This window comes from Rhopalosiphum maidis, chromosome 2 (genome assembly GCF_003676215.2).
Source record: "Rhopalosiphum maidis isolate BTI-1 chromosome 2, ASM367621v3, whole genome shotgun sequence".
Taxonomy (NCBI): Eukaryota; Metazoa; Arthropoda; class Insecta; order Hemiptera; family Aphididae; genus Rhopalosiphum; species Rhopalosiphum maidis.
In genome coordinates this window covers 87,967,927-88,226,764 of record NC_040878.1, presented here as the reverse complement: position 1 = coordinate 88,226,764, position 258,838 = coordinate 87,967,927, and the positions used below count along the sequence as shown (strand labels likewise).

The 258,838-nt window shown below is 26.7% G+C and overlaps 15 protein-coding genes across 22 annotated transcripts; 12 read left to right on the top strand and 3 right to left on the bottom strand.

Annotated features, from left to right (window-relative positions):
- Positions 1-26,615: 26,615 nt before the first annotated feature.
- Positions 26,616-44,788, top strand: LOC113551140 (single-minded homolog 2-like). Its single transcript, XM_026953187.1, has 11 exons — positions 26,616-26,827; positions 29,050-29,226; positions 29,331-29,416; positions 29,772-29,861; positions 29,964-30,081; positions 30,157-30,251; positions 38,621-38,808; positions 39,058-39,164; positions 39,226-39,373; positions 39,438-39,663; positions 43,126-44,788. Exons 1-11 carry the CDS (start codon positions 26,719-26,721, stop codon positions 43,549-43,551), a joined length of 1,770 nt encoding a protein of 589 aa, XP_026808988.1. The 5' UTR covers positions 26,616-26,718; the 3' UTR covers positions 43,552-44,788.
- A 4,280-nt stretch (positions 44,789-49,068) lies between these two features.
- Positions 49,069-50,520, top strand: LOC113553988 (39S ribosomal protein L9, mitochondrial). 2 transcript variants are annotated; one of them, XM_026957605.1, is made up of 6 exons: positions 49,069-49,159; positions 49,262-49,338; positions 49,491-49,653; positions 49,766-49,935; positions 50,001-50,204; positions 50,284-50,520. In XM_026957605.1, exons 2-6 carry the CDS (start codon positions 49,270-49,272, stop codon positions 50,449-50,451), a joined length of 774 nt encoding a protein of 257 aa, XP_026813406.1. In that variant the 5' UTR covers positions 49,069-49,159; positions 49,262-49,269; the 3' UTR covers positions 50,452-50,520. The 2 variants fall into 2 exon arrangements, with proteins under 2 accessions (XP_026813406.1, XP_026813407.1); XM_026957606.1 differs by having other exon boundaries at positions 49,117-49,159; positions 49,242-49,338.
- Positions 50,521-52,601: 2,081 nt separating this feature from the next.
- On the top strand, positions 52,602-54,471 carry LOC113554357. Its single transcript, XM_026958167.1, has 4 exons — positions 52,602-52,997; positions 53,678-53,988; positions 54,065-54,170; positions 54,241-54,471. The coding sequence occupies exons 1-4, from the start codon at positions 52,979-52,981 to the stop codon at positions 54,360-54,362; spliced, it is 558 nt and encodes a 185-aa protein (XP_026813968.1). The 5' UTR covers positions 52,602-52,978; the 3' UTR covers positions 54,363-54,471.
- A 1,710-nt stretch (positions 54,472-56,181) lies between these two features.
- On the top strand, positions 56,182-58,574 carry LOC113553733 (ankyrin repeat domain-containing protein 54-like). Its single transcript, XM_026957228.1, has 5 exons — positions 56,182-56,505; positions 56,602-56,746; positions 56,805-56,955; positions 57,035-57,150; positions 58,204-58,574. Exons 1-5 carry the CDS (start codon positions 56,182-56,184, stop codon positions 58,494-58,496), a joined length of 1,029 nt encoding a protein of 342 aa, XP_026813029.1. The 3' UTR covers positions 58,497-58,574.
- A 3,350-nt stretch (positions 58,575-61,924) lies between these two features.
- On the bottom strand, positions 61,925-80,062 carry LOC113553186 (sphingosine kinase 1). Its single transcript, XM_026956374.1, has 8 exons — positions 79,072-80,062; positions 71,972-72,113; positions 68,239-68,436; positions 67,953-68,173; positions 67,713-67,864; positions 67,414-67,624; positions 66,950-67,089; positions 61,925-62,729 (listed from the first exon to the last, which is right to left on the bottom strand). Exons 1-8 carry the CDS (start codon positions 79,604-79,606, stop codon positions 62,532-62,534), a joined length of 1,797 nt encoding a protein of 598 aa, XP_026812175.1. The 5' UTR covers positions 79,607-80,062; the 3' UTR covers positions 61,925-62,531.
- Positions 80,063-81,848: 1,786 nt separating this feature from the next.
- Positions 81,849-86,607, bottom strand: LOC113552787 (MICOS complex subunit Mic60-like). The gene is made up of 15 exons (XM_026955715.1): positions 86,440-86,607; positions 86,265-86,362; positions 85,942-86,184; positions 85,787-85,836; positions 85,509-85,589; positions 84,711-84,782; positions 84,462-84,599; positions 84,259-84,397; positions 83,989-84,193; positions 83,780-83,917; positions 83,580-83,705; positions 83,067-83,295; positions 82,857-83,000; positions 82,474-82,759; positions 81,849-82,395 (listed from the first exon to the last, which is right to left on the bottom strand). The coding sequence occupies exons 1-15, from the start codon at positions 86,464-86,466 to the stop codon at positions 82,209-82,211; spliced, it is 2,163 nt and encodes a 720-aa protein (XP_026811516.1). The 5' UTR covers positions 86,467-86,607; the 3' UTR covers positions 81,849-82,208.
- Positions 86,608-86,937: 330 nt separating this feature from the next.
- On the top strand, positions 86,938-89,614 carry LOC113552968 (RING-type E3 ubiquitin-protein ligase PPIL2). Its single transcript, XM_026956034.2, has 10 exons — positions 86,938-86,997; positions 87,122-87,332; positions 87,401-87,544; positions 87,600-87,765; positions 87,836-87,984; positions 88,054-88,177; positions 88,264-88,564; positions 88,686-88,875; positions 88,969-89,141; positions 89,475-89,614. The coding sequence occupies exons 1-10, from the start codon at positions 86,966-86,968 to the stop codon at positions 89,548-89,550; spliced, it is 1,566 nt and encodes a 521-aa protein (XP_026811835.1). The 5' UTR covers positions 86,938-86,965; the 3' UTR covers positions 89,551-89,614.
- A 10,737-nt stretch (positions 89,615-100,351) lies between these two features.
- Positions 100,352-165,909, top strand: LOC113555043 (modular serine protease-like). Of its 2 annotated transcripts, XM_026959337.1 has the most exons (20): positions 100,352-100,772; positions 104,063-104,123; positions 105,597-105,719; positions 105,827-105,991; positions 106,320-106,436; positions 106,493-106,681; positions 109,367-109,572; positions 109,665-109,880; positions 110,476-110,643; positions 161,035-161,168; positions 161,242-161,409; positions 161,734-161,890; positions 162,323-162,522; positions 162,971-163,184; positions 163,277-163,492; positions 164,001-164,171; positions 164,236-164,372; positions 164,447-164,620; positions 164,914-165,073; positions 165,517-165,909. In XM_026959337.1, exons 1-20 carry the CDS (start codon positions 100,733-100,735, stop codon positions 165,696-165,698), a joined length of 3,198 nt encoding a protein of 1,065 aa, XP_026815138.1. In that variant the 5' UTR covers positions 100,352-100,732; the 3' UTR covers positions 165,699-165,909. The 2 variants fall into 2 exon arrangements, with proteins under 2 accessions (XP_026815138.1, XP_026815140.1); XM_026959339.1 differs by lacking the exons at positions 100,352-100,772; positions 104,063-104,123; positions 105,597-105,719; ... (4 more) ...; positions 109,665-109,880; positions 110,476-110,643 and adding exons at positions 154,627-155,014; positions 157,335-157,395; positions 158,704-158,820; ... (1 more) ...; positions 160,065-160,270; positions 160,792-160,959 and having other exon boundaries at positions 165,517-165,698.
- Positions 141,619-152,614, top strand: LOC113555045 (modular serine protease-like). 2 transcript variants are annotated; one of them, XM_026959343.1, is made up of 14 exons: positions 141,619-142,035; positions 144,242-144,302; positions 145,055-145,177; positions 145,269-145,424; positions 145,763-145,879; positions 145,936-146,124; positions 146,573-146,778; positions 146,881-147,096; positions 147,660-147,827; positions 147,905-148,038; positions 148,126-148,293; positions 148,631-148,787; positions 149,069-149,283; positions 152,207-152,614. In XM_026959343.1, the coding sequence occupies exons 1-14, from the start codon at positions 141,990-141,992 to the stop codon at positions 152,207-152,209; spliced, it is 1,959 nt and encodes a 652-aa protein (XP_026815144.1). In that variant the 5' UTR covers positions 141,619-141,989; the 3' UTR covers positions 152,210-152,614. The 2 variants fall into 2 exon arrangements, with proteins under 2 accessions (XP_026815144.1, XP_026815143.1); XM_026959342.1 differs by lacking the exon at positions 152,207-152,614 and having other exon boundaries at positions 149,069-149,549.
- A 2,043-nt stretch (positions 165,910-167,952) lies between the features above and the next one.
- Positions 167,953-198,136, top strand: LOC113555044. The gene is given in 27 exon segments (XM_026959340.2): positions 167,953-168,098; positions 171,356-171,416; positions 172,734-172,850; positions 174,386-174,591; positions 175,113-175,280; positions 175,356-175,489; positions 175,570-175,737; positions 176,030-176,189; positions 176,623-176,822; positions 177,293-177,506; positions 177,589-177,804; positions 181,133-181,285; positions 181,349-181,485; positions 181,563-181,809; positions 182,218-182,388; positions 182,610-182,622; positions 190,479-190,601; positions 190,691-190,855; positions 191,231-191,343; positions 191,390-191,587; positions 192,330-192,533; positions 193,701-193,916; positions 194,523-194,690; positions 194,757-194,890; positions 194,966-195,133; positions 196,446-196,602; positions 197,913-198,136. Coding segments are annotated over 27 exon segments (4,281 nt in total). The 5' UTR covers positions 167,953-168,052.
- Positions 198,137-203,703: 5,567 nt separating this feature from the next.
- LOC113555042 lies at positions 203,704-239,832 on the top strand. 4 transcript variants are annotated; one of them, XM_026959334.1, is made up of 27 exons: positions 203,704-203,830; positions 204,865-204,925; positions 205,594-205,716; positions 205,811-205,975; positions 206,405-206,521; positions 206,578-206,766; positions 207,604-207,809; positions 208,092-208,259; positions 208,323-208,456; positions 208,537-208,704; positions 209,057-209,213; positions 209,806-210,005; positions 210,496-210,709; positions 210,792-211,007; positions 211,449-211,616; positions 234,597-234,730; positions 234,811-234,978; positions 235,327-235,483; positions 235,907-236,106; positions 236,585-236,798; positions 236,891-237,106; positions 238,128-238,292; positions 238,359-238,492; positions 238,567-238,734; positions 239,085-239,241; positions 239,338-239,559; positions 239,633-239,832. In XM_026959334.1, the coding sequence occupies exons 1-26, from the start codon at positions 203,785-203,787 to the stop codon at positions 239,553-239,555; spliced, it is 4,263 nt and encodes a 1,420-aa protein (XP_026815135.1). In that variant the 5' UTR covers positions 203,704-203,784; the 3' UTR covers positions 239,556-239,559; positions 239,633-239,832. The 4 variants fall into 4 exon arrangements, with proteins under 4 accessions (XP_026815135.1, XP_026815134.1, XP_026815137.1 ...); XM_026959333.1 differs by having other exon boundaries at positions 239,338-239,832; XM_026959336.1 differs by lacking the exon at positions 206,578-206,766 and having other exon boundaries at positions 207,751-207,809; positions 239,338-239,832.
- On the top strand, positions 227,552-234,506 carry LOC113555046 (LDL receptor repeat-containing protein egg-1-like). 2 transcript variants are annotated; one of them, XM_026959345.1, is made up of 4 exons: positions 227,552-227,817; positions 228,959-229,019; positions 230,348-230,464; positions 234,366-234,506. In XM_026959345.1, the coding sequence occupies exons 1-4, from the start codon at positions 227,772-227,774 to the stop codon at positions 234,373-234,375; spliced, it is 234 nt and encodes a 77-aa protein (XP_026815146.1). In that variant the 5' UTR covers positions 227,552-227,771; the 3' UTR covers positions 234,376-234,506. The 2 variants fall into 2 exon arrangements, with proteins under 2 accessions (XP_026815146.1, XP_026815145.1); XM_026959344.1 differs by lacking the exon at positions 234,366-234,506 and adding an exon at positions 230,520-230,592.
- A 1,958-nt stretch (positions 239,833-241,790) lies between the features above and the next one.
- Positions 241,791-242,573, top strand: LOC113552245 (40S ribosomal protein S12, mitochondrial). The gene is made up of 2 exons (XM_026955014.1): positions 241,791-242,053; positions 242,124-242,573. Exons 1-2 carry the CDS (start codon positions 242,005-242,007, stop codon positions 242,486-242,488), a joined length of 414 nt encoding a protein of 137 aa, XP_026810815.1. The 5' UTR covers positions 241,791-242,004; the 3' UTR covers positions 242,489-242,573.
- On the bottom strand, positions 242,549-244,026 carry LOC113552244 (39S ribosomal protein L2, mitochondrial). The gene is made up of 4 exons (XM_026955013.1): positions 243,700-244,026; positions 243,377-243,631; positions 243,076-243,288; positions 242,549-242,847 (listed from the first exon to the last, which is right to left on the bottom strand). The coding sequence occupies exons 1-4, from the start codon at positions 243,929-243,931 to the stop codon at positions 242,636-242,638; spliced, it is 912 nt and encodes a 303-aa protein (XP_026810814.1). The 5' UTR covers positions 243,932-244,026; the 3' UTR covers positions 242,549-242,635.
- Positions 244,027-244,198: 172 nt separating this feature from the next.
- Positions 244,199-246,710, top strand: LOC113553639 (proteasome subunit beta type-7-like). The gene is made up of 6 exons (XM_026957078.1): positions 244,199-244,426; positions 245,375-245,554; positions 245,619-245,769; positions 245,841-246,008; positions 246,088-246,239; positions 246,487-246,710. Exons 1-6 carry the CDS (start codon positions 244,365-244,367, stop codon positions 246,584-246,586), a joined length of 813 nt encoding a protein of 270 aa, XP_026812879.1. The 5' UTR covers positions 244,199-244,364; the 3' UTR covers positions 246,587-246,710.
- Positions 246,711-258,838: the final 12,128 nt, after the last annotated feature.

The following is a 258,838-nucleotide window of genomic DNA, read 5'->3' as shown; positions in this document are numbered from 1 at the left end:
ATTTAGAATGTTTCTGGGTATTCTAAACAAACTTTGAGAATGATTTCTTGTTGGTGACTACTGACTAGTGATGAGTAAAGTCGAAGTATAGCTTTGATAATTTTAAAATTGAATCTCCTAGTAGGTAAATGAGACTTTTTGTTCTTCAAAACTTTTACTTCGACAAATCACTCAATTTTGGATGGTGTCTATAGGTACATTATGTAAATGATCGCGTGACTAAATAAGAACAGACATTTTAGACGACGACAATTGTTGTGATATTGTTATTATATTTAATTGCAATATGCTTAAAATTAATCAGGATAGCTTGCACCTGATAATTGATTGTAAGTATTACTTCAAACTAACAAGTGATCATTCTCAATTCTTAAAATTTTTACGGAAAACACGAAAAATCCGTCTACATTATATCTATATATACAATTTATGATTGGTTTAGGTAGTTTCAGCTGTACAGTAAACTTATTTACCCTTTTACTATATGTCTACGTATACGTATATTATTTACATATTATGTATTAAATGATTATCCTTATCGCAAATACATTAAAGGTATATTATTGATTTTTTTTTTTTTTGTTGTCTCGCCAAAAGTATGAAATTGTTTTAAGGCGTATTAAGTTGTTTATTTGTATTTATATGAATTATGTATGTTTTTTGTATTGACCGTTGATATGTGCTTGTCTGTATGGATATAACATTTAAATAGAGTATAATCAATTTTAAAATTCGAAGTATACATCATATTTATTTATGGAAAAATTTCAATTATATAGACAAACGATTCATAAAATTATGATATTTATAGTTTTATTTTTTTAGGACTTAATTTATAAAATACTATAGGTAGTTAATAAATAATTAAAGTATTAGTAAAAAGTAAAAAATTGTCAACTTAAAAAAATGAAAACAAACTAAAATTGCAAAATAAAATTATTATTATTATTAATTTTGAATATTTAAGAATTGCGTGGATGTCAAGTAACTATTTATATTAATATGTTCATTATTAATTTAAGTTTTATTTTATAAATTTTAATAAAAAAAAAATGATGCATTTGTCAATTTATTATTTAACGTCGCGTAATTAAAATATCAAATATATTTTACTTCTTAAAATAGATTGGCTAAAATAAAATTGAGCTTGAATTTTCAAACCAATGAATATTTAAAAAATTGTTCAATAAAATGTACCTACAATAATATAGGTATTTCTACTAGGTACATGTATCTATATTGTATATAATGTCATAATGATATAAAATTAAAATTGACAAAATTTAAAAAGAGATTAAACTTAAGTCATAAATTATTAATATCTTTCTGTATATGGGCATCATGTATCAATATTGGTTCTAAGAAGGAAGTACTATTATATGATTCATAAAAATATCTAGAATGGACATTATAGTATGTTTTATTTCAGTAATATTTAAAGGTAATTATTCTAAGTACATGATAATGAAATAATATTGTTTTGAAAAAGTATTTACAGTTAATTTGTTATCAGATTTTTAATAAAAAGTAATTTTAATTCCGTGATAATATATTTCTTAACGGCAGAATATTTAATTTAAAATTTTGTAGCTGTTTGACAATTATTATGATATTATTTTAAATAAATATATATATAGTCACTCCTTGTATGCATTTTTTTCCTCGTCAATTATTGTACAAAATTATGGGTATTGGATCCCAACGACGCATCCTCCTCAAGGGGATTCTCATTAGCAAACTTTAAAGTTGACGAGTGCTTTTATAGCCAACGTTATTTGCGTGGTCCACCCCTAAGGGTTCTTATTCGCAGTACGCATTTACACTCAACCCTCCAACATCGCTACACATTCTATATAAAAAGGTGTGGATGTATATTATAAAATGATTTGCTTTGTAGAGGAAAATTGTTTTATATTTTTTTTATCGTTTTTACAGTGATTTATTTTCCGTTAACACGATGTGGGGTAAAATGAGCGCTTAAAAAGTTTTTATATAAAGGTACGACTTTCTATATGATTTGGAAATTGAATATGGATGATAATACTTATTATTGGAACATAAATAAGCAGATATAATATATTCAAACAAACCTGTTTTGAGTATAGTTTACTTAAAATAATTTGTAGCTATTCAGAAATTTATAAATTGACAATAGACATTTAAACTTTCCATTGTTTTCGGTATCTATAACAAATAATATAATATAACATGTGTTTATTAGAAATGATTTAAAATATATTTACTCATCTTATACATATACTTTGGAAAACTTTAAAAATGCCATTTTTTTTTTGTATTTTAAAAATATGATAATATATAGAATTGATTTCATAATTTGTTAGTTTTGCAAATTAATATTACTAATGCATTAAATGTCCATAATACAATTTTAGAATATAGTTATTTAACGATGATGTTTTAGATTCTGAGCAAAGTGAGGTTTTTTTTATATACATCCGGTTTATAGTAAAAAAGTACTTGGATCTTCGACTTTGAAAAAGGTTTCTACGAATGAGACCTAGTTAGTACTTTTAAAATGTTCACATCAAAAATCCATCAGTACTTTTAAAAATAATCATGAAGACAATTAAATATTAATGAAAAATAGGAATTTATACGCAGAACTATAGTTTTTGACAAAATCGATTTTCTTATTTTGTTGTAACTTGTAATAATTAAAATACCGGTAGATATTTAAAATATTCTCCAAATGTTAATAAACGAATAATAATGTTTTTTAAAGTTATTTTGCTGTAATTCAAAAATATTATTTTTATGGATTTGAAACCTTTATCATTATTAAATTAATTTACGCTAAATGACGTTTTCAAAATATTTAGATCAATTTTAAGCTTATTTATACCGAATGAGTCGTTTGACGTCTACTACATTAATAATAGTATAAGTACAATAAAATTATAATATAAATATATAATATCATAAAATACTGAAATATTTATATTATTGCCTTGCCAATAACAGGGTGAGATATACATTGTGAAAAATTTGAAATTATATTCTCGAAACATTAAAATATTTAAGGTCTTCTCATTTATTATGGTCATTATTCTCATTAGAGCAACTTTTTTGATACGCGTATCATATTTTATTTTAGGAGGTTTTATGTTTTAATAATTATTTGAGATTATTTATAACATCCTAATCCTAATATTGTATTGCTTTATTGCTTTAATAGTTCAATATTTTATAGGTATTCGTAAAAATATTCTGTTTAAAATAATTCTATTATGAAATTAAATTATCAAATCAAAATATGTTCATAGTGGTTTCAAACTCAAAAGTGCAAAAATAAGACATTAATACAAATGTTAGAATTTTTGGTATCTTCAATATTTTATAGAGAAAATTTCGATAACAGTTTATACGTTTCAAGTAACTGTATCACTCACATTTATATATAGGTACATATGATATATCGCAAAGTACGCGTGCGATTATATGAATTATAAATACGAATATAATAGTAGTGTGCTCGAATTGGATGGGTCTCTAATATACACAAATCACAGACAGCAGCTGACGGTATCGTCGTCGCAATAAAGGATGTTTGTAACGGCGGCTTCTCTGGTTTCACATATTATTGTGTTTGTAGTAAACACGGCAGAATTCACAAATCCACATAATGATTAATTACCGTTCTAGGTGATGAACACCCATGAGTATATGTATATTTATAGTATACATAACACATATTATATTATATAATATTATACCCTAAATATTTCGGTTTTAGGCCCTACACACACACACGTCCATCCACACAAACTTACAAAACATATGTATAATATACAAGACGTGCAATATATTATATACTTAATATATATATTTCTTCCGACAAGATTTATAAGACTTGACGATTCGGTTCGTTTGAAATCGTTTAACGCGCTGGTGTGGTCGCGTTCGGAATCCGTCCTTTTTTCTCTCCCTTTTCCTTTTTTTTTTGTTTTATCGGTATTAGTAAAACGGTAACGCGACACCGACAGCAGCTGCTCGGCGGCGGCGGACTATATAATACGACAGTGCGTGTCGTGTAAATTAAATTGAATATTCCAGCCGGTGTAACGCGTATATAATGTAAATTATTACATGTTTGTTGCTAAATACCTATATATTTTAATGCATACTCACTTAATATTATATTTTGTTCTAATTTCTATAGTATTTATAATATTAGAACACTACGGTGTTTTTGACTTTTTGAGGCGTGTTTTGGAATTTTTATCTATTAATTGACATGCACGTGTCTTGCGTGGCTCATGAAAATGATTTATGTAGTAAATAGTTATGATGATGTGTTAATATAGTGCTGATGATAAAATAACACAAACATTACAAAAACTTTTTAATTCAGTTTAGGCTTTACTATATCAACCAATAGACGAATTAGATTTTTTTTCTCCTGACTAATTTTTATATAGGTTAATCATAGTGGCTACATATGTTATAAAATAGCTAGGTACCTAAATTTATTATTTCAATAATACAAAGAAAATATAATATACCTATATAGGTATACAAAATATATACAATGTTACAAAGTTCAATAAGGATGTGTCCATATTCAATACTTCTATAGTGCAAACATAACATTTTATTGTTTCTTTTCAGTATTATTAAAGAATAATTTATATTTTATACGTATAAACATAGGTAAACCATACACGCACGATCTTAATTATAATATTATGTATATTATAATTATCATTATAGCTCAGATATCATGATAACTGTCCATAACCTGGATTTTTATAAGTGAGTAGTCCAACATCCGATATTCACATATTATTCTGAAGATATTTTTCAAATATTGTATCTTATATCTTATTTGAATATGAACGATACATTAATATTTTTAAACTATAATACTTCCTTTAGTTATGTGAATTTCTAAATTTCCAGTATAGTTAACTTATTCTTATAAGTTTAATCTTATTTAAAAAAGATTTTATTTATTTACCCGCAGGCATTAAATAATATATTAAAAACAGATGCCATGACTATTATATGTGTTATATTGTGTTACAAATACTCATATTGTTGAATTTTATATTATCAACGTGTGCATATCAAATGGAATGACGAGGTGGTCTAATTTTTTTGCACATCTATAACAGTATACTTACGACCTATATAAAAAATAAAAATAATGATGCTACGACGAGATGGAGATATCATTTTGATTTTCGGCATAAACATAAATACTCTCTTACTTTGTGTGCGTACATCACATCCTTCATCACATAATATATTATATAAATATATATTATACAAGTATTCAACATAATATGACATTATAATATAAACGCGCGATGTCGACGAGTTTATTATGGTTTAACATCAATGTATACTAAACTAATATATTATATGCATCTATATATATTTTATAAATAAACGAATACCTAACAATAACGACAATGTCGTGGACGTGGACAACAATATATTATATTATAATAATAATAATAATCACAACAATCATAACGGCGACGATTTTCTATGTGCAATATTTGTACGTGTTTATCTCGCACGTGATCGAGGAGCACATAATATTACATCTGACAGGTTGGAGAGGGTCTCCTCTTCTTTCTTTCTCACGTGTTTTTTTTCGCGAACGCCACTATATAATGTGTATATATTTTATCGGAGTACCCCACACGCACAATATTGTATATATACGTGTATGATCCATACGCACGACAACCGTTCACCGCGTTGCACAAGAAGTAACAATACCATACGGGCGGATGCGGTGGTTGGATATCCGACTTCATTTGAGTTTCCTATACACATTACTTGTGTATAGACATTATATATCATATATATATATATTATATAGGTACTATTGTGATCGAACATTATGCGTGCGCACACACATTACATATACACATATATATTATTATTATTATTATTATTTTACTATATGTCTATACCTACGGTAGACACATAACATAATAATAATATATAATATATGTATATATATTATAGCATTATATTATATATGTACTCGTGTATAGCTATGTAAAGGAGAGACAACTATAATAATTTAATACAAAGCTGTCACGTATGTAGCCAAGCACATTTTTAAACAGCCAACATATATTATTATGGTACTAAATACTAATAACTATTATAATGTGACGAATGCATTTGTTTTTACGATGTACCATTGATGCGCGTGTGTATATATTTTGTCGTCTTATACATACCGTTTTCTAAATGTCCATAATTTATGTGGTCATTAAATTACTAATATATACTGGTATATGTTATATGTACATCTAAATTCAATAATTTGTCTAAATTTTGCGTAGGAAATTAAAAAATAATATATAACTTAGATACTTAGTACATTTTTATTTTACAGTTATATAAATAACATATATAACATATATGTACAGATTTATATAAGGTATTATAACTTATAAGTAAAGGTAAATCAATAAATATAAATAATTATAAATTTAAAATAAAACTAATTTTGAAGTAATCATTTTATAGTATTTGTTCTTTTACAAACAAGAACAAATATATACAATATCTACGCCATAAAGTTTAAACATTAAATAATGATCGCACATTAAAAATATTCCAGTGTTTTAAATTTGTAAAATTTAAATTGAAAACGTATGCAAAGCAATTTGTAGATGGTCTTAATAACTCTTAAGTATCCATAAAATCGACCTAGACCTAAACTTTCTAAATTAGTTCTACAAGTATTTACTTTTTACAAACTATATTGTTGTTATATTTACTTATATAACATACTAAAAATGGATACAATAGTTGAACCGATTTTTAATTTATTGAAACAATATATTTTTAAGCTCGTTAAACATGGTCATGAATTATATAGCATCTGAATTCATTGAACGTGGATAATTTATTATAAAATTATTGTAATAATTATTATTTTTAAATTTATGAAAGAATGATTTTATAAGATACAATAATTACAATAAAAATATCTAACCTAACCTAATTTCAAAACCCAATTAATGTAATTCTATACTGGAATTCTAAATTTTTATGAATTATAATAATTTACAAAGATAAGTTTAGTTAAGTACTTATTATTTATTATCATATTCATTTTTTTAAATTCTCTATTGAGAATTGGAATAGAGGAAAAACATTATTTTTACAATATCATCTCTTGATCTGGCGTTAAACATCATATTATGATCGCATGTTTTATTATTTATTATTATAAACATCACTGTTAAAATGCACTATACTGCGAATAAATAGTAAAAGAATGTATACTTAGTATTATTGTTTAGATACTATAATAATTGAAACTTAAACATACTGGCTATTGTAAATTACAACTAGTTCAACTGGTAAATGAAGGCGTAAAAGGAGGTTTATATGAAGTTTATAATCACTTTCCTGTTTTAATTAATATATGAACTCATCCTACTTTTGTATATACCTATAAATATATAATAATACTTAGATTATAGGTACACTGTGTAATCGGACTTAAGTATCTATTATTTGTAACAGAATAAAGTAAATTCATATCTGATTGAAATCAATCCAAATGGAATACACACTATGAATTTGTTATTAAAGCCTTAATATGATGGTGAATGATGATACATGATTATTAACCCTCCCAATCGAAAAAAAAAACGGTAAAGTTTTGCTTATAGTTGTGACCTGTTTCTAACAATATAATCTTAATCATATAACACGCGTAATCATTAAAAAAACACTTTTATAGTTCATCTTTAGCATTCAATTTTAAATAATCATGTATTCATGATCTAATCTTATATATACATCGTTCCCACAGAGTTGTGATTTTGAATGAAAAAAATACCCGCATTTCACACAGTTACTATCATCGGAAGTATAATATTATACACTCTTGCTTATAGGGCGGGGATTTTGTGCAGCAATGCCTATACTATTACACTCTACAATATTATATTTTTTAAGTATAAAAATATTATAGTATAATAGAATTTGCTTTAGATTTTTCTGTTTTGTATCCGGATAGTTAATATAGCTACGGCCCACAGCCCACTGCGTACTTTGTAATGTGTGATAAAACAAAATATATAACAAGTATATTATACACAATTCGGACAAATATCTTTAATATTTGTAAACATATTTACAAAAAAGTTAGTTACAGTATTTTTGCCTAATCTACTTATTTAAAAAATGTATATTTCTTATATTATGCAGATCTGTACTTTAGTACATAAGTCAACTAGTTATTAATTTCCAATTTTAAGTCTCTGAGATTTAAGGATAAATAAATTGTTTTATTTTACTTTCTTGAATGTATTTTATAAAATATAAAATAATGCATAAATAATAAAATCTAGTAGTAACGGTAGTGTTGTAAGATTATATAATTATATAGTTAAAAATTAAAATATAATTTATTTCACTACTATTTATTTTTTTACTTACAAACTACATTAAAATTTTTAACCAAATTGAGGTAGTTTAATAATAAAAAAAAAGTTTTAACGTAATTCGAAAATTAGAACTACATTATTCTCTTTTAATTCAAGAATGTCGGTATTTAACCTAAAATATATAGGTACTAGGTATACTATTATATATGACAGCTGGTGTAGAATAGCTACAATTCCCTATAGTGATTAGTAATGAACAAATGCATTTACATATAGGTAGAGTACACAATATTATACATATCGATAATCGATATACGAGTATAATATTGTGAACATTTCTTTTTTATACAATATTATATTTAATTATTAATTTTTCATGATTATTTATAGCAATTAGGTGTTGTTTATGTTATTATGTAAAAATAACATAAACCTTATTAGGAACATTGTTTATTAACGTTATTTTGTTTTCAATTGTAAAATTTTTTTTCTTTTTTGTTAAAATACTTTTTGTTTTGTTATTATTTTAGGTTTACATATTTCTTTTGTTTCAGAAATTGTTTTCATTTCTGAATAATTTTCTTCACAAATTAAACTGGCATTATATTCCAACAAATAGCATTGTCCGTATTTTCATACATTGGTGCTTCTCCATAATTATCTCATCTCACTAATTTATAATCGAGACTTTGTCAATTTTGTAAAAACGCTGTAAGTTAAATATAGACTATGGTGTTAAATCTCAGGCGTTAATACCTATTGATAGAAATAATTCAATATTGCCAAAAGAAGATGTCTTAACTAATTATTGTGTACGACGTAGTAAGTACCTACACTTACCTACGACTTATCTATATAAAGTAGGTAAGCATGGGTGTCCCCAGACATTTTATTTATAGTATGTTATTATGTTTATTCTGAGGGAGGCAAGTGCCCAGTCTTGCCCCCCTGGGAACGCCCATGTAGGTAAGTACATTTAAGTACATACATTTTATTTGCCATTTATGACACATATAACAACTAATGAAATCTGGTATACACGTTATAATACATTATAATATTATAGCGTTTAGAATTATTCATTAAAAACGATACGTTGAATAAACATCTAATACGTGGTCAAAATTTCAATTAATCGACTGATTTTTTGACAAGTACAATTTATTTATTATACTTACGTACGTCTTAAATACAATCGACAGACAGTTTACCAAAACGACTGTCGTATTTTACACTGCGAAACAATAATGCAATCGCCATAATATATAATAATATGTAATGAATATATTTATATTATTAGGTTTATCATGTGTAATATATTTTATAAGTATCAATTCAGTTTTTTCCATTTAAGCCGTGTTAATGTAATATTATGTACTTATATAGTATTGTACAAGACCGGGTGTGCATCAGAGGTGTAATTTTTCACTCAGTCTCCGCTCCGACATTATAATGTACACGAGGGTCACCCTTCGCGCGCGTAATATTATACATACGATTAGTGCTCGGTCGACGTCGTAGTCGCTGTCGTAGTCGTCAGCATCGCCGACGTCGCGTTTTTAATACATTTACGACAAACATTATTATTGCGCGAAAAGAAATGAGCGCAAACACTGCAATCGCAGCGAGTCCTTGCCTCCCCTACACCCATCCCACCACCGATATAAACTAATCATAACAATAATCCGACTACGGTATTTTCATTTTTTTTCTCCCTTTATTTTTACGACTTGTTTGTTTTTGCCAACTAAGCCGATTGCCACTATATACACATATATATATATACTACTACACGCGTATACCTACTAAATATTTATTGTACAAGTCCGTATATATTGTGGTCCACGCAGTGTTCAGAATCATACGATTGTACGAAAACGATGACCATCGTATATAAAACATAAACATCCATAATCCATACATATCGTTTTGTTACACATAACATATACTATACAGATTATATGGTATCGGACAACTGCGGTTTCAGTAACAAAAAAAAATATGAAAAACGAAACAAAAAAATTACACATTATAAACTCACCGGTAATACGACACGCGTTCGTTGTGTCTGTGTGTGTGTGTGTGTGTGTGTGTATTATTGTATGTTGTTAAAGTGCTGTCGAAGAAAAAGACATAAAAAGTAATATTATAGTTGAACTCAACTCTCTGTTTAGGTACAGTGCTTATAGGTATTAAAATTATATTATCGAAATCTACTTCACGCGAAAATCGATAAATTAAATATTATTATATATTTTTATTTATACGAATTTACGCAAAAAAAATTTAACCATCGTACTTATACACAGTTGTCGGATATATGTATTACATATACTATAAGTATATATAAAAAACATAAATGGTAATCAATATTTATAATTTATTGTATGGTTATACATTTTTCAGTACCTACATAAATACAGATTATACCCGTGACATTTTCAAAGTCTGATAGCCGTTAAAATAATCGTTCAACGTAATGTGTAGGTAATCGGCACATCAGTATATCACACACTTTAATTACACAGTACGTTGACATACTGTATACACACATAATAATAATATATAGGTAATATACGTAATGCGTTGTTACTTGCTAAACTTTTTAGTTAAGATTTCGCTCTATACCTCGATTTCTTTCGTTGTGATTTATTGTACCTATTCCGCTATAGTGCTGTACCTGTCGTAAAAACAAATACGAATAATAAAGCTTTGCATACTAATGAGTGTATATATCATACTATATTCATATATTTTTTAACACAATCAGTAAACACGTCTCGCGTACAATATCTGAATTCCCGTATCACTTTAGAAATATTTAAAAGTATTCAACATTTTTGCGCCCGGGATTTTCGATGTGATGGTTGTCTTATGAATTTCAATTTTGAAAATAAACACAAATTTCACACTTCGACAACGCATCATTTCACGAATTTGCGAAGGGCAATAGAAAAACGATTATTCGATAATTTAAAGTACCGAGGTTACCACCACGGAACTACGAGAGTTTATTCCATATACATACATCGTAATATTTTCCATTTGTCAGTATTAAAAGAATTAATGAGAATTGGACGGCGCGATGAACTTGGAGAAATGCGTGGCCGTGCTGCTGTTTTCCTTTAAGGCGCACTATTATTAATTATTATGCTTAACTATAGCCGGACTCACGAGTACACCGTCCGTCGTATCGTAAGATTGTATATTACTATTGGTCGTTGTAATCGTGGTATCATTGACTAACCACGATCTACCGTAAATTTGTCCGAACTTATAACTTTAGCACACGACACAACAGACGATATATCGGTTACACCGACTTAAGTGATATATTTTTACCTAAACAGTATTATTGTTTGATTCGGTTAACAACTAGAACATTCTGAAAACGAACCACACGCGGAAATACAGCGATGATGACAGATTTAAGCTGTAGTGTAATCATAGCTCAAGTCGTCCGTCGTGTCGAGTGATTTTTATCGTATTCTGATTGGTCGTCGCGCAATAATATAGTATCACGACCTACCGGGAGTTGGGTCGAGCTCAATTTTTGGACACGACATGACAGACGACGTATAAATAAAGCAATAAGCTATCGGCTTGATAATAATATCATAAGACTCGTCAAAGGATACTATCGCGGTTACCCGATCATGAGTAACATAAACCATATGTACGGCGGTTTCAGTAACCGCGGTCCACTAATGTGATTACGGTAGATACTCGCGAGTAGGTAATTACTAGAGGTAGAATTTTTATGATTTTTCATATTTGTTTCTAGTCTATGTAGTTAAATGGGAGTGTGAATCTTTACGATTCATGAAACATAGAATTCACAAGAAAAAATTTATTTTGCATAAAAAAGCATATTTTAGGGGTTAGAGAATATTTAACACGTTGAGAATATTTGAGAATCTTTTTGTTATATCGGCATATAATGAATATATTTCACGTATATTAACACTTTGATAAATACAATGTTCACTAAATGATTTATTTCTGGGTTTCTGGGTTCTAATAAAAATTAATCTCCATGTATTCCTTATCGATTGCGATGTATATAATATAATATATATATTTTTCTTCAAATTGTTACAACTATTAAAAGTTTGAAAAAATCAAATACTCTCTTAGTTGATATAATAAATATTATAGAAAACACTTTTACACAACTTGAGTAGATACCAGAAGAAAAAGTAGTAAAAACAAAAATATTACGACTTCAACAAAAAAACAAAGGATACAAATTTTTTAAAAATATTGGACAAATTCTTAGTGGAAATAACACAGTACAACTTCCGGAAAATTATTCACCAACTATGGTAGCCGACTTGCAATATTCTCCAGTGACATCGGTTGATGTCGAACGGTCCTTTACATCTGCAAAAATATTCATACAAACCGGCGTATTAAAATGACACCGGAACACATTGAACAATATATAGTAATTAATTGTTATTGTAAAATTAATTAAATTAAATATATTTAAAACCAAATTAATAAAAAATAATTTTAAACTGAATTTTTTTTTAATATTAAATGAATATTTTGCATATTTAAGGACATAAAACATAATATATTTGGTATTTTAAACAAAATATTAAGAGAATATATTGCCAATTTTATGTGACATAAAAACATTATATTTTAAGAATTTTAAGAGAATATAAGTCCGACCTCTAGTAATTACCTATTATAGAACGTCAGTCGCAGTCGGCCTGCTGAACAAAACTCTGTCGTCCCATTTCACTCTCTCGATGCGGTCGATGAGGTGTATGTATCATGTGTGTGTGTGTCAAAACGGAGTTTCTAGCATAGTACCGAAAATGTCAAACTACATCGTCGTTGTCGTCGCGGTGAACTGTCGTTGACGGTTACATAGTAAAATACATTGCACAATGAAAACGCGGCACGGCATACAACACGTCATACGAGATTCGGTGTATTGTGAATATCGATTTTATATTATTTCAAACGATACCGCGGAAACCGTCGTCAAAAGCTCGTTGTTCCTTCGTCGTACACTCGTGAGTCGTAGGGCATCGTTTTCTGTATTTCGTGCAATGTGCGAATACGCTTATTATAAACGTGTAATTATTTATATTTCGCGCGGCTGCATAAGCAACAGCGCATATACGACCAATTTCAAAATTTTTTTTAGAGCCGGCGAGTTACATCTCGCTGACGTACCGTGGTCTGGAAACTCGATGTTAATATTGTTATAAAATACTAAGGAGTAAGGACTGTTTGTGGTTATTGCTCTTTTTTAAGTCTACGGAGACGGATTTTCAATGTTTTTTTATAGCCTTATCGAGTCCGACTATATATTTTTTTATCCGGGATGTACTTGTTATTTAGTTTTATAAACTTATACAGACACATACGTAGGTACTACTACTATACAATATGTATTGTTATGTTATCGTAACCACGTAAAATGTACATAAATAATTAATTACTAATAATACCTCACTAAATTATAAATAACATTCGTAGAACACCGATGATGTTGAAAATAAGTTATAATTCTCAGGAAACAGGCGACGCGTTTCATCGGTTTGGCGACGAAGCTTATAAATTTACGTATAATATCCAAGATTTGTTTTGACGAAATTCCATCGCACATATTATGCACAATACTTGCGAAAATGACGCGAAAAAAGTTTGAGAATCATATTGATAGTGTTAATTGATAAAGAATCAGTCGACGTCGCGTACGCGAAGTAAACGGTCGGTAACTATTTTTTCATTAAGATTAAGACTGACGCCTTCGAAAATATTGCAGTAACTCAATCGCAATCAACGTAAATAATCTAAACAGTGCTCCCTACATATAGAGTTGTGGCACAATGTCTGCATTGGTGACGTTACCTGTAAATTGAAAATATTCAACTTCACGCGACATGTCGACATGGCGTTGTGGAAATTCGGCTTTACTACACAGATGGCAGTGTTCTCGAAATTTGGGTATTTGCTTTCACCGTTATCGTTCAAGAACACTCCTACACAATCCTACCCATTTTTTTCCGATTGCGGATGATGGGTAACCGGCCGGTACACCATTTACCCGCAATATTTTCTGTCGGTTTAATTAAGCTCGTAGAAAAAACATGGTCATTGTCAGTCTTTTTCTCCGTGTCCGCTATGCGCAGTTCGATTCTTGATCAAACAGTTTTCACGTTGTCATCTTTCAGAGCGTATTATAAATAGTAGTGTACTGGTGAGTACATTCCATCTGAACAAATTGTGTACATATATTTGCGAGCCTCATCATTTCCGGTTCAACGCAAGGCCCGTGTTCTGAGGACGACACTTTAAGGTAAGACACACGTCACGCATCATAAATTCTTTGTAAGGATGACAGTTCAAGTTTATGAACAGACGGTGTTAAACGAAAACATTTTTTACTTATATATGTTACGGGCAAAGTAAACAATTTGGGCATTTTCTACAATGCCCGGGCATTATATAAAATGGCCTTCGTTATTGGGCAATATAGATAATATAATATTTCATAGTAAGTATTATCATAACATATGTTACATTTTGATGTGCATAGTCGCTCAGCTGCTTTGCACCTGCAGCACTTTAGAACCTAACCGTCAATCACATTTAACTCTTTAAGTTTTTACTGTATATTTTTATACAGTAAATAAACGAACAGAAAGATAACAGATATTAAGTAAACACGAGTAAGGTAGTTGTCGTTAAACTGATTAAATATATTTTTTGACAGTCAACTATTGTCATTATCAAAAACAGTAATTTTCCAACGTCCACAATCGTTATATCAAAAATAATAATTGGAAACTCGTCCACAATAAGTATTTTATACTTGTGTCCGCAATTCGTATGCTACCTTTTTGAATTTCGTCCGCAACTTACATGGGTTTTGTCACTTTGTCTGCAATTAGAAAACACCGAGACACCATGGAAATTTTCCAATTTGGTTAAAAAAATATTATATTTTTTAATAATACAAATATATATTATTCATTATATTTTGACAATACTTTATTATGAAATATTATATTATCTATATTGCCCAATATACAAAGGCCATTTTATATAATGCCCGGGCATTGTAGAAAATACCCAAACTGTATTATACTTTGCCCATAACATTATACTCGTATTACGATTTTTAATTTTTAATTTATATTAATTATTATTTGTACTTTATAGTATATTTATATCAAATATTTCCATATTATTTCACCAAATATTTTTCTACGATAATTATTAAGGTTTAAGAAACAGTCATTTATTTTTTCAAATAACCGATTTTTGATGTTGTCATTTGTTTAAGATTTATTATTTTTGTATATTAATACATTTATAAAAGTCAAGTTAAGTAGGTACACTTTAGTGAAATTTAGTGAATCTAGTAATGTTATCTAGAAAGTCGATGTGTAATATTGTTATTTTAATAATTTACTCCTGAATATGGAGGTACATAGTGTATGATTATGCCATATAATATAATATTTAAATATTTAAATTATATTAAATGTAAAATTATTAAAAACGATTTGTGGCACGACTGCGTACGTATAATTATATTATATTTTATACTATGAGAAAGACAAAGTATTGATGATTGCGGAGGAAAGGGCAAATATCCGTTTCCCCTCTCAGTCTACACAGGTCGTCTTAGATTATTATAGTCAAAAATGGTTTAGTGCTAAACAGTGTGAATTATATAGGTATGTCGGTGTATCAGTATCTATTATACTATAATACATAGTATTAGCTAGGTATCGTCATAGGATTTATACTTTCATGGTTGAACCCAAACGAGCGATAAAATTAATCTCAAAAATTTTCACGTAATCTATTTGTAGCGTTCGAGTGTATGGGTGATATGTATTGTTTTTTGGATTTTTAAGTTACAGATCGCCTCTCAAAACAACAATATAATATATTAATGTTATATATATGTACTCTGAACTGCAATATTATATTTGCATTGTAGGTGGGTTTATAAGGTATAACATATTAACATCTGTGCTGAGTTGAAAACGGAATATTGAATCGGCCGGTGTCGTGAGTTTTTAAAACGTACCCGCACAAAAAACAATATACACATTACACACTGCACACATATAATATTATATTTATTAGTAGGTATACGTTATATAAGGTTATGGGCGCGGGGGACGTGCAGAGTTATATACATATATAATGCCATTGTTTTTTATGGGGTCCAGACGGTATTTGTTTCGTTTTTATTTTTACGGGTTTTTATTTTGTTTTATTATTGTTGTTTTGTTTTCCATTTTTGTTTCCCGACTATGACAAATCGGTTCCAAAACGTATGCATAATCGATTTTCGGACACCTGTGCCTCGTCGTTCGACGAACGACGAAGGCGAACAGCTCACACACGTGTATCATATGCATTATATTATAATATATAATATAATGTATAATAATAATAGTTTGTAGTCCGTACTATACTGTGCATAATATATATATATGTATATATTTATATATATAATATACGTATACACACTGTACATAATTGATAACGACTGTGCGACGTTAACGCAACGTGAAATTAAATCAGTTTAACGCGCTTATCACACACACACGCGCATGTTAGGCGATCGAAAAATATGTCACGAGAGGGTAACTTAAGAGTTTTCTGTTATAATAGTGACCGGCGTGGTTCTCGTCATCATAGTCGCTTCCAAACGAGTTATTACCGCACAATTTGTACCAGCGTATTGCAGTGATTGACACGCACTACATGATTTATAAACGTGAAAATGTGAAAATATATCATATAGGTATCGTCAACTTTTAATCGCGTTCTGGGAATGATGCAGCAACGTAATGTAATAATTTAAGGATAATAACGGAGGTCAGGGTCATTGTAGAGCTGGCCACGCCGTCGTTTGGATTTCTGTAGACACTATTAGACAGGTTCGTTTTTTTTATGTAAAACAAATTGCAATCAACCGATTTTAAATATTATTATTGCATAGACGTAGGCACACCTTTATATACACATGCGTTATAGATTTACAGTATTTTGTGCATTTTGTAATATAGCACACGCGTATTGTACGGATTGCGTTTATGTAGTTGTTGGTTTCGCGATTTATGAGTGACCGTTGTGACTTTTGACGCGTACGGTAAATCACAAAACGATAATTTATGACATTGATGACGGTGATGATGATTATGAATATACACATTACCGTGGGGGGACACCTGTGACACGGCAGCATTTAAATGATGCGTACCTATTATATATATTATTATATAAACTATAGACAATGCACACTGTAGAACGATACATCATATTATACATTATGTGACCGATACAAATAACATGATTTGCGCCTCTACAGCAAACTACATTTCTACAACACGCGATTAATATTATCGTCCTTGCCCCTTGGAGTACATTTATTGTCGAATGACAAAATGTTACATGCGTTCGCATTGTAATACTGTAATAGTATATATTACATAAATTTACATTTATATATGCAGTCACAGTTGGTAGTAAAATGGATTTAAAGTAATTTCATAAATCCTATAAATCAATCTAGGCAGCAGTTAATTAAATTGGATCTGTTGTAAAAATATGTTTTTAAGACATAATACTATACTGCAGAAGTGCAGACGCGTGCGTTATTGACAGGTTGCCACTCAAACTTGTCGTTAGACATGTAGACGTATAGTCGTAATTATAATTATTGTAAATTCGGCTAATGAATAATAGTCACGATTAAGTAACAATTATAGTATAGTGACATAATGGAAATGCTAATACTTTAAAACGTAATTACTAATCGGTTATATCAATAATTTTTAAATTTGGTGATAATAGTTTTAAGTTGAAACGTATAACCTATATTTTATAGACTACAATAAATTATTTCGGTAGGCCACACATTAATTCGGTTTCATCAACTATATTAGGATATGTACCTACAATTCTTAATTTTATTTCAACAATTGTAGTTATGTAATTATAAAATTAAATGCCAATTATTATTGTATAGACGTGGACCTGTGGTAATGTGGTTATATCGCTGCATAGGTAGATACTATTGAAATGTAAATGCCAGTTCTTTGTTTATACATAATAGGTACATGCATGTTTAAAAAAATATTGAAATATGTATTTTTTACTAACTAAAACTTAAATAAAATAATAATTTCAATAGATAATAATCATAATAATTTTAATAGATAATAATCATAATAATTTCAATTAAATCGCCATAAAAATATGTTATATGATGGGTAACATTAAAAATAAATAACAAAGGATTATCGACTTTATTTACAATCACTGTTGATAATTTATATTTTATGCTATAATTAACTTACAACTATTTAATTATCCTAACCTAACTTTTTTGAGAACGCAAGTTAATATGCACTATTCAGCCAGATTTATTTAATACATTAGTCGATTACTGGCAAATGTTGATACTTAGAATGGCTGGAATAAAGAGACGTTTGATCGAAAACAAATTTGAAGAAAAAATTAGTATAATCATTGACCTAATCTAATCTTCCCTGCAGCTGATCGCGTGGACCGGCCATCGACATAAAAATTTATAGCACCACACCTATTGGTGACAACCGAATAATGAAGTACGTACGTATATGTTATATATGTAGTATATGCGATGTAATATACCATAAACGCAATAAATATTGTACTTGCGTTTAATTATTTTCGATTCGACTGTCAAGTTTGATTTAACATTTATAAATATCATTAAGCAATAAATTATATAAGAACACAATAATACCTATTGGAAATTTATTGCTAACATATTACATATATCATATATGAAACTATTCCATTCACACGTGGAGACTGCAGCAGTTAAAATTTTATTGCAATTTACAGAATATTATAATATTATTTAAGTATTAATTCGTTCATTTAATTTTTGTTTTAGATTCTGATCGATTGAAGTGATAAATGTATTATTCATTTTATGAGCACAATGAAGTGTTTTTTTTTGTGTTTATGTTATCACGTTTTTGAGTAAAAAATATGCATACATTTTCAACTTTTATGGTGTTTTTTTGGTAAAAAATTGAATAATGATTTAGGAGTCAATAATAGAGAATTTTGAGTAGGTACATAACAAGATAATAACTGAAAAAAAAATTACGAAAAATGGGAGAAAAACAAAGTATTGATGATTGCGGGGGAAGAAACAAATATTTTAGTCTACACAGGTCGTCTTAGATTATTATAGTCGAAAATGGTTTACTTGCTAAACAGTGTGAATTATATAGGTATGTCGGTGTATCAGTATCTATTATACTATAATACATAGTATTAGCTAGGTATCGTCATAGGATTTATACTTTTATGGTTGAACCCAAACGAGCGATAAAATTAATCTCAAAAATTTTCACATAATCTATTTGTAGCGTTTAATTATATTCGATTCGACTGTCAAGTTTGATTTAACATTTATAAATATCATTAAGCAATAAATTATATAATATTTACGCAACACGTCCTATGTCAATTTACGATTCTACGTACGTCGGTATTTATAATAACAATAAAATGTTATGTAATATTAAAATAATTAATAACAAAATATACAGGATGACTCTTTTAGTAGTTGGTGCAACTCACACCGTATTTTTATAGTAGTAAAATAAATAACTATAATTTGAGTAGTTTATATATTTAAATTATGTATTATAAAATTTCCTTAGGCAAAACTGACACGTGGGACGGTGGTTCACGCTTAGAATCGTTTTTCATAAACAATGGTCTATTATTAAATTCAAATATTTAATTAAATATCTATTACAGTCCTCCACCTTATTACATCTAATGGTGAGGTACACTCAAAATTTACTATACAGTAAAACGGATTACCCGGCCTTTTTTAAATTTGTATTATACACATTTATAAATTCGTACTATACATTCTAAATGTGACGTACTGCTGTACGATGCACTCTAAAATAGATACTGTTGTCCGTTCATAACTTATACGTAATAGTTTTAAGTACATGTATGTAATGGCTCTGGTATCTCTGCAATTGTATCGTAAGTACCTACATACTCGTACAGTGTAGCGTACCGTTTGACGGGCCTTAAATGGATATAGTATACAACGAAGTCTAGAATTTTTTTATCAAATAGACTTAAAATTAAATATAATATACATCTTAAGAATATTTTATTGCAACGTTAAGCGAAATACCTGCCTAATACATTAAAATAATAATTCTGTAATATTTTCATGTACTATATACAGTATACATTATATATGTACATGCCTTATGCTTACAACTATGCTTACTTATTAGTTATTATTGATATAATATTAAGCAAATATATATATATATATATATATAAATTAGCAAATAGACCTATCTGGACATGGATCAATCTGTTTGTTTGTGTGGATTAGTAATATATACAATGAAAATTCTGGAAAATACCTGATTCAACACTAAACAAATTTCAAACGACGCTGCAGTTGTCTGAGTGCTATAAAGAACAAACCTACCACTTGTATTATACTGCATAGCATGAAAATCGTGACGCTTATTATCTTTTGTTTTTTCTTATTTCATATACCCATACGGCCACGCGTATCATTAAAGGAATTTTTTGCACAACGCCATTTAAACATTGCGGTAGGTTAAATCATACGTCAATATTTTTATCGTAAAGTTAGGTTCACAGCTACAGCGTCGTCTGCCATGCCGTGAAACTATTTTATCATGTTCTGCGATTAGCCGTGGTTGGTAAATGATGTATCATTCATAAGCCATCGGATACCATAAATTTTCGGACAGAAATGACACTCTTCCGTTATCATGATGACCGTATTCTGCCAAAGGTTATGTAATCCGATTTTCGTTAAAAAAATAATTAATAAACTATTTCAGATATTTTTTGAGAGCCCCTTAGATCAGTCATATTCCGCATTATTATTATCATTTCATCGCGAGCAGAATCCGTTATTCATAAAAACTCGTCATACATTTTTACGTGGGTTTAGGATTTGGTAATTATTGAAGTACAGATCAGTGTATATTGTAAAAATAAATGTCAAGTGTGAAGAAACTAAAATCTTCACAAAATATAATTAGTTTGAGGCAAATAAAAAATGAAGAATATATATTTATGCACACTTAATCAGTTTCGAGTTTGTGAAAAAATACCTATCTTTTTCATATATAGTAAATATATCAAATATGTTAAAATATGTTTGAATTGTCGTACTTTTTATGTAATTTAATGCATAATTTTGACACAAAATTTGTGGTGCTTGTAACCATTGCACTATTACAGTTTATACAATTATACCTACTATTCGTTAATTTATTTATTCATTTAATATTCATAATAAATTTAAACAATGATTTTTAAACTCCGACTCCATTAACTTTTACAATACTATAAAACTATAATACTATGTTGTACTCAAACACTGTGAGTTTAGTGAGTATCATCAAATATAAATCTAGCTAAATGTATAATAGCGTATATGTTGGAAAATACATCACTGGCTATGTAAGTAATAGTAGTAAATATAAGATGTAAATAATAGTTTATGATCAATATCTGTGATACAATAATGCATATTGCATATACCTATATAAATCTTTAAGATTGATAAATTTAGGTTCGGGGGTTCTTAATACAATATTAAAATAATTTATAAATTTTTTTGACAAAAATCGAAGTATAACTTCTAGTGGATAACGGTTATGAAGATAACGATCTTGGGTCACTTAAAAAGAAAACGAAAACCCCCAAAACTTCCAAAGTTGAGTTGAACTAAACTTTTTGACATGACATTACATATACAGATGACGATATAGCCGTGAACCTGTCTTAATGTATATAACATATGCTTTGAATTACCGGTAAAGCAGTTAAACACATTAATCGACGAATTGAAAATTCTTATAATTTAAATTTGATAAGCGATTACGATAATACGTACTTACATGATAAATTATAAAAAAAATAACCGATTATACGATAATCAAATAACCGTACGGGTTTTCGGAGTGCATGTGAACAGTAATATTTCGATATAAAACATTAACGGGCTAATACGTTATTTTTAATCGGTGTTATGCAAAAACACTACTTATGATTTCGTACGATTGCGAAAATGGTTAAAAGTATGCCACACCCACATTTGTTGTCTCCGTCTTACAAGTGCGTATCATAGCAAATTTACGCTCAGGTTTAGTTTTGTTAGTTAAAAATTAGAGTAAATCGACTTATTACGAAACTTAAAAATATCTGTGTTTATGTGTAGATTTTTTACGATAGTTAAATTTTAAGCGAGTGACGTTCATAAAATAGTGTGATTTAAAAATGATCATAACTCGCTTAAGATGACGTTTCACCCGCATGTATTGTCTCCGTCTTAACACGTACGACATAATAAATTTTCGTTCACCAGTTTCAATAGCGTGCTTTTAGTTTTAATATTCGAGTGAATTGACCGAGTTATTATTAAACTTTTAGGTAAGAATGCGTCCGAACCTAACCTAACGCTGAATTATCATAAAAAACCGACATAACATTATATGAATTCTGATAATGCCCTTACCATTAAATTTCTTTTTAGGTTAGAATGCACTCCAATATTAAAATTAATGAAACTAAACGTGAATTGCTATTTGCTATTTGCTGATCTTAAATTTGTTCTGTTACGCACTTATAAGAGGAATACGAGGGTGTAGTTGTGTAGTGTCATTATAAGGAACTAAATAGGAATACAGACGCAGAACTCATGATACTGTATTTTAAATTTTTCGATTTATCATTACACGACTCGATGGCAAATATAGAAAATGTTAATAATAATAAAAACAATTCCATATTACAATATTTGTTATCATAACAATTATAAACGCGAAAATTCCATAAAATAAATGTCATTCAGAGTGATCATCTCCTACTCCCTATAGCAATTAATTGCAGTAGCAACCCCATTAATACCTACGTTTCTAGTTCCCGTGTATAATACAGCGTTATATTTTAATCAGGCTTGATAAACCGTTGTGCATAAATTATATATATTTTATTTTTTTTTAATATATTCCTATTAGTTTTGAGATTATTTTTAAATATCGCCTCGTCACCCTCTACTTGAATTCTACATTATAATCATTTTGTATTGGAATGAGTCCAAAAATCTTACATTTATGTAGTTTTGCAGAAGGACGTTTCTAAATACTTTCTGAGAAATAACGAAAAAAGGAAAAATGGAATAGAAAATAGTATACAAGTAACTAATTTTAACATAATTTTAATTCGTACAAATCGCTATCAGTGATACTGTCGATTACGAATCGATCAAGTATCGCTTTTTAAAAATGATACATATTATATAATTTATTTGTTATAACACTTGTAATCTATAAGCATTTTAAGTTGAAATTTTTAAGAAATTGTGTATGAAAAATAACAATTTTGTTTATTTAATTCTGATTCAAAAAATTTTTGCAGTAGAAATTTTAAAGCTAGTAATATATACACATTGTTAATTGTTATGTTGTATGCATGTTGCAATGTTCAATATATTTATAGGTATTACGAATTTAACTACACTTGCATTCTACGGTACGTCGGTATTAATGGTATTAACTTATTAAAATTATTATAACTTATAAGTTAATAAAAATATAATATGATATATGCGTTAATTTTGTCAACAATTAGTACAAATTTGACATACCGTAGTGCTAATAAAAAGATAAATTAATAAAGTTTAGTATTATCATTGATTATAAATACAGTATAAATAATATTTATAATCAATGGTTATACGTTATAACTTATAAATTTGAACCATCGAAACATAAGGTTTCTCAAAATTAAAAATATTATTTTCTGTAGTGTTGGCTGTTAAGATCTTTCAACTGACGCATCCGTCTTGGTTTGATATGCCTTGTTCAGACGTCAATGTACACTGCATTTAATTTGCATATATTACACTTGCATAATTTATCTATACTTGCTTCATTTAAAACTATTATTTAACGACATCCGGAGTACCTATTTATAGTTATTTATTATCATTACACAAGTTAAGGTTATTTATTTGAAAAAATAAAAACAATTTGTCCAATTGATTTAAAATCATCGATTGTTTTTTTTTTTTTAATATTACGTATGTCATCGTAAACAATACTAAATACCATTTCGAAATATTATCTCATGTCGAGACGTATTTTTTTATTTTTTTAGTTCATATTTACATGATATTTTTATAAAACGCAATTAAATATACAAATATTTTTTCAGCACTATTTATCCGCGACTCAAGTGCCATGGATTATTTTTAATACGATCAAAGAGAGCTTTAGCCTTTTATTTATCGTTGGGTGGGTGTCTCGCACGGTATGACAACCCGAAATGGTATATAAAGGGTAGCAGATTTTTACCACCCATTGGCAATTGAATTCAATTACATTTTACAAATCCCACATAAGCACTCGTGTTCTATAAGAGAGGGAAGTACGAGTGTTTTTCTTGTACACTAGTCCCTCTCTGTAGTCTGTATACGCACGCGACGAGCCCTACACATCCCTACATCCCACCATCACACTCGAACCGTATTATTATAATGGTTGATCTTTTGGACGTGTGCCGGAATTATTTCGGTCCCCGGAATCGGTGTTCGTATGTTTGTTTGTACTCTTCAAAATTCTACTGAATAAAATTCGTTCAGTAGATTTGAATGCAAAAAACATACGTTTTCATAATGTTTTCAACATTTTTTTTTCGTATATGCTTTAAAAACATTATGGCTTAAATAAATTAGAATCAAAATTGAAGTTAAAAAAAATCTTCTACCAAAAAATATAATTTATTATTGTTGTTATATACGTACACCTATATATAATGGTATAACATATATCTATTATATTAAGTATGAAGGTCTCTGCATTTTGATAAAATAACCAACGAACAAAATATTTTATAAGCCACCCCTTTATGTGCAAAAATTTAAGTACCCCTATAGCACGGCTCTATTCTAAAGGAATATAAATTATATGTTTATGTGTGTGTGTGTGTATTATACACATTACACACATATATGCATTTATTATACATTCTGTGATAGCTCCCGATTTAAAATTATTATTGTTTTATAGTTTGTACATTCTAAGTATTCCAAATACCAATAGTTATACTTTATTTTTTCTTAATAATTTACATAATGTGCCATTCAATTTCTAACAATTAGTACAGTGAGTTGTGAGTGATCGTCACCTTAAAACTAACATATTTAAATAAACTACTATATAGGTAGATAGGTACTAATAATTTTTAAGTTGTATTACTTATCCATAATAATTCTTTTCCGTAATATAATTATTAATTAAAATCATATGGAGGAGTGATTATTTAAAATAAACATATTGAGGATTTGAGAAGTAGGCGCCTACACAATAATTTATTCCATATTATTGTTTAACGCTCTGATTAGTACTTAAATAACAATAATTTTGTACTAAATATTTAATATATAAATATATATATATATTTAATATTTAATATTTTTTTTTATTAATATTATCTTTTATTATTTAACCTGTAACAATACAAACGTATAAATGTTCATGTTGTATAATATATATTTCAAAATAATAATATTTGCTTGTTGTAGTAAAATGTACCTATATAAATACAACTGTTGAACCATTTATTATATACTATATAGTATATACTGTAAGTATAGTATAAATGTGATCATATATATAGCATATATAAATATGTATACATAGTATTCTAGGTATTGTCATATAACTGTTGGCTTATAATTTATATACTGTATTCAGCGGCGGCAACACGATGAGCAAATAATACGTTTTGTTTTGTTCATCTTCGACCTAAATTTTACCTGTAAACTCAATGGATTTCCTACTAAAATCCTCCCTACAATATAAAATCGTATAAAAAAAAAATGTGTTTTTAAAAAAAGACGGGACCATCAATAAAATACACATCTGTTCATAGAATGACTTCTTCCGAAAGGTTTTGGCCGAACAATACCTCCGGTCAGCCAGACTGTTAGGAGCCCAAAGGTCCCGGCGACCCAATGTCTACCTTTTTCGCCCCCTCCACCGTGCCATCAGCCGTTCATACCTGGTGTGCGTCTATTATGTTTTTGAAATTTCTCCGTTCTGTCGGCATATAGGTGTACATTCGTTTTTGGCGGTGCCCGCACTGCAGTGCAGGTCTAGTGTTTGTATAGTATTCGACGGTCTGTAGAACTGTGGTGGTGGTCAGTGAGTGAGTGTGCTTCGACCGTCAAACGCAGTTTTAATACATGTGCCGGGAAAACGTTCTGTCACCGGCAATCGGGACTATGTGCCAAGAATTGAAAATGAAAACCAAAAGGAAATGTTACAGAAAATCCCCGTTGCCGATGCCCAAAGGTACAGTACATATATAATAATAATGTATGTTTCACGTTAGTATAATACGTTTGATTTAATTTTTTTTTTTTGCGATTTCCCTTCTCCTTTATTATAATTTTATTCATTATTTTTTTTTATCAGTACACTGGTAGGTACCCTATAGTGATATATTCGAGTACGTGGTCTGGAAACATTTTTGCTTAAATGGATTTTGATTGTTAGTAGATAAATCACGTTTTCGCGATCCGAGTGCGTCACCCGTTTACCGCCGTCGCACGTGCGCCGATGCACTAGCGGTTTGCCCACTTTTGTCGGTCGGTCACGTTAAAAAAAGTGCGCACGCCAATGGGATGAAATAGTAAATACCTAAGTTTTCTTGTTCACACACATCGGGTCTATATATTATTGTATTCAAATTTACTTACGCACATAATATTACAAGTCGAAACGATTTATTTAAATTCTTTTCGGAACCCGAATAAATAAAGTTGTTTTACGTTATTTTTTATTATGAGCGCATTCGTTACGAACAACAAAAGAAAAATAATAGGTGAAATAATAGAGTTTACACATGAATTATGACGATTATATATATGTATAAGAAATTGAGAAAAGTGTACATTATCCTTACTATTCTGTCATTTTTAAAATGTCTAAAATACACACATACATATAAATGTTATGTTTATTGTATACTTTTACAATGTATGAATAATTATCTTTTATTTTTTTTTTTTTTTTGACATAGGAAATTATTATAATTTATAACTTATAAGCATTGAACTATACAAAATACAGTTACTTATTATTAGTACTATACACCTAATCAATGTTATCCTTCACGAGCTGTCCAATACAAAAACTACAGCTTATCTTTAGCAACGTACCTATAGCGTTAATATTTCACTTCTTAGTATAATCGTATCAAATAATTTTTGTTTCGTGATGTAATAAAACCTCTAATTAACCTGTTGTTGAATATGGTTATTTTTCTACTTTACAATATTTTGCACTTATGTTACATGGTTGTTAAATTTATACTTCCATTGTAGCACATTAGAGTAATACTTCGAAGCTAATTTTATCGCATTATATACATTTTGTACGTTCTCCTTATTGCGCTCGTGAAAATGACGTTATCGCATAATGTTTTGAGTAAGTCATACAATATTACTGTAAAAAAAAAAAAATGCTTTAAATTTTTTACACCGGTATTACACTATACAGTCAGGCAAGCAGCTATATTTAAACATTGGATCTAGGTAGTGAATGTACTTAAAATTTGTACTACGATTAAATATCTTACATTAAATTCAATATGCATAGGTACATATTAAATTATATTTTTATTTATTAATACGAAATCAATTTGAGTGTAACGCTTAAATTACAAATTAAACTAGTTACTAATAAGAATTATGTATATGATTCATATTTTATTTGTAGTTATTGTTTACTATATTATTATAATATTAATAATTATTACCATACACTAAAATGTAAAATAGATAGAATTATTGTATTGTTATTTTATAATAAAATATTAATAATATGATACCTTATAGTTAATTAAAACAAAACAGTATGATAATACTATTGATACTAGAGACAATTTTTTAATAGTATGGAATTATACGATCATCGTTTATGTTCATCGTTATTTATCAATAATGTACATTAGATTCCATGCGAAAAATTATTCACTATTCTATGTAGGTACCTATATATTTATAATTAGTGTTTCACTATTAATTATTTTTATACCAGAGGAAAATGACCTGCCTTAGACTCGAGGTCAACGTTTTTTCTTTAATTTATAAATATAAACATATAATACGTAAAAGACTAGGAAATTAAACAAAGTGACCATTTTATAAACAATGTCCAAACCTGGTGTCAAGGTTGCTTTAGTAAACAAACTGCGCTATGTACTATGTAGTCAAATTGTTTTAGTTCCTATAGTTTGTGTAGTTGTCTCGGTGAGTCAGTGTCAGATAGAACTGGTTTTTGTTGCTACAGAATTCATAATTTTTAGCCATGCATCTAAATTTATATTTAATAAAAAAATAGCGTTTAATTTATGTGTGCATTATTGAGGAAAAACGTGGAATTCAAAATGCACGCCGGTGGTAATATATTGCACTCGATGTACTGCAGTCGGAGAACTGATTCATTTTATGTAAATATGGGTAAATTGATTATTAATACTCGTGACTTTTTACTTGTTTTCGGGTCTATAGAGATGAGAGAGAGGAGCAGGAATGCGGCAAGGACACGTAGGGAAAACGAGAACGCCGAATTCCTAGAGTTGGCCAAACTCTTGCCATTACCGGCGGCCATTACTAGCCAATTAGATAAAGCTTCAGTCATCCGGTTGACCACTAGCTACTTAAAAATGAGACACGTCTTCCCTAACGGTAAGAACAACACGCGTTTTATTCTTATCTGTACTCAGAATTCGTTTGAAACGTTAATTCTTAAGTACTTGGAACTAATACTTATTACACCTATCATAATTTAGGCTTAGGTGACGCTTGGGGTGCAGCGACTCCAGTAAATCATGCGAAAGAAGCTTGCATTAAAGAGCTCGGGTCATATCTACTACAGGTAAATATATTAAAGGTAATTAGATAAAACGGGTAAAACTAATTCATGATATTTCGGAAATAAAATAACTGGTTTGTTTTTAATTTCCTAATTATTTTTTCCAAGCTATTGCAGATTGTGTTTAATCAATGATCAAGCTAATGACAAATCATAACTATACAAATATTTTACAACATATTTTTTTTATCAATAATAATATAAATATATAATTTATATTGATCCACTTTTTTTAGTTTTTATACCACCATTAGCTTCTGAAAAACTATTGACATGTGTTTTTCTAGAGCTATATATTCTATAATTAAAATTATAATTGAATAATTCTTATAATATTTACCTATGTTTTTATTTGTAGAGTCTTGATGGTTTTATATTCGTCGTAGGCGGCGATGGGAAGATTATGTATATATCTGAAACAGCATCTGTTCACTTGGGGTTATCGCAGGTATATAAAATATATTGTTGTATTATAATAATATAATAGATATTTTGACACTTATTAATTATTTAATCAATTTTTTATTTTGATTCATGTTATTTCGTTAAGGTGGAATTGACTGGCAACAGTATATTTGAATATATCCATCAAGCTGATCATGATGAAATGATATCAGTGCTTAGTCCACCTCTTCCTCAAAATCTTCCAGCGGAGAATATGATGATGAGTATGTTATTAAAAAATACTATAATCATATTTTTTTTGAAATGGCTGGCTCTAAAAAAAATAAAATAAATTTTAGATTCAACCGTATTTGAACTTCAACGTGTATTTTTTTTACGAATGAAATGTGTATTGGCAAAACGGAACGCAGGGCTTACCACAGGAGGATACAAGGTAAATTATACATTTATATTAAGTATATTATGTAGTTATAATTTATAAATAAATTAAGTTAAGAACATAAACAAGTACAATTGATGATTCATTTTTGATTGTGATTGTTAGTATTATTTATACCTAATGACAATAAAGGATCTGTTCTTAAAATATTAATTTTAGATTAATATTTGAATAGTCAAATAGTTATGTGATATCACATTTTATTAAGTCTCAAGCATAAAAATAATGTTTTAAAAAATATTTAAGAAAACGTTTTCATGTTTATAAATTAACTAAAAATTAATTTTTGAAAGCTATAAGTTTAAAAGTTAGGTTATGGTAGTATTCTGCAATTTACTTAATGTTTGAACATTTAGTAATTATCACTCGTTGATGATAATATATTAGCTAATACTATAATAGTATAAGCTAATAAAATAGAGTAAATTTAGAAAAGAGGGTTGGTACAGAAAACTATTAGAAAAATAGTTATTTTGCCATAGTATTACAGACCTAATAAGATGTAACTTTTAATTATATATAGGTATATTAATCATAGTTGAATAATTATATTTACTACTTATTTAAATTTAAGCTAATAAGTTTGGCCATTTCATGTAACGTCATTATATCGGTGTATTTATCTCAGTGACTCGGTTAATAAAATGTTGATACAGTTAATATTATTTTTTGATTCCTATTAATCATAAACTCATAAGATACGGTTTAATAATTAATAATAAATAATAATAGCAAGATTATTCTTTTGATTATTGATTGTAAGAGCAAAAAGTAAATTTATTATTGCACATAGATTTATAAAAATATTAATACAAAGTATACAATTGATACATTGGTATAAATTACAAACATAATGTTGAATAACTTTAAAAAATAGTTCTTATCAATTTTCGGAGGTATTTCATCAATTTTATTCAAAATGTAACTTACATATCAACACGTAGGTGATGTAAAATTACCTATCTTTGGTGTAGGTACGTGAGGTCGTAAGATAATGATAAGAAAAATTAAAAACAATTTAACACATTATTTTAATTTTTATGATAAGGATAAAGAGTTTTCTGCAGTTATCACGACAAACACGAAGAAACAAAGCTATACCTATGGGTTAATGACATTTAATATTATTGTTGTACTGAATCACTAACTACAGCCTAAACAATAAAACTATAAAATGGTCTGGTGGCAGTTTAAACACTTATTGCCAATACAAAACCTGAACGTGTTTACTTTTATAATTTACTTTTCAGTCATCTTTTAGATGTCATAAATGAACGTATATAAGCTAACAAGGCGAAAATATCAATATTTAAATTAAATTAAAATCAATATTTAAATTGTAAATAATCTCATTGCAGTATTGAAATTATTTATTTTTTCACTAGGCATCAATCGATAAATGGATGTAGATAAAAATTATAATAAATTATAACTTTTTTAAATGTAACTTTAAGATACACAGTTAAAGTTTCGTATAAATAACATAGGTTAGGTACAGAATAATTTACCTAGCTCTAATTAAATTCAAACAATTACATTACGAATAAATCATTATTACAATGCAACAATTTCAATTTTCAACTAATCGTAGTAGGTATCTGTATGGTTTGTAATGTAAAATTTTACTGCAGTAATTGTTTTTAACAAAACATTATCTAATTAATAATTAAAAACGAATGTTTATAAAATAATATATTTTATGTATAATAATAATAATAATAAGTAAAGTTAAAAATAGTTTTATGTGTAAACAATAATAATGCATATAGCATGTAAACAATATGCAATAACCTTCATCATTATTATACATTTAAAATAATTGTATACATAATATAAGAATTTTATTGTTTATCCAAAAAAAAAAAAATAGTGATATAAAAATATGAAATAGATATTTTAATAGTTTTTTGTCGCGTTTAAATATATTTATTATTATACAATAATAAACGTTCATAGTATTTTCCTAACTATACAAAATAAATATAACGGACACAAGTTTTTTTAAATTAGTCATGTGTCGATCGTCTTAACGACCGTGTAAAATTCTTAACTACTATATTATATTATTATGTTATATCGACATGTTCGTTTGTGTATAATTTATGTAGGTATGTAATTTCCACGGCGTATTACTTAGAAAACACTAATAAACTAAAAAACCGTGGAACGACTATTAATCGTTTATTACACATATTCTATATCATTTATTGAATTATATTGATGGATATAATAAACTTATTACCTACCACTAGTCGAATTATAAGCAATTGAAGAAATGCGAGTGAGCGAAAATAATAACACAAACATGCAATGGATGTACCTATTAATCTTCATTAACACTTTTTTCTTTTAAACAATTAATAGGTATTGTTTTATGCGTATTGGCGTTCAGTTTCATGTCTGATACGATCGGTACACTTAATTAACAATATAAACTATCAAGTTCATCATTCGAAATACAAATAAATATTTACATGAAAACGTTACTGTATTCTTTGAATTGCCATTTGCTTTTAATTTAACTGTGGAATGTAATGATATAGATTTTAATATCCAATGTTAGAATTGGAAGAACAGAGTAAGGGGGACGAAATCTTTTCTAAAAAAAGAGCTTATTCTAAGAAAATAGTTTTATTTCATTTTACTGTAATCTCTAGGTGCGTGAAAAATTCACAACTTAAATATTAATTTACAAATGAATAAAAAAAAATAAAATACTAAAAAGTACTGTAACGTGTGTTATCACTTGTCAATCAATGCATTCAACTAGTTTAGAAAAAAAATATTACGTAAACAGCTATCATTAGTATTATTTTCATAGCTGCAGTTGTAGGTGTAGGTATACTATAAAAATAACAATAATTGAATAATATAATATAATATCTATGTGTACAATTTGTTTTTTCTTGTGCATATTATTTTTAATAAAGTATAATTAACTAAACTGTGAAAATACAAAGTTCTAATAGTTTCGTCCTCAGCATCCCATTTAGATTAAAAAAATCATTAAATACGCAAAAATATGAAAAAAAAACAAGCGTTAGGTGTCCCCCAAAATTATTCCTTTCAATTAAAGTACTATACATAATAAATACGCACTGATAAACATCGTAACATGCGTATACTATGTAAAATAAAATAATATGGTACAGATACCTATTAATTCAATATCCTAATTGTTCGCGGCTTATTTTGAATAGGTGTAATAATATTGAAAATATAGATAGATGTCATTTTTTGTATACAACCTTGCAGGCTATTTTCGATCACTTCTTATTATTTTGATTTTACATTTGCTCGGTATTGATTTTTATACTGTGTCTAACTACTGCCATAAAATCAAAATGGATTTTTTTTACACCACGACACTGCGTAGTATAAAATGTACGTATTACAATTATACGTGAACGTGTTAAAAAATTAAAAGCATTTTATATAGGTATAATACCAGTTTTTGTTATAATCAAAAATATATCTTGCATCATGGCTGTTTATTGTATCATATAGTATTGTATACCTAATTTTAAATGCTAGGATTTATAATATATATCTACATTATAAACCATTAAAATATTATACACATCGAATTTGGATAGCACAGCACTATATTAGTATAGTTACTGCGAGTATTGGTCGTATACTTATATTATAATTTAATATTATACGTTTTTCTTTCCCTAGACATAGCAAAGTTTCATACATTTGATTTATGATATATATATATATATATATATATAATGTACATTTTTTTGTTGTTGTGGACGGCTTAAGTGTAGGCCATAAAAATCACTCGTGTGCCCTGGCGTGTGTTCGTGCATACATTACGGAGCTAATGCTTACGCATATATAGGCTCATATAACAAACGGGCGCGTATTGCTGCAGCATTATAATAAATATACATGTATATATAATAATATATACAATATATTTTATACATATATACCTACACATCACGGTAAATATGTGTGCCGTGTCGATTGTTATAATAAACGTAATAATATAACATAATATTATACAATATACATACGAGGGGGCAGGATACGGGATGAAAGGAGCGGGGAAAATAAAAAGGAGTGAAATAATAAAATACAACGGGCGGCGGCGCCATGTTGCGGGGGCCCAGGTGTGCGCGCGCGAGTGAGTTTAATCGCCGCCGTATATTTACCTGTGTTTTCGGCCGTCCGTTTGCCATTGGCCGCGCTCGCCGCGGGCGTCCTCGTAACACTCTTCGAGAGTCCTCCTCCTTTTCAGTATTTTTTCCTGTTACATCTTCTTCCGCAGGACGATCGAGTTCGCGCACCAGAATAATTTGTAAAGCGCGCGATATCTATTTATCTAGCCGCACAGAGGCTGCGCATATTGCACCACGGCGGTAGGTACGTCGGTACGTGTACTGCTGAGGGGTGGGCCTATTTAGATAACTATCGTATAATATTACATATTAGTCATATTATTGTCTTAACGTGCACAGGAAAACTTGAAAAATTGGAGGTCCATTTAATAAATACTTTATTGAATACCATTTATTGCAGGTAGAATATGTTTACATGACGTTACGTTGGATAACGCCATTTAGATTCTTTTTTTTAGTTTTGATCTGCAGCCAGTGCCGAGACCGTATAGTCAATTTATTATATTGAATATTTTTAATTTTAATAATTTGCTACCCCTCAGTTCTCACCAGATATGCCAATAGCAGAAATCTTTTAATCATCTAAAATTAATAATAAATGCGTCCAACATGCATTTATAAGGTTAAAATATTTTCCTCTCAAATTATTATATAATGTATAAAAATTATTTTACTTTTCATCTGTTGTATAATAATATGTTGACGTGTTATCAACATCATTATCGCATTATCTGAGTTTCAAAAATATCCCAACAATATTATTTCATGAATAATTATAATTACAGGATTATTATTATATTATTTACTAGTTATAGCATCATTTTTTAAAAATTATCTCTTGATTTAATTTTGAAAGATCTCTTATTTACTTAATATTATTAAAAGTTTAAAGATATCAAATACCTACGATGCCTAAAATGTGATTTGTGTAAAGACAAAAAATTAGACTATAGTTTCGATTTTAGTCTATAAATTATCCCTCCCCTAGTTATTTTTATCACTGTTCATATAACTACTAAATAATCATCTATTGGTTGCTACATTACCTATATTATTATAATGTATAATACACGCGTATATTAAATATTTGATACATAGATAAATACCTACGCATATATAAAATATCCGTTAAAATTAATGTAGAATTATTTTATTGTTATATTATTATTAATGTTAGGTACATAATATTTCTGTTTACTGATGTAAACACACGCATATAGGCGATATGTGCGATTATAATTTTTAGAAATAGTCAGCAATGGCTGCCGAATATAGCTTAAACAAACTTTTTCTCATATTTTGTAATATTATACTTGCCAATAGTCATAATATATTATAGACTATAGTATTATACTACACATGAATTTCAGTATTTGACAAAAACAAATGTCATTGTTAAAGTGTAGTTTTATAATATTAGATGTTATGTCAAATATTGAGATATTATCCTATTATTAATGTGTATAATATATTTATATAGACTATTGTAAATTTCTTTCTTTGATTCTTGTAATATCCTAACACGATTTTATAGGCACTTGGTATATTATTACAATACAAGATAAAGAATATTTGATCATGTTTTTTATATTTATTATAGTTGAAATACAATTATAGGCAAGTACCTATATATGGTTTTTGAAATAGATTTTGTTTTATTCTGTTGAATATATTCAAAATATTTAAATACCTATAAAACAGACCTATTAACTATTTGCTTTACAACGACCATTTACAATTTTTATTTAAATTTGAATTTTTTTCGTCAAAATCATTATTTGTTTTATTTATTTATTTTGTTTGATAGGTTAAAATAAACATATTTTACTTATCACAATACCACCCATATAAAATAACTAAGTCTAACACGCACAGTTTTGCTATATTTTTTTAAGATTATATAAATATAATTCTTATAAAATATTAGCTCGAATCGGATAATGTTATAATAGGTGAAGTGAAGTGTGATAGTATACATGCAGAACTTTCTATTATGGTTCGCTTTTTAGGAGTAGGAAATTCTAGCAACATCAGCAAAAAAAAAATTGAGCACGCTTATTATTACCTTCTAGTATAGTAGTATTGTTAACATTATCGGAATAGGATAAACGTAATTACGTAGTATATAATAAAATTGTATACAAAGAATACAGATACCTAGTGGCTAGTACAACTGTAGTCTGCAATACTTCACTATTGTATCATACTGTTATGTTATGACTTATGTGATCTGCAATTATGTTGCTACTTTATTAGCATTACATTTTATGAAGTACAACATTTTGTACTGTTTGCAACTCTTACGAATTAAAATATTATGAACATAAATATAGAATATTATACACTTAGAAGACGCTAGACTCGCGTGCGTTGGTTCTGTCTTACAAGTACATAACATACCAAATTGTACGTTCTGAATATTTATTTAACTTCGTTATATTTGATATTAGAATGAATCGACATATTATACAGCTTAAAAATAAGAATATTATCTTGCAAATCGCACAAGATTTTTTTATATTTTAATTTAAAAATGAGTTATGAACATTTTAAATCATTTAAATCGATTATTCAGGACTTAAAATTTGCCGATTTATGTATTTGTAAGTCAAATAATTCGTATGCGAGTGTAGCGTACTCTTAATAATGTATACAAATAATAGTGTATTGTATATTTATATGTATAGGTATACAGTTGCAGGTGTGATAACATTTATTTATGTGCACGACCTACTGACTATACACGAAAATTCGAATCGCAATAGGTAGTCACGTTCTGGAGAATTATACGTCAAAGTAAAAATAACGTACAGGAATTTTCGAATCCTTTCCATTGTGTAACGCAATATTACGAGCGTCCTCGCTATAGGTGAATTTTCCGAAACGTGTCCAAGTCCAAGCATGTCGAATGCAAGAGTGAAAATGTTTTAAAACAACCTATACACTCCACATGTGGTATCGATAGCCGAAGATTGATTACGCGAACCGGTCGCATTCGTAGTATGTACCCACTATACACAGTAAACAATATTATAATAGTCTCTAATCCCGACCGCTTATTGATACCTCACGATCGGCTCCAACGTGTCTGAGCCACGGAGAATACCTATGATTTTTATTACTATTCAGTACCTATTGTCCCGGGTGCCGAAGGTACATTTTGAAATTTTTTGGGTATATTTTTCGAAATGAAAGACAGCGAGGTGGAGGTGAAGAAAAAAATATTTCACACCTGTGAAGAGACCCGTATTTAATTTATTCTAATACTTAAATCTCGTATTTTTGGTTGTGGTCACGTCTTGGCTATTATGAATGGACTTCTTGACACCTTCTCAACGTGCACATTATATTACCTAGCCTATTATAACCCATGTGGCTATGTGATGATTGTGATGCAGCAACGACCTTTGGAACAGGTCTTATGTTGTTGTTTTTTTTTTCATATATACGTAAAATGTATATACGTATAATACTTATATATATTTTATAATGGTATTTTTTCAACGGCATAATATAATAACACAAACTCGCATACATATACTTATTATATTGTGTTTGTGAGTCGTGACTAGTGCATGTTGCAGTACCTATATGGCTATATTATACGACTTTATCAATGGACGTATTTGTTTAGATATGTAAGTATACATCCGTTTCGATATTGTCATATTGAATATTTCGTCGAACACCCAAGGGGATCATATTTCTAAAGTGAATGTAAACTATATATTATTTTGTTTGCCTTCGTAATATACATGCAAAAAACAGTATCGTATTGTATTCGTAGATATATAGCCCACAGGTGTGTTTGTGTTAGTAGATTTCGATAATTTGTCTAAAAAATGTTATCATAATATTTTTGTTATTATTTATATGTATTTAAAAATCTAAAATATATATTATTATATTATAGTTCATCAGTTCTCAATTATAAATTGATTTGCATATGATTGTTATTTATCCACTGTAAAAAATATAATATGCAGTATTAATGTCAATAATTCAATCATACATTTACTCTTTGCAGTATTTTATATTATAATATTTAAATACTTATTAGTTATTACTTCGAAACAAGTAACGAACAATGACTAAATACCACATTTTACGATAAATATTTTTTACCCAATTGATAATTATTATCAATGTTATAAACTTAATAATAATTATAATTAAACAATAATTATTAATTACATCATAAGTTTTTTTTGTTTTAAATTTATATTTTAGGTTATACACTGTTCTGGTTACCTTAAAGTGAGACAATACCCTGCCGGAATGCCCGGAATAGAAACCGTTGGCCTAGTAGCAGTTGGTCATTCGTTACCTCCACACGCCATCACAGAGATTAAATTGCATTCGAATATGTTTATGTTCCGTGCGAGTTTGGACTTGAAACTCATATTTTTAGATGCCAGGTAAGTCATGTAAACTATTTTCAAAATTGCAATCAATAATAATATTTCACTCATATTATGTATACGTCATAACATGGTACCCTGGTTTCCATTTCATTTTTTTTTCAACTGATGAGTAATGGTTAAAAACGTATTATCACAAATTTTCAATACACACCCTTTGTTTTATTGTCCATATTATTTTACATTTCATTTCGTAACTTTGTGTACAAAGTATGATATTTTATAAAATGCATTATTAAATTTTAGAGTATCGCAGCTGACAGGATACGAACCTCAAGACTTAATTGAAAAGACACTCTACCATTACATACACGGCAATGATATTCATAACATGAAACTCTCTCATCACACACGTAAGTACTAAAAAAAAATCGTTGAATTTGCAGTAAATATTAATTATTTTGCTTGTTCCAGTGTTATTGAAAGGCCAAGTAACAACAAAGTACTATAGGCTATTGGCCAAAGACGGTGGTTGGGTATGGGTTCAAAGTTACGCCACCATAGTCCATAATAGTAGATCTTCGAGGCCCCATTGTATAGTTAGCGTAAATTATGTACTGAGGTGAGTAAATTAAATATATATTCGAAAACACGACAAAGCTAAATATTATGTGCTTATTTTGCAGTGAGTCCGAGATGAAAGACGTCTGCCTGTCTGTGTGTAATAACGGTTGCGCGACGTCACAGAACGGCAATGAAGACACAGCAATCCAAAACAAACCCAGCAAAGCGCAACAAAACCAAAGACAATCGAATCAAAATCACAGGTACCACAGACCACCAGTGGTGACCGACGAAGAATACAGTGATTCCAGTGGTGGACTTTTCAACGACTACGTGAGCAGTAATAGCGTAAGTGTAAAAAACAAAACATAAAAAAAAATATCTTCTTGTCCGTTATAAATTATACCAGTGAATAGTACTGTTTGTATTTAAAAGGATGTCCCGCCAATAGGTGTTATACATAATACAGTAATATACATTATACAATGACGTAATATGTGTTATATCTTCGCCTGTCAATATTGCTACACGAGCGTATGTATATGGTTTTTATTTATACCTATATGGCTATATAGGTTCCGTTAAACTGCGGTGTATGATTACAACACATTTAAACCAATTTAAAATAGACTTGTGCGCAATAAACCTTTAGACGGATAACATTCTCTTCTCTTAGTAGTATAATAGCCGTAACTGTATCTTATATATTATAATGTTAAACTGTTAAAATAAAAATTAAAAAATAGAATGGTGTATTTTAATGACGACCTTCGCGGTATGCTCAGTACTCAGACGATAGTCTACTGATACGAACTTATTTTAATTTTTTTCGCAGGTAGTAAAATTTATGATTTATATATTATAATATTAAAATAGAGTTTGTATAATTAACAAAAGTGAAAATAACATGAAAAAAAAATATAAAGTAAAAATAATAAAAATTTGATTTAATAAAAGGAAATTATAAGTAATCACAATGCAGTAGAATATATGTGGAATATATATTTTTAATATTTAATTATCATAATTTTATATATGTATTAATATATATCATAACATTATAATATTATTTTTATTAATATTTTCTTGATTATTTTGAAAAGTATTGAGAATTTTTAATCTTGAACTCCTAAAAGTACCTATACTAAATTACTAATTAGATTCACTTTTATACTAGAAAAGATATTAAAATTGAAAATCTAAGAAACCTTATAAAATAATAATAAAAAAAAAATACATATACATTATTCTAAAACCAATACATTCATCGCTCTGCTCAAAATCCAAAAATAAAATTAAAATACATAACATACGGAATATTATAGCCGTTTAGTGTTTACATACAACATTTACAATTTATGCATAGTTAAGTACTATTAGTTAAAATAACTTTTATGTACTATGTTTATGTTGTAATTGTTTCTTCAAAGTTACCTCCAATGAATACAGCGAAAACATTTAGTTATGTTACTTATAATATATTATATGTATATAATGCATAATAATTAAACTTTACTTGGCTTATGATTCGATTTGTATTTGATTGTTATGATTTACCATTTTGTTATTGTTTATTTTTCCTACATAAACTTTACAGAATAAAGTTATTTTTAAGTATTCGCATTAGTATTACACCGTTACAAAAACGGTTATGTAGTTTACAGTGCACAACAATTATGCATATTTGAAGTATTATCTTCGTATTTCAACGTATAACATATTATTATCTCTTGGTTTATGTATAAAACTTTAGAAAATTATATAAAAATGTCATTTGAAAATGCAAAAATTTAAACATACATACATGTTAAACTATTAATTATTATGTATTAACTATAAATAGTATGCTGCAGAATATACAATCATCGTGGTTAGTCATTTGTGTAACATGTCGTTTGCACACTAGTGATTTATGTTCACATATAAATCACATTTGATTCGATTAGAAATACTGTAAACTGAAACGTTTATGATGTCTTTGTTAAATTTCACTTTTTGACCGACATTTCAAATTTTTATTATTAATTACTAATAAGTAATCATTACTTAATTTAAGGATTTCTACAAAAATTGATATTTTTTATGAGCTTAATAACAGCTAAACACAGGTGCAATAAGTGAAGGCTTATTATGTTTAAACTATAAACGCCGGATCCCTCTATTTTAATAGATTTATATTTTTTAAATTACCTATTCAAAACATATTTTTCTAAACTTTATAAACGGGTGAGATTATTGGATATTTCAAATTGCTTGAATCAATTAAATTTGCATGATTTTATAAATTACAATTATTATGCACAAACTATCAATATAGTGAATATAGTGAGTATACTATACCATTATACCAATACCTATGCAGTCTTAGACTATAATTCTATAATATATAATATTACCTTATAAATTATCATAATAATAAACATATAGGTGTATGATATTTTTATTCTTAATTCATTATACACACAACCATTGATAGTGGTAGCATATTATATTATTTTACACGCTTTTACATATAAAATTGACAAACATAAAATTTATAAACATAAGTTAAAAACAAAAATGTACAATATAATAATATAGCGTATTAATATTATTATTATTAACCTAACGTAACCCTTAACTTATCGTTAAAAACCAAATGCTGCAAGTCGCAAGATAGCATCGACTAGTTTTAGAAATTTTTTGATAAGCACGCATATTACAAGCCGCGTATTTAAATTTTTAACTTGGTTTATAAAATGTCGTTTTCGTCGTCGCTATAGCCGCGCTACTACTGGTGATCCTCAGAGCTAAAATTAGTGGTCGGAGGGCTGTAGTTGGGAGGATACTACGTTGTTCGAGGGACGATATTACCCTTCGCCAGTGACATTTTGTGTGCTTACACACTAACGAGTTTTAAACAATGTTTTGTCGTTGTATAAGTAGATATTGAACCCATAAAGTATCACGTTAGAGATGCATTTCCTGCTCTTGTATAAAAACATAATATTACGTACGATATACCTATGTGATTAAGTACATAATATAAAATTATACGATTATGTTTTTCATTATTTACGTACATATATGAAAAGAATAGTCAGCGCACAAATTTCTACACGCGTTAAGAATTATTGTACCTCCCCACGTCATTTAAAAAATCCTTAAAATAAACCATTATCAATTATATGGGTATTCAATTTTAGTTATTGTTAGGAAATTGATTATTTTTATTTTTCTTAAGTCCAGTCATTTGTTGATTTTTGATGGGCCTTTGTCGCATTAATATAAAACTGGAAGCTATAGATTAAAATCAATCCAACTTAAATTAGTATAAAAGTATATTTTTTTTATACAATTTTTAAATAAAAAATGTCAAATTAACCACTATATTTACTGTACCACTATAACTCCGTACATGCGATTTTGATGCATTACCGCCATTAACATGTTTTTGGTACGTGTTGTTTGTCATTCTTGCTAACGGTCGAAAGCTTTTTTTATTATATGTTATTACACTTGTAACAATCGCGTTTTAATTTATTTGATTGAGGAACAGTTAAACTCGTCAAATCATAATTGATAATATTAGTTATAAACTTATAAACATGAATTAATAATTAAGATATACCTACTCGTAATACATAATAAAGATATAAAAATGAATTAAGATATATTTTTATTCTCGATGATGATTAATCAACGTCAATCGTCATGAAAAATGTTATAAATTATAATACACGTCACGCATCACATCGTTGATTATAATATATTATTACCGTAAATCGTCGAGTTACAATAATTAACCATTTTGCATATTTTCCGTTTCAGGAACCGCAATCGCTGGTCAACGGCCCCGTCGGCGGCGGTGACGGCACCGGCCACCATCACCCGTCCCACCTGAACATGATGCAGGCGTCCAACATATTGTACGCGGCGGATGAGTACATCTACCCAGAACTGTTTTACCCGTACGACCAGACGTGCACGCGGCCGTTCAGCTCTGCGTCCAGCTGCTCCAGTTCGAACGAAAGCGATAGGCTGCAGCTGGCGCATCAAGCCGGCGGCGGCGGTTACACGCCGCCCGCGGCCATGCTCATGACCGCCACCGGCCACCACGACGACCATCACGCCGCGGCCGCGTACCAGGCGCTCACGCCAATCGGCGCCTCCGCGCCCGCGACCGCCGTCGGCCACCACCACGGCGTCATCGTCGACACCCAACACTACACCGCCGTCAACGAGTACGTCCACTGATCGCCCGCCGCCGGACGTACTCGCGTATCACGTCATGACACGGAGTAGCTGTACTTTTGTCGCGGCAAAATTCCAACGCGGAACGACCGCGGTTATACTATACATACTAGGATATTTATATACGTATATGTGTGTACATATAAATTAGTGTATAGATTATAATAGTGTAATAATAGTTATGATATATTTTAAATGTACAGTGAAATCTCTTAGTACCGGACACCGTCGGTTGTTGACATTTTCTCCGCTTTTCGGAGGTGTTCGCTATTTAAAAATGTCCGTTAGGGAAGGTTTCGTTGTGTATGTACGAGTAGAGCGATGGCGTGTATAAGTGTATAAAAACCGCTATATATATATATCAGACGCCCTTGTACATAATATTATGAAATTGTGTGTTATACTCGGGATATTGCTCGATCTGACACAGACCACGGGGTGGGTTGTCATCAATAAATTGCGTGCTGTACGACCTTCGGCAAGGGGGTTGATGGTTCAAATGAGGACTGTGCGACTGTTCGCCGAATACATATATTGTATTATGTTCACGGCTGTATACTATATAAAGCTCGACGACTACGAGTCGGTTCCAATCATCGAATTTGTTTCCCTAGTGGTCTATAGGCAACGTACGAATTGGTTCTGATGAAAAATTAATTTTATTTTTCAAATTATTATGTCATACGTGTATATTCGACCAACAACAATTTATTCCATTCCATTATACGTGGACTTTTATGACTTATATAGTCTTGTATAGTCGGGTGTGGTTGCTAGTCACTTAAATTACAATAAATATACGTGTGACTCGTACACAGCCAAAACCCGCTCGTGGGTTTAAATGGATTTTATAAAATTTATTATGTCTGACGAATAATGTGTCCGGAATCCGGATTATATGCGCGTCGAAGTCAATAATATCTACACTCCCGTCGTACACAGCGCATATCGGCTACACAGTGTATTCGAAAACGGCTTAAACTTTTTAGTTGGACCGTTTCAAAACACTCAATAGGCGCTACTCTGTATACGCGCGTGCTGTAGGTATATTAAAATAATATAATTTATAGTAAATTTTAACTGTACATAATGTCTTTGCAATGACAATTTTACGTCATGATTATAATAATATTTATAAATAAGTAGATTTATACTTATTATTCCTGTTAACTCTGTAGAATATTTATTTATTATTTATTTGTACATTTTATGATAATTTTACCTATATAATTTATTAATATAGACATGCATTTAAAAAAATATATATATTGTTTTTAGTCGATATTGCCTATACCTATACGTAATTATATTAATTTATTGGCTGTATACGTACTATACATAGAACCGAAATAACGAATGAGACATGATGAAAGTGAGAGCCAGGGTTGGACTGGACTAGCTCAAATAAATGACCCGGGAAATAATTTTTTAACAAACACCATATAACATATACAAAGGCTCCCGTACTGCTTATTACCGGCTCCAAATAGCCTACTGCAGCCCCCATAGGCTGATTTTCATAGCGACCTACCAGGAAAATCCCGGTGTCCTGGTGGCCTAGTCTAACCCCAGTGAGAGCCATACGTTTCCGTGGCCAGAGTATTTATAAATTATAAAGGGCCTATTATGTATTTATGTACTATAGTGTTGTCAGTTTAATAGTTTATTAAGTGATAATTTGTTTACATATTTGTATTTTATAGTGAAAAATATAAAAAAATTTAAGATAAACTAAAGAAAAAACATTTTAATAAGTTTAATACTATATTGTCTATATTAATACGTATATTCGTAGGAAAATGATATGTTCATACCAATAACATTTACCGTATCTAGTGACGTTCCCAGGGGAGAAGGGTTATATCCCCTCCATCGACTTTCTTTTTTGCTGACTTTTAGAAAACAACTTTTAATTATTAGTAATAAATTATTGCTTATAGATTATTGACCCATAAGCCCATACTTCCAAGTTTACAATACCAGTCAGTTTTTCTTTAATAATCCGTTTATCATAAATCAGATTTATGTACAAATATATGTCAATACAATAACAAAATTTAAAAATGTGCATTCTTCTGAATGTACGAACCACCGAATTAATTCGTTTATGTCAGTATATACCAACGCACGTCGATACCTCATAAGATAACATTATTTATTTGACTTTAATAATTCTATTAAAAAAATGTACCTATTTGACTATTTATGCACCTAATCTTTAACTTTTAAAGGATATTATATTATTATTTAATTGAAAATAATAATATAATTAGATAGTCTATGTATTACTGCAAAAAATAAAAAATACAACGGTGTATTTGCATCAAAATTATTATAATATGAAAAATTGCTTATACCACTCAATGCTACTAGAGGGCCAATTTTTTTAAAGTGAAAATTTAGCGGGCCAGAGAACATAAAAAGCAAAAACAAAAAAAAAAGGTCAATAAAATTTACAATTGACATTTATAGTTCAATACTAGATAAGATTTCATATCTACGCTTTATAATAAAAACTATGTCGGTTTTAATAAAATAAAATACAAAAAAATCCTAACATTTTATATTTTTATAAACTAATTTGAAATGTAACACAAGCTACCACCCCACCGGGCCAATTAAAGATGGTACACGGGTCGCCAATTGCCCATCCCTGGTTTATACAATCAATTGAGGTATTCTTATCGACTGTAGTAATTATATTTTTGATTTTCGTGACCTGTAAACGTTTTATTTAAATATAATAATTATTGAGAGATGTCATCTAGTTTTCTAGAATTAATTTTCCACGTAAGTATACACATTTTTATGTTTTACCACGCGTGACGCGTGAAATGTTCGGGGTGAACATTCACAGACAAATCTCTGACCAAACATTTGGGATCCAAATGACTTGTTCAATACAATCACTGAAAATAAATATAATAATTATAATATATATATTTATATGGCCCGATGGTCGTATTTTTATCTTAATTGGTACGCGTAACTTATTATTATTGTTGAGAAAAACAAAAAAAAATACACACATGCACACACCGACTCCACGTGGTTCGTGGGACTCGTGGGAGAAATCGAATAAGAGAGTCGTTTCGTTTTAATAATAATAATAATTTGTAAGTCGCGTGTGCCACAGAGTGTTTATAATGGGAACAATGTCAGCGGGACATCGCGTATAATTGACCGTCAGACGTCGGTCTGTCTGCACACGCGTTTTGACTTCACAGCGTGTCAACGCGTACAACATTACTACAATACGTCATATTATACGTATTAAAAGAACAATCATAATGGCGTGTAATAGCGGCAACCCTTTTGGATTCGCGTTCACAATATAGTCGTTTCTCCGCCTAGAGAATTTTTGCAGATAATTGGAATGGTTTCGTATATGTTGATAAATGGTAATGGTAAATGTGTAATAATATATAATATATTTGATGATCAGCTCCAATGCGCCATGTGAATAGTTTTATTATTCCGATAATATATTATTTTTAATCCGTTTATTTATTAATTATTATATAATGCGCAAACTGTAGTAAAACATCAAGTGAACATTAAGTTCAATTATTATAGGTATACAGATTATTGAATCAGTAGGTAAAGCTTTATAAAAAATTGAAACCTAGCTATATTGATTATTTGCAATAAAGATTTTCGATCTTTCGACAAAATAATATGTGTTTTTAGCTTCTAGTTTTGATAAACTAATTATCATGCGGCCCTTGAAACCTTTTTTTTGGCCCAAATCACAAAAATATTATAACAAAATCGCAATATGATCGTATAAAATATATACAATCATATTGCGAATTTATACTATACATTTTACATTTTATTGTTATACGGCTTATAATAAAGCCTAAATCGAGAAACCGTATTCGTCTTTAGAATCGTGCATCAGATTAGCCACCACAGGGTGTTCAATTGAAATTGATAAATTGGCTACTGAAAAACAATGCCAATCATCACATTAATAATTAATAATAATAATAATAAATGATTTGTGCATTATATAAAATAAAATTTAAATAGGTAATAATATAATTTTTTTCTTCTGGCAGCCCCCGGTGTTTGATTGGACCACCCTGAACTAATGAAAGTTTTAATGTGTTGCAGTAGACATTGATATAATTTTGTGTTTAAAATATTCATGTAGATTATAACACGTTAACACAGTCACGCAGAGGCGTAATTAGGGGGGAGGGAGGGTGAGGAATTGAGGAGGATAGATCCCCCAGATCTATACTAAGAACTTAGAACTACTAAAGTAGTTTACTAATATTTTACAATATTTATAATTTAATTGTAATCCAGCTGTTTTATTGTGTTCTTAATAGAGTTTGAGGTTTTTTAATTTTTTGGAAGTGATATAAAGTTTACAGTTTTGTATTAAAAAAAAATCCCCTCACAGGTTAGGAAATATTGTTAATAATATGTATTTGAGTGTACTTTTTGTCAATTTATATGTGACAATGATTAAAAGATTTGATTCGAGTTTTGTACTAAAAAGTTATAAAGTTAGATAAATTACAACTAAAATTTAAAATTTTGTATGCATTTTAGTTGAAACATCAGTAAGTAGTAACTTCGATTTTTAACTTTGAAGGTAGTTACTAGTTTCAGATGGAAAATTGGATAAATTATAGCTTTTACTTTGGACAGGTCAAAATTAAAAATACACATTATTTTTTAAAATAATCGGAAATAATAAACAAATAATTAAAGAAAAATAGGTACCTAGTGAAAATATGCAACTCCAGTCCAAAAATTTGCAATTTATTTTATAGTTTGTAATTCGTACAAAATTATATTTTTATATCTATAAGTTTATCTATTTATAATAAAAAAAAGTTTACTGGTCACATTAATTTTTATTTTACGACACTGCAAAATATTAACCAGTAATTTATAAATACAACTATTATAACTCCTCAAACGATTTTTGATATTTTCAAAAATAAAGAACTACCTAAAGATTTGAAATTTGAATGAAATGTTTCATTTTGTTTACTTGATAAATTTGTTAAAATATTTTGATTCTTTTGAGCTAACCATAGGCGTGTGAAAATTTTCCAGTTATTGTCGATAGAAAAATTTTTGCTAAGCCAAAAAGTTTAAAAACTTTTTTTCTTAGTTTTACTGTTGCTATTTAAAAATATTAAAGATATAAAAGAATACATTTTTTTTTAAGTATTTGAAGTTCAAGTGTTGAATTTTATCTAATCAAAAGTTGAAAATTCACATGACTACATGAATATATCGGCGTTGACCCTTTTTTTAAATTACAATAATAAATCTACATAAAATAAGTATATTTGTACATTTTAAACTTATTTGTGCTTCGATACACTTCCTCCAATGGAGCGAATGTTGTTCCCCTGACCATTCGCACTGTCCCTTTTTAGTTTTTAAATAACTAGATCATATTATACAATTTATTGTATATTGTATGACCTTATCGAGTCCTTATCATTTTCGGATAAGTGCTTATCACTGGTAGTTGTATTTTATTGATACTTGATAAGTGATTTGCCGTACGGCGTTGCAAACAGACCGTGGTGCTCGAAATCTCGAATCTTCGAACTCAAATCTAATACTCCGATCACAGGTTTGGAATTTAGAATTAACGAATATTCAAATTATCCGAATTGTGCTTTATTTTCTTTATTTAAGAATTACAAATTACTTAGATTTTTGTAATAAATTATAGAAGACATCATGGATGGAATACTCAGAAATTTTTCTAAATTGCTTTTGGTGCAGAGCCCAATTCAGCAGTTCAACAGGGTAAGGTTTTTAATTATTTTTCATTCAATACATTTTTTATTTAAATTATCTCATATTATATTATTATAATAAAAACATTTATTAAGTCTGCCATTCTATTACTATATGGACATTTATGCATTATAAATATTAATTATTAATGTTTTTACTAGACTTTAATTATACTTAAACGACGCCATCCAGTTCAGTTACAAAAAAAGAACTCCAAACATAAAGCTATTTTGAAAGGAAGACATTTTATTTATGATATTGAGGAGAGTCCAGAAAGAATGAAACAAGAAAAGATAGACGTAATATTAACTCAATATGTCGAAGGTATGCACAATTATATTTTCTTGCAACCATATATTTTAATATATATATATATATATAACTTTTAAGTTATATCAATATTATACAGTTTATAAAAATGTTCTTATTGTTTTAGGCTTAGGGCATCAAGGTGAACTGGTATCTGTTCGACCAACATATGCATATGATCAATTGCTCCTGCCTAAATTAGCTATTTATGCTTCCCCTGATAATTTGGAACGTATGAAAAACAATTTATATCAAACCAAAGACGAAGAGAAACCTAGCTCTATTCACGCTCTTCAAGTATTATAAATTTTATCTTATTTTATTAATCTAAAAGAAAAAAAAATGCAATTTATATTTTTTAGACAATGAAGTATTTAAAAAAAATGGTTGTTAGTGTAAGCATGAATAAAGACGAGCCTTGGACAATTGAACCTTGGCACATAAGAGTATCACTACGCAAAATGAATGTACATGTATTAAGTGACGATTCAATAGAATTGCCGGAACAGTCGATTTGTGGACCTGATCTTACTTTAGAAGGAAAATCCTTTGTTGTATATATTACTGTGAGTTAAGCTTAGTTTTCTACTATTATTACTATTGTTTTTTAATAAAAAAATGTGTTTCATCAATTTTTCTTAATAGATAAATAAGAAAGAAAAAATACCAGTGGAATGTAATCTTCATCATTGGAGTACAAAACTTGCCGATCGATTACCTCGAACAAAATTCTTTACTAGAACTCCAGTACCTATTCTTCCTGAACAGGCTGAACTTTTAATGTCAATGAGAGAAAATTCAAATAAAAATTAAATCTATAGTTTCTTTTTCTAGTAGTATCTAATTTGTTTAATTTTAAATAAATAATGATTTTAAAATTAATTACCAGTTTCAATTTTTATTAATTCAAAAATTCCCCTTTCATATCAACTTCTTTTACTCCAAAGATATTAGCCTTTAAAAATGATGCAATGTTTTTTTTATACATTATTAAAATAAATAAATAATTTTATTGGTCAAGAATCATCATAAAATTACACTTTTTTAATTATTATAAATAAACAATTTTTTTAAATAATATTTTGTTCAGCAATTTCCTAAATGTCAAACACTTAATTGCTTGTGTTAACGTTATCTTTGTCAACAAATTTTTTTTAAATTATACTTGTATATTGTGTAATAATTTAATAAGTGACTAAGCCTAAAGGAAATTTAAGTTAAATCATCACAAATAAATCAATAGGACTTTTTATAAGAATTGTTGACTAAGCCGTATAACTAATAACTATAGCTCTTAATAAAAAAATTAATTTAACATTTCTTAGTATATTATACATTATAATACAAAATTAGTACTATTCCAAAAAACTTTTGTCTAGTGGCTAATACAATAAAACTGTTACAAAAAAATTAAAATATTTAAAATTGTCCTTTCATTTAAAATGTTGTGCCTATGGGCTTTTCATTATATTGTGATCAGTAATCTGTTATAGTCATCTACTATTATAGGATCTACTCTTATCAAAATTAGGCTGTAATAAAAACTATAAAATACTAAAATTAAATTGATATTAGCTGCACTTGTTCTTTATACTTATTTATATTAAACAATTTTAAACTACATATTATGAACCATATTTTTAGTTATTATTTATAATATCATTAAGAGGACGTTATACCCGCATGCATTGTCTCGGTCTTACTAATATAGATCATAGCAAATTTACGTTCATCAGAACACATTTTTTGGTGTTAGTTTTAATATTAGAGTAAATTTACCTACTATCAAATTTAAAGGTAAGAAAATTATCTTGAAAATGTCATACTTTTATTGATCTTATTATTTTAAAGTGAGTTATAGCTAAGTAAAATACTATAACATTTAAATATTCATAACTCACTTTAAGTAATATTAATAAAAGCATATGAGAATGAGATGCCCTAAATAATATTCTTACCTTTAAGTTAGATATTAAGTAAAATGACTCCAATATGCTAACAATATAAAGTATGTTCTGCTGAACCCAAATTTGCTATGATATATGTTAGTAAGACAGAGACAACACATGTTGGTATAACATCCTCTTAAATAATGAATATTGATCATACGAGTATAATTTAAAATTAAATGGATTTTTTAAATAATTGTTATCAAAGGTATTAATTTGTATGTGAAAAACTGCAAATAGAACAATTCGTAAAAAGCTTGAAATTCTATTTACAATCAGTAATAAAACATTTTTGTGAATGTATATACAATTTTTTTTTTAAATTCCAATATCAACAACTTATAAAAAACCTTATATTAATTTTCAAATTTATTGACTTAGCAAATATTTTTTTATTAACATTTATGGAAAAAATTTAAGACTGTCAAACTTTTTGGTTACCAATGTTGTTTGATAAACAATTGTATCATTTGTATCGATAATTATATTAAAATTTTAATAAATATTTATACTTATTTCTTATAATAATTCTAAAAAATAATGAAAATTTAAAGATTTAAAAATTCCAACTAGACTCCAATTTGCTACCAAAAACCTTCATCGAAGTAGATTTTATAATTATATGTTCATAGATATATTTACAATTTGAGTCTAATTATTGTTATAAATTTTTAATTAATTACCTACCTAGGTATTTATATTATTTAAGTATATAACTAACCTAATATGAAAAGTTATTTATTTCATATTATACATCAAAATCTATATTGTTGCTATAATCACGAATATAATAATATTATCATTGAGTAATTTAATAATCATTAAAAAGCACACATATACATATTATGCAAAATGCGTAAATAAAAAACCTATATAATAAATAACAGCCCACATATTGTATTTCAAAAATTACTAAAACATCATAAATCCTTATTTTAGACAGATTAAAATAGGTATTATAGTAGCTACAGATGCGACTGCAGCGCAGCCAGTGGCCATTTTATTAATGCACTTTTTCTTAATTTGTTTTGGGCAGCAGTAGTCGCCCGAGTTTGATCTTCCAATTCCTTATCTTTTCTTATTTCTCACATTTTTCTACGTTTACTACGTTTAGTTGCTCAGTGTCAGACTTTTCAATGTGTTCATGTGTTCATACACACTGTTCTCAACTGTAAGGTCTTATTTAAAACTTGTAATTTGTAAGCAATAAGCACGAATTTTGAAAATTTTATAAATATATTTATTTATTAATTATTATTAAATTTAATGATTGTATTTTGCCTTTACTTAATAGTTAATAAGTAATGACTAATTACTAATTATAATTTGTAATACCATTATTATTGATATACTTAAACTTTATTGTTGAAGTTGTTCGCATTTTTTATACAATGAGCGAAGGATATAAACGTAAGTTTTTCTGTTTTATTTGTAAAATAATGATTAATGAATGATGGTAGCATTAGGTACCACATATCATTTATAAATGAAATATGTTTCCAGTTAATTGTTAATCATATTTCCAAAATAAAAATTTAAGATTATAATATTTTGAGATAAACTTTAATTAGGTGTTTTTAGGAGTTTGGTATGATTTAAATTTTAGTAGTTATTAATTTATTATTCATTACATTTTTTAGCCTGATATATAATAAATTAATAAAAAAATTTAATTTATACTAATGGGAAACTAAAAAAATGGCAAATGATAAATTTAGAATATCTATTGAATATAATATTATATTAATAAATTAACTTTTAGACATTCTATACTTAAGAAATACAAAAGAGAAGATAAATAAAACTATTAACCTATTCAATCATAACATATCTTTTTCTACTTTAATAAATACATACATAGTTTAAAGAAAATATTTTAAAAGTTACAAAATTTAAATTAGGAAATATCTAAATATTGTATAGGTACCTAATTTAAATTTTCTTAATTGTACTCAATTGTTTTATGTGCATATGAAACATAAGATTTATAATTTTATAGTAATTAAGTTTTATTTATTAATTTAATTAATTGTTATTAGCTTTAAGAAAACATATACATATTTTAATGTGGATACTTTAAATTTGTTTAGCTTATACACCAGGATGGAATGATCCACCTTCATACTCATTTGAAGACACAGTGAGTGCCCAACATGAAAATCGACCTAAAATATTTGATAGAATACCTGCACGAGTCTTGTCAAATGCTCCTAGTGAACAGTTTAATTTAGAAAATAAGCAAATACCCTTAAATAATGAGATAGTTTCCAATGAAATTTGCAATGATACTTCAACAATCCCTGCAGTTTCGTCATCGATATGTGACATTCCTGTGGAAGATCGCTTATCGTATGTGATGTCATCTCTGAGTGATTCAATCCAAAAATCAACATTACCAGATGTAAATAGTAAAATATAATAACTATTAACTTAATTTATTTTTCAATCTATGATTTAATCTAATTTATATATTTTAGTCCAAGAAAGTGGATATTAGTAAACGTTTATCAAGATTGGAAATCAGTTGGAAAGATATTCAATTTACAGATGTAGTACAACAAAAAACTATTGCATTAGTTAAAGGTTAAAATATATCTATGTAAACATTTATGATTCATTAATAACAGTCCAAAATTGCATTTAACTTTTACAGCAATAAAAATCAATGATTATGCCGAAGCAAATAGACTACAAATGGCATTAATGGTTGACCACACACGTCAATGCAACACTTGGATACCAGCTATCCGACAACTAATTAATCATCACATATAAAATTATATATTTATAATATGTATATATTAAATAAATTAAGATGATTTTAAAATTGGGTATACAATAATTTACCTAGTTCATATTACGTGTACCATGTGTATAATTTCATGATTCATGATCTTTTATTTCTATATTTTGTTTACCTTTACATTCACAATTTTTTTATGATTTATCACAATAAATGCCAAAAAAAAAATTTAAAAAAAACTATCATAAGTTCAATATTACATATGTATAGGTAAAATAAATTGTTATATATTATATACATTAGTACATTACAGACATATTAATTAATTCATAATTTCAAAATTTGATGCTAATAGTTGACTGATAGTACTATTTAACCAGTACTTAGTAGGTGTGCTTAGCACCCCTAAATTGTTCTATATTAATTTATATTTTAATAATAATAGTATGTATCAATGTATCCATAACCATAAAATAATGTTAAAAAAATAGAGGGGCTTCAGTACCCCTAGTTTTTTTTATGGGAATTGCTGTCACTTGTTACTTAGTACCTATATCACTTACTGTGTATAAAATTTAAATAAAAGCCATTTCTAAGTACTACTTATTTATAGGTTATTTTAATTTTATAATATGTGCCAAAATAACTGTATATCAAGTTTGTTATACCTCTGTTATTCAACTATCTAGATCCTTGTAATTTATACAAGTATGACTACTAATTATTATAATGTTATAATAATTAATAATATTTAATATAGAAATAATGTATTTACTGAATTAAAAGAAATCTATATCTTGAAATTAGCAACAATTTCAATGAACAAAAGTTACTGAATACAGCAACCTTAATCTGCACATTAATTGTTCAAAAATATTATTATTGCATATTATATAACTATAATTTAAAATATAACACTTAAAAGTTATTTTATTTATTTTATTATTTTAGTAATTAGTATACTCAAAACTTATAAGAAAAAATAGTTGGTCCAAAAAAAATCATACTATTTTGAATTTAGTTACCATTTTATAAGTGGAGGTTGAGATCATACTATGTCATGGTGTCAATTATATTAGAAATTTGAGACAATGTGACATGTGTAAGTCTATCTATCAGCCTCTTAACTCATTTTAATTGATCAACCAATTTAATCACTGCGAGACAAATGTGAAGAACATGATTATTTTCATTGTGGTTAGTCATTATACTGATTCTATGGAAATTAATCGATATATCTGTATATTAACAGTATTCTATTTTCCAAACACGACAGTAGCTTCAGTAATTACAGATCAGCAGTGACATAATTATTAATTATGTTACGAATTTACATATTAAAAAGTTATTAACAAATCCGCAAAATTCAAATAGTAATGTCAATTGTATAAGTCTAGTTTTAAGAATTATTAGTTATTAGTTATTACTTATTTCTATTAAAGTATTCACCATTACCAATTGGCAATTACCATTAAAAGACAAGACTAGAAAAGTAGTAAGACTACAAAAGTTATATTTTATTTTTATAGTTGCTTGATTTAATATCAACCGGAATTCCTGTTAAGAGATTATACGATCAGCTGTTTGAGCCGTGAGGTCACGTAGTTACAAAAACCACGGACTAAGATCTTAGTCCGCGACATAAACGGAACGTCAACGGACTAACACTGATAACACGATAAAAACAATAATAATAAATATAATAGTAAATAGTAATGTCAGACTCGGTGCCGTACACATTTTATTTTAATATTCACATATCGCATTTCGCTTTTGTGTACGACTCAATTATTTTACAATACTGTAAAGTTATCAAATCCATGTCTAAGAATATGTCTCCGGCTGTCCGCTATGCTAGCTGGGACAAGTGATCCAGACCGCGAATTCGAAGACATGACGTCCAACGATTCTGGCGTGGAGAGCAGCACGGACAACGACGATTGTGCGCAGCCGAGGTTCAACAAGAGGCTTGTGTCGTCTGCCGAGATGTCCCTAGTGCCTGTGAGGAGGATGAACAACCATGATTTTCCGTTGTCGCTGTGCCTGAACTCAATATCCGAACCCCCGATTGTGTTCGCCCGACCCATGATAAACGAGATACCCGGTCGTAAGTTCAAGTGCCTATTCGAGTTGGCCAACCCCGCGTTTCCGGGCACGTTGGATAGATTTCAATCTGTGAGTATCGCCCCCCCCGTTCCCCCAAGCCCCTCATAATGTCATCTATGTGTCGGTATTGGTCATTATTAATTGTTGGATTTTTTTCTCATCCAGTGTCTAACTCCCATACAAGAATACACAGAAATGTTGTTGAAGATGGAGAAGAAAGGCAGTTCCACTCAGTCCAAAAGCAATATTGGCCCGTGCCGTGCCCATTCGTGTCGTAGCTATATGAGGTCAAATGCTTTTCAGTCCAGAGGTATTTTATTTAGTGGTTATTACTAGTACAGTTAATTCATGTAATTCAATGATTACAGACAGTCACAAACTATGTCGAGCAGCAAACATGAATAACACTGAACTACTTGAGCAATTTCTCAAGAACGGTGTTGATCCAAATTGTTGGGATAGTAGAAAACGTACGCCCTTACATTTGGCAGCAAGCAAAGGATATGCAGAAGCTGTGGGGTAAATTGATGTCTCACATTAGTATCAGTATTACGAAAAAATGATCATTTAAAATTCATTCTGAATACTTATTGTTTAGATTGTTATTGAAATATGGTGCCAATCCAAATATAAAAGATGCTTTGGGAAACACTCCATTACATTTGGCTGCTTGTACACATCACATGGATGTAGTAACATTACTCTTAAAAGGAGGTAAGTTAATAGGTATTTGGTCAATTACTTGAAGAATAGAATATTTAACTTAATCTAACCACCAGGTGGTAAGATTTTTTTTCAAACAACACTTGAAGAGATTCCTAACAGAAGAATACTTTGCATGCTAAAAATATCTATTTTAATTCCAATATATTAATTAATCTAATTACACAATATGAATTTTGAAAACAAGTATGAATTCCTCATTGTCTTATTTATAGTCTATAAACCTTTAAACAAATCTGGACATTTTTTTATCAAAAGTTTGCTTTAAACATTTTGAATACTTTTTTGTATATTCAACAATTAACTATGCTTTTTAGATAAATAATTGGTCAAAGTTTTTCATATGATTTTAATTAAACTTATTAAGACATTCAAATTTAAATTCATAAAATGTTTAATTTTAATACCTATAGATTAAAAGTTTACTTTTAAGATTCTTCATAAGCTAATCTTACTTCAATTAAAAAAAAAGTTAAGGGGATTGGAAGCAGTGACTTTCTGTCTTTGTCTAACACACGTGGAACATAGCTATACGCCTGACAGAAATTAAGGTACTTCTAGATGTTCGATTTAAAATATGTAAAGATGTTTTATTTGGTATACAAGTTTACTTTGCATTGGTCTTTTTCGATTGTTTTCTTATTTAAAATAAATATTTTGATGAGAATAAATATTTTAAATTTTATAAATTTGTCAATTTTTATTATTAAATATATTAAAAATATTAAAAATATGCTTTGACCGATGCAAAGTAAACTTTTATACCAATTCAATCATCTTTACATATTTTAAAACGAACAACTAGAAATACCTAAATTTTTGTCCGGTGCGTTTAGCTATTTTTTCTATGTTCCACGTGTGTAAGACAAAGACAGAAAATCATTGCTTTCAATCCCCTTAAAGCAATACGCTCGTCATATTCACTATCCCTCAAAACCAACGGTTGGCAAATAATCATGTGGTAATTGAATAATATATAAACAATTGTAAATTTAAAAATCAGAGGATGTTTTAATATTTTATTTTTATCTTTTGTGTGGTTAGGAACAGATGTAAGTAGCTGTGATGCACAAGGCCGAAGTCCTCTACACTTGGCCCAATCAAAGTTACGTCTGTTGACTCATTGCAAAAGTGACGTTTGCACATCAGTTAAACAGACGGTATTACAGGTAATTGAAATGCTATTGGCATATTTTGATAAAAAAAACAGCTCAGATGAAGCAGAACTGTTGAATGCCTTCCAAACTAGATTACAAATATCAGATACAGGTGAAAGGGTTAGCACTGAAATTCAAGATCTTTTAAACAATTTATCTACATTAAAACTAAATAAATAAGCCTGAAATCATTGAAAACATTTTTTTTTTAGACTAATACAATTTTATATTTATATTATTGGTTAAACTATCTTATGGAAATTTTTTTTTTATTTATTTAATTAGGCTAATTAGCTAATATTATAATTTGAACTTTTATATTATTATTGATCTATACATTGATTGTAGATTTTAATAATTATAACCAATGGATATTCATTTTTTGTGAAAATAATTTTTGAAAGAATGAAATAAAAATTTGTTGAAAGTTTGTAAAACATAGTTATTTAGTAAATTAATTTTATTTATTATTAATAGTATAAAAAAACATATTTAATTGATAGTTTTTCCATTCTACTTCAAGACTAAATAAGTAATCACACTTTAAAATTATCATTATAATATTTTTTTAAACAACAACGAATATGATAAGCTTGTTTATTTATAGTTATATGTTATATTAGTTTTAGTCATAAAAGGAACTCAACTTTGCTGTATAGTCTCCTTAATGTACAACCTAAAAATTTGTCTTTAGTAGAACCAATTTTGTGTTGTTAGTTACATTTAACTAATGAATGAATAAGTAATTAAATATTATAATATACAAATACAAAAAAATTCAAAATATTTTAAAAAATCAACTTATTAACACAATAAATATTAAATACATACACAATTGGGTTTTACGATGGAAATTTTTATATGTTGTATAGTTGTAAAACTTAGATAACACACGGGTGTAGTACCCTGTTAAGAAATCTATAGACTTGATATAATGTTTGAATTACTTTTAAACATATTTGTGTTTTTGAGAATGTGTTTAAATAATAGTTTTTTTTATATAGTCTTAAGTGTGTATTAAAAGTAATTTTTATGAGTTAATTCTCAAATAATGTTATATTTATATTTGTGACAAGTTTTTGTCTGTGACAGTTATATTCACTTTCTATTGGCATGCTGGTTCCTTTTTAACCTGAATTCATTATACGGATTTAAATATTATATAGGGTAATTTACTAAGCATGCTCAACGTAACTTTTAATAATGCATTTATTATTATTATAAGTATTGTGACTTGGAATTTTTAAGTATGCTTGAGGTTTATATTTTCAAATATTTACTTACTGAATTATTAAATGTCAAGTAACTAAGGAAAATAGTCCTTAATAATGATTTTATATAACATATAAAAATAGTATAATTTTTTATTTAATATTTATTTTATTATATTCTGATAATTTTGATGTATTATATATTTTTAAATAATGATTATAATAATTTTGCGATTGTAATATATACATGATATGCCCATCTTTTACTCTTAGATTAAATTCAAATTGATTTTAATTTTAAAAAAATCATCATCTTAACAATCATTCATAATAATAAAAAAATAAATCTATCACCACAGAACACTCATTAAATGGTATAAAAAATCCTAAGTATTTGAAAATATAGACCCCGAGTTGTATGCATACTCAAAATTTTCAAAAATCAGAATCAAGCTTGGTGAATCACACTTTTTATATATAAAAGATATATTACTCAACTTCTTGACCATATTACGTTATGTTGGATATGGATGTTTTTTTACTAACTAATAGGTAAAGCTAATATTTAGAACGTTTTATGACAGAGAAAATATCAAGAAACAAACTGTTGAATTTTAATTAGTCTAAAAGAAATATTTATGATAGAATTTAAAATGGCTCTTGTTTAATCAATTTTTTGATTTTAAAATAGACTATTCGATAATCAATGGTTTTACTGAACATACATGTACGAAGAGGGTTAAAAATGTGTTATGTTCCTAGTTTTTACAGATAAGTATTTGTCTTGACAAAAAGATTCCGGTTCAATTAACCTAATTTGGCTGAGAGATTGAGTATATTTATCAAAAAAATCAGTGCACACAGTATATATTTTTAACAGTGATTACATTTCATACAATACATGTTAACCTTTGTTTATATGTTTTTCTATTTGTCTTGCTTAAATGAAAAAATTCTAATTTTCCAATATCAATTATTTTATTTTCACTTTTTTTTTAATAAGACATAATATTTTGATTTAAAACAATCCTATATATTTTTTCAAAATTATTCATTACAATGCACTTTATGAATTTAAAAATAACATAAAAGTTGACATGCACTGTATAGTTTATATTTTTTTCATAAGAAATAAGTTATTTAAATACAATTAATATTAAAGTAGATGTAACCTAAACCATATAATTATTTTATACCTGGCATCCAGAGGCCTTAAATATTTTCTAGATTAAAACTCACTAAATTGAATATTTTCAAACTATGTACATATATGGTTATGCAAATATATTTGGTGTGGTAGAATTTTTAATTATGTAGTTATACTCATGATGAATAAACTAATGTAGTATTTTAATTAAACGCAGCAGGTCAAATATTTTTACTAGATTTTTTTTAAGCTTTTATCAAATAAATATATACAGAGTGATTGTTTCATTGTAACACCAGGCAATATCTTAGGAAATATAAGGAATTTGTTTTTTTCTTTTTCATATTAATTATTGATAGTTATTTTTGATTATAGAAAAATGTAAAATATTATATTCTTTAATATTTATGACTTTTTGTGAATTTTGATTATCATTTTTATTGTATTGTTAATTTATGGTGGTGATTTTTTTTTTTTTTATGTTATTTTATTATTAATTAATTTTAAATTGTAAATATTTAAATTTGTAGAAACATTTAAAAACAATAAAAATAATTTAACTACATAATGTTTATTTATGTGTCACGCTAAGTCTGTGTATGGTATTTAAATTAGTAGGGAATGTTATGTGATAAATTTGTAAATACTATATGTTGAATATTATATACTTTTATTATTTCTCATAAAATTAGTAAGCTCTGAAATGATGTTTGAAATTGACTTAGAATGGAGGGCGAGGACCATAGTATAATTATTAATGATAGATGTGCTTGATGTAAATAAAATTAATTAACTAATTTCATATAATTTAATCTGTTTAACAGTAAAACTAAATATCGAGTACACAGAACTTATACCAATATAATATATTTTATATTAATTTATTTGTTAGCAATAATATCAACACTGAATATTTCTTATAGACATGGAAATTATATTTAATAACTAGTTTTCAACTGCAATACCTAATTGTGGGTATCAACTATTGTAAAGAACAACAGCAAATTTAAAATTCATGGTAACTTTATTATTTTTTTTTTTAACTTAAGTAGTACAAAAAGTATAATCACAATGATAGACATACATAATTGACTTGTAATTGTAAAGTAATTCCATAATTCTCGATTAGGCACAATCAAGGACGGACAAGCAGGCCATCGCACTAACATGTTTCTGTGAGAAAAAATCTCTTCTTATTCTATAATGTGTTCATAACACCAAATATCTATACTATATATTTTTTTACATATATATATATATATATTTATATTAGCTATTACAATATAAAAATAATAATATTAGTTGATATGTTGATGTGTGCTTTATGTACTGTAAAATATTCAGTTCTGAGCCTCCTAAAACTTAGCGTTAGCACTGGGTACAATAAAGATTGAGCGAAGAAAAAATACAAATAATTTATTCATTTACCAAAACGATAATCATTGACTATATGTTAATTATCATATTTTTTTTTGACCTTAATAATTATAACGTAACATTTAACAACCTATTCACCTAATAAACAAATGGTCCCATAACACGAGGATAATTTAAAGAGAAAAAATATAATATTACATTATGGTAACGTCGCTAGTGGCGAATAGAACGAATAATTCAAAATAAATATTGATAGTTAATAATAAATTAAATATAAAACACGCCTCTCGAGTAACAAAAGAGGCGGGAAATAACAACGCGGTATGCATATTATTATACGAGCAAGATAATAATATCGACAAATTTTCTGTGGATTTAAAAAATTATAAAAAAATAACAAATTACGTAAACTACATTATTATAAATAATGTATTCATCACTCTTGTGTCGTGTTCGATCGCACCCGCCTGAGACGAGCCATCAGGAGAACTTTTGCCGGGCGTACACATTAGTGATGCCGGGCATGATTTCCGCTTGTATCGGGCTGTGTTTCAGCTTTTCGCCGTCGACTACCAGGTGGCTGCCTTGCGACAGTGGTTCGAGCCGGAACGCTCGCACGGGGATCATTTCGACGTTGGGTACGGCCAAGTGGTTTCCGGAAGACAGGCCCAACAAAAACTGTGAACCATGAAAAAATATAACACATAGTCGATTAATTTATTTACAAAATGTAATCAACGATTAATAGGTACATTTCATTTACAATAGTTAGGTAAGTACATTATGATGCATTCATTACATAGTCTATGTATGCGGTTTGTTAATAATATTATAATGCGTAAAAGCTTGAAAACATTAATTTGCAGATTTTATTTTTCACAGAAATTTTTATGAAAACTTATAACAATTATTGATTTCAAAGATAGATAGTATTTTGCCTTCAGAATAGGTCATAAAATGTTTTCACTCCTAACCATCTCATTGAAAAATATCAAAACATCAAAATATCCAATACTCGATTTTAAATAAATTATTATATTATATTTAGGCCGTCCATCTAGGTATTGTTGTGATGGAAAAATATTCAATGGCTAAGAAAAAATGATTTTTAAGTTTATCTCTTTAATAAGCTCGATTGTGATACTAAAATGATGGTAAATACTTGGAAAAAAAAACCAACAATACATTTTTGGAATATTATATTAACAGATACATAGTATCATTGATTATAAATACCATTATTTGTAAATTTGTAGTCAATGATATTTGATATTATATAAATATATCTAGTTAGTTTAGGTTAACGCTGTCACAAGCGGTGATGGCCATTGTTGGCTTAACGAGACATTTTATGAAGGTCCCCCACATGGAAAAAAATCATTTATTTTGCTTACAATTATTAAATATAATATTTACTGTATATATATTTTATAATTAGGGACCGGGACTATGCGTAATATGCAAATTTTTGAATTTTCACTTATAAAAATAGATTTTAACGATTTATTGATATTTTAAAATATTTGTAATTATTTACAAAAAAAATGTAATTTTTTATTAAAATAAACATATTTTAAACTCATTACTTTACTAATTGATTTTAAACTAATTTGAAATTCTAGGTTATTAGGTTATTGAAAGTGGATTGACGGGTGCGTCCAAATTTTAGTAATTTTACTATTACGATCACGATTCCATTAAAAACGTATATCCTAAGATAAGAACATGCTAAATTACACGATTAATTACTGTGGACTTATTTAGTTAATTCGTATTTTTATCTCGGTTTTTATTCGTTGAAATTGGTAAAAGGTACCTATATGGTTATGGCAGTAAACACTAAACAATCAATGTGGAAATCGTGCGTATCGCATAAAAATATTCATTGTTTTCAATTTGTAATTGTGTTTTCAATGTATTTACTTTTTTAAATGCCTTAAGAAAAAATTTCAAATATTGCTCGATTACGTATTTTGTAAATCAGTTAGATATAAATTGTTTTTAAATTGGTATGTATACCTGTAGGCTATACAATAATATAAAAAATAGTCAATGATTAAAAAAAAAAATAACAAAAATAATGTATATGCATATATATGTATTCATTTCTTATATAGTTATATACTTATGTATATGTATGTACAGGTATATAAATGTATTAAATGTTTTTAAATTAAAAATACACACATCATTATTTAAATATTTTTTTATGCTTATGTAAGTGTACATTTTTATAATTTTAGCGTACTCAATCCCAAGCTCCATTAATAACCAAAGAAATTTTAGATGATCATCAAATTTATTTTACATTTTTGTAACTTATTGCCTATTCAATATCTAACTTTTATTATTAAATGTGTTTAATTCTAGAGAATCGATAGTATACACGGATCAGACTTCAGAACGTCTTTTTAAGAAATTCACTGACAATAAACTCCGTAGTAAGTGTTGACCTAAAGTATTTCTTAAATAATGTTCGACATATTTGAATTTAAAGAAAGTACCTTCACATTCAACCCATGCAAGAGATAGATAATGTAAGCATAAACTTATAAGTAAAGTGAAAGCCACATTAGCATGTCTCTCTTTATTTTTTTGGAATTGATAATTTTATATATTTTTTACAGCTAAGATCAAAAATAAAAATGTACTTAAAATCAACATTTTAAAATTCAACAAATTAATCGATGAAGAAAAAACATTAAACACGATTACGCAAAGTAAACATCTGTGTAATAAATAGGTAATAAGTAACGAGTATAAATTCTGAATACCTACTTTCTTCTTTGTGTTTGTTTTACTATTTTCGTTGATATTACGATACCGTATTACATATACACATACATAGTAACTTAAGTTCAGAACAGTTTACAGAAAAGTTCTTCCTAATTTCTAGTGTTCCTGTAATTGTAGCCCCAAATGACCCAAAATAACACTAAATTTAAGTTCTTTTCAAATTTATATTAAAATATTATAGTCATTGGTCAAATACTGTAGTTACTATATAATTTATACTCGTAAAGGCCTATCTATTAATATATTTTGATGATGATCTATTATATTATTTATTTTCTTTATATATTTTTTTTACGTTCATTTTTCCCTATTCGCTATCACACTGTAGTGGTGATGGTAAAATTCTATTGTCTTTAACCACGGCGGTAAATTGTGCTTAGCTACATTTTAGCTACTGTCACAGTAAACGTAGAACTTAATATAATATATAAGTTTAATATGATTATCTATATTCAATCACCAATGCATTAAACCAGTGGTTCTCAATTTTTTTTAGTACCACGACCCAAATTTACCTTGATAGATAAATCGACCTACATGGTTTCACTTTATATAAGTAGTTATAAAAAACAAAATTTCTATTGTATAAATATGTATAAATTTGGAATATGTATTTAATATTTTATAGGTTTATTATAATCAATTTATTTTTATAAATGTACTTTTAATAATGAGGTGTAGCGAAATATGTACTTGTTTTATGTTATAGCTAATAACAGCATTAACATTATAATTCAAAAAATTGTTCGCGACCCACTAAAAATTGACTGACGACCGACCAACCAGTAGGCCGCAGCCCACACTTTGAAAAATGCTGTATTGTACGATGAATAAGGTCTCAATTAAAAAAAAATCATGTACATAGAAAGGAAGGGGCACCGAGAAAATATCGATTTCTCAATAGGCTTTAACATTCGAACACGTCACTGCCCACAGACTATAGTACTATACTGGTATAATCTCGATAAAAAAAAACGTAAAATGCTGATCCGTTTTAACGTACCGTACTAATAACTATGATGTACATCCAAAATAATGTCAATATGTGTGAATATAAATGTTAAAACTTCTATTTTTATAAAAATTGACAACTAATTCTGTATAAATATATACAGTAAAATCCCGTTACAACGAACTCCAGGGGACCGAATTATTTTTTGTTATAACGAAAATTCGAATAAGCTCTTTATAAGCCTTGTTTTTTCGGCAGGGGACTTCTATGACTTTCGGTATAACGGGATTTTTCGTTGTAACGGGAATTTACTGTGTTATGTACATGTCAGTGTAATGTGATATTCAACCCATTTCTTCTACATTAGAAATCATGTAAACAATTAATTATTCTCTACGGGTATAGAGAGATGAGGGACAGTTGGGCTCTGCAAGGTCTATTAATTTTGACCATATTGAAGCACCTTAGGCACTAAGGTCACCAAGTTCAATATAAGGAACACACGTGTCTTGAAACATTACGTTGGTACAACCAACTACCAAGTTCACACATATTAGAATATGGGAGCGGTATTTGCTTTACAACGATTTTTGAACGACACTGCAATAATTGTATAAACGATATAGATATGAATAATTTTTATTATAGACGATTTTATGAATGGTGAACACTTTTATAATATTGTTATCTCTGTCAATTTTTAAGTAGTTTGTAGTACTAACATCTAATATATTTATATAGGCATCTATAATGACTCGACATTTTTTACGATTTTATATTATTTTTTTTCACTCGGCTATCTTGACTAAAATGTTTGTAAATAAAAATTTTATTCATTCAATATCTAATATATTTTATAGGTTAACATTCTTATAAAATTTGAAAATATTCTGAAAAAATGAAAAATATTAGATATTTTTAAGTATTATATTTTATAAACATTATACAAACTAAATAAAACCTGCTTTTTTGAAAAATATAAAAATTAGCTGTATATATATTGTACATATGTGTGTGAGTAAAATTCTTGGTTATTTATGATATTTATTATGGCAAAACTTTTTTTTTAACAAGGTATCACTAGCTGTAGTGTAAATACGTTATTGAAAAGATTTTCGTAAATATTATCATTAAATAATGATTCACTCACTTGTAGGAAAGTCGTTCTGGATATTCCATTTTTAATAACAAGCAGCCAGATCACACCGTCGTTCAATTTTGATTTGGGCGCTAGTATTACGTCTTCGCTTATGTGAGATAGATATGAAGCATGTATCATCACGAACTCGTCTACAAAATAAACATAATAGTTGTATTTGTATAATATTCCTATATTATGCGATCCAGCCAACATATTTAAGCTAACTGTTGTAATATAAATTCCTTTCTTTTTAATTAATTTTTTTTTTTTATTACTCGATTATTTTCTATTTGAAATATTATTCTTATTTGAACCAATACTAAAACCAATAGAAATAATACTGTTACACGGAAATACAAAAATAATAATTGGTAAAAATCAGATTTTAAAATAAGTGAACGATAAAATAATACGGCGTTTATAGCGAGAACTAAATCATTGAATTATATTAATAATGTAGTTGAAGTTCTTACCTTCAACGACTACCCAGTCTGACGGAACCGGATCGGAAAGCGGAGGGAGTTTAGATATAGGTCCGCGCACCCAAACTTCGGATCCCTCGATTACGTCTGGTATTGATGAAAAGCTCGGTGCTTCGTTGACAGACATGAACGCCGTGCGCTTGGATATTATTGACGAAAAACTCTCGATCCGCTCACGTGGTATTTCGAAGTCTCCTTGCAACTAAGCAAAAATAATAAAAAAAAAAATTATTAATTTAAAACTAGAAATGTTACAGATTAGCGTGTAATCACTACTTTATTATATTTACCGGATCCATTCCGAATTCAATCGATACTGGTTCGTCGTCGATGACCTCTTGGAAATCACCTGACGAGCCTCTCGCGTAATTGTTCATTCTAGTCTCGGTTTCTAGATTGTCAATTTTGGAATACGACAATCGGGCGGGATAACTCCTTAGACCTATAAAAAAAATATAAATATAACGTTTACGTACGGAAATTATCGGTAATTGCGCTACTACATAGCGCGTACGAATGACGAGCCTTACCAATAAGTCTAGCAATACTCCATATAGTAAACCTGGGGCTACCTATCATCCTAAGTCTCTCGCTCTCTATATCAATGTCAGCAATAAAACCCCAACCGATCGATAGAAAAGAGTATACGACTTGTGTTAGAGTCTCGACTCTAACTAGATCCATTGGACACCTGTTACCGCCGACAATGTTTAGCGCTGATATGAGAATGGGATCCGGATTGTAAGGTTCGCTATAAATGTTCAACTGGTTGCATTCAATGTGCAGTAGTTTGTATAAAATAAAATTTGAGCTCACTTGGTCTCGAAACTTATTGACTTGGCCATCCCATTGCCGGAACCACCAGGTATGACGGCCAGGGTCAGATATTCGAAGGCTCGCTGCCAGTCTGATCGTTCCATGAGACCGTTAATCACTTCGAACATGAGCCCGTCACCGCCGAGCACTACCACACCTCGGCCCCATTTATAGATGTTACTCGTTCTCATCAAGTTCCTAATAACAGATGAAAGCATCATATGCACGATGCATAAGTACCGATTATTAAAATATTGTTAAAAAGTAATTTAAATGAATTATTTTCCTTAATATTTAATACTGGCATTCAATTTTTACAATAACAATTATTGTTAGAACAAATAAAATGTGTAATATTTAAGAATCTTTAGAAAACTGTCTTATTTTTTTTACGTGTAACTATGAAATATTAGTTGTTAATTATGCTACTATTAATAGTAAACAATTTACAAACTAGTATCGTTTTTGTCAGTGTGATTTGTGTTATACGTCCTATACATTTCCAAATCGGTAAATAAAAAATAAAAGAATCATTAGACTTTTACTTTTTTGACGATCTATTAGGAACACGTAATCCTGTAAGAAAAGCACAGATGGAAAATAGTATATTTTACTATAGATATTGGTTAGGTAACCTTATATAATATATAGGTACCCAAAGGGCTGAAGGGCCACGTATATGAATTTATTGCGGGTAATACACACAGTAATAAATGGCATCGTCGATCGTCGCTTTTCGCCATCGTGTAAATTAGCGTCGAATTCCGAAATTACCGAGGCAAAATATTGTACGCAAGAATAGATAGAAAACAAAACGTGTTTATTCTGCACATCGTGAATGGACGTGTTTATACGGTAGTATTCCAGTATAACTCGCGTACACAATACATTTTTACAAACCGATAACACAGAGATTTATTACATAAAAACGCCATATTACGATATACTTAATAGCATATATATATTATTAAATGCGCGTTTCGTAACCTACATATTATAAGACAACGGAGGTCGGAGGAGGATATAATATATATATATTACATAGGTATATCATACATAATTGCAGGTAATTAATTGGAATTATCAACAGGGATAACTTATCTTACATTCTTACAAGTACATAACATTTAAACATATACATACATTTAAAATTTAAACGCATCGTAATAATAATAGTACCTAATTGCCAACAATGCAAAATTAAAATTTTAAATTTGATTTATAATACTAAAGGTAATCGAGTTGTAATACGTAAATATATTTCTTATATAATAATTATTTTTATATGTTTTTATAGCATACGTATTAGTTTAGTTGTAGGCAAAAAAGCCATAAATGAAAATATCAATTAAAAAAAAAATCAAATGTATCTACTACATTTTATTTTTTGAATTTATGATTTATTATTAGACTTATGTTTATTATGACCTAAATGGCCGATATTAGTTACCTGCAGAAAAACCCACAAAAAAGTTTATTAAATCAATGTCATCATTAATAATTAATACCATAAATTATTTATGGACTGTAATATCTAGTTTATAGTACTGCATTATTGTATAATATGGTATGTAGTTTTCTGTTTATTTTATACATTAATAGCCAATAGGTACCTGTTTATAATTTTTATTTTTTTGTATAGTATAAAGAAAAAAGTGTATTTTTTTATGAAAATTGTATTTTTTTTCTTGGATTATTTTTAAATTTAATTTTTTGTTGGTTTTTTTTCAGGTTACCTACGTATATTAAATCACTATGTGAGATTATTCGTCCACGTGTATTTTACTGTTTTAATATGCGTCGAACGTCAGTTTCTATGCCCCACATATTCTATCCAATTATCAAAAATATATTTCAAATATGTTGATTGAAAAACTTTAGTAGGTATTCATTATCATCAAATTGCCTCCTTCAATAAGTAACAACTAGGTTCGATTTTCAACGTTAAGATTTTCGGAGTTTTTTTTATAAACCGAAAGTTTTCAAAGAAAAATACATAATAATAAGAAAAGCAGTTAGTAATACAACTATTTTAAATGTTAAAATTTAAAATATATATTATTATTAGTATAAGCATAATGTATGTAATAAATAAATATTATACACCCTAATACCCCATTGCCAATTGACATACGTTAGTTTTCATTTAAACTTAAAATAGATCAAACTTTATTTACTTTAATTTTAAATCATTATACATTTTTTTATATATATAAACATAATAATGAATAAAGTTGCATTCTCAATTCACTATGTCGTGTTTTGTTCAGTAACTATAATTAATATACAAAATGTTGCTGGTAACAAAATGTTGGTAATACCATTGATTTTAGTTAAATTCAGCTGTACAAGATACGGCGTGATTATCAATTACCTATATCTTTGTTATTTTAAATAGATAAGCAAAGCCAAAGATTTAAATAAGAACAAATTATTCATGGACAAATAATATGGAAAATTCCTATATACTTCAGCTATATATAAGTTATAAATGTTCTAATTAATATTATAGTAATTTTAATTTAATGACTTTAGTAGTTATGATTAATAATAAACCATTATAAGAACTACAAATTTATGGTTTTTAATAATAATTAATAATCGTGTACGATTTACCTAAATATTTAAATAAAAAATGATACTATAGTCAATAACAATAAAACAGTGTGAAATATCATCAAAAAATCGAATTAAATAAGAATCACGCACAATTATAACTTTTCTACTATAATCAGGTGATTATCTAAGAGAAATGTAAATGTATAGCCAATAATAATCAAGGTTAACACATATTTAATTCCAAAGTGAATATCACTATTTAAACCAGACCTATCAAGTAATAGAATATGATATAATCATGAATAGAATACAAACTAATTATTTTTATTTATTAAACAATATTTAATTCGAAACAAAAAGTTCAATTTTTTAAGTGAAACTGAATAATTAAAAATATTTTAATGTTTTCAGACAAATAGGTGTATAGTAATTCTATTGAGGTATAATTTGATAAATGTACCAAAAATGCATAGAATAAAACATAATATGCAACATAGATGTTAATAAATATATTAAATAAATTATATATGTATTGTAAACAAAGATTAAATAAGTAAGACTAAAACAAATTAACTAACATTATGTCCTTGGATTTGTTAGAGTAAAATGCTTAAATTAGTTCTTTTTTTTTGTAATTATAGGTTTTTTGAACTGGATTTTAACAAATTTGAAAGGACTGTATTAACACTAATTATTTAACTGAATAATATTTGAACAAATGTAAATAAGTATAATGACAATAGTCATCAACCTTCACACGTCATTTTAAAATAGGTCTATACAATAAAGATTTAGCATTACATATATCATTATATTATATTATAATAATTGAATGTTAAATTTCTAAAAATTTAAAAATTTAACAAAATTATTGATTTATAGACTATTTTAAGGTCTTGCATAAAATATTTATGACAAAAATGGTTGTGAATTTAGAGTCAAGTTTATCTATGTATTATATTTAAACAGAAACATCTGATAAATGTAACTTAATGTAATAAGTAAAGTGATTGTATATAGGGCTAATGCAGCGAGGATAAAAAATGCAAAACAATAGATGATGTCAAAGGAGGAAATCCTGGATTAATTTTAATTGAATGGAGGACAAATGTACATATAGATTTATATCAAGTTCCGGGTAAGTATAGTTGAAATATACTTCAAATATATTTACCTAGCATCATTTTGCATGCATGTAATATGCAAATCGTAGTCAACATCAGCCATATTTAAAATAGGTACTATTTTACGTTGAAATATTTCACGTGATTTTCCAACACCACTTTTTGGATTCACAATCACTAATAAATGATTACCTGAAATATAAAAATACATACAATTATTAAAGTTAATCATTATTTATTGCTTATTAGTTATCATATATAATTTCAATTCTGCAGCTATCAATAAATATTACTAAATAGCATAAATTATTTATTTAACTAATATAGGTATTAATATAATTAATTCAACAATTAAAAATACCTACTATTACCTATTTGTTTTATTTTTAAATGGTGTTGATTGATAAAATATTAACATTATCTAGTGCAATTAAATTAATTTTAAAAGAATTAATTCTTGATTTAATTTAGCATGGAAATTATAATATATATTATGTTATAAGATAATTAGTTAATCCTTCTCAAATTGTTCAGTATGAACGAGTTTTGGAATATTTTAAAAATATTTATTAAAATGATATGCAAAGAAATATTCACCATATTTTTTAAATTAATTAAAAATTAATAAAAAAACTATTTTAATAATAAGATAATAAAACTTTTCGAAGTTGATATTGTAAAAAAGTTACTTTCTGATCAAAATGTTTAAAATGTTTAAATATAAAGTATACATAGACAATATTAATGAACTGTTCTTCAAAATATAATTGGAAAATGTATTGACTAGAAAAAATTTGCAGTTTTATGTTTTCTTTTACTTTTATAGTTATAAACAATCTCAAATTCTTAATCTTTCTCTTTTTGTATGGTTTAAAGTTTTTCCAAATATTATGACATTGTGCCTAAGGTTGTATTTAGGACAAAGCAAACATATTAATGCAACCCTGGGTAGCATATTTTTAGTTCATCCAAAGAACACTACATTTTTTAAAATGATGACTGTTTTTTATTATTTGTGTCTTGTGTGTTATTTACTATTATATACAATATACAAATATGTAACTGGCAAGTTGAAACTACATAATTATACAAAAATACTATAATCATGGATATAGATAACTCAGTGACCATCACAAATATCATGTTAATAGACATTATCTCAATGTTAATTAATAAATATTTGTTTATTTACAACCAGAACAATAACGATGAACCGTAATATTATTATTACTGTAATTATTCATATTAACATAAAACCATAATAATGTACAGGATTGTGTGTTGACCTTGAAAATGGTTTATAATAATTCATAACAGATGATGAATATTATGACAAATTATTATGCCAGGTTAGGTCTGATGGTTACCCAGTTGTTTTTATACTTAACCTATTTACTTTTAGTATACTATATTTTAATATTATAAAATCTAATGATACAGTTTTCAAAATTGTTTTTAAATTTATTTAAAAGAAAAATGGCAAACCTATTAAAAATAAATAGATATTCATACACATAAAAATTGACCATGAAATCATTTGATTGGAGATATGGACATATTATGTTGACCCAATACATAAAATTTCCAAATAAAGTCCTATATTTATTATTTACTATAATATGCTATACTATATTATCTTGGGATTTGATCCAAATTAATAAATAATTGTATATTTCATATAATATAATAATTATAAATTATAATTATCAACATATAATACTACTTGAGAAAACAAAAATTAAAAATCAATTTTTATTAACAGTTGTAAGCATTTTAGTTATAGAATATAATTAGTGAATAATAAGAAATCGAAATACTCTAGCCAAGATATTATGTAAAAACATATTTATTTATGTGACTGAAGCTTAAATGACTTATTGTAGATATATAAATAATAAATAATTATTAATTAATTATATTTAATTAAAAACAAATACCCATGCAATCTACCAAAATATAAATAGAGTGAAAGTAGATAACTGTTTGCTACATAGTAGGTGTCAAGTTTACCCTATCATTGTATCACTATTATATATACATTATTGAATTCAATCATAAATCATTAAAAACCATTCTGAAAAAGATGATCTGTCAGCCTATATTGCAATTACATTTTATTATTAGTAATAATATAGATTGAATTATAGTTGACTGAAAATATTACTTTTTAAACTTTTTTCTATCATTAAATTACTAGAATTGTTATTCTTCGTTTAAATATTGAATTTTGTCTAAATGCGAATTTCAAATGTTTATAAAAATATTGTACTTAAAAACTATTTTAATTTTTTTGGTTACAGTATTAACTACTTATGAAAAAGCTTATAAAGAAAAATATTGTGATTATGTATATTTAATATTTTTTAATTGGTATATGAACAACTTATTAAGGACTGTATTACAGTTTGAAATTTTTTGATTGAGTAGAACAAATTTTTTTATCAACATTTGGTCGTTTACAGAGAATGGTAATATTAACACAAGATATTAATCATAAGTATTAATGGTAATTTGTTTATGAGTTATATCAAAAAACAAATTCAATTTCAACTATTTTTGTGTAAAAATTCTTATTTTTTTTCAATATTGACTTATCCAAGGGTTAAGTATTAAAGTATCAATTAGATCTAATTTATTATCAAAAAACACTCTCAAAGTTGGAAATCAAAGAATTTTTTTACAATTTCTCTAATATATTCTATAATAATAATAAAACATCACATTGTTGCAAAATCAATAGATTTAAAGAAGAAAAAATGAAGTATACTCTCATTTTATGGTCCCATAGTCCTACTAATTCAAATATTGAAACCAAGAAAAGTTAATCAATATTAATTCACAAATTGACTAGACATAACCTCTGATGAACTTTATTAATTAGTTGTTATGCACAATTAACATTGATCAAAAATATATTGAACTGATTTATATTTATTACTTGGTGTCACTTGTTGTCATACACTATAACACAAATATATTATACAACTGATTTAAAAATAATTTTTTTGATTCTTGACAGCTTAATATGTTAATATGTTTGCATATTCAACAATAAGCAACATGATATTAAGATACAGTTTTATCATTAATATGAAGTGTAAACTTGAAATAATTTCTTATTTTGTTATATAAATTACAATAACGAAATTAAGTAAATATATTTTATATATGAATAAATTTATAGCAAAATAATATATGAACTGTTAATGAAAATTGAAAGTTATTTACAAACATAGTAGAATAAATTAAAATAAACAAATAATTATCTTAAGTAATGACAGATGATGAATACATTTTTAGGGTTAGACAACAAGGTCTACATAAAAATAATAAATATAAAATCAAAAGTTTATAATTAATCAACATATTAATCTATGAAGTAAAATATTATAGTAGATAATACAATACGAGATTAAAAAAAGCTTATTAATAAATAATTATGTTTATTAAGGTGTTGATAGTTGATAGGTTGCCAGTTATATAAATAATAAGTTAAGAAGAATTATTCTATAATGAAGCTGTAGGTATTGTACATTTATTTATATGGTCATAACTCATAATAATATATTCAATACATTAATAATGTAGGTGATAAGTTAGACACTATTTTTATTAATTAAATATCATTAACAAAGTAGTAAATACAAATTATTTACCTACATTATTGATAAGTTGAATAATAAATAAATATTAGGAAATTATATTTTATTGGACATATGCATATACTGTATACATACCTTATAGTTATTAATTAATGTATTTTATAGGCCTTTTAACAATTATTAATGGTGCATTTTTAACTCAATATTTTAGTAGGTTTCTACTCTTATGGGTATATATGTTCACTATGTTCTATATAATTTTGATTGTCAAACTTACATTTCATGTATGATATATGTAAAAACTAAAATAATGATTTAATAAATATATTTTAAATAATAAAAAAAATAATTTTAGTATATTTACAGATTATAATCTACAATTTATCTGCAGTATTATACAACTGATGTTATTCTGTTATGTTTGGAATATGGACCTAAAATACACAGTATAATGGTAATAATTTAATAAAATATGTTAATATATGAGTACTTAGTATATACAAAGTAATCACAACTTAGTTAATAACAATATCCTTGTATCATTATAATATGTACTTTTTTTTTTTTAATACACTATTTATAATTATTAAACCTAGTTATTAATTATATTTAAATGTTATTTTTTTTTTATTATTATTATCTTAGTAGTTTTATTATTTTCTTAAAAATATTAAATTAATAATAGATCTATTTATTATTTGTATATAATATGTATGTAGAACCTACAATAAGCGTAATGAATTGTAAAAAATACTTAAATAAATAATTTAATAATATTTAAATGTTTAGTTAATTTTTTCATTGGTTTTTTTCTCTATTAATTTTTTTTCCAGAATTTTGAATATTATATGAAATAAATAGAATAAATATTATCTCTCAAAATTTCTATTCATAATTATCATTATGGCAGTAACTTTCAAAGACATTTTATCAGTGATAGATAAATACTAAAATAAGGATTACAAGAGTATTTTGAAATTAAATTTTATAAGACATTTAGTTATACTGAAAACAATTTAATTTATATTAAAGTAAAATTCAAATTTACCTAATATATTTGAATTTACAGATAACCTGAAAATAATTCATGGGCTGTTGATGAAACAAGACTATGACTATTTTTTACACCCGTGTTATAATAATGGATTATACTTTTTCTTATCCAATAAATTAAAATATGTGTTTAATTTATATCCTAAATATTTACTGATTACCATTTTATTAACTTTAACTTTAATTTTCTAAAAACAAAACATTCATTTCTTGAAATTTAGAATTATTAAAAGATTAAATTGCTAATTAACATTTATTCAACTAATCAGTAATACAAATTATAAACAGGTTATCACTAAAGGTCAAAAGTTATTTTATAAGTACTTAGAATAGAAATGTTAAAAGTTTTAAATTTTGATATAGGTATTTGGTATCTCTGGATTTGAAAACAATATAAAAACTTAACAAGTAGATTAAACAGATAAATATTTAGATGAATAAATTATAAATTATATTAAAAACAATGATGTAAAAATTATTCAATATATTATTTATTAATGCTGTCATATCTGATATAATACGTGTTCATGTTAAATTGAAATGTAGTTTTGGAAAGTTAAATAGAGAACCAAAATACAAAGTTTGAAAACTTTTCAAGATTGTAAACCCTTTATAGCTCATGTGATATGTACAACTTATTATTTTTTTTTAAACTTTTATATAATTACAAAAATTGACAAGTTAGAGTAAGTCTCGGAGGAGTAAATTAAAATTTATAAATAATTGCTGTTTTTAGTAATATTTTAACCCTTATTTTATATTTGAGGTATCCTTAATATTTTTAAATGGCAATTTATACATAGAAAATACTCAATTAAATACTAGTGCCAATTAATTAACATCTAAATAAATAATTTTTTAATGTGTTAATGTATTTTTTTTTTTAATTCGGATAAATTTTGAAAACAAAGTACTAAAAACGAATAATTAACTATATCAGGCGTTTACAAACTATGGGTCACAATTATATTTTTGACAAGTCATGTTAACTTTGAATTATTTTTATAAAATTCAAAATAAACATACATAATATTTTCTGTGTAACTATATTGTACATTGGTATAGGAATTTGTTGTATCATTGATTATAATCCCTAATGATTAGGTGTGCACCAGTGCAGTGGTGTCATTTCAGTTTTTGTTTGACTAGGGCAATTACTAACTGATTTGCCGACTCAAAATTTTTTCCACACAGTTCACATAGAATAGTATCATAGTTGGTAAGGGGGGGGGGGTAGGTTTATGAATTTTCAGATATATAAACGTCATACATAGAATTTTGAAGTATTAAAGTGTTAAATATAAACAATTTTTTCAAATACTCATATTTATTAGAATTAGAAAGTCAAATATAGAATAATTGAGTAATGTGTAAATAAATAATAAATATGTAATAGGTACCTTTAAGTACTGCAGATTTACAAGTAGTTAGCAGTATTTACAGTCACGTAATATAAATACTAAATATCTTGATTAATAATATAATAAACTTCTTTAAAAAACACAACAAAAAAATTAACAATAAATTTTTATTAATAAAATATCAATATTCAATATTATGATTTATAACAATGGCCTTTAGTAGTTAAAAATAAGACTTCTTATAATGTGCCGACTTAAGGTTGATGTAAATGTTAGATTAGGGCAAATGCCCAAGTTTTTCAACCCCCCTCCCCCCAATGACACCACTGATCCAGTGCCGCTGTTAGACTAAAAGTTGTAAAGATAGCGATTAATAATGAAATTATAAAAAAAAGTCATTAGTATATTAAAGGTTGCTAAAATTAATCCATACTGTTAAAAATTTGGGAACCTTTGAATTATATTATTCATATATTTCAACTTGTTCTAACTTTGTTAATTTTACAATTAAGAAAAACTATAATACAAAAATTATTTAAAAATTAGTCTATTCGAATCTGTAGATAAAAAGTGGATTTGCTTTTTAAATAAAACAAGTTTTTTAATGCATATGAATACTGAAAAGTTAAACAAGAACTCTATTTGATCTGAAGTCATACTACTAAAATATCTAGTGATACCTCTTGATACTGTATGACTAAATGTTTGATTTTTACTGAAAAAAAAAAAACTTCATAACTAGTCATGTTTAAAATGTTTAAATATGCTGTTTGTCTGATCTAAAAAAAACCTATAAATATTCTCTTTATACTCTTAAAATAATAACTATGCTTCAAATGTAAGTAAATTAAAAAAAAAAAATTGAATAGTTTGATTATACTTCCATAAAAAGGTTTAAAAAATCAAAATCAAAATATATATAATCATATCAGTATTGTATTGATAAATAAGTGTAAAACTCAGATAAATAGTTTAGAAAAATATTTTATAAAGTAATTTAGTTTTATGCGGTTATATGATAATAACTTTAATAACAAGTATTCGTATTTCGGGTTTCCTTAATTTCTATGATTGTACCATTAAACATTTTGGATTAAAGAATGTTTTTATTATTATTATTTCAATTGTGCTCACCTAGATAATCGTCGTCTGAAGGTGCAACAATAGTACCGTCCTCACACCTAGCCCGTAATAGTGATTTGATGGCCAATTTCCACTTCGCTGCCACTCGGTTATTTTCATCATAACTGTTGAAGTTTCTGAACCTCAGTGTGACAGTCATCTTGTCACGCTTCTCGTTCTTAGACCCAACATTCTTCAGTACATATGCATATACACTTAAGTACGCACTGTAATCACCGGCCTCTACATACGGCACTCGCACCTGACACTCATCTGTTTCTGTTGTGGTGTCTTTGGTGGCTTTTGTTGAGCCTCCTTTTACCGGCCGACAGGCACAGTGGCCAGACTTGCCACTATTCCGCATGCATTTACAGCCAATTATATCGCGGATGTGTATCAGGTCGGTCTTCTCAGTCCCATCGTCACTTTTCTTAGTCAAGTGTAGACCTTCGTTCGTCAGTGACACCTTATATGAGTACTGCTTTCTTGACAGCGCGTAAAATGTTTCCTCGAGTATCGGCGAGGCAACAAGTCCATTTCCATTCATGGTGGTGTGAACGGTTACGTGCTGGACATGTATGGATGATAATGTAATATTCTATCGATATAAATTATTTATTAAAATAAAATCTATCAGTATGGAGCGGCTAGAACGATTAACTAGTGACGGAACTCGTCTTAATACTATTCGCAATTGGAGCCCGCCAAAACGTAACTAAAAATTATACCTAATTCTGTTGTCATTTTTATTACTAATTATTATGATTTTTATGTTAACGCGTGTGACGGGTTTCGCAAAGAACAAAATACGAATTCAGAATTGGAAATGTCGAATCGTCAAACACGATCAAGGTCTACCGACTGAGTACTGGCGAACTGTCGAAGTACGATTGTATTGAACGAACAGTGAATACTACGAAAATATCAAGTACGGTTCGTTGAAAATTGAAATCGAACTTATCGCTGTCCCAGTGTCGCCCGTCAGTCAACAGTATTATCTCATCACCATGGTTGTTGTGCCATAGGTGGAATGAACACATTTATATTCATTTGAATGTCCAACTTGAAGATTTTTAATGTTCATGATAAAAACTTGAATTACTACCACGGTTACTCTTTCGTAGATAATAAGAGATTTTAATATTTTAAATATAATATATGTTTTATTTTTATATATAGACATCAAGAATTCAAGATTATTGTACACATTATTGTTTTCCTTCATTCTTTGTCTATTGTACATTTATACAGTATGAGTTGTGACTGTTATGACACTATGTATAATGTAACTTTATATATATTAAACTTATAGTTCAAGTTTATTTCATTTAGATAGCCTATTGAAGAATGAAAAATAATTCTTTCAAATCCCTTTAATATTAGTCTTATTCTAAAATGACCTACAATTGAGTGGTAATTATCAAATGCCAAATAGTAAATATTCAATTTAAATATGTTTTAATACAATTTGTTGATTTAGGTTTCAAAGACAATATCATAAATTATTCTTTTAATTATTAAAATATATACTAAATTTTCTGTATAATATAAACTCACCTTTGCCTGGGAAAAATTAACAAACATAAAATACGACGGCATGCGTATCGGTGTGTATCTCGGTATTATTAAACTTCAGTTACTTCATTTTACGGCTATATAGATCTCAGTGAACTAATTCAATCGACCACTATATGAATTTTGGAAAGTAGTTCAGACTACTCTAAAAGTTCTTGATATGTTCAGTAAGAACAATCTCTGAAACTTTTGTTAAAATTTTCTTATTGGTTAAAAAGTCACAAACTTATAGAAATTGCCTTAAATTGTACATTTTAATAACAAATATTGAACTAAATATTATTTTGTGTTTTAAAAAAAATTGTATAACAACACAACACAAGTAGGAAAATCTATACTAATTTTATTTTCATAACCAATGACAATTCTATATAATATATTAATAAAAATTATTATTTGAACCAATATGAAATTCATGTTAATTAATATAATCATAAAGTAACAACCTATCAAAGGGTTAGTTTAACAAAGCAAGCTCATTCCTTGTGCTCAAGAAATATGAGTATAGAATTTAATGTCAATTGGTTCTAAGAAGTATTTTTATATATTATACATTTTCATTTATAAGAACACTATAATACCAAAAACAAAAAATTATTTACTTACCAAATTGAATACTATATGTATTATGCATTGTGTAAACACAAATATTTATCACAAACAGAATAATTGATTTTTGCATAAATTCAGTTTCGATACATAATTTTTACTCACAATGTAATATGTATGTCATATGATATACCTACGTATACATAATATTTTACTTGGTTATTATTGAACTGAATATTTATTGAAAACTATTACAATTTTTATTTACCCGTAGCACTAGTTGTATTACAATTTATAATTTATTATTATTATTTGAAAACAATGTTATAGGTATTACATATTTATCTTATTTAAAAAATACATTTTTCAACACTGTTCACATCAAGAAATTTATTTGAATAGATGTAAATTGTAGTGGTTTTAAAAAAATTATATTATTATATTATAATAATATTAATCACCAAATAGAAATTAACATTTTTTATATTTTGTATTGATTTAATGAGATATTTAGAAATAAATAAATAATATAATAATGCAAAATCATCGTTTGAATGATAAGGAAGCCTCAATGAACTTTTTTTCCAAGACAGAATTCTAACATTAGTAAGTTAATAAAATTGTTAAAATGTTAGGAAAAATTATAATTCAAATACCTAGATAGATGACTAAATACAAATCATGTTTATTTTCTTTTGATAGATTTTTAATTTTTAAAGTTACATTTGCTTATTATTCTGCCTGATAATAAGTGGCTACTTAACCACCTATATAAAACCTATTCATTTTGAGTAGGTTAAAGTTTAAACTATCATAATATTTATAAAAGTGGCTAATAATTATTAATTTGTAAAATTTTCCAGTGAAATATAATTAAAATGTTTATTTACATTGGAATTTGACATAGAGTAATAAACAGAAAATGTATAACAAATACATAATATGTAAGCCTATCAAAATAGAAACATGTATTATTATGCTTTCTAATTACTTGGCTACTGGTGATATTAAAATAACAGATACATTTAATTGCCATTAACAGATGAATATGATTTGCTTGTAGTGTAAGACAATAGAAGATCAACAGCTTGTTTTGTTTCCAAAAAAACTGTGGCTTCTTTTATCCATTCTTTAGCAACGACTCGTGAACATCCCGTCAGCAAGTTTAAATATCGCAATGCTTGTAAAATATTGTCTCTATCAACACAGTATCTGCAACAGGATAAAAAGCGGTAAATTTAAAAATATAAATATTATATAAATATTTGTTATTAAATTGTTCATAAGTACCTGGCTCTTTCAACAATTTCATAAGTGTTTAATTCTAGGGGATCAAATTCTTCATTGTTCACTTCACTAGGTGAAATATGTGAATGATGGACAACGAAGAGGCTAGCCAAATAACTGAATACCATTAAAGGTAAGCTGAAGCTATCATCGGGTATAAGAGCAGTCTCATACACTCTTTTTTCTACTTGGTTAAAATTTTCTTTTAGTTGGCCTTTAGATAAAACACCATTTTCAAGAGCTTTGGTGGGAACAGTACTCACTACTTCTTCCACTATTGAATCTGAAGCTAAAAAATGTATCATAAACTTGATCACAAATTCAATGCATAGACTATATGTTATGAATTTATGATAAACATAAAAATACTTCAAATCAAGTCATACCTCCTAATTTTTTGATAGCATTTATTTGATCTTTTATATTGATTGGTTGTTCGTTATCGGAACTACCAAGAGAAGATTTTAGATTTCTGCTTGCTTCCCAAATTGATTTATTGGCAAATAGTTTTTTTTCTTTCTCAACTTCTTCTATAATATATAAGCTAACTTAATATATTTAAACATTATTTGACAACAGTTAAATTGTATAATTACTGTTTAAATTATCAATAACACTTTGAAGTTCAGATTTCAATGAATCCAACTGTGATTGATATTTTTGACGCTCTAATTTTTCTATAGTCGATAGTTCTTGACGTACTCTGTTTTCAAATTCTTCTTTGGTAAAGTCTACTGCTTTGGTTATAAGATCTGCATGTGCTTTTTTATGTGTCTTCAATTGTTCTTTTAAGTCTTCATCAACTTTTATGTTAAATTGATTTAACTAGAATTTAAGTGAGCACAATAAGTTAACCGTTTTAAACATAAGACTACAGTTGACAAAACAACAAGATGAAAATAAATTAAATAATTGTTAGGAAAAAAAAAATCGTGACATATATTTTCGTTTGTGTTACAACTTACGAGCATTCTACAATTCTTAATACATTGACTTACAATCCTAAATAAAAATTACAATTTCCAATATGTTTACAGTTATGTTAATAAATTTTAATTAATTTGTCCAAGAAAATAGAAAAATAAATATATTTATTATTTTAGTCATACCTGGTGTTTAAATTGTTCATCTAATTTATGAATTTCTGAATTTAAACGTGAGTTCATCTCATTAATAGTTTCAACATTCAAAAAATCTGCATCCATTGCATTGTTTATTTTACGATCTAAAATTGCCTATTTGAAAAATATGATGTTAAAAAAACTCTTTTACACTGTTAAATATTTTAAAATTTAATTTATATATTCACTTCTTGTTTGGAAAGATTGTCTTTATAATAGTTTAGTTTTTTTAGTGCATACACAAGAAATATATCAAAATCATTGTTGTGAATATTAATTTTGTGTTGAGTTATGTCTGAACCTGGAAACAATGATTCAAATTCAGCCTGTAGACAAAAAAATTGAATTAAAGTATTTAACTATTATATTTTTATACGGTCCAAAACAAAAAAATTACAATCAAGCTTGCTTGTGCTTCATTGATACTGGACTTATATTTATTTATGTAACCCAACTTATGTACTTCATTTTCCAATATTATACTAGCACTTTTTAGTTCATCCAATACTGCATTAGTTCTGTGTATAGTCTTGGTTAATTTGTCAGAAGTTTCCTCAAATTTAGAGTTATTTAATAGTTTTTGTATTTCTAATATTTCTTTTCTAAAACATGAGCATCTAAGAATAATTCTGTACAAAAATTCTTGATCATATGAAATTGATATTACCTGTATTTATTTGCATTTTCATATGCATTGTTATAAATTTTATTTTTCTTATCTTCAAGGATTTGTAGTTTAACACTCAAGTTTGGATCTATGTTTTCTGTAGTATTATTGATGAGTTTATAAACATTTTCATAATAATCTATTTTACATTTTACATATAAAAATATTAATGTTTGAATAAAATTGAATATTTTTATATTTACCATTTATTGCTTCAGTTGCACTTTTTAAAGCGCTAATACCCAAAGAAGAATTTTTAAGAATTTCAGTTTCCAGTTCTTCTAACGTATATTGGCGAGGTGGTAAATCAAGTAGTGCTGGTGTAAGTTCTTGAAGTTTTTCTAAACAACATTAAGCTTTAATTTAAAAAAGTAGAATACCAAATTAAATAATATATAATATGTAATAAATTGACTATAATAGACAATAATACTAAAATTAAATAAATATACCAGCAGGCTTGGTCTGTACAAAATTAGCTTTGATGGATTCATTTTGTGGTTGGTTTTTAGATTGCTGGGGTTCTAAAAATAAAAAATATTGATATTTAATTCAGTTATTACTTATTTATGTAAAATTTGGAACTTCTTGCATTTGCATTTTTTTATGTGGAGGCCACCAATTGTTTTAGGTAATATATAAATTTATTTAGTAAAATGTTTAGATGAAATACTAAGATTTAATTTGCATATATTGTGGTATTTTAGGAAATGAGTATATTTGAATATTTGTTAGCATATTGGTGTATTTTTTACATTTAATAATTTTTATGAGATAAGTGTAATATATATATATATATTTTATAATACATGACATTACTATAAGTATTGTACGATTAGAAACTTAATGACATCTAGAGTCTATATTTTATAACAGAAAGTGTTATAGCAGTATTCGTGTATATCGAAAGTCAGTATATCATAACTGAATCCAACACACCACCACATTGTATAACCAGAAACTACCTTTAATTTTGATATAAATATCAAAAATAACAAGTAATAGTCCTATTTATCAATATACACCTGAACTAGGTTCAATAATTATTATTAATCATAAATTATTAATTTCAATTATTTTTAGCATTTTAAAATTTTTATTCAAGTAAAATACCTATTAATAGTTTCTTTTTCAAATAAAAAGAATCTATTTAATATAATAATAATAATATTATTAATATTTAATATTTTTAGTATAATAAGTCACCTAATCTATTTATTAGTAAATTATAATAAATTGTAACTTATAACCTTGTTTTTCTTTTGGTATCCTTTGTTCATTATTTGAAGCTGGAGAAACAGAAGATGGAAAACTATTGGTAATTGATTTAACTAGAAAAAAATATAGTAAAAACATGTTAAGATATGAGATTGTGAAAAATAACTATGTGTTAAATTGGTATTCTATAAACTAGAATAAAATTAATAGATTGAAAAATACTATATATTATTTAAACAACAATTTAAAACTTTAAATTCATATTTAACCATAATTTATTAATTACAAAGAAATTTAAAATAGTATTTACTTGGGTCTACAGACTTTTCCACAGAACTATGTTTTTGATCAATGCCAATACTGTTAAAAATGAAAAATAAATCATATTTAAATTAGGCACCATAAATTGTCATAAATATTATAAGAATAATAACAATTCTACATATAATTGAAAGTATAACTTGCCTTTCTTTTATTGACTTTACTTGCTGTGCAACCTTACAAACCACACGGCCTCCTATTTTTTTGCTCTTATCTACAAACTCTGTATCTTCAAATAAACAGACTTTTATAAACTTGTCAGTGCCTGGTATATTATTTGTTAGAAGCTCTCGAAATTTAGGATCATTTTTTGAATAGACAACGATTCCTGCTGTGCCCATAACACCGGTGAGTACAGTGCCCATTACATAAAACAAAAATCGAGATCTGAAATGTAAGTATCAATCAAAAATAAAAAGTTCAAAACTATTTACATTGTATTGATTTTTATCTTAGTCTAGTATTACTTGGGTTTGACTTCATTGGTAGATGTGTTAATAGCACGTAGGTGATGGCCCAAAGTTTCAACATGTACAGCCTTCTGCCTAGCCAAAATTGATCCGACCTGTAAACAAGTATCGGTATTTTAGAAACTGTAGAGAACTGTATAGTTTATTTTGAACGCTCAATTATTGAACTTACGGTATTTAATCGAGGTATTTTGTACATCGTTTATAGTGAAAATTAAATAGTTTAACGGAGAATTGAGAAAAAAATATAGTATATTAATAATTAACCCGAATGAATTCGACTCTAGTGTTCGAGTAATGGACAAGTCTTTGAGAAAAGTAAGCCGATATGTTTTTTTATAAAAATTGATAAGAACATTATATTCCGTGATAATAAATATCAGTAGTCCACAACACAGCTTTAGATCTAAATCCATGGTCCACAGACTGATATTCTGCGCAGTGGTCAATATTTATCACTATTATTATCAGTAAAATATCTTTCTTTTTACCATTGTTATCTATGATTATCCATCTTGTTTATACTTACTTATTCTATTATTTTTTAAATTTAAAATACTGAATAATATAAGTTACTGATGACAAATTAACAATTAAATATTTAGTATAAAGTAATTAAGAAATATTTACAAAAAGTTAGTGTCTTTGTAAATTTATTGGACAATTTTTGATTTTATTGTTAAAAAAAATCATTTGAAATGGGTAAGAGACAGCATCAAAAAGATAAAATGTAAGTTTTTGTCATATAATTGTTCAAAACATATATCATTATACCATACAGATTAACTTTCTACTAACTACATTAATTAAATTAAATAATTACTTTATTATGTATTTCCACTGTTTATGTTTAGGTACCTTACGTACACAGAATGGTCCACATTGTATGGTGGAAAAAGACCGGGTATTGAAAAGCCGAAATTTGCTCGATTGCCATTTGACCATTGTTGCTTATCACTTGTCGCTTTCAAGACCCCATATTGCGACCCTGATGGTAATATTTTTGAGTATGAAGCATTACTTGAATATATAAAACAGTTTAAACACAACCCAGTGACAGGAAAGGTTAATATATTATATTTAACATTTATTTTGTGTTATGTTATTATCATAAATTGTATTATATATTTTAGCCTATTGAGTTGAAAAAATTAATCAAGTTGAACTTCCATCGTAACGCAGCAGGGGAGTATCACTGTCCAGTCTTGTTCAAATCCTTAACTAAACATTCACATATTGTAGCAATTAAAACAACAGGAAATGTTTTTTCGTATGAGGTAAGTCTTTGGGATTATTTTCTCATTGATTTATTTTAAAAATTTGTACTTTTAGGCTATAGAACAATTGAATATTAAAACAAAAAATTGGAAAGATCTTTTAACAGACGAACCATTCTTGCGTAAAGACATGATCACTCTTCAAGATCCAACTAATTTAACAAAATTTAATATTGCAAAATTTCACCATGTTGTAAAAAAAATTAAAGTTGTGGATCCCGGTAAACATAATTAAAATTATAATCACATATCATTATGTATTTACTATAAACAGTTTATTTTATATCTTAGATGAAGAAGCACAATCTAAGGACCCAGAAGGGCGTTTAAAATCAGTGTCAAAAACTACAAGAGATATATTGGATACATTGGATCGAGATTACAAAGAACCAGCAAAAAAAGTCGATGAAGTAGCACAAAAACCAGATAAATTAAATACTGTAAGAATCAAATAACAATATTGAATAAAATTTAGATTTTCCATTAACAGATAATCCCTTTTTTTCAAGGCTCATTACTCTACTGGCCGTGTAGCTGCTAGCTTTACATCGACTGCAATGGTTCCAGTGCTGGAACATGAATCAGCAATTATAGAAGAGAATGAAATCCGATTTGAGCGTATAAAGAAAAAAGGTGAGCTTAACATTTCTAAACTGTTGTTTAAGAAAAATGTTAAACGATATTGAAAATGTATTACAGATAATTGTTTATTTTTACAGGTTATGTTCGATTAACTACTAATTATGGACCATTAAATTTGGAATTATTTTGTAAAGAAGTACCTAAGACATGTGAAAATTTTATAAAACTTTGTCAAAAAGATTATTATAATGGTACAAAATTTCATCGATCTATTCGTAATTTTATGGTTCAGGGTGGTGATCCAACAGGTACCGGAAAAGGTGGTGAATCATATTGGGGACAGCCTTTTGAAGATGAATTTAAACAAAATTTAAATCACTCTGGACGAGGTGTATTATCTATGGCTAATTCTGGTCCTGATACAAATAAATCACAATTGTTAGTATTCTACATAAATTAAAACAATTTAATTTGTTGTGTTCTAATAAATATTGCTTATTATTATTATATAAATAGATATAAATATATAATCAACAATACACGTGTTCAATTGTTATAGTTTTATTACATACCGTTCATGTAAACATTTGGACAACAAACATACAGTATTTGGACGTATAGTAGGAGGCTTTGAAACACTTAATGCAATCGAAGAAATCGAAGTGGATAATAAAGATCGGCCAATTACTGATATTAATATATTGCAAACTCATGTATTTGTTGATCCATTTCAAGAAGTTGATGATAAGGTATAAATCCTAAATGGTTTGGTATAATTGTGTTAGTTTAAGTGTTGGTGTTAATAATTATTATATTATTGTTTCTGATTTTTTTCTATATAGATAGCAGAAGAAAGGCAAGAGGCATTAATAAATACACCTGGAACTAGTGTAACTTCAAATGTACAAACAGAAGAAAATAAAATATCAAGTATAGCAATTCCAGGTGTTAAACTCAAAACATTTAAATCTGGAGTAGGGAAATACATCAACCCTTCAGCTTTACAAAAAAACAAGTAATTTATTTTATTTTAAATTGACTTGACTTTAAGAGGGTGCTATCCGTTTTTTTTCCCACTGACAATATAGAAAAAATGCATTCATACAAAATCATTTTTATGTGTAAAACGTAAATGTGTTTTATCTATGTTTCACACTTGAGTTTGAAAAAACATGTGTTGACATCTTAAGATATTTTGTACTAGAATTTATAATTATCCCAATATGTTTCTAATTTCCATTTTATGTATGCATAGTTAAAGCAATGATTTTTTCCAAAATAGACCTTTATTTTTTCTCAATAATGTGAATCTTATTTTTTATTATAATAAATGTTTTTATTTTTTTAGAATTGAAAACGAAGAATTGCCTAACAAAAAAAAGAAAGTTGTTGGTTATGATTTTCATGGATTTAATAATTGGTGATTTCAGAAATTTCAAATTATTAATATATAACATTAATTGTTCATGTCTATAACTTTGATTTTAAATATAAAAAACTTAAATGTAAAGTTTGTTATATATTATGAACTATTTAGTTTAGTATATATTTTGATTGATTAACTCATCGTAATGCACATTTTAAAGATATTTTTAAAATTATTTTCTTATTGTTCATGCTATTTCAGTTCAATCTAATAATTGTAATAATTCTATATTACATTTAAACATCTATTGTTGGATTCACTGTAATTAATTTTTTGTAAAACAATTACAGACATATTTTATTTATTGTGTTATGTCTATGAGAACAATAGTTTAATAGTTGTATGTAATATCTATTTTTCTCAAAAGAGTCTCTTGTTCCTCTTGATCACTCAACAATTGAAGTAGGTAGTCTTATGTATGTATTAAGATACTATAAGCCACTTAATTGTATTTATTTGTATATATTTTCAAATGAAGTTACTCATCATTGATGAAATTAATTTAGTAAAAATATGGTAACTACACTTGAGTAACTGAGCTAATTTATTACTCATACATATAGGTAGTAGGTAATATAAATATTATAATATTTTAGTAAAATTTCAAACATTTTTGTTTTCATTATTATAATATTTAACAAACTTCTATGACTGAACGGAGCAATGAATATATTAATTTTATAATCAATTCTTTGTTTTGCAAGTGTGTATATTTGGGAGGTCTAACCTACTATAATATTAAAAGTAAAATAAATTAATTTAATAGTTATATGTATATAACATATAACTTGATGATATAATATGATATAAAAAATAATATAATATAGTCTATTTTGTGTGTTATTCTAATTAAATACTCATAATATGATAAATTATGAAAAATACTATTGTTTAGTACGACTTGAACTCAATTTTTAACATATCCATTACACTATTACAGTGATTTCTCTTGATATTGATCAGCTGAGGCCCGTGTTATTATACTAGAAACTTTTTGTACAGTAGAGCGATGGAAGATTGATTCGTCAGGTTTTTTATTGAGTATAAATCATTTAAACTCAAACAATAAAACATGAAGGTACCTGCAATGTGAATAATAAATTACTAAATGATAAACGAAGTTTTTTTTTGTGTACAAAAAAAAATGTTATTTATATTATAATATAACATAAGTAATTTTTATAACAATAATGAACGGCTGTAGCCATTTTCATCCAAAAACGAGATACCGTTTTCCTCCACTGTCCATTCTTCAGTTTTCTACAAAAAAAAAAGGTTGGTTTCCATTTTCCTACACATTGTTTTTGACTAAAATTATGTCTACTTTCCTCCTGTGCTGTTGTGTCGCGTTCCGTATTATTAAGTTAGAATATGACTAGGATCACATTTTGCGCATATCTGTTGATTAAATTCTGTTCACTTAATTTCTAAGTACGTAATTACAAAAAGTTAAATAATTATTCATATTATGTCTAATTTTTATTTTCTTTCTTTAAACAGGTACTTATTCATTTGTTGCTTAAAATGTCCTACCTATAATAAATTATAAAAAAAATATAATATTATATACAGTACCTATAGTAGGTACAATAGTCAATAAGTAATAGGTAGAATAAGATATAATAGGTTTTTGTATAGTGATTTTTACTATATTTTATATTTTATATCTTATATTTTACATATTGTGTTATCATCAACCATTTATTATTTATTATTATCTAATTTTTTATTATTATTTTATTTATTGATTGATGCATCTTTATCGACTTACATACTTACTTTTTTTTTTATTATTCATTTTCGTTTTAGTCACCCGCCAAGTTCGGTGCGTACGGTGTATTATTAATTATTATATTATAATTATACTTGAAATACCTATTTAATTTGTTCTTTTATTTTTAATTTAACATTCTGACAACGAATGACGATTTTATTATTTTCATTGGAGAAAAATGGTCAAGAATTATTTTTTATTTTTTTGGAGGAAAATGGACCCGCCTAATGAACAAATAAGTATAAATTAACGAAAAATACTTAAAAAACTTATTAAAAAAATGTCTATTAACTTACCTTAACTCAGTTAAAAATTATCATTAACTTGATCAGGTTTGTTATAATATAAGGGTGGCCAGCGAGAAGAGATTCGCGAGCCACCAAATATATTATTATATTTTCATATTCCATGTATATTTATTACTATTTATTATAAATAAACCTATGGGTAACTGTTAAAAATAAAATCTATTCTGGGTTAAAAACAACTAAATCTATACGTATAGTATTTATAATGTATATATTTGCAAGATAATATTATATAACCTAAATAGGGACCTACACCTTAATTATTATTTAAAGTGATTTTGAAATTAGTCTAGCTACTAGCTACCTATATAACTTTAATTTTATAAGACATATTTATTCTTTAGCCAAGCATTTAATATACATTTTTGAATAAGAGTATAACATGTTATACAATACTACATAAACAAAATAATATAGGAATCTTGTATAAGTTCAATCTTTTAAGTTTAATCATAAATTATTAACTACGAGTACTTTACAAATAAAATAAATAAACTAAACAGTATGTATTATGGATAAATATAATTAATATACAAGATTTTCAAATAAACCAATGAATTATGAATAAACAAATGAACTGGGGCTCTAGTCGGTTTGGTAATACGCGGCTGGTACTCATGCGGCACGACTTGTACCGGCACAAGTGCACCTTGTGGTGGCTGTTACGACAATTGAGATCGGTCGATGCGGTACCTGTACTTTGTACTGGCAACCGATACGAACCGTGTCATACTCTCCCGCCAAACCGCCACACAAGGTAAAATTGTACCGGTGTCGGTGCTCCGTGAGGTGTAATCCCGGCTTGCACTACCTTTTGCGAGTGCTGGAGGTAGGCTGGCGTTCCAAGTTCCGTTTCATGGCTCCGTTTTGGGGATCCGACTGGAGTAAAGAACGGATTTTCCAGCGTGTTGCACCGTCACCGGCCGTCCTGAAACTTCGTCGGCCATTACCTTCATTATAATCCGGTCAAGCTCGCTACCGATCAGCTGGGTGATCTCTTATCTGTAAATATCTGTTCTACTTCCAACGGTCATACTTTTCACGCCACCGCCACCGGCCGTCCCGAATTAGACTTCGCGGATTAAGCGCAACGACTTCCAGGTTACGTCGGTGGTGTCTTGGTCCGAGCCCCGCACGTGTATGCCCACCGGTTTGACGCTGCTGTGTCGATATGTGACGTATATGACGTGAGGGCGGAGGGCCACGCCGACGGGCCAAAGGTACAGAACTGCGCACCGGTATGGTCTCGGGAAGCTGGACTGTGTGCGTCTTGCTCAAGTCCACGCCGTACAGGATGGAATTGTGTCGAGCTACAATCATCGCGTTTGTGGTCAGGTGGTCGCCGATCAGCTGCGCCGGGCCCAAGCGTAACGGGTTCCACAGCACGTTGGTGGTGCCCGTGTTCAGCGCCAGACAACAGAAACGTGATGAGCCACAACGGTGTGATCACCAGCATCAAGCTGACTATTGTTCCGATCATAACTACTACGATTAAAGCGGTCAACTTAGCGTACACTAACCCTTAAAGAATTTGTGATTAGAATAGAAATCGCTTTATAATATTACATATTATTAGTAAATTGTTATGGAACTAAAGAATTTTTAATAATATTAAAACCTGCAACCTAACATTGTGGTCAAATGCTAAAAAAGGAATATAGATTTTTTAATTTTTTTTGTAATTTTATTTAAATAAAAGTAATTATGAAACTATCAGGCGTTTATATATGATACAAGTTTTGTTCGCAACATCCAATGCATCATAATAATCTCGTGCTAATTGTATACGTAAGCCTTTTTACCGTCAGACCTGAAAAAGAAATAATAGTTGATGGTAAATACAAATTAACTAAGGACAATAATTTTTTAATAGCATCTTTAACTTTTAAAAAAAATTTACTGAAAAATCTTTACTCCGATTTTCTTATACCTAGCACGATTTAACATAATAAAAAAAAACTTTATATTTATTACATTTGTTAATCATTATTTATTTAATTGTTATTCATAACATAACATTATGAGATTCGTAAGGATTTTATTTCCACGATAATAATTAACTAAAAATGTCTAATTTTTTTTTAATATTTAATATAATACATTATATCACTTATTTCCCCAGTTATTCACAAAATACTATAATTATGCGATTGTTTGGATGTACCTTTTTATCTACATATTTACCTCATGCGTTAATCTTTAAATAAACCGATTTTATAAATCAGTTTATTTTTAATTATTATTATATAAACCTAACTAATATATTATATTTTAACAATTAATTTTTTAGGGTATCCATCTGAGTTTTATTACAGAGGAATTAGAATGTGGGAAACCGTATATGGAATGTCCCTTGCATTTCCTTTGGTTATTTATTTTTTCCTACCAGTGTATTTTAATCTCGGAATTACTTCAGTTTATCAAGTGAGTTTCAGATATTTTCAAGTATAAAGCATATAATAATTTACAACGTAATATTTAAAGTTGGTTATAGGCACCTACGAATACAACTTCTTTCGTTATTAATTGTATAATACATTTTAGTTTATAATACCGTATACGTATTTACTGCTATTATAAAATACAAATTGCATTTTTCTTGAAATGCCTGCTTATAAAACTATATAGCAATACACTTAATAATTATTATTCGCTGTAATAGCATGTATCTATATAATATATATATTTAAAAAAAAATCTTTTTTTTGTCTATTTATAAATAGTACTTAGATATGCGATTCAAATTAAAACTTGTAAGGAGACTTGCGTTTGCTACATATTTTATTAGAAGTATACTCAACTTTGGTATAACAGTTTTCACACCGTGCGTCGTTTTAAAAACTATGATGGGATTACCATATTGGTTTTCGATCATCTTAATTACATCGATTGGTATCGTTTTCACATTACTGGTGAGATAACTACTATAACTGATTATTATTATAACTGATATTTATAAAATATTACCAAAATCATAACATTTTTAAGTTATATATTATGCATAGTTATGTATATATGTTTATGCATCGCTCAAAGTAAACTCCTCAAGTAGAACTACCGTACATCATTTGTACATCAGCGTATTCAACAATATAACTAGAAGAGATTCGGAATATCCAAAACCGTAAGTTGTTTACTAATTTTCAGTTTATAATTTGATGTTTGTAATATTCAATTTTAAAATAATGAATAGGTATTATAATACTTAAAAAATATGAATATGTAAAATATTATATTTAAATATTATATTATGTGAATTATAACATTTATCGAAATTTTAAATTTAACCAGAATTTGGTATTAAAAGTCTTGTCGTATGTTATGTACAGCTTAATATGTACTTTTAAATATTTGTCGTACACTCGTGCCATTATTAATTGTTCGATAATATTATGTTGATGCACAAACGATGTATGATATTTGAAACAAGTAAACAGACGTTGAGCAAACGATGAGAAGTAGCATACCGCATACGCATACCCGAGTAATTAAAATCAATATACGATATAGCCAGTGGCGCAACTAGCACTAAATCTTAGGGGGGGGGGGCTACAGCTCCACCTCAATATTAAATCAAAGGTCAGCTGTGAGGGACTTCGCCCCCACCCTCCATCTATCTTAAGATTAAAATATCACAAAAATATCAATTATATATATATATATATATATATTAATAATCAAAATTTTATTTTAAATTATAGTATACTATAGTTGTTAGTATGTTATTCAAGATTAATTTTTCTTTTATTTACGATTGTAAATTGTTGTAAAATTTGTTCAGGATCAATTTTTACATATTTTTCAATACTTAGTAAGGATAAATTACTGAAACGATCTTGATTTATTATAATAGATCTCAAGTAGTATTTATTTGCCTCATAGCTGACAATGCACCCTCAGATGTTATAGAGGAAATTGGCAATATATTGGCAACTTGAACCATTTTATACAAGTTTGGAAAAATTGTTTTGAATAAATGTTACTGTATGAGATTAAAATGTAGCTGAGCAATGTCAAAAATATTTGTTATTACGTTGATATAAACAAATTAATAATTATTGTACATTGAATTCAAAAATGTATAAAATATTTTTTTGTTTTTTTTTTTTGGGGGGGGGGAGGGCTAAGCCCCAAATCCCCCCCAAGTTGCATTTATAGATATAGCTAGTTATTTATCCTACTAATTTTTCTACATACCATGCATTTAAACTATAATATTTTTTAAAAGTAAATTATTTATAATTATTTTATAATTTATTAAAATTAAACTCTTATAATATTAAATAATAGCTTATGGAATGCATTATATTGATATTAAAAATATAATGATTTACATACCAATATTATTTATGATAATTTAAAGCGATAAATAATGGTAAACATCAATATAATAAATTACAATTTATTAAACCTATTACAGTGAAACCTGTATATAACGGACAGTCCGGGACCAAAATAATTTTCCGTTATAGACAGGTGTCCGTTTTAGACAGGTTTTAGTGTATAATAACTAAAATTAGAAACATATCCGTTTAAAGGAAAATAAAAATGTTGTACGTTTATTATAATAATATTGTATATATTATTATATTTTACATATAATTGGTACGTTATAAATTTAATTTTAATACTTATTAACATGTTTACGAATAGACAAACCACTAGACTTTTTACAACGAATAATGTTCACCTTTTGTTGAATTTAAAATTTACGTGGTACGGTAAGTGCCATTGCTGAGAAAAATATGTAAAATCTGACTGCGAACCGATAGAAACTGAATAAAATTATTAGAATTACTTATGGTTTTCTATTATTACGTATTATTACAATTTATGTTTGGATTTATTTATATTTAATTAAACGTATCTTAACTTCATAAATCCAATAGGTATTCGCAAATCGCAATTAACGTTATCGAAGTCGGCGATAATGCGATCGGTCGTAATCTGTGTTTTCACGTGTACTTAATTGCGCTCTGTATTGAAGCTGTTTCGTAGTTTGTATATTGTTCATTAGATTTGAACTAGATTTTCGTCCGTTATAAAATCACCGGGTTAAAATATTAGTGTCCGTGTCCGTAATACAAAGAGTCCATTAAAGTCAGGTCTCACTGTACTTATCTTTTTTTTTATAAAATTGATTGTTTTTCTATAATTTTTATATAATTATTTTTAGGTACCTCATTTTTGCATATCATCAAATATTTAAAATATAAAAGATAAAAATAAGGTAATTTTAGAAAATGAATGTACATTTCAATATTTTGATTTAAACATATATTTTAAAGAATTATTAAACAATAGGTAATGAAATATAGTAAAATATGTGGTTTCATTAAAACAAAACAACATTAAGAAAATTATTTAAAATTCCGTGTTTTAAAAAATAAAAAATATGTAAAAAGAAACTGTAAAATTGTTAAATTATCGTTTGATATAATTATGAAGTAAAAAATAATGATAGTAATTCCTATAACAAAAAATATTTTATTTAACTTATTAATTAAATTATAATTTGTTCGTACTTCATATAATATAAATTATTGTGTAACCCAACATAATAGGTATTGATGGGATTTCAATTAATAAATGTAATTCAATAAAAAAATCAAATATATACTTCAAGTGCGTATCCAGAATTTTATTTCGGGAGGGGCTGATCAACATTTATAAAAATAGTAATACAGTAAAACAAAAAAATAATATTTAATGATTTAAATCACAAAGTATACAATGTAAGTAGGTACTGGGTAGGTACTAAATAAAAATTATTTGTACGGTTACCGGTTTACTGATTGGAAATTTAAAACTCACGAACAAAACTGATAACAGTGTTTATATCACATACATTGACAGATATAATATTATTTATATCTGAGCAACTGTGCCCATGAACATTATAGAAATAAATCCTCTAATGTAAGTTGTCTGTGCCATACTGCCATATTGTGCAGCTCTATAGTACTTGGTGATCTTTATAGAAAGGTTTATAATTACTAATTAGTATTCTATAATTTTTAGTATTATCTCCCGTGGTAGTTTTGTTCACGAGTGATAAGCTAGGCTAAAAAAATAATACGAATTTAAAATTAATAAAATGGAATTTAATAATTTGCAGTGACTTTTATAAACCATGAAAATATTTTTTAGATTTTCTTCAAATTTTCGGGGGGGGGCTGCAGTCCACTCAGCCACCCATATAAATACGCCCCTGGTATACTTTGATATTGAAGCGGTTTTTATGCATTTCATTACTTTTTTACAAAATAAATACAATCATTCATTATAAATCGAAATAACAACCATATTTTGCGCAGGAAATAAATTTATTTTATTTGAAAAACGTAATTTTGACATTTAACATTAGGTTTCCAGTAATTGCTATCGATTAGATATTTTGATTATATCATTAATTTTGTAAAAACATGCACTAAATTATTAATACTAGTATACTATTTATCAATTATAATTATTATTATAGCTACATAATCAATAATGTTTTCTTTATTACAATTTACCATTCAGCATTGATATAGTTTAAATAAGTTTAATAGTTATAAATCTATTTTGTTGTTGTTTCACAATATATTCTTGAACTTTGGATCGTGGAAACATTTAGTTATAAAATAAGTTCCGTTAATTAAAAATGTTACTATATTTATACGTACCTATATATTTATTTTGTGTGCAGAAAATTATTTCGAACGTTAGTTTTTAGAGAAAAAGCGTACCTATATGGCTATGGCTACATATTATACATCAGTGTAATTGCATTAATTATATATTTAAGTATATTTATTCAATGGTAATTGGATATTTTTAAAACTTTAAATACTAGATCATCTCTAACTAAACACGTTTTGATGAAGAAACTAAAAGTTACACTGTATAGTTACTGCAAAATTAAGTTATTTAAATTTTAATATCTAGCAAGTGCAAACTATATTGACAATTTTAATCTAAAAATATCAAAATAGTTTTTACCAATTTAAGTTTAGGAACACGTTTGGATTGCAATTTTTCAAAATTAATATTTTATAACTGTTTAAGATTTATAAAAATGCAAATCTAGAAAAATATATTTAAGTAAGATTTAAACTATATTACCTATGTTATTCATATGTCATGTCCAGTACTTTTTAATAACTATAGTGATTGAAAGCTCTCCGACCATCAGGAGGAAGGTAATACCGTAAATTTAAGTAATTTTAAATATTGACATCTGATAATAGGTATCTACATTCTCCAGCACTTATAAGTGTGGGGACAAGGTTCCACGGATCCGACATTTATTCAAGGCTTGTGTCCCTTGTATTTGTCACCTCAGAGTTATTATCTAACTAATATATGTTTATTATAATTTTATTTTTATTTCTTTTATTTTTGCGTTATTACAATATACATTGTATAGGTATGTATAAATTATAATTTATAACTAATTTGTTGTCGATCACGTCCACACGGAAGACAGCGTTGCCCAAACATTTTCTTTGATGTTCGTTCGAATACCGCATGTTGAGCGAACATTGTAATATTGTGCGCACACACAAAAAATACACGTACAAACTAGGGGAAACATTAGAATCGACTTATTAGCGATCGCTGTGCGCGTTGTTCACGGGCCGCGGTGGTAGTTGACCGCGCGTATAAAAAGCGCGTTGACAAGTAGCAGGACCCGCCGCCGACGCAGTAACCGTACATCACCGGTTCTCTGTGCACGGAAACCGCGGCAACCGACGACCCAAAACGGGTTTGACGGGCCGGCGAGCCGGAAACGTGACTGACACTTGGGACACTGCGCGATGCCGAATTCGCCTGCCGTCCGGTACGTCATATCCGTGTACGCGAACAGACCGAACGGCGGCGGCGGTGGGAAAGACCGACGTTGACGCCGTCGAACGCCAAGTAAATAATTGCTCGTGGTCGTCAGAGGTCGTTAATATTAAGTATTCGCGATTACTCTGGGCGCAGAGCCTCCGCTATCCGCAACCCAAGGACGCGCCATCTCGCGTTTCTCGTCGCTCCGACCGGCGAGACCACGGTGACTGGCAGTGGCACGGGGACCGACTGGATTATCCACGCTCGTTCGCTCGGCTGTGGTTTCGCTAGATTTCGTCGTAAATTAATAAAATCCGTTATAGTGATTTACTCGATCGCGAGTTCCACTCGAAACCCAATAGAGTGGTACCCACCACACTTGTCTACCTTGTTTTCTTTATTAAACGATCACAAAAAATTATTGACTGGGTCAAAATTTTTTGATCCCACATAATTTGTTTTTAAATCTGTGTACTGGATTAACGTAATTTAATACGATGTTTTTCTCAAATGCATAGTTCATAATGTAACTAAAAAAAATCACTATTTTTTATCGATATATTTTGAAGTTCAAATGTGGAAAAAATTATATATTTAAATCAACCTACCTACTAATAACAAAATAATAATAAATGACTATAACAAACAACATAATATTATCGCGAATAATTCTATATATATATATATTGTTTATAATGCTTCCGTATATTGTTTATGTGCAAACCTTCACCATAATCAGAAAACCAGTTTTAAACGTATTAATGTATACTTATGACCTACGTGAAAATACCATTACCTGATGTACGAAGTGCTGTACAATCAATTTTAAAAACAAGTTCTATTATAGGTATTTATTTAAATTGTATTACTCATCTGTTTTAGTCTGTCCTTTGGTTTACAATACGAACGTAGTTGCGCGTTTAGGTGGTAAATAGTAATATCAAAACCGACTAATAACATGTATTCTGCAATACTAATTTAGAAGACCTAATATAATGTGTTGTGTAGTTGTATTGATGGGACCATAGTCGTTTATATTGTATTGCAGTACATATTATAGAGATCGTTTTAAAAATGAAGTACTTCTCTGATTAAGTTAAAAATAAATTCATTCCTTATAGATATTTTTTAGTGTTTATAATACAATACAGATAAATTATACTTACACGTTTGTCAATTTAATGTAAAATGTTATTTAGTGTTTAGTGACGTTCATTTGATTTATCTAATATATTATTAAATATTTTCGCTTCAACATTAATACTTCATTGGCTATTAAAATGACGTATTCCTGGTTAATATATTTATGTTTAATTTTTGGTAAGTAATATCTATCTTAATATTGTTTAAAATATAATAATAAATAATGGAGAAACATCAAAACATGTTAATACAATAATACATAATATTAAATAGTCGGTTATATGAAAAAAATATATAAGTAATACATTGATCCATCTATAATCAAGTGTTTTAAAAATTTATTTAAAAATATAATACTTTCGAAAGCAATAATTTATCATACTATAAGTCTATAAATACTAATTGAAATTAAATGTGATAAAAGTTTCTTCAATTTTGAAAACTTATAAAAATAATATTTTGATACTGTATTAAATTTAGCTACATACTCGTATTATTATTTATAAATGATAGGTATGTTAATAAATTAAGATAATACGTAATTATAATCAAGGCCGTAACTGAAAATTAATTTCGGGGGTGGGGGGGGGGTTAAGCTAAAAAAATTGTGGTTTGATTAAAACAGAGATTGAAATAGTTATTTTACTACCACATAATATAACACGAAAAAATGTCAGGGGTTTGAACTTATAAATAAGATGATATTTGAATAATATGTAGAGCATGATATATGCTCTTTATTAAGTGAAAACTGTAGATAATTAGTACTTGTTAAAAAAGTTGTATGTGGACAATCAATCCACATCATACTATTATTATGAATGGAAAACTGGTCTCCATTTTTTGCTTTAGCAGTAGCAGTATAATTCATTAATTTAAATTATCACAAGGTGTTACTTATAAAATATACAGTACCTATTTATGTCACGTTATTTGAATAGGATAAGATGAGATGCACATTTTAATCAGTTATTAGTATTATAACTACTATTAGTCGAATCTATTCAAGTCAACAGTAATGTATCTATGCTTCCTTCAACTCATGAGTTATATAAAACAGATTAATAATTATAATTTAAATCTTGGACCTTGGTCACTCGATTGCATAAAACGTTTAAAATCTTGAATTGATTGACTTTCATTAAACAATTATTTTAAATATTTTTACTAATCAGCCACTTAAAGTATATTTTTACAAATAAAATTTTGAGCGTGTACTGCTCTGATGTATATCGGGTATCGAGTGGTTCGATCACTATTATGGGTGTGTTAAATTTGAATTCAATGATATATTATTGATTATGAAAAACGATTTGGAGACTCAGTCTATATCACTAAGTATATTTCATTATATGTTTTTTTTATGTAGCTATGACAAAATAAATATAGTTATTCCATGTTATTATATTATTGCTATTAATTTTTGTGTCAATACCACCTTACTGTAAGACAGTGTGAATAAGGTCATAGTATAAATTTGTAGGTATGTACCAAATATCTTAAAATTAATCTTTATATTTTTAAAATTTCATTTTGTATTTAATAATATACGTAAAAGTTTTAAAGTAATCATGGTTAAAAAATAATTAGTAGCAATGAAGTATACGTAAAAATTCTCATTTTCCTTAATTTTTTTATTTTTCGGGCTATTTGAAAATAAAAAAATAGTAATTTTTAATTTTGTCCTTTTTGAAGTAATTACAAACTAAAATCGTCTTTCAATCTAAAACCACTCTAAAATCAGAGAATTTTTTCGACTACCTACTTATGGTGTACATAGGTCACATACAGAAAAAACCACACATCTGTAGTGTAGAATAAATTTATACTTCGTTCCGCTCATAATCTAAAACAATACATTTTTATATTTATGTTAAAAATTAATTATTTTATAATACAATTTTTATTACTTTTTTTAAAAACAAATTGATTTATTATACCATTATAGTATACCATTGAAGTTTAAAAATATGTATGATCACTTTCTATTTTTAACTCGAACGATATTGACTGCAATAATTTACGTCATACTTATACTAATCAGGATTAATAATTTATTTTTGTAAATATAATAGTTCACTTATATGTTATATGGTGAAAGATTTGTTCTAAAAAAAAAGGTTCCACTAAAAACATTAGGACCCCTAATAACCGAGGCCATGTACAGTTGCTTATCCTGTCTATCTGTACCTATAAAAATGCCTCAGTAGACTATACTATCTATTTTTACTTTTTCAGTAAACTGTAATGATATATTTACTTTAATATATATTATTTTTATATTCTAACGTATTTTTATGCAATGCTTATCAATAGAATTTATAAAGCGACTATTAAAAAAATTGAAACAACGAATTTGAGACGCCAAACGTCAATTTTTTCATCATATTTATAAAGTTAATAGTAATAAAATGCATTAAAAAAGGGTAATTTTCATTCAATAACATTGAATATCAGAAACTTTTAACAATAAATTTCAACATATTGTCCAGAATAATCAAGCATTTATATTTTTATTGAATCCATACAAATATCAAATAATTAATAATTAATGTTGAATTATTCAATAACAACCATATCTTTGATAAAAAAAAAAAATAATAAAAATGTTTTATAAGATAATTTTATGAAATCTTTAAGTAATAAAGAAAAAAAAATATTTATTTTTAATATTTTTAATATCAAATTCTCGAATTTTTAAATTATTTGTATTGTCCAAGTGTAAATATTAAACATTAATTATTTATTTTTGTATTCAACTTTTAAATTATTTTACTAATTTCTTTTTATGCCTTATTATATTAAGAGCATTATTTTTATTTCAAAATTGTAATTCACCTGTGAAAATTTTCAAAAATTAAAAGCTTATATCATAGTATAAAATTTTTTCAGAATATTTTGATCGCAACCTACTGTTGGTGTATAAAATTATTACGTGAACCTATTGTCCGCAAACGACGTCACACTTTGACAGTGATCAATTTCTCTAGAATCTGAATGCCCGAGGTGATACGCGAAAAATTAAAATATTTTTACTATGTACAATAGGTTATTAAAACACATCAAGAAAAAAAAATAATTAACAAAGTAATATTATTATTATATTATGTACCTAAATTAACTTTTTTTTATATGAATACATAATCATACAATAAAATTAAAATAATTATTTTTACAATATTGAATATAATATATATATTATAATATTTTTCATGGCACGCTCGAAAAAAATTTTTGACACGAAGTGTTCAAAAGGTTTGCCCCGCCTGCCCTAGATTTGTATTAAATATATTATTATAATCATTTTCGTAGGGTTTAGGTATTTATTTTATATTCAGTACAATTAATTTTAATTATTTTAAACAAAAACGTATATATATTAATCAATGGTTTAAAGCTTATAATATGCATGATATAAAACAAAAAATTCTGATTAATAATATTATACCACTTAACATTGTTTTCAGGAATAGGCGTTTTTTGTGACAGAAAACTTGAAAGACGACAAACTGTATCATCTTGCACAGTGTTGGTAACTATAATAGGTCGTCGCCGGTTTTCGCTAAATATTAACTTTTTGTTTTCCACCAATCTTTTTTCTTCCAAATTAAAAAAAATGGCATTACTTTTTCTGCTAGTTATAAACTATAGAATTTTATAGCTTGGGAGACCTTACATATGGTTTAATAATATTATACTTTTTAGTAACTATAATGTGTATACGCTAAACAGTAAAATAATAATTATACACCTACAATTATTTAAATCATAAGGCAAGATTTTTTTCAATATTTTAAGTAATAATATTATTTAAATTATTAAGAAATGATCAAGACAAAACATATAAGAATACCAGATGAAAAGATATTAATTTGATTTTTTTTGCCGAAAAATGTGACTGTTGATTACGAAAAAGATATTTATTATAAATTCAGTTACTGAAGTAATATCATTAGTCGTATATTTCGTTTGACTAATATTTTTTTATGGTGGAAGAAAATACCATCTCTTGGCTTATAAATTAATATAAAAAAACAAAAATATTGTACTTATATAATAACTTGAAAAAAATCGTAAGTAATGGTTTAAGTAGTTGTAAATGTAGAATTATTATTTAAATGTACAACTTACATACATTATAGTCACTAAAAAAAATATATTATTAAATCTTATGTAAATTATAACTAGCGGAAAAAGGAAAGTTAATTTTTGGCGGAAACAGACGATGTCCCTATAATATTAATTATTATTATATTATTATAAGTATCGAAAATAGCTAGAGTGGAAACGTGCCAAATGTGGACCACAAAAACCTTAACGAGCTTTATATCAAATAATATATAAGCAGTGTAACCTAACCTAGGTACCTACTATGAATTATTCTACATTCATACATTGTTTACCTAATCTTTATTGTGTTATTTATTTTAATTTTGATCTTTTAGAATTATTTAATTTCTTATCTAAATATCTGAAACAAGTGTTATAATCTATCTTTTTGATCAATGATTAATTATTATTAATAATTACTAGTAAGTAGTAACTTATTACTTACTTGATCCAACTTAATCTATGATTGCATATGTTAATGGCCAGTTATTAGTTTTTTGTGTATATGACATAATCCTTTTTATTATAATATATTTCACTATAAATTGTAGAAAAATAATGCGTATATTCTTATATTACACGAATTAATATTAATAATACTTTATTATTCACCTCTGAGAAATAATAGTAACCATTGTTTCTTAAAATAACATTTCAATTTTAGTTAAAAATATCGTGTTTATGTTTGATTAGGCATTTATCAAAATTGTGTATCTATATCACTTTATTGACAATTTTAAAAATTCATTAATTTAAAAGAAGAATTGATATGAAAAGATATCTTATGAGTTATGAGCTAATTGTAGCAATTGTGTCATTGTAATACAATTAGGTAATTGTTGTTCTAAATCATTTTTGTTGCATATTTGAATTTTGATTTTACAATTACAGAAATCATGAAGATGCGTTTAATTGTTCAAATGGACTATGCATCGACATCTCCGCTGTTTGTGATGGTCGTGCGGATTGTTCAGATGGTTCAGACGAGACCAACAATTTGTGTTCTAGACAAACGTATGGAATAAATATAATTACAGTTTATACTTACAAGAATTATCTTAGTTAACTATTAAGTGATAATTGCATTTAATATTATGTAGGTATATGTTTGTATAATATAGATGCCGAAGTTTTGCATATCGATGTAAATATGGAGCTTGTGTAGATAAAAATGCAAAATGCGATGGTAAAAAGGATTGTTTCGACGGATCTGATGAAAACTTACCTGAATGTATACAAACCCCCGCAAACAGTACTCAAAATTCTAATAATCCATCTAAATGCCTGTAAGTGGTTTTTCAACATACTTACTTTTATTTATATTTATAAAATATTTACTTCTATAAACAAATAATACATCACCAAATATTCATTTGTATATATACATATATAATATAACAGAGTAATTTATTATTTTTCGTATAATTATTTATTACGAGTATAATGCTTACTTTTAAAATGATAGAATGCTCTTATTTTTTTGTATGATACTTAATTGATGAATAATTACATTTTACATGTATGATATATTGATATGTAATATAGAATATTCTGTATTAATAATTGATTTTAAAATATTACTCATATTCACATTTAAGTTTTTTTATTTTAAAGCGATGACCAGTATAAATGTAAATCTGGTCAGTGCATTGACGGAACATCAATTTGTGATGGAATTATAAATTGTGGAGATAGGTCTGATGAGACTTTTGAATTATGTAAAACAATTCGGTGAGTTGGTTTTAATAAAATAATTATCATATTTTACTAAGTATTTTAAATTTAAGGTGTCCAAAGTATACATTTCGATGTAAGTATGGGGCTTGTATCAGTAAAAAGAATAAATGTGATGGCCTAAAACAGTGTGCAGATGGATCTGATGAAGAACAATGCCCGGATTCTAATAAAATCACTGTACCAACAACACAAAAACCAACAACACCCACTACTGAAAAAATGACACAGATTACTACAAAGTATTTATTATTTTATTTTAGCTATAAGAATAACATACGCATTATCTATAGACTATTTGGGGATTTCGTAAAAATAAAGGACTTTTATACAAATTGTGTAGACTTAAAGGACAAACCATATATAATTAAGGAAAAAAAACAATTTTTATCACAAATATTATATTTTTTCAAACATTAACATTTTTAAAATATTAGTTTATAATAAAAATATACAGTACTTATCACATGATATTATTAAATAAGGTTAATTTGGTTATTTTACACTGTTACTAATAATGGATGAAGTTTTTAATTTGGAAACATGATATAGTCGTATTTTTAAATATTCCTCACAGATTAGTGTTACCAAATCTAATCTATGATTTTCTAAAAATGAATTATAGGAACATGTCGTATTTTTAAAGGTATTGAAATTATAATCATAATTTTGTCTACAAATATAATTTGCTAATAAACAAGAATTAGTTTTATAAAACTTTTTTAACTCTTCAATAATTCTCCACCATTTTTACGTCAGTCAATATTAGGCATGTTTATGACTATAGCTATATTCAATTGATTGTTCTATAAGATTTTCTGTACAGGTCGAACAATTTAATAATTTTAAATAACTTTCCAACAATAAAACCAGTTACCTATACAATAACGAATAGTAATAACACTAATATGTAATAAGTAATAACTAATGATGATAATTTTTTAGACTCATATATTAAAAAATCTGGGATATCTGATTTTTCTTCATCTTCAATGTGTAATAAATCATCAAGGTTACTTTTCAGTCAGCGTATTTTAAATATATTTTCAACACTTTTATTGTCCATTTCAGTACAGTTAGCAGTGTAAGATAATGAAATCGAATTTTTTTAAAACATCTGTTTAATAGATGATTTATATTTCATTGCATTATGTTTATTATTATTACCAAAATCTTCGAAAATATATAGCTTAAGAGGTATTTGTACTGAAAATTTTAGTTAAAAAGTTCTTAGGTAATGGTGAAAATTAATTTAACTCTAATAGAAAAACCTAAAAGTTTTAAACCACATTTAATGTTGTTTACAAATGTAGGTTTAAGTAAATAAAACAACTTACCAAATACAAACCTTCTTACGTGGTGTTCCTTTCTCACCTGTAATATTTAATGAATAATCAACTGATGACACATTTGTATATTTCTTCATATTATTAATATCTTCTTTATGTAACTATTTTTTTTTTTTTTTTTTTTTTTTTTTATTAATTTATCTGCGGCAACAAAGGCCATTGGATGGCTTTTATTCATTTGTAGGGGGGAGGAACGGTAGGTTGAAACATGTTATTTTTATGTGTGGCAAAGAACTAAAAATCCCAGGTGGTCACCCAACCGGGGGCTAGCAACACCGACCGATACGTACACTCACAGCGTTTCCGCAGTCGAGTGTACGATAGCACCACACCAAGCCACAATAAATAACTATTATAACTGTTTTTAAATCTTAAGTTAAATGGATAACGTGAATTTAATAATCCTATTTGAATAAATTTTATCGTTTTTTCACCTCTAGTTTTTAAATAAACATTATATATTATTACTTACTGACCCGGCAAACGTCGTTTTGTCATATAAATTATTTCTAATGTGGTTTATGACTGAAAGAGGAATGGAGCACTGTGAACGATGACGGCCTATAAAAATAACAATACACCAAATATTTATTTTTTGAATTCATTGTACTCTTATTTTTTATTACTCTCTCAGACCTACTGAATATACACACACAATTTCATGAAAATCGGTTAAGCCGTTTCGAAGGAGTTTGGCGACATATATTTTCCATTGTGGCACGAGATTTTTGTATATTAGATTTATTTTCATTGTTTATTATAGCTTATTAGCTTAGTATTAAAATATATATAACAATTTTTATTTTAAAGTACACATTAATAAATAAATAATGATAGATTTTGAACTTTACAGTTTCAAAAGTCTGGTATATTTAAATATTTTAATTTAAACATATTAGCAACAAATAAATTAAAAGTTTGTACTGCAAGGTAATCTTCGTAATTATCATTTATCTTCCAATCAAGATAAGTGGTCATCTACTTATTTCATCAAGTTCAAACTAATATTTTCCTGGAGACTGGACTGTGTACAAAATTTTATGAAAATTTTCCATCAATTGTATCTATTGAAAACAATCTTTTTGTAAATCTTGAAAGTATGACCAATAAAATAAAAATCATATTATTTTTATATTTAAACTTTTTGTGCGTGCGGGTCAATTTAAAGTTATAGCATGAATCAGCAACACAATAAATCTAAATCTTATTCATAACGACAAAATATGGTTAGATTAACAAATCATTTTTGAGTCTGTATAACCAAAATACTTTCTGATCTATTCTTGGGATAAAAAAAACTTTCACACTATTAAAATTACTAATTGAATCCATTTCATCATGTTTTATTTATTATAATTTATAAAATATAATATTTAATCTGTAGTTATCAATAAGGTTAATAAGTGCTATCATAGGCGTTACCATTATTCATAAATATAAACATGAAACTTTCGAGCATGCATTGAGTAAGAATCAATTAAATCTGAAAATTAATTTATTGTTTTTTTTTTTTATTGATATAATGTACTTTAGTACTTAATTGATATGATGCTAATTGTTAATATTTCATATTTTAAGGAATTTTTGCGTTTTACCAATTGTCGAAGGAGTTATATATTCTTACGAAGGTTCAAATGAAATTTTATCTCACGGGTCGAAGATTGACCATTTTCGAACTGTAATTGAAAACTGTGAAGTTGGATATCATATGACTTATCCCAAAAGTTATAGGCTTTGTCAGGGAAATGGAAAATGGACATCGACTGTTGAAAAACTATGTATCAGTAAGTTATGTATTGTAATTTTTACTCAACTGTTTAAATATTATTTGTCCAAGGATTAGTTATGTTTGTTAATAATATGTTTATGTTTATAGAAAAGTGTCCGCCTCTAATATCAGATAGTTTAAATATTAAATGTACTATAAATGGTAATTATGCCAATTGTTCAAATCCATCAGTAAATGGTACAAAAGCAATACCATCATGTAAGCCAACACATAGACTACCAAACGGAGGAGAAGAGACTCCAATTGAATTACGTTGTCAGTCTGATGGAATGTGGAATGATCAGCTATATAAATGCGTTCCATGTACTTGTATTTTTTTATTATATAAATATATATCTCTAATAAATATATATTTTACTAATTTACTGAATGATTATTGAATCTAAATGGTTTTGTTTGTATGTATTATAAAGGTGAAAATTTAAGATAAACAAATATTTGTTTGTTCGGGTATAATCGTTTGATATACATTTTTGAGAGGATGTGAGCACAATATTCATTTTCTTTATCAGACACATGCGTAGTATAAATGAATTGCATTCATATAAAATTGTTTTTTATGATTGTGCAAAATTTAAGATTAAAATAACCTATTAAAAGAATTATAGAAGATACATATTTGAGGGTTTGACATATTGGTTTTAAATTTTATTATTAATTCACTTTTGTATTCGAATTTGAAATTAAAAATAATTTTGTAAAATTAAATGAACTTTATAACATTTTGATATATCATACCTTCAAAAATATTATTGTTTATAATTTGTGTAACGTGTAATCTTATAACATAGCGCTAACATTCTCTTAAGCCTTCAACGTTATAGTTTTTTTTTTATTGTATAGGTATTATAAATTAGTAGTTATTACCATCTAAATAATTATTCCAATATTATTTTAGATTGTGGTAGACCTTATAACGCTAGCAAGACATTGATCGATAATGGTGTCAAAGCTAAAGTTGGAACAGCTCCTTGGAATGCTGGAATTTATCAATTAAATAAAGATAATTACAAGTATGACATGATATGTGGAGGATCATTGATTTCTTCAAGTTTAGTTGTTTCTGGTAAAAACCGAACAATATGTTTAAGACCTAATAAAGAAGGATAATTATTAAAATGTTTAAACATTTTTAGCGGCTCATTGTTTTTGGCAAAAAGATATGCTGTCTAAACGATTATCAATTAATGATGGTCAATTTAAAATTGCTGTTGGAAAATATGATAGAGATTACACGATAATTGACAATGAATTCACTCAAATAATGGATGTTAGTAATTAATTTAAAAGTAGTATCTTAAAAACTAATAATAATAGGTATGATATAATATATATTGCAAATTAAACCATTGTATAGGTGGAAACAATTTATCTAAAAGAAAATTATTATGGAGCTAATGGATTTCATGCTGAAGATATAGCTGTTATCGTGTTGAAAAACAAAGTTTCTATTAGTGTTGGTGTTTCACCAGTTTGTGTTGATTGGAGTTCTAGATATAATGTACCAACTGGAGCTCAAGGAAAGGTTTGTTTGTCAATAAATTATAAATAGAAATTATGATTTAATTACAGTTACTATATTACCATTTACTATTGTCCATTTGTATACGATAGGTTAATATTAGGTAAGTGACTCTGTATGAATTTCCATGTATTATATAAAAGAAAAAAAATCTAATAATTAAAACTGTAAAATCACTTAACATTGTTCTTATTTTATATTTGTTCGATTAACAAAATGATAAAATTGTATTTAGTCAGATTTTCAATTAACTAATTATAGATACTTATTAGTCATTATCAACATTTACATGTTTTTATTGTAAAAGAGCAATTTTATGTAATATTATAAAAATATTTTATATTTTCACAGATTGTTGGTTGGGGAAAAACAGAAAAAGACATATCAAGCCCCATTTTATTAGAAGCAACTTTACCGTACATCGACCATGATTCTTGTCGAAACATGTATAAAAATGGATTTGAAACGTTTGTGACTTATGATAAGTTTTGTGCCGGGTCTGAATTGGGTAATACAATATTTAATTATTAATTAAAATTTAAAAACAAAATTCAATTATATACATAGTTAAAATATTACCATTGGTTATAAATATTACTTACTAGTTTTAATCAATGATATAACTTATTAAACTTAAGAATTTATCATCTAGTGAGCACATATACTTATTGTATTCGACAATGTGTGCGTTTTGGACTACAAATCTGATTTATTACTAAGTGGTCTCGCTGCGGTAATTATTTAGGTTCAACATTTAGGCAATTGTTAATGTTGTCGTAGCCATGAGGGATTTATGTATTAGTTGTAAATAATTATTAGTGTGGGTGAAATGCAATGAAGGTCCCGGCTGGATCCACTGACGAATGCCACTCTCGTACGCTCATGCACATGTCAACAATTCGATAACAATATAAATTCACTATATGAATTTTACGAAAACTTATTTATTGATTTGACAAAATTAATATCAGTTAATGTTGTCTAATCGTGATTCTGAAAAAACATTTAAATTCTGCAGAAAAATGTGTGAAGATCGTACGGAACATTTTTCGTTTTCGTTTTCAATTTTAATTATGAATTAAAAAAAATCATATTTTAAAATTTTTATTTACACTTCATTATAATAAGAGATTTAATTTTTACAAAGTACGATCCATAGAAAATGTTTTGCCCATTTTAAACTTTTTTTAAAATCAAAATTGCACATCTTAAACCAACTTTAATTTTGTCAAAACTTAAGGTTTTTTGAGATAAAATTGACGGCAGTAGCGGGGCCCCTTAATGATTTTTAGAATAATTTTCTATACCTATATTTTTGTGGTTTGAATAAAATATTTTTAATTTCAGGACAAGGGGTTCGTGAAGGTGACAGTGGTGCAGGCTTAACGTTTGTACATTCTAATTCTTATTATTTAACTGGAGTAGTGAGTGTCAAGGATCCACATACAAAAAATTCAGTAGCAGTTTTTACAGATATTAAGTTTCACATTAAATGGATTCGTGAACTGTATATAAATAACAATATAAATAATAAATAATTTATTCTCATTGTAATCAAAATCAGTATTTAAATATTAATGTATGATTAGATCATTACTTTTGCGACACAATTTTAACAGTTCATCTTTGCACATTTGTTTGTTTAAACAAAACTTAATTACATTTTTATGTATTGATGCTTAAACAACATTTTTTTGATTTTAAGAATTCTTATTCAGAATATATATTTAATAAATCTTGACAAAAGTCATTTAGAAATACATATCTAAATATGTTAAATAGTGAGTTTATTACATCCATATATTACGGCATAGGTACTAATTTTCATTTTTATAATAAATAATAATAGTATAATATTATTATTGAAATTGAGATATTTAGAATATTTTTCAATACAGAGTTATAGTTAAATAATCTATTTAGAACGCCGTATTACAGGCTTTTATTATTCAAACATCAAACATATTATTAAATAAAAATAATTTTGTCTTATATACATAGGCACTGTAATGAATAATCGGTCGGGTAACGTATCTTTATTATGCATTGGTACTTATAGGTACTATATAATGTGAAATTATAAAATTTGTTTTATCTTTGTTGTTGTAATTTATAGCAGTCGGAGTCAGAAAACAATACCTTATCCATCACAAAACCAAAATAATATACAAGCTATTATGTGTTAAAAAAAAAAAAACTATTAAAAAACCGTTCGTCACATTTTTACCACTTTTAGAAGTACACTTCTAAAAAATGTTTTAAATAATAACTTTGTTTTTATTCAAAAATAACAAATGTATAGATCTATCTCCATAAATGATGGCAAGAAAATAAAATATATCCCCCACGATAAATATTTATATTTTTATTTTTTTATCGCCTATTCCTAAACTTTAAGTTACAGCTGACGCATTAAGATGATTTAGTATAATAATAAAAAGCTTCCCAAGAATAATCCGCTTATCGACAGCCAGTCCTCCATATTCAATACTATGCAGGGCTATTAAAATAATAAAACTTGAAACCTCATCATTAAAATGCTCATAGAGAAAAACACACAGAACACCTTAGCTGACAAAAAAATGGGTAATTAAAAATTGAAAACGTCCACAAGTACCCCATGTAAATAAAAAGGGAACAATAACGACCACAAGAAATTCACATTATATCACTTCCAATTGTATTGACGCACTAAATGTCGTATAGACGAAAAAACAAATAATGAAATAGGCATTGATGATCGCAGGGCTTGAAATCGAAATAAAAATTTTCGATTTCAATTTCAATTTTGGTTATCGATATCATTTTTTTCCGATTTTGATTTAAAAATAATGTATTGATTTTGTGGTTTATGATTTTTTTATTGATTTAGAATATCGATTTAATTATATTATGATAAATTTTAATATTTACAATATTGGAAAAAATATTTTTCCAAGCATTTTATTTAATAAGTCAAACGTGGGTACCTATCAAAATAAAACTTGCAATAACAACAAATCAACAACAATCGCTCGTCGAACCCGATTTCTATTAAAGTATTAACCTATAATATGTATACTATATTGTAAATACTCTATTCTCAGAAAACAAAATATTAGACATTAGTTATTAATTATTAGTAGTTATTACTATACACACTATTGTGCATGATATGCAATATGTATAGTCAATGTTATTACCCAATTTAACAATGAGTGTGCCTATGAATAATTTAAAATATAAATAAACCTGATGTCTGTTTCCTTGTATACTTTTGAATTTAAAATTAAATTTTTTTTTACATTTATTTAAAATCTAATGAAAATTTAATGATTTTGATTTTGATATAGATTATAAATTTTAACAGAAATTTTGAAAATCATTAACAAGCATTTACGATTTCGATATTACTTTTGATTTTTTAAAAGATTTTTAACGATTTTTTTCGAAAATCAATTTCATGCCCTGTGATAATGACCGAACATGTGTCCCAGCCATTAACTGCATTGCGAATATTTTTCACCACACCAATCAACTACCCACAATTGTATTAGTCATTTCGGCGACAATGTGGTCTTTTTCGACGGTTTTGGACGCAGAATATACAAATAGGTATACACTTGTATATTATGGAGTGTTGGAGTCTACGTTATTTTACAACCACACGTATTTTCCGAAGACATTGTGTATAAAATAAAATATGAAAAATGACATTTTTCGGATTAACATAGAATACAGTTATGTATGTGTTTATTTGTTTTCTTCGATATTAATATATTAAACATATATTAAATAAAAGGATCGGCTTGGAAATTTGGAATGTTTAGTGTAATATTTTTACATTTAAATATTTTAATATATTAATGACTTATTTAGTATTTTCTTTGTACAGTTTTTCATACAATATCGTTTGCAGTTAATATTAAATTAATGTTAGTAACAATATCAAATCCTATAAAAATAAATAAATACTAGGTAATTATTTCCTAGTTAAATTTTACTAAATATTACGCAATCATCATTCACAATTTTAAATATTGTATTAATTTTTTTTTTTCTTGATAATTTGATAGGTGAATAACTTATACGTGATTAAAATTATATCAGATGCTGAAAGAACTACGAAGAAACTATCATCTTGTGATGCCGTGTTGATATGTTTAATAGTATATCTATGAAATCTTTTCATTATGTATTATATTTTTCTCGAAATCAACTATTTCACAAATAATTATTTTATAGTTGGAAACTCATAAAATTTATGAGGTTTATACTTAAGGTTTAAAAATGTAATACATAATTCTTTTTCAGTTAATTATATCACAGTCCTTAAATCTAATGCATAGTTGGGTGTTTTATAAAGTGCATAATTTTTTAAATGAGTGGGATTTGTTTGTTTGATGGTTGTCAACTCTATTTTAATTATTTTTGTCATCTATTATCAACTCCGAGTAGTAGGTAAATTCTTTTTTATTGAACTTTTCATGGAGAGATTCAGTAACCTTCAGCGTATTTATTGCATTTTCAAAAATTGCGTACTTTATGATATACCCTATATAATATATATAAATATATAAGTATTTCAATGTCACCCGTCGGGTGACGATATTAATTATTTTGTTATAAATCAAAAACATTATTTGTGTGTTAATAGCTGATTGTTATCATTTTTTATATTATTATTTTAAGTTTATTTTTTATCGGTTGTGCCGAATCGGTAATTATAATTATATTTTACTTTATCCTGGGCTAAAAGGGCCGTAATTATTATTATTCTATTATAATACATATTTGTAATTACCTATACCATTGAGTTACCGTTTTATTAGAGTTACATTCTTCATTAATTTAAGTTCACATACATACATTATATACACAGTACACACAGGGCCGTCCCGAATAAAATAATAAATTGGGGGGGGGGTGAGATGCATTAATGTGCCAACTCAAAAATAATTTTCTTGCTTCGCTCGACAACTATTTGCTACCTACTTATAGTAGTCAGTAAAAATATTTTACACAATATTACAAATTCTTAAATATTTAAATATTTTATTATGTTCTCCACTTTATTATCTCATATATATATATATATATATTAATATATTTTGATAATATTTTCACAAGTATACTACAATAAAATATTTTCAATAATAAAATGTATAAAACTGTTGTATATTTATAAAACTATTATAATTTGCCATTTGGTAACATAATATAATATTGCTTTTATTAAATGGTTGAGAAAATAAAGTAAATAATGAATTAATAGAAGAAATACATGATTTTAAATTTTCATTTGTTAAAGTTTCAACAGAGTATCGAGAACCATTTTAAATTATTTTCTATTAAATAGATACATTGTGAATTTAGCTTGAGTTGTGGCATTATAATTATATCGTTTAGGAGTTAATTTTTTACGACGATGTTAAATTTAACAAATAGAAAATAATAATTTAAAAAATAGGTAACTGGTTTTAATTAAAACTTAACTATTTGAACATAACTTAAATTTATTTAAAATAATAACTGAACTTAATTAAAAAATTTAATTTTTCTTTTTGAAAAATCAAAATTCAAATGTTTTAAATTATTTAACAAACTATATTTTAGTACTTAAATCGTATTATAGTATTTGTGTTGGATAATTGGTAATCGGAAAATTAACTTATAATATACCTTGATCATTATTATAAATTACAATATACTTATTGATAAATTATTATGCCGTCATATTTGTACTTTGTAGTATTTACAAAATTATTTATAAATTGTATAAAAAAAATTATTATTTGGCAAGCGCCAACTCAAATACTTAATGTATCAATATGCCAACTGACATATACATATTGTATACTTGGGGGGACATCCTCTAAAACTCCCCATCGAGACGGTCTTGAGTACACACTTATACACAATACATAATATATTTATACATATATTACATAACAAGCATTATATAGCTCGACAGTATTTGCCTAGCAATCCCAACCACTGCTGATCGACTTGTTTGAGCTATTTACACCAATATTTACCCAGCTATTCTATTATTAAATATTATCATAAGTCTTAGGTGTTAGTGGTGCATCAGTAAGTTGGTGTCTGGGTGTATGTTTTATTGTTATTATATGTCCCGGGCCGGTTCAATGTATATTAATTATTATGAATTTTACTATACGCAATGACATTTTTTATTTATTTTAAAATATTATTTATTCATAGGTACTATAAATCTATTTTAAAATTGTATGGTAAGTAATTACAGAACGATTTAATAAAATTTTTATTTATATGATTGGATATAATAATATGGTATAAATTTTACTGCAACTTATTTGCACACATTTTAGATTCTTAACGGAGTGATGAATGTATTGACTTTACAATGATTTGTGTTTTTTTATTTTTGTGGCTGTAATCATATTTTGGAGTTTTAATTGTGCTTTGATTTTTATCTTCAATCCCGATTTGAAAAAGAAAGTGAATTTAGTTGGTACTTTGGGGTTCAAAAGTAAAAAAATTCCAGTAGTTTTCAAAAGCTTCAGGAAAAACCCTAAAAAAATAACAGAACAACAGGAATTTTTATGCATAACCAGTTTTTAACAAAATGTACAGTTTCAAAAAGATTATAACTTATTTAAGAATAATAATAATATCAATAAAAGGGTTCTGTGGGGCCCTGGATAATAAACTAACAGCAGAATATTGAAACTGGTGAACGAAAATTTGCTATGTTGTACGTATGTAAGACGGAGACAACACATGCGGGTACTTTATCCTCTTAAATACATATTTTGATTAGTTTATTCGAAAAAAAAAAAGTTCATTAGCAGTTATTTTAAGTTAAACCAAAAATTGATAAATATTGCCATGTAATATATATTATGGCCGACACCGCGGCGAACCAATCCGTGACGTCACGCACAATGAAAAAATTCACCATAACTATAGCGAATAATAATAATAATAAAAAAAAATAAACCAATTTTAGTAGTATCATTATCTTAGTTAGATTCTATTCTTCTTATTATGGTAATAAAATAATTATTGATTTTTTGAGTTGAATGGTCCTTTAAATAAATAACTGCAGGTTTGTGCACACGACAATACTTGTACCTTATTCTAAACATACAATCGGAAACAAGATCAAAAATAACATTAATCAATAAAAATGTATAGAATATTATCGACGAAAAATGTCAATAGAATCAATTGAACATCATATATAAACTTATAGACAACATATACATCTGGTGTGAAATAGACCAAATTAAATACTTGCTTACTTGGGAAACTGTTATCACGACAAATAATAGACACGTAATTCTAATGATCAAATTAAATATATTCAGCTTATTCATATAATAAATATTAACAATATTATTATAGAGTGATAAGCAAGTATTAATCACAAACATGACGTGGATACATCCATAGACAGTTCTAAGTCTGTTAAGGTGGAAAGGAAATGTGTGTAAATAATTTTAAACAAGTATTAACTATTAACAATTACTAATAAATAAATATTAACATGCAAGATAACTAAAAGGTAACTGCGCAAACCATATGCGTATGGCGGTTTAAGGCTTAACTGTTCCTAAACGTGTGGTAGTTTTGTGTGCAAACAAGTTGTCTTTTTGGTATTTATGCGCAAACCATCCAGTACCACCCATAAATGTATACATTTCAATAATTTAATATTAATAAATAGTAATTTAATAAATGCAATATTTTCGGAAAAAATTATGTTATCCTACTACGCTTGTTGTAATATAAATGACTTTAATAACTATAACCAAAAAACATATCATATTTTGTTATAGACTGATAGACCGTTTGTAAGAGAAAAATGGCATGTAATACACGGTGTTTTTCTTGTAAGCATCTCTGATCAATCACCGGCACCTCAATCTATATAAAATGTATAGATTCGGTCTTATCAACAGTTGATTACTATCTACATATTTTATTTTAATGTTTTACATTTCTGTAATAGATCGCCGTTGAAAAAAATCACGTTTAGTTATCAATTTATAATATGGATTTGACACGTACGTTATAATCAGAGTGATACGGACTTTTGGGAAACGCTGTATAAAGGGTGTTAAAATATATGGTGGTTTATTGCGTGATCATTCCACCACCCATACAACCCTACCGCACTTACATCCATAATGGTGGTCAAACAGGCGGGAGATGTAGAGTAAAGATCCCCCATGATCTTTTTCTTTAATATTTTTAATAAATAAATGTATGTATATTGTACTATTATAATATTAATGTATTAAATTTCGTTTTATTTTTTTTCTCAAAAAAACGCCTATTAGCGTATATTATTATTATTATCAAGAATTTTAGAATCTAGACTCTACACTCATTTTAGGAACAAGGCTGCTACTATTATTAATATTTAGTTGATTATAAAAAATATGCAGAAATTACTCTGCTCGGTGATCGTGAATATTCAATAACAATTAACAATACACTTCTCAGTTGTTATAAATAAAGTACAAATTTACCTTAATTTAGAAAATTGATATTAGGCATAAGAACATAGCCATAAATTATATATGGCAATGACTAAGTAGTGTACATTAAAACATCAGCCACGCCCTCTCACCAATGACAAAATCATTTGACACCGTTGCTTAAATCTCACCAATTAAATGGCACCACCATCCAAACACACCGCAGTAGTTTTGATATAAATACGAATGTTTTACGGATTTAAATTGTAGTGTTAGTCCATCAGCCATTATCGCACACATAAATTATAATTACAATAATATCGTTGGTTTTCTATACTGTGCGTTGATATCTATTTATCGCGGTACTAAAATATATTACCGCGAAATCAACTCCGATTGAGTTATTACCACACAGCGCCGATCTACCGCGGAGTAGTACGGCGCAAATATTGAAATAATATTATTATTTTAATACCTACCGTATTATTTATTATAATAATATACACAAGAGAAATACAATATGTTCGTCCTGTCGCACGCCGTCGCCACTGTGTTCGCTGTTACTGCACTGTTGAATGTCTTCTTCTTTGATCCCGCTCAATCGCTGGAATTCCTCTTTAATTTCAAGTCGTGTGATGAGTGCATACAATCGGGATGCCACACCGCGGATAAACATAACTGTGTTCCCGGTAAAGACGAAGGTACGTTTGATTGTCTTGTCTGTGACACATCTACTGTTGACGGAGACAGTCAGTTTTACTCTACAGAAGCATGCCAGAAAGTGTGTGAGGCCGCTTCGCGGTGCACGTGCAACTACGGGTGTGTTGTGTGCGCAATGAATGTCGACCCTGCTACTTTGGTATGCGAAATGCCGACTGAAATGGTTAACGATGATTGTCAATTGGTTCCATACCTACCTCAATAAGGCTAGGTAAAAAAATAATTGCAATTATATACATATATATATATTAATAAATCCGACTTTCACGACGATGGCTGTAATATCACGGTTTTATGTCACACAATATTTGTCATTGCTATAGCTTAAATGACTTTTTGTCAACCATTCAACGAAAATTTGCTTGTTAATAAAAAAAAAACCTAAATTATATTATTATTATTATTGTCATATTATTAATTTAGTTAAGCAAATGAATTATTGTAAAAAAATAATATTGTGTAATCGATAGGTACACTTAAACCATTATATATATTATTGCGTGAATACTAAACTATTACTCTATTTCATTTGTATTTAATGCTTTATTTTTATTTTATCCGGTGTGCTGTTCCTTGTCGTATTCGAATTTCGAATGTTGTAAAGGTGTATCATGTCGTATAAAGAGTTCGATATGGAAGTACCAGAAAAAAAAGTGTTTTCATTTGAAAAACCGAAATTTGTAACATCACAGAACACTTATTTAGTAGTAAAAAAATATCAGCAATTTTAAATATGGTCTTTAAATACTTATATTTGAAATTTCGGATACCAGAATTCTATTAAATGCATAATTAAATAAAAAGAGATTAAACATCCAAAATGTATTCGTAGAATATTTTTATAAATGATAAATGTACGTACCTTTTTTGCCGAGTAAAAGTCTATTCATTTATTCCCAGGTAATATATGCCCAATTATTAAGTTTATATAACAAAATGATACTGACGAAGATATTCGATGTGTATATATATATATATTGTTGCCGCCGCATGAAAATAATTAAACGCGCTAACGAGTGTCCGGTCAATATCGAGGCCGCACTACCGCCGTTACGCAATTTATTATCGGCCTATTCCGTTCCGTTTATGCAAATATAATTATCTTTTTCTTTAGTCTAACACCGTGCGTCGTGTGCACTGTCGTCCGTACAGGTGTCACGCGAGCGCACTCGTGTGTGTGTAAGTGCAGCCGCCGTCGAAATGTCCATATCACACACATAATAATATTATTATACTATTATTCCATAAAACATAAAATGCATTCATTTGTTTTTAATAATTTATCATATCCGCCGTCACTACGTCAATACGTCTGGCATAATCTACCGTCGTATTTATTATTTTTTCCATCCGCCGCTGTGCAATAGTACGCGTTGCCATCGAACAACGCTTCATAGTATATATATATATAAACATAAATACATATACACTCCGCCGTGTCGTCTACGAACTGGTTGCTGAAAGCGGTGCTAATCAGGTCTGCCGTCGAGTCGCCTGATCGTTGTGGCCATCACTCGTAATCACGATAAAATACGCGAATTTGCCGTGAATATCCACTTCATCACTGTTGTCTGTCACGCCGGGGGACGGTCCTTATCTCAACATTCACAACTGTTCCACCCACCGCCACGTACAGATCCAACATACTACCCCCAGGGTCACGTAACGTTACAAATACCATAATATTCGTATGTTTAAGTCGTTTAAGATATATTATCTGGCCATGTTAGTATTTATTATAGTCATAAGCTCCCACCCCTAGCCAATCCGTTGTCCATAGTTATAAGACGATATATTAAATATATATTATTATCAATTGACTATCATCATCGTTTTCATGCTCATCACACTCCTCAACTATCTCATCACGACTTCTAAGCATCGGAGTAACAGGAAACCGTGATTGTTGGACTTTCAAAAATTTAAAAAATTAATTTATTATTTTATAGTTGGAAACTCATAAAACTTATGAGGTTTAAAAATGTAATACAACGTTCTTTTTCAGTTATTTATATTGGGATCCTAAAATCTAACACATAGTAGAGTGTTTCATATTAAGTGCGCAATTTTTGAAATGCGTGGGATTTGTTTGTATGAAGGTTGTCAACTTTATTTTAGTTATTTTGTCATCTATTATCACTCAGATTAGAACATATATTCGTTTTTATTGAACTTTTCATGGAGAGATTCAGTAAATCTTCAGCGTATTTATTGCATTTTCAAAAATTACGTACTTTATGAAATATTCTATTTGTATATATATACGTATTTAAATTATGTTGGGTGACGATATTGATCATTTTGTTATAAATCAAAAACATTATTTGTTTTTAAAACGTTTACATACGAAATATGTGTAAATAAGTTATACATGTATTAATTATTATGGATTTAACTATACGCAATGACATTTTTAAAATATTATTCATTGATAGGTTCTATAAATCTGTTTTTAAGTTTTTGAGGTATTTACAGAACGATTTAATTTAATTTTGATTTACATAATTTTATATAATAATATGGTATAAATGTGGCGGCAAATTGTTTGCACACAATTTAGATTCTGAACGAAGTGATAAATGTATTAATTTTTCAATGACGTGTGTTTTTCTATTTTTTTTTTTAGGGGGGATCAAAAGTAAATTAGAAACATTTAGAAAATTATAAAAAAAATTGTGAGCGTATGTAATTTAATTTTTTACAAAATTCGCATAGAATAATGATATCTTACAATTTAAATTTAGGTTATTATATAATATTATATTATCCTATATTGAATAATTATCTTTGTTCAGATCGTTTCTCGTGTACAACGATACCTTTCATTGCATTCAAATTTAACACATCCATTATAGTTATCCAATCTCCATAATATCTACTATATAGCAGAGTAATACCAACTTCGTCAGTTTATTATAATATAACCTTAAAAATTGAGAATATCTGGCCTAAGAATAAACGCATAAACTTTTACTCGGCAAAGAAGATGCATTTACCATTTATAAAAATATTTAAATAGACAATACACAAAAAATATTTTTCGAATATATTTTGGATGTATTATCCATCTCTTTTTCTTTAATTGTGAATTTGTTAAAATTCTGGTACACGGAATTTCGAATAGAAGTACTTAAAGACCAGATTTAAAATTTTTGAGATTTTTTGCACTACTACTAAATAAGTATTCTGCGGTATTCCAAGTTTCGGTTTTTCGAATGAAAACACTCTTTTTTCTGGTTTTTTAGTATCTAACTCTTTATACGACATGATACAGCTTTACAACATTCGAAATTCGAATACGACGAGGTAGAGCACACCGGATAAAATTAAAAAAAAAGCACCATATGCAGATGAAATATAGTAATAGGTAATAGTTTAATATTCATGCAATAATACATATTATTATAATGGTTTAAGTGTACCTTCCGAGTACACAATATTATTTTACAATAATTTATCGACTTAACTAAATTACTAATACAACATTAATAATTTACATTAATTATACAATAGAATTGAATAATAATAATAATAATATATTTTAGGTATTTTTATTTTATCAACGAACAAATTCACGTTGATTAGTTGACAAAATTCATTGAAGGTGCTAATATCGAATGCAAAAATATTGTTTGACAAAAAACCGTGATATTATAGTCATCGTTGTAATGGTCGTATGTATAAATAATAAGTATAAATATAATTGCACCTATTTTTTTACCTCGCCTTTTTGAGGTACGTACGGAACTTTGTTGCAATATTCGTCAACCATCGTAGACGGCATTTCACATACCACCAATTCCGGGTCGACAGCTTGTGCGCACACGTAACACACATTGTTGCACAAGCACTGTGTCTTATCATAACACGATGCCTTGCATTCAGCATTAGAGTAGAACTGAAAGTCACCTTCAGGAGAATTTTGGTTACAGGTAAGACAATAATAAGTATCGTTACTTGAACCGAGAACACATGTATATCCCTCCTCTGTGTGGCATGCCGATTTTATGCATTCTTCACACGTGTTGAAGGTGTCCATCGATTGGGTGGGATCAATGTAAAAGACATTCAACAGTACTACAACAGCGATCACAGAGTTGACGGGGTGCAAAAGGACAAACATATTCGTTTTCGGTTTTGTATAATAAATATCACTGTAGGTATTTTATATAAAAAGTGCGCAAACAAGTTGCAGCCAAATTTATTTCATATTATTACATCAAATTAAATGAAACAAAATGTAGTTAAACAGTTCTGTAAATACCTTAATAAATTAAAAATAGATTTATAGTACCTATGAATAAATAATATTTTAAAATAAATCAAAAATGTCATTGCGTATAGTTAAATTCATAATAATTAATATACATATAACTTATTTACACATATTTCGTATATAAAAGTTTTGAACACAAATTATGTTTTGATTTATAACAATATGATTAATATTATCTCCCAACATTGAAATACGTATATATATAAATATAGGGTATTACATAAAGTACGTAATTTTTGAAAATGCAATAAATACGCGGAAGGTTACTGAATCTTTCCATGAAAAGTTCAATAAAAACGAATATATGTTCTAATCTGAGTGATAATAGATGACAAAATAACTAAAATAAAGTTGACAACCTTCATCAAACAAATCCCACGCATTTCAAAAATTGCGCACTTAATATGAAACACTCTACTATGTGTTAGATTTTAGGATCCCAATATAAATAACTGAAAAAGAACGTTGTATTACATTTTTAAACCTCATAAGTTTTATGAGTTTCCAACTATAAAATAATATTTTAATTTTTTAAATTTTTTAAAATTTTTTCAAAATTTTAACTTTAAATGCTTATAAAGTTATAGCCAAATTTTTACCAAAATTATGATACCTTAGATTTTTGATATTTTTTAGTTAACAAAATTACAATCTCATAAGGAGCATTACATTAAATACATTAAATTCTTAAGTATTTCTATATCCCGCAAAGAATTTCAACATTTATTTAAAAAAGATAAAGATGAAAGTTTCAAGTATTTGCAATTATTTGTTATCGGGTAAATTCAAACATTGAAATCAATTTTGTAGAAAACTGTGTTTGCATAAAAATTCCTGTTTTTCTTTAATTTTTTGTTTGTTTTCCTAAATCATAAAAATAAGTAGATTTACATACTAAATCAAATTTTATATCCATAATCATCCCCAAAAGTTTCACACACTAATGACAGTTGCATAGGTCGTTCCTGTCAGTCTACACGCACGAAACAGCTGTTACATATATTATTATGCCTTGAAATCAATAAAACATAAATATCGAAATTTCTCACTATTATATTTGGGGAAACAAATTCATTCATTACTTTCTATATTATTTAAAATTAGTCTCTAAAGTGGCTTGCATCTTGAAAACACCACCAACTTATATAAAACCCAACTAACATACTTCATGCAACATTACGTAAGTATGATTCGGAAATCCAATACTTATATAATTGATTGTCACTTAATGAATGCTTAGGTGTTGAGAGGAATTGTAGTGCAAACATGCAGCTTAAATATATTATAAAAATTTAGATTATATTTCCTGATTACTAAGTCAAATACCTTTTATCAAATCAAATAGTCATGATTTTCGCTTGAATATATATATATATATATTATATAACCTTTAAAAGTGGGCATATCTGACCTGGGAATAAATGAATTGACTTACTCGGCAAAGAAGGTATGTTGACCATTTATATAAATATTTGAATAGAAAAGACAGTAAAAATATTTTTCGAATACCTACATTTTGGATGTAAAATCTCATTTTATTTAACTAGAAATTTCTTAAAATTCTTATACACGGAATTTTGAATATAAGTACTAGTATCTATAAGTATAAAGACCATATTTAAAATTGCTGAGAATTTCGCACTACTACTAAATAAGTATTCTGCGGTATTCCAAGTTCCGGTTTTCGAATGGAAACACTTTTTTCTGGTACTTTAATATCTAACTCTTTACACGACATGATTTACAACATTCAAAATTTTAATACGAATACGACGAAGACCAGCACATCGGATAAAATAAAAATAAAGTACCAAATACAAATGAAATAAAGTAATAGTTTAGTATTCATGCAACAATACTTATTATAATAATGGTTCAAGTGTACCTGTCGAGTACACAATATTGTTTTACAATAATTTATAGACTTAACCAAATTGATAACATAACAATAATAATTTACATTAATTATACAATAGAATTGAATAATAATAATAATATAATTTAGGTATTTTTTTTTTTTTTTATTAACAAACAAATTCTTTTTGAACAGTTGACAAAAAGTCATTGAAGGGGAGAATATTGAATACAATAATATTGTATGACATAAACCATAATGTTATAGTCATCATTACTAATGGTCGTTTGTGTAAATAATAAATATAAAAATATATATATATAATTGCACCTATTTTTTTACCTAGTCTTATTAGGTACGTACGGAACCTTGTCAACCATTGTGGCCGGCATTTCACATGTCAAATATATCGGGTCGACAGCTCGTGAGCACACGTAACACACATAAAAAAGTAAAGTAAAAGTTTTGAACACAAATAATGATTTGATTTATTACAAAATAATTTATATCTTCACCCGACATGATACAGCTTTACAAAATTTGAAATTCTAATATAACGTGCAACAGCACGCCAGATAAAAAAAAAATAATTCACCTAATATAAATGAGATAGAGTAATAGTTTTATATTTATACAATAATATATAATATAATGGTTTAAGATATAAGGTTTAAGATATATATGGTTTAATATAAGAAAAATAATTAAAATTTATTATAAAATAGAATTGAATAATAATAATAATAAAATCTCGGTATATTTTTATTATCAACAAACAAATTCTCGTTAAACGTTAAACAAAAAGTCTTTTAAGTGCCTAATATCGAATGCAAAAATATTGAGTGACATAAAACCGTCTTATTAAAGTCATCGTTACGATGGTCGGATTTATAAATATGTATAGAATTGCAATTAATTTTTTACCTAGCTCGATTGAGGTTAGAACGGTGACTCGTTGCAACGATCGTCAACCATTGTAGTCAGCATTGCGCATTACAACGTGGCAGGGTCGACATTTTTTGCGCACTCGAAACACTCATCGCTGCACACGCACAATGTCTTGTCATCACACGATGCCTCACATTCAACAACAGAGAAGAACTGACTGTCACCTTTAGGAGAAATTGTGTCACAGAAATGACAATAATACGTATCATTGCTTGAACCGACAACACATGTAAATCCCTCCTCCGTATGACATGCCAATTTTATGCATTCTTTACACGTCTTGAAGGTTTCCTTCGATTGGGTGGGATCAATGTAGAAGACATTCAACAGTACCATTAGAGAGAACACAGAGACGACGGCGTGCGGCTGAACAAACATTTTGTTTTTCGGTAGTGTGTTATAAATATTACAGTAGGTATTTATAATAATATTATTTCAATAAGTGCGCCGTACTCCGCGGTTAATCGGCACTGTGTGACAATAAATAATAATTCAATCGAAGTCGATTTCGTACTACGAAATTCGTAGTAATATATTTTATTACCTCGATAAATGGATATCAGCGCACAGTATAGAAAACCAATGATATTATTGTAATTATAACTTATGTGTTCGATAATGGCTGGTGGACTAACACTCCAATTTAAATCCGTTAAACTTTCCTATTTATATCTAAACTACTATGGTGTGTAGAATGTGGTGCCGTTTAATTGCACGAAGTATTGCATAATAATGAGTTTTTTGTTGGTGTGAAAAAATTGCAAGCTACTTTAGGGCCTAATCAACATAATATCGTTTTATTCGAATTTCGAATGTTGTAAAGCTGTATCATGTCAGTTGATGATATTTATTATTTTGTTATAAATCAAAAACATTATTTGTGTTTTAAACTTGTACATACGAAATATGTGTAAATATGTTATATGTATATTAATTTTTATGCATTTTACTATATATGCAATGACATTTTTGATTTATTTTTATATATTGTTTATTTATAGGTACCATAAATCTATTTTTAATTTTTTAAGGTAGGTATTTACAGAGCTATTTAATTAAATTTTGATTTATATATAAGTTGATCTAATAATATGGTATTCATTTGGTTGTTATTTGTTTACGAACCTTTTTTATTTTTTTATCTGAAGTAATTGTTATTATCTATATTATCATACCTATTTATAATATTATTATAAATCATTTTGATACTTATGGTTTTATGCTACAATACTAAATATACTATATACAGAGTGTCCGCGAGGTTTTACCCATTGCATTATCTCCTGAAATAATGACGATATCATAATTCTGATTTTTTAATAAGATTCACAGGGACAAGAACTACAAATATTTCATGTTTAAATTTATTTTTATGTTTTGGTAAAAAAGTTAAAAATTACATTAAAATGTATTTTTATATTTAATTATTTAAAAAAAAATTGAAGATAGCCATTTTGTAGAGTTTTTTTTTCTGAAAATATTGACGTTTTAACATTTTAATTTCATCAATTTCCTGATTTTTAATATTTTTTCTAGTTTTGAAAATACTGCGAATTATTTAGTACGATAGTGCCATAGTGGTATCATTGTATCAAACATGTGGCCTGCGTGCTCAATGTTTAAGTCGTTTAAGATATATTATCTGGTCGTGTTAGTATTTATTATAGTCATAAGCTCCAACCTCTAGCCAATCCGTTGTCCATAGTTATAAGACGATATATTAAATATATATTATCGTCAATTGACTATCATCATCGTTTTCATGCTCATCACACTCCTCAACTATCCAATCTCGACCTCTAAGCATCGGCGTAACAGGAAACCGTGATTGTTGGACTTCGGAACTGCTGCTCAAACATATATCATAATTACTATATTTTTAAAATCATAATAGAACGAATATCTTGGGTGAGTGTTTATTACTTCAACGATATTCAACAGTCCTGATTTTCAATTGAAAATCGTGACAATTTAGTTTGATATAGGTATATTTGACTTTCATTATGTGACGATCAATTACATAAGTACCGGATTTTCGCATCATACTTACATCATTTTGCACAAAGTATTGTATAATAACGAGATTTTTGTTGGTGATGTTATCAAGTTGCAAGCTATTTTAGGACTTGATCAACATGATATAGAAAGAAATGAGTGAATTTGTTCTCCTAAATATAATAGGGGGAACATTCGATATTTATGTTTTATTTATTTTAATCCGTAATAGTTATGTAACAGCTGTTTCGTGCGTATAGACTGATGGCAGCGACCGATGCATCCGTAATCAGTAGGTGAAATTGGTGGGAGATGCGCTTGATTGGTTGCATTTTGGTCACCGCACAGGTGCGTTCTCTGGTGGGCCAGAAAGGATTGTAGATTATAACCACCTGTGATGTAGAAAAGATATCTTCTCTACATCATGATGTAGAATATTGATATATGAGACAAAGAACATTGAATAATGAATAGTTGGAATTAATAAATTTAAAAAAAAAAAAAAAATGATACAAAGTCATGTAATTTGGCTCGAGTTAATAATTTAATCTAAATTCGTATACAAATTAAAATATAAAAATTCATTATAAAATATACAAAAAAATATAAGTATATGAGTATGCAGTCAATATAAACTTTTAGATTTATAAAATTGGTTAAGTTCACTTAAATAATAAAATTGATTAATTCGTCAGGTGTTTTGTTATTCTTATATTATAATTGTTGTATAAATCGATAGTTTTATCACAGAGTCAAAGTTTATCTTTTTTTGCCATTTTATTAGTCAAACCTTTTTGGGCGTTCGTATACAATTTTGTGGATGTTTCGACTTGTGTTTGAATTAAAATAGAAATTACTACTGAAACTGGAGAATGGAACGTATAAAACTGTTTGTTAAAATTACGGTGAAACTTTTCCGGGCCATTTATAGTTTTTAAATAAAAAAATAAAATATAAATAAATTAAAAAAAAATAAAAATCTTTATTCCGCAGGGGCGTCTGTCAGTTAACCAGTGGCGGATCCACGATCCGTGGCTGATCATTTTTGTTTATTACTTCAACGATATTCTGCAGTCTTGATTTTCTAGTGAAAATCATAGCTATTTGATTTGATAAAGGTATTTGACTTAGTCAAGGATACTAACGATCGAACATTCGAATTATATTATTAATTGCATGTCTATGAATTGTGTCGCTCTGGTATTTTTATCATTTTCTGTGATGACGTAACGTTATTATTATTATTATGTATCTGTCATCACGTTTTGGAGTAGTAATAGTGCTTTTATTTTTGATTTCACCCACTCTTTGACAAGGAAATTGAATCTAGTTGGTATTTTTTTTTTTTTTGGGGGGTGGGGGATCAAAAGTAAATTAGACAATTATAAAAAAAATTATGAGCATATGTAATTTAATTTTTTACAAAATTCGCATAGAATAATGATATCTTACAATTTAAATATAGGTTATTATATAATATTATATTATCCTAGATTGAATAATTATCTTTGTTCAGATCGTTTCTCGTGTATAACGATACCTTTCATTGCATTCAAATTTAACACATCCATTATAGTTATCTAATCTCCATAATATCTACTATATAGCAGAGTAATACCAACTTGCCCACCCTTTTTTATTTTTTTACCTGAAAAATCGGCTTATTTGGGCATATGGGGTGATATTTAATATATAATTGGTTTGTGCACACAACAATAATTGTACCTTATTCTAAACATACATTCGGAAACAAGATCAAAAATAACATTAATCAATAAAAATGTATAGAATATTATCGCCGAAAGAAGTCGATAGAATCAATTGAACATCGTATAGACTTTTAGACAAATTATACATCTAGTGTGAAATAGACCAAATTGAATACTTGCTTACTTGGGAAACTGTAATTATGGAAAAGAATAGACACTTTATTCTTAATTAAATATAACATATTCCATATAATGAATATTAATAATATTATTAATAAACAATTTTCATCATGCAATGTAACTTAAAGTTATCTGTGCGCAAACCAAATGTCAAACTATATGTCTATGCCTTAACTGTTTTCAAACGAGATGTATTTTGTGTGCAAACATGATGTCTTTTTTAGTATTTGTGCGCAATCCAGTACCATTCATTAACGTAACATTTGAATAATTGATATTAAAAAATCAGCTACATCCCCTCCACACGTGACAAAATCATTTACCACCACTGCTTACATCCGACCAATTAAACGGAACCACATTATACACACCACAGTAGTTTAGATATAAATAGGAAAGTTTAACGGATTTAAATTGGAGTGTTAGTCCACCAGCCATTATCGAACACATAAGTTATAATTACAACAATATCATTGGTTTTCTATACTGTGCGCTGATATCCATTTATTGAGGTAATAAAATATATTACTACGAATTTCGTAGTACGAAATCGACTTCGATTGAATTATTATTTATTGTCACACAGTGCCGATTAACCGCGGAATACGGCGCACTTATTGAAATAATATTATAAATACCTACTGTAATATTTATAACACACTACCGAAAAACAAAATGTTTGTTCAGCCGCACGCCGTTGTCTCTGTGTTCTCTCTAATGGTACTGTTGAATGTCTTCTACATTGATCCCACCCAATCGAAGGAAACCTTCAAGACGTGTGAAGAATGCATAAAATCGGCATGCCACGCGGAGGAGGGATGTACATGTGTTGTCGGTTCAAGCAATGATACGTATTATTGTCATTTCTGTGACACAATTTCTCCTAAAGGTGACAGTCAGTTCTTCTCTATTGTTGAATGTGAGGCATCGTGTGATGACAAGACATTGTGCGTGTGCAGCGATGAGTGTTTCGTGTGCGCAAAAAATGTCGACCCTGCCGCGTTGAAATGCGCAATGCCGACTACAATGGTTGACGATCGTTGCAACGAGTCACCGTTCTAACCTCAATCGAGCTAGGTAAAAAATTAATTGCAATTCTATACATATTTATAAATCCGACCATCGTAACGATGACTTTAATAAGACGGTTTTATGTCACTCAATATTTTTGCATTCGATATTAGGCACTTAAAAGACTTTTTGTTTAACGTTTAACGAGAATTTGTTTGTTGATAATAAAAATATACCGAGATTTTATTATTATTATTATTCAATTCTATTTTATAATAAATTTTAATTATTTTTCTTATATTATTAATTTAGATAAGTCGATAAATTATTGTAAAATTAAATTGTTTAATCGATATCTTAAACCATTATATTATGTATTATTGTATTTATATTAGGTGAAATATTTTTATTTTATCTGGTGTGCTGTTGCACGTTATATTAGAATTTCAAATTTTGTAAATCTGTATCATATCGGGTGAAGATATTAATTATTTTGTAATAAATCAAATCATTATTTATGTTCAAAACTTTTACATACGAAAAATATATAAATAATTTATATGTATATTAATCATAATGAATTTTACTATACGCAATGATATTTTTGATTTATTTTAAAATATTATTCATTGGTACTATAAATCTATTTTTAATATTTTATTTCTTCAACATTGTTAAATTTTTAAATTAAGTTAATAACTATTGTACAAAATATCAATATGTACATTTTTGTTTTACCTAGTATTAAATATGGTTATATTATAATAATTATAATAAATAGATAAAACAAATGTATTTTGTTTACTTTGAATTTAGTAAAAAAAAGTGTTTTGTCCGCCAACGTATAAATACGCAATTGTTAATATTTTATGGCTTGTTGGTAATTTGAGTATGTCATAATCCACAATTTAAATACCTAATTTAATGTTTTGATATTATTATCTTGTCCCATTTTTTGGCAAGGCATAAATATAATAATAATTTTGCAATTTTTTTAAAACTAGAAAAATATTAAAAATCAGGAAAATGATGAAATTAAAATGTTAAAAAGTCAATATTTTCAGAAAAAAAACTACAAAATGGCTATCTTCAATTTTTTTTATAATAATTTAACATAATAATACATTTTTTTTACTTTTTTACCAAAACATAATAATAAATTAAATCATGAAATATTTGTAGTTTTTGTTTCTATAAATTTTATTAAAAAACCAGAATCATGATATCTCAATTATTTCAGGAGATATCGCATTGGGTAAACCCTGGTGGGACACTCTATACTTGCACAATAAATACCAGCTTCAATGACTTTTTGAACCATTCCTATGTATTTTCTGTACCAGTGACGTAGAATACACAAAATCAACACTGCAAAACCATTTTTTTGTTGTAGATTAGTACATTCTGTATAACAAGAGATTTTTAAAACGATCTTTTGAATAGAGAATTTATACTTAAACAATGACCACCCGATTCCCCAAAATTTGTTTCTCGATAAAAAAAAAATTACCTAAATTACACCATCATTATTCAATTTTACCATAGAATTAGTCCATGGTAGTATTGTATAATGTTATTAGGTTTACTTATACAATTATACGTATTATTGTACGAATATTAGACTATTACTCCATCATCTATAATAATCGAATGTTGTAAAGCTGTATCAATAGTAGTTGTACAAATAGTTCAAGTACTAAATATTAAATACAAGATTCAAAATTATACCCATTTTACCTTAGGTATACTGTACAACCATCTTTTAGGTTTGTTAATTTTAAAATAAATATTTTAATAACTTAAAAATTGTATAAAGTACCTTTTTTCTAAAAAAAATTGATTGAAAGAGTAATTGAGAGAGGTTCTTTTCTAAAACCTACTATTACCAAATATCAAATTATTCTGAGATACCTACATAATAATTTTAGTACACTTAATTTATAATAAAAACTGCAATTAGAATGATTAGTAAAATCAGTAGTTAAGTTTTATTAATTTTACACTCACGCTTTCACTTACATAATAAAAAGAGGAAACTCTTTTTATTTTATTATTTTTTTCGAAATTTGAATCTTTGAAACTTATAATAATAGGTATGATATAATATTTATTATAAATTTAAGAACTGTATAGCTGAAAAAAATTTATCTGAAAAACGATTTTTATGGATGTGATCGGTTTTATTCTGATGATATAGCTGTTATCGTGTTATCAAATAGAGTTAATATTAGTAGTGGAGTTGTACCAGTTTGATTTCATTTAAATGATAGATATAATGTAACGAATGGAACTTAAGGAAAGGTTGGTTTTTTGTCAAAATAAATTTTATAGTTATGATTTAATTACAGCCATGTACTTTAATATATTACTATTCACTATTGTCCATTTATATCATAGGTGACTACTGTAAGATGTTAGAGACTTTTCTATAAAATATTATAAAAATAATACTAAAAAAATTTTATAATTCAAATTGTAAAATCACTAAACATTACTCTTATTTCGCATTTGTTTGATTTTCAAAATGATAAAAATGTCATCAGTCAGATTTTAATTAACTAATTATATTTATTAGTTTTTACCAACATTTATATAGCATTAAAAGAGAGCAATCTTATACATTATACAATTATTTTATACTTTTACAGATCGTTGGTTGTGGATTAACTGAAAATTATGTATCAAGTCCCGTTTTATTAGAAGCAACTTTACCGTACATCGATTATAATTCTTGTCGAACTATGTATGCAAATGGTTTAAAAAGTTTGTAACGATTAATGAGTTTTGTGTTGGTTTTGCATCAAGTAATAAAATAATTAATTATTTATATTTGAAATCATTTTTTCATTTGTTTCTACGAACACAATTCAATTGTATATATTCTTAGCATATTACCATTGATAAAAATATAACAAGTTATTATAACTTATTAAACCTTAAGATTTAGTGTGAAATAAGCATTTACTTATTATACATAGTACCTTCTTTCGGAAGTTTAAGACTGTACATCATTTTTTTTTATTTTACGAATTCTACTTTTTCTTTAAATTTAAACACATAAAATATTATGTATTCAATTCGAGTATTTTCTATTTTTATTAATTAATTTATTTTTTGTTTTCAGTTGTTTAGTTTTTTTTTAGAATATCAATTAACACGGGTACACATTATACACAGTGTAAAAGTCATAAAATTACTTAAAATTAACAAAAGCTATTCAAAACCTAAAATCAAAAATTTAAAAAGTACATTATTTCATACTCAAAATATGTATTCAACAAAATAATCTCGAAAAAATGTTATTTAAAAATATATAACCGAATGAGTTAAATAGTGAGCTTATTATATTCAAGTTATGGTGTACTATGTTTCTTTTATCTAATAAATCATACTATTATCCATTATAATAGTATTATTACGAGATACTTAGAAATTTACAATACAGAAATGTAGCTAAATAATCTATCTAGAACGCCGTGTTACGGAATGTTATATTTATGTATATTTTTATTACTAAACCTTAAGTTACAGCTGACGTAGCACCACGACAATCTAATATAATAATTTTAACAAGTTTGCCATTTTTTTAGCAGCTGGTTATGGAGAACTCAACGTCGTTTACAGTTAGTGTAAACTGTAAGGTCTAGAATTTCATCGTGGGCCTGACCTTTGACTACTTGAACGGATTGCCGAAGTAATTGTGTTGGAGAAATCTTTCTATGTTAGTTTTTTTTTTTTTTTGTTAGTTAAAATTAAGAGATACCATACCAATGACTCTTTTGATACTTAATGTACAGCAGAGCAATATCCACTTACAGAATATTTTTACTGAAGACCTATTGTGAGTGTAATTATAACGTGGGCTCGTTGTTTGCATAATATGACTTTATTATTGGGCGCTAATTGTTCTTAGACCTTTGTTGGATATAACACATTATTTTTAATTCGAGGAGTAGATAATATTTACAATCTATATCGCATTAAATATTTATTGATCTAACAGAAAGAACCAAAACAATATGCGAAATAAGAAAAAAAAATGTACTTTAAAATTTGAACAGAAGAAAGAAATCAACAAAATATGTTGTTGACTTCTTCCATTTCGAGTTAATCAATTATTATAGTAGTTGTTGTAGGATTTAGGTATTTATTTTTCATTCATCGTGATAGATATTGTTTAATTAAGACAAAAATGTATATACAAATATTATTTATTTCACAGTTATTTATAAACCAATTGTTTGCGTTATCGTCGTACGTCGACAACCTTTGCTGCAACCACTACGATAACGATAATATTTGTTCAATTTATTACTATTTATAATTTTGTAAAATCAGTGAGTCAGTATGTCTGTAACCGTCCGCCTAGTGTGGCGCGTACGGCTTATTACAATATATTAAGTTATATAAGATATAATATCGTGAGTGTAAACCATTTTGTTTTATTTAATTATTAGTTTTTTTCATTTTGAATAATGAACATGGACGTACCCACAATAAAACTAATGAACTTTAATTTTATGTTTTATATTTAAAATATATTTGCTTTAATAAGAGCTCACAATTGGTTACAAAGGTGACGTGTTCGTGGTTAATATATTCATGTTTAGATTTCGGTAACGCATTCATAATTGAATTAAAAAACCAAATTCTATTTTTGTAGATATTTGAAGTTCAAATTTGATGAAATTAAATATTTTAATGAACCTAATTACTAATTGTAAAATAAATTACTTTAATAGCAACGTCAAACAACATAATATCGTGATTAGTATTTAGTAAACAAAGCTAACATACTGTTTAAGTTTTTAAGTATTTAAAAATGATATGTTTAATCTACTACATGCAAGACAATAACACGTTTCTTTTGGGTTATGATCCCTGAATCAATCTATTGAGGATTTATCATTGGTATTTTTTTACATATATATATATTCAATTATTTTTTCCACGATATGTTGGTAGGGATAACTAATTACAATATTATTAAACATAGGTACAACGGTCATATTATATTGGGTGTGTAATAAAATCGAGAATCGAGATCATATTGTGAATTTGTTGTATGAAAATGGCAATAAAAATTGATTTTATATTTTGTAAAAACGCTATACTGTAATTATTGATATTAGCTATAATATATTATACCGTGTTTATTTGTAAACTATCCAATTTACAATACTAATGTATATCTAATATTAAATAAGTAAATTACGTATTCTAAAATATAATATAATCTAATATACATTATAATACAATATAAAATTATTATACATTTACTGATGTACATTCAAATAGTTTATAATTTGTATGTGTATAATATATGTATACGTACTTATACAATTTATAAATAAATTTAAGCATACCCATATAATCAGAATAACTAGTTTTATAGTTAAAAATGTAAACCTTCGTCGAAATATCATTAGCTGTTGCAGGACGTAGTAGTGGGGATGTACAATGAATTGTATAGCAATTTTGGTTACTCACATTGTTTTAATTAGCGGTCTATGTAGTTATTCTTTGGTCGATCATAATAATGTAATTGCGCGCATAGCTGGTATATGTAATAATATCAATACCGAAAAATAACATAATTTCTGCCAAACTAATTTAGAAAATCTATCATTTTGTACTGTGTAGTTGTAATAGTGATATTCTAATCGTGTATATGATTATATTGCTGGATATATTATTTAGAGATCGTTTTAAAAACGATGTACTTTTCTGATAAAGTTAAAAATTAATTCATTCCTAACAAATATATTTTAGTGTTTATAATAAATTACAGTTAAATAATACTTACACGTTTGTCAATTTAATATAAAATGTTGTTTAGTGAAGTTTATTTAATTCATCTAATATAATATACATTTTTGCTTCAATAGTATAATATTCGCCATTGGCCACGAAGGTGAAGAATTCCTGGTTAATATATTCATGTTTAATTAAAAATTAGGTTATATAAAAATATATAACATTGAATAGTTGATTATATGAAAAAAAATGTAGGTAATAGATTTATTAAACTATATTGAACTATTTTTAATATGAAATTTTAAAGGAAAATAATCTATTAAAGAATTGTAGAAGATATATTTTTGAGAGTTTGACCAATTTGTTTTACATTTCATTATTATTACAATTTTTTTTTGCTGACTTTTACTTTCTATTAGTGCTGTTGTCACACCAGATTGGGGGGGAGGGGTAAATATAATGTATCAAATGGAGTTTAAGAAAAGGTTTATTTGTTAAATGATTTTTAAATCGAAATTATGATTTGATATTACAGTAAGTTAAATACTATACTACCATTTACTATTTTCTACTTGTATGATAGGTAAATACTGTAAGAGATTTTTTTATAGCATAAATGAACGTTCTTTTATCATATAAAAAAAATATTATTATTGTAAATCCACCAAACATTATTCTTATTTCGTATTTGTTTGATTTCCAAAATGTTAGTATATAATAAATAATTTTTTTCATTTTGTTTTTGAAACCAACTACTATTTCACATGTGACATGTTAATCGGTTTATACGGTTATTGCTTCGGAAATTGACCACTAATTTTCACGATGATTTGTCATACAAATACGTTTTCTAGACCTGGGTATATTATTAATTTTAACTCAAAAAACCTTAAGTTTTGATAAAATTAAAGTTGGTTTAAGCTGTTTAATTTTGATTCTAAAAAAAATTTGAAATTAGCAGAAAATTGAATTGTACAGAATACTTTTTAAAAATTAAATCTTATATTATAATGAAATGTTAATAAAAACTTGAAAACTTGATTTTTTTCAAATCATAGTTAAAATTAAAAATGGAAAGTGTTTCGTACGATTTACAGAATTGAAATATTATTTTAAAATCAAGATCAGACAACGTTAACTAACTTTAATTTTGTCAACGCAAGTTGTTGTAAAATTCGTATAGTGAATTTGTATTGTTATCGAATTGTTGACCTGTGCACGCGTACGAGATTGGTATCCGTCTACGGCTCCAGCCGGATTGAATTTAACTCGCACTAATGATCATGTACTACTAACACATAGATCCCGGGCGGCTACGACAAGATTACATATGGCTAAAATGTTGCCTCTTAAATAACGATCGTAGCGAGGCCCCTTATTAAGACTCGAATCCGAATCGATGCGCGATTGTGTTGTGCAGAGGATGATGAATACGGACTAACCACTTTTATATAGTATTTTCAAAATTTTTTCAACAAAAGCCTGTTTCTGTATTTTCATTTTTAAAATAATAAATTAATTTCATATCGTTGTTTAAGAGTAATCATTGATAATATAATGTGCAATTGTTTTTCTATTGGTATTTTCTTCATTGAAAATGTAAAATTTACAATATGTTTATTTTTTAATTTGATCTAATTCATATAATGATATGTATAGGTATTTGAATTAACCATTGTAATTATATGCGTTTCTTGAAGTTTTTTTAGTATAAAATCCATTATTTTTCCATAAAATATGATTTATATTTAATTTTTAAATATAATTGTATAATTTTCAAAAATATTAATTGTTATTCACTATTATCATTTAATTTGTCAATAATATGAATTTCGATAATTTAAAATATTTTTATAATATAAATTGACGGAATTGACGCATTAGGATTAATTATATATTTTTGAAATATTTTAACTATTGTAAGAAAAATAAATTATGTATACAGTTTTGTTAGTATACAAAAGGAGTAGCCAAACTTTTTTCATCCACAATCTATTAAAGTATACTTCACCTTTGATGATCGACTTCTGTAGACATTTTTTTTATTATTAAATAACTATATTTAATAAGAAACATACTTGCATAAAGTGTATATAAACATACAACAAGTATTATAAACTAACTACTAATTACTAAAAATAATATTATAATACTACAACCTTGATTAATTTTCGTGAGCGTGGCCAAATAAATTCTAGCATGATCGTCTTTGAAATTGTCCGCAATCGATTGGTCGATCTCAAAAAAATTCAATACTTTTGGTTCAAAAATAATATATATACATTATATAACTAGATTCGTGTCTCATTTTTAATAATAAGTTAATAAATTGATTCTGTGAAAATTTGAGTTTTAAATGAATATATATATATATATATATAAAACAATATCGTGTCTATTTATTTTTAATATATTAATACATTTATAATATATTATATTGTATACACTATACAAATATAACTTATATCATATAAGAACAATATTTATGCGATTTTGTACTGAATTATCAAAAATTTGACCCCGGATTCAGTGATCAATTTTGTGACGTCAAAATAAGGAAAAGAATAAGAAAAAATTGAAAATGTTAAATGTCTATAAATATCTCGAAAAGAAAAATTTTGTGAAAATGATGAATTTCAGTAAAAAAATAAAATTGATGTAAAAATATAATGAAATATAAAAAAATAATTTCTATTTTTATAAGAATTTAAATTTCAAATGATCTAAAATATTAATATAAATAATCTGATTAATAAAATAAGAAATGGGGGCGAATATGCTTGGTGAATCCAACCTGTATCATAGTACAAATTATATAAAATAATAATGAAACAATTAATTTAATGTTCTTTGATTTTTTTATTAAAATCGTTATTTATTATTCAGAAAGTATAAAATGGATTGATTTTTGTATTTAGGATTTTTTGAAATTTCCTTTTTTTCCCAAATATATAATAATGTGAATATAACATGTAATTAAACTATTTAATATAATATACTGTTTGTTTAGAGTAATTAAAATTGATATTTTAACTATAAAGGTCTATAACACGTTTTTTTTTTATGGGTTTTGACCTTTTACAACATTTTCCGAGGATTGCTAATTGATATTCTCTCGTGAATACCCAATTATTTTTTTCTATGATAATGTGTTGGTACGGGTAATTAATTATAATATTATGTTATTAAACATACAACAGCTATACTATATATATTGGGTGATTATAATGGTCGAGAATCGAGATCATTGTACAGGAAAGGTAATAAAATCGATTTTCAACTTTGTAGACATTATAAATACATAATAAATGTAATATATTTATATATATATATATACATATGTATAATTATACAATACAAAACTCCTCTGAATTTACTTGTGTACCTACATACAAATAAATTGTTCACAATATTTATGTATAAATGTATACGCATACCAACATAATCAGAATAACCAGTTTACATGCATTAATATAATATTATACCCATTAGCTACGTCATAATACCATTAGTTGTTGGACGTAGCAATAGTGCTGTATAATCAATTTTAAAACAAGTTTGATTACTCATTTAATTTTCGTTACCTACCTAACCTAATCTACGCAGTCTGATCTTTAGTCGATCAAATGAACGTAGCTGTGCACTCAAGTGGTCATAATAATATAATATCAAAACCGACTAATAACCTGAATTCTGCAATACCAATTTAGAAGATCTAACATTATGTATTGTTTAGTTGTAATATTGTGATATTATAATCGTTCATATTATATTGCAGTACATACCTATTAGTTTGAGATCGTTTTAGAAACGATGTACTTTTCTGATTAAGTTAAAAATTAATTCATTCCTCACAGATATTCATCAGTGTTAATTATACATTACATGAAGATAATACTTATATGTTTGTAAAATATTCTTTTGTGACGTTTATTCGATTTATTTAATATATTAAACATTTTCGTTTCAATATTAATTCGTCATTTGCCATGAAGGTGAAGTTTTCCTGGTTAATATATACATGTTTAATTTTTGGTAAGTAATATTCTTTACAATATAATAATAAATAATTGAACTACATGTTAATATAATATAATTAAATAATTATAATTTAGGTAATACATTTATCTATTTACATTAAAATGTTTTTAAGTATTAATATAAAAAAACAATTTTTTCGAAAATAATAATATATCATATAATACTAATTACGCAAAATTGAATTGCGATGAAATTGTCTTGAATTTTAAAGACTTATAAAAATAATATTCTGATACTGTATATAGTATTATCTACAACAAGTATTATTTATTCTCGTATTATTTAATTAATGATATTATATTAATAAATTAAGATAAAACGTAGGTACTCATAATTAAATTTTGTAATTTACAAAAACATGACAAAAATATGCGCGTAAGTACAAATTTGTAACCTGCCTTTATGTAAATATGATTTTGGGTTCAAACAAATATAATAGGTACTATATAATATATTATGTTGATCAGACACGTATTTGAAACCTCACCTTGGGAGGGGCGGTTATTTATTTTTAGGAATAGTCCAAATCCTCTATAATACATTTATACTGGTGTACTCTTATATTAATAGGACGTTGCACCCGCATGTGTTGTCTCCGTCTTACACACATACTACATAGATAAAACGCTTTTACGTAGTTTGAGTAGAACTCGCTCAATATTAGTTCTAGAGTAAATATATCTGTTATAAAATTAAAATATGAAGGGCAAAACGATGAGTTTTTTTTTTTAAATTAAAATTTTGAAAAGTTAAAGGTTATTAAAAAATTTAAAAATTTTCGCCAATTTTAAACGATTATAATGGACATTATATTGAGAATAATGGAAAAAACTTAGCGTCTCGGACTTCAAAATACTGTCATTTTTTAGTATTTTATAATATGTGTTTAGAACCAAAATTGAGCGAGTTCTATTCAGACTGCGTAAATGCGTTTTGTCTATGTAGTACGTGTGTAAGACGGAGACAATTGTCACTTAAATTGAAAACAACACATGCGGGTACGACGTCTTTTCTTAAAAAAAAATATATATATTTTTAACTATTTCAATCATTATCAAGATTTAACTGATACTATCTTAAATCGTAAATTCGTAATTATCATACGAATTTATAATAAAAAATTACAGATCATAAAATATTTATAATTTTGTATTATAAGTTATAAGATATATACTAAAATGGACTATAGTATACGAGCTTTGTGGGGGGATCGCCCCCACCACCTCTCTCAAATACGTGTTTGAGCCCGAAGTTGATTTAATAATATAGTATATAATTATGTTCTTTATTAAATTACAAATACATAATTGGTACTCGCAAAATATAAGTCGTATTATGTAAACAATCGGACTCCATGATAATTTTATAATTGTTCAATAATTGGTTTTCATTTTTTTTTTTTTTGCTGAATTATTAGCAACGATAAAAGTCGCATAATTAATTATTTAAAATTATTATTTTAGTTTCACTACTAAACGAAATGTTTATGTTATATTTTTAAATAGAATAAGATGAGATAGAAATTTTGATCGGTATCTATTTTTAGCAAACTGTACATGCATTTTTAAATCATTTGTATTGCCCGAATGAAAATATTAAGCAATTATTACTTATTTTTTTATTTTATTTTTAAATTAGTTTACTAATCTATTGCATTACATTTTTTATGTTTCAAAAATATAATATATCTGTGAAAATTTTCAAAATATAAGTGCTTATAATATACGTTCCTATTGTATTGGTACACATAATTTTTTTTTTAGAATAACGGAGGCCTATCGTAGATCCTCATACGACATTTTTCCATTGGGACTGATTGTCCTAGATTTTAATCAATTACAGCATATTATTATTTTTAATTTAATGAGTAGGTAATATACACATAGTTTATGATACATTCATAGATATAATAGTACTAACTAAAAAATATATGAAATGAGTAAAAAAGTATTTTTAAATTAAAATATAAGGTGAAGAAAGAAGTCAACCAATGAAAACTCTTTCTACTTCGATAATATTATAGTAAATAGTTTATTTTTTTATTTTTTATTCATCACAATTAATATTATATTTATTTAAAACAAAAACGTATATTACTCCTATATCGATGGTTTATAGTTTATATGCCATATAAATATAAAACAGAAAATTCTGATTTATAATGACACATTTAAAATTGTATACAAATTAATTGTTTCAGGAGTAGGCGTTTTTTGTGACAGACAACTCGGAAAACGACAAACTGTAACATTTTGCACGGTGTTGGTAACTATTATATTTTATTATAATTATTTTATAATAATTGTCTAAACAAGGGTATCTTGGGGGAAGACGCACACTCTAAAATCCTTAAAGAAAATTATATCAAGAATACACAAACTACCTATATTGATTAAATATATAATAGATACACACTGTAAATATCATAATAACTCATTCATACATGACATACAAACTTGATATGTTTCTCATGACTTTCTCATATACTCTGTGCAGGAGTCACCAACTAGCGGACCACGAACACTTTTTTTGTGGAATATTATCCGTGGAGTTAAGAATAAAAAATGTAAACTTTTGCATCGATTCATACTTAATGGTTTTTTTTTCGCAGTTATTAGTTTTTCGTGAATTATGTCATTAATGCTTTTATAATAATATATATTTTAGCATAAATTGAAAAAAAAAATATAATAATTCATATATTCTTATTATATTACAAGAATTATTATACTCCTTACCTCTGATAAATAATAATGACATTAATAAACAATATTTTTTAAAATCATATTTTAATGTTAGTTACAAATATCGTGATTATGTCAGATTAGGCGTCAGTTGAAATTTTGTTCCTATATCGCCTTATTGATTATTTTAGAGATCCAATAAATTAAAAAAAATAATTAATGTGAAAAGATGATTTCATAAGCTAACTATAGCAAATATAATGTAAATAATTATCATTTTAAATTATTTTTGTTGCTTATTTGAATTTTGAATTAATAATAAATTACAGAAATCCCGAGGACGTATTTAATTGTTCAAATGGACTGTGTATCGAGTCAACGGCTGTTTGTGACGGTCGTGCGGATTGTTCAGATGGTTCAGACGAGACCAACAAATTGTGTTCTAAGCAAACGTAAGGAATAAATATTATTATAGCTTATATAGCTAAAAGATAATAGTTATAAAATAAAATTTAATATTACGTGTTTGTTTGTATAACACAGATGCCCAAAATATGCATATCGATGTAAATATGGAGCTTGTGTGGATAAAAGTGCGAAATGCGATGGTAAAAAAGATTGTGCCGATGGATCTGACGAAAACTTACCCGAATGTAGGTCTATAAATACTTCAAATCCTAATGGTCCATCTAAATGCCTGTAAGTGGTTTTTCAACATGCTTAATTTAATTTATATTTAAAAAGACGTTTAGTTAATCATATTAAATATGTGTATCACCGAATATTAATTTGTATATAATTAATATACATATTTATAACATAGTAACTTATTGTATTTTGTATAATAATTTATGATAGGTATTAGGTATAATGTATATGATTCTAATGATATTATGCTCTTATTTTCTCGTATAATACCTAATTAATGAATAATTACATGCATGATATGTAATATTTTATATTTTATATAAATAATTGATTTTATTCGAGTTAAAATATAACTCATATTTATATTTAAGTTTTTCTTGTTTTTAAAGTGAAGACCAGTATAAATGTAAATCTGGCCAGTGCATTGATGAAACATCAACTTGTGATGGAACTCGAGATTGTAAAGATGGATCTGATGAAACTATAGCATTGTGTGAAAAAGTTCGGTAAGTTAGTTTTAATAAAATAACTACCATATAATTCTAAATATTTTAAATTAAAGGTGTCAAAAGTATACATTTCGGTGTAATTATGGGGCTTGTGTTAGTAAAGAAAGTAAATGTGATGGCATAAGACAGTGTGCTGATGGATCTGATGAAGAAAAATGTCCGGGTCCTAATACAACTCCTGTAATAACAACACTAAAACCAACAACACCTGTAAATGAACAAACGGCAGGCACTAATACAAAGTATTTATTATTTTATTTTAGCTATACGAAAACATACACATTGTTATTAGACTTTAAAAACTATTTATTGCTGAATTTATTAGGTAATTTTGTTCTTAATTAACTTAATAGTTGTCATTAAATTATTTTGTTTGTTATAATTATTGTGTTATATAAGCGAATTAAAAAAAAAATTATCTGTTAAGTAAGTTGGCATTTGCGTTTTCTTCTAATGATGAAATAACGAAGCTATGTCGGATATAAATTCGGTTTATACTACTTTAATTAATAAAATATGATGTATAATCTATAGTTTTCAATAATTTTATTGTTACCATTGGTTTCACTATTCATAGTTAAAATCAAGAAATCTTGTAGAATGGATCTTATAAGAACCAACTAAACTAGATTTTAGTTTGATATAGAGAATATATTTATTTGATATGGTGCTAATTGTAAATATTTAAAGGAATTTTTGCGTTTTACCGATTGTCGAAGGAGTTATATATTCTTACGAAGGTTCAAATGAAATTTTATCTCACGGGTCGAAGATTGACCATTTTCGAACTGTAATTGAAAACTGTGAAGTTGGATATCATATGACTTACCCCAAAAGTTATAGGCTTTGTCAGGGAAATGGAAAATGGACATCCACTGTTGAAAATCTATGTCTCAGTAAGTTATGTATTGTAATTTTTACTTAACTATTTAAATATTATTTTTCCAAGGTTTGATTATGTTTGCTTATGTTTGCTTATAATGTATATATGTTTATAGAAAAGTGTCCGCCTCTAATATCAGATAGTTTAAATATTAAATGTACTCTAAATGGTAACTTTGCCGATTGTTCAAATCCATCAGTAAATGGTACAAAAGCAATACCATCATGTAAGCCAACACATATACTACCAAATGGACAAGAAGAGACTCCAATTGAATTACGTTGTCAGTCTAACGGGATGTGGAATAATCAACTATACAGATGCATTCCTTGTAATTAAATTCTTTTATTTTATAAACATTTATCTTTAATTTACATACTTAGACGATTTGGCTAAAGTCGGTTCCCGCTATCTTCTTATTGATTTATGTATAACAATTATGAACGAACAGTTACAATGATAACAACGGCATTTTATTATAAGTCACTCAATTTATAGTTACATATCTTACTATATTAATTTTATTATTTTATTGTATGTATTATAAAAGTTTATATTTAACACGAACGAATAATTGTCTGGTCAGGTACAATCGTTTGATATAAATTTTTAAGAGGATGTGAGCGCAATATTTGTTTTTATATTATATCACTTTACATTAGTCTTTAAAATAAATATATATATATATATATTTTTAATTTAAAACAACATTAAAACAACTCAATATGTCATACATTTAATAATATTATTCTAAATCATTTTTGTATTGTGCGATTTTATAATATTGCGTTGGCATCCTCTTTAGCTTTCAACATTACGTTTTATTATTTACTATATAGGTGATAATACTTAAAAACTATTGTAATCTATATTTGTGTTGAATTATGATTTTAGATTGTGGTAGAGTATATACAAATAGCACGACATTGATCAATAATGGTTTCAAAGCTAAAGTTGGAACAGCTCCTTGGAATGCAGGAATTTATCAATTAAATAAAGAGAATTCCAAGTATGACATGATATGCGGAGGATCGTTAATTACTTCAAACTTAGTTGTTTCTGGTAAAAAATGAGCAATATGTTTAAGACCTAAGAAAGGATGATAAATAAATTATTATTAAAATAAATAACATTTTTAGCCGCTCATTGTTTTTGGCGAAAAAATATGCTGTCCAACCGTATATCAATTAACGATGGTCTATATAAAATTGCTGTTGGAAAATATGATAGAGATTACACAGTAATTGACAATGAATTCACTCAAATAATGGATGTTAGTTATTAATTTGAATGTAGTATTTTAAAAACTAATAATAATAGGAATGATATAATATATATTGGAAATTAAACTATTTTATAGGTGGAAACAGTTTATCTGAACGAAGGTTATTATGGAGCTAGTGGATTTCATGCTGATGATATAGCTGTTATCGTGTTGAAAAACAAAGTTTCTATTAGTGTTGGTGTTGCACCAGCTTGTGTTGATTGGGCTTCTAAATTTAGTGTACCAAATGGAGCTCAAGGAAAGGTTTGTTTGTTAATTAAGTATAAATCAAAATTATTATTTAAATTACAGTTACTATATTACCATTTACTACTATCCATTTGTATGATAGGTTAATACTTAATATTAGGTAAGTGACTGTATGTATTTCTATGCATTATACAAAAGAAAAAAAAATTGTAAAATCAAATTTCAATATAGTTCTTATTTTATATTTTTTCGATTATCAAAATGATAAAACTTTAATTAGTCAGATTATAAATAACTAATTACATTTATTAGTCATTACCAACATTTACATGTTTATATTAAAGAAGTGTAATCTTACATAATCTTAAATAACTATTTTATACTTTCACAGATTGTTGGTTGGGGAAAAACAGAAAAAGGCATACAAAGTCCCATTTTATTAGAAGCCACTTTACCGTACATCGACCATGATTCTTGTCGAAAGATGTATACAAATGGATTTCAAACGTTTGTGACTATTGATAAGTTCTGTGCTGGGTCTGCATTAGGTAATATAGTGTTTAGTTATTAATATTTGAAAACATATTTTCATTTTTTTCTCAATAAACAAAATTTAACTATATTATAAATTGTTAGAATATTACCATTGATTATAAGTTTTACTAATTATTTTTAATGAATTATTTTACTTATTAAAATTAAGAATGTATTATCTATAGTGAGCATATACTTATCATATCTGACTGTGTGTGAATTTAGGACTGTAAATCTGAATTATTAATAAACTATTAAAAACAATGATTTTTAGAAAAAATATTTTTAATTTTAGGACAAGGGGTTCATCAAGGTGACAGTGGTTCAGGCTTAACGTATTTACATTTTGATTTTTATTATTTAACTGGAGTAGTGAGTGTCAAGGATCCAAATACAAATAATTCAATAGCAGTTTTTACAGATGTTAAGCGCCACATTCAATGGATTCGTGATCTGTATAACCAATATACTTCTTATGCAAGTGATAATATATCCAAGCCTAATAGTATGGTAATTAAATTAAAATAATGTATTCTACGTGTAATTGTAATCAATATTTATATGAATATTTTTTTACTTTTAAAAAATAATAATTATTAACAGTTCATTTTTAACATTTGTTAATTTAAATTAAATTCGTCATTACTATAGGTGATACATAAGCATTATATACATATAATATTATGTTTGAATAATTTTTTGCATTAACAAATTTTTCGTTTATAATTAATTATGTTTATTATCATTGTACTTGGTTATTAAAATAACTACAATTTTTTTTATTTGCCTTCATTTAATACCCAAATGGTTATTCCCAAGGTTTTTGATGTATCCGCGTATCCGACTAAGTCAATTATTCGGGTTTCGGGTTTTGGGTACTGGGTGTATTCGGGTATTCAAATACCGGAATAAAAAATTTGAACAAACGTTTGGGTGTTATTAACTGTTATTACTTTGGTTAATATTGGTTAATACCGGTGTTCAGTAGTCTATAAAACCCACAGCTTTTTTGGATGGCTGCCTCCCCCCCCTCGAAAAATTCTTAGATCCTAAATAAATTGTGAACTAATTAAAACTATATATAAAAAAAAATTGATAGTATAGACTAGTAGATATTATTTTGTTACTGCATAATTAAAAATTAAATAACATGAAACACTAAAAATAAATCATAAAAATCTGTACGATTTCGAGGTATGAAAATTGTATGTGGTTCCATAATTTTATTTAAAAAGAAAAATGTGATAAATTATATTGTAAGTTACACCATTTATATATAACAAAAAAAAAGGGAAACTATTTAATATTTTTACACGGATAATGTACAAATACATGTTAAGTTATTTTATAGCTTGAGATTGATCTTTGAAATTTATTAGGTACAGTTATTTTTTAACTGGGTGGTTAAATTACAATACATAGATAATAGATATATATATTTTCGCGGAGTTTTTTATAACTTTAATACTGTTTAGAAGACCCACAATAAAATAAACTTACCTATGATATGCGGATCATTAGATCTAGGGCCAAAAAAGTAAATGAAATATATTTATATATATATATATATTAATAATTCATAATATATAGCCTCATTATTTATTATTCGCCCACGTCTCTTTTCGCCCAAATATTTTAAAACTGTTTTTCCTTTTCGCCCAAGAATATTAAAGCACTTTTTTACCATATTGGTTTTATATTGTTATAAATATTTTGGATTACTAAAGAAAAATGTATAAAAATAATCTTTCAGCTCTTCACACAATTCTTATTGCTAATATTTGACAATTTAATACACAATTTCTCATAAGTATTTTATAGTGAAAACTTTAAAATTATAATGATTTTTGATATTTCATGTCCGTAGATATCAAAAGCGCAAAATATAAGCAATGCAGGTTATCGTACATTTTCTTTCTTAATAAGAACTAACCGGCATCTCAGGACATTACCATGAAGTGTACGAACGCTAGTTGCTAGACGTCATTGGTTTTAGCCTTTTAGGGTAAATTAATCATAATGAGAGTTACGACCATATAAATAAATAATATTTTTAAAATTAATCTACATACCTATTTTCAAAATGTTATTGAGTATTTATTAAGTTCATAATATAAGTAAAATTTTTAAGTTTCCACGAATAATATTTTTAAATTATAAAAAAATAAATTATATCGTTATTTGTCGGTTAAATACGTAATTTTGTACATTTTTGAACTAAAAAATTCTCTAATTATGATTTTTTAGGTTATTTAGTTACAGTATGAACTACTTATGAGGAACATTATATTAAATTTGGAAACCTTAGTTAAAAAGTTGAAGATTTTTCACATTTTTTACTAGGAAATAATTTAAGGTTTTAAATTGATTCTATAAAAAATTTGTGTTTTAAATGGATATATAAAAAAAGTTGTACCTCTTTATAGGTGTAAAAATAACGCACATAAGATTTCGTACAAAATCGATAAGAATTTGTTCCAGTGACAACTTTTTTACGTTAAATACAAGGAAAATATTTAAAAAAATTAAAATATCAAATATTCATAAGTTGTTCAAAAAAAAAAAAAACATTTTGTGAAAATGATAATTTTCAACTAAATATTAAAATTGGTTTAAGGATAAACAGTTTATAATAAGGATGAATATCTATTTTCGTAACGAATTGAATTTAAAATATTAATGTGAATAAATGCATTAATAAAAGAAGAAATGGGGGTGAATATGTTCGATGAATTTAACGTATATAAAATAATAATAAAAATAATAATTATTATCCTTTGATTTAGGATATTTAAAAATGATTGCCATGTTTAATCTACCAAATATAGACCGTAAGGAATTCCTATTGTGTTTTGCCCTCTGATGTAATTTTCTGAGGATTGCTCTTCGGTATTTCATCGCATGAATACTCAATTATTTTGAAAAAAATATGTACAACCATAGGCGCCATTTGGTGAGACTTAAAGGAGCTTAGCAACTCCAAATTGTTTATTTAAATTGAAATTGTTTACGCAAGTCGTCGTTCAAATCCGTATCGTTTTTGCACCCCCTGAGCAAAACGATCGACTCGCGAAATTGTACTTAAGTATAGACGGTGTTAAACGTTTCTATCTCTCTTCGGATGTGATATCGGCCTAGTCCGCCGACCTTTGCGCGTGCTGCCTCGAAGTAGGTCTGTTCTATTTTTCCATCCATCAATATAGCCCGTTGAGCATCACTACATGTAGGATTTTTAATAAAATATATGATGATAATAGAATACTCAATAATATTTTTAATAAAACTAATAATATTCATTATTAACTTTACTAGGTATAATTGTGTAAACATTGATTATAAATACTTAAGTAGTACCATACAGTTAATATCAGTACATTTATAAACTTATTGCTTAAGAATAAAATTATTTTTGGTTTTATTTGTGTTATTTTAGTAAGGTAAAACCAGGCGAGGCCTGGTGTCGGAGCACACTTTTCAACCTCCCCACTTCAACCGGCTCTATCTTCCACAGCATTGTTGTTCATATTATTATTATTATTTGTTATTTAAGCATAAACTTTGTTATTTACCATTATTGTTCAGTCAACCTCATAACGCGAGTTTTTCATACAAACATTTATTATTTATAAAGGAGCATAACGAGCAACAATAGAAGTATTGAATTCTCGGTTATTTATCTAATATACATAATACAGTAAATGTTGTTTGAAGAAATAATTATCCAAAGTTTAAGCGACGATTCATTATTCGTCGGTACTTATGTTTTCCATAATAAATATTGGATCACTTGAAGAAATTATGATAAGAGTTAATTTTTTGTTTAAGAGTATAAATTATAGTATTTAATTTTGTATTGGTGTTTCTAAATATTAATAGATTGATCAATTTTATGGCTTATTTTTTAGGACTTATAAAATATGGATATAAATACTCTTCAGTCAGATATGCTAGTGGAGAAAAACTGTTCAATAATTTATATTGAACGGGATTTATCGAATGAATTATCAATTGAATTTATCTTGGATAAATTTTCAATTTTGAGTCGATAGTTTTAATTATAATAAATAATGTATAAGTACCTAAATATTGTTCATTGTTTTAGTAAAAATATTTTTCATTTTAGTAATAGATGTATTATAATTTATAATATATGAAATATAATAAATTGGGCGACAATAATAATATTTTATTGGTATTTGAATTGGGGTTGTGAAGGACAGAGTTGTAATGATTGAGAAAAAAAAAAGGTAATAAGTTAGTCGGGGACTATTATATTATATCTTTAAATCATTACTTGTTAAGTAATAGTTTGGTAATATTACCTCTCTAATCCTTGTAGCGACTTGCTTGTTGAAATCGTTGTTCGCGTTCAAGATGGAATATGAGGTGATCGATTTATTTTAAAATAATTAAGTACACCTTTTTTCTTTGAACCACTATAGTAATTTTATTTAATTTTTAATACACTTTTTAATAGACGAATTTTAATTGATTACAGACGTTTATAACTGAATTATTATTATGTATTATTGCATGAACGATCTGCGTAGTCTCTTACACTCGCCTTTGACCGTCCGTACAAAAAGACAATAAAAAACGCGTCTGCCCATTGAACATGAAACTGGAATCCTTATATAATATAATATTGTCTGTGTGTGTGTATGTGTGTGTGTGTACATGTTTTTGTAATATCATATCATTAATGGCTAACAATTATTATAATTATTTTATTGAATATTTTAAATTTAAAAAAGATATGATGCTTATGCGTACATCATTACAGACTTCCCCACGGGTATGCTTCATTTAAATGTGTAAAGGGTCTCTAAGTAAAAAAATGAAATTGAACCTATGACCTATATGTATAAGGTATAATATTATACTAAACTTGTATGATACTATTTAATATGTAATATAAATTTATTATATACTGCGTTCGTGGTACTAAGTATTAGAGATTACACGGTTATTGATAATGAATTTACTCAAATAATGGAAGTAAGTCATTGATTTAAAAGTAAAATTGTATTATGGTTGTAAAATACTAAATATTTATTAAAACAATTTATATGAAAAGAACGTTATTTTGGTTTTAAGGGATTTCATGGTGCAGATATAGCTGTTATCGTGTTAAATGACAAAGTTTCTATTAGTGTTGGTGTTGCATCAGTTTATGTTGATTGGAGTTCTAAATATAATGTAAAAAATGGAGATCAAGGAAAGGTTTGTATGTTTAATAAAAATTTTGACAACATCGCACCCAATTTCACGCGCAAACGTACGCCTTTGAATAGTTAAAATCATGTTATTTGTTATTCTGATTTCTGGCACTACGCACATCCTATACCTAAAAAGGTAAAACGCGTGCAATCGTACTCCACCGGAACGTTTAATTGAATTTATAAATTATTGAATAATATGTAAGTAATAATTATATACTTACATAGTTACATACACGAAAATATTTATAATATTTACTAAAACGTCTAAAACTGCATATTATTATAATATCGTAAAAATTAAGTTAACGTTTTTAATTGTATTATAATAGTTTATAAGATAATGTAATACATTAAATGTATATAATCAAATTTTTATTAAACAAACGTGTATGAGATACCAAACTAATAAAAAAAATTGGTTAAGATAATAAATATAAGTTATATGACAATAATATACATACATGTATACGCATACCCATTAAATTAGAATAACTAGTTTTACAGTAAATAATATATACCTACGTTGAAATTAGTTGCTGAATTTAGCAGTATGGCATTACACTGAATTATAAAACAATTTTGCTTATTTATTTAATTTTCATTACTTATCTATTTAGTCTGTTATTTGGTCTCATCGTGTATAGGTAATACATAATAATTATCAACACCAACTGATAACCTGAATTCTGCAATACAAATTTAGAGGACTTAACAGTACCTATGTGTTGTGTAGTTGTAATTGTGATATTATAATCGTTCATATTATATTGCAGTACATACAGATCGTTTTAAAAATAAAATACTTTACTGATAAAGTTCAATATTAATTAATTACATGCAAATATTTTTTAGTGGTTAATAAACATAACAGTGAGAAAATACATATATATTTGTAAAATATTGTTTAGTGATGCTTAGATGATTTAACTAATATGTTATAAAGTTTTGATTCAATCTTAATTCATCATTGATCATGAAAGTGACGTATTCCTGGCTAATATATTCATACCTGATTTTTGGTACGTATTTGTAATATACTTGTTTACACTATAAAAAAAATATAACTTTGATTAGATAGTTTAATTATATAATATATAATAATATAATAATAAATTAAGTTTAAACGTACTTATAATTTAATTAATTTAATTAAGTACACTAAATTATAAAAACAAACACTCATTTATAATAATTAAGCATTATAAAGATCTGATATCATGAATAAATGTTAAGTAAATTAAATTTAAAATCAATTTATTCGATCTCAATAATTTATTTACCTATACATTGCGAGAATTTGTTTTATTTATAAATTAATAATTAAGATTAAGACCTTTTTACTAAACTAATTTAGTAAAATTTGTCATGGAAATTTGTTAGAGTCCAGTTACAAACAGGCATGTTTATTGGTCGAAATAAATTCTCGCAAAGTAAATAAATTATTGAGATAAAATACTTTTATTTTAAATTTAATTTATTTAGCAATTATTCATGATATCAGATCTTTATAAATAATGTTTAAGTCTTATAAATGAATTTTTTTTTTTAAATTTGGTGTGAATAATTAATAATCAATTATGAATGATATCACATCTTTCTAATGCTGAAGATGATCAGTTTTTTTTACTTAAAAATTTTTTATACTGTGTTTGATGAAGTGTTTTTGTTGGAATATAAATAGTTTTTTTATAACATTTTTATGTACCGGCATGTAAATATGTAATATGATTTGCAGGTTTTTATTTTTTAATTAATTAATTTAATTATTATATTATTATTACTGATTTATTAGGTATGTTTGTTTATTTAATGTTATATTCAATTTTTTTTTATATAAAAAATACTTTTCTTATACTTCAAAATTCTATCTACATAAGTTATTGATTTATAAAGTGGCATATTAAATTTACTATAATATTATTGGTCCATTTTCTATGCTCCCATAAAATGAAATAGTTTTTTTGATTTTTTTTAGTTATGGAGATAAAATTATTTTTCGAATTTACAACCATACATAATATTATCATATCTATGTTTTTTTCAAACAGTTCTTTTTTTTTGTATTTTCTCTTTATACGCTTTACAAACCATTTTGCAAATTTAAGTTTATAATTAATATTAATCTTTCGACAATTCACGAGGCCCACTACAACAACGGAATTCAACAATTACACGTGGTTATTACGATAACAATGTTATATAATATATTAACAATATCACGGCGCGGCACCGAATACACACATGGACATACACACTGAATGTCGCAAGAAACACGAATACGATAATAAGCAAAGGCGAAGGCAACTTGGCAACGATGGGAACCGCTGTCCTGTGTACGACCGCGACCTCGGACTAAGATAGTGACCGCGACGAAAATGTAAACATCATAGTAATATGGTTACAGGCGCGTAAAACGTTACAATTAAAACGGACGGGTACAATATCATTTTGCATCAAAAATACTTCACTTTTTTTCCAATATTCTCGGCATTATCGCACCAAGGTTAGGTTACACCTTAGGACAAAGATATGATCTTCACATCATTCCCAATCTACTGATACCACAAACGTACCAATCCGACCAATCATTAGATCTATAGCCCTGGCTAAAGAAAATGGGCAAATTTACACACATTCAATGGGCAAACTCTGGCTCGTGTAATTTACTACGGTAGTGTCAGCTCTGCTTTTTTATTTTACCGTCACGCTGGATTTGTACTTACCTAAAAATCAAAATAGTTACTCGTAAAAAAAAGTCGTATATGGAGTTGGTTTTTTTTTTTATTTTAGGTTTTAATTTTTAGCAAACTGTTATGAAAAATTTCTTTTGATAAAAAAAAAAAATCAACAATTTGTCCCGAGTATCCAAGTATTTATATTTTTATTGAATCTTTACAAATAATTAATTCAACAACAGAATCTTTGACATAAAACAAAAATACAATTTTCGTTTTAAATAAATTTTTACACATTTAAATTGTAAAGAAATAAAATTATCTATTTTTAATAGTTCAACTTAAAATACGTGTTATAAACATGTCGATAAAAGAACTTTTAATTTTTTTGTATTGTCCAAGTGTGAAAATTAAACATTAATTTTTATATTTTACTTTTAAATTGTTTTATCAATTTTTCTTATATATTATAATTATAATACATTTTGTATGGTAAAAAAAAAATGTTATTTAATTAAAATATGAGACGAAGAGAGAAGAAAACCAATGATAACTCTTTTTGTTTTAACTTAATATTATAATATAGAAACTTATTAATATAAAACAAAAAATTCTAGTATATAATATGACATTACTTAACAATATTAAAATTTTTTTTTTTCAGGAATAGACGTTTTTTGTGAAAGAATACTTGAAAAACGACAAACTGTTTCATCATGCAAAATGTTGGTATATTTTAATAGTCATTATTATAATGTTATAATAAGAGCTCAAAAACCTCAACAAGCCCTAGCCTCTAGTACCCTATATCAAATAATACACAAACTATACAGTAGAACAGTAGACACATATTGTAAATCATTATACATTTTTGATATTCATATATTATATACAATCTTATACATGTACCTTTTTATGTATATATACAATAAGTAGGGCTCGGAAGTTGATGACCTTAAAAACATTAAAAAGTGACCTAAAAAATAATATGCAAATATGACAAAAAATGACGTAAAAATTACAAATATTTGTTTTAAATTAATAAAAATATATTTTTTTAAAAGTTGTACTTTGTTTTATCATAAAATTCTATAAACATTTATCAAAGCTTACAAATTACTCAAAATATGACATAAAAATGACAAAAAACGTCCTTTAAAATTAAATAAAAAAATTACAAATGAAGTAGACGTTGACGCGCACCAACCGACGTTTTAATTTTCGGCATTCCAAAAATATTACGAAAAAACAATAACATTTAAGCACAATATTGTTGATTTTAACACGATAACGACACGACGATTGTAATTGGCGAGATCGGATGCTAATCGAATATTAGGAAAAAATTATAGAATGTATAGGTATAATAATATTCACTATAATACAACAACGACGACTGTAATGGGTAACATAAAATCGGATAGGTACTAATGTTAGTCCGTGGTAATTTCAAAGTTTTAAGAAAGTTATCGTCATTATGGTGATCAAGAAACGAATATAGTTTCCTTGCAGCGTCAAAGAGTGGAACAGCACGGCGTCATGAAGCCGCGTCTGGACACTGCAGGGAAACCGTACCTTAATTTAACTATTGTGAAATCAATAAAAATGACTAAAAATGTGGGAAAATGACTTTAAAGAATAATAAACACCAAATAATGCAAAATAAAAATTAGTTGTTCAGATTCACATTCTAATGAAACACATTGGTGGCCAGGAAAGCTTAATATAGGTATATACGTGTAATATATTATATGTCTATATATATATATATATATATATATAATACGTGTGTGACGGCACTGCGAGAACAGCATTTTCTCGTTCGACCACCCGCGTACACATATATCATAATGGACTATGTGGCATGCCGTGAGTTGAGTGCTCTGTTCGCCGTTGTTGCGTCATTACAATCATCAACCATGATTACATGTATCATATTTAATATATTGTAATGTACAATATTATATTCTATGCTAAATGTCGATTATAAGACATAACACAAAATTTACATTTGAATTTCTTTTATTTTAAAGCGCAGACCACTATACATGTATATCTGGTCAATGTATTAATAAATCATCAATTTGTGATGGAACTCAAGACTGTAATGATGGGTCTGATGAAACTTTATCATTATGTGAAACACTTCGGTGAGTTGATTTTAATAAACTAACCATTATATTTAACTAATTTTTTTAAATTTAAGATGTGAAAATAATAAATTTCGGTGTAAGTATGGGGCTTGTGTCAATATGGACAGTAAATGTGATGGTGTACAACAGTGTGCTGATGGATCTGATGAAAAAAATTGTTTTGGTCCTATTTCAATCTCTGCAGATACATCATCACTAAAACTTGTTAATAATACATCAGAACTAAAGACGGAGTCCAATAAAAAGTATTTATTATTTTTTTTTTGTCAAACAAATAACATTCGCTTTATTTGTAGATTATTTAGCGATTATTCAAATAAAAGTTAACTTATGCAATTTTTCTAAAATGTAATTAATTAGTTTATAATTATCACGATAAATTTAATTCTGTAATTAAATTGTGTAATTTGTTATACCTGAGAAAATATAATATGAAATCTAGAGCTCTTTAAAAACCATTAAGTGTTGTGGAGATAAGCGGTACTATGGTTCACCACAGTACCATAGGCACCAATATTCATAATTTTAAGTATATAACGGATTTGGTTGGCATTTAATTTTTTTCTTTTTATTCCTCTTTAACGAAGCTATATCAGCTAATTTGATTTATTATTTTTACTCCTTAGAATCAATTAAATGATACTAATTTTACTTTTTTCTATTCCTTGTTTGTTTTTTGACTACTATTTTTTTTTGCTTTTAAATATAATTTTGTAACATTTTTTTTTTAAATATATGTTCCACATAAAAATATTTGCTAGGTTAATATTTATTTATTTTTATTAAAAAATCTTTTTAAATGTTCTATACTGTGTACATTTATTTAAAAATTTAATAGAATCATTAATTAATCGATCAAATATTACTTTGAATATTTTTGACAAATTCAAAATGTTGCACTTTGATTCTAAGAAAGAAGATTTACTGGAAATTGAAAATTTTAAACATTTAGTCGAAAATCCAGAATTAGAAGCTATAATTATATATATTTATATATAATATTATATGTTAATATAAAAGTGCAGTGTGTTTTAATTTAAAGATAACATCACGAACAATTTCAGTCCAGTGACCTTAGATTGAAATGGAGTTTTTGGGAGGAAGAAGAAAAACTAAAATACACATTTATTTATGAATTTTAAATTTTTTGACTTTTAAGTGTACCCATGCGGGATAGTCACGTAGATTAAGTTGGGTGATGTCAAAATGTAATTTTAATTCTTAACCTTTTATTATTTAAGGAATGTTTGCATTCTACCGAGCCTTGAAGGAGTTATATATTCTTACCAAGGTTCAGATGACATTTTAGCTCACGGAACACTGATTAATCACAATCGCACTATTATTGAGAACTGTGAAATTGGATATCATAAGGCTTACCCCAACAGTTTTAGGGTTTGTCAGAATAATGGAACATGGACATCAAAATCTGAGAAACTATGTTTCAGTACGTTATATATTGTAATATTTATACTGTAATTAATACGTATGGAAATATTATATATCAAATGTTAGTTATATTTGGTTATAATTTGTTTATGTTTATAGAAATGTGTCCATCTCTATTATCAGATATTTTAAATATTAATTGTTCTCTTTGGATAATATAATGTAAGTGCAATATTTATTTTTCTCTCAATTTCACTTGCAACATACATAAATCACATTCATATGAACAATTATTGAAGAATGCATTTTTGAGTGTTTGGTTTATTGGTATTACATTTTATTAATTTTTCACTTTGTATTCGAATTTATAATAAAAACATTTTTTCGTAAATTAAAATAAACATTAAATATCATGCTCTCAAAAATATCATTCTTTATAATAATTGTAATATGTGATGTTATAATAGTGCGTTAACATACTCTTAAGTCGTCAGTAGAACCATTTATTCTTTATTCTACTACACGTAGAATTACATATCAATAACTGTCATCTGTAATTATATTTAAATATTATTTAAGAATGCGGTAGATCGTATATCGGACACCAATTATTGATCGATAATGGTAAGAAAGCGCAGATTGGAACAGCACCTTGGAATGTAGCAGTATATCGATTTAATAAAGAGAATTCCAAATATGACTTGATATGTGGAGGATCACTTATTGCTCCAAATTTAATTGTTTCTGGTACCTATAAAAGTGTCATGTATTTTCGTTTTAAATATGAAACGATAATAGGTATTAATGAATTATCAATTTTAGCGGCTCATTGTTTTTGGCAAAATGGTATGTTATCTAATAGAATATCAATAAACAATGGTCTATATAGAATTGCTGTTGGGAAATATTATAGAAACTACACAGTTATTGACAATGATTTTACTCAAATATTGGATGTAATTTTTAAAATTATAATCTATGAAACAAAAAATGGGTAAAATATATTTTATAAATTAATTAATTTTATAGGTGGAAACAATTTATCTACAAGAAGACTATTATGGGTATCATCGGCACTATTCTCATGATATAGCAGTTATCGTGTTATCAAACAGAGTTAATATTAGTCTTGCTGTTGCAGCAGCTTGTGTTGATTGGGATGGTAGATATATTGTAACAAATGAAACTCAAGGAAAGGTTTGGTTTTTTTGGTTAAAATCAATATTACAATTATGATTTATTTACACATATGTACTATACCAACAATCTCTTTTGTCCATTTATATGATAGGCAACTACTGTAAGAGCCTTTTCTATTGTATTAAATAAAAAAAAATCTCTTCGATAAAATAATAAAACCATTAAATATTCTTCTCATTTCATATTTGTTTAATGTTCAGAATAATAAAACCTTAATCAGTCGGATTTTAATTAACTAATTACATAAATTACCAATATTTACTTAGTTACATTAATAGAGAGTAATCTTATTTATGATTAAACTAATTTATATTTTCACAGATTGTTGGTTGGGGAATTACAGAAAATGACACACCAAGTCCAGTTTTATTAGAAGCAACTTTACCGTACATTGATTATAATTCTTGTCGAAGCATGTATAAAAATGGATTTGAACAGTTTGTAACTTTTGATAAATTTTGTGCCGGATCTGCATCAGGTAATACAATATTTAATTATTAATATTTGAAATCAATGTTTCAATTTTTTTCAACAAATACAATTTAATTTATGTAATATTGTAATATTACTATCAATATTAATATAACTAACTTTTTTTTAATTAAAAATATAACTTATTACACTATTGCTTTTAGCATCGAATAAGCGTTTAATTATCATAACTAGCTCTGTGTGAGTTTAGGACTGTAGAACTGCATAAAATAAAATGATTAGAATTATTAGATTGATTTGCTCAAATGCAAAATACTTTATTGTTCAATATATTTAATATTATTGTTAAAACATAAAATTAACAACAAACTAAACAAACAAGTATATCATCTGTCATTTGACTATTTGTTATACCTACCACTCAAGAATGATCGTATGATTAATCGTTGTCGTTAAAATAAAATATCTTTAATTTTAGGACAAGGTGTTCGAGAAGGTGACAGTGGTGCAGGCTTGACGTTTTTACATTCTGATTTTTATTATTTAACCGGAATAGTTAGTCTAAAAGATCCAAATACAAAAAATTCAATTGCAGTATTTACAAATGTTAGGTTCTACATTAAATGGCTTCGTGAACTGTATAATAAATATAGTTCTTATGAAAGTGACAATATGCTGGTAATTATACAAAAATCATTTATTCTGTGTGTAATTTTTGAAATCAGTATTTGTATAAATAGATTTATTTTTGTGTAATAATTTATAACAGTCCTTTTTTAACAATCGTTTATTTCAATTAAACCTAATATGATATTATAGTACATAGATAATACTATCGTTTTACATTTTAACAACACTTTATACGTTTGAACAGTTTTTCTACGTAAAAAATGTTGCATTTTTTTTTGTACAAATAATAATTATTATAATTCTACTTGATAATTAAAAAAAAAGTTCAATAATATTGTGGATTATTTAATATTTTATGATGATCATCATTTATTTCTGAATAGGTATTATCATTATTATTTTGTATTGAATTGAATTTCTTGTGTTAAATATTAACATTTGCTTTAATGCAATCTGGTTAGGAAAAATTTATAATTTTTCATTGTCACTATTCCAGGATACCAAAAATGCATGTGTTTTACCAACTACCGATGGAGTAATATATTCTTATGAAGATTCAGATAAAATTTTAGCTCATGGGACATTAATTAAGCAGCATCGTGTTGTAATTGAGAACTGTGAAGTTGGATATCAAAAGGCTTATCCAAGTGGTCTTAGGATTTGTCAGGGAAATGGAGAATGGATATTGAATTCTAAGAATTTGTGTTTCAGTAAGTTATGTATTGTAATGTTTACTTAAATATTTAAATATTATTTATACGACGTCTGATTATATTTAATTATAATATGTTTGTGTTTATAGAAAAGTGTCCACCTCTATTATCAGATAGTTTAGATATTAAATGTACTCTAAATGGTAACCATGTTAATTGCTCGAGTCCGTCTATACCCAATACAATAGCAAACGCATTGTGTAAGCTAACACGCAGACTACCAAATGGACAAGGAGGTCCTCCAATTGAATTACGTTGTCAGTCTAACGGAACGTGGAATAATCAACTATATGAATGCACTACATGTAATTATATTTTTTACATTAAATAAACATAAATGTTTAATTAGCCTATATACTGGATTTTCGCTGTCTTGTTTTCGACGTATGCACAACAAACTTTAACGAATGGTTTCACTGATAACAATGGTAGAAAACCCTATTGTCTCTATGAGTAGTTTGTCTCGAGGAATGGTAAATGTATTGTGATTTATGTAAGAACATATGGTTTGACATCTAGTGTTCATTGGATTTTGCTGTATTCTGTATATCTTACTGATTTAATGAACTGTTACCATATCCAAATGATAATTTTGTTTTTATATATTATTTAAGTCAAAATAGATCAGCTATCAGATTCTCTCAACTATGAGTCTTACAGTCGATATATTAAGAATTTTTTCACAACACGAAATTACTTAGAAAAATTTGATTATATTTATCATACTGACTATTTTATAATATATAACAATAGAATAATCAATAATGTATAACAATTAACAATAATATTCGTCTAATGGCAATTTTTTTTTAGATTGCGGTAGACCGTATACCAGGGACCAATTATTGATCGATAATGGTAATACTACAGCACAAGTTGGAACAGCACCTTGGAACGTAGGAATATATCGATTTGATAAAGCTAATTCAGAGTATGACTTGATATGTGGAGGATCACTAATCGCTCCAAATTTAGTCGTTTCTGGTAAAAACTTAATAATATTTTTTATGCCTAATAAAAATTGATAATTATATAAATACATTTTTAGCGGCTCATTGTTTTTGGAATATAAGTATGCCGCGTTTATTTATAGTTGAAATGATGAAAGGTTCAATCAAAGTAGCTGTTGGAAAATTTACTAGAAATTATACGGTTATCGACAATGAATTTACTCAAATGATGGATGTAATTATTAATTTTAAAGTAGAATTTTATTATAGTATTTAAATATCAAATATTGATTAAAAGAAATATTTAAGGTGAAAGAAATTCATCTGAATAGAGGTTATAATGGAAATGATGAGGCTCGTGCTAATGATATATCTGTTATCGTGTTAAAAGACAAAGTTACTATTAGTGCTGGTGTTGCACCAGTTTGTATGGATTGGAATTGTGCCAAAGTATGGCAAGTACCATATGGAACACGAGGAAAGGTTTGTTTGTTAAATAATTTAAAAATGAAATTATGATTTAATTACAGTTAATTACTTTGTATTATATATTCAATTCTGTATATTTGTATAATAGGAAAATAGTGTAATTTTCTCTTCTATAGTATAAATGAATGTACTTGTAATAATAGAACATCTTTGATTTCTAAGATGATAAAACTTTTTTTGTTAGATTTTAATTACCCAAAAAAACTAATTATTCATCTCCAACATTTATACGATTTCTTAAAAGAAGAGTGATATTTAACATTATAAAATTGTTTTATACTTCACAGATTGTTGGTTGGGGAAAAACGGAAAATGACACACTAAGTCCCGTTTTATTAGAAACAACACTGTCGTCCATCGATCAAGAGTCTTGTCGAATGATGTACTATGGAGATAAATTTCAAATGTTTGTGACTGATGATAAGTTTTGTGCCGAGTCTAAAGGAGGTAATAAAATATATAATTATTAATAGCCATTTGTTTCAATAAACACAATTCAATTATATACATTGTTAATATGTCACCATTGTCCATTGAATATTACCAACTATTTTTAATAAATGATATAATTTATTAAACTTAGTATTATGTAACTTAGTATTTAGTATCTTTAGAGTAGTTACTTATCATACTCTCACTACAAATCTGAATTAATACTGAACCCCATTGAAAATAATGACTTTTTTTTGTTATTCTTTGTATCTAAAAACAATCATTCTTCACTCAAAAGCAAAAAAAATTGTTTAATTATTATATTTAATTTAATTATTACCATATACAATTAATATTAAACCGATAGTCATCTGTCATATATCTCTTTTTGTATCTACCGCTCTAAAATAGTCGTATGAATAATTTTTATACTTTGTATATATTATCTTTAATTTTAGGACAAGGCGTTCATCAAACCGACAGTGGTGCAGGCTTGACGTTTTCACATTCTGATTTTTATTATTTAGCTGGAGTATTGAGTGTTAAGGATACAAATCCAGACAATCCAATAGTAATTTTCACAGATGTTCTGTATCACATTGAATGGCTTCATGATATGTATAACAAATATATTTCTTAAGAAAGTGACAATATATCTAAATTAAATATGATGGTAATTAAATTAAAAATGATTTATTCTATACATAGTTTAAACCAATATCTATGTGAATAGATTCTTACATTTCTACAATAATTTATAACAGTTCATTTTTAACAATTGTTTGTTTGGTCTATACTTAATACCACATAACCATTAACCATATAGATAATATCTAAGTATGTATTTTACTAAAATTTATTAAGTTTAAATAGGATTTTGGAATAAACAATTTGGCATTTTTCAATCTGTAAAAATAATTATTTTTTATGTATTATAATTATTATTTTATCTGATTATTAAAATTATTGTTGTATGGAATTGCAATGGAATTATAATATGACCATGATCGTTTCTTACGTAAGCATTATATACTTAATTTGCACTAGTATGAATAATATTTTGCAACATATTTTTCATTTTACAACTATTAAATTCGTGTTTATTATTATTGTACTTGATAATTAATTTCATATTTTGATGCTGAAGCAACCTTTTCTTTACATTTAAATACGGACAATATTACGTACTGAATTTGAGTGTTTCCTATTTTTATATATTATGTATTAATTAATTTTATAGTATATTTTTTTTGTTCAGTTGTTTAGTTTTGTTAAAATAGCGATTAACATGTAAAAAGTATTATATTTACTCAGAATACGTATTAATAAATCTCATATGAGATTATTTAAAAAATACGTAACCAAATGAGTTGAATAATGAGCTTGTTATATCTATATTATGAAATAATATCTTTCTTTTTTCTAATAAATAATAAATAGTTTAATATTTATAGAGGATACTTAGAAACGTTCAATGCAAGCTATAACTAAATAATCTATCTAAAACTCCGTGTTATAGAAAGTTATTTTTCAAACATACTAAAAAAATTGTATAGAATAATATAGATTTATCTCCATAGTTGATGGAAAGTCTTTAAACTATATCCATCGTGATCAATATTTATATTATTTTTAATTGTCTTTTATTAAACCTAAATTTACAGAAGATGCAGTATCATATTGATTTAATATAATAATAGTTAAAATAATAATGTAAAACTAATATAAATCTACAAAAAGAATACTCCATGGCAGAAAATTCCAAGCAGGTTAATGACTAAAATAATAATTGGCAAAGTTATAGACATTTACATTAGAATAAAATTTAACATATTAAGTTTATCGTACATTGAAAAAAAGAAATACAAGTATTGAAAAGATTATTTAAAGCTATTATTCAAGTACAGAACTGGAAAAGCTATCTACTTCTATTTTAAATTTAGAACATTTATTTAAATTATCTTAAAAAAAATTAAGATAAAATAAATACTTTAATGAATTGTGATATATACTCGTATAATTTATTTAATAAAATGTATGACATATATTTTAATGGATATAGAGTAAATCTTTTTAATAATATTAGTAAGGATATATTATGATAATTTATTATCCCAACACTGATGTGTAACTAAATAGTCTATCTGTTAAGCCGTATTACATATCAGATTATTCAAAAATATTAAAATAAAATATACCGATTTATACTTTCTCTTTTACTGTGAGTCAGTATAACATAAGAAAAGTATCTGAGTACGCAATATTGTTGTTATTAAAGCTTAGGTCAGATTAGATTGAGAAGAAAAACGGAGAAATTATGAAATACCTAATAACAAACAACAATCTGCTGAAGAAAAATAGTTAATAGATAATTTTAAATCATAAGGGTCCAACATTTATTTAAAATATAAATACTAAAAATGTATACTCAATAAACTATATTCACCATTAAAATACTTCTGATTTTCAAAATTTCGGGGGGGGGGGGTTCAGATCCCTTGACCCTCCCCCCAGTTACGGCCTCGGATCGACGATATACGTAGCAGTAGGGCTAGACATTGAATTATAAACACAATTTTGCTTGTTATTTAATTTTCATTATCTATTTACATAGTCTGTTATTTGGTTTAACATTTGAACGTAACTCTGCATATGGGTAATACCTAATAATTATCAACACTGACTGATAACCTGAATTTCGCAATACAAATTTAGAAGACTTAACATGACCTATGTGTTGTGTAGTTGTAATTGTGATATTATAATCATTCATATTATATTGCAATACATACAGATCGTTATAAAAACGATGTATTTTACTGATTAAGTTCAATATTAAATAATTCCTTACAAACAATTTTTAGTGGTTAATATACATAACAGTGAGATAATATATTATATAAATACATGTTTGTAAAATATTGTTTAGTGATGTTTATATGATTTATCTAATATGTTATAAAGTTTCGATTCAATATTAATTCATCATTGATCATGAAAGTGACGTATTCCTGGCTAATATATTCATACATGATTTTTGGTACGTATTTTGTAATATTTTTGTTAACAATATAATAATATATAATTTTGAATAGATAGTTTAATTGTTTAATATATGAAAATATAATAATAAATAAAGTTAAAACGTATTTATAATAAAAATGTTGTTTTACTTTTACTTGGGTTCAATTTTGGTAATCAAAAATAACACGACGAAAGTATGCGATTGTATAAATCCCAACAAAAACACTTTGTCGAACTCCGTGTAAAAAGTTGCTAAATAAAATAAATTGGTCATCTTTAGTATTATAAAGATGTGATATCATTAATAATTGCTAAGTACACTAAATTATAAAAACAAACACTCATTTATAATAATTAAGCATTATAAAGATCTGATATCATGAATAAATGTTAAGTAAATTAAATTTAAAATCAATTTATTCTATCACAATAATTTATTTACCTATACATTACAAGAATTTGTTTTATTTATAAATTAATAATTAAGATTAAGACCTTTTTACTAAACTAATTTAGTAAAATTTGTCATGGAAATTTGTTAGAGTCCAGTTACAAACAGGCATGTTTATTGGTCGAAATAAATTCTCGCAAAGTAAATAAATTATTGAGATAAAATACTTTTATTTTAAATTTAATTTATTTAGCAATTATTCATGATATCAGATCTTTATAAATAATGTTTAAGTCTTATAAATGACTGTTTTTTTTTTTTAAATTTAGTGTAAATTATTAATGATGTCACATCTTTCAAATGCTGAAGATGACCAGTTTTTTTTTACTTAAACATTTTCTATACGGAGTTCGACGAAGTGTTTTTGTTGGAATATCAGTAGTTTTTGTAAATATATAATATGATTTGCAGGTTTTTATGTTTTTATTTATTTATTATATTATTATTAGGTATGTTTGTTTATTTAATGTTATATTCAATTTTTTTTTTTTTTTTATAAAAGGTACTTTACTTTTACTTTAAAATTATATCTACATTAGTTCTACATTTATAAAGTGGCATATTTAATTTACCTATAATATTATTAGTCCGTTTTTCTATGCTCCCATAAAATAAAAATAATTATTTTGATTTTTACAATTTTTTTTTTTTTTGGCTGTGGTGATGGAATAATATTTTGGACTTACAACCATACATGATATTATGGTATTTGTGTTTTTTTTCAAATATTTCTTTTTTTTTTGTATTTTCTCTTTATACGCTTTACAAACCATTTTGCAAATTTAAGTTAATAGTTAATATTTATAAATAATTCTATTTATTGTTTGTATATTTTATTTTCCCCTATTTACGGGTTTTATGTTGTTATCATGTATATATTAACATAATATGGCAACTGGTACATTTGGTTGGGGTCAACTGGTGCATTTTGCTCTAGGTATAAAAAAAGGTATTTTTTGAGGTCAACTGGTACACCCCCTATTTTTTGATGATTCACGCGGCCCATTACAACAATGGAGCACAACAATTACACGTGGGTATTATCATAACAATATTAAATAATATATTAACAATATCACGGCGTGGCAGCGAATACACTCATGAGCATGCACACTGAATGTTGCCAGAAACACTAATATAAGCGCGGACAACCTGGCAACGGTAGGAACAGCTGCCCAGTGTACGACCGCGACTATGGACTAATAGATAGTGACCGCGACGAAAATGTATCCGGCATAGTAATACACACGATGACTAGAATAAGGAGACCAACTCCGCTTCTGATAACGTCCAAAAATGAGTCACACGATTAAACGACCACAGGTGGCGCTGCGCATGCTAAGGTTGCTACTTTAACCTGTGTAGTATAGGGATTATTTATGTTTTTTTGCGTTTTTTGTAAAATATACACATTATTTCGAACAATGACCCATTATGCATTTTATAGCTCATAAAATTACGCATTCATAAATGAACATATGTGTATATTTTATGTGTACCCTGCATAGAAGTAAGTATCAGATCTCTTATTCAGTTCCCGACATCCGTAAGACATTATATAGACTACTAGAGAATATTAAGTACATGAGTAGTGAACCGCAGTGCACAGGGTACAAGATGTTAATCTGTTAGTGAGAAATATTGATAGTGATAAATGATTGAGTGTGTAATAATTAAAAAAAATTAATGAAATAACATATGCACATGTATGAATGCATAATTTTACCAGGTATAAAATTCATAATGGGTCATGGTTTAAAATAATGCGTATATTTTACAAAAAACGCAAGAAACATGAATAATCCCTATACTACGCGGGTTAAAATAGCAACCATAGCATACACAGCGCCACCTGTGGACGATTAATCGTGCAACTCATTTCGGTATACTTTTTCATGTGGGCGGCAATATGAGTCTAGTCTCCAATATCTTTATGCGTCAAAAATAATTCACTTTTTTTCCAATATTCTCGGCATTATCGCACCAAGGTTAGGTTACACCTTAGGACAAAGATATGATCTTCACATCATTCCCAATCTACTGATACCACAAACGTACCAATCCGACCAATCATTAGATCTATAGCCCTGGCTAAAGAAAATGGGCAAATTTACACACATTCAATGGGCAAACTCTGGCTCGTGTAATTTACTACAGTAGTGACACCTCTGCTTTTTTATTTTACCGTCACGCTGGATTTGTACTTACCTAAAAATCAAAATAGTTACTCGTAAAAAAAAGTCGTATATGGAGTTGGTTTTTTTTTTTATTTTAGGTTTTAATTTTTAGCAAACTGTTATGAAAAATTTCTTTTGATAAAAAAAAAAAATCAACAATTTGTCCCGAGTATCCAAGTATTTATATTTTTATTGAATCTTTACAAATAATTAATTCAACAACAGAATCATTGACATAAAAAAAAAATACAATTTTCGTTTTAAATAAATTTTTACACATTTAAATTGTAAAGAAATAAAATTATCTATTTTTAATAGTTCAACTTAAAATACGTGTTATAAACATGTCGATAAAAGAACTTTTAATTTTTTTGTATTGTCCAAGTGTGAAAATTAAACATTAATTTTTATATTTTACTTTTAAATTGTTTTATTAATTTTTCTTATATATTATAATTATAATACATTTTGTATGGTAAAAAAAATGTTATTTAATTAAAATATGAGACGAAGAGAGAAGAAAACCAATGATAACTCTTTTTGTTTTAACTTAATATTATAATATAGAAACTTATTAATATAAAACAAAAAATTCTAGTATATAATATGACATTACTTAACAATATTAAAATTTTTTTTTTTCAGGAATAGACGTTTTTTGTGAAAGAATACTTGAAAAACGACAAACTGTTTCATCATGCAAAATGTTGGTATATTTTAATAGTCATTATTATAATGTTATAATAAGAGCTCAAAAACTTCAACAAGCCCTAGCCTCTAGTACCGTATATCAAATAATACACAAACTATACAGTAGAACAGTAGACACATATTGTAAATCATTATACATTTTTGATATTCATATATTATATACAATCTTATACATGTACCTTTTTATGTATATATACAATAAGTAAGGCTTGGAAGTTGATGACCTTAAAAACATTAAAAAGTGACCTAAAAAATAATATGCAAATATGACAAAAAATGACGTAAAAATTACAAATATTTGTTTTAAATTAATAAAAATATATTTTTTTAAAAGTTGTACTCTGTTTTATCATAAAATTCTATAAACATTTATCAAAGCTTACAAATTACTCAAAATATGACATAAAAATGACAAAAAATGTCCTTTAAAATTAAATAAAAAAATTACAAATGAAGTAGACGTTGACGCGCACCAACCGACGTTTTAATTTTCGGCATTCCAAAAATATTACGAAAAAACAATAACATTTAAGCACAATATTGTTAATTTTAACACGATAACGACACGACGATTGTAATTGGCGAGATCGGATGCTAATCGAATATTAGGAAAAAATTATAGAATGTATAGGTATAATAATATTCACTATAATACAACAACGACGACTGTAATGGGTAACATAAAATCGGATAGGTACTAATGTTAGTCCGTGGTAATTTCAAAGTTTTAAGAAAGTTATCGTCATTATGGTGATCAAGAAACGAATATAGTTTCCTTGCAGCGTCAAAGAGTGGAACAGCACGGCGTCATGAAGCCGCGTCTGGACGCTGCAGGGAAACCGTACCTTAATTTAACTATTGTGAAATCAATAAAAATGACTAAAAATGTGGGAAAATTACCTAAAAATGTCGAAAAATGACTTTAAAGAATAATAAACACCAAATAATGCAAAATAAAAATTAGTTGTTCAGATTCACATTCTAATGAAACACATTGGTGGCCAGGAAAGCTTAATATAGGTATATACGTGTAATATATTATATGTCTATATATATATATAATACGTGTGTGACGGCACTGCGAGAACAGCATTTTCTCGTTCGACCACCCGCGTACACATATATCATAATGGACTATGTGGCATGCCGTGAGTTGAGTGCTCTGTTCGCCGTTGTTGCGTCATTACAATCATCAACCATGATTACATGTATCATATTTAATATATTGTAATGTACAATATTATATTCTATGCTAAATGTCGATTATAAGACATAACACAAAATTTACATTTGAATTTCTTTTATTTTAAAGCGCAGACCACTATACATGTATATCTGGTCAATGTATTAATAAATCATCAATTTGTGATGGAACTCAAGACTGTAATGATGGGTCTGATGAAACTTTATCATTATGTGAAACACTTCGGTGAGTTGATTTTAATAAACTAACCATTATATTTAACTAATTTTTTTAAATTTAAGATGTGAAAATATTAAATTTCGGTGTAAGTATGGAGCTTGTGTAAATAAAGAATTGTAAATAAAATTGTGTAAAACATTGTGCTGATGGATCTGATATTATAATTTATATATTATATTATAATATATTACTGTAGTGTGTTTTATTTTAAAGATAACATCACGGACAATTTCAGTTTAGTGATCTTAGATTGGAATGGGGTTTTTGGGAAGATGAAGAAAAATCTTAAATATATATTTATTTATGAATTTTACATTTTTAGACCTTTAAGTCTACCCATGCACAACACAATTACATTTTTTTTAAAATAGCAACAGGTGTTTTAAATATCAAATTCAAAATGCAAATCAAAGACATAACCTATTGATGCCAATCATTATAATTAATTTCATACACATTTTAAAAACGTAAAATTATGACAAATGTATAAAATAATACATAGCCATATTCGAGTTCTGATATACTGCAATAAACGAAGTCATGCTGAAATACGACTCATTGCCACTGGTACATTAATCCATACCCTCGCAATTCAGATCAGGTATTTTGGCTACTAAATTCACGAACGACCGAATATGCATAGTCAAAAGCATAGTAAACGGCTAAAATCTCATGAATTTAAGCATCAAAGTGTTTATAACATCCGTAGCCGATTCGGAGTACATACGCCGACAACGTAATCGATCAACCCCTATTGACGTTTAGCCATTGCTGCCGCAATTTCGCAAAAGAGCCGCCGCTGATCATCACTGTCGTCAGTGAGTCACCGCCTGCTGTTGCTAAAGGAGAAATATTAAGCCAAGGTATAGATCCGCAAAGTATCGGTATGTGACACCAGTTACTCGACACCCTCAAAGACTACGTCGTAAAAGGCGTCGTATTACTGTGTAGAACAAGTCAACTAGTATTAACCCACCACCCTGTGTTTCCCTTATAAAATCTGTTGGTACGTAAATACCTTGGTATGTTAAATATACAGCCCTAAATTTCTATGTCTTGTAAGTACTGTAATTCCACTTATTTATTGTAAACTGTACAAATAGCATAATAAAATTATGAAAAGTATGTGTTTTGTATCCTCATAGTGTCTGTTATTCAGACAATGATATTATAATAAATTGTTAATAGAACTAAAAACTAACAAAAGTTACATTGTATTACAACTCCATGTGAATCTAAGATCACCGTTCTGGAATATTTTGTGTTACCTTTAAAATGATATACACATGATATATAAGTATTATTCGATATTTAACTGTTGAAATTACACGTTTTTAATAACTGGGATGTTATTATCAGAATCCTATTGTAAAATTCCGATTTTAAAATTTAATATAATGTCGTGTATTCAAAAAGGCAAAGAAATATCCAAAGAAAAAGTTTCTGAAGATAATTACTGATTTAATCTAATATAAATTAACGTAGATTAGGATGGGTGATGTCAAAATGTGATTTTAATTCTTAACCTTTTATTATTTAAGGAATGTTTGTATTCTACCGAGCCTTGAAGGAGTTATATATTCTTACCAAGGTTCAGATGACATTTTAGCTCACGGAACACTGATTAATCACAAACGCACTATTATTGAGAACTGTGAAATTGGATATCATAAGGCTTACCCCAACAGTTTTAGGGTTTGTCAGAATAATGGAACATGGACATCGAAATCTGAGAAACTGTGTTTCAGTACGTTATATATTGTAATATTTATACTGTAATTAATACGTATAGAAATATTATATATCAAATATTAGTTATATTTGGTTATAATTTGTTTATGTTTATAGAAATGTGTCCATCTCTATTATCAGATATTTTAAATATTAATTGTTCTCTTTGGATAATATAATATAAGTGCAATATTTATTTTTCTCTCAATTTCACTTGCAACATACATAAATCACATTCATTTGAACAATTATTGAAGAATGCATTTTTGAGTGTTTGGTTTATTGGTATTACATTTTATTAATTTTTCACTTTGTATTCGAATTTATAATAAAAACATTTTTTCGTAAATTAAAATAAACATTAAATATCATGCTCTCAAAAATATCATTCTTTATAATAATTGTAATATGTGATGTTATAATAGTGCGTTAACATACTCTTAAGTCGTCAGTAGAACCATTTATTCTTTATTCTACTACACGTAGAATTACATATCAATAACTGTCATCTGTAATTATATTTAAATATTATTTAAGAATGCGGTAGATCGTATATCGGACACCAATTATTGATCGATAATGGTAAGAAAGCGCAGATTGGAACAGCACCTTGGAATGTAGCAGTATATCGATTTAATAAAGAGAATTCCAAATATGACTTGATATGTGGAGGATCACTTATTGCTCCAAATTTAATTGTTTCTGGTACCTATAAAAGTGTCATGTATTTTCGTTTTAAATATGAAACGATGATAAGTATTAATAAATTATCAATTTTAGCGGCTCATTGTTTTTGGAAAGATGTTTTACCATCTAATAGAATATCAATAAACGATAGTCTATATAGAATTGCTGTTGGGAAATATGATAGAAATTACACAGTTATTGACAATGATTTTACTCAAATAATGGATGTAAGTTTTTAGTTTAAAAGTAAAATCCTAGAAGCAAAAAATAGGTAAAATATTATATTAAAAATAAATCAATTTTATAGGTGGAAACAATTTATCTGAAAGAAGACTATTTGGGATATAATCGTTTTTATTCTGATGATATAGCTGTTATCGTGTTATCGAATAGAGTTAATATTAGTGATGCTGTTGCACCAGTGTGTGTTGATTGGAATGGTAGATATAATGTAATAAATGGAACACAAGGGAAGGTTGGTTTTTTGTTAAAATTATATTACAATTATGCTTTATTTACAAATAAGTACTTTACCACCAATCAACATTCTTAATTTATAAGATGGATAACTACTGTAAGATACCTCAATTTTATTGTATAATATAGAACACAAAAATAATCTCATTATTTAAATTACTATACCATTACATTTTAATCAGTCTGGTTATAATAAACTAATTACATAAATTATGAATTACCAATATTTACTTAGTTACATTAAATGTGAATAATCTTACTTATTATTAAACTATTTTGTACTTCCACAGGTTGTTGGTTGGGGAAATAGGGAAAACTCCGTACCAAGTCCAGTTTTGTTAGAAGCAACTTTATCGTACAGTAATTATGATTCTTGTCGGACCATACATAGAAATAATGATTTTCGAATGTTTGTGACTTTTGATAAATTTTGTGCCGGATCTACATCAGGTAATACAATATTTAATTATTAATATTTTAAATCAATGTTTCAATTTTTTTCAACAAATACAATTTAATTTATGTAATATTGTAATATTACTATCAATATTAATATAACTAACTTTTTTTTAATTAAAAATATAACTAATTACACTATTGCTTTTAGCATCTAATAAGCGTTTAATTATCATAACTAGCTCTGTGTGAGTTTAGGACTGTAGAACTGCATAAAATAAAATGATTAGAATTATTAGATTGATTTGCTCAAACACAAAATACTTTATTGTTCAATATATTTAATATTATTGTTAAAACATAAAATTAACAACAAACTAAACAAACAAGTATATCATCTGTCATTTGACTATTTGTTATACCTACCACTCAAGAATGGTCGTATGATTAATTTTTTTCGTTAAAAAAAATAAATCTTTTATTTCAGGACAGGGAGTTGAGGAAGGTGACAGTGGTGCAGGCTTGACGTTTTTACATTCTAATTTTTATTATTTAACCGGAATAGTGAGTCTAAAGGATACAAATCCAAATAATTCAATTGCAGTATTTACAAATGTTAGTTCACACATTAAATGGCTTCGTGAACTGTATAATAAATATAGTTCTTATGAAAGTGACAATATGCTGGTAATTATACAAAAATCATTTATTATATGTGTAATTTATTGAAGTCAGTATTCATATAAATAGATTTAATTTTGTGTAAAGATTTATAACATTTAGTTTTTAAAAATTATTTATTTAAATTTAAATTTAACTTAATATGATATAATAGTACATAGATAATACCAACGTGTTACATTTTGATAACACTTTATACGTTTGAATAGTTTTTCTACGTAAAAAAAAGTTGCATTTGTTTTGAACAAATAACTATTTTATAATTATAATTATTATTATTTTACTTGATAATTAAAATAAATGTTCAATAATATTTTTAACTATTTAGTATTTTATGATGATGATAATTTATTTCTGAATAGCTATTATTTTCATTATATTGTATTGAATCGACTTGGTTTTGTTAAATATTAACATCTGCATTAATGCAATCTGGTTAGGAAAAAATTATAATTTTTTTATTTCTACTATTCCAGGATATGTCAAATACATGTGTTTTACCAACTGCCGATGGAGTAATATATTCCTATAAAGATTCAGATAAAATTTTAGCTCATGGGACATTAATTAAACAGCATCGTGTTGTAATTGAGAACTGTGAAGTTGGATATCAAAAGGCTTATCCAAGTGGTCTTAGGATTTGTCAGGGAAATGGAGAATGGATATCGAATTCTAAGAAATTGTGTTTCAGTAAGTTATGTATTGTAATGTTTACTTAAATATTTAAATATTATATATACGACGTCTGATTATAATATGTTTGTGTTTATAGAAAAGTGTCCACCTCTATTATCAGATAGTTTAGATATTGAATGTACTCTAAATGGTAACTATGCTAATTGTTCAAATCCGTCTATACCCGATACGTTAGCAATCCAATCATGTAAGTCAACTCATAGACTACTAAATGGACAAGAAACGACTTCAATTGAATTGCGTTGTCAGTTTAATGGATCGTGGAATAAGCAACTAGATATATGCATCCCACGTAACTATATTTTTACATTAAATAACATAAAAGTTTAATTAATCATATACTGGATTTTCTCAGTCTATTTTTCGTTGTATGTGCAACAAACTTTAACGAATGGTTTCACTGATAACAATGGTAGCGAACCCTATTTTCTCTATGAGTAGTTTGTCTCAGGGAATTATCAATGTGTTGTGATTGTTGTAACAAAATGTGTGTCGATATACAGTGTATATTGATTTTTACTAGATTCTGTATGTGTTACTAGTCTAATGAATAGGGCTAGGAAAATGATGCATTAAAAATCTGTAGTACAGTCATTAAAAAATTACCAATAATGCTACAAAAAAATGCATTTTAACCATAAAAATACTACTAAAAAATGACTTTTAAATGTAAAAGATTAACTGATAATAATTTTTTGAATCGAAAAACAATTTATCCATGAACACATTTTTATATGTTCTAATAAATTAATTCTTAGAACACCTAAATATAATTTAATATCTATATAAAACATTAAATTAAAAACGATTTTATTAAATTTTATGTAGGTACTTGTTTATTATACAAATTTAAAATTAATATAAATACTTAAATAATATATTATGCACAATGTGTAGTTTGTATGTGTTCTTTCATTTTGCAGTTATATTTTTTGTATTAAACAGAATAATTATAAAACAAAAATCAATTTTTAATTAGAAAAACTTAAACATTTAATAATTATTTAATTAGATACATACCATTCACTAGCATCTCTATTGTTGCACTGCACTATTAAGGTCTCTCTCAAGTTTTCAAACAGAAATGATCTGCGATTATCAGCTAATAATGTTTTGTATGTAGAAAATGATCTCTCGACGTCAACCGATGTTATAGGAGCAAATTTCAAATATGTCATATCATCGAGATTTAAATCTTCTGGCAGTTCCAATTTTGACACTTCTTCACCGTTCAAAATTTTTGAGATTGTACATATTGATTTAAATCCAATATTTTTTTCTAAAACTGTTTTCATCTTCAGTTGTACGGCCTTACCAATTTTGTTTTGCGCTTCTTCTATTTTATTTTGTACGTCCAAAACAATTTTTATTGACTCAGACAGAGGACAACCTGATTTTTCAAGATGCAAAATAGCATTAGTTAATCCACTGAAATTTGATTTTATAAACGTTAAATTACACTCCAGATTAGTATCTTTTATCAAATTATGGACTTTTTTTATTGAAATAGCATCATCTTCATCTAACTCCATGACAACACGTTTAATTAATGAAAAATGTTCATAATAATAAATCGCCGCGTTAATCCATGTACCCCACCTTGTAAGTATGGGCTCTGGAGGTAAAGTAATATTTGTTGCAATATTTCGAAAAATTTGTATTCGGGAAGGGGCTTTTAAAAATATTTTTTTCATATTTGAAATCAACTTATTAACTTTTGGAAACTGTAATCTAATTTCTTCACATACTCGATGCAATGCGTGAGCTAAACAAGTAATGTGTTCCATTTTGGGATTAAATATTTTAAGAGATTTACCAGCTTTTACCATATATGGCGCTGCATCAGATAAAAATAACAAAATATTTTCACGCCTAATTCCTTCAGGCCATAAAATTAATAGCGACTTATCAAATAATCGACTTATTGTAGCGTAGTTAGCTTTATCTATAACTTCCGAGTTTAAAAGAAATATTTTACCTGGGTTATCGATTTCTAAGGTGCCTATTATTACGTTTGCCACATAACGACCAGCTACATCTGTCGTCTCATCGATAGACACCCATATTTTCTTTTCTGAAGCATATGCTCTTATATTATTTATTGTTTCTTCGTAGCATTCGTTAACGTATTTTTTGCGCAATGTTGATTGATCTGGTATGATTTTATTTGTATACTTCTCCAAAAATGATCGAAAAGACGGTTGTGATAATTTAAAAAGTGGTATATTTGAGCATAATAGAGCCTTACAAAGATCGTAATTGAAAGTTGATGCTGTCGAAGAAGTGGTTAATAGAGTCTGAGTTGTAGATATTTTTTGTTAATTTTTTTTTCTATACTCAGAATATGTTTATCACGTGCAACATGTTGATTAACAGTAAATTTTTTCTCAGCCGAAACTTTTATATTGCAAATTGTGCAATAAAGTACTGTACCGTCAGTGGTAAAAATATTATCGCCAAATTCGGACACATATGTGCGTAAACGGCAAGCCAATGACTTTTTATGTTTAGCCATTTTAAATGAAATTCCAACACAACACGGGATTAAAACAAAACAATTTAATATACGCAATACACTTGTCAACATGACTTTATAACGATTACTGAGTAGTGAAAATACGGGCCTTTCGGTAACACTCCAATATTATATTTGAACCTACCACCGAAATTCTTATCTTAACAAGTCAACAAATATCGTTTCATAATATTATATTTGTATTATAATTATTTATAGACTGATGTCCAGACAGTCAACGTAACCACTACTTCCTGCGCAGTACATTGACAAATTCTAAGAATCTATTTTAAGAAATATTTGCCGATAAGACGAAAACATTTCACTAGATACGTAAACACCATAAATATTTGTAGTAATTTTTACGTAAATGTACCAAAAATGTCGAATATGCGTTAAATTAACAAAAATTAAATAAAAATGCTTAAAAACTGGCGCAAAAGAACAAAAAATGTAATTATTTACGAATAGCACAAGAAAATGCAAAAAAAAATGCAAAAAAAAATTGTATATTTGCACTCTATGACGTATGAATTGGATTTTGTATTTGATGAGCTATATTCTGGAATGCTACGAAAAAAAATGCAAATACTGCAAATTCCTAGCCCTACTAATGAACTATATATTACTATGACTTTATCCAAATGATTATTATGTTTTTTATGTGTTGTTAAAGTCAAAACAGATCAGCTTTCTGGATCACTCAACTAGGATTCGTTCAATGTATCTTAAAATTTCTTCGCAATACAAAATTACTTAGCAAAAAAAATTTAATTATACTTAACATACTGACCATTTTATTAATGTTCAATTATTAATTACTATGTTTCATCATATGTAATAAAGTACAATTATTATATTCGTAGGTAAATATATATTTTCTTATTTAATTAAACATTAAAACATTGTTATGATACAATATTGAAATAACTCGATATGTCATATAGTAAAAAGTATTATTCTTTATATTTATATTAATAGACGATTTTATAAAAGTTTGCTAACATCTTCTTATGCTTCCAAAAGTATGATTTATTCATTATTCAATAGGTATTATAACATATTAATTATTGCTATATGTATTTAAATTCAAATATTATTTTAGATTGTGGTAGATGGTATGTTGATAAAAAATTATTGATCAATAATTTTAATACAGCACCTTGGAACGTAGTGATATATGAATTTAATAATATTAGTTTCGAGTATCATAAATTATGTTCAGGATCATTAATTAGTTCAAATTTAGTCGTTTCAGGTAAAAACATTACAATGTGATTAAAATCTAAGAAAAAATTAATTAATTAAATAACATTTTTAGCGGCTCATTGTTTTTGGCATGAGAGTATGTCGTCTAATCGAATATCAAATATAAACAATGGTCCATACAAAATCGGCGTTGGACAATTTTCTAGAAATGATACGGCTATTTACGATGAATTCACTCAAATAATAGATGTAAGTTATTATTAATTCAAAAGTAAAATTTTACTATGGCTATGAAATACTAAATATCGATTAAAACAATTTTAAAGGTGAAATCAATTTATCTGCATGAATATTATTCTGGAGTAGCTGGTTTCTATGCTAATGATATAGCTGTTATTGTGTTAAAAGATAAAGTTTCTATTAGCTATGGTGTAGCACCCGTTTGTATTGATTGGAGTTTTAAATATAATGTAAATATATTGTACATTGATCAAAAATCTTGTCGAGAAAAGTTTACATATGGATTGGAAAAGTATGTGACTACTGATAAGTTTTGTGCTAGATCTTCATTAGGTAATATAATATTTAATTACTAATACTTAAAAATTCGTCCAGATTGTGAAATTTGACGAAAATACATTACATAGAGACTTAACCTAACCTATCTTACATTGATTGTTATCATTGAATATTATTAACTATTTTTAATCAATGATATAATTAATAAATCTTTATCATTTAGTACCTAGTAAGCAAATATTTATCATATCCGTAATATTGTGTGAGATTAAGACTGAAAATCTGAATTATTAAAAAACTAGAATGAAAATACTATTGGCTCAAAGAGCAAAATGATTGTTCAATTATATTTTTATTATTATTATCATAATTATGATAATCATCTGTATTATATATATTTTTCTAGAATCGTTGTATGATCAGTTGTATTTTTCTTTTGAATAAAATATATTTTTATTTCAGAAAATAAATATCATATCACTGGTACAGGCTGGACATTTTTACATTCTGATTTTTATTATTTGACTGGAATATTTATTTTCAATGATGCAAATAAAATTAATCCAATTGGAGTTTTTACAAATGTTAAATACTACATTCAATGGATTTTTGAATTGTATAATAAATATAATTGTTAAGTGATAACATAATTATCTAAGCCCAATAGTATGATACTTAAATAATATATTTTATGTCTAATTAAAATTAAAATTGTTATGAATATATTTTTACTGTTATATAACAATTTTTAACATATTCGTTTAGAAATAAATGTTCATCTAAATTAAATTCAATACGAAATTATCATTATAAGTAGTATATAAGCATTAAATAATTAATTTACATTTGTTTAGTATTAATAATCTTGTGTTGCAGGAATAATATTTTCATTTTACAACTTATTAATTCACGTTTATTATTATTGTACTTCATAATTAAAATTAATTTTTTTTTCAATTAATTTCATTGTTTAAGTTAATAAAAAATTACATCTTCATTTTTTCATGAAGAAACAATTTTTTTTATTTTACGAATCTCCTACTTTTTCTTGTTATTTAAACATGGAAACTATTACGTACTGAATTTGAGTGCTATCTATTTTTATTAATTACTTCATTTATTTTACTATATAAATTGTTGTATTCAGTTGATGAATTTTGTTAGAAAAGTGATTAACCAAGCTACTTATTACATACAGTGCAAAAGTCATAAAATTACTTAAAATTAACAAAAGCTATTCATAACAAGAATATAAAAAGTACATTATTTCATACTCAAAATATTATGTATTCAACAAATCTCGAAAAAAAATGTTTTTTTAAAAATATATTACCGAATGTGTTAAATAGTGAGCTAATTATATCCAACTTATGGTATAATAGGTATATATCTTTTCTCTAATAAATAATAAATAGTTTAATATTTTAACGGATACTTGGAGATTTTCAATGCAAATGTGTAGCTAAATAATCTATCTAGAACGCCGTGTTCAAGCATATTACAAATATAATTTATAACATATTATAGCGGTTCTTAACATTTTTGTAGAACACTGACCCCCGATGAACGATTTTTAGAATTCGCGGACCCTCAAACATTTTTTTGTCTAATACCATTTTTTTATTAAATTAAAAAAATTAAATTATGATTTAATTACAGTTAAGTATTATATATTATATCCATTCAATACTGTCTATTTGTATAATAGGTAAATAGTGTAATTTTTCCTTCTATAGTACACATGAATGTTATTGTAATAATAGAACATCTTTGACTTCTAAAATGATAAAACTTTGATTGTCAGATTTTAATTACCTAAAAATACTAATTATTCATTTCCAACATTTATACGATTACATTAAACAAGAGTGATATTTAACATTATAAAATTGTTTTATACTTCACAAATTGTTGGTTGGGAAAAAACGGAGTAAGACATACCAAGTCCCGTTTAATCAGAAACAACACTGTCGTCCATCGATCAAGAGTCTTGTCGAATAATTTACTATGGAGATAAATTTCAAATGATTGTAATTGATAATAAGTTCTGTGCCGAGTCTAAAGGAGGTAATAAAATATATAATTTGTTGGAGGGACAACTTGGTGTGATGTCGTGGTTTTGGCAACGTCGTCAGGTATTGTCCGCTCTCAGGCGATCGCTAAAATTGTCTCTTTGACTACACTACCCGTCCCGGACAAATACGGGCGATAGCCGTGACGTGATTATAATGGACTGTATAATATTTATTGAGACACGGGATGGGGGCATAAAATAATTGTTATAAAGATAATAGGCACAATCTATAAAATTGATAATAACAAAACAAATATTCTATACGAGGTATTGATAATAATTCGAAATACAAAATTATAATAATGATAAATAATTCGATGTATAAAAATAATAATAAAATAGTCACGCAGCTAATCAGGCGTACGTGATAAGAAAATATAGAACAAAATATTGATAGGGTTCTTACGTATTAGGCGGCGACTGCCGACAACGATATACAAAATAAACAATTATAAAAAAACAGAATAACAATTTCCGCTCGGACTCGTACTGGTGGCTTAGACGCTTGACGGAAACGGAAACTGAATAATGTGTACTGTTGTGGGCTGATGGATGATGAAGATGGTCGTGCAATGTCCCGAAAACGCAAAGTATATTATAATAACACACACGTATCAATTGTTACTTACCATTGTTCGCGGCTGTGTGTTTAGATCAGAGGTCCCCAAACTTTTTTGCCCCGTAGACCACTTGCCAACTTTTTCCATTTTCGTAGAACCTTAAAATAAAATTTTTACAAATTTATCTAGATGTTTTTCATGGACTACAGTGCTTACACGGAACCCCCAATTTTAATTTGCATTGAAATAGACCACTTACAGGTCAGAATCGACGGGAGTCGATGTAGACCACTTTGGGAACCTATGGCATAGAGTATAGAATAAACGCGAAACGGAATGTTATCGGAATGGTAGGACGGACACATGCGTCGGCGAGTTCGCAACGGCGGAGGACGTTCGATTGGCGTACCTATTATAAGTTTCGTCGTCGCGACAAAAAAACGAATAATAAAATAGCGTCGCGAACGGCTCGCATACCAGGCTTTACTGAGGCCGCGAATGACACGTATAAGTCCATGGACTGGGCGAGGCGCGCGGGGCCGGGATAGTCACGGAGCTGGACCTCGACCGGTGTCTGGACGAAGACAGTCCATCGGCTTATCGGGCGCACCGACATAACTATCAATAGACATTTGTTTGTTGAAACAAACAATAATAAGACATTATCAAAACGGTGATACGTAAGCAATATATACTTGATTTGCACTAGTAGGAATGATATTTTGCAACATATTTTTCATTTTACAACCATTAAATTCGTGTTTATTATTATTGTACTTGATAATTAATTTCATATTTTGATGCTAAAACAACCTTTTCTTTACATTTAAATACGGACAATATTACGTATTAACAAATCTCATAAGAGATTATTTAAAAAAGACATAACCGAATGAATTGAGTAATGAGCTTGTTATATCATTATTATGGAATAATATGTTTTTTTTTTTAATAAATAATAAATAGTTTAATATTTTAAGGAAATACTAAGAAATGTTTAATGCAAAGATGTAACTAAATAATTTATCTAGAACGCTTTGTTATAGAAAGTTATTATTCATACAACAAACATACTAAACAATGTGTATAAAATAGTATAGATTTATCTCAATCGTTGATGGAAAGTTATTATAAAAATAAAATAATTAAATAAATTTCATTAATTCTACACATGTTATTGTTGGTATAAATAATAAAATAAAACTTTGATTTTAATTTTAGAAGTCTAAGCCAAGTTCATAAACCATTTTATGGTCATTTGTATTAAATATAAACAATAGCACCTTTGTTCTAATAATTTTTTAATACATTTTACCAAATACTCTTTAGTCAGCAGTCATTTTGTTCAGGGTCTCGCATAACGAGAGTCATCATGTTTAAAACGACGTGAATAAGAAAAATAGAACGCTGGTCAGTCGTTGACGAGACATAGAAGCCTTCGCCGCGGAACACAATCGACACAGAACGTTGTGGCGTCACAGAACTTTATCATTCGACGGCATTCAGTATTTCGTTGGCAATAGAATCAGACTCGGCACACCATTTACCGTATAATAGTATTATGCGTACAATTTTAATACGTTTAAAACAAACTTAGCTATGTATTCAAAAATTGTTTATGATTGTTTATGTGTTTGCCTGTAGCTAATCTTAATAATACTCGTATTATACATTAGTATAGAAACGTCAAAAAACTGTTAGCTGTATTTGATGTAGTAGTATACAAAACTAGTTTACTCACTTATTAGTATTTAAATATTTTCATTACCACATATTTATATAGTTTGTCCTTTGGTCGATCATCTAAACGCATATAGCAGCTAAGAAATATATAAATCAACATTATTTACATACCAGAATCCTAAAATTTTAATTTTAATATAGAAGACTGGACTTTGCGTGTAAATTGTTCTAATTTCAGTGATTTAGCTAATATTATATTTTATATTATTACAATGAGTGCAACAGGAGTAGAAAGGTCTTTCAGTAAGTTGAGAAATGCACAAGTCAATAACGACTAACTTCACTTGCTCTTTTTATCCATAGAGAATTCATTGGCTGGCTAACCTATAATAAATTTATACGATGTCATAACTGAGTTTGCTGTGTTCAAAGTCCGTAAAATAAAATTTTAATTTAAAAGAATGTAGAATTTCTGTATATATTCAAATTGTAATATACTCTTTTTTTCTATTTTAATTTCGATAATATTGTAATAAAAAAAGACATTATTATTTTTAAAATGTTTATGTATTTTTACTTTTAATAATTCATTATAAATGTATTATTGGAACTTTTTTTAAAGGCCTGGACAAAAATTTATTATATCAGGGTCAACAATTTTTTGTTTTTTTTTTTAGACTATCTATATAGGATGGTATTTAAATGCCATTCTTTTGACTAAATTTTGTCTTGATTTAATTTTAAATTAATTTATATTGTCTTCGATATATAAAATTGTCTTGTATTCTTTTTTGTTTTTTTGTTATTTGCGTGACCGTTCGAATTGTTACTTTATTGAATTTTTAATATTTCCATAAATGTGTATATATATATATATTATCTAGGTGGTGTGTATAAAACATGCACCTATAGCTGTGGATTAATACTGCGACCGTGCTATGAAAAAGATAAAAATAAAAACTGAGACGTAAGTACTCAGGATCGGCGCAAGGCCGTAACTAAAAAAAAATTCAGGGGGGTATTTTTGATTTTTATCATAAATCGATAAAATTCTAATCAACTTCTTTTCACATTTTTTATATACTTTATTTTTAATTATTTTTTTTATTGGTCATATTAATGCGTTTGTTTATTTTTATTACAATACAATTTGATAAAAATTAATATTATACGCATGTATTTTTTATTATATTTCGATACATATGTATTTATAGATAATTTTAAAAATGATCTACTTTTCCGATGAAGTTGATTATTAATTCATTTATTACATATTATATTTGTTTAGTGTTTATTGAACATTGCAGTTAAATAATACCTACGTGCACGTATTTGTAAATTTGCTGTAAAATATCCAATATAACTTCTATATTAATTCGTTATTGGTCATGAAGGTGACGTATTTCTGGTTAAATTGATGTTAAATTTTTGGTAAGCAATATAATAAATTATGTTAATATTGCTCACAAGATACGATATAAAAATATTTTTTATTGAATAGTTGGTTATATGAAAAAAAACTGTAGATAATTCATTAAATTATCCATCTATATTGAAATGTTTTTAATTATTAAAAGAAAAATACAATTTTTTCGAAAACAATGATATGCTTTAAAATATTAAATAATACTTTTTAAACAAAATTTAAATGCGATAAAAATGTCACCAATTTTGAAAACTTATAAAAATATTATTTTAATACCGTATGCTACGTACATACTAGTATTAAATTTAATTATACTTGTATTATTATTTAATAAATGATAATATACTTATAAATTAGGACAAACTGTACTTAAAATAAAAATTTTGTATTTTATTTACTTGAGTTTAATTTTTGTAATTTAAAATAGCATGATGAAAGTATCTGCATGCATTACGTATTGTACATTTGTATTTACCAATTATGTAAAAATGATTTTGGGACTAAAAAATGAAAATTGTTTGTAAAATATGTGTATCTATTATATTCTTTATTCGATAGTAAATAATATAATATAATTGGTATCCACGAAAAAAAAAGGTATCTATTATTTGGACAATCAGTTCCTCATCATAATTGTGTGAATGAACAACTTTATTGTTCTTCATTTTTTTTTACTCGAGATTTAATTTTGATCGGTAATTAGTTATAACTTATAACTAAACTATAATATTATTATTATTTTTAATACTCTGGACATTACTATCTATTTTTGATGAAATATTTCCTTCAGTAAAATAAATATTATATTTTATTTTTGCATTCTTAAGTGTTTTAATGCAACGTACGTCAATAAAATTTGTAAAGCGGCCATTACAGAATTTGAAACAACGAGTTTGAGACCCCATCCATGAATTTTTCTGTCACAATTATGGTGTTTTATTATCTATTTATCTATTATTATTATCGCATTTTATAATGCGTCAAAAAATAGTTATTCTCGTGCAGTTACAATAAATATTAGAACCTTTTAACAGTAAACTTAAACATTTTGTCCGGATTGTATTCAACAGCAGTATCTTTTACAAAATAAAATTAAATGATTTTTTTCTTGGATAATTGTATGAATAATAAAAAAAATTATCTTTTTTAATAGTTTTAATATTAATTTTTCGAAATATGAACTTTTAAATTATTTGTATTGTTCAAGTGTAAATATTAAACGTTCATTATTTTTTTTTTGTATATAACTTTTAAATTATTTTACTTATTTTTTTTTTATGTATTATGATACATTGCATTTTTATATTTGGAAAATGTAATATGTTTGTGAAAATTTTCAAAAATTTAGTGGTTATTAAGCATATTTTTTTTCACAACATTTTGGCTAGTTACCTATTGTGAGAGTGTATACAATTACTACACCGGTCTATTATTGTTCGCATACGACGTTTTTTCACGGGAGCCAATTATTGACCTAGAGCCTTATTAAATACAGTAAATTATTTTTAATTGAAGGAATAGCTAATATAAAAATCTACTTTTTATAAATTTATTAGTAAGAACTAAAAAAATATGTTAAATGAGAAAAAAAATGTTTTTAAATTAAAATACGAGGCGAAGGAAGAAGCCAACTAATGATGACTCCTGCGAGTAAATTTATTATTATAGTAGTTATTTTAAGGTTTAGGTATTTATTATTTAAAACGAAAAGTATATATCAACGATTTATAGTTCATAATATGCACGATATAAATTCAGAACAATATAAGACAGGTAATTCTAATTTATAATATTACACAATTTAATATTGCAACTTAAGTGTTTCAGGAATAGACGTTTTTTGTGAAAAAAATAGCTTGAAAAGCGACAAATTGAATCATCATGCATAGTGTTGGTAACTACAATATTAACTATTATTATGTTATTATATAAGTATCGACATTAGGTAGCTCGGGGGAGGCGTGGACCACAAAAACTTAACGAGTCCCTATATCAAATAATAAACAAGCTAAGCAATATACACCTACTGTAAATTATTACAGATTTATTATACTCATATATTATATAAAACCTTATACATTTCCTATTAATTTATCTTATACTCTATTGTAGTGATTTAAAAACAGTTATAGCGTGATTTGCGTAATATATACACCTTTTTAATTATATATAATTCATTCTTTATGTATATTAAGGAAAAAGAAATAGGTTTAATATTGATTATTTATAATTTAAAATTAAACAAGAATACATTTAATACATTGAAAATATTAGAAAAAATATTTAATTAAAAAAAAAAAAAAAATTCTACTCTAAATGTATTGGCTATATGTATGTGTTGGATCGAGGTTGTTGAGATCTGATGGATGGTCAGGGTACTAGATACCTCGAGTATCGTCTGAGTCTGTAGAAGAGTTTGTAATTATTGGACGTAACAAAATGCAGTAGCGTCACGGTAATCCAAACGTCTTCGAGTGTGTATAGCCAGTCTTCTATTATTGTAGTACTTATATATAATTATTAAAAATAATAATAATATTTTTAATTAAAAAAATAATAATGTAAACAATTATTTTATTTATTGTATTCAAATAGCTTATACACAAATTAATAAAGAAAAAAATTAAAGTTTAAATTGCAAGACAATTTTGTAACAGTTATAAGTAACTTTAATGAATTGGAAAATTAGGCAAAAATATAGGTATTTATATGACTATAAATACGATAAGACATATAGTGACATTCCGAAGAAGAAATTATTTTAAGCCATCGACTACAAAGACTTATAAAAAAAACATGGGTTAGAAGCCTCAAAAGAATTTTCAATTTTTGTTATTGATTTAACTAGTTATTATTATGTTTATAAAATACATAATACGATAAGCCGTGCAATGGTGTAAAGAGCTAATTATAGCTTTTATGATATAATTATTTGTAGTTTTTAACCATTGTTTGTCGTATTTTGAATTTACAATATCAGATATTCCGAGAACGCGTTTATTTGTTCGAATGGATTGTGCATCGAGACGTCGGCTATTTGTAACGGTAGTGCAGATTGTTCAGATGGTTCAGACGAGACAAAAAAATTATGTCCTAGGCAAATGTAAAGAATAAATATTACCATAGCTTATAACTAAAAAATAATAGTTATAAAATAATATTTAATATTATGTATCTGTTTGTATAACATAGATGCCCAAAATCTGCATATCGATGTAAATATGGAGCTTATGTGGATACGAGTACGAAATGCGATAGTAAAAATGATTGTGTCGATGGCTCTGACGAAAACTTACCCGAATGTAAACAAAGCTCTATAAACAGTATTCAATACATCGATGGATCAACCACATGCCTGTTAGCGGGTTTTAAGAATACTTTTTCTTATTCATATTTATAAAACATTTTAATAAATGTTTTTTTTTTTTTTTAGTTTGATGTAATCATCAAACTAAAAACACATTCCTGAATATTACATTTTTTACATAATATACATAACTTTAACATTATAAACCTATAAATCATTTAATTCTATAATGACATTTATTTATTGTAAGTATAACATATAAATATGTTATGATACTTGATTTTTTATATACTATCTAATTGAAGAATAATTACCTTCATAATACATATATCACAAGTTATGATAAGTTAAATAGAATATTATGTTCTACATTAAATCTTAATTTCAAAACCTTACACATATTGATATTTTTTTTTTTTTTTAAGCGCAGACCAGTATAAATGTATATCTGATCAATGTATTGATAAAACATCAATTTATGATGGAATTCGAGATTGTAAGGATGGGTTTGATGAAACTTTAGAGTTATGTGAAAAAATTTATTTTAATAAAATAACTATCATATTTTACTGAATTTTTAAATTTAAGGTATCCAAAGTGTACTTTTTGGTGTAAATATGGTGCTTGTGTCATTAAAAATAGTAAATGTGATGGTGTAAGACAGTGTGTTGATGGATCCGATGAAGAAAAATGTAGGTATCGTAAATTATACAATAAAACTAACGATGCAATCCAATATAAAATATGTATTATTTTATTTTAGACTATAATGAACAGCACTGGCATATATTTTATATACTAAATGACAATTTTTCAAATACAAGGAAAATAATGAATATTTACAAAAATTGAATTTATTAATGAAATATTGCTGTATTAATCAGAATATTGTCATTAAATTGTCTTATTTCTTGTAATTGATAAAATATGATAAGCAATTTATAGCTATAGGCATAATAAGGCTATATAACCACCACTATACATTGTTAAAAGTAGAGTACGGATATTTTTGGCATTTGTTTTATTTTCTACTTTTCTATTAAGTCGGATAGATTCGATTTATATTACTTAGATTTAAATTCAAGAAATTTAATTTTGCCTTTTTGGAGTTTTTTAAGTACTTTTTTTCATTATAATATGCTAAATCCATTGCACGCATACTTTTATTCTAATATATATATATATATGTGCTATATATATATATATAGCATGTTTCCTTTTAAAGTTAACACTAAATATTTCAGTTAGCTGACCTCAGATTGATATGGGGTTTTCGCGTGGAGATAAGGAATACCTAAATTGCATTTTCTCATGATTTTCACATTTTTATACCTTTCAGTGTGTGCATGCGCATTAAAACTTGTATTTTTTTTTTAAATAGCAATAGGTATTTTTAATAAAAAATCCCGATATATTTAATATTAACGATAACCCTGGAAAAACATTTCTGCTCAATTCAGATGTAATAAAAAAAGTCAATAACTCTACTATAGATAAACTATATGATAAATCCTTGTTATATAGTAGGCTGCATTCTTCCAACTGTCGAAGGAGTTATATATTCTTACAAAGATTCAAATATAATTTTATCTCACGGAACATTGATAAACGGTAATTGCACTATAATTGAGAACTGTGAAATTGGATATTATAAGGCTTACCCCAATAATTCTAGGGTTTGCCAGGAAAATGAAAACTGGACTTCGAATTTTCAGAAATCATGTTTCAGTAAGTTATGTATTGTAATATTTATACTGTAATTATTACTTATGGAAATATTAAATGTCAAATCTTTGGATATGTTTGTTTATATTTATAGTAATGTGTCCACCTTTATTATCATATACATTAGATATTAAATGTATTTTAAATGATAATTTTGTTAATTGTTCAAACCCATCGATTACCCGATACAGTAGCCTATAACATCATGTAAAGAATCACACACTATACCATTTAATGAACAAGAAGATACTCCAACTGTATTACGTTGTCAGTGTAACGGAACGTGGAATAATCAACTATATAGATGCATTCCACATAATTGTATTTTTTAATGTACGAGGCATATCCAGAAAGTAAGTGTACTAAGGCTTTCACGACCGCAGGAAATATTTTTTTACTATGTTCGCTACACTTCCGTAAAGCTTTACTCTTCTTCTTTATAACAAGACCATAACAAGTTCAGTACGTTGAAAACTGTGGTCACAAGAATTTTTCTTGTGACCGCCCCTTCACCTCCTCGTCAGTAAACAATTTTTTTCCACCCGTGTGCTTCATCAAGGAAGTGAACAAATGGTAATCTGAAGGCGCCAGGTTGGGGAATACGGAGGGCGGTTCAAAACATCTCATCCAAATGAGCCCAAAAATTGTTTCACGACATTGGCTGTGTGGGTTCTGGAGTTGTCGTGCAGCAGGCAGACTCCTCTTGTTAACAGACCCTTCCTTTTATTTTGAATAGCTCTCCTCAATTTTTATAGGGTTTCACAATACCTTGCTGCTTTGATGGTCTCACCCTGTGCTATCAGGTCAAAAAAAATTAATCATTTTTCATTAAATTGTTTATTATTAATATTATACCAGGTTATGTCAAATGCTTGTGTTTTACCAATTTCCGAAGGCGTTATATATTTTTAATGAAGGTTTGGATGAAATTTTATTTCACGGGACATCAATTAATTCACATCATATTGTAATCGAGGACCGTGAAACTGGATATCATAAGGCATTCCCAAGTAGTTTTAGGGTTTGCCAGGGAAATGGAAAATGGAAATCGAATCCTCAAAAATTATGTCTTAGTAAGTTATGCATAGTGTATGCTGCAATAGTTATTTATTTAAATGTTATATGGCCGATGATTGATTATTTCTAATTAAAATGTATTTATTTTTATAGAAATATATCCACCTTTATTATCCGATAGTCTAGATATTAAAGGTACTCTAAATGGTGATTATGCAAATTGTTCAAATCCGTCAATACTTGGTACAAAAGCTATACAATCATGTAAGCCTACCCATATAATACCAAATGGACGAGAAGAGACTCCAATTGAATTACTTTGTCAGTCTAATGAAGTGTGGAATAATCAATTACATACTTGCATTCCATGTAATTGTAGTTTTAAATTATATTCATGCATTTTTAGTTTACCTATACATTGGATTCTCGCTGTTTTGTTTTCGACGTATGCGCAACGAACTTTAACGACTGGTGCACTGGTAACTATGACGGCGAGTACTACTGTTCATATAAACCACTCCTACGGACAATAATTGGCCATGAGGAATAGCAAACATTTGCTGCATTCTGAATATTTCACTAATTTAATGGACTATTACACTATTCAAATGGTTATTATATATGTATGTGTTACATATAAATAACTTATTATAAAAATTATAAATAAACATATTCAAGGAATTTATTTATTGGTTTTATATTATTTTACTTTATGTATTCGAGTTCAAATGAAATTTTTAAATTTAAATATAAATATATATTAGAACAATGATTAAGAAAATATTAAAACAACTGGCTATGTCAAACTTTAAAAAAAATATTATTATTTATCATTTTTGTGGTGGGTGATTTTAAAACTGTGTACAAAAAAAAAATTTTTTTAAACTTTTAACATTATGATTCAATTTGTGTTTATAATATTGATTCTAAATAATAATTTTTGTCGTTTATACTTGAATTCGAGTATCATTTTAGATTGCGGTAGATCGTATGTCAGACACTAACCATCGATCTATAATGGTAATACAGCATATGTTGGAACAGCACCTGGGAATGTTGGAATATATCTATTTAAAAATGAGAGTTCCATGTATGACTTGATATGTGGAGGATCATTAATTAGTCCAAATTTAGTCGTTTCTGGTAAAAACTGAAAAATATGTTTAACATCTAAGAAAAGAATGATAATTATTTCAATACAATTTTTAGCGGCTCATTGTTTTTGGCATGAGAGTATGTCGTCTAATCGAATATCAATAAACGATGGTCTATACAAAATCGCCGTTGGAAAATATACTAGAAATTATACGGTTATTGACAATGAATTTACTCAAATAATGGATGTAAGTTATTAATTCAAAAGTAGAATTTTAAAACAGTTATCAAATACTAAATATTGATTACAAATAATTTTAAAGGTAAACATAATTTATTTGAAAGAAGGTTATTATGGAACAAATGAGTTTCATAGTGCAGATATAGCTGTTATCGTGTTAAAAAACAGAATTTCTATTAGTGTTGGTGTTGCACCAGTTTGCGTTGATTGGAATTCTTCATATAATATAACAAATGCAGCTCAAGGAAAGGTTTGTGTGTAGAATATTTAAAATCAATATTTTTATTTCATTTTAGTTAAGTTATATACAATATAATATAACATAATAACTATGTAATACTGTCCCTTTGTACGAGAAGTAATAGTGTAAGATACTCTTATATAGTATAATCGAATGATTTTTTTTATAGTACAAGAATACTATGGATAATATTTTATAATCTAAACTGTAACTAAATTGTACTAAACATTATTTATATTTCACATTAATTTATTCGTTTATTAATATAATACAACTTTAAATCGTTGGATTTTAATTATTAATTGAGGAGTTCTTTTCCAAAACAACCTATTTCCAAAAATATGATTTTCAGAAATACCAATTTTCTATTACAACATTATGGGAAATATAATATTTAAATAAATTATGATCCTAGAGGTAGAATTAAAAATTGAACTCATTTTTTAAATAACATTTAAAAAAAAATAGTTTTTATACTTTTTTTAAAGATTTTATACATCTATTTTGTGCAAAACGTACCATTTCCTGGAAATAGTCTGCTATGGCAAAAACAAAATTGAAATAGTTTTTCATAAATATTATAACGATAAGTAAATATTACTATTAATATGGATATTAATATTAGCTGTATACGTTTTAGTCGTCTTACGTACAAATAAATGTTATTTATAGACGTTGTGTTACTGGAATTCCAAATTCGAACCCTCTCATGTCAGTAGATATACATGATACCTAGAACACATGATAACGAAAAATGTTTTGAAACGTTTCAAATGTTCTCTAATAAATTAAAATGTTTTGCTCCACTATGTTCGTTATATTTGTTTATAAAATGTTATAAATACTATAAAGATAGCTTTCTTTAAAATTCGGCTTACGGAAATAGGCAGTTTTGAGAAAAAGCAAATATTTCGCCTATACCAATAACATGTAAAAATAGGCATGTAATATAAAAACGATTTTAATCTGTATATTAATTAAGTTGGAAATGGTACATTTTGCAATAAACGGAAATGGTTCACTTTGAAATAAATTAATAACGGAAATAGGCGGTTTTGAACAAAATATCAATTTTTACATCAAGTTTTACCAAAGAAATAGTACATTTTTTCAAAAAATAATCACGCCATTCGATTTTTCGTACTTTTTTACGTATATTTCCATGTAAAACTAATTTTTGTCGAAAATGGAAATAGGCAGTTTTGGAAAAGAACCCTTCAATTACTCTTATTATTTATGACCAAATTTTACTTAGTTATATTAAAACAGAGTAATCAATATTCATATATATTATAATTCATTTATCACATAAATTTTACAGATTGTTGGTTGGGGAAAAACGGAAAAAAACATATCAAGTCCTGTTTTATTAGAAACAACTTTAGTATACATCGATCATAATTCTTGTCGAAGCACGTATACAAATAGTTTTCAAATGTTTGTGACTATTGATAAGTTCTGTGCTGGGTCTATTTTAGGTAATAAAATTAATGATTATTAATAATATTTGAAATCATTTTTTCAACGAACACAATTTATTCTATGATATACATTATACATTTTTAATACAAGGTGATTATTTTATCATGAAACACTCATTGTTTCAAAAAGTATTCATGTTTTTGAAAACATTTTTTTACATATTTTCAAATTGTTAAAAAAACAACGTTTTTATTAAGAAATTATATTTTTAAATATTTTTTTATCCTCATATTTTTTTTAAGTTTTTTACTCTTTTGAATGACAACATAGTTTTAATTTCATATAACAAAGTAGAATAATTTTCTGAGCATGTTGATATAAAATCGAATTTAGAACGAGTAGTTTATGAGCTATATGTATTTAAAATTTTGTTACGCGAAGTGGTGTGTTACAAGGTTACCCCACAAAATGTTTGTTTACTACTCTGCGTGTATAATCTTTAAATACTTAATTTTTAAGTGAATTATGAGCATTTTTAAATATTTAATAATGTTATTATTATAACTGACCTAAAAATTAAAATGCCGTAAAAAGCTAACGAGAGAACACAGATAATGTTCTTACTTAAACGTTTGTTAATAGGTCAATTCACTCTAATATTAAAATTAAAATCACACTATTGAAACTGTTGAACGAAAATTTACCATGTCGTACGTGCGTAAGACGGAGACAACACATGCGGGTGAGACGTCCTCTTAATACATTTCTAAAAACTGAAAATCAAGAAAGTTTACATGCCGATCTCTGACTTCACAAGCGTTTTTTTTATTATTATATGAACAATCTTACTATTATATAGTCAATCCTTTATCACCATCAATATTTTTCACTAACAGATTACCATCGTGTACCCTGTTCACTGCGGTTCATTAATCAAATACGTCTTAATACTTTCTTGTAGACTATAATATAGTCTCTTACGGATGTCGGGAACTATAGATCTGATACTTACCTCTATGCAGAATACACATGAAATGTACACATATGCACATGTATGAATGCGTAATTTTACGAGTTATAAAATGCATAATGAGTCATGATTCGAAATAATGCATATATTTTACAAGAAACATAATTAATCCCTATACTAGGCGGGTTAAGGTAGCAAATCTAGCATACGTAGCGCCATCTGTAGCCGTTTAATGGTGCGACTTATTTTGGGAGTTATCAGAAGCGGAATTTGGTCTCCTTATTCTTATCTTCATGTTAACAACAAACCGATAATCATCTATATTTTATCCATCGCTCGAGAATAGTCGTATGATGAATATTCTTATCTTTTGAATAAATTTTCTTTTTATTTCAGATCAAAAAGTTCGTGAAGGTGACAGTGGTACAGGCTTAACGTTTTTACATTCAAGTTTTTATTATTTAACTGGAGTATTTAGTGTTCAGGATTCAAGAACGGAGAATTTAATAACAGTTTTTACAGATGTTAAATATCTCATTGAATGGATTCGTGAATTGTATAACAATTATAGTTCTTATACAAATGATAACTTATCTAAGTTCAACAGTAAATACAAATAATATATTATATGTCTAGTTTAAATCAATATTTAAATTAATAGATTTTTACTGTTGTGTAATAACTGCTAACAGTTAATTTTTAACAATTGTTGATTTTTTACTTTTGACCCCCCAAAGTACCAACCGTATTCAATGTCCTTTTCAAAGAAGTGCTGAAATATCAAAGCATTTTTACTGATCCAAAATGTGATGACAGACACAAAAATAAAAAAATAAAAAACACATTATTGTAAAATCAATACAATCATCACTCTGTTTAGAACCTAAAAAAAACATTTTCATTTTTTGATGCTGAAACAAATTTTTTTTGTTTTACGAATCCTACTTTTTTCTAAATCTAAACAATTTAAACACATAAAATATCACGTACCTACTGAATTTGAATGTTTTCTGTTTTTATATATTAATTCATTTTCTAGTATATTTTTTTGTGTTTAATTGTTTAGTATATTTTGAATTTATTGTGTTTAACATTATGCATATTTTACATACAGAGCAATAGTTATAATGTTACACTTAAAATTAACAAAAACTATTCAAAACCAGAATGTGAAACGTATTTTATTTAATACTCAGAATACGTATCTCGAAAAAAAATTATCTAAACAAATAACTGCATGAACAAATAGTGAGCTTCTTTGGTAAATACATCTATAATATGCAATATAGGATACTTTAATGTTTTTTATTATCAACAATTAATAATAAATAGTTTAGTATTAATAACGATACTTAGAAATGTTCAGTGCATTGATGTAGCTAAATAATCTATCTAGAACGCCGTGTTACGAAATGTTATTGTTCAAATAATATCAAACATAATATTTAAAAAAATATTACATATTATATTGGATACTAAGGCACTGTAACAATAAATCGGTCGAGTAACGTAATTATATTACGCACGGGTTAACTATCATAGGAAACATAACGTGAGATTTTAACATTAATTTCATCTATGTTATTGGATAGTGAATTTATATTTCTTAGATAATATTAAATAATATATTGTTAAAAGCGAGAAGTATAATTGATAATTTTGAAATATAGGTATAGTGGGCAGATATAAGTAGGTTAAATATATTTATTAAACTATTCAAAAGGTGTCAATGCATATTATGTAATCGGATTAAATTTTAAAATTTAAATAGCAATACAAGAATGATTTGAAATATCTTAGACACCTAAATATTATAGGTTAACATAATCATACAAATAACAAAATTATATGAAAATAAATGCAAACCGTGTAAAGAAATTATAGGTTATTATGACGTTCTTGTAAAGCTTTTATTGGCCCTTAGTCTGAACTTGTTAGTTTTAATTCAAATTGAAAAGATTACAGTACTTTGATTCTTATCCGTGGGATTTTTTTATACAGCCTTTCTTTAGAAACATATAGTTCTAGAAAAATATATAGAATTAGGCTATTTAATATAATATACTTTTAAAACATGAGACTAAGTCATTCAGTAATATATAATATTTGTTTTGAGTATTTAAAAATAACATATTTAATCTATTATAATATTATATATAAAAGACTACAACACATTGTTTTTTTTGGACTTGACCTCTGACGTAATCTTTTGAGGATTGCTCACTGGCATAATCTCACATGAACATTAATTTTTTTTTTAACTAACTAACTAGAATGGATTATTTATTATTTAATAGCCATATTTCCGTATATTAGGTATCTGAAATTTTTGAGAACTGAGATTAATGTGCAGTTTTTATACGGAAACAATAATAAAAAAGGCTTAGTAGTTGTTGACGATAATGTTTACCATTACAATTGTATAATATTATTTAATCTAAAATATAAATTTCGTTTGTATAACATAATAAAAAATATAAACATTGAATATAAATAATTATAGAATATCAAATTATTATAAGTATTATACTTATGTATATATAAATTGTTTATAATATTTATGCATAAATGCATGCTACGCGTATCAACATTATCAGGTTTAAATTTAAGTGTCATTAAGCATGAGTCCGTGTAAACAATAAAAATTAATATTTTACTTAAAAAAAAATTAAAATTGCATTAATTATAACTTAAAATAATTATATTCAATATAAGACCTGGATATTTTTGGATTGGGTACCATTTCGACGTTTTTTTGTTTATTGAAAAACTATGATTTTGGACTTGAACCCTTTCTCCCAAACACCGTCCAATTGTTACTTTGTTAGTAAACTATCATATTAAAGTAAAACCTTGATTTTAATTTTAAATATACAAGCCAAAATAGTTAAACCATTCTATAGCCTTCTTAGTAAACCAACAAATATCTAATAACCCCTTATTCAAATAATTTCTAAGGAAACATTATCACAATGTGCTTTATTGTTTGTTCTGCTTCTATACTATAATGTCATATAAATCTTCGCCATAGAAAAACACGAGTGTTTTACTGATCATAGTCCATTGATAAATAAAATTATGGTTAGAACATTTTTCGGAAGTAAATGATTATTTAAAAATAGAGCCAGCATCTGTGTGGCAGATTCTCAGTGAATGAGATCCGCCGTGTTCAAGAGATGAGATTGAGGAAAAAAATGTACCGATGGTCAGTAGTTGACGAGGTAAGATCACTCTACCACGCAACACAATCAACACGGTTGTGACGTCGAACTCATTCATTTGACGGCTTTAAATATTTCGTGGGCGCTAAAAACAGGCTTTATACGAAAAGAACTATGTAAAAGTATTAAAGTATTATAAACAATATTTGAATATAATTGAATAAACTTAGTTAAAAATTCAAAATTTACTTATAATGACTATTTAAACGTTTGTCTTTAAATAATGGATAGAAAAATATTCGCTGAATTTTATGTAATAGAATACAATTAATTTTAAAACAAGTTTATGCTCACTCACTCTTATTTTCATTGCCATCTATCTATGTAGTTTGTCCTTCGATTAATCATGTAAACGTATTATCATAACTAGTAAGAGATATACAATTCAATATGTTTTACATACCAGTATATCATAAAATTGTAATATAGACCACCTCAATTTAAGTGTTTAGTGTTGTTATCTATGTATTATCGACTCCATACGATTATCTTATATAGTTGAAAATTAATTAATTCTAAAGTCCTGTTTATCAGTGCTTATTATAGTAGCATATAAAAGCATATTTTACTATACTTTAAAGTTGTTTTTAATTTATGGTAAAATTTAGTATTAAATGTCGTTAATTTGATATAACTATTGTATCGCCATTTATGGCTTATATTTATAATAACATTTGCTTAATTTATAGCGGATCTTTGGCAAAGAAAGTGATTGATTCCTGGTTAATATATTCATATATAGTTTTTGGTAACTAATATCTTGTTAATAATACAATAATACAAAAATAAAATCATGTTATTATGGTATTATGTTAATACAGCGAAACCTGACTTAACTTTCATGTGTATATAACGGACACTTCTCTTAACGTTTAGGTTAATGTACTTAATATTTTCATTGCTATTTTCTACACATAAAATACATTTTATTTAATATTTTTATGGAGCTATTTATAGAAAATTGAAGTATGATATTTTTATTTTTCTTACGTATTCATATTGAAGTAAAAATTGTGTTTTATATAGATTTTCGAAGTTAAAATATTAATGAAATTACATTAACCCATTTACTAATCGTATAATAAATAGTTTGGACAATGTGGCATAGTTTTTATATTTTATATTTTATTTTTATACCAGACGTATATGATATATATTTATACTTTTCATCTTATAAGTTAAGTTTTAGTAGTTCTAATATCTTGTTTTTGATTTCTAAAAAAAAAAATATAAAAATAAACCAATGGCTTTTTACAGAATATTGTTAAAGCTAATATTTAAGCCCTTTTTTCTAACCGCATAAATGTTGTACTCAGATGATAATAAAAATCGATTTTATACTTTTTAGAAATGTTATATTTTAATAGCTATTAATCATATTTCAATGTAATTGTGACTATCCAATCTACAATATTTACGTATAATATATAAGTAAATAACATATTTTAAAATATAATATAATTAAGTACAATATATAATTACTATAAATTTACTGATGTACATATAATTTTTTTATAAAATCTTTGTATTTATCTATCACACCGCAATAGTAATTCAATATAACTCAGTGTAAAATAAAAGCTTAGTTAAAAACAATTCCTTTAGTGACATTACATTACATTTAACTGATGATTAAACCTTTAAAAGACGTGATATAATATGGAAAATAATTAAAATGCTATTTTGCATTAGAACAGGTACTTTTTGCTTACCATAATACTACTGGAACACAAACCTGTATCATCAAATTCATATCCAACTTCAAAAATATGTAATATGCATAGAGGGGAGACGCGCTGATATTGAGGCAGGTTTTAGAAAGTCATATTTTTGAATGCCGAGTTTTAGAATATCAAGTTTTAGAAACACTGTATTTTAGAAAATAAAACTTTTAGAATTTCAATTTTTAGAAATATATATTTTATTTACTGTTTACTCGTTTATAAAATGTTTTCTAATAATTCTTTTATAATAAACACAAGAACAGTGTGGTATTGTTTTTATATTTTATATTTTAGCTTTTTAATATAAATATATACATTATTTTCTTCCCTGACGCATATAATATCTGTTTACACTTGTTTTTTAGTAGTTAGGTTTAAGTAGTTCATTATTTTGTTTTTTATTTAAAAAAAAAAATACATATAAATAATCTAACGTAATCGTACGTTAAGATCGCCGCCATAACAGCAGCAGTGATAGTAGTGGGTTGGATAAGCGACAGATCAGAAGACGTTTGATATTTTACGAAAATCGTCGCATACGAAAAATTAGTCTTAAAAGTGCTGAAACATTTTTGGTTATAAAGTTTAGGCCATCTAAATAATCTGCTTGCCTGTACCCATGTAAAAAATTCTGATAAATTGATACTTTATACGAATTTATATTATATTCAGTTGTTTGGCCTGTACAAAACACGGTTTTTCAATAATACAACTCGATTCCTGTTACTATACGTTAGTGGGTTCTACGATTTTTTTTTTAGCTTAACTCGAGTCACTGTTGGATACGCATACCATTTAAATCATAATAACTAGTTTTACAGTTAATAATGTATATCTACGTCGAAATATCATTAGTTGCTGGACGTAGCAGTAGGGCTGTACAATTAGTTTTAAAACAATTTTGATTACTCACTTAATTTGCATTACCTGTGTACATAGTCTGTACATTGGTCGATTATACAAACGTAGCTTCGCGTATAGGTAGTATATAATAATTATCAACACAGACTTATAAACCGAAATCAGCCATACTAATTTAGAATACCTAGAATTATGTGTTGTGTAATTGTAATCGTGACGTTATAATCGATATATTATATTGTGATAAATATTATTTATTAGAGATCGATTTAAAAATAATAATTTCTACCGAAGTTCAATATTGATTTATTCTTCACAGATATTTTTTTTTTGTTTATTATACAATATAGTAATATTGTAGTACTTACATAATTGTCAAATATTGTTTAATGTTTAGTAAAGTTTATTTAATTTATCTAAAAAACTATACTGTTTTGTTTCAATATTAATTCGTCATTGGCCATGAAGGTGAAGTATTTCTGGTTATTATATTCATGTTTAATTCTTGGTACGTAATATATAAGTTAATATTTTTTATAATATAAAACTATATAACATTAAAAAGATAGTTGGTGATATGATAAAAAAAAATGTAAGCAAACATTTATCAATTTATTTTGAAATGTTTTTAATTATCAATACAAAATACAAATATTTTGAAACCAACAATGGGTACTTCATAATATATTAATAAAATATTAATTAATATTGGAATAACGTATTCTACATACTAATATTAAATATAAATATACTGGTAGTATTATTTAATAAATGATAACATACTAATCAACTAAGATAAAACGTACTTATAATAATAATGCTATTTTTCATTTTACTTGAATAAAAACAATATGACGAATATATGCGTTTGTATTTATTATAACTATCTTTTAGTTAAAAATAGTTTAGAAATATTACTTCATTTGTATAATATAGACTATAGACTATAGAAAATTCTCTTTGTATTTTTGCCTAGTTTTTAATTTTTAGTATTTTGATGCCACTTACATCATTTGATTTTATAAAGCAACCAACACAGAAGGTTAGGAAACTCCTGCAACTAATTTTTCCATCTTATTCACAGAGTGTAGGTATTCAATGTGTTAAAAAATGCTTATTTTTGTCAACTAACAATATATATCAATATACATATCAGAATCTTTTAACAATGATTTTCAAAAATATGTTCGTATTTTACAAACAAGTATTTATATTTTTATTGAATCTATACAAATTATTAATTAAAAAACAGAATCTTTTACACAAAACAATGAGAACATTTTTTTAATAATAAATTTATTAAACCTTTGAGTTATAAAGAAAAAAATTATCTATATAAATATCATAAACATTTCGATGGATACATTTTTAAATTATTTTATTAATTTTTATTTTATACCATGTAACACAATTTAGTAGATAGAATCCAATTATAATTCTTTAATTTTAAGCTAATATAATAATGAACCATAGTAATATTAAACAGAAAATTATGATTTTTAATTATACACCACTTTACAATACAAATTATTTTTTTTTCAGGAGAGGGCATTTTTTGTGATAGAATACTTGAAAAACGACAAACTTTAACATCATGCACAGTGTTGGTTACTATAATGTTGTTATAACAATTTTATTGAAAATATGATAATTTGGAAGGAGGCTCTCAACGAGACTTAGGCCCTCATATAAAATAATACACAAGCTATAAAGTAGACACCTACTGTAAATTATCTTACATTTGTTGTATTCATACTTAAATACAAACATTTTTCATGACTTTCTCGTATACTTATTTGTAGTATTGTAAAAATATAACTTGTGCGTAGTATATTTATTTAACTTTATTTACTATTTAAAATCCATTATTAATGTATTTTATTTATTGTTTGTATAATTGTAGATAATATTACGCGATAATTCTAGTTTACTACCTTTTCATGTATATATTATATCTTTTACGTGTTACAATATAGGTGAAGTTACACACACACATATATATATATATATATATGCAAGGTTGGGCAAGTTAACCAATTATTTTACCTCGTTAATTTAAGTTAATACAGAAGATTTTAAGTTATGCTTAAAGTTAAAAGTTACTTTTTTTATACAGTGTGTTCCGAAGGGAATTGACTGGCTGACGTAATACTAAAGTACTCCTAAAATTATAAAGAAATACCCTTTAAAAAGAGGTCTAAATGAAAATAAAATTATTGTAATTATTAATCATTATTGATGTATAATTGGATATTGTATTTACAATTCTAGAAATCCTGAGAATGCGTTTAATTGTTCAAATGGACTGTGTATCGATACGTCGGCTATTTGTGATGGTCAAGCGGATTGTTCAGATAGTTCAGACGAGACCAACGACTTGTGTGCTAGACAAACGTATGGAATAAATATGGCTAAAACTTAAAGCAACAATAAATAGTTATAACAATTGTATTAATAATTATTATATATATGCTTGTGTATGATATAGATGTCAGAGTTATGAATATCGATGTGAATATGGAGCTTGTGTGGATAAAAGTACGAAATGCGATGGTAAAAGCGATTGTGTCGATGGCTCTGATGAAAACTTACCCGAATGTAAACAAAGCACTATAAACAGTACTCAACACATCAATGGATCAACCAAATGCCTGTAAGAGGGTTTTAAGCATACTTATTTTATTCATATTTATAAGACATTTAATTTATCAAACTAAAAACACATTACTGAATATTCATTTTTCTCCACAATCTACATTTTTTTTTATTTATTCTTCAAGAACATGTTCGTTTGGGGGCCCATGAGTTCACAATTTCAAATATAAATACATTGGTTAATTCAATATAAAAGTATAACCTATAAATTATTTAATTATAATTTTAATAATTATTTATTGTGAATTTAATGTATAAATTTATAATTATGTACTTAATTGTTTGTATAATACCTAACTCAAGAATAATAACCTAAATATATTATCCTAAATGGTATGTTGGATAGAATATTATATTCTAAAAAAAATGTTGATTTCAAAACTTTACACATATTGACATTTAAATTTATTTTTTTATTATTTTAAAGTGAAAACCAGTATAAATGTATATCTGGCCAATGCATAAATGGAACACTAACTTGTAATGGAAATCCGGATTGTATCGATGGGTCTGATGAAACTTTAGCATTATGTGAAACAGTTCAGTGAGTTTATTATCAAAATATAACCATTATACTTAACTAAATCATTCAAATTTAAGGTGTGATAATTATACATTTCGGTGTGAGTATGGGGCTTGTGTCAATGAGGATAGTAAATGTGATGGCGTAAAACAGTGTGTTGATGGATCTGATGAAGAGAAATGTATAGTTCCTAATTCAATATCGGAGCCAATGACACTAAAACTTATAAACAATACAATACAACTTAGGACACAATCCAATAATACGTATTTATTATTTTATTTTGGTTTAATGAACAACATTTGCGTACTATTTGTAAATTATTTTTGAGTTTTTCAAAAACAAGGGGAGTAATGGATATTTCAAAAAATTGAATTTATTAATTAAATTTGGCTTTAAAAAAATGTTTTCATTTAATTGTATTATTTAATATAATTTATAAAATATAATATAAAATATATAGCTATAGACACAATTAAGCAATTAGTGCTACTACTCTAAAATAGAGTACCGATGTAATCGTCATTTGTTTTGTTATCTATTGTTTTATTAATTCAATGTACTACTTTTTATTTACTAATTTTTTGTTACGTACTGTATAATATGATAGATTCATGGCACGAGTGCCTGAGTTGACATACGATAAATTAGAATGTTCTCATTATATATGTATTATACTTTGTGTTTTATTTTAAAGGTAACATGAAATATTTCAATGTAGTGACCTCAGATTGTTATAATATATTTGGAAGAAGATAGGAAATACATAAATGCATATTTTTTTGCGCATGTGCAATACAAATTTCTTTTTTATAAATAGCAATAGGCGTTTTAAATACTAAATTCTGATATACCGAATTGATTAAAGTCATTTTGATCTTTTAACTGTGGCTCTAAAACCAAAATCGACTGAATGACAATGAGAAATTAATGTTTTAATTTATTAAATTAAAACATTAATTAAATTTAAAAAAAATAAAATAAATTTTTTATTTTTTATTTTTTTACAGCTTTTTAGGAAGATTTTTAAGGACAAATTAATCTGTTTATTTATTTTTACTATGAAAAATGTGATTTTAAATCTTGACGTTTTATTTTCAAAGGAATTTTTGCATTCTACCGAGCCTTGAAGGAGTTATTTATTCTTACCAAGGTTCAGATGAAATTTTATCTCACGGAACACTGATTAATAGCAATCGTACTGTAGTCGAGGGTTGTGAAATTGGATATCATAATGCTTACCCCATTAGTTTTAGGGTTTGTCAGAATAATGGAACATGGTCATCAAAATCTGAGAAATTATGTTTCAGTATGTTATGTATTTTAATATCAATATTTAAATAATTACTTAAGTAAATACTATATGTCCAATGTTTGAAAATGATTGGTTATGATTTTTTTTATAGCTATAGAAATGTATGCATCTATATGCATCGAATGGTTTAAATATTAATTGTGGTCTTTAGATGATGTAAATTCATTATTTATTTTTCTCTCAAATGAACTTGCAACCATACATAAATCACATTCACAAAAAAATTATAGCTGAATGCATATTTGAGTGTAAAATAAGTCTAAAAAATTATTTTAGAGTGCGGTAGATCATATATCGGACACCAATTATTGATCGATAATGGAAAGACAGCACATGTTGGAACAGCACCTTGGAATGTAGGAGTATATCGATTTAATAAAGAAAATTCCAAATATGACTTGATATGCGGAGGATCAATAATTAGTCCAACTTTAGTCGTTTCTGGTAACAACTGTGATGTATTTCGGATTTAAAAAGCAACTATAATTAATGAAATAAAATTTTTAGCGGCTCATTGTTTTTGGAAAGATGGTATGCTATCTAATAGAATATCAATAAACAATGGTCTATATAGAATTGCTGTTGGGAAATATGATAGAAATTACACAGTTATAGACAATGATTTTACTCAAATAATGAATGTAAGTTTTTAGTTTAAAAGTAAAATCCTAGAAGCAAAAAATAGGTACAATATTATATTAAAAATAAATCAATTTTATAGGTGGAAACAATTTATCTGAAAGAAGACTATTTGGGATATAATCGTTTTTATTCTGATGATATAGCTGTTATCGTGTTATCAAACAGAGTTAATATTAGTGATGCTGTTGCACCAGTTTGTGTTGATTGGAATAGTAGATATAATGTAACCAATGGAACTCAAGGAAAGGTTTGTTTTTGTTAAAATAAATATTACAATTCTGATATTATATTTACATATAATTAGTATATCACTTATCAACATTGTCTATTTATATGATATAGACAACTACTGTAAGATACTCTTCTATAGTATAGTATAAAATAGAATAATAATAATAATAAAAAACCTCATAATTTAAATTAAAAATCATTAAATATTGTTTTTTTTTTCATATTTGTTTAACGTTCAAAATAATAAACTTTTATCAGTCGGATTTTAATTAAGTAATTACACTAACTATTACGTCTTAACATTTACATTGTTACATTAAAAAAGAGAATAATATTATTTGTTATTAAACTATTTTATATTTTCACAGATAGTTGGTTGGGGAAATACGGAGAAAGACATACCAAGTCCAGTTTTATTAGAAGCAACTTTACCGTACATTGATTATAATTCTTGTCGAAGTATGTATATCAATGACTTTCAAAAGTTTGTGACCTTTGATAAATTTTGTGCCGGATCTACATCAGGTAATAAAATATGATTATTTGAAATCAAGATTTCAATTTTTTTTCAACAAATACAATATGTAGTTATATGTATACATTGTTATTATATAACTATGTATATAAATATAACTAACAATTTTTACTTAATAATATAACTTATTTATATCTTAACTTTTAAATCTCTAAATCTAAACTTTTTAAAATTATTTCAATTATATGATTGAATGTAAAATAATTTATTGTTCAATTTATTTATTATTATTATTATTTAAATATAAAATTAACAACAAACTAAACAAACCGGTGTGTGTATCATCTGTCATTTTACTATATGTGTAGTAGCTGGTAGGTATACACTCAAGAATGATCAAGATTATTATACATACTGCCGCTAACATAAATACAATATTGTTATTATTATAAAATTCACATGACACAAACTAAATTTACGATGATATAAAAATAACGAATTAAATAAAATAAAAATTAACGATAATTTTGATGGTGTGTGTGTGTGATTAATGATATAATTCATAAATAATGCAAACATAATAATACAATTTATTTCGTGGCGGAAACAGTTGTCGTTAGAATAACATTTCTTTAATTTCAGGACAAGGAGTTCGTGAAGGTGATAGTGGTGCAGGCTTAACGTTTAATCATTTTGATTTTTATTATTTAACCGGAATAGTGAGTCTCAAGGATCCAAATACAAATAACTCAATTGCAGTTTTTACAAATGTTAGACACCACATCAAATGGCTTCGTGAACTCTATAACAAACATAGTTCTTACGAAAGAGACAATATGCTGGTAATTGTATTAAAACATCTATTCTATTTGTAATTTATTGTAATCTGATTTATACTAATAAATTTTTACTTTTGTGAAACGATTCATAACAATTCATTTTTAATAATCGTTAATTTTAATTAAACATAATATGACATAATACAATATAGATAATACCTAAGTGTTAAATTTTACTATTATTTATTACGTTTAAATAGTTTTTTTATGTGAATAAATGTTTTATTGTGTATTTTTTACAACTGATAATTATTTTTTCACAATAATAATAATTATTATTATTCTACTTAATAATTTAAATAAATTTACAATGATGTTATAGAATATGTTATATGATGATAACCGGATATTTGTTTCTTGATAGGTGTTTAATTTAATTTTTAATTATCGAATTATCTTGGTATTTTAAGTGTTGAGTTTTCCTTCAAGTCCATCAGGTTTGGAAAAATTATTTAATTTTCAATTAAATGTTTTATAAATATAATTATTCCAGGATACGAAAAATGCATGTGTTTTACCAACTTCGGAAGGTATTATATATTCGTATGAAGGTTCAAATAAAACTTTATCTCACGGGACATTAATTAACACCCATCGCATTGTAATTGAGAATTGTGAAATTGGGTATCATAAGGTTTCCCTAAATAGTTTTAGGCTTTGTCAGGAAAATGGAAAATGGATATCGGTTGTTAAAAAATTATGTTTCAGTAAGTTTTGTATTGAAATGTTCACTTATCTTTTTAAATATCATTAGTCTTATGTTTGAATACTGTATGTTTATGTTTATAGAAATGTGTCCACCTTTATTATCAGATAGTTTAAATATTAAATGTACTCTAAATGGTAAAAATGCTGATTGTTCAAATCCATCTATACCCGATACAATAGCTATACCAGCATGTAAGTTTACACATTCACTACCAAATAGACAAGAAGAGACTCCAATTGAATTAAGTTGTCAGTCTAATGGAACGTGGAGTAATCAGCTATATAAATGCATTCCATGTAATTATATTTATTTTATTACAAGTCATTCATTTATACTTATCTTACTATATTATTTTAATTATTTTGTAGTATGTTTATAATAATTGAAATTTAAGATGAATAAATAACTGTTTGGTCAGGTATAATATGAATATACTTGTTTAATAAACATTGCTAAGAAAATATGAGTACGATATTTGTTTTCATATTATATTACATTATATTCTTTTCTAAAACAAAAATATTTATTTTTTTATTTTTATAATTTTATAGAACATCAATACAACTTTTTATGTCACACATTTATTAATGTTATTCTTTATAATTTTTGCTTCGTGCGATTTTAGAACATTGCGTGATATCCTCTTAAGCTTTCAACATCACGTTTAATTCTCTATTATATAGGTGATAATATTTATTAATTATTGTCATCAATATTTGTATTCATTTAAATTTTAGATTGTGGTAGAATATATTCAAATAGCAATACATTGATCAATAATGGTATGAAAGCTCGTGTTGGATCAGCTCCTTGGAATGCTGGAATTTATCAATTAAATAAAGAGAGTTCCACGTATGACATGATATGCGGAGGATCATTAATTACTTCAAATTTAGTTGTTTCTGGTAAAAAATGAGCAATATTTCTAAGACCACAGAAAGATAGATAATTATTAAAATAAATTACATTTTTAGCGGCTCATTGTTTTTGGAAAAAAGATATGCCATCTAATAGAATATCTATTAACGATAGTCTATATAAAATTGCTGTTGGAAAATATAATATAAATTACACAGTAATTGACAATGAATTTACCCAAATAATCGATGTTAGTTATTAATTTAAAAGTTATATCTTAAAAACTTATAATAATAGGTATTATAATAATAAATATTGTAAATTAAATCATTTTATAGGTGCAAACAATTTATCTGAAAGAAAATTATAATGGAGCTAATGGGTTTTATGCTGAAGATATAGCTGTTATCGTGTTGAAAAACAAAGTTTCTATTAGTGTTGGTGTTGCACCAGCTTGTGTTGATTGGACTTCTAAATTTAGTGTACCAAATGGAGCTCAAGGAAAGGTTTGTTTGTTAATAAATTATAAATAGAAATTATGATTTAATTACAGTTACTATATTACCTATTTACTATTATCCATTTGTATATGATAGGTTAATATTAGGTAAGTGACTCTGTATGAATTTCCATGTATTATACAAAAGAAAACAAATCTAATAATTAAAACTGTAAAATCATTTAACATTGTTCTTATTTTGTATTTGTTCGATTATCAAAATTATAAAATTTTATTTAGTCAGATTTTCAATTAACTAATTATAGATACTTATTAGTCATTATCAACATTTACATGTTTTTATTGTAAAAGAGCAATTTTATGTAATATTATAAAAATATTTTATACTTTCACAGATTGTTGGTTGGGGAAAAACAGAAAAAGACATATCAAGCCCCATTTTATTAGAAGAAACTTTACAGTACATCGACCATGATTCTTGTCGAAGCATGTATACAAATGGATTTCAAAAGTTTATGACTATTGATAAGTTTTGTGCCGGGTTTGCATTAGGTAATACAATATTTAATTATTAATATTTAAAATAATTTTTTAAATTTTTTTTCAACAAACAAAATTCAATTATATACATAGTTAAAATATTACCATTGATTATAAATATTACTTACTAGTTTTAATCAATGATATAACTTATTAAACTTAAGAATTTATTATCTAGTGAGCACATATACTTATTGTATTCGACAATGTGTGCGTTTTGGACTACAAATCTGATTTATTACTAAGTGGTCTCGCTGCGGTAATTATTTAGGTTCAACATTTAGGCAATTGTTAATGTTGTCGTAGCCATGCGGGATTTATGTATTAGTTGTAAATAATTATTAGTGTGGGTGAACTGCAATGAAGGTCCCGGCTGGATCCACTGACGAATGCCACTCTCGTACGCTCATGCACATGTCAACAATTCGATAACAATATAAATTCACTATATGAATTTTACGAAAACTTACTTATTGATTTGACAAAATTAATATCAGTTAATGTTGTCTAATCGTGATTCTGAAAAAACATTTAAATTCTGCAGAAAAATGTGTGAAGATCGTACGGAATATTTTTCGTTTCCGTTTTCAATTTTAATTATGAATTAAAAAAAATCATATTTTAAAATTTTTATTTACACTTCATTATAATAAGAGATTTAATTTTTACAAAATACAATCTATACACAATGTTTTGCTGATTTCAAATTTTGTTTAGAATCAATATTGAACATCTTAAATGAACATTAATTTTATCAAAATTTAAGGTTTTTTGAGCTAAAATTCATGGAAGTAGCAAGGCCCCTTTAATGATTTTTAGAATGATTTTCTTTATGTATATTTTTGTGGTTTAAATAAAATTATTTTTAATTTCAGGACAAGGGGCTTATGAAGGTGACGGTGGTGCAGGCTTAACGTTTTTACATTATAATTCTTATTATTTAACTGGAATAATGAGTGTCAAGGATCCAAGAACAAAAAATTCAGTAGCGGTTTTTACAGATATTAAGTTTCACATTCAATGGCTTCGTGAACTGTATACAAATTATGATTAATATCAAATAATTTATTTTCATTGTAATCGAAATTAATATTGAAATATTCATAATGTATGAATAGATTATTACTTTTGTGTAACAGTTTTTGACAGTTCATCTGTGCACATTTATTTGTTTAAATAAAACTTAATTACATTTTTTTATTGATGCTTAAATAAAAGTTTTTGTACGGTTTTTGAACAATATTTTTTTTTATTTTAAGAATCCTTATTCAGAATATGTATTCTATAAAGCTTGGTAAAAGTCATTTAGAAATATATATCTGAATAAGTTAAATAGTGAGTTTAATACATCCATATATTACGGCATACAAATTTTCATTTTTGTAATAAATATAAATAGTATAATATTATAGTTGAAATCGGAATATTTAAATTTTTTTTTTATACAGAGTTATAATTAAATAATCTATTTAGAATGCTATTATTATTGTACTAATTTCGGACGGTTATCTATCGGCTTTATTTACAGGGCAAACGGTTGAACATATAAAGACGCATTAGATATCAATCGATCAGAAATTTTGTGTAGATGGGAACGGAGGAACTCATAAGCAGATTGGTTAGATAGCTAAACGTTTTAGCGTTAAGTTAAAAAAAAATTCCGAAGTGTTTAACTTTATAATTGATCTTATTTGTCGTCATAGGTGTCGGTAATATTACAAAATGGCATTTTACTTATTTTCCATATTATTATATCACGTCTCTTAAAGATTTAATCATTATTTAAAAAGTGCAATGTCACAACAATAATTTTTTTTTAACTTAGTTTTTTTTTACACGAAGTTTTAACGAAGTGTTTTTGGTGTGTTAATAATAACAATAATAGTAATGTAAATCTAACATATATTATACTTACGGAAAGAATACGTAACGGCAGCATATATTCACCATTAAATGACCATGGATTGAAATACTAATTAAACAATTTACAGATCATACATTTAGAACAAAATTTAAAATTAGTTCATCGTACATTAAAAAATCTATTTGATTTTCTTTCATCTAATAATATCAGTAAGAATATTTAAAACCTTATATATTATACAAACACTGGCATGTAGATATATATATATATATATATATCTGTTACACCGTGTAATATATTCATATTAATTAAACATATTATTAAAACAAAAAATATCTGTTTATACAATAGGAATATATAAAACTGAAAATCATCCAAGTGGTACCTATTAATTTATGGCCTAAGAAAAGCATTTGAAGATGCAACATTATTGTAATTGATATTTACAAGGTACTTAGGCCAGGTTAAATTGTGGAATAAATTTGAAAAGAGATAACCTACCTACTAACAAACAACAAACTGTTGAAGATAAACAGTTAATTGGTAATTTTAAATCATAACAATTAAATGATAATTATAAGATCAGAGAATGAAAGCCACCGTGATCAAGATATGAGAATAAGAAAAATAAATCACTGGTCAATGAATGGCGTGGTAGGAGAGTAGACCCCACCACGGAAAAGAATCAACACGGTTGTGACGTCTGAGTACATCACCATTCGACGGCTTTCGGTATTTTTTGGGCGATAAAAACAGGCTCGGCACAAAAAGAACTATATAAAAGTATTATAGTATTATATATACAATTTTTATATAGTTAAATCAATTTAGTTCAGTAATCAAAAATTATTTACTGTAAATGTTTATTTGTTTGCCTATGAATAATGCGAAAAATCAGTCACACGCGTACCAATGTATTTAGATACATAAAAAAATATAAGCGGAATTTGATGTAGTAGTATACAATCAATTTTAAAACAAGTCCATACTCACTCACTTTTATTTCATTGCCATATATCTATGCAGTTTGTCTTTCGATCAATCATGTAATCACATATAGCTGGTAAGAGATGTATAATCCAACACCGTTTAGATACCAGTATTTTGACATTGTATTATAGAGACCCGAAAATCTGTGTATAGTAATAAAATCTATGTTGCTATTATTGACTGAATATTATTTATACTAAAAAGTTGAAAATGTATTAATTTTCAAATTTTGTTTATCTGTGTTTATTATATAAAATCATAGTATATATTACTATAATAAAATATTGTTTAGTATTAATTTTCGTTAATTTGGAATAACCATTGTATTGTCATTTATGGTTTATACTTAAGAATATTTTTGGTTTATTTAGAGCTTACCATTACCCATTAAGGTGATGTATTCCCAGTTATAATGTTCGTGCTTAGTTTTTAGTGACTTATATCAATTTTAACAATACGAGAATACAAAAATAAAATCATTTTACAATGGCATTATGTTAATACACAATATATTAATATAATATATGCCAACAATGAATAAATCGAATAAATAAACAATTGTTTAATATATTAATCTAATCTATATAAAGTGAATATTTAATAATAATGTATACGTATCAGTATTTTAGTAAACAATAATCTGTTTTATATAATTTTATTGGTAAAAATAAAAATGGAGAATCAAAATCTTTTTGGTCTTGACCATATTGACGTAATCTACTGAGGATTGCTCATTGATATTTTTTCACATAAATATTCATTTTTTTTTTTCATGAAATGTTGAAACTAATAAGAATATATGATTCAACGGCCACACTAGGTGTTTGATATGGCGTTATTCATTTGGGTAAATAATCCAAAAATTACCTCTTATACATCATTTGCGCAAGTAATTAATTGAACATTTAGGTGAATTTATAAATTATTGAAGAATCGGAAAATACTATATATATACAACAATTTTTTAATATTTACTACAATTACATAGCAATATAATATCTTAAAAATTAGGTTAGAATTTTTTAATTGTTGTTATAATACTTATGTGAGAATGTAATAGATTTCATTAAACAAAAATGGATTTGAGGTACCAAACTAATAATTAAATTAGTTAAGGTAATAAATATAAATTATTTAACAATATAATACATTTTAAACCATATTGATATATGCATATAAACTGTTTATAACATTTATGTATTTATGTAAACGCATACCCATTAAATCGAAATAACTAGTTTTACATTGATTAATACTGTATACTTACGTCGATATTAGTTTCTGGATGTAGTAGTAGGGCTGTACACTGAATTTTAAAACAATTTTGTTTACTCACTTAATTTTCATTATCTATCTACGTAGTCTGTTATATGGTCGAGCATACGAACGAAGTTCCTCGTATAGGTAATGTACAATAATTATTATCAACACCGACTGATAACTTGAATTTTGCAATACTAATCTAGAAGACTTAAAATTATAATATGTTGTGTAGTTGTTATAATTGTGATATTATAATCGTTCATATAGTACATACAGATCGTTTTAAAAATTATGTACTTTACTGTTAAAGTTCAATATTAATTAATTCCTTACAACTATTTTTAAGTGGTTAATATACATAACAGTGAGATAATAATATATTATATAAATACATGTTTGTAAAATATTGTTTAGTAATGTTTATATGATTTATATAATATATTATAATATTTCGCTTCAATATCAATTCATTAGCCATGAAGGTGACGTATACCTGGTTAATATATTCATGTTTAATTTTTGGTACGTACTTGTAATATTTGATACTATTGTTTACAATATAAAAATATGTAACATTAAATAGATAGTAAAGTTGGTGATATAAAAAAAATATGTAGGTAAAAAATGTTCCATCTATATTGAAATGTTTTTAATTATTAATACAAAAATAAAATTTGTTGAAAACCATAATTTGCCATACATAAATATATTATATTAATTAAGCAAAATTTAAATGATGTGATAAAAATTTTGTCAATAAAAATAATATTTTATAACCGTATACTATACGTATGTATTAAATTTAAGTATATTTGTATTACTGTTTAGTATAATATGATAATATACTATCAACTTAATCAATTAAGTTAAAACCATTTAAGTTAAAATAAAATTGTTGTTTTACTTTTATTTGGGTTCAATTTTTGTAATTAAAAATAACATGACAAAAGTACGCGGTTTTTATATTGTACTTACCTATTTGTTTAAAATATTTTATAGCTGAGATAATGTTATCTGTATAATATATACAGCTTCATTAAACCAAAACAGGTAAACGTAAAAAAAAGTCTTATGTGAAATTTGGCCTTCCTATTTTTCTCAGCTTTTAATTTTTAACAAGTGTAATATTTATTTTGATAAAACAAATATATATTATCTTATTTTACATTCAAACGTATTTTTATGCCACGTATTTCAATAAGTGAATTTATAAAATGACCATTACACACATTAAAGCTATCAATTTGAGATGCTTACCACGAAAATGTTCATCTTATTTAGCAATCCAATCATGTAAGTCAACTCATAGACTACTAAATAGACAAGAAGGGACTCCAATTGAATTACGTTGTCAGTCTAATGGAACGTGGAATAATCAACTATATACATGCACCTCGTTTAATTGTATTTGTACATTATATAAACATAAGTGGATTCTCACAGTCTTGTTTTAAAATTACGCACAACGAATTTTAACAAACAGTTGCACTTATATTAATAACAGCAAGTCATAGTTTCCGTAAGGGTAGTTTGCCTCGAAGAATAATCAATGTATTGTGATTGTTGTAAGGACATGTGCGTTGACATACAATGTTTAATGAACTATATTACTATAACTCTATCCAAACGATTATTATGTTTTTTTTATGTATTATTAAAGTCAAAACAGATTAGCTTTCAAGATCACTCAACTCGGGTACGTGTAAAGTATCTTAAAATTTCGTTTCAATACAAAATTACTTAGCAAAATTTAATTATATTTAACATACTAACCATTTTATTAATATTCAATAATAAATTACTATGTATATTAATGTACAATTATTATATTCGTCCAATGTCTATATATTAAAAAAAAAAAATAGTTAAATTTAAAAATACTTTTTTAAGAGAATATCTTCGCTATATTTGATTTCTCTCTCTCATTCATATAAAATCTACAAAAATTATTGGTTTTACGTAAAATTGATTTAGAATTTAGAATAAAATCACCTATAATAAAATTATACAGTATAATATAATATTATTGACGGTTTTATATATAGGATTCACATTAGTTTACTGTGTATTCGACTTTAAAGTAAATATATATTTTCTTATTTAAATAAACATTAGAATATTGTTATGAGATAATATTGAAATAACTCGATATGTCATACAGTAAAAAGTACTATTCTTTATATTTTATAATAATAGATGATTTTATAAAAGTTCGCTAACATCCTCTTATGACTCTTATAACTTTTTCTTTATTATATAGGCGATATAACGTAATAATTATTGTCATCTATACTTGCATTCAAATATTATTTTAGATTGCGGTAGACCATACGTCAGCCGTCAGTTATTGATCGATAATGGTGATACAGCGCAAGTAGGTACAGCACCTTGTAATGTTGGAATATATCAGTTTATTAATGAGAGTTCCACGTATGATTTGATATGTGAAGGATCAATAATTGCTCCAAATATTGTCGTTTCTGGTAAAAACTGAACAATATATTTAAGAAGGAATTAATAATAATTTAATTAAATTTTTAGCGGCTCATTGTTATTATAAAAAAAATATGCCCTCTAATCGAATGGACAAAAAGATACATCAATTGATGTACATTGTCAGTCTAATGGAACATTGAATAATCAATTTTATAGTTGCATTCAATGTAATTATATTTTTAAATTATATTAACATAAATGTTTAATTTTTTTATTGGATTAAGCAAAAGTTTATTCTCGCGGTCTTGTTTTAAAATTTTAACGAATTTTAACGAACGGTTGCACTTCTTATATTAATGACAGCGATTCGTAGTTTTCGTAAGAGTAGCTTGCCTCGAAAAATAATCAATATGTGTTGTGATTGTTATAAGAACGTGTGGTTTGACATAAAGTGTTCGTTGACTTTTACTAGATTATGTATGTTTTACTAATTCTTTTAGTTTAAAAGCATTCAGGATCGCTCAATTCTGATCCATGCAATGTATCTTAGAATTTCTTCACAACTCAAAATTATTTAGAAAAATGTAACGAAATATAACATACCGACCATTTTATTAAAGTATAATAATATATTAAAATGTATGATAATGTGTAATAAAGTAAATTTATATTCGTGCAATGGCCATAGACAACACGGACTTTGTTCTAATTAAAAAAAGCTAATATTTAAGATGAAAAAATAATTTATTGGTCATGTACAATTATTTGATAAACATTTTTAAGCGGATTTCAGCGCTATATTTGATAATTTTTTCAGACTCAAGCGAAATATAGATAAATCGTATTTACATAAAATGTGGTTAGGTTGTTAAATGTTGCGGATTTTAAAGATTGGTTTTATAATACTTCACTTTACATTCAACTTATAAATAAACATATTTTTTTAAATTAAAATTAAAATAAGAACAATGTTTTGAAACAATATTGTAATAAATCTATATGTCATACAGTGTACAAGTATTATGCTTTATGTTTATAATAATAGATGATTTTATAAAAGTTCGCTAATACCCACTTATTCCTTCAACACTATGATTTATTATTTATTCAATAGGTATTATCACATATGAATTATTGTAATTTGTATTTGAATTCAAATATTATTTTAGATTGTGGTAGACCGTATATTTGACACAAATTATTGACCGATAATGGTAAGATAGCACATGTTGGAATGTAGGAGTATATTGATTTAATAAAGAAAATTCCAAATAGGACTTGATATGTGCAGGATTAATATTTGGTCTAAATTTAGTCGTTCCACGTAAAAACAGAACAATATGATTAAAATCTAAGAAAAAATAATAATTATTTAAATATCATTTTTAGCGGCTCATTGTTTTTGGAAAAAAGGTATTAAGTCTAATTTAATAGCAATAAACAATGCTTCATATAAAGTCGCCGTTGGAAAATATACAAAAGATTACACGGTTATTGATAATGAATTCACTCAAATAATGGCTGTAAGTTATTAATTCAAAAGTAAAATCTTATTATGGCTATGAAATACTAAATATCGACTAAAACAATTTTAAAGGTGGAAAAAATGTATCAAAATGAATATTATTCTGGAACGGCTGGGTTCCATGCTAATGATATAGCTGTTATTGTGTTAAAAAATAAAGTTTCTATTAGTGATGGCGTAGCACCGGTTTGTATTGATTGGAGTGATAAATATAATGTAAATTTATTGTACAGATAGTGAAATTCGTCCAGATTGTGAATTTTGACGAAAATACATTATTTGGATGCTTAACCTGATCTAACCTACATTGATTATTATCATTGATTATAATTAACTATTTTTAATCAATGATATAATTTATAAAACTTTATCATTTAGTATCTAGTAAGCAAATACTTATCATATCCGTAATTGTGTGAGTTTAGGACTGCAAATCTGAATTATTAATAAACTACGTTGAAAATACTATTACCTCAAAGAGCAATATTATTTTTTAATTTTATTTTTTACTATTATTATCATAATCATGATAATCATCTTTATTATATCTATCATTCTAGAATCGTTGTATGATTAGTTGTAGTTGTCTTTTGAATAAAATAGCTTTTTATTTCAGAACAAAGACTTCATAGCAGTGGTGCAGGCTTAGCGCTTTTACATTCTGATTTTTATTATTTGATTGAAATATTAACTTTGAAGGATCCAAATACAAATAATTCAGTCGCAGTTTTTTACAGATGTTAAATACCACATTCAATGAATACGTGAACTGTATAACAAATATGCTTCTTAAACAAGCGATAACATAATTATATCTAAGCCCAATAGCATGATACTTAAATAACATATTCTATGTCTAATTAAAATTAAAATTGTTATGAATATATTTTTACTGTTACAGTAAAAGTAGTTTGTTTAGAAGTTGTGTAGGGAATCACAATACAATTAAATATTTCCAATGGAGTTTTTAATAACTCTATTATTATGAGTATAATAAGCCTCAAACATAAAAAATATATACCTATAATACATGAATCGTTATTAGTTCTAAAGCCTTACGAAATGTATAATCTATATTCATATTTTTTTGTTTAAAATCGTATAGAATCATTTCTATCAATGATAGCATGGTATCAAAATACGTTTACCAAGATAAATAATTAAATTTTTTTTTTTATTGACTATTACTAAACCTTAAGTTACGGCTTTCGCAGTATCATAATTTAGGGAATGGTGCGTTCATGCTGGGTGGATATACAGTACTTATATAAAATATGATAATATAGCTATTAATTATCCTTTAATTTCTACATTTAAAATCATTAACTTTTTTCATTTAGTATAAAATTAAATTAAATCGCATATTAAGGGTTTTTTATTACAGCCTTTTTTCCCAATCATATAATTCTAAAAAAAAATATATTGAATTAGACTGTTTAATACAATATACTGTTAGAATATGAGATTAAATCATTTAGTATTATATTATATTTATTCTAAGTTTTTAAAAACGATATGTTTAATCTACTGTATAAAGGGCTATAACGCTTTTTTATAACGTTCGTTTTTTTGGTCTTGAATTCTGATGACGTATCAGTAATATTAAATTGGGTGTTTGAAATGGTCGAAAAACGAGATTAAAGTGCAGTTATTGTACGGAAATTGTAACAAAAATAGGTTTTGAACTTTGTAGACATGCTATATTGTAGTAACCGCTAGCCATAATGTTTACCATTATACTTTTATACTATTTAATCTTAAATATAAGTTGTGTTCGTATAATATAATCAAATATATGTATAATTATTTATAATTATACAATATAAAATGCCTATGAATTATGTACATAATATAATTTGTTTATAATATTTATGTATAAAATATGTATTATACGCCTATCAACATAATAAGAATAACCAGTCTACATGTAGTAATATATATATACATACCTATTACCTACGTCACAATAACATTAGCTGCTAGACGTAGCAATAGGGCTGTATAATTTTTAATCTTAAAACAATTTAATTTTTATTATCTATCTACATAAATCTGTCCTTTAGTCGATCAAACACGGCTGTAGCTGCGGGTCTAGGTGGTACGTAATAATATCAACTACGAAAAATAACGTGCATTCTGCAATACTAATTTAGAAGTCTTATGTTTATGTATGGTGTATTTGTATTGACGGGATAATAGAAATCGTTTTTATAATATTGCAGTGCATATTATTTAAAGATCGTTTAAAAAATTATGTACTTTTCTGATTTAGAAGCGTGTCATTTCTTATACATATTTTTCAGTGTGTATAATACATTAAAGTTTGATAATATGTTCGTGTTCGATAGTTTACTATAAATTTTTGACTTGGTTTTAGTGATGCTCATTTAATTTATCTAATATATTATAAATTTTCCTTTCAACATTAATTGAATAACAAAGCAAATACCTAATACTAATTAAGCAAAAATTATTACAAAAAAAATTTTGTAAATTTTAAAGACTTAAAAAATAATATTTTGATATTGTATATTAATTACATACTCGCAGCAAACGAATTGTGTCCTGATAATATTCAACAACTGCACTAATTGCGTCCGATATAAATACATTATTTTCGTTCCCATTTAAGACTTAGGATTTAAAATGTATTAATAGCAACATTAAATATTATATTGCTAATGATAGGTTAAAAATATTGTTTTTCATCGTTTCGTAATATTATGTACATCAAAAATATTGTTGTCGTCGTTAATTCGTTAAGCTAATATAATAATGAAAACATATAGGTATGTAAGATGAGGTTACTATATTATTATATTTAAATGTTAATTGGTAAAAATTTGAATGATACAGCTTTATTAAAAACGTGTTATTTCGTTCATGTCATTAATATTGCTTATATTTTTTATACATTCTAAATTCAGGGACGCAAATAATCGGAATGTAATTAGTATGCCACTAATCCCAATTTTTATATGTGTAATGTAATTCGTATGCAGCCCACATACTATTAGTATCAGTATTTCTTCAATTATGCTCGTAGTATTATTTAATAAATTAAGATACAACATATTTATAACAAAATTTTGTTTTTAATTTTACAAATAATAGTTTTTACAATAAAAGCATTCACGTGTTGTATTGTATATATTTTGTACAGTTTATAATATATAGCATATTATATTCATTATTCAATAGTAAATATATAATAAATGGTAGTCTAAAAATAGTCGTATGTGAATAATCGATCCCCGTCATAAAAATTATGAATGGATAACTGATTTCCATTTTAAATTTTTTTACTACAACAGTATGAACAGAAGCTGTATTGTATTAATTCATTAAATTATGACTAATTGTTACTAACAAACATAGTATTAATGTTACATTTTTAAGATAATATGAGATACCAATTTTGGACGGTTATGACTTTATGAGTTATAACTATTATAATATTGCAGTCTATATTATCTATTGTCCTAATATAAATATTAAATAATTATTATTAATTTCTGTACATAACTTTTAAATTTTTTTATAATTGTTTTTTGTATATATGTATATTATTATAATTTTGTGTGTTTTAAAAATATTATATAAATATTATATGCTTGTGAAAATGTTCAAGTATTGAGTTCTTGTAATTTTTTCCTTCAGAATATCTTGAATCAGTTTAATTATTATTCAGGCTTATTGCTTATATTTGGGCACCAATAGTCCTAAATCCTTATTAAATATAGCATATTATTTTTAACTGAAAGAGTAGATTATATACACAATCTATATTGTATGAAATATTTATAAATCTTATAGTAGCAATTAAATTAGTATTTTGAATGAGAAAAAATTTATAAATTAATAAAATATTAATAAATATATGAAGAAGAAAGAAGCCACCATAGTTTTTTGACTTTTTCTATTTCAAACTGATATAATATTATTATATAGTAGTTATTGTAGGGTTTAGATATTTATTTTTCATTTAAGACATTTTGTATTATTTATTAAAAACAAAAAAGTATAGATATATCAATGGCTTATATTTTATAATATGCACGAAATAAAACCATAATAAAATAATACCGAAAATTACGATTTACAATGTAAAATTATTTGATGATAAATTGTTTTAAGATCAGGCGTTTCTAGTGACAGAAAACTTGAAAAACGACAAATTGTATCATAATTCACAGTTTTAGTAATAATAATATTCATTATTATTATTTTATTATAAGTATCGAAACTAAAGTAGCTCTGAGTCATGAGTACCAAAAAATCTATTCGAGTTTCTCATATCTAATAATGTTACCAAGAATATTTTTATATTTTACTAACACCGACATGTAGCTGAATTATCTATCTGTTACATTGTGTAATATAATTAAATTAATCACACATATTAAAACAAAAAATATCTGTTTATACTTCCTTTATTACAATGAGTAGATATAACAGTACAAGTCAAAAACCATAATTGACTGATATAATACAATAAAAATAAAAAATATAATAAAACTGAAATTTCTTTGAATGGTATTAACTTATAACATAAGTAAAACATTAGAGGACGCAATTTTTTGTTATTGAAATTGACACAGTGCAAGTTAGGTTGGATTGCGGGAAAAAGATGTGCTACCTACTAACAAACAACAATCTGTTGGAGAAAAATAGTTAATTGATAATTTAAAATCATGAATATTAAATAATAATAAGATGATATACAATAATTCAAACATATATAGTTGTTACTTTGTTAGCATAATGTGATACTAAAATAAAACCTTAATTTTAGAATTTTAAACCGAGTTTGTTAAAATATTTTTATTTCTATTGCCTTTTTGGTAAATCGACTATAGTACTATAACGTCATATTTTTATTACCTGGAAATTGGAATGAACCTCCCACATAGAAAATCACGAGTGTTTTATTGTATATTGATAAATAAAATAACGGTTAAAATATTTTAGGGGCTTAAAGGAAAATATTTTTTAAAAATTAGAGCCAATAGCTATGTATTCAGGTTCTCGGAGAATGAAAGCGGCCGTGTTCAAGAGATCAGAATAAGAAAAATATACAATGAATAACGAGGTAAGGTAGACCCCTCCGCGGAACACAATTAACACGGCTAAGACGTCGGAGTACTTCACCAGCCGACGGCTTTCGTTATTTCGTGAGCGATAAAAACAGATTCGGCACAAAAAGAACTATGTAAAAATCTTATAGTATTATACATACAATTTTTATTTACTTAAATAAACTTAGTTAAGTATTCAAAAATTATTTACAATGATTGTTTTTTTGTTTGCCTTTAAATAATCTTAATAATCAGTCACACACGTATGTATATAATAGATACGTTAAAAAACAATTTAGCTGAATTTGATCAATCAACTTTAAAACAAGTCTATACTCACTCACTTTTATTTTCATTGCCATCTATCTATGTAGTTTGTCCTTGATCGATCATGTAAACGCATATTATAGCGTAAGATATAATATTATATAAATCAACATCGTTCGCATACATCATCATGAAATTGTAATATAGAAGACACGAATTTCTGTGTATAGTGTTGTAATCTATGGTGGTATGTTGAAATTACCGACTGAATATTATTATCTTACAAAGATGAAAATTTATTAATTTTAAAGTTGTGTTTATCGGTGTTTATTATATAAAATTATGGTATCTTTTACTATACTATAATATCTTTTAATTTATGGTAAAATATTATTTAGTATTAACTATCTTTAATTTGATATAACCAATAATGTATTTTCAATTTTTGATTTATATTTATAAATGTATTTGGTTTAATTAGATCGAACCATTAACCACTAAGGTGATGTATTCCTGGTTATTATATTCATGTTTAGTTTTCAGTAACTAATTTTAATGTTAACCATACGATAAAACAAAAAGAAAATCATTTTATAATATCATTATGTTAATATATGCCAACAATGAATAAAATTTATTCGAATTTCGAATAAATATAAAAATTTTAATACATTAATCTAATCTGTCTAAAATGAATATTTATTAATAATGTATATATACATACAACTGCCACATTAGGTGTTGGATATGACGAAATTTATTTAGGTAAATAACCCAAAATTTACATGAGTAAAGTATATATAATATGATTTTTACAAGTAATTAACCAAACGTTTAGGTGAATTTATAAATTATTGAATAATAAGAAAATAATACATATACATACATTTTTATAATATTTACTACAACTATATATCCTTATAATATCATAAAAATTAAGTTATAATTTTTAATTTTATTATAATAATTTATACGAGAATGTAATACATTTTATTAAACAAATGGATACGAGATATCATACTAATAAAAATATTAGTCAAAATAAAAAATATAATACATTAAATTATATGGCAATTTTAAAGCATACTGATATACATAAGAGTAACTAGGGGGGGCTTGGGTGGGTTTCAGCCCCTCAGAATCTTTGGTTAAATGAATGGTGATATAAACATATTAGTATTAACTTTTTTTTTGCCTACTTTATAACACAATATAATGTTTCATATAAACGAATAATCATTCAAATCAGTTGTAAACAATTAAAAATAATGAAATTAAAAAAAATTTGCTATAAAACATTTTTATGAATTAAGTCCCCCCCCTAACTTAAAAGACTAGTTACGCCTATGCTGGTATGTACATATAAATTATTTATAATGTTTATATATTTATGTATACGCATAGGTACCCATCAAATCAAAACTAGTTTTATTGTTAATTCTGTATACCTACATCGAAATTAGTTGTTGGACGTAGTAGTAGGGCTGTACGCTGAGTTTTAAAACAATTTTGCTTACTCGTTTAATTTTTAATACCTGTCTACGTAATTTGTTATTTGGTCGATCATACAAACATAGCTCTGCGTATGCGTAAAACATAATAATTATTAACACCGACTGATAACTTGAAATACTTATTCAGAAGACATAAGATCGTTCTAAAAATAAAGTACTTTACAATAAAGTTCAATATTAATTAATTCCATGCAAATATTTTTTAGTGGTGCTTATATAATTTATCTAATTTAAGTTTAGCTTCAATATTAATTCATCATTGGCCATGAAGGTGACGTATACCTGGTTAATATATGCATGTATAATTTTTGGTACGTATTTGTAATATCTTTGTTTACGATATAAAAATATATAATATTGAAGACAATTAGTGATTTAAAAAAAATATATACATAAATATTTTTCTATCTATATTGAAATGTTTTTATTTGTTATAAATATAAAAATAACATTTGTTGAAAACAATAATTTGTCATATATAAATATATTATAACAAATAAACAAAATTTAAATGCGATAAAAATGTTGTCAAAAAAAAAAAAAATAATATTTTATTACCGTATGCTACACAGTATAATAGTATTACATTAAAGTATATTTTTATTATTATTTAATACATGATAAATCAAGTTAAAAAATAGTTATTATAAAAATGTTGTTTTACTTTTACTTGGGTTCAATTTTCGTTATTAAAAATAACATGACGATGATGAAAGTATGCGGTTGTATATTATATTGTACTTACCTATTTGTACATTCAAATGTATTTTGATGCCTCGTATGTCAAATTGATTTATAAAATGACCATTATAGACTTTGAAACAACGAATTCGAGACGCTTATCACGAATTTTTTCATTTTATTTATGGAATGTATTCAATACGTCAAAAAGGGTTATTCTCATACACTAATAATATAGATCAAAATATATAATTATAAGATTCATATATATCGGAAACTTTTAATGATAATTTCAATAATATGTCTGGATTACACATCTAAGTATTTATATTTTTATTGAATCGATGCCAATAATTAATTCAACAACAGAATCTTTGACATAAAACAATGGTAATTTTTTCTTTTAAATAACTTTATTAAGACTATAAATAATAATAAAAAAAATTATCAACTTTTAATAGTTTGAATATTATAAACTGTTCGATAGGTACTCTTTTAAATTTGTTGTATTGTCCAACTGTGAATATTAAACATTATTTATTTAGTTTTGCATTTAACTTTTAAATTATTTTATTAATTTTTCTTGTTTATAATAATAACACATTTTTTATGTTTAAAAAATTAAAAATCAAAATATGGGATGAAGAATAAAGAAAACCAATTATGACTGTTTCTGTCTCAACCTAATATAACATAGAAACATATTAATATAAAACAAAAATTCTGATTTATAATATGACACTACTTAACATTACAAATTATATTTTTCAGGAATAGACGTTTTTTGTGATAGAATATTTGAAAAACGACAAACTGTTTCATCATGCGAAATGTTGGTATACAATAATAGTAATTATTATAATATTATAATAAGAATCAAAAATACGGTAGCTCAGGTGGAGACGTGGACTTCAAAAACCTCAACGATCCCTAGTCCTCTATATCAAATAATACACAAACTATACAGTAGAACAGTAGACACATATTGTAAATTATTATACTTTTTTTGATATTCATACATTATAAACAAACTTATACATTCTCAAGATCCTAGTTTACTATCTTTTCATGTATATCTCCTGATTTTTAATATTTTTTCTAGTTTCGAGAAAAATACTAAAAACGTTCGGCGGCCGTACGAGCACGTGGGCCACATGTTGGCATGTTTGATACAAATGATAACGAATATTTTCGAAAATAATTAAATACAAAAAAAAAATTTTATTTTTTTACCAAAACATTAAAATTAATTATTTTTTTTTCCCTGTGAATCTTATTAAAGATCAACATTAATATATTTCCAATATTCCAGGAGATACCGCAATGAGTAAATCCTCACGGGACCCTCTGTATACTCAATAATATTATAATATTATATGCATACGTTTAATTTCAAATAAATATAACATATGTGACGGTACGGTGCTATCTGAATTTTCTCGTGCAACCACCTCCACACACTTATAATAAAATAGACTATTCCACGTCGTTAGTTGAGTCCTGAGTTCGCCGTTATTGTGTCTTTACAACAATCAACAATGTCAACATATTTATCTAATATGTAAATGTCAATACGAATATATTGTAGAAGTATTTTGGTAGTACGTAAGTACATTTTTTGGAGAAAAACATTGTTAATAATTTCTGCAGGATCGAGAGAAAAATATTTTTGTGAGGTTGAGCTCGAAAAATGGTTTACTTTATCAAACTAATCATATCCCTGAATATTGAACGAATTCTTCGTACTTCAAACAGTATTTGTATTGATTTTAATTTAATAAAATAGTAAAAATAAATATAAATATAAATTTTAGTTATAATAAGTTGCTGTAGAATAGTAATATATTACCATTTAATTTATATTGAGTGGCCCTTATTAATTGTTCTGTGTCAATGTGTATTTTTTTGAAACTAGAACTGCAGAACTGTAAACTTAACTTATTTTGTTAACCTGTAAATAATGACTGACATTTGAAAATAAAAACAAATAAAACACCAACACTACGTCGTTTTAGGAAGAAGACCAAAATTTAACTTTATTAAAGAATAATTAAATGTATCATATTTGATATGATTTAATACAAAATATTATAGTTAATATTAAATGTTGATTTTAAAACCTTACACATAATTTACATTCAATTTTTTTTTATTTTAAAGCAAAGACCAATACAAATGTATATCTGGCCAATGTATTGATAAAACATCAATTTGCGATGGAACTCGAGATTGTAATGATGGGTCTGATGAAACTTTAGCATTATGTAATACAGTTCGGTGAGTTGGTTTTAATAAAATAATTATGTACTTAAATAAATATTTTAAATTTAAGGTGTCAAAAATAAACGTTCCGTTGTAAATATGGGGCTTGTGTAAATAAATAAAGTAAATGTGATGATGGTAAGACAGTGTGCTGATGGATCTGTTGAAGACAATTGTCCTGATTCAATTTCAATCTCAGCAGATCCATTAACACTACAACTTAATAATACAACACAACTAACGACGGAGTCTAATAAAAAGTATTTAATATTTTTTTTAGCCAACCAAATAACATTCGCTATATTTGTAGACTATTTATTTCAAACAAAAGTTAACTTTATGAATAATTCAAAAACTCAATTAATTTGTTAATTATGACCCCAAGTAAACATAATATTGTCATTAAATTATGTGAATTTTTATAAATGATAAAATATAATATGAAATCTAGAGCTTTCAATAAACATATAAGTACCATCATAGGCAAAACTATTCATAGTTTTAGTAGACAACAGATTTTTTTGGCATTTGAATTTTTCTTTCTATTCCTCTATAACGAAGCTATGCCAGCTAATTTTATTTATTATCAGTAGATTCAATAATACGAAAGTATTTTATTTTGGTGTTGTGGGGGGAGGGGTGTTGAGTATTTTTATTTTTGCAATTTTTTTAAATACTAGTTCGAAATAAAAGTATTTAATAGGCGAATATTTATTATTTTTACTTAAAAAAGCTATTTAAAAGCTATATACCGTAAAAGCTATCAAATATTAATTTGAATATTTTCAACAAATTAAAAATGTTGCATTTCGATCAGACTAATATGATTTACTGGTAATAAAATACTTTAAACATTTAGTCAAAACCCCAGAATTAGAAGCAAATGTAATATACTACAATGTGTTTCCTTTTAAAGAAAATATCACGAACAATTTCAGTTCATTGACCTCGGAATCATATGGGGTTTTCGAGAAGAAATAAGGAACACCTAAATACACATTTTTTTTATGAATTTTAAATTTTTAGACCTTTCAGTGCACCCATGTACAATAAAATTTGCATATTTTTAAATGGCAACAGGTGTTTTTTATACCAGATTTGGATAGTCCAAATTTTTTTAAGTCATTTAGAACTCTTAAACATGGCTTTAAATCCAAAATTGACTGAATGATAACGAGCAAATACTTTAAATTCATTTATTGAATTTTTCGAGAATTATTCTATGATTTTACAAATTTTCGCGTGATATCGCGTAATTTAAAATTCAATAGTTTAAACTAAAACATTTGATCGTTTTCATCGAGTCAATTTTGGTTTTAAAACCAAAATGATTTTAATTATTCTTCTTTATCCTTATTTTATATTAAAAACACCTATTGGTATTAAAACAATATACGTTTTAAGGCACATACGCACACTAAAATATATAAAAATTTGGAAAACATAAAAAGATTTTTGCTTGAAAACTTAAAAATATATCTTATCGCCCAATGAATCGCCGATGCTAAAGATAAATCTCGTTTTTGAAATTATTATTTAATTTATTTTTATAAATTATTTTAAAAACATCAAAACATTTGTATTTAGATATTTCCTATTTTCTCCTGAAAACACCCTAATATGAAGTTGTTTAAACTGTATAACGCAACAGTTTGTACGGCCAGGTAAAATTTTAGATTGCAGAACACGGACACTTTGTATTATTATATACATAAAATATATATTAATGTATATAGTTAAATACCTAAGTGTTATGTGTATATAATGTAAATTTATTAAAATATAAAAATAAAGTAGATTTATTAAAAACGTTATAAACTAATTACTATTAGTTAAAATAATCAATTTAAATCAATTAAAAATGTGTACAATATGATATAAATAAAAAATAATATTGAAAAAAAATCTATGTCAAAAACGAGAAATAATATTAAAACTTATATGTATAGTACATGGAATTTGAAAATTCAAAATTATTTCTTTGTTTTGGTGCTGGTTAATAGCTTATTATTTTCACCAGAATTAAATTTTTGCTTCTCAAATTGTAGCCTATTGCCACATTTGTCCAATCGTATTGCTCGTAAAACTGTCCAAAAACTCAGAAAACTTAAGTTTACCAAATAATAATTAACATTATTATATACATAAGTATATGTATATTATTGTACAAAGTGTCCGCGATTCGCACTTTTGATGCTCGACCGTACAAACTGACCTAGAACCATAGGCGTGCGCAGACCTGAATTTCGGGGAGTGCCTACAATTTTTTCGGTTTCTTTTCGGAATTTGAGCCCTCTCATAACAAGACATGTACATATTTTAATAAATTATAATGCCTGAATAAACATTACTTAAATTATATCACATATTAATCAGTAGTATTATTAGTACCAAGTTATATAATATTTCATTAGATAGTTGGATCTAAAATCTATTTTCAAGATAATTGCAATATATTTAATTTATTATTTTTCTTTTTGTAGTCAATAAAATCTAGCTGTTATAATCATAATAAGTTTTACCACGCAAATTTAAAATATTTTAAGTTGTATTATTTTTTTTATCTTAAAACATAATTTTTTACAGCATATTTTAGAAAAAATATAATTTTTATTCTAGTAACAGTAGTTAAAATACGGACCCATATATATGCTATAGAACTTAAATTTTAGGGCCCCAATAACATGTAGAGGGGGTACCCAGGCGCACGTCTATGCCTAGAACTGAAACTGACTCACCGGACTAAAATATTTAGTGTTACCTTTAAAAGGAAACACAGTGCATATAAAAATTATTTTCGGATTTTTAGCTATTGAAATTGCAAGTTTAGAAACAAATGGAATGTTATTATTACAATCATTTTGTTGTATAGAAAAGTTAAACATCTAAGTATATTATAACTTATAAGCATCAGGAAGAACATGGGACGTATTTTCAAAAAAACTTGATGATACTATGTGCTAAATAAAAATTCTGATTTTAAAATACTTATAATAATGTAATAATATCGTGTATTCTATGAGGCAAATAAAAGGAAGGGAATTCCCTGAAGATTAGACATATAATGATTCAATCCATTATAAATTCACGTAGATTAGGTTAGGTGACGTCAAAATGTGATTTTAATTCTTAGCGTTGTATTATTTAAGGAATAGGAATTTATGCATTCTACCGAGCCTTGAAGGAGTTATATATTCTTACGAAGGTTCAGATGACATTTTATCTCATGGAACACTGATTAATCACAATCGCACTGTTATTGAGAACTGTGAAATTGGATATCATAAGGCTTACCTCAATAGTTTTAGGGTTTGTCAAAATAATGGAAAATGGATATCAAAATTTGAGAAATTATGTTTCAGTACGTTATATATTGTAATAAATATACTGTAGCTAATACTTATGGAAATATTATATGTCAAATGTATGGTTATATTTGGTGAAGATTAGTTCATATTTATAGAAATGTGTTAATCTGTATTCTTAAATGGTTTAAATATTAATTGTTATCATTGGATGATGTAAGTGCAATATTTGTTTTTCTCTCAAATTGACTTGCAACATAATTAAATCAAATTCATATAAAAAAGTATTAAAAAGAAGGCATTTTCAAGCGTTTGACATATACATTGGTATTATATTTTATAACTATATCACTTAATGCTTGAATTTAAAATAAAAACATTCGTTCTTAAATTAAAATTAACACTGAAACATTGCTTTGAGACAATATACAATTCGATATAATCATACTCTCAAAAATATTATTTTTTATAATTATCGTAATATGTTATGTTATAAAAGTGCGCTAATATCTTCTTAAGCCTTCAATAATATGATTTACTCTTTATTCTATACGTATTATTACATGTTAATTTCGGTTATCTGTAATTATTACATTCAAATATTATTTTAGAGTGCGGTAGATCGTATATCGGACACAAATTATTGATCGATAATGGTAAGACAGCACAGGTTGGAACAGCACCTTGGAATGTAGGAGTATATCGATTTAATAAAGAAAATTCCAAATATGACTTGATATGCGGAGGATCAATAATTAGTCCAACTTTAGTCGTTTCTGGTAACAACTGTGATGTATTTCGGATTTAAAAAGCAACTATAATTAATGAAATAAAATTTTTAGCGGCTCATTGTTTTTGGAAAGATGGTATGCTATCTAATAGAATATCAATAATCAATGGTCTATATAGAATTGCTGTTGGGAAATATGATAGAAATTACACAGTTATTGACAATGATTTTACTCAAATAATGGATGTAAGTTTTTAGTTTAAAAGTAGAGTTTTATAAACTAAAAATAGGTACAATATTATATTATAAATAAATCAATTTTATAGGTGGAATTAATTTATCTGAAAGAAGACTATTTGGGATATAATCGGTTTTATTCTGATGATATAGCTGTTATAGTGTTATCAAAAAGAGTTAATATTAGTGATGCTGTTGCTCCAGTTTGTGTTGATTGGAATGGGAGATATAATGTAATAAATGGAACTCAAGGAAAGGTTGGTTTTTTTGTTAAAATAAATATTACAATAATAGTTTATTTACAGATTAGTACAACACAACCGATCACTATTTTCAATTTATAGGATGAGCAACTACTGTAAAATTCTTGTATTTTATTGTATATAAAAAAAAAAAACACTACAAAAAAAAATATCATAATTTAAATAACAAAACCCTTGAATATTATTTTTATTTCATATTTCTCTAATGTTTAGAATAATACGACTTTAATCAGTTGGATATTAATTAATTAATTACTCTAATTATGCATTATCAACATTTACATAATTACATTAAAAATGAGTAATCATATTTATTATTAAAGTATTTTACAAATTTCACAGATTGTTGGTTGGGGAAATACGGAAAAAGACATACCTAGTCCGGTTTTATTAGAAGCAACTTTACCATACATTGATTATAATTCTTGTCGAAGCATGTATACCAATGACTTTCAAAAGTTTGTCACTTTTGATAAATTTTGTGCCGGATCTACATCGGGTAATAAAATATATATTTATTATTACTTAAACCAATATTTCAATGTTTTTTCAACAAATACAATTATTTACATATTATCATGTATATAAATATAAACCACTATTTTTAATTAAAAATATAACTTATTAAACCATACGTTTTAGTACCTAATTATTATTTTATTATCACAAATGGCACTATCTGAGTTTAGGACTTAAAAACTGGATAAATTAAAGATATAAGAATATTATTAGAACAATTTGGTCAATGCAAAATAATTTATTGTTCAATTTATTTACAATTATTATTAAAATATAAAATTAACAACAAACTGAATAAATCGGAGTGTATATAATTTGTCATTTAACTAAGTGTTAAACCTACCACTCAAAAATGGTCGTATGATTAATCGTTGTCGTTAAAATAAAATATCTTTAATTTCAGGACAAGGAGTTCGTGAAGGTGACAGTGGTTCAGGCTTGATGTTTTTATATTCTGATTTTTATTATTTAACCGGAATTGTCAGTAACAAGGATCCAACTACAAATAATTCAATAGCAGTTTTTACAAATGTTAAACACCACATTAAATGGCTTCGTGAACTGTATAATAAATATACATCTTATGAAAGTGATAATAAGATGGTAATAATATAAACATCATTTATTCTATGTGTAATTGAAATCAGTATTTATATGAATAGATTTTTACTTTTGTGAAACGATTCATAACAATTCATTTTTAATAATCGTTAATTTTAATTAAACATAATATGACATAATACAATATAGATAATACCTAAGTGTTAAATTTCACCATCACTTTTTACGTTTGAATAAATTTTTTACTTAAATAAATGTTACATTTTTATTTTCTACAACTAATTGTTTCATATAACAATTATTATTATGATTCTACTTGATAGTTTAAATAAATATTCAATAATATCAAAAGCTATTTAGTGTTTTATGACGATGACTGTATATTTATTTCTTAATAGGTATTATTATTATTTTTTTATTATTGAATTTACTTGCTTATGTTAAATGTTAACTTCTGCTTCAAAGTAATCAGGTTAGGAAAAATTTATAATTTTATTTTTTATAATTTATACTATTCCAGGTTACCAAAAATGCATGTGTTTTACCAACTGCCGAAGGAGTAATGTATTCTTATGGAGGTTCAGATACAATTTTATCTCATGGCACATTAATTAATCCTAATCGTATTATTATTGAAAACTGTGAAGTTGGATATCATAAGGCTTATCCAAATAGTTTTAGGGTTTGTCAGGAAAATGGAGAATGGAAATTGAATTCTGAGAATTTGTGTTTCAGTAAGTTATATATTAAAATTATTATGCTTTAATATACATATTATATGTACGATATTTTATTATATTTGATGATGAAATATTTATGTTTATAGAAACGTGTCCGTCTCTATTATCAGATGGTTTAGACATTAAATGTACTCTAAATGGTAACTATACTAATTGTTCGAATCCATCTATACCCGATACTATAGCAAAAACATTGTGTAAGCAAACGCATAGATTACTTAATGGACAAGAAGGAACTCCAATCGAATTACATTGTCAGTCTAATGGAACGTGGAATAATCCACTATATAAATGCATTCCATGTAATTGTATTTTTACATCATATGAACGTAAATGTTTAATTTATACAGGATTCACTAAAATTTGATTCCTGCCGTCTTGTTTTTGACATATGTGCAACAAATATTTATATATCATTTTATTATACGGTCAAAAACTTAAGTTTATGTTTAATAATGGACTGATCTTTAACTGGTAATAAGTGATCGACAAGATAGTTGTATTCGATAAGTTAATCTTTCTGGGAAATACTGTATTAATATTTTGGACATTTGGAAAATCTATATTATAATTTATAATACTCGATATTACATGTATAACTATTGTATACAAACTATTGATATATTACATGTATAACTATTGTATACAAACTATTGATATATTCATTAATAATCTAGGTATGCTATAGAAGGTAATATGAGTAGATCGTTAAAGTATACTTGAAATGACTCAGAAAATACCCGGAGTAAATTTGAATGAAAAAAAGTTACCTACCTAAATTTGGGAGGCAATTCGAGTTTCACCATTGTCCGTATCAATAGTATACCTTAAAGAATGTTCAATGTTTAGTGATTGTTATAAAGACGTGTGATGTGTCATCCAGTATTTATTAACTTTTGCTACATTTTTTATATTTTACTAATTTAATGAAATATTACTGTATCCAAGTGATTATTATATTATTATGTATTATTAAAGTTAAAATAAATCGGGTTTCAGAATCCCTCAATTATGATCCGTGTTATTTAGGTAAGAAATTCTTCACAAAAATACTTAAAATACTTACAAAATATAATTATATTTAATATACCGACCTTTTTTTAATGTATTTTAATATATAACAATGTATAATAATGTGCAATAATGTAAGTACAATAATATTATTAATATTCGTGTAATTTCCATAGCTGCCACTGAAATTGTTCTATAAAAAAAAAGTTAAAATTTAAGATGAACAAATAATCTTTGGTTTAATTTTTATTTATAAGTATTGGATAATTAATTAATGTTGTCATCTATACTTACATTCAAATATTATTTTAGATTGCGGTAGACCGTATGTCAGACACCAATTATTGATCAATAATGGTAAGATAGCACATATTGGAACAGCACCTTGGAATGTTGGAATATATAAATATTATGAGAGTTCCGAGTATAAATTGATATGTTCAGGATCATTAATTAGTCCAAATTTAGTCGTTTCTGGTAGAAACTGAACAATATTTTTAAGGCCTAAGAAAAAATAATAATTATTTAAATATCATTTTTTAGCTGCTCATTGTTTTTGGCAAAATGATCTGCTGTCTAGACGAATATCAATAAACGACGGTTCATATAAAGTTGCCGTTGGAAAGTATACTAAAGATTACACAGTTATTGATAATGAATTTACTCAAATAATGGATGTAAGTTACTAATTTAAAAGTCAAATTTTATTATATTTATGAAAAACTAAATATTGATTAAAACAATTTTAAAGGTTGAAACAATATATCTGGCTGAACATTATTATGGAAATGATGGATTTTATTTTAATGATATAGCTGTTATCGTGTTAAAAAACAGAGTTAATATTAGTAATGCTGTTGCGCCAGTTTGTGTTGATTGGAATAGTAATTATAATCTAACGATTGCAGCTAAAGGAAAGGTTTGTCTGTTATATATTTTTAAATCAAAGTTATGATTTAATTACAGTTAAGTATTATATTACCATTCAATACTGTCCATTTGTATGAAAAGAAAACAGTTGAATATACTCTTCTGTAGTATACATAAATTGCCTCGTATAATTATACAAAGCAATACTAAAAAGAATCTTATAATTAAAATTTTAAAACCACTAACCATTATTCTTATTTTATATTTGCTTGATTTCCAAAATTTTAACAGTTGGATTTTAATTACCAAATTATATTAATAAATCATTAGCAACATTTACATGATTACATTAAACGAGAGTATTATTATACGTTATACAATTTATTAATACTTTCACAGATTGTGGGTTGGGGAAAAACGGAAAAGGGCATATTAAGTCCCTTCTTATTAGAAGCGACTTTATCATACATTGATGAAAATTCTTGTAGAATAATGTATGAAAACGGATTTGAAACGTTTGTTACTAAAGATAAGTTCTGTGCCGGGTCTACATCAAGTAATAAAAATAAATATATAAATTATTAATATTTGAAATTATAGAACAGTTGTATGATTAATTGCTGTCGTTAAAATAAAATATCTTTAATTTCAGGACAAGGAGTTCGTGAAGGTGACAGTGGTGCAGGATTGACTTTTTTATATTCTGATTTTTATTATTTAACCGGAATTGTGAGTGTCAAGGATCCAAGTACAAATAATTCAATAGCAGTTTTTACAAACGTTAAATACCACATTAAATGGCTTCGTGAACTGTATAATAAATATACATCTTATGAAAGTGATAATACGCCGTCTCAGAACTCAGAATGAAAAGGTTCTAAATCAATTTTTTTGAAAAATTGTGTTTTTGTATATATTATTTAATATTTTATTCTTGTATAAATCAGTCTTGAAATCGTATCCATTCGTTGATTATTTAATGAGATACTCAGATTGAAAAGCTTCTAACTCATACAAATATGAATAATAAGGAACAAACCAAGAAATGTCAGTTGCAACCTTTTAATTCTAAACAATAATTAAGAACAAGGCCGTTACTGGATAAAAATTTCGGGGGGAGGGGTCCAACGTTTTTTAAATATATATACTAAACACTTGTCATTTTTATGTTAAAAATATAAAATTTGATTATTATCATTATTAAAAACTTAAGTCATCATTATAATATTAAATTTATATTATAGTTAATTATATATATTGTAATATTCGTGTAGGATAATAAGCACTCAAACGTAGTTAACATGATCTATTTATTGAATCGTAATAAGACATGGTAGTTCACGATACAACTTCGCAACGGCACTGACTGACACGTAATAATAAATATAAATTCACCTGGGTCGGCGCGATGTATACCACTATCGATAAGCGATAACAAAATGATACATACCATATAATATTACACAAATATCATATATATATACATATAAAATTATTCACATTATTTAAAAGTACAAATAAAAAATTATAAAATGTAAAATATAATTTTTTCAATATTAAATTTATAAAATGATTATTAATTTATAGTCTATATGTATGCAATATGTTGACTATTTTATATAAGTAAAATAACTTTATCTTTTTGAAGAGCAAATTTATTTAGGACATCTTCTGGATCTACTTTAATATTTCTATCAACACTTAATAATGCTAGGCTATTTAAATGGTTTTGTCCAATAGCGTTTCGCAAAAATGTTTTCATCCGTTTCAGCGTTGATAACGTTTTCTCGGACGTTGCAGTTAAAACCGATAGTGTAGCTAAAACTTTTAATAAAAAGTATATACACGGAAATAAATCAGGATTACAATTGCTTAATGTTTCAACGGCTGTACTAGGACGATCGTTTTGAGAATGTGAGATCCATTTCCTATTCCATAGTTTAATTTCTATGGGCAATAAATCAATATCTATATATAGTCAGAATATAAATTAAAATCTGTAGCTGATGTTGCAGCTTTATGACACATTTTTGGTATTAATAAATATAAAGAAGACAAAACTGTTTTGTGTTTTGAAAATTTATCTTTTAGTTGTTGAATAAAATCGTCATATAAAAGAATAGCAATAGCTATACGGAAATATTCTTCTGGAGAATTAACATTAACGTTAGTTCTATTTTTTTGACGTCCAACTAGTCTTGGCATTTGTATCTGATCCTCTCCGTCTATCAACTTTAACATATTTTTTGCTTTTTGAAATATTTCTTTAAATGTTTGGTTTATATTGATTCGCATGTCTTCAACTGCATTCAAAACAGTTTCGACTAATGTCACTGCTTCACTTATATCACATGTGTTTGAGTTCGACATTTTCTAATGAAAGTGGTCCGGAATCATTAGTACCACGAAAAGCTATTTCTTGCCGGCCACATAAAATTATAGTTTCAATTATCGGTATTAATCTTTTTCAATTTAAACTTATTTGTACAGCACGCGCTGAATCTAATTTTTGTGCAATAGTTTGCTGACTTTTTGATTAGATAGCTATAAAATTATCACCTCGTTAAACGTTAGTTTTATGAAAATCTTTTTTAGAATGTTCATTAAATACTTCTATTGCATGTTTCCGATTGTTAAAAATGTTGAATACTAAAGAGGAAAGTTTTTGATTATTGCCTTTGCCTCCAAATTCCAAATCAAATATTACACAGTAATAATAATAATGTTACATGTTACATATATTGTACTATGTTATTATCAATAACCCTTAAAATAAAATAATTAAAATGATTTTTACCATAAAATGTTTATAGTTCTTAAAAGGCCTAACTGCTGTTAGTCTGTATGCAATGAGTCTGAAAAACAGCAGGCCGTCTGGAAAAATAGGTAATAAGATGTTCGCAAACAAGCTATCCCATTGCAAAGAACTTAGTCTTATTCCAAAAAAACTAATTTCCCATATAGCCTACGACACATACATAAATATTTATCATAGATAAAATGTTTACATTTGTAACGATAGTCGCTTCATCTGGTAGCACTGGTTTGTTATCAAAATATAAAATTATTATCAATCCGGTGATAGAAAAATTATTGAGTGATAAATAAATTACTTTCAGAGTAATATTAGTACTAATTACCCAGTAATGTTAAACCTCAAAACATTTATACATTAGATATTGGAATTATACAATTTGCAAAATTACATTTTGCAATCAGATATAGTACTTCAATAGCTCAGTGAAAGTTAAACTATAGAATAAATATTATAGAAGAGAAAAGTATAGTTTCAAACCGAATTAAACGAAAATATTCCAAAATGAATGTTCTATTACAAGGGATGAAAAATTTAGTACTTAATAAATCATGTAAGTGTTATCATAAACCAATAATTATTAAGTTTTGAATTAATGTCAGAATTTGTTTTCATACTACTAGTGGGAGAGTCAACTAGATGTATGGCATCACTTTATCAAATGCACAAGACAGGCCCTCATAAAAAACCAATGTTCAAACGGAATCCGTTGGGAGACAATCCATTTTTAAAAGGTGTTATACTGAAAACTCTAATTAGAAAACCAAAGAAACCAAATTCGGCCAATCGAAAGTGTGTCTTGGTGCGATTAAGCAATGGCAAGGAAATGATTGCTTATATACCTGGTGAAGGACACAATCTTCAAGAACACAATGTTGTATTAGTACGTAACGGGCGGTGTAAAGATTTGCCTGGTGTAAAAATAACGTGCGTTAGAGGAAAATTTGATTTACCACATGTTGTAAAAAAAACACAGACTAATTCTTAATTCTATAGTAATGTTATATCATTATCAATTTTTCTTTTTGTATATTAGTCATTAATAAAATTAAAATATTATATTAGTTTATTTATTTTATTTTATACAATATGTTTAGTATAACAGTTAATGATCAATATCCTAAGTACATACATTTCAAAACAAAGCACTTAGTTCTAATGTAACCTTTTCTAATTTTTTTGGAGCAAGTTCAGTTACAATTTTTAATGGTGGTGGTGGTCTAATTTTACGGCCAAAGCGACCAGTTTTTCTTTGCCACAATCCAGACCGAGGACGATTACCCAATTCGCGGTTACGATTTGGACTGCCAATGTGTTCCTTAAAGTGATTTGCATTTGATATTTGCCCTGAAAACAAATTATTAATTATACATGTAAAATCTTTTAAGATTATTGAAATTTGAACAATTAGATTCCTTTTAAATGTTATCTCCGTTAAATACTTGAACATTTCCTTAGTATCAGGAAGTTTATAAACATTATAAGTAAAGAGTTATTCTATAACTTATAGCCAACAATTATGACAAAACAATAAATTGAATATTAATATAAGTTTTATAACAATTGAAGACTTACCAATCGATGCCATACAATGTTTGGAAAGTGACACTTGTAATTTTGATGGCAATTGAATAATAACTCTGTCATCAACTTGTCTCAATATAGTAGCTGTTGATCCAGCAGTCATTACATAATGAGCACCTTCACCTGGCATTTTTTCAATACAGTGTACTTTTGTTCCCTTAGATAATGCACCGAGTGGATATGCATCTCCTTCATTTGGATTAACTACAAGTAGGTATTTCAGTGTTAAATATTTTTAGTAGTATATAATCTTCATTTATAAAATACCATAAGATAATGAATTTCTATGTACCTGGAATGCGAGGAATGTAACTAGATGTGACCAACATATCTCCAGGTTTCATATTGACAGTTGCAATAATGTACTTTAAATTTGTGCCACAACCAACCAAAGCCACTTTAGCTGTTCGACAGCCACAGTCCATTATCTCTAAGACACGGTCAATCCGAGGAGCATCATGTTCACCAGTGGGTCCAAAACGTTTTAAATCTACCCAATGATATTTCTGTTTGATACCACCACCCAAGCCCTTGACAACGACTCGGCCTGAAAATTAAAAATTAAAAATCTTGCAATAATTAATATTTTTGTTGTTCTAATATTGTTATAAATACCAGAGATAGGATCTCGGCCTGCCAAGTGTTTATTATTCAATGGTTTCACGGTGTACTTTTCGGGCCATTCGATTTCCCGTCTAAAATTTCTAGATTTCGGACTAGGTAACTCCATATGTGTGAAATTCCACTTGTGCCTCACCACATTAAAAAAAACCGAATGTATGGTCTTCAACTTAGTAGGATCAAATACAGAGAAACGCAAAGACGGCGCTAAAAATGACACAGACATTTTCGCACCTTTTGAACTAATAAATAATACGGCCCAATATCGTGCCTGGTAAACTATAAAAAAATTTAGTAGATTTTAATTTCTTTTTTTTAAATTATACAAAGTTATCAATTTTAATATATCTTTTCTGAAATCACTTTATTATCAATGATGATAAAATAAAGAATCAAAGAGGTCTGGTATAGTTTGCGTGTATTATATCTTTGGCAATGATAAAGCGAATTTACAATCTAGTATCTACGTATATGTACAGTATAAACATTTTTATATTTTAAATACTAAATATCTTTATGTTCATATAATTATTTTGATTAATTTGTTCGCCGCAGATAAGTAAAAACCGAAATTGTGCTATACCGCTTTCTCTGTTGAGGGTTTATTATTGTTTAAATAATTTATTTTCTTTAGATTTTTGATTTATTTCTTATTCGCGATGGCTTTGAACTACAGTTCCATCAACGACGACGAAGCATTTTCGTTCAGGAATCTTGAAAGGTTTATACATTTTATTTATTATTTAACTATTTCAACTTAATATATAAATCATAACGTTCATTTTAACAACAATCATATTAATAATATTATTATAATATTATCCCTATTCCTAAGATAGCAATCATAATTTTAGTGATATGTTTAAAACGTTTAAACTCAATTCTAACTAAGTCTTATTAACAAAGCAGTTAAATAAATTGTTATTACTAAACTATTACAGATAGTTCGGCACTTAGTTATGGTATCTATTTTATGCATGTCTAAGAGTTGTTTCGACTAAAAATTCTTGAATTAATATTAAAAATAATTATGCACTAACATGTATAATAATTCAATAATGCATGTTAAATAAAAAATTAATATTCATTTTTATTATCTGCATAATCATGCTATTTAGTCGTAATGCCAATTTTAAATGATCAAACAATGTAAAATATATTGAGTAGGTAACCCATATTACCTCAGTGATAGCGAATCAGCATTTAAATTATAGAATGTTCGATATTATGTTTTGATTGTATTTAAACATATTTAGATTTAAAAATTTTGAAAAGGCAATGTGTTTTAATATTTGTTGACTTCATAAATTTGAATTGTAAGAAAACTAAAAATAAGTAACCTATTTTTTTATAAAATGTAAATACCTATCCATTACTAAAAATGATCGTAAATATGTTATGTTTATTGTTAAAGAAAGATTGACAAGAGTTTAATTTATTTTTAATTTGTTTAGTTATTTGTGTGCAGTTGAGTGGATCACCTTATTTTTTTGTTTATTGCTTCTTGTAAAAATATATGAATTGTACCTGAATCATATTTTAGAATATTATTCAATTTAGCACACAGTTTTGGTATTTTCATACTAAGTTGTACATGAGGTTGTAAATTTTATCAACAATTGATATATTACCAATACAATTTATTCTAATTTTTATTTTTTTTTTTTAGAAATGCAAAAATTGAAAAAATGGGTCTCAAAATGCCGAGTTTCCGAAAAACTGGTACTACAATTGTAGGAGTTACTACTCGTGATTGTGTTATTTTGGCTGCCGATACTCGCGCTACATCTGATACAATAGTTATGGAAAAAAATTGTGAAAAAATCCATTATATTGGAAAATACATGCAGTATGTTAATTTGAAAATAAACAATGTTTGAAAATTAATAAATTTGAATTATTTTACTGATAAGTTGCTGTGGTGCCGGTACAGCAGCAGACACTATGCAAGTTACTCGCATGGTATCTGCGAATGTTTCCTTACAAGCATTCAAGTTTCCAGATGAAATGGTTCCTGTTGCATTTGCTGCTAGGTCACTTCGTCAGTATCTTTTCAAATACATGGTAATTAAGTTTATATTGCATCATACGTTGTTTATTTATCTTTATTTTTATTTATTTTTATTTGATTTTAGGGATATGTTTCAGCCGCTTTGATTTTAGGTGGCATTGATAATAGTGGTGCACATTTATACTCAATTTATCCTCATGGTTCAATTGATAAATTGCCTTACATATCTATGGGGTCAGGAAGTATGGCAGCCATTTCAGAACTTGAAAGTCGCTGGAATGAAAATCTAACAGTAATAATAATTTTGTATTTTAAATTGTCAACTTAAACCTAAAACCTTGAAATTATTTGCTTGATTATTTCATTTTTAGGAAGAAGAAGGAATGAAACTGGCATGTGATGCTATTTTGGGTGGTGTATTTAATGATCTTGGTTCTGGAAGTAATGTAGACCTTTGTGTCATCAAAAAAGATGGTACCCGTATGCTTAGAAACTATCTAACACCCAATAAGAAACCAGCTACGTATGTTTTTTTATTTACAGTAGTCAAGACTCAATAACTTAAATTTCTAGGTGAAAAAATATAAATTTGAATCATGTATTTTTGAATTATACACTGCTAAATTCAAGTATAAATTATAAAAATTTAAAGAGAAAAAAAAATTCAGTTAAAAAGTTTTTTAGTTATTGAGACTTAGGTATACTATATAATTTGCTGATATTTAGTTGTCTTATAAGTTAAGGCTATGTAAAAAATATTTATTTTTTAGTGCTAAATATGTCTATCCAGCTGGTTTGACCAAGGTATTATGCAAAAGTGAAATAAAATTCCAAATTGCAGAAGAAACTGTCATGGAAGTTGATGCTTAACATTTTCAATTATAATATAATGTATTAAGATCCAATCACAAATATTAATTTTATATACATTTTCATTTTCCACAACTTTTTTGTATTTTGTTGGCAAAATACATTTTTATTTATGTGGAATACTAATACAACCTAAATGTAATTAAAATTATATTTTATAAGAAGATATATGGTATTTATTCTTTTTAATACATTTTTATGCATTGAGACTTATTTAATTTCAAGGATTTAAATTACTTCAGATTTTTACTTCATAATATTAATATAATTGTTGGTCTTAAGATTTTTAAATTAATACTATTTGGTAGATAGATGAGTATTGTTTTATTATTATATAAGACCAGTTAAAAACACATTTTAATAACTATAAATTTTTTATTGTTTATAGTGGTGATAATATACAAAGTTATTGGACAAGGTATTATATATAATACCTAAAAAAAAAACCACTATAATTTTAACTATTATAAATAGATTATATATAATTATAAATATTAACTCAATGAAATGAGCATACGAGTCAAGCAGTGGTGTATAGTGTATACAAGGAGGGGGTGGGGGCCGATTTCCCCCATTGGCTTTTTCTTTATTATTTTTTGTATTTGCTTACATTATGAAGTATGCACTATAATGTAATATTTTGTGATATGATCTATCGAGCTATTGAATTTTAACAATTTTGTTAGTACTGAATGCCATTATAATTGTATTTTTCTTTATTTGTGTCAAAGTAATGTTTATTTGGTTTGAAATGGTCAATGACTAATTGATTATAATTTAATATAGCTTATCTTATTATTTATAGAGACAATACTATATAATATGTATGTAGGCTCAACTAAAAGGGCTATGCTTCCACTGTGAGTATGTTTAAAATGTTATAGGATATTATCATTGTTATTAAGTTATGAGAAATTACATCATTATCATTATGGCCGCTACTGGTTTAATTTATTGCGTATACATAGTACACAATATACATCTATCATTAATTATCTTTTTAAAAAAGAAACACTTGCGGGATTGTTGAAAATGTGTTAAAGTGTATTTGTTATTGAAACAGCTAAATGGAAGCTAACACTTATGGTAGCTAAAAGAATTATTTAATTATAGCAAAAGAAGTATTAAACAAACTAGAAAAAAAAAGAACTAGATTTCTTAATTTAATTATTATTTATTTTATTTATACATTAAAATATTTAATGATGTAGCATTTTATAATACAAAAGTTTTGACTTTATAGACTATTGGAATGGATAATCTTCCATATTGTATTTAATGTTTATTTTGAATCAATTCAAATTATATTCATTATTTTTTATTTGCTTGGCTGTTTCTATATTTTACTACCAAAGTAAAAAAAATTGTACAAAATCATCAAAGTTTATGAAATGTATGAAAATATATTCAGTTTTTATATCTAATACTTGAAGACTTAAATAGAAGGTTTTTTATAATCATTTAATACGGAACAATCATAATAAGAATAATCATAATTTTTTTTTTGTAGCAAGGCATTTAAAATTTAAATTTGGACAAAAATAGATATTTTAACAAAAACTATGAATTTTAGTTATTTTAATTAGAAATATTTATTTTCATCTATACCTAATATTTTTTTCCTAATAAAACCCATACAAGTTGTTCTTAAATAACTATAACTAATAACTATTTAAAATACACAGGGATAATTTATTTTCATGAGCATTTGAAGTTAAAGTTATGGCAACTTTTTCAAAATAACAAAAAACTGTAAATTGTTTATGTAAATATTCATAAATTAGAAGAACATTTTTCATAATTCGAAAATATATAATTATAATTTGTATTAGTTGTTCATGTGCAGTTCATATTAAAACTAAAAATCTAAATAATATATTCTAAACACAATTTTATTTTAAGTTTAAATTTGGACGACATTACCTACTTAAACTATGAGTAACGATTTTCATTGTTTTTATAGTAGCTACATACCTAATCATTATTAATATTGTGGAACATTTAACTTTTATGCTGGCACTATTATATTTTTTGCGTCCGATGAAATTTTTAGATGTTATACTGTATCGTGTGTTGAATTTGATGCACTCAATGCTGCTAATAGTCAAAACCGTCAAAATTATTACATCTAAACCACTTAATATACTGATTAATAATAATAAAAAAATAAACGGCATTGCTTATAACTTTTATTTTGATAACGAATTTAAACTTCACTGTTTGTGTATATATATTAAATAAAAAATAACTGCAAAAGTAAGACTTAATTTTAAAATTCTATAATAATTCTTCTTTTCTATATTATTATTTTTTTCCTTGTATTTTGTATTATTTGATGTACTCTGTCAGAATGTGGCTGATAATAAATAATTAAAAATAATATGTTGCTATTGTCAACCATATATTGTTGAAATATAAAATATTCATCGTAATAATATCTATCTCAGACTACAGTTTATTTTCAGTGTTATTTCTTAAAGCACATATCGAATAATTGTAAAAAACGGCAGTCACCTCGCTTCTCTTTTTTCGTATATTATACGCGTATTCGCAGCGAATCACGATGCAAGACAGTACAATGACGTTAAGATCGATTGTGGAATCAAACCGTGTTCGACGGTTATTCCTATCGTGAAAAAATCGACAAACGCGCGGACCACCGAGCAGATTTCGGAATTATCGGGTTTAAAGACGACCAAACCGTTTTTCAGATCGATGCCCAATATCAAAATAATGACTTCCGGCGGCGATGGCGATGTACCGCGGCAGAATCCCGTAGACGCGTCACTCGACGAGTATCGACCGTCGCCGATTCTGCTGCCCAATTACGCGGGGCCGCAGATGAGGCGAATGATCGCCATCGTGAACGCCGCCGTGATGGCGCCCGCCCCAAAAGCCGAATCGCCGGTTCCCGCGTCGTCGTTGCGGCAACATTCCGGCGACGATCCGACGGTGAGCGCCTTCGTAGAGATTGGTCCGCCGGTGAGACGATGCGTTTCCTTGCCGAATATTAAGATAGGCGAGACGTCTGGCGAAAGAGGAATAGAAATTTCGGCCGAAGATTATTCTTACGACGCGGCACCAGAAGTCGTTAAGAACGATAAACGCAGATCGTTGTGGAAACGTACGAAAAGGTTTTTTCGTCGTTTGGTTTGCTGGTGCGCCTAGTAAATATACCGCGTAGAATGTTATATATATTTTGTACCTGATTCAATAATATATATTAGTTTATACAGTTTACATTCGATGTACTTAAAATTTTGTTTTATACGAATAAACGTTTTTGTGTTAAGTTATTTAATCGTTTGTTGTTTTATAATTTTTTTTTTTTAATCTTATTGCAAAATTAGTTTCGACGTTTTTGCGTAGCTTGTGAAAATTGTGGATAGTAGTATATTATTTAGATGGATACTTTTTTTTGTACCTAACTGGTTTAAAATTTAAACCAAAACTAACCTTCAGGTGGCTTATGACGACATGGTAACCCTCTCGGGCTCTCGCGTAGCACACATTTATAGAATGACCCTAGCTATAGGACTTGGCCACGTTTTTTTGCACTTTGGCCGGTGAGTTTTTTCATCGCCCTTGCAGCAGCGCTTGAATTGAGGGTGGAATGGGGGGGGGACGGAGTAAGTCTTCTTTTTTTTTTATTTTTTTTTTAGCGTACCCCTTGTATTTATTTGAAACGCAACGCTGGAAACGCAACATTTGCTGTAGTGAATTTGTAAATCATCAGTTTTTTCTGATGTGAAATATACCTATAACCTATTGCCATAACATTTGTATATTTGTATCGACTATGAAAAAAAAATTGGTTAATAATAAATAGGTAATTAATATAATCAATCATTAGGCTGTGGCGACCACACCTAAACCTTTTTCTATGCGACCGCTGTGATCCTAGTTATTGTGAACGTTAATATTTTTCATTTTTATTATAATAATATATATAAGAAGATGTCAAACCTATGAGTGTTTTTTCAACAAATTTCACACTAATTCCCTTTTAACATCGATTGGCCACAGTTGAGTTAATTGCTCATATTTTATACGAAATCTATAAAAAAAATAAAAATATTCATAATTAGGTGTTTATAAATAATAAACTTAATCAAATGAACGTGGATACATGTATTATTAAAAAAGATCTTGTATAATAGACTATTATTATACGTTACAATTTTACAAACACTACTAAAAAAAAAAAAAATTTACGTTTTTGTAATGTGTACAATGTTTCGAACAGATTCGTATGTCATTCAACGACGTCACAGCCACCGAATAATCGGATCAGAATCGAATCGCACTGCGTTGTCAGACCATTACAGCGGCACACAAGACGGGCAGCTCAAACGAGAGCGTTACACCCGTAACGCAGAACTCTGACGAGTCACTGGAACTGTGCCATATGCTCGCTAGACCCGACGTACGCGCGACTTGCCATTTCTGCGGAACGTAACCCGCCGCAGCTATGCGCATGTCGACAATAATGACGATAACGCACGGGGAACGAGTTTTTACAAATATACGTTCTGTTTGGGAAACATACTTGAACACTTACGAATAACGGGAACAGTAAAAATAAAATACGTAAACTATGATGTGATGAACAGTGTTCGCGAAACGCAACAAACCAACCACTAACGCACTGCCCGAACGGTGTCAGACTTATATTTCAGGACACGGAACATTGCCAAGGTCGAATTTTATTTGTGCATACCAGAGCTTGAGCTAAGGAAATGTTAGAGCTGCGAATAGATTTGAATAAAATCTCTATTTAATAATACGAGTACAAGCAATGTAATGTGCAGGCAACATAATATGTTAAGGATAAAAAAATATAGATACCAGATGCCTTCCCTAATCGCACAAGTCTGCCCGGGGTGGATCTTGCTACGACGGAGGACAGACAGTGAATGTCAATGCTGGTCGTTTCGCCGGACCTTTTATACTCGATTCATTAGTGATTACACAGGACCGGTATCGTGTTTTGTGATGGATAACAAGAAACCGTCGAAACCCCAATAGTGCGATCGCCGATAAACGCGCAATTTAAATAAAAGTTATTATAAGAATAAAATAATTATAATAACAATAAAAATAGCAATATTAATAATAATATTAGGAATAAGAATAATAAAAATGAAAAGAAGAGTCTAGAACCCTATCCGTGCACCCCCCCCCCCGGCCACACCGAACGGAAAAATCCCCCTTCTCGGACAATAAACAATTATTTATTGTGTACAAACTTTTCACGGGATTTTAAGACTCTTCCAGAGTTTTTTTCAACCCGTTCTTTTCGTATTCGCGTAATTTACGTCTTTTGAAAGCCGTGCGTATATATACGATTTATTCGCCGTTTGCGTTCATAGCGGTGGCGATCGCGGTAACGAGTACGACCACCGACGACAGTCCCGCCGGACGTTTTTCTTCATTCTTCTTATTTTCGCACATAGGGTCGCGGACGCCGATCGACGTACGTGATATTTATTCTATTGTTACTGTTTAAATGTACACCTATACAATTATACGTTTGACCCGAAGCCCATTTGTCGATGTACAATACTGTTTTTTATTTTATTCAATAAACTGCATTACATGTTTATATTATTTTTGTTGTTCTCGGTAGCTAAGCTTTTACGTCATACTTATATCTTCAACCGCGGGTTGTGCTGTATACCATAAAAGCGTTTCCCGACGACGTTTGTGTCGCACAATACTGTATTCATGTACATGGGTGTGTACTGGTGTGTGTGTGTGTGTGTGTGTGTGTGTATAAAACATGATAAGTTTTGTGTAGGTGTATTGATGATTTATTTATTACATGTTATGTATCTTTATAAATCGTAATTTAAATTATAATGTCATTGGATGATGTGTAATAAATAAATAAGTGTTTCTTTGTTTTAAAATATTTTTATATAATAAATTTAATGATTTTTGGGGATTTTGGGTGGCTGAAGGCGATGTGGGGGGGCCTTTGTTTCGCAGTACGCACAGTAACGTGATATTGAATTTTGTGCGGAACGCTCATTCATCCAACATCCACTGAGCCCCCCTTCTAGTTTTTTTCCAAATCCAGCACTAAATATAATACATATTAAGGCGGCACGAGTGAGAGTAATAACATTTAAATTATAATTAAAAACCAAGTTTGTGGGTTTCTTAGAAAAAGTAATATATTAGTAATTTATTAATATTCATGGAAAGACGGTTTTGTAAGCACAAAACGGTTAAAGCGTATTAAATGACTTTGGAGATCCTCAGTATCAAACGGAAATGGTGTTTTCTATAAATATTAAATATTTTATGAATTTACAACTTCAAAATGATTACACATAATAAATTGTGAGTAATTTTATTTTTTATATTATTTTCGTAAATATTGTTGTCAACTAATAACCACAAAAAGTTCTAAATAAATATTATATTAATATTGTAATTAATAGACTCATTATTTAAATTAATAATAATTGTATACCGGGATCCAGGAAATATAACTAATATAATTTTAGAATATATTCAGTTGTTAATTGTTATAAAAATATAGACATACCAAGTAACTTCCTGTTAGTAATTATGTTATACTTATTAGTTATAATAATAATAATAATAATAATAATAAAGTAACTGCAGAAAAACTGTAGCGCACCATACAGCGGAGATGTAGAGTACCTGGATTGCCTATTGAATGCGCCGTGTTATGACAATTTTATTATTTAAATTCATAGACATAATAATATTAGAATATTATTGTGTATTACAAAATACTAGGAAACATTTATTTTTATTTAAAAAAGTGATATTTAAGTTAAAATGAAATGAAATTAAAACAATAAATTATTCATTATGAATTATGAGTGTAGTTAAATGCTTTATAAGGATAATATGCAACTGAAAAAAACCACCACAATGATATATAATAATGCAACAATATTATTTTTTTCGTATATAAAATAAGAAATAACGTTATACTCATATATGTGTTTATAGTAATCATGTTTGCTTTTTCCTTTTTATCTGAATAAAAACAATATGTAGTTAGAATGTATGTGATAATATTTTATATTGGTTTATAAAATTCAAGTTTAATTAGACTTACACAGATACGTGAAGCAGTAGCTAGTTTGTTCGTTCCACGTAGGTGTCGCGGTCGTTGTGTGCGACTGAGAAACGGTTCTAAGCAAACGACACAACCTATCCGATGAACATTATTTGAATCTTATTAATTATTATAACCTGTTAGTTATTGTTGAATTTTGTACTAGAAATATATTTTTCTTTTAAACGCTAAACAATTATTAGTTGTTCTGCTGTTCATGAGAAGTTCATATTAATACTAAAAAATATAAATAATATACCTATCCTAAGCAAAATTTTATTTTAAGTTTAAATTTGGACGAAATTACATAGGCACTTAAACTATGAATATCGATTTTCATTGTTTTTATAGTAGGTACGTAACCGTTATTAATACTGTGGAACATTTAACTTTTATATTGGTATATTATTATATTTAATGTGTCTGATGATATTTTTACTTTTTAGTGTTATTATACAATATCGTGTGTTAAATTTGATGCACTCAAAGCCGCTAACATAGAAAATAATCAAAATCGTCATAATTATTATTAAATCTAAGCCACTTATTATACTGATTAGAAAAAAAAAATAAACAGCCTTGTTTTTAACTATTATAACAGATTTACTTCACTATTTGTGTAGGTGGCCAAATTGCGGCTCTCTTTATCCAAGGTTTATAAATTATAACGGTTGCCTCAAAATCATGTAAATAAAGCAATTCCCTAGCAGCGTCTTATTACGCATGACGTCATCCGTAGGGGAGTTTCGCGGGCGACGATAGTTTCGTATGTAAATACAAAGCTTAATATACATACTTACTGCCATCTTTGTTTGCTAATTAATGTGAATTTGTGTTTGACATATGTTTATTATTATGTTATTAGCAGGGCTCGGGACTTATAGCACTTAAAATCTTTAAAATAAGCGCTTAAAAAATCACTTAAAAACATCATTATAAGTACACAAATAATCATTTAAAAAAGATAAATTTGATTAAAAATATTTAATAAATAAAGAATTTTCTTTTTACACGATAAAGTAGAAACTAGACATAATTTGTTACTGTGCTAAAAATAATATAATAAAGACTACAAAAAATATTGTAACAAAATGATTAGGAAAAGTTTATAATTAAAAAATCAAAAATAAATATTTATATTATAAAAAGATCAAATATCACATTAGAGGCATTTTGCCTTATTGCTTATAGATTTTCTGAAAAAACCATAAAAAGTAGAAAAACTGGTCAAAAAAGCAAAAATCGTAAAAAAAAACTGGGAATAAGCATATTTTTAAAAAAATCGTTGAAAAAACTAAAAAAAAGCACTTTCAAATTTCATAGTTGAACGTGTTTTAACATGACATACACTTTCATAGCATTCTGCTACATTTTAAGTCAATCCATAAAAATAAGCAAATGCTTTAAGTCACGAGCCCTGGTTATTAGTGTACTTATAATTTTTAATCAAATATTAAAATATTTTCTGTTTAAGAAAGTAGAAACCTATAGTACTAAGTATATATTCAAAGAATATTATTCATAATATTATACTCAATACAATTTACAAATTAAGTGTTGACTAATAATAAACAGTTGTAATTATTACTAAATGTATAAAACTACAAAAACTTTAAACCCAATATTAAAATATGATACTTTAAATTCATTGTATTATCAATCCTCATACTAATATAAACTAACTTTAAAGTTTTCAGTTTTTTATAAATGAGAAATATATTCCAAATCATAATCATAGTCAGAATCAACAGAATCAATAATATTATTATTTATTAGCAATATATTCTAATATATAATAAATAATTGTACTGTACAATACAATATATTGTTTTATAGGTGCTTCTAAACATTTAATGTTTTAATATACATATAGTATAATAAATATTTTCAGTGGTATTCTCATTAATTTTTTTGAGTGTAAACTATATCATCAAATATAAACATTTAATACAATAAGAATATTTTTCTTATGGTCCATAGGAGTAAAGCCGGTAAAGCGCGTGTCAATATAATATGAAAAAAATTGAGATTGAGAGCATATGTAGTATACCCCTAAATATTTTAAACTAGTTTGTTAACATTAACATTTATGTATTATATATATTTTGCAAGATAGTTCATTAGATACATTTAATTTCATATTTTAATATATTATTATACAATTTTTGGGGTTTGTAGACATGGTATATGACGCAAATAATGGTAAATTTAATTAATAAATAACAAAAGTCGCAAAAACGAATGAGAAAAAAAACAAAAAACAGACAACAAATTATAAACTTCGCAAAAACGCACGTGTAAACCATGTAAACAATTGTAGAGTCTCTTACAGATGACGTCACGGTCCGATTTTTCCCACTCCCGTTTTTTCAGATTTTCGGTATTAGGCAACCTCTATAGTCTATGAACCTTCCTTTTCATCGACGTATGTGGCTCGCGGTCTTATTTACAAAAATCAAAATTTTAATTTTTTTTGCATGCATTTACAAAAAAAAAAAAAAAATGTTTTATTATTGTTATTATTTTATAATTCTATATTTCGTAATTTGATATGTTTATCGGATTTTAGCTATGGTTATTAATTGTTTGGTATAAAAGTACAGATTAGATAATTTGGCTATTGATATAATTGCATTAATCTAATATGTGGCTCGCGTACATAGTTATGTTGGCCACCCCTGGTATATATTTTGAATAAAAAATTACTGCAATTAAGGTAAGACTTAATTTTAAAATTCTATAATAATTATTCCTTATTGTATTATTATATTTTTTTCTTGTATTTTGTATGTATTTGAAGTAATCTGTTTGTCCGAATCTCTGGCTGATAATAAATAATTGATAATAATATGTTGTTATTGCTATTGCCAACCATTATATACTGTTGAAATATAAAATATTTGTCGTAATATAATATCTATCTCAGACTACAGTTTATTTTCAGTGTTATTTCTTAAAGCACATATCGAATAATTGTAAAAAACGGCAGTCACCTCGCTTCTCTTTTTTCGTATATTATACGCGTATTCGCAGCGAATCACGATGCAAGAAAACAATGACGTTAAGATCGATTGTGGAATCAAACCGTGTTCGACGGTTATTCCTATCGTGAAAAAATCGACAAACGCGCGGACCACCGAGCAGATTTCGGAATTATCGGGTTTAAAGACGACCAAACCGTTTTTCAGATCGATGCCCAATATCAAAATAATGACTTCCGGCGGCGATGGCGATGTACCGCGGCAGAATCCCGTAGACGCGTCACTCGACGAGTATCGACCGTCGCCGATTCTGCTGCCCAATTACGCGGGGCCGCAGATGAGGCGAATGATCGCCATCGTGAACGCCGCCGTGATGGCGCCCGCCCCAAAAGCCGAATCGCCGGTTCCCGCGTCGTCGTTGCGGCAACATTCCGGCGACGATCCGGCGGTGAGCGCCTTCGTAGAGATTGGTCCGCCGGTGAGACGATGCGTTTCCTTGCCGAATATTAAGATAGGCGAGACGTCTGGCGAAAGAGGAATAGAAATTTCGGCCGAAGATTATTCTTACGACGCGGCACCAGAAGTCGTTAAGAACGATAAACGCAGATCGTTGTGGAAACGTACGAAAAGGTTTTTTCGTCGTTTGGTTTGCTGGTGCGCCTAGTAAATATACCGCGTAGAATGTTATATATATTTTGTACCTGATTCAATAATATATATTAGTTTATACAGTTTACATTCGATGTACTTAAAATTTTGTTTTATACGAATAAACGTTTTTGTGTTAAGTTATTTAATCGTTTGTTGTTTTATAATTTTTTTTTTTAATCTTATTGCAAAATTAGTTTCGACGTTTTTGCGTAGCTTGTGAAAATTGTGGATAGTAGTATATTATTTAGATGGATACTTTTTTTTGTACCTAACTGGTTTAAAATTTAAACCAAAACTAACCTTCAGGTGGCTTATGACGACATGGTAACCCTCTCGGGCTCTCGCGTAGCACACATTTATAGAATGACCCTAGGCATAAGACCTATTATACATATAAAGGCACGAATGAGAGTAATAACATTTAAGTTATAATTAAAAACCAAGTTTGTGGGTTTCTTAGAAAATGTTATGGTTAGCAATTTATTAATATTTAAGTAAAGGCCGTTTTGTAAGCATTAGTTGTTAAAGTTCATGTATTATTATTATACATTTTTATAAGCTTTTACATGGCGTAATAGTGCAGTATTCAATACACAAGATTGAATAAAATAAAATTATCAAATAAGACATAAGTACAGAGTGACTTTGTGATATTTAAAACAATGCTGTGCAGAAAATTTTACAAAGATTGAGATATGTGTATTGAATACAAATGTTACACTTTTAATTAATTTTATTATATTATTATTAATACTTTAAATCAATTGATAGCAATTAGTAATTACTGATTAAAAATAGGTACATAATAAAAACTATAATATAATGCAATTAAATATAATGTATTAATTATCATAATTTTAAAATATTCAAAATATAATATTAATATTATATAATTATAAATTAATAGTAATTATTAATTTAATAAAAATTATTGCAAAAACATATTATATAAAAAGGTGACATTTTAAAACACATATTATTTCAAAACCTTTGAACGTTTTATTAAAATATTTTTCTTTCATTATTTACAGTCAAAATAAAATAATATTTTTTATTTTTCTAATTTTTTTTCAAGTTATTACTTATTTGAATGACAACAGACATTTTTTAATTTATATTCTGAAGCACAATATCTTACTGAGTATTTTTATAAATAAAAATCAAAATGTCGACAAGTTGATTATGAATTATACGAGTAAATATTTAGTTTAGGTTAGTTGGTTAGCAGAATGGTGTGGTATCCCGGGATATTCGATGATATAAAAAATATTATTTAAAAAAATTATTTTATTTTTACTGGAAATTATGTAAGAAAAATATTTTTAAAAACATTTATAAAACTTGAAATAATATTGCTTATTCGTTTGTGGTTTGTACTAAATTGTCCAGTCTTTGCTATAAATATTAAATATTTTATAAATTTCCAATTTCGAAACGATGATTACACATATCACATACTAAATTGTAAGGAGTTTTATTTTTTTATATTATTTTCGTAAACATTGTCAACTAACAACC

Bases quoted from the DNA above. Each gene is read 5' to 3' on its own strand.
- LOC113551140 (XM_026953187.1), top strand. From the start codon at position 26,719: ATGTGCCGGGAAAACGTTCTGTCACCGGCAATCGGGACTATGTGCCAA. The intron at 30,082-30,156 runs GTATGTTATTAA...AATAAATTTTAG, and splicing joins AGCGGAGAATATGATGATGA to ATTCAACCGTATTTGAACTT. The intron at 38,809-39,057 runs GTAAGTCATGTA...ATTAAATTTTAG, and splicing joins CTCATATTTTTAGATGCCAG to AGTATCGCAGCTGACAGGAT.
- LOC113553988 (XM_026957605.1), top strand. From the start codon at position 49,270: ATGGATGGAATACTCAGAAATTTTTCTAAATTGCTTTTGGTGCAGAGC. The intron at 49,339-49,490 runs GTAAGGTTTTTA...TGTTTTTACTAG, and splicing joins CAATTCAGCAGTTCAACAGG to ACTTTAATTATACTTAAACG. The intron at 49,654-49,765 runs GTATGCACAATT...TTATTGTTTTAG, and splicing joins ATTAACTCAATATGTCGAAG to GCTTAGGGCATCAAGGTGAA.
- LOC113554357 (XM_026958167.1), top strand. The intron at 53,989-54,064 runs GTAAATAGTAAA...TATATATTTTAG, and splicing joins AAAAATCAACATTACCAGAT to TCCAAGAAAGTGGATATTAG. The intron at 54,171-54,240 runs GTTAAAATATAT...TAACTTTTACAG, and splicing joins AACTATTGCATTAGTTAAAG to CAATAAAAATCAATGATTAT.
- LOC113553733 (XM_026957228.1), top strand. From the start codon at position 56,182: ATGCTAGCTGGGACAAGTGATCCAGACCGCGAATTCGAAGACATGACG. The intron at 56,747-56,804 runs GTATTTTATTTA...CAATGATTACAG, and splicing joins AAATGCTTTTCAGTCCAGAG to ACAGTCACAAACTATGTCGA. The intron at 56,956-57,034 runs GTAAATTGATGT...CTTATTGTTTAG, and splicing joins GGATATGCAGAAGCTGTGGG to ATTGTTATTGAAATATGGTG.
- LOC113553186 (XM_026956374.1), bottom strand. From the start codon at position 79,606: ATGAATGGAAATGGACTTGTTGCCTCGCCGATACTCGAGGAAACATTT. The intron at 72,114-79,071 runs GTGAGCACAATT...TTTATATTTCAG, and splicing joins TTCAGACGACGATTATCTAG to GTAATCATTTATTAGTGATT. The intron at 68,437-71,971 runs GTAAATATATTT...ATCTGTTATTAG, and splicing joins TGCATGCAAAATGATGCTAG to GAACTTGATGAGAACGAGTA.
- LOC113552787 (XM_026955715.1), bottom strand. From the start codon at position 86,466: ATGTACAAAATACCTCGATTAAATACC. The intron at 86,185-86,264 runs GTAATACTAGAC...CTTACATTTCAG, and splicing joins ACCAATGAAGTCAAACCCAA to ATCTCGATTTTTGTTTTATG. The intron at 83,296-83,579 runs GTATGACTAAAA...CTTAAATTCTAG, and splicing joins ATGAACAATTTAAACACCAG to TTAAATCAATTTAACATAAA.
- LOC113552968 (XM_026956034.2), top strand. From the start codon at position 86,966: ATGGGTAAGAGACAGCATCAAAAAGATAAAAT. The intron at 86,998-87,121 runs GTAAGTTTTTGT...GTTTATGTTTAG, and splicing joins CAGCATCAAAAAGATAAAAT to GTACCTTACGTACACAGAAT. The intron at 88,876-88,968 runs GTATAAATCCTA...TTTTCTATATAG, and splicing joins TTCAAGAAGTTGATGATAAG to ATAGCAGAAGAAAGGCAAGA.
- LOC113555043 (XM_026959337.1), top strand. From the start codon at position 100,733: ATGACGTATTCCTGGTTAATATATTTATGTTTAATTTTTG. The intron at 164,172-164,235 runs GTAAAAACTTAA...ATACATTTTTAG, and splicing joins TCCAAATTTAGTCGTTTCTG to CGGCTCATTGTTTTTGGAAT. The intron at 165,074-165,516 runs GTAATAAAATAT...CTTTAATTTTAG, and splicing joins TTGTGCCGAGTCTAAAGGAG to GACAAGGCGTTCATCAAACC.
- LOC113555045 (XM_026959342.1), top strand. From the start codon at position 141,990: ATGAAGGTGAAGTTTTCCTGGTTAATATATACATGTTTAATTTTTG. The intron at 147,828-147,904 runs GTAAAAAATGAG...TAACATTTTTAG, and splicing joins TTCAAACTTAGTTGTTTCTG to CCGCTCATTGTTTTTGGCGA. The intron at 148,788-149,068 runs GTAATATAGTGT...TTTTAATTTTAG, and splicing joins CTGTGCTGGGTCTGCATTAG to GACAAGGGGTTCATCAAGGT.
- LOC113555042 (XM_026959334.1), top strand. From the start codon at position 203,785: ATGAAGGTGAAGTATTTCTGGTTATTATATTCATGTTTAATTCTTG. The intron at 207,810-208,091 runs GTATGTTATGTA...AAATTATTTTAG, and splicing joins ATCTGAGAAATTATGTTTCA to AGTGCGGTAGATCATATATC. The intron at 238,493-238,566 runs GTAAGTTACTAA...ACAATTTTAAAG, and splicing joins AATTTACTCAAATAATGGAT to GTTGAAACAATATATCTGGC.
- LOC113555046 (XM_026959344.1), top strand. From the start codon at position 227,772: ATGAAGGTGACGTATACCTGGTTAATATATGCATGTATAATTTTTG. The intron at 227,818-228,958 runs GTACGTATTTGT...TATATTTTTCAG, and splicing joins ATATGCATGTATAATTTTTG to GAATAGACGTTTTTTGTGAT. The intron at 229,020-230,347 runs GTTGGTATACAA...TTTATTTTAAAG, and splicing joins ACTGTTTCATCATGCGAAAT to CAAAGACCAATACAAATGTA.
- LOC113552245 (XM_026955014.1), top strand. From the start codon at position 242,005: ATGAATGTTCTATTACAAGGGATGAAAAATTTAGTACTTAATAAATCA. The intron at 242,054-242,123 runs GTAAGTGTTATC...TCATACTACTAG, and splicing joins TTTAGTACTTAATAAATCAT to TGGGAGAGTCAACTAGATGT.
- LOC113552244 (XM_026955013.1), bottom strand. From the start codon at position 243,931: ATGTCTGTGTCATTTTTAGCGCCGTCTTTGCGTTTCTCTGTATTTGAT. The intron at 243,289-243,376 runs GTACATAGAAAT...ACCTACTTGTAG, and splicing joins TTACATTCCTCGCATTCCAG to TTAATCCAAATGAAGGAGAT. The intron at 242,848-243,075 runs GTAAGTCTTCAA...ATTTGTTTTCAG, and splicing joins ACATTGTATGGCATCGATTG to GGCAAATATCAAATGCAAAT.
- LOC113553639 (XM_026957078.1), top strand. From the start codon at position 244,365: ATGGCTTTGAACTACAGTTCCATCAACGACGACGAAGCATTTTCGTTC. The intron at 245,770-245,840 runs GTAATTAAGTTT...ATTTGATTTTAG, and splicing joins AGTATCTTTTCAAATACATG to GGATATGTTTCAGCCGCTTT. The intron at 246,240-246,486 runs GTATGTTTTTTT...TTTATTTTTTAG, and splicing joins CCCAATAAGAAACCAGCTAC to TGCTAAATATGTCTATCCAG.